This window comes from Poeciliopsis prolifica, unplaced genomic scaffold (assembly GCF_027474105.1).
Source record: "Poeciliopsis prolifica strain line A6 unplaced genomic scaffold, Auburn_PproV2 SCAFFOLD007, whole genome shotgun sequence".
NCBI classification, from domain to species: domain Eukaryota; kingdom Metazoa; phylum Chordata; class Actinopteri; order Cyprinodontiformes; family Poeciliidae; genus Poeciliopsis; species Poeciliopsis prolifica.
The window spans coordinates 13063942-13352299 of record NW_026562382.1 but is presented as its reverse complement, the minus strand read 5'-3'; the positions used below and the strand labels follow the sequence as shown (position 1 = coordinate 13352299).

General features: G+C 37.4%; 10 protein-coding genes across 28 annotated transcripts; 5 read left to right on the top strand and 5 right to left on the bottom strand.

Annotated features, from left to right (window-relative positions):
* Positions 1-11917: 11917 nt before the first annotated feature.
* Positions 11918-37883, bottom strand: LOC129361266 (neuroligin-4, X-linked-like). The gene is made up of 9 exons (XM_055032012.1): positions 37440-37883; positions 34293-35216; positions 33648-33800; positions 28908-29093; positions 27510-27960; positions 24473-24686; positions 22373-22497; positions 17480-18089; positions 11918-15379 (listed from the first exon to the last, which is right to left on the bottom strand). The coding sequence occupies exons 2-9, from the start codon at positions 34762-34764 to the stop codon at positions 14972-14974; spliced, it is 2619 nt and encodes an 872-aa protein (XP_054887987.1). The 5' UTR covers positions 34765-35216; positions 37440-37883; the 3' UTR covers positions 11918-14971.
* Positions 37884-67841: 29958 nt separating this feature from the next.
* LOC129361282 (serine/arginine repetitive matrix protein 2-like) lies at positions 67842-79298 on the bottom strand. The gene is given in 11 exon segments (XM_055032034.1): positions 67842-68952; positions 71569-71661; positions 72424-72531; positions 72534-72901; positions 72993-73516; positions 73729-74077; positions 74172-76016; positions 76120-76193; positions 76424-76625; positions 77020-77115; positions 79148-79298. Coding segments are annotated over 9 exon segments (3573 nt in total). The 5' UTR covers positions 77048-77115; positions 79148-79298; the 3' UTR covers positions 67842-68952; positions 71569-71586.
* Positions 79299-79382: 84 nt separating this feature from the next.
* Positions 79383-84512, top strand: ercc1 (excision repair cross-complementation group 1). 2 transcript variants are annotated; one of them, XM_055032022.1, is made up of 10 exons: positions 79383-79425; positions 79986-80106; positions 81170-81571; positions 81711-81814; positions 82361-82460; positions 83053-83129; positions 83386-83485; positions 83658-83729; positions 84113-84181; positions 84269-84512. In XM_055032022.1, the coding sequence occupies exons 2-10, from the start codon at positions 80104-80106 to the stop codon at positions 84329-84331; spliced, it is 990 nt and encodes a 329-aa protein (XP_054887997.1). In that variant the 5' UTR covers positions 79383-79425; positions 79986-80103; the 3' UTR covers positions 84332-84512. The 2 variants fall into 2 exon arrangements, with proteins under 2 accessions (XP_054887997.1, XP_054887996.1); XM_055032021.1 differs by lacking the exons at positions 79383-79425; positions 79986-80106 and adding an exon at positions 80856-81005.
* A 1030-nt stretch (positions 84513-85542) lies between these two features.
* prmt2 (protein arginine methyltransferase 2) lies at positions 85543-94842 on the top strand. Its single transcript, XM_055032265.1, has 9 exons — positions 85543-85768; positions 85860-86054; positions 88174-88335; positions 89946-90110; positions 91101-91276; positions 92752-92881; positions 92964-93100; positions 93672-93837; positions 93920-94842. The coding sequence occupies exons 1-9, from the start codon at positions 85682-85684 to the stop codon at positions 93950-93952; spliced, it is 1251 nt and encodes a 416-aa protein (XP_054888240.1). The 5' UTR covers positions 85543-85681; the 3' UTR covers positions 93953-94842.
* Positions 94843-96618: 1776 nt separating this feature from the next.
* On the bottom strand, positions 96619-98744 carry LOC129361220 (zinc finger protein 723). The gene is made up of 2 exons (XM_055031964.1): positions 98553-98744; positions 96619-97712 (listed from the first exon to the last, which is right to left on the bottom strand). Exon 2 carries the CDS (start codon positions 97672-97674, stop codon positions 96619-96621), a length of 1056 nt encoding a protein of 351 aa, XP_054887939.1. The 5' UTR covers positions 97675-97712; positions 98553-98744.
* A 3114-nt stretch (positions 98745-101858) lies between these two features.
* si:dkeyp-118h9.7 (sacsin) lies at positions 101859-122824 on the top strand. Its single transcript, XM_055031333.1, has 8 exons — positions 101859-101890; positions 102456-102501; positions 103840-103927; positions 107856-107967; positions 108611-108757; positions 108856-110272; positions 110914-111002; positions 111127-122824. Exons 2-8 carry the CDS (start codon positions 102473-102475, stop codon positions 122019-122021), a joined length of 12777 nt encoding a protein of 4258 aa, XP_054887308.1. The 5' UTR covers positions 101859-101890; positions 102456-102472; the 3' UTR covers positions 122022-122824.
* Positions 122825-123042: 218 nt separating this feature from the next.
* On the bottom strand, positions 123043-206315 carry dip2a (disco-interacting protein 2 homolog A). 12 transcript variants are annotated; one of them, XM_055031334.1, is made up of 40 exons: positions 205786-206315; positions 159826-159897; positions 154290-154409; positions 154086-154205; positions 150608-150871; positions 147897-148034; positions 146302-146343; positions 143347-143466; positions 140675-140872; positions 140463-140554; positions 139619-139729; positions 138077-138200; positions 137878-137987; positions 137584-137686; positions 136883-136947; positions 135689-135782; positions 135294-135413; positions 135076-135190; positions 134495-134634; positions 134146-134282; positions 133981-134061; positions 133237-133364; positions 132993-133107; positions 132436-132637; positions 132212-132321; positions 131605-131685; positions 130726-130843; positions 130484-130605; positions 130190-130301; positions 129976-130085; positions 129734-129864; positions 129479-129647; positions 128893-129063; positions 127994-128023; positions 126894-126955; positions 126709-126766; positions 126519-126593; positions 125916-126090; positions 125681-125804; positions 123043-125581 (listed from the first exon to the last, which is right to left on the bottom strand). In XM_055031334.1, exons 1-40 carry the CDS (start codon positions 205907-205909, stop codon positions 125329-125331), a joined length of 4836 nt encoding a protein of 1611 aa, XP_054887309.1. In that variant the 5' UTR covers positions 205910-206315; the 3' UTR covers positions 123043-125328. The 12 variants fall into 12 exon arrangements, with proteins under 12 accessions (XP_054887309.1, XP_054887312.1, XP_054887313.1 ...); XM_055031337.1 differs by having other exon boundaries at positions 132221-132321; XM_055031338.1 differs by lacking the exon at positions 127994-128023.
* Positions 206316-207197: 882 nt separating this feature from the next.
* Positions 207198-213252, bottom strand: LOC129361527 (CASP8 and FADD-like apoptosis regulator). The gene is made up of 8 exons (XM_055032429.1): positions 213085-213252; positions 212647-212975; positions 212463-212568; positions 212198-212333; positions 211277-211326; positions 210837-210915; positions 209555-210008; positions 207198-209472 (listed from the first exon to the last, which is right to left on the bottom strand). Exons 2-8 carry the CDS (start codon positions 212940-212942, stop codon positions 209343-209345), a joined length of 1251 nt encoding a protein of 416 aa, XP_054888404.1. The 5' UTR covers positions 212943-212975; positions 213085-213252; the 3' UTR covers positions 207198-209342.
* Positions 213253-214652: 1400 nt separating this feature from the next.
* LOC129360980 (hyccin 2-like) lies at positions 214653-262749 on the top strand. 6 transcript variants are annotated; one of them, XM_055031531.1, is made up of 15 exons: positions 214653-214841; positions 214969-215163; positions 234636-234720; positions 240158-240236; positions 243010-243111; positions 244554-244733; positions 245856-245882; positions 246446-246526; positions 248354-248469; positions 250449-250544; positions 251198-251314; positions 252992-253079; positions 254122-254278; positions 255051-255230; positions 258824-262749. In XM_055031531.1, exons 4-15 carry the CDS (start codon positions 240186-240188, stop codon positions 259486-259488), a joined length of 1860 nt encoding a protein of 619 aa, XP_054887506.1. In that variant the 5' UTR covers positions 214653-214841; positions 214969-215163; positions 234636-234720; positions 240158-240185; the 3' UTR covers positions 259489-262749. The 6 variants fall into 6 exon arrangements, with proteins under 6 accessions (XP_054887506.1, XP_054887507.1, XP_054887508.1 ...); XM_055031532.1 differs by lacking the exon at positions 214969-215163; XM_055031533.1 differs by lacking the exon at positions 245856-245882 and having other exon boundaries at positions 214655-214841.
* Positions 262750-268216: 5467 nt separating this feature from the next.
* LOC129360978 (transient receptor potential cation channel subfamily M member 2-like) lies at positions 268217-288068 on the top strand. Of its 2 annotated transcripts, none has more exons than XM_055031530.1 (28): positions 268217-268245; positions 271827-271900; positions 272413-272480; positions 272958-273117; positions 275195-275375; positions 275455-275618; positions 275701-275884; positions 276681-276742; positions 276824-277024; positions 277308-277410; positions 277740-277861; positions 278617-278997; positions 280182-280298; positions 280386-280515; positions 280588-280733; positions 281524-281636; positions 281736-281813; positions 281989-282202; positions 283712-283830; positions 283923-284055; positions 284366-284537; positions 284657-284837; positions 284914-285092; positions 286001-286133; positions 286573-286615; positions 286738-286808; positions 287245-287332; positions 287450-288068. In XM_055031530.1, exons 2-28 carry the CDS (start codon positions 271835-271837, stop codon positions 287537-287539), a joined length of 3699 nt encoding a protein of 1232 aa, XP_054887505.1. In that variant the 5' UTR covers positions 268217-268245; positions 271827-271834; the 3' UTR covers positions 287540-288068. The 2 variants fall into 2 exon arrangements, with proteins under 2 accessions (XP_054887505.1, XP_054887504.1); XM_055031529.1 differs by lacking the exon at positions 268217-268245 and adding an exon at positions 269655-269765.
* The last annotated feature ends 290 nt before the right edge of the window (positions 288069-288358 follow it).

Sequence of the window (288358 nt, the reverse complement as noted above, 5' to 3'; positions counted from 1 at the left end):
TTTTCAAAACAACACGACATATAGTATTTTACTTTATGAATCTACTCAAAGCTGAATATTGTGAAGTGGAAGGAAACGGGGGCATGGCTTTTCAATTTTTTTGCAAATAAACACATTCCACAGTTCATTGTACTTTGCTAGTCATGCTGAATCAAACTTTTCCTGTCACTTCTGAAGAAAAAACATATATATTTAATGCATTCACATTATGCATTATGCAATATACACTTTTTTACCTGCTATGTTACTATTATTTTTATTATTACTATTATTATTATCAATGATTTTGCATGCTGACCCTCTGGTTTCTGTGGTTATAGCTTCCTTACAATGGCTTTCATTTTATTGCTCTTTCAGCAACACAAGATTTGTGGAGTTTACAATTAAAAGTTGTCCATTCAACTGATTTTCCCACCTGAGCTGTGGATCTCTGCTCCATAATTTCCATAACCTTCTTTCTTCTTGCTCTGTTTATTGGCATTATACTGTCCCTACAGGCTTTTTGTTTGACGTTCTGATGGGTTGCATTTGTATCAAACCCTTCGCCTTCTAATGGTATTAGGCCCTGGGTTTTATCTAGGTGTCTCAGATGAAAGGAGCCTGAATACAAGAGCATTCCAAATTTTTCCAGTTTTTACTGTTACTATATTTTTTTTAAGCTTTATGCAGTTTTTCTTTCATTTCAAAGGTGTGCTCTTAGCTACCTTGAACAAATTCTTGCATATCCAATCATTTGACTTGAACTCATGAGTTAAAGTTTTTTTCTCACTGTAACATTACATTTTATAAGTCACATCTGGGACATGAAGTTTTTGTTACTGAGTTACAAACCCCATGCTCTTTAATTTTCCTTTTTTTTAGTAATATGTGTTTCATGCGCTTTGTACTGAAACCTGACCTGACATTTGCTTGGTTTTGCATCCCTTCTTTTAGAGGTCTGTATTCGGTCTGCTAAAGGTGTGAACACTGTCAGGTTTCATTATGTTGTGCAGAATAAACAGCTCGAGGCTATTTGGTCAGATTCACTAAGGAAACATAGCAACATCACAAGGTCGAGTGGGATCTTTGCTCCATTATAATCAGCTTAACTGCTTAAGAGTACACCCAGAGTACAAAGAATATTAAAATATATTGCACAAACACTAACATGTTTAAGTGGTTATCTGTGCCTCGCAGCTGTGAGCTTACATCACAACAAAGCTCACACCTGGGAATATTTTAAATGTGCACACATCAAAAGCAACAACATGCAAAGACTCACATAGACGAATCTTTTATGTATTGAGTACACATAGCTGTGTAAGTTTCTGTGTTCAGGCATGAAGCAGGTCTGTTAAATTTAGGAATAGCTTGGTCTCAGCAGACTGTGGCTGTGCATCTGTCATTTGAATCAGAGCAGGGACACGGCGCAGTACCTGGAGAGCTGGCCAAGTGATTCTCTTTGCCTCATCTATCTCTACATGACCAGACTGGGTAAGCAGAACCATTTGTCTGGGAGAGCTGTGCCACTTAAAGCACAGAGGCCAGAGAGGCTGCACATCCTGGCTACATAATGACTGAAGGCTGTGGGTGACAAAGGGTGAAGGGTGAGCAAAGGTATTGCAAGAAAGAAAAACAGCGAATTGAATTAAAGATGAGAGGAAATTCAATTTTGGAAAAATAACGTTATTGGTAAATCTGAAACCACGAGTAAAACATTTAAAATTTCCAAAAGGAAGTTATTCCTCACACAGCTAATTGTCTTACCATTACTTTTTTGTTATCAAGTCATTCGGAGTTACAATGTTTTCTCTAAGAGGGTAGAACTCCATCTGGAGTACGACTGATTGTGTACAATTAGAGGAAATTCAAGACTATCATTACCTTCCCTAGGAAAAATGTTAACGAGTAAGCTATCAGACAAATTCTGGACAGCAATTGCATTCATAGTAGGACTGCAGGGAGATAGTTTCTGCACTTGAAAACAGAATCTTGATGTTTGCCTTCAGGCTACTGGAAATTACAGAACACCGGCTGTCGGAATAGATGTTATGTGGAAGACATAAGATTAAGGTAACCGTAAGCCTGGAGGAAGAAAACCACTGAATTCCAACATCAACCTAACAGCTATAAAACATGGAGGCTGTGGTACCATGGTTTGGTTTCAGACCAAAGACTACAAGCAATTAGAACAGAGGTAGAGGAGCTCGTTAAATTTGGAAAATAAATACATAAATAAATTGTATCAACATTAAAAAAAAAACAGATATATGTTTTACAGTGTCTAGAATGTAGAGTACATATCGACTAACTGGAATGCTGTTGACTGGTTGGGTTTTGATACAAATTAAAAATAAATTGAATAAGTTTCTAAAGATAAATGATGTACAGAAAAATCTTCTCAGAAATCTCATCTCATCATATTGTCAACTCTCTGTCAGAAAGAGTTATCCAGGTTTTTATGCTTCTAGATCTTGTTATGTGGTACTGGCCCAGAATTGAAATTAATTTGTAATTCTATCTAAAAAATGTTTTTAAAAAATCACAAAAGACTTTGGTTCAGGATTTGAGAAAAGCAGGACAGACAAGGAACGTAGCGTCTTAGAAGCTAAGCTCTTCTAAAACAAACACATTTAATTGATTACTGAGGGTTACGGATCCTTTGTTTTTAATCAAGTTTTAAAGTGATCTAATTCAGTTTTATTTCAAATAGGTAAAGGACATCAACCTTTTTAAGTGATATTGCCAGAATATCACAAGGTTGATGTCCTTTTCACAGCACTGTGAAAAAGTATTCACCTCCATACAGATTTCTTCTGACTTTGCTTCTTGTCACTCTGAAATGGCCTTTAGAACATGCTTATATTAGACAAAAACAATCCAAGGAAATGTAAAGAAAAAAAAGTTTTTCTACATAGATCTGATTTATTGTGGAAGACTGAAGGCAGTCATTTTTGTGTCGTGACAGAAGGTTTTCTGAAACTAATGAAACAAGCAGCAGACAAAAGCTAACTTTGAGGTCAACAAAGATCTCCCCCAGCAGTGTTTTGAGAAGTGGTGTCTTCTATGCCTTAATTAGCAAATGCTGTGATTCAATAGACCTAATTAGAAGGAATTATTTACAGATGGTCATAAAGTCCCAAAGACAGTTAATGGCCCATCATTATAAATCAGGGGAACATCTGATTCCAACAATGTAATGTGTCATAAGGACCACAATCTGGATGCAATAACAATCATGGTTTATTTGATTTGGTATTTTTTGTCTTTTTTTACATTTTGGAGCTGCATTTTGTTTGATCCTTTAACTTTTGTCTGCGGCTTTGTTAATATCGAAGAGAACTTAGATTTAATAGCCAAGGAAAATGGCAGGAAACTGCAACAAAGTCAATCTCATATTATATAATTGAACCAATAAAAAACCCCAACCTGTAATAACATGACCAATGGTAATGAGATGTTTCCAGCATTCATTTGCGACACTCAGCTACCCACCTCATTGTAATGCTGCAAACATATTGGAAGATTAATAAATGAGGCACAGTCAGGATGCAGAGGAGCATGGCAGTCTATAAAAACACAAGCCAGATAAACTCTGAGCACAGTGGGCTTCAGTGGGTCACCAATTAGCCTGCTTTTTGTGCTCCTGGAAGGGACATGGTGGCATAATGCATGAGATCTGGCAAGGAGCATGAAAGTGAAAAGGAATGACTTCAGTTTTTCCACCTGCAGCTACTGTGGGGTTGAGGATGACCAAATTTTATTTACACATAATCAGAAAGAGTTTGTACACACATAATAAGAGTTATGTACCATAATTTCCATTCCACATACTGCTACTTTTATTTTTCTTTTACACACTTTCAACCCTGCAATGTGGCTAATATACTGCTTTTTGCCAACAAGTTTTACCAACTGGCCTGCTGCGTGATGAAGAGGACAGCTCAAGCTCAAGACCAAGGCAAAAGTGTTATTGAGAGCGACAACGAAAGACAGTCTGAGGAATTGTGTGTGAGACCAGGGACGCCTGCAGGATATTATTGGAGGACAGGCACTAAAAAAAACATCACTGCATCTGACTCACACAAATAACCACATTCCCAACATGCATCATATGTACAAGTATCCTAAATGAACGTGATGCACATGGCGCACAAAAACAGTCCTTTTGACCCACAGAACATGGACAAAACAATGCAACCAGACACATACAAGTGTCTGCATAGTCTATTTGTTGCAAATCATTCTAAATAACAAAAAAGGAAAACAAAGCCTACCTGTCTGAAGTGAACTTTCCTCCTGCAGGTAAGGTCTTTTGTCTGTGACATCCAGAGGACAAGTAGGTGAAGTGACAACATCTTCTCAATGGCTACCCTTTTTGGCAAACATTTTGACAAGATTAACTGTTTATTAGAAGCCTGATTACTCACTTTTAGCTGGCTTTACCACATAGTCGCATTTGGCTTATGGAAAAAGCGTCGGCTGCCAAATAAAAAACAGTAAACTAACTAAAACACATTTTTGTTTCAGATGTATGTAGACCCACAATCACAGTCAGATACAAATGTGCTTACAGTATATTTTGACACATATGACCATTTGTTTTTTTTTTCCACAATTTTGTTAATAATTAAGGGCCAAGTCAAATAGCTACAATGAAGTATTTCTTAACTCAAAGAAAAACTTAGAGACCTGTAACGCAGAGAGTAATTCAATCTACAAATGTAATTTGTCTTATGGTTTATTTGTTAGTGGCTGTGGCTTATATTCAGGTGCCTCTAGGAATTAGTGTTTTAATGGTTCTGTGAACATGCACAGTTAACGGTTAAGGAAATCAAGTTATTTTGGTGATTAAAAAATTAAGGCATGCATACAGTACAGGTGAGGATGAATATTGCTTTTTTTTCCAGCTATCCAGTCTAAGCAGGTATGAAGCGACAAATGATGGAGGCTTGACTGTGTGAGAGAGAAAGTTTGGAAACAGTTTTAAAGAGGGGACCGTCGGTGATGAAAAGCCAAACTTCCTTCCTGTCTGAGACATCATAGTCCAAGAATAACACATATACTTTCTCTTTTTTGTCTCTGTCTCAGTCTTTAGATGCAGACCTTACTCACTGATCTGACAGAGAGAGAAGTGGATGGATGTTCCCAGAAACACGGCCCCAGATCCTACTGTTTTGAAATGTTCAAAAAGTAATACACATCCTTCCAAAAGTATTCATACCCCTTTGCCTTTTACACTACAACCTATAAAAATTGAAAAGTTTTTTTCTATACTTTTTTTTTTTCTGGGAACATCCATTTACCAGTCTTGGCAAAGATTGTCAGTTATCATTTTGTTTTGATCTAAACCATTCATTATATCTCTGGTTGTTTGTTTAAAGTTGTGGTCCTGTTTGAAGATGAAACTTCCCTCATTCTTCTGTCTTCTGCAGGCCGAGAATAAGTTTACTTCAATGGTTGTTGCATTTAGCTTCATTCAGCATTCAGCTTCTCATCATCTCTGACCAGATGCCCTGTTTTTGCTGAAGAAAAGCACACCCAGATCATAAACGCTTTCACCACCATGGTGGTGTTTTAGTTTTCCTTCACACATAGTTCAGTTTTGTTCCCTTTTTATAATTAAACAAAATGTTTTCTTTGTTCCTTAAATGGTTTTTGGCAAGCTACAAATGGGAAACCTCAAGTACTTTTTTTAAAGCAGCTTTCTAATTGTCACTTTTCCATAAAGGGCAGATCAGTGGAATTCAAAACTTGTTGTTGTCAAGATTGCAGATTTTCCCATCAGAGTTGTGAATCTTTGCAGATTTTCTTAGCTGCATCTTTAAAATATGCTCTTTTTTTGTCCCGCCTGTCAGATTCGGTGGACAGGTAAGTCTTGATTTGCAGTTCTGTGAGACCATTTTAGTTTTCAAAATGATTGAGTGAAAAGTGCTATGCAGATGTTCAAGTATTAGACTATTGTTTTAGTACCCAACTCTGCTTTTTACATCTCCACAGCTCAATCCCTGAGGCATGTGTTTGCACTTGATTGTAGGTAGGGGAACTGGATAAAAGGAGGCTGAATTCATATTCATGCCACGCTTTTCCATTCCCTTCACAATTTTATTGGTCAACCAAATTAAATATCTATACTATACATTAAAGTTTGTGGTTTCCATTTGATAAAATGCCAAAAATGTTCAAGGAGCACTGTTCATCCAAGGCAGGAGAAAATAATTTATGAATTAATTTTATGTTTTTTTCCCCCCGCTATTTATTTGAGCAGATCATATTTTTACCACTCAACATAAAAGTTTACCAAAATAAAAATAGGTAAAATATGCAGAAATAATAGGTCACTAGTATGTAGCCTGGCATATGAAGTGTTATGTTGAAGCTGTGTTACAGTGTTTCCTCAGGTTTGAAGCTGCTTCTCAGCTCCCACCTCTGTGGTTTAGCACCATTATGGTTTCTTAATCGTTACGCTTTAGGATGAAAAAAAAAAAGTTTCCCCAAGCAAAAACTTCTCTCTAATCTCCTCTCTTCATCTCATTTACCTCCTTAATAACCATGAACAATGCTGACCTCAGCTGGACCTGACGAGTTACTGCTGTTGTTTACACTCTATGAAAAGCAGCAGGCAGCATAGATGATTGACTAATGTAGCCGTTCTCCCACAGATAGGAAGACTAACCGAGCGTGCAATCAGAGAGACAGGAACAGGGAGTGGTGAGACAGGGGAGGCAGCAAAAACAACTCAAATATATAGAGAACGGGCTCCGAACAGGTAGGAGACCACAACATAGCAGCACAAGGGAGGTGAGACAGACACATGGTCAACAGGAAGTGAGACAGATGAGCAATATAAGTGCTTAAGTGTCCCACACTTAATTAATTAGGGAATAGAAACACTGCAGGGCTTTTGGCTGCTTGAATCATGTAAGATAATCACAACAGCACACCCACACCGCAAGAACAAACAAACCCAGACATGTGCAAAAACAATGTGTGTGTAAGGACATGAAGGAAGAACTCTATTTCTCCTCTTTGTAAAGTATTATTCAGAAAGCAGGTAAAGAAAACAGCAACAACAAAAAAAAAAAAAAAAGCAAGTTGTGTAAGACAAAAAGAACAGTGGTGGGCGGAGTGGGTGTTAAATGGCAAGAGTGGGGAAGGGATGAATGAAGAGAGGAGGCAAAGAGCGGCTCAAAGCAGAGACGGAGTGAGGATCAGTTGGGAGAAAATGAAACCATTTGAGGTAAAGATAGATGGTCGCAAAGAAGGAGAGAAATGGAGTGTGAGATGGAAGAAAAGAGATGGATGCAGAGGGAGAAAGCATAGGAGGAAGAGAAGGAGGAGGAAGTTAAATTAGATGAAGGAAGAAGATGTGGGGAAAGAGTGTAGTGAAGTGTAGTGGAGAGGAGAGAGGAGTGGGATGAGAGATGAGAAACAGGAAGCTGTGACCTCACATTCTCAACTGCAATAACGCTTTGAAGATCATCTCAAGGTTGCTAGATAAGAGGGGACCCATTCAGACCAAAGGAGAGGCAGGTAGGGGGCAGTGCAGCAAAGGTGGGTGGTTGTTGGGGGGAGGGAGAGAGGTTGATAGTGAGCGGACAAGCAGAGAAATAAAAAGCAGGAGAGAAGCAGGTGAATAGGAGCAATGAAGACCATGAAGAAAATTATTCAAGATGCCAATAGGTATACATTAAGCACGTCTGATCGTGCGAGTGTGTGTGTGTATGGAAAGCCATGCAGCATATGCATCACTTGTTGGGAGATATGTGAGACTGTGCAGGTTTGTTTACCTGTGTGTCCGTCTATGTGTTTAATTTAGCATTTTTCACTTTTCACAACAAATACAAACGTTGCAACGACCCACTTCACCTCATACGGCCCAAACCCCGGGGCCCATAAAGTGCAGTGCTGTTTTAGGGTTGGGGGTGAGCTTTAGGACTAAAGTGTGAATTGAGTTTAGGTTAGCTTCAGGACTAAGGTCAGGGTTAGGGTACTGAAATGAATGGAAGTCAATACAATGTGAAGCTAGGATGCATATGTCTGTGTGTGTGTGTGTGTGTGTGGGGTGTGTGTGTGTGTGTGTGTGTGTGTGGGTGTGTGTGTGTGTGGGGGTGTGTGTGTGTGTGTGGTGTGTGTGTGTGTGTGTCGGGGTGTGTGTGTGTACGTAAGTGCGCAGTTTGGCAGAAGTGATAAAATGCTGGGAGCCTGCCAGCCAATAAACAACCAGGCCGGCTGTGTTCCATTCCTTAATGAGTTACTCTTATCAGTTACCCCACGCTCCTCTCCTCCTTACATGGATCCTTTATTTATTCTCTATTACATTATCTTCTTCACTCTTTCTCCTGCATGTGTCCTATTATCCTTCGTCTTGCATCCTGCGCAGAGCCTGCGCTTCTTACTCTTTTGATATTTTCTGGTTCAGCAGCTGCTATTTTCTTTATCTTGCTGCTCTGCTCGTGCATACACATCTCCTTCAAATAATAAAAAATATCACAAGAAAATGAGTTTATCGCATTACAAATTGTGAAATGTGACAAAAAGAACATATAATTAATTTAAACGTAAAATTTGATATGTAATCGTCTTGCATTGGACTGCTTTTGATCATATTCCATATTATAACAGTGTTTGGGTATGTTTGACAGCTGCTTAACTGCCCTAAACAGGACAGCTCTGCAGGGACAGCTGAGACTGTAATTACTTTTGGATGTACTGCCATGATATTTTGCTCAGAAAATCATGTTCGCTTGAGAAAGGTTAATGAGTCTGGTGATCTTTTGTCTCAAGACCAAATTGTTGCAAAATTAACATCTGCTTCAGCTGTAATTTCCCTAAGTAATTGTAAGCCAGTTAACACATTGATTCTATTATTTAACTCAAAACGTCACTGGGTGTAAAACACAGCTGCACAGAGAGAACTGTTCCCAAGTATTCTTTTTTTATTGATTTTTCTCTCAATGTGGACCATGTATAGTTTAAATTTAGATAAACCCAATTTATACATACTTTGTTTTATTAATGCATCATTTATATACAGATTAGTGAGTTAAATATTTGGATATATGGGAGTGTTGAAGACTATTTCCTGCACCCCAACTCCACATCTGGCATTTAAAAACAATCTGTAGCAAACACAGCACAGAACAGGAGTTTCAGTCTGGTGATAAAACTGACTGTTGGTAAGGGTCAAATGTACATTTAATCCCTTTCCACTCTTTGTTAAACTGCTGTCATACTTTCCCATCATGCCTTTCTAACATAATAAAAAACATATAATGTGGACAGATTTTGCAAACAGCAAGTCCTGTCACATTTTGATATATATGTGATGCTGTTTGGAATAGTATGTTTATACAAAGGTAAAGATGTTAGTCTTTTCAGAATGTACTACTTTAAACCCTTTCAGAATTTTGAGTAGTACTAATGACTCAAAGGCAAGACTGCATCTGCAAGTTGTTGCAGGAAGACAATGGTCTATTAAAAAGAGAGGAAAAAAAAACATTTTTGAGTTACTTTGCAACAAAACAAACATCACCACAATTGTCAGGAACATTTTTGATGTAGATGATTGTGGCGAGCCAAATTAGAGTTGCAAACAACATTGTTTCAATAGCGATGAAATAGTGGTGGTAATTACTACACAGGTTTATTTTGACTATTGGTTTAAACTCACTTTTAATCTTTCAACTGAAAATAATTCTAAAAAGGACATATTTTTTTCATAACCTTCTCAATTAAATCTGCCAAAATACATGTGGAATGAGGAAATATTTGAAAATTTATAAAATATTCACATCTAAAACACTTTTCTAATAGACCTATAGCACAAAATGAGTCTATTTAGAGGTTGAAATTTAAACCTTCAGCAGTAGAAACTCCATCGGGGAATTGAGTTTGTTTTCTCTCTGTCTCTCTCTCTCTCTACTACAAGTCTGAACAGATTTATCACTTTCTATGAATATAAAATGTCCATTTATCGAGGTAGGAGTGAAATCCTAGACAATCTGCTTTTATGTTAAGAAAGGACCACCCAACTCACCCACCCACCAGCAATACCATTTTCCTCATGGATCACAATTTAGCTCTGATTAATTAATCTCTGTAGCAAATCTCAGGCTTGATCACTTGACAACCACCCTGACAATATGGAGAAAATAAAAACCTCAAAAAGTAACACATCATTAAAAGGAATTAAACAACATATGGAAAAACAAAGCCCTTGACATCTATTAGTCTGGAAAGGCTTAAAAAGTCACTTGGAACAACAGCAACCTTTGTGAGGTCCACTATCTACAAATGGAGAAAACTCCTAAGAAACATCTAAACAGATAAACTAACAAAAGTGCTTCTGTTTCTAATTGACCTTTGATTTGGCTGCTGTGGAGGTAATAGATGCCAAGATATACAAAGCAAGAGTGTTTTCAGTACTGAACCGTTCCTAACAGGCTTTGACATTAAGCAAAGGAACACCTGGTCATGGATTCAACTCATGCATTCTGACATGGTGCCTTCCACAAATCAAATTAAGTGGAGTTAATGGGATTAGAGGAGGGACACAATGTTGGAGACATCAATCTGGTCTGGAAGTCAGCCATGAGTTTAGTTTGTTGACATCTAACAAGGTCTGCTTGGCCAGCTGACAGTTGGTGATGGTTCATTATGATTTACATTTATGTCTACTAATTGCCTCTGCAGTAGTGACTTCAGTCAGATGCAATTCAATGCTATCCAATCTCAGGTAGAGGTTTACATTATATTTCACTTTAATCATTGACACATTTTCAGTATGTACAGTATTGCAAAGAACTGAGGTCAGCCTATATATGTGAAGAGCTGTGCTTTCAAACTAGTTTGCTCTACATATTTGGTCAGTTGCATTTATTCTGACCATCTTTCTACAATCTTAACAGTAAAGTACAGAAAATAGTGAAGCACCTGTATTAATGGATTCAGCGCCTCCTAGTTAAGTTTTTACACCTGTTCACCATTTGTTGTACCATTGCTGTGCATTTGCACCTGTTGGCCACAGTAGTTAACTATGTTTAAGCAGCATGCTGATGCTGACCTGCAGGGGTTTTATTTGTAAATAAATATCTAAGAAACACAAATAGAACAGACCTCTGTGCCCTAGATATCATTAATTACCAAGTGCAATGCCTATAAAAAGCAGATGTTATGTCAATGCGTAGTTAAGCTCGTACAAAAGCAAAGCTTATATGTGTAGTATTGATTTTTTTCATTTTAAAGAAGTGGAAGCAACATAAAGCTAAATGTAAACAGATCAGAATTTATATAACAGTAGATGTTATCTGACATAAATAGTTGTGTAATAAACATACTGCAGTCATTTCATAGCATCAAAAGATGAGCAGACCTTCCCTTTAAAACACATAAAAAATTCCCAAGCTGGGGAGAATCTTTTCACTGTTACAAATATAATGATTGTGTATGAAATGTAAACTTCTGATAAATATTTAAATATGTTTATTCAGAATGTGGGATTGAACTAAATAAATAGTCTGCTTCTAGATTTGCTGATGACATCAATGAATTTATGTTTATGAAAATATTCAATTAGTTTTTCAATCTTATTCTGAATTCTATTATGTTGGACAGAATAGTTTTGTTCTGCTTTTAATTTTTGTCTAAACAATGTCTATTTTTGTGGATTTAGATGTGAATTTCATTTTGTTATGGAATCCACAAAATCTACAGTTCAATGTTCATCCATAAAAAACACATCACCATAAGCTTCTTGTTACATTGCTCATAAGTTATTGATCTGCTACTTGCATATATAATCGGAAGATTTTCTAATTGCTATAAATAAAAGAACCATCAAGTTACAGAAAGAAAATACCCACAATAATTTTTTTTTAAGTAAGCAAATATCTAATTTAAACAGTGCCATACATATTAAAACAGGGACAGCAAAATGTAAAATGCACAAAAATTGTAAAATACTGATATTTTTATTTTTCAAAAATGCAGCAGAAATGTTTTAGGCTAGTCACACGCCATCCGTCCGCTGAGACGGCAAACCCATTAGAAGAAACAAATATTCATCCAAACATCCTTTAAATATGATTTTTCTATCATTTTGTAAAAGTTCTTTGTTTGCCACAAAGTTTTCAGCAATTTCAAATTTTTCACATATTCGGTTAACAAGTGACTAAAAAAAACTCTGAGGAAAACTAATGAGGAAGTTACTTAGAATGAGCAGAGATTATATAGGTGACAAAGCTGCTTGTGGTCACACATGTTGAGGCTGGGAAGGAGAAGGGATGGACGGACTGAACTAAAGTTGGATGACGTAAAAGGGCTGGGAAACAAATGCAGGATAATACATAAATGCTGCAAAACCTTAGCTCGGGCACTTGGTTGAGTTACTGGATTTGAAATCATTACGGGTCCTATTATCATTTTGGTTAACTGGAGCACAGCAAAAGGCTTATATGTGGTCTCCATGGGAGCTCTTTAAGTTAAATACTTTACTTATGCATGAAAATTGTTTGTAATGGATTTGATAAATGCTTGATCTCTATTGCTAATGACAAAGACCAGTAACAACCATGGCCCTCCTACACTCACAGTGAAGTCAACAACAAAAAAAACTCAGTAATGTCATTATGTCCACAAGATGACGGTCAGAATTTCAGAGATAGATTTGTTTTAATTCAACATTTTTAATTAAAAAAATGATCCTGTTTGAGTCTATTAAGGCTTAGGAAGCAGCATGTTTGGAGCCTTGTTTTTCTATAGTGTTGCGTTGCTCTCATTATAACCCAAAGCTACTTTATCTTCACCTCATTAATCAAAGCTTGCTCCAAACCAAGGTCATGGAAAGTAAACCTAACTTCAAGCTGTAAAAAATTGATTTTAGGGAAGTTTTTTTTAATCAGGGCCAGGATTTTTTTTGTCAGCAGAAGGTAGTTTAATCAAGGGAACAACTTGGAAAAACAGCGGCTCTTCGTGAAGTATAAATTTCAAGGGCACAGTGCCTTTCAGAAGTATCTGTACATTTTTATGTTAAAACCACAACGTTTAAAATACTTTACTATAACATAACACAAAGTTGTTCAAAATTGTAAAATGGAAGACATTTTATGAATTAATTATTTTTTTTCTTTCAAGGAACAACTGCAGATCCACATTTACTTTTGTACCTCCAAATAAAATCTAGAGTGCAAACTTCATCTAAACCAACAGCAAAACAGCATTGATCTGAGAAGCAGCCAATGGTAATATGTAAACTGATATGTAATATGTAATTGCATCAAATCATATCAATGTGATAAAACGACCCAGTCAAAGCCCAGATGTAAATCCAAGTGAGAATCCATGGGCTTAAAACCTGATGGTTACAAATGGTTCATCAAATTTAAGCTGTTTTGTATAGAAATATGGACAAAAACAATTACATAAAACAACAAAAGGTTTCCATTTGTGCTAAGCTTTTACAGCTGTAAATTCCTCAAAAGTTGTCAAAAGTCCACACTTCCACTTTCCAATGATGTACTACCCTGTAAAATGTCATTAAAATATTTTTTTTAAAAGTTTGTGGTTGTAACAAAAAAAAAGTGAAGACGTTTCATAGATTTAATTACCTTTTAAAGATCTTATACAAGAAATAATGCCTCATTGAGTTTTTTAGACATCCCACAAAATGCTGGGCCCCTTTAATCATCACCATCTGTCTGTCTTTCAAAAACCTCATTATGAGTTGGGGTTCAGAAAAGAAAATCATGTAAGAACAATCAGGGACAACAGGATAAAGGGTCAAAGGGTTAATGTTTTTTTTTTTTGTTTGTTTGTTTTTTTGGCTGGTGCTTAATCATCAAACCAATATTGCATTATTTACACAGTACCAGCTCATTGATCAATGTTGAAATAAAAAAGTGGCAGGATGATGTGTAAATATTATATAGTTCAGCTGCTGAACAAGTATCTATATGGTCACATAGGTAAAAAATAAAATAAAATTTCTAAAATGATTCTGCATAGCAAATGTAGCTTTTATATCAACGTACTGTGTAAATATCACAGCAGGTGAGATGGAAAGACAACCAGCCTTGCTTTAGGACATCTATACAATAATATATTAATATCTGAAATGAAAGCAATAATATGGTTAAATAAGTCATGTTTTAATGCAAGTAGCAGTTAAATGCTATAAATCATAATATATCTGTATCTTTCCATTCTATTTACAAGAGTTTGACACATAGCTGGTTAGAGTGACTCCTCAGGGAGTCTGGCAACGCTTCACAGGCCCGTTCTTCATCTGAATCTAACCTCTGTCTTTTGGCATACTTTCCATGTTGTTTTTTATATCGCTATCCTCTTTCCTTCCTGTCAAATCTCACTCAATAAAATCTTTATCTCCCTTACTTTTTTCCCTTCAACTTGTCTTCTAAATCTTTTTTTTTTTTTTTGCAATCGTCCCTTGCTTTTTTTTTTCTTTTCTTTCCATCTTAGCTTAGTTGGATCCTTGGCAGATAGGGCCTTTGATCTATTTTAATGGAAAAAAATGCTACATTCACATTTTAACAGGTTGTTCAAGTTGACATCAGCAGTCTGTGTGTGGTACTTCTCGACTCATTTCTAAATCTGCGTCTGCTCTCCTCACTCCCAGGACAGTCACTCGGGCGTGGTAGTAGAGAACCAGAACTGACCCACGCACCCTTTATCTTCTTCCTCAGGTGTAGAAAAAGCTGATTTAAAATCCAGAGCAGGTCTTGACATACTGGGTTGCACAGAGTTGTGTCTCTGGGGAACCCAGTTTAACTGCAGTTTCCCAACGTGCAACACACACACACACACGTCTGCCTTCTCATTCTGAAAGAGGTCTCTCTGTGGTTCAATTTGTAACAATCCTGCAGGGTAATTATTAGAGGTATTTCAGTCTGTTTATGCATGTGTGTGAATATGCATGTGTGCTTGTGTGGATTGTGAGCTGTAGATCTGTGTGTTTGTCAGTGTCTGGCTGCGGTTATACACGTGTGGTGGAGTGTGTGTGTGTGGAGATGTGTGTGTGGGGTAAGTGTGTATTACTATACGGGCTATGGTGTGTGTATCCCTGGTGAGGGTGGCCCATCCTCATCCCAGCCACCGATCCTGGTGTCATTGGGGTCATTGGTGTTGCAGGAGTAACAGGGTGTGACCCCGGGGTCACGGGCAGCGAGCCCGGGGTCAAGGAGGTCATGAGGGGAACGTCATCTGGAGAGCGGCGCAAGGTTAGGGTATAATCAGGTGGACAGGTGAGTCGCACAGTGTCCAGTGTGCTGTAAATGTCCTGGGTGTCCAAACCGTCCAGGGCATCAAGCGTGTCCAAAGTATGATGGTGGTGGGCGTTGTTTCTCTCGTCCGCTGACGCGACATCACACTCCAGCTGCTTCACCTGAAACATGAATAGCAGGAAAGTAAGCACAAGGAAGATAAAGAAAAGAGAAAAAAAATTTGAGATTTTTTACACCATTTTCAGTAATAAACGCAGATTCAGTCAGTGTACAGTACTGACGGAAATATATTTGGGCTTTTGATGACTGAATAATGGTTCAACTTCAATGAAGCTCAAAAATAAAATTCATTTGCTCACGTTTTATATTAATGCAGATTTTTTTAATATGAACAGTATTTATTTTTATTTATGTTTAGTTATTAATCAGAAAATAAAACATTTCCTGGCGGGAGGCATCAGTAAAAATATAATGAGAGGGCTGCTATGTATCATCTTGGCAAACCATATAATGGTTAGTTAACCATTAAATTTTTTTATCCAAACACCAAAACACTAAATTGGATCAAATTAAAAATATATATTTTCCCCTAAAAGACTTTAATTCAAAGTAGATTTCTGAAATGGTAAATATGATAATAAAATATTTATCTTGATTCATATCTGCTAAATCACCTTAATGACACTGCTGGAAATGTATTCATATTCAAATTCAAATAAATATTAGCCTAGTAAATCTTCATCAGTAAGGTTTTAAGAGACAATTGGCACTACAAAAGAATTTACAGAAATGAGTATTAGTCATAATTTCATGAAAAATAATTTTCTTTTTAGAGGCCCCTTATACTGCTTGTTCTTCCTCTAACATAATTTTAAAGAAGCTCACAATTAGCTGCCATTGAGAATTATTCATCTCTAAAAAAAATATCAATAGCGAGGACATCACATTATTAGTTCATATTACCTCCTATGTTATGGTGTGTTCACAAATTGAAAACAATAATTGGATTTTTGTATCTACTGAACACCAAGCCAGCCAGTAAAGAGGAAAAAAACTATTCTTATTTCATTAGCAGTTTTGCAATTGGTCCATCCATTCAAGCAACATTAGATATCATTTGGTCACTTCATATACACTCTGCTATAAATCAAATGAGCAAACACTCACTGTATTTTAATATCACTGGTTTACTGAATTTAGTCTACTGGACTAAATTGCATCTGAAATTAGCATATCAGTTCTCATCTTCTTGTTTTTTTTCTTACATAATATTAAAAAATTGAAAATGAAAAAAGAAAATTAAATAACAGAACAGACTGTCTAAGCAGCTGTGATGCTGAGCAACACAGTTGAATTGCAGTTGAATTGCAAATGATTAGAAATTGTCTGGCATGAAAAGTATGTAAGAAGCTTCACCCAATGTAATATTTTCAACGAAAACACATCAAATACAGTTGAAACTTTCAGTGAATGAATTGGAGGCAATTTGCCGCAATTCAAGCCATTGTACATCCACACATGTGCACCCATCCGAACGCTCTCTCTCATTTTCATACTGATAATATTCTCTGATGACAGGCTGTGAGTCAGAAGAGCGATCTGCCAGCAGCTGTGCTTCCGGCAGGCCAAGAGTTTAGTAAATCTTTCTTCTCAACATCAACCAACTTAATCTCAGGACTTAACTGGTGCTGTTTCTTGCTATTAAAGTCCTGTCAAACTCATTAATTCACACAAAAAGAGTTGTTTATTTAATACAAATAAATAACTTTATGCTGTCAGGGAAGATGTTAAGTACTTTTAGTGAAATGCTGGGTCAAAAGATGTGACCCAGGTTGTTAGATTGGACAAAAGACTAGAATTATGTTACTTTTGTTACTCGCTTACTTTTAGCTGATAGCTGTTTAATTTTTGCCTTTTCTTCAAGATATCATTTTCACTTTATTCTCATTGTCATCATTTTTACATTGATTACAAAATAGAAGTTAAACTTTTTCTTTTAATAGAGTTTTGACAGAGTTTAATAAAGTTTTAATGAACTTGGTTGTTTTGTTATTGGTTTGGATAATTTATACATGTAGTCCACTTATGTATGCAGAATTAAACTAAACCCACACCTCGATATCAGTTATTTGTTGCTCTAACAATCTTTGTAGAAAACCTAACACAGGAATCTGAATCAAACTCATAACATAGCTGGTTAAATGAAATCAGCTTTGAGAAGGTCCACATGGGGCTACTTCAGAAATGGACAGATTACTCACCTGCAATGACATCAGTCCCTCCCCCTGCAGGTGGGCTGCAACATCTGCAGGCGTTATGTCTCTTCTAGGTGGAGGCAGCGGACGTGGTCTTCTATGCTCAAGACGTCTTTTATCTTTCTTATAAAGCAGAGCCGCGAATGCAAGAATATTGAGAAACAGCAGCGATGCTCCTACTGCTATTGTAACTGAGAGTTCAGTCGAATAGTCCTCATTTGGGATCCGAACTCCACTTTCTCCTCCATCCTGGCCCAAAGCGGACTCCGGAGGCTGTGGCGTTCCCCCTTGCGAACTTGGATGACGTGTGCTTATAGGAGGCCAACCTTTGGATAGACGCTTGGTGTAGGAATAAGGCGTATCGTCTTGTGGAGAGGGACTGTGTGTGAAGGAGGAAACAGATTGCAAGAGTTCATTCACATGATGCAAGTGAGGAACAAGCTGGAGCCAGAAGGAGATCTTGGTGGCGCGGTAGTGGTCTCTGACACGCGGCTTGAGGCCGATGTGAAGGTACAGTTGCTCTTTGGGGGTGTATTTAGACCAAGCAACTTCTTCAAAGCGATTGGGCTTTGTGTGGATGAACTTGGTGTCTTGAGGAACTGGCTGGTTTGGATTCCTGAAAAAAGTAAACCATTGTGAGAACATTCAAAGTGGGCTTTTTTAGTTTTAAGAATTAAAATGTCTCATTTTAAATATCTTGAATTAAGAGCTTGTATATTGTCTAATGTGTCAGAAGCTTCCGACCTTAACTTTCCTTAATTATCTTCCCTTTGAAATTTGCCACAAAGTAATAATAACTTTAGGGCAGCACTGATTACTATAACTTAAGTAATATTTAATGATGATCATCCTGGTGTTGAGAAACGTTTTCTACTATTTTCTCAAGTTTCTCATTAGTCAGCAGCAAGCTAGAGTCCTATAATCATTTTCCGATCTTATTATTCTTTCTAGTGAAATGTTGTCCAGTGATGATTTTTTTTCTTAAAAAAACATACTTCTAGAGAATATTAAAGACATTCCATGTTCTTCTTTGTATGTACAACTGTTTATTCAATGAAAAGGTAAAAGTTAATGCGTCAGGTGAAATTACTTTCATTGAGGACTTACAAAACTGATTTTAGTTTTGTTAATCAGATGAGCTGATTATAAATATTTACAGGTTATAATATTTGTAACCAATGATTACTTGAAAGTGGCTAGTATTCACTAAAATAAGCAGAAACTTAACTGGGGCATCTATTTGGTCCTTAAGGATTCGATGGACTTTTTGAACGCATAAATTTAGGTTAGATAAAATTATGCAATAAAGATCAAATGGAATAATTCTAATGCATCATGTTCAATCTCGTGTGGTTCAGATGTTTTTTTTTTTTTTTGGAAAATGTACTATTTATATTTGTATTTATTCTTTTGAAGTTCTTAAATCTAGGGGAGTCCAAAAAAGCTTCTGAGCTTCTTCTTCGCCGGCCAAATTCCTCTGAGGGAACTGTTTCTCTCAAAGCTGGCCAACAATTTCACACTGACATCTATCCAATCAATATCAAGGTGACATGAAACAAACTACTGGCAAGTAAATTCTCAAAGGATACATTTTGTTTTTGGTGTGGGATTTTTTTCCCCTCTGAACATAACTCCAAGGTGATTTATGTGTAGATCACTGACTTTTCCTGGTTATGTAATAGTTGGACACTCTACAGCACAAACCCATAAGACTGAGAGAGCAAGAGTAAACAAAGACATACATTTAGGTATTTATAATAAGAAAAATATTCATTTAGTAATAGAAGAAAATATTGTTATGAAAGATATTATGTACAATAATAAAATAAGAAGTGGGGGGGAATCCGTCTTCCTGAGATATGAACACAGACTTCCTCCACCTTTTTTTTTTCTTTGCAATTTGTCAAATTATAACTATAACTTCAATGTATTGTATTGGGATTTTATGTGATAAACCAACACAATTGTTGATTTTGATGGCGTGAACACAAATGTTTGTCAAAGTTTTAAGGATTTATTTGCAAACAATGTTGAAAACCATGTTTATCCCATTGCCCCATAATTTACAATGATGTACCATTTTGTGTTGATCTTTGGCATAAAATCCTAGTAAAATACAATAAACTGTTAGTTTTTCACAAATGTGAAAATATCAAGCAACATTAATATTTTCATCTGACAACATATTTGCATCAATCAGCATGCAGTATTTGCATTAGCAGTCAAACTGTTACAAAATGTAAACCAATTTTGAAATTAAAATGTCATTTGCTGATTGTGCTGTATGAGCAGAGCAAAAATGCTGCTATTGTGGGAAGCCCAACTAACACCCAAGCAAGTGCACAAGCTGAGGATTGATACGCCCACGCAGCTCACAAAATATACATTTGGGAGCGTCGCCTCGCTGGTTAAATTGAGCTGTCGCAGAGTTCCATCATCGTCTGTGGCGCTCTCAGCAGAGTGGAATCTATTTTTCAGAGAAAGTTCCCCATTGATAATTGAAGGGTGGACTGAACTCTTCACATTGCTCCTTTGGTGATTTTTGCTCTGTGACTTGCTATGGTGGTAATGATAATTCAAGCTGTGCTGGAAACTGCAAATCTAATGTGATGTCACTGCTTTAGTCCATCTACATTAGAGATGCATTTCTTTTTTTCCACACGTCGGAGTTAAATCTCTAAAAGCACTTTTCCTATTCTTTATGTTGTCAGAGAGCGAGACTGTTTGTTTAGATTAGCAGTTACACTAAAGATATGTCTATAAATCTAAAAAGATCCCAGTGGAGGGAGCATCAATTGAATGAATTAATAGTAATTTATCACTTCTGTTGGTTTATCCTCAACTATTATATTCGTCTTTCAGAGTGTTAGAGAAAAGATATAAACAAAAGTCTTATCAATGCCTGCAAAGATAATCACACCCTTTCAACGTGTTCACATAATGAATATTACATTCAATGTGAAATGTCAGGGTTTCATGTGGTAGATCAACCAATGCATTACTGCAAATAGTTGTTAATGTGAAAAAAGGTTGCAAACTCAATCAGATTGGAAGGAGGGCTATGACACAGATTGGCAATTCATTCTAAATTGCAACATCGATTAGGTCATAGAAAACCAAACCAAATCCATCTCAGTCTCAAGCCTTTTGCAGCCTTTAAATTATCTTCTCATTCTGTTCAGCTTCCCTGTCCCTGCTGAAGAAAAAACATCTCCACAGCATGATGCTGCCACCACCATGATTCATATGGACTTGATACCATCTGACTAGAGTACTTTCTATTTATAAGCACGCTGTCTTAGGTGTCTCTAACATGGAAATTTTGACAGCATTCTTTATGGCTACTTTCTTCTTTATATCCCACCTCTCACCCAGTAACTGATGGAAATAAGCACCAGACCAGCTCACAAGTCCCAGTAATAATGAAAGAACATTGTTACTAAATAGATGAACTGAATAGTATTTTCTGAGACATTCAAAGCTTCTGATTCTGTTTTTTAACTTAACTGTGCTTTATACTTCTCCACAACTGCACCTATGGCCTGCATGCTATGCTCCTTGTTCTGCATGATGCTGTTTGTTCACTATTGTTGTCTAACAAACCACTGAGGCTTTAAGTGACTTCAGAAAATTACTTGCTCTGGATTTTATTTAGGGGAATCAGAGGGAAATGGATAAATGCAGATTGATTTCCCTCTATTACATCTGGTAAAATATTTAGAAAACCATAAATGTGTTTTCTTCCACTTTGCATGTGATCACCTCTTTGCTTTGGTCTATCACATAAAATGTACATTGTGGTCAATTGTGTTATATTAACAAAACTATATAAGGGTTAAGATGTTTAAAGGGCACTGTACATACTCTCAGATCTGCAAAGTTTAAAAGTGGTATTTTTTCTGTACTTGTATTTCTCTAAGCTACAGGCAGATAATTTCATTTTCAGTTTAATAAATTGAATCCTCTGGCTTTAGGCAGTACTTTTTCATTTAACATTTTGAGTAAGCACTCCGTTCCACAGAAATGATCGAGTAGAGAAGAGAGTAGGTTACTTTCAAGCCCCTGAAAAAAATGGAAAGGCCTGTCAAGATTTTGACAGAACATCACAGTGCAACTGCTGCCAAAACAATCTGCAGTGCTTCTTTCATGATTTTATTTGAATAAGTATCTCCTCATCACCCAAGATGCTTTGAAGAAAAAAAAACACAGCGCATTCCTCATCTGTCAATTCATTGTTTGTTCCTAAAAACACTGTTTTCTGCTTTAAGAAAATCTGTTGTCATAGTGGACACTCCCCTTCAAAATTAAATAATTCCATAATACTAAAAAATATATATGTTATGAATAAAAATGCAATCCTGAATGTCAGTTAGCAATAAGAAAGAAGATATTTGTTAGACTATGTGATGTGAATTACTTTGAGTTAGCCCAAAGAATTAAAGCTAGCGTATTAAGAACTGCACACTTTGTGAAGAGGCACAAAGCTGTTTATCTTAATAACAACATTGACTTGAATCTTGGCCGTCTCATTTTAAGCTTGGATGAGATTTGTTCCTGTAAATTCAAGAGTGAGCTGTCCACACTCACGCAAACAACACTGTATGTTGCCAAACCCTTGTCTCTGTGAAGTCATACAAAAAAACGAGGAGGAAAAAATCAATCAGCGCACTTTATTTTACATTCGAAAATGTGATTAAATGTCTGGGCCTTCATTCATTAAAATAAGATCTCTTCTCCTCGTGGGCAAGGATTAGATATTGATATCACAGTAAAGCTAATTAGCTGAAGAGATGCTTTTGTTTTTCATGAGTTTTTGCTGCACAAAGAAAATGAAAAACCCTGTCAGTGGGATTTTCCATCTGATTGATGTTTCACATCACTGAACCTTTTTCAGCTTACCCGGTCTTGGCGAAGTTGGTCCAGTAAGTCATTACCACTGCGCTCAGCATCACGTCGTTCTTGGAGAAGTTACAGTTGAACAGATCGGTGGGACCCACCATGGGCACGCCGAACACGTAGGGCACCTACACACACCAATACACACGCTGGATTAACCAACACAATACATCCAATCCCTGCTTAAAATGAGACAATCTGTAAATTAACTTAAAATAAAGCCTCCAATTCATTTGAAGATTTAAAAGGATTGTGGTGTAAGTCAGCCCTGGAAGAGTGTAGGTACTTCTTTTTTTTTTAGAGAATATGCTTAAAGCAGAACATTTTTAGCATCAGTGAACTGAAATTTCATAACCACTCAAAAGAATGTATTTGAAGTAGCCTAAAAGAAAATTAGAACTCAGCTCCTTCTCTCTCTTCAGACTTCAGCTTTTAGAAAAGCCCACATGAAAGAAAAATGTGAATAAAATGTTCAGAACTTCCATATTGAAAACAACTGCCTACACTGCAAAGCAAATGAAAAGAAGAGGGGACAGATGTGGAATCGCACAGAGCAAATTAAGCACATTAAAACCCTTTTTATCTTTAAAGGTACTTGCACAAGTGATGATGCATCCAGCAACTGCTGTTTTCTAAGCTTGGTACTGTTCTCGATTAGATATTCCTTGCAGTAATTACATATTTGCTGTAATTAAAACAGGTGATTAGGGACTTTTTTTTTTTTTTGCTTTGTTTTGCCTTTTGCTTAGAATAGCTCGGCGATAATTGTAAAAACCAACTGTGAAACACAGCTCACATTTGTATTTTTCAAGCAGTATTTTAAATTGATCTCTTTTTTTCACCTTTTTGCCTTCCTTCCTCAGATTTGTTAGTTGCACATAAAAAGTGAACCCACAAATACAGTAGAAAGTATCAAATCATAGATCAAGAAAAATAATTCAATAGTTTTTTTCATGTACAACTTAGTTTGATTTGGTTCAATTTTGAGTATTTCTGCTGTGAAGCTTTTGAAGAATCTTTGATGAATCATAAAGCCGTAGATGAAGTGTATCCTTTTTGGAGCCATCGACAACCTTGTAACTTCATTCTGCTAGAGTATTTGGCCACTTCTCTTATCAGAAACGGTAGTTCAGGCTCTGAAGTTTAATAGGGCTGAAGTTGGCACCCTTCCAGAGACTAACATGTTAGCCTGATTTATTCCTTTCAAAACCACTGTTTTTACAAGGTTTTGATATATGTGCTTTGTTGAAACATTCAGTTGTGTCCAACTTTTTATCTCTCTGATGCTAAAAGTCATTATTTATATTGCTCAGAGGCATCCGAGTTACCATTAAAGCTCAAGTTTATCACTAACTGGAAGACGCTGAAACCCCATGAAGCCGCTAAAAAGTCACACTTGCCGAGAGACCAGCTCTGAAACCGACAGCTGCAAGCGGACATGAAATTAGCTGCAGTTATTGGATAAGTACCTTTTGGTAAAATGTTTTATGGTAAGACAAGATAAAGATTGAGCTTTCATGCCAAACAGAAACACAACAGAAAGAGAGTCGAGGTAAAACTTTTAAACCCAAGAATACTATACAATCTTTTAAGCACAGTGGCGGCAGCCTCGTGCTGAAGTGTGAACAAACCTGGTGCAACATTGAAGATGGAGGACTACCAATAATTTTTTATCTTCTCCACAGCTTTCATGCTAAAACCTGAATTCAGCATGGTGGACCAAACAGAAAATTAGTAAACAGTTTTTTTAATGAACAAAACAGGCAGGAATATTAAGCTCTATAGGCACCTGAACCTCAACCTTATTGGAAATGTAATGACCATCTCTAAAAACCATAAGAGACTTAGATTTATTGCAACTAATATGATTAGTTATTCTTGCAATATGATTTTTATACTTAATTTCTAATTTGTGCACCAAAATTATCATTCTATTTTGAAAAATTATTTTAAATAAATCATTAAAACCCCTAAATGAATCACATTTATGCTCACAGTGAGTGTATCTGAACATCCACGGATATATTCTCCTTTTTGTAGCATCTAATAACATCTCTTTTGGCAAATCAAAAGCAAATATTAGGAGAAACTCAGCAGTCTTACCTCATCACCATGGGCAGAATCAGCCCAAGGTGGCGTGGCATCACTCTGGCAGTGGTGGTAAAAGGAGTAGAAGTAGGTAGGAGACCCATACTGTGCATGGAGATCCGCTGTAGCAATGGCTGGCGCCACCCATTGGTGATCTGTAAAAAGTGCTACCAATGTCTTTCGACGAGTTTCTGCGTTGTCGCGATCTGCCCAGTCAGTGTACATGAACCTTCACAAAACACATTTGAAATCAGCTTGCCACTTCCTAAATATATTTTCTGGATGGTCAAGTATTTACATTTAATGCAGTAGCTTTCCAAACGTCGGAGTCACAGATGGTTTGTTTAAGTTATTAAAAATAAACAAATGAGTACATTGAGTAAAAAGCTTTCAGCTTGTAAATAGTACCAGAAGGTGGGTGGTCACACAGTGCTGGGAAAGCAGTTTTCTAACAGCATTTTATTGCTAAAAGACAGTAAAATATTTTATTGCTAAAAGACAGTAAAATAACCTTGCAAATTCCTTGCAAAAAATAATAATAATAAAGATTAGCTTGACAGAGTATTTTGAAACAGTGAGAGAAGGCAACTAAAATGACAGATCTAGTTAAAAGGGCCCCACCAAACACACCCAATATGTATGCAACCAACAAATAACCAACAAGCGCTCAGTGAATACGGCTAAATGCTAAATTCATTAATCGTGCACGTCTACTGTGACATTATATAGCTGAGTATCTGAAATCTTTAGAGGCTGGTTTTACTGCAGAGAGGAGGGAAGTACAGAGGAGCTGAGAGCAAAATGATGATCAGACCAATGAGTACAACAAATTGACTAATGGATGTTACTGTCCAGAAAGAAGTCCAGCAATCACTGTGTTACTTGGCAACACAGAGCTTTGCATGCACAGTAAATTATTAGAGTTTATGGGCAACAGTTGCTATGTGAACAATATATCTGGGACTGTAATGCTCAGAGATAGCTGTTTTATCTACATGTTTAATCGTCTGTAAGGGTGGATTTTTATTTATTTCATAGTTTATTATTTTTACCTAAAGGCCATTGACACCTGATGGCATTGAAGTGGTTCGTTCTCCTCAGTATGTTAGCAAATTGCAAAATTCAGTTTGTCTGCACTAAATCAAAGTGCAAGGATAAAGGTGCAATATCATTGGAATTATCTTAAGCCTTATTTTGTGAATTATAATTTTATCCATGCAAATTGTGTTCATTTGTGAGCATTAGAATTGCAGCAGGCAGACTTTGGTACTTTCCACTCAGACACATTATTCCCGATCAAGAGCTTCATTGTTTTGCAGGTTGTGCTACATAAAATTTCATTTTGTGTTAATCTGTGACTATTATTAAACTTTCAAATTGTTTCATTTTAGCAAAAGATCGGCAGATGTACAAAGATCAAAGTCAAAATAAAAGACAAAGCTGCGTTACAACTGTGTCAACCTTGCTTATTTCAGGCGGGCGATAAATAGAAATGTTGTTTACAAACCCCCATTGCTTTAATTTTATGCCATTTTTTGAAAAGCCTTTATCAAAATTCTTCAATCAATAAGGTTGCTATTTTAAAACTAAAGCTGTAAAGCTATAATCTGCATGCTTTACAAGCAACCAACTGCAGCCTAGCTACGTAACTGTATTATTAATCAGCTGATATCAGCTTGTTATGTTTTTCAATTAAGGCTTTAAAGAGAAATGGGTTGGACTAGAATCACCTGATTTTCAGTTTGACTCACCCTGACAGGTTAGTGACCCAATATAACCTCAAAAATCAAGTATTTTTCTCATCAGTGGAGAGTTCTGGATTAGGTTTTACCAGGTCTTCTATGTGGAAGTTGTTACTTCAGTGAAACCCAAAATTTGATTGTTTTTTTTTTTTTTATCTACCAAAAGTTTGAAATGAAGTCTGAGAAACCTTAAAAAGTGAAAGAAGATTGAAACAGCATTTTTTGCAGAGGATGAACATAAGGCTGCTTCTTTTACTGAGAGGCTTAGTGAGATAATAGGATTGTTGTAAGTGCTATATCCCAATTGCAATTTTATTGTTTGATGTCTGTCAAGGATTGCTGAATTTGGAAACGTTGACAGCTATTTGGATTTTTTTTGTTTTGTTTATTTATTTCTTGTTGATCTTAGCGGAAGAATCTCCACTTTGTATGAAATATACAGAGACAACTGTTTACATTTAATTCTATTAATCAGACTATTTGGGCTAATTTCTAATTGAAGATGCTGAGGACAGATTCCAATTTCAACTCTAATCATTGTCTTTGTTTTAAAATAACGGCAAAACTCTTTTTTACAGCCATCGCTCATGAAACATACATTAATTATAATTAATGGGGAAAGGCTGGATAAAAATAGTTAAAAAGGGTTTATTTATAGTTTATTAAGACAGTAGTTCTGAAAACTTTTCAACTTCTGACATACACGCAAGCAACAAAAGAGCTGCTGAGGCACATTGTCTTTTATCTATTTGTAAGAACTGTTTTTAATCTCTTCTAGAATAGATAGCATAATTATTCTTTCACCATTATAGTTTTTGTTATTTTGTGATTTTTTTTGTACTCTCAGTATTGTGCACTTGTTGATTTTTAACCCCAAGTGAGGTCCAGACAGGCCCAACTTCATGAACCACAAATTTAAGACCATCAACAAAAACTAGGATTGGTAGGTCAGCTTTACAAAACACTGATATCTGTCTCTCAGCCATAATAATACATTCATTACTGCCTTTGCTTATTAAAAATATAAAGTGTATATTTTCTTGTAAGGAGTTTCTATTCATTTCAGTTACAATGTCCTTCAGCCAACTTAAGGGTCATCACTACCGAGTGCATCTGCATAATGCTTGCCACGTACCTATTTCTTCACACCTCCAACATAAAATTATGTATCTGTGAATGAAGATAATCTGGACCCATTTATTGCCTTTTTTCCTTGTTTGTCTATTCCAATTTATGAAGTCTGGTAGTCATATTTTCAAGAATATCACATGGATGCTTAAACATACATAGATTTTCATTTTCATACTCACCGTATGCTCTCTCTTAGTGTATCTCGGCCTTCCGGGTAACCATACAGACTATCCACAAAGTCTGACACGGCAAAGTCAAAGTCCTCGGCTGTGACACCGTCCTCAGAGTCCACAATTCCCTCCACAAACTTCACGCCTTCCCCTTGGTTGACCCCCAACATCACATCATAGTTCAAAAACTCTCCCTGCTCCATCAAAATCTGAGGGTCATCAGGTATAACGTCGCCATCAATCACCGGGGCAAAAGCAGTGTGATATTTGGCCGGAGTAATGTTCTGCTCCACAAGTTCACGGAAACTCCGGCCCTGGAGGCAGGTGACCAATTGAGTGCTATCATCAATGCCACAGCCAACCCTCTCGCCAAGCTGCCGGGCATATTTGCTTGGCTGGTAGTTGACAGCCCAACTGGCTAAAGCGCTGCCACTCTGGATAATGGCTCTGTGAAACAGATCTGATACAAAAAAATAAAAAATAAAAATTCAATAAATGTAAAAAGGCACATTTTTGCAAAGAAATTTTTGTACACTAGCACACCAAGACACATGTACACTCATATATTTTTTGGTTAAAAAGTGTAAATAGTCTTGTGATACATTTATCTTTACTGTCCAGCCTTTGTACAATTCAGGAAGGAGATGGGTGCTGTGTCCAGATTTTTGTGTGTGTGAGTGGGTGTGTGTGCATCTGTGAAATGTGTGAAATGTGTTCATCAATGCCAGAACAAAAGCAAAAGACTAAAGAAGATGCTGATTGTAAATTGAATCCAGCGTTAACTGAGTCCAGGGAAGACATGACATGAAAGGCCTCTCAAACAGGAAGCCAGTTCTCCAAAAGCAAGTTAGAAAGCCAAATGACAAATGGCATAAAAAAATATTTAAAAAAAGACACAAAGTTTTGGAGAAATGTGAATTGTATCCAGTTAATAAAGTTTCATTTATGGTCCCCTTTCATGTAATTAAATGTAACATGAAAGAGTTCAAACAACCTTAGAAAATCCCACCAAATATAAACTAAGTAAATAAAAAAAAAAGTGAAGTATAAAAATGTTCCCGTACCAGTACATAAAAAAGCAAATAAATCAAGATTTAGCACAGAATTATAGCAAAATAAAAGTTGAAATGTAGCAAATAAAGATAAACTTACTTAAAAAGTGATAAATGCATAAAATGTAAAGACTTAAGTAAAAACCAGAGAAAAAGAAAAGTTTTTCATTGTATTTGAAAGGCAACATTTAAGGCTTTCTACTCTTATTTACCTTGGTTCCAAATATGTATGATGTGTAATCTATGACTTTTCCCAGAATACACCATCCTCATCAATTTTTTTACGCAAAAAAAAAATCAAGTGAAAACTAAACATCAGTGAGGAGTGAAATTGTGTTGAATGATTTTATCTTACCTTCAGAGTAGTGGGACAAGGTGAGGAGGCTAACGCATGATGCACCAGCACCAGATCCAAACACGGTGACCCTGCTTGGATCGCCACCAAAGGATGCAATGTTCTCCTTCACCCAGCGCAGAGCCTGAATCTGATCGAGCAAGCCGTAGTTCCCTTTTGCTGCCTGGTCACCTGTGCTGAGAAATCCTGCAGGCAGGCAGCGATAAAAGGAAGTCATATTAACTGCAAAACATATACAGCCATGCTCAATTGACTAAAATGTGTGTTCCAGTTTATCTCTTCTGTCAGATTAAAAGTGCCATTTGAAAACAACTTTTAAGCAGGTTTTAAACATTCTTTTGCAGTAAACCCACATTTCTTAATTAAACTGTTTCTTATTGGCCTAACCTAATATTTCAATTTTAAATGTAATGTTTTTTTGGCCAGTTATAAGCTGGAAAGTCATAATAGTTAAAGGATACAAAAACAAATTGTTTTTAACTTGGTGGGCTTTTCAATAAAGTTCTAAGTGATTGAACATGACTGTCTGAATGCACACGTGTGCAACTTTATAGTATCTTTTGAAATACTCATGCTGCTATTACTTTTTCATACACTGCTGTGTAATCTATTGAAACTATTGGGACTTTCTGTAACAGACCAACACAAAGTAGCGCTAAAGTGAAGACACATTAATAAAAATATTTAATGTGTGGTATTAGTTGCTTTGAATTAGCTAACTCAGGGCTTATTACAAATGTATGCCACACTTTTCAGACATGCTTTGTAATGTATGTCAAATACTGTGTCCTTTTTTCTTCCCCTTCACAATTATGCACTTTTTTTGTGTTGGTCTTTCCCCATTATAATATCTCTATAAAACACAATGAGCCTTGTTATTGCATCGTGACAGAATGTGGGAAATTTTATGGAGTATAAATACTTTTGCAAGGAACTATATTTATCATAGCTTTAAAAATGAGATGGAAAAAAAGACGTGGTGTTTTTACTTGGTCTTAGACTGGACCAAACCACAAAGGTGCAGTCATAGTACTGTGAACTTACACAAGCAGAAAACCACATACGCTTGCCATCACACCCACAGCCGCTTCCTATTCCCACTTCTACTAACATTATTAAGTAAACACAGAAGATCCTAACGACTCATTTTGCCATAGTATATCTCATTACTGCAGAAGCTCATTTCTGTGAACCTCCGGCACAAAAAGAGTATAATAATTGTGAAGGCAAGGCCAAAGTAGTGCATTACTTCACTTCTGTGCATTTTATCAGATGTTTTATTGAAGCAAAAAGGAAAATATAAGGATTATATTCATTTTGAATGGATACAGGATTATATGCATTCAAGCAATATTTAACTAAAGCTGTTTAAGGTGTTCACATTTTCACAGAGGCATATTTCATTTCCAGGTGAATATTGCGGAGTAGGCAAAAAAAATCATTGGCATAATAGTGTATTGCATTGTGTAAATGGGCTCACCTCATGCATCCACTCATGATGATGGAAAACAGGAGAAGGAGGAAGGTGATTCTGCTACTCGAAATGAGGAGGATGATGATGATGGTAATGGTGAAGATTGTATTGGAGGTGGCATAAACACACAAAATGGAGGGAAGGGGGGGTGAAGACAAAAATAGGCTTGTAGAATTGTTCTTTGTTTTAGCTCACAATGTTGATCACATCTGCAGCAGCAATTTTCCACAAGGTCAGCCTGAACTCTTTCAATGTTTAAAGATGTTTAAATCTTTTTAGTACATGTTCAACTCGAATTCAATACATTTTCAAGAAAACCTGCACAGCCTGAGGCGACCTGATAGCTAAGCTGTGAGGGCACATGGGCATGAATGCCTTCAAGCAGCGAATCCCAAGACCAATTCCAAGCCTGCTGAACCTTTTACTGCATGTCTTTCTCCACATTTCCTGTCTGTACCGCTGTGAGCTAATTAAAAAAACCATTATCTGTTTAATTAACGCTGAGTCAAAGATGTGGCATTCCTTGTAAGAGCAGAATCTCTCATAAAGTCCTCAAATATTTCCAAGCAGCAGAATTAGCATCAGCTTTGTGCTTTTAAAGAACATTTTAATGGATAAACAAACTTGAAACAATCCCCCTGACATTTTGTTATTGTTATTGTTTTTATATAAAATATCAATACCACTGAGACGATTGAATATGCATCTTGTCCAGTTGACTTAATCACACTGAAGCCATAGATACTCTGCTCACATAAACAACTCAATACGCTGGCTCTTAGTACAGCCAAGTAAAGGATGCTTTATGGCATTAAATGTTTTAACCCTCATGTGCCCCTTCCTAAGCTATTTTACTCCGATAACCGCAACCGAAAAAAGCCTAAATGGATTTTAAGATAGTCTATTTGTTCAACTCTTTGGCTTTGTAGGGCTGACTAAAATTAGAAAAACTAAAGGGAATCCAACATTTTTTTTCTCTTCAGAGAGCAATGAGTTGAAGAGCCATGGAGTTAAAAAGGATCAGATTCAAGACGATGACAGTAGTGGAAGGAAAAAAACCTCAGAGAGGTTTTGTTTCCACAAGGGATGCTGAACATGTTTCCATTCAAACAAGAAGGAATAGCGGGAGAGAAACTGTGCTCTGGGTAAGAAACAAATCACTGATGGTTTGAGCATTTTTATAGCTCATTGAAGGATTAAATAACCCAGATGGTGAGAATTGTGTAAATTTGTTCAGATTTAAAAAAAAAAAAGACTGCATGCAGAATCACCTTAAACAAAACTGTAATGAATTATTAAGAATCCCTCCACATAAGAAATAAGTTGAAAGATAATGATCAACCTGCCAGACTTAATCTTCTGAATCAAGTCACAAACTATAGGCATATCTCAATAAATTAGAATATCAATGAAAAGTTAATTTATTTAATTAATTAAATTTCAAAAAGCAAGACTTGTACATACAATTATTATTCAGTGAGTCATATCTTTTCAAGTGCTTAATTTTGTTCATGTTAATCACTGCCGTTTGTAAAGTTGCTTCTTAAAAACACTGGCCATTATATAAAACTAATAAAACGTATTCCATCATATTATTTAAAAGTTTAGTGGAAGGAAAAGCTGTGGAAGAAGCAAGTGTTCCAGCAACAGGGAGAGGACTGTGACGTAAAATCAAGAGTCTGGGGAAGATTCACAACAAATCACGCCCAGTGGTGCTGATTCCGCTCTTTGGAATCAGTGCTTCAAGATGCCCCACACACAGATGTTTCCAGAACCCTGGACATGTCCTGGACTGTTATATTCTGTGGAGCAATCTTTGAAACCACTTTGCTACTTAACAATGCAATAAAAAAATTTTTAACTGCATAAAAATGGTGCATGAAGTGATGCAGTTACAAGGGCCTCATTTTTAAAAGTTATCCCTTTTCCAAAACCCCTTCAGTCTAAATCCAAAATGACAAAGACAATTTACGAACACATTCCATATGTGAAGAAAGAGTAATTCAAGTACTTCATGAATTGGTTCGATTTTTTCATTGCAGTGTGGGTGCATCCATGCATACTCTGTAAAACTATGTAGCCTGCAAACAACTTGTGTTAAGATTAATGTTTTTAATTAATGTAAGTCATCAGAGTATATCTCACATTATAATTGTTTTTCTGACAAAGCTATATTTTTTACTCCAAAAATTGTCCACTCCAATTTAAAAATTGTCTACCCCAATTCAAGCATTCAGCATGGTGAGTTGAGTGAATGGTCATCAGTGCAGGCAAAGAATCTATGTATTATAGCACTAGATTAGGTAACAAAATTGCTATAATATGTTTATGGCAAATGGAGGAACATTTGGGCAGTGCATATGTTTACATCAAGTCATAGAATTTTAAAACCCAAAACAATGTGGGGGAGCTTGTCTTACTCGGGAATTACATTATTTACACTATAATTTAATGTGTAGAAATTTTAAGCTGAAAATAATTGACCTTTTTCCATTTGTCTTCCCATACAGTACAAGTAAACCAGATGTTCTAGAGCAAAAGGGTAAAGTGTAGAAAATACTTGGAAATGGATTTCTGAACTCTGGTCATACCTGACTTTTTAAGCAAATCTGTGTTTGAAGAACCAAGTAGTGCTATCTCTCTGCCAACCCTCAGCATTACAAAAAGGAATGAGAAACCCAGCGACCTTGGTATGAACGAGCAAATTAAAGTGGTGCAGATATAGAGTAAGGGGAAGGAATGAAAGGGAACACAGCTTTCTGTGCACTTGTCTTTTTGACAAAAAAGCCATTGGAATTAAATTTGAAATGGTCCAGAAAGAACCCTTTTGAAACTTAATGAAACCTTTAAACCTTGACTAAACAGGTATTTTTCTGTGAAAATTCTGTAATCCTATAATTACTGAGGTACAAAAGCTTGACTATGCCAATTAATGACTTTATATATGATCTAATCAGATTTCCTCCACCTTCTGAAAAAACAGACACCCACAAAACAGTTTCAATAAGTAGAACAACATTGTTGTATTGCTGCTATGGCAAAGTAGATGTTGGGTAAACTGGCAACACTAAAGGAAATTATTACATAAAATTAAAGGGAATTTAAGGTTTATGTTGGAAAAGTATTTTATACAAAACCATATCCTATCCAAAACCACTACTACAACTACTACTACTAAAAGTATAGCTACTTGCTATCTAATAACACAATGTCCTGCACATGGTTACACAAATGATGTATTAAACTGAGATAAGTGATTCTTTTACCTAAAACTCCAAGGCGATAGTTGAGGGTTATGACAATGACATTGCCATAGCTTGCGAGCACACTGCCATCCATCATGTTCCCGGTGCCTTCAGAATACGAGCCTCCGTGGACGTAGACCATCACTGGCCGCTGACCCCCCTCCTCATGGATGTCTGAGATAGACAGGCGGATTACCAATGTGTTCAAATCATCAAGGTGACATTAGTTAGCTACCAAAATCCAGAGGGTGCAGTCCTTGATTTGTGTGTGCATGTGCATGGGTTCACATGCATTTATATCAACCAATATGTATGCATGAGTAAGCCTGTGTCCTTCCCATTTTCCTCCACAAGTAAATGCGTAAACCCCTTAGCGACTGACGCAGGTGTCTGCATATTAAGCGTCGGTTCAACCAGCGGCATGTTGAAGGGGAAAAGAAAACAAGGCCCATTTTAAAAAACCTTTATTTATTTATTCAACAAGCCTGAGTATGTGCACCAACAGCTCTCTGTCATGTTTTAATCATTTGTCAGAGGTATCATTCTCTTAGCTCATTTATTCACCATAGGGCATGAACCATAACATGTATTCCCAACCTTAACTGTGCATGTAAATTTAACCGCCCCAGACCCGTAAACTTACTACACATCGACAAGTTCACTGACCTTCCTCTGTGGGTACGTAGATGTTGAGGTAGAGACAATCCTCACTCTGATGAGTGAGGTAAGTTGCTGCTATATCCAGGTTTGCAGTGAGCCAGGATGGCATCATATCTCCCAGCATGCTCCTCTCATCCAAAGCCTGCGGGCACACTGGAGCAAACTGTGTCACATTTCGTATTCCAGGCCACGGCAGAGGCGGCTCAGGTGCCTGGAAGCGGCGATCCCCAGTTGGTGGCCTTGCATATGGTACTCCCAGGTACTGGATGACAGGCCCCAGAAGGTCCGAGGGCAGAGGGGTCAGGATGCCACGAATGCGGCCCTGCGCCGTGGAAACAACAGGCACTGTCTGCTCAGCCAACAAAGAGGTCGGCTGGAGAGAAAGGGAGAAGCAAAGGGAAAGGAGGAGGGATGGAAATCCAAGTGGGGAGGAGAAGGGGGAGAGAGGGATGGTTCTGCTGGTCCTCAGCTCAGACATGACGGTTTGATTAGGCAGAAAACTAGGAGAAGGAGGGGGGAGGATGCTGGAGGCAGGTTGAGGGTTACGTCTATGCTGACCCCTCAGAGGTATCCAACTCTAACGCACAGCTGCTGCTCAGCTTGGCCCATAACACACACTGCACGCAGTCCTGTCTCTTGAGAGCAACCTTTTCCCCTTGTGTATGTGTCTGCATGTGAGTCAGTGAGTCTTTGCCTCTGAGTGTGCAGTGACTCAGTCACTGAGTCCCTGTGAGTGTACGTATGTATGTGCTGGAGAGTTTAAGTGAGCGTGTGTGTCCCGGACTGGCAATATGAGCCTGCATGCATGTCTGTGGGTATATATGTGTGTTGATGCATGTGTGTGAATGTGTCATTATGTAAACAGTGGCATCACTGTTCCTCTGTCACTCTCTCCTTCCGGTCACCCCCATAACAAGCCCAGACTGACTCCTGGAAGCAAGAGAAGGGAGGGAGGGAGAAACGGGGAGAGACAGAAATAAAAGATGAATTTAATTAGTTTCCAGTGGAATATCCTCACACACACACACACACACGCATGCATGTATGATACACATATGTCATCGGGCTTTGCTGAACTACCTTACTTGCTTCTTTTAAAAATAGATATGAAAGTGATAGATGGGGCAAACGAGATGTTGTCCGCTCAGCTTAACTTGGTGTCAGGCTGTCAGGGCTGCTGCTGTGTCACATCCTCACTACAGACTGTTTTACAGATCACAGGACCTTGTTGGGGAAGGGGAGGTGTATATATGTGTGGGGAAGTGAGGGGTGGGGGGTGGGGGGTGGGGGATGGGTGTCACATCACATGCTTAATTAAATCCTGAATGCACCACGGGGCTTCTGACCTGCATGTAGCGTAAGGCTGGACACATGTGACACAAACACACTTGTTTCTTCCTTGACATCACACACACAACAAGCTGAATCAACTTTCACCCTGTTACCTCTGATTCCTACCCTTTGACCCTATATAGACAATCCCAATTGTTTCTCAAGATAATAGAGAGGATCTCAAGCAGCTGATTCCAAGTTGCTTGAGTTACTGATTCTCAAGCAACTTGGTCTGTGTGCATTTGCACTCTTGTTCAGACTCTCTGAAACCTTGATATCAAAATAAAATGTAACATTTAATTTTATTTAAAAGGAATATATTTGACACCTCAGCAACAGTCTGGATTATTTATATCTCTATTTCAGAAGTGACTTAACACAAAGAATTGTGTAATTGTAGCCCAGGTCTTGGGTATCCTGTGTGTGGTGTTTCTTGTGAGTGTGAAGTGACTCCAGTCACTCCACACCTTATGAATCTCCTCCAAAGTGCTGAATGAGCTTTGATTCACAGTCATCTAAAAGCTGTTAATTATGTGTTTTTACCTGCCACTCTTATTCCTTCTACTAAACTTTTCATTAAACAGCACCATGCCAACTAACTTTGTTAATGATGATTGTACGCTTGTCATGGAGGGTACCAACAAATTTCTGCTGGACAACTGTCAAGTCAGCAATATTTCCAATGACTGTGTCTAATTCTAGTTTTAAAATAAATAAACAAAAAATCATTTAATTTTGGTTTTACAGAGTTTTAGATTTTTCAAATGATATCTGTTTTGGTTTTCTAATAGCTGAAGCTTGTAATGGTCAAATTAACAGTAAAAAAAAAAACTTTTTTTACATCTTGTATGTAATATAATATATATTTACACTTTTCAGTTGGATTAGAACAATAAACAAGTTGTATATTACTATTCTGACTTTTTTTTATATGCCCCTTTATGTTTATGCACGAGATGATGCATCAGCATCTTGAAAGGAAATCTCATTTTGACCACTGCTAGAACTCAGGTGATAGAGTGAGGAGAGCAGAACTAAGGGCGGGGGTAACCTCAGTAAATGGGATTCAGCCTGTAGTTCTGGTCACCTTTCATGCTCACACACACACACACACTCACTCCTTTCTCCCTCTGTATCTCAAACACACATGCACACACACGCACACACACACAGCTGCTTCCCAGCCGGCTCTCTCTGAGGGCCTAAAGACAGAATATTAACACATCCGCACATACACCCACTCTTGAGAAATTTCTATACTATCACAGACACACTGATGTCTCAACCGTGTACCCCTCTATAAGCTGCAGTCGTGTCAGAATATAGCTATGATCATCATTATCTCCGCTCTTCCTGGGTCGTATTGGTGCTGTCCAAGGTGCTAGTTAACATTCCAGTGGTGATCACACACACGCTGATGAATAACGCTCCATTTATCAAGGCAGACCCGCCGCCTGCCACCCTCCCCCTTGCTTTATTTTCATATGGGAAGAACTGATAAAAGCAGCAACCCAAAAAAATAAATAAATAAAAACTAGAGGATGGGGAGGAAATGCTTGCCAGTGAGGCAGAATATCCCATCTGAATGTCTATCGGCAATGAAGCTGACTACGGCAAAAAAAAAAAAAAAAAAAGAAAAAGAAAGAAAGAAGGAAAGAAAGAGAAAAACACACACTCTCTACTGCTTTTTCTCCTATTCTTTCATTCACACACACATGCAAGCATACCAAAATGCACAAAAACCGAATCTGCATTCCCGCTGCAGTAAATGAACAAAAAAAAGAGAGAGAAAAGAATCCCCAAATGACAGATGCACCGTACCCAGCCGGGGTGAGTGGAGTGAGATCCCGCGGTGCATGTTCTCCTCTTCCAGTCCACCGCAATGATCGCCTCGTGTTTTTGCTGCTGCGGCTGATCCGACGTGCCCGGGATGGGATATGGGGAGATATTCCTACACTGCTGCTGCTCCTGCTGCTCCTGCTGGTAGATGTGGTGGTGGTGGTAGTGGTGGTAGCACGTCTCCTGGGTGAAAATAACCCATATAAGAAAGAAAGGAAAACGAGGTGGGGGTTGCAGCGGGGAATCAGCCCTCGAGTCTCTTTCAGTCCGCTGAAATGTGAAAGCGATTTGGGGGAGGGGGGGCAAAGCACAGATAGTTGGAATGTAGGTATTTCTTCCGTGAACACAGGGCCCAGGACGTTTAAATGATCAATCTCCCTCTCTCTCCTTTTCTCCCTCTCCCTTCCCTTCTTTCTTTCTCCTCCCCCATCTCCCTCTCGCTGCCTCTCTTTCTTTCTCTATTTTCTCCTCCTAGATGTGATTGGACAGTGTGGCAGGCAGCAGCTACTGATCCAATGATATGCACCTAGCTCTGCTAGACTGGGGGAGAAAAAACAGAAAGAGGGGAGTAGGGAGACACACTATTGAAGAACATTTGTGGGTAAGCACGCATGGCTTCACACACACCTGTAGAGCATGACTAAATCACTATTGCTGTCAAATGTAGGGATTTATACACCTGCTTGCACACATCACCTCTCATACACACAAATAATGCTGAAGTACACAGTGACCTCTTCAGGACCAGAACAGGAGAGTCTGTCCCCATTCTATTTAGCTATGGCTGCAAGCAGCTCCCTCCCTTAGGCGCTCCGTGTCAGTCGAGTGTGTGTGCATGCGTGCGTGTGTGTGTGTGCGGGTATGGTAATGCAGTTGGTCCGCAGTCGCTACTAACTGTGTTTGGGAACACTCCTCACGTCAGCACACCCTGCTGCAGCAGCATTCAGGACATTTCTATTCCTCTCCTCAACAATTTCCTATCCAGTCATCCATTTACTCCTGCTCCTGTGTCTGCTTAGCCCTCCTGCAGTTCTTCTCCTTCTTTAAAACCAATAATGAGAAGAAGAAGAAGAAAGGGAAAAATAAGAAATGCCACTCAATTTGTGATGGAATTTGAGAGGAAATTTAGAAGGATGACATTGACTTCTGGTCTAAGCTTCACAAAGTCTTTGCAGTTTGGGACAGCAAAAGTTCTGTACTCTGTTGTTTTTTCTTTTTGAGCTCAGAAATGAAACCCTTCCATTGGTAATATAAGCAAGACTCTGACTTATATTGGTTTCCAGTGCCACAGGTTTAGATGAAGGTGAGGGCTTTTGAATTTTTTAAAAGTTGAAGCTAAAGTTCAGTGAAATCCTTTGCCCTCAACTTAAGGATGCCACAAATAAATACTGAGATGTCTAATAAAGTTTAAAGACTACAGATTAGAACATCACCTAAAAACACAACAGAGCCAGAATCATAAACACAGAACCCGGCAATGTTTTCTCAGTAAATTTGTTTCTAATCAGGCTGCTGATGGGATGTCACAACAGCTGTTCACAACCCAACCATCTTCCCAAATAACAGTCTTCAAATCTTGAAGGCTCTGTGAATCTGTTCTATTCACTAGTTTTCAGTTCTTTCAATGTATTTCAACTGAATTCAAGCCTAATGATTGACTTGATCATTCTATCAGCTTTTCATTCACTCTGAAACAAACCAGAGGTTTCATTGGCCACATTTGGGATCATTGTTTGGCAATCAGACTGCACCTCCTCATGCAGGTGTGGGTTCTCTCTGGGTTATCTGCTTTACTCTCACAGTCTGCAGGATTGATTAGTTTCTCTAAATTTTTCCTTAGGTGTGTGTGTTTCCCTGCAATGGTTGATTGCAAATGCAGGCCACACTTTTCAGACATTTATTTGTATTTGTAGCTAACAAATATTTATATCGCCTGTAATTGTCTTTCCATTTCACGACAATGTAACCTCATAAAATGTGAAAAAGTTAGAGCAGTACTGTATGTATGCGAAGCACTGTATGTGTCATTTGCTCTGTGGAAAAAAAAACTTTAAATCCTCATTGAAATATTTCTGTTGATCTCTACCACCTGGTTATTTGCTATGCTTTCTCCTAACTAAACCTAAACTTAAGAGTGATGAATGGTTAAAACCTTTAAGGAACTACATTTGAATTATTGCCCTTTAATTTGCAGACTGAGGATGTTCTTTCCCCAAAGTTGGTCAATCTGTGCAAAACCAAACAGCAAGCCAATTCATAACCTCCAGGCTGCATCTAATGGAAATCAGAACATGCTTTTTGTTTCTGCATCCAAGTGATGTTATTAATTTTCTTTTAAGGCTGTTAAGGAGATCTTGATCAAATAAAATCACCCAACTTTTTTTTGCTGGTCTGCATTCTGAAAAGCTTTCAGTCAGTAAGCTTACCCTGTCGTAATGTTACAACCATGCAGCTCGGAGTGGAAATATCCAGCTTCCTCATATTTATCTTCTTTCAAGATCGTCTTCACACAATGTTGCCTTCGTTGTATATTCATACTTTGTTGTACGTTGTCATAGCTTGAAAACCAGGCCCAAATCCCTTATTTGTGCTCAAAATCTTGACCAATGATTCTGATTCTGTAAGACTCCTTTGCAGTTAACAGAAAATTATGTCATTATGTATGACTTATCTAATGACTTATAATTACCCTATCCCCAATACAGATAGGGGTGAACAGATAATGGATGGATAGATATGAAGCCAAACTGGTGTGAAAACAACATATAGGTCCTATCAGACTAGTATCCACTATAAAAGCTTTCTGTGTATGAAATATGTAATAAAGTAAGTGAGTTATAAATATTTTCATTACGTAGTAAAACATTAATGAATGTCATAAAGTCGTTTCTAAACTGATAAAACAGAATCAATCTGATATTTTTGACTCATAATAAAAATATTTCAATATAGAAGTTTATCCATGTTACACTGTGGGTGTCTGTATTAAGCAAAATGCCATAGTAATCACAGTGACAAGACAGCTGACCTTTTAATAACTTGGCTTCACTGAGCCGCAGTACTGCACTCTGTATGACATTTAAACAATGCATACTTCATGCTCCTCCATACTACTCAGAGGTTACAATTACAGTTAGAATCAAACACAAATGTTACTGAATTCAATAAATGTATAAGCTTCTCATCTATACATTGTGAATGTACTGGAGTGACTGTCACTTTTAGAAACAGAAGCAACTTTTGCCTGTTGTCTGATCTTACAAAATCTTTACATTGATACAGTAATTTTAATTTTCTTAATTCCTCAAATTTTAGTTTTAGTATATTTTATCATATTAAATTAATTTTAGTGATTTAATTCAACAAAAATTGCAATCCACTTGGAAGAACCACCAAAATTAATCAAATAAATACAATAAAGCAGTTGAAAGATATTTTTAAAATGTTTTTACTAAAGCCAAATGTGCATAAAATATATCTTTTGCAGGACAGAAAATCCTAGAAATAATAAAGCTGAAATAAAATTAAGTTTCTTGCATTTGTATTGCCTAGATTCAGCAGTTGTCTTCTTTAGTGGAGCAGATGAAATGTTTTTATGTTTGTAGTATAGCACAGAAATGAGATATCACAGGAATAGCTCTCTCTATATATATGTATATCTTCTAAAACTGATTCCTCTTACTGACAGAGGAATCAGTTAAACTTTTCTTTTGATTGTGGGCTGACTGTTTTCAAAATCTGGGTACTGTTCAGAACATGTTTCTGCAGTAATAATACATACAGTTCTGCAGCACAGATGTCTTTATACTCTAACCTCCCCTGAATATGTCAGTTTATGTTTCATTACAAAATTATAAATTTTCTCAATGGGGGGGTAGGAGGGAAGAAAGTTTATAAGTTTTAACCTGCTGTTCCTTCATGTGAAACTGGAAAAAATACACAAGAGAAACAAATCAAAAATGACATGGCACAGCTTACAAAGAAATAATCAGAAAATCCCTCAAAACCACTGCTTTGACAAATATAATTTGACACATAATGTAGAATTTAAACAGTTTAGATGTTATCTTTCTAATTTTTCTTTTCTTTCACTCAAGTTAGTCCTTTTTTGTGGTGCAATAGGAGGCCCGGGAGGAATGTTTGTTCCTATAAACCAGAACAGCCATGCCAAGCTGTAAACTATTCTATTTTAGGTCTCATTCATTCTTAGGTTTGTGTTTACAATTTTCTGTTGGTTTTAATCTTGTCTATTTTTATTTGTATCTTTTACCCTTTTCCTTCAAGAGGTCCTCCCATTTGCAAGGCAAATTTAGCTGTATACATATTTTTTTTTCTAATTCTGCCCTGCCTGATTAAAGTCTAATTTTAAGAAAATTAAATAAAAACTTAAATTCTTAGTAGAAAAGACCAGAAAACAGTTTTCTAAAACCGGCTTTTGACACAGATTCACAAATGCTAATGCACATAACTAATATGTTATCTTATAACAAAGCTTGTATTGTAATGCTAATGAATTACTTTTGATTGCAGAGACAACAAAGCAATTTTTCTAATAATAATAGTTTAATATAGTTCACTATTTGGGCCAACAATGCAATTTTTCATCATGACAACAAATATTTTTAGAATCACAATAAAAAGGATCCTTGTTTGTCAGAGATTTTAACAGCTGTTCAGAAGATTCAGCCTAAAATGTAACACCAAGGAACATCAGCAATCAGAGCTGAGCTTAAGTTTATGAGGGAGAAGCAGAACAATTACACTGAAGTTAACAAACAGGGACTGATATTTGCACCATTATTATCCAATGCCCATAAGCAAACACAGTTTCTTTTTGCAATATTGCATTTTGTTTTGTGCTGATAAACAAAAGATTGGTTTTCTCATATCACCACGGAAAAGTACTTTGAAATTTACACATTACTTTGAGGAAACATGTTGAACCTTTTAACATTTTCTCAACCACGATGTTTTGTATTTTATTGCCATCTAATGCAAAAGACACAATACAAAATCGTCCCTAACTAACAAGTGGAACAATTGTTTTTCATGTTGTCAAAGTCTCAAAGTCAAAAGTCCAAAAAATGTTGTGTGCATTTGCATTCAGCCTTCCCGTGTCAATACTTTTAAGAACCACCTTTGGCTGATATTGCATGGGTATGTGTTTTGGGATAAGTATCTACCAGCTCTGCACATCTAGATTTTTAACAGTTTTTCAATGTTTTTATTGCAAAATACTGTAATTTCAGCAAGATTGGATGTTTTCTTCTATCTCTATCTTTAGTTCTAGTTGAAAGTTTTGGGTAAATGTCCTTATCACTTTTAAAAGAAACAACTCCACAGTGTTTTCGCATAATAATCAGATTCATATTTCAGCAGCAGCTTGAAAATAGTGTCATACTGCTTGCCAAACCCTTGCATGTCATGTGGAGGGGGTGGCACAAATCAACAACATATTTTATCACTTAATTCAGTTGACTTGTGTGTTGATGGGTTTCTGCTTTGCAGCTCTGCTATTATTGTCCTGCATAACAGGCTCGGTTATGTAAGAAACTCTGTATCCTCATCTTTCTTCCTCACTTACCACACTACTGCACAAGTATTAAAGCCACTGCATCTGTGCTTTCAATTGCAAATCATATCTGATATTTTCTCTTGTGCAGTATTGATTCTGAGATAAACCCTGTGTTGAAATCGACTCATCCAGTACATAGGCATTAATTAAGTTGTTTGAAATCTATATTAATTGGATAATTATTTGCTTATCAGAGATTATTAGTAACTAAGAAGCTCATTTGCATATACTGTATATTTGTGCCTAATAGGTAGTGGCATTTCTTTAATCACAACATTTGAGATCAGTTGAGTTTTTGTTTTTTGTTTTTTTGTTGTTTTTTTGTTACATGAGGTTCTATGGTATTAGCGTCACATATTCAACTTTTCTATTTGTTTTTCCCAGATCTCAGTTGAATAAAATATACCAAGATGTTTGTGACAATCAAAATGTCATTAAATATTTGGACCGGTACTGATAGGGCTTTTAAAATTCATTCTCTTGAGTGAATGTACTGGTACTGTTTTCTGAATGCTAACTATTCAAGATATTTGTTAGGAACAGAAGTAATTATGCCTTCATTAGCCAGCATAATGAAGGCTGAAAAACATTGGAAAAAAAACAGCGGTTGTGATAAGGCAGTTAAGAGCTGTCCTGCTGCAATGACTAAAAGAAATATTACATTTCAGGCTGTAAAAGCAAACTTCAAAAGCAAACTTTGTTTTTAAAATTGGAAATTTGTGGAAACTCGATTACCATTTCAAGATTGTACATGGGAAATTTAATCTAGCACAGTTCCCCTAGTGCGGTGCTTTGGATTCCTTATAGAAACATATTTGTTACTATCATTTTATGATGCACTAATTCTGGCTGTACTGCATTACAATTAGATTATACCAAACTCCTGGTGACATAACTTGAAACTGAAACTGACTGTAATTGTAACTGAGCTATATTTGAATAAAACATACTATATTTAACTGGATATTTATTTATGTTTGCAGCTTGACTTCTGCGTGAAATGGACCTTAATGAGCAAACTAAATGAAATCAGGCTGTGCAGTCTCCCAAAAGTACTCAGAAGAAACTGTTCAGCTTGAATGTGCTCGCACACTATTACTTATTTCTTGCCTTATTTCATGTTTCTTACCTTGCATTGTGCTAGCATATCTAAAAATAGGTTAACCATAAATAAACAAATTACATTTTATTAAATATCAAGCTTAGCTTCTTCCATGAGGTTGTGCTTGCATTCTTGTTGAGAATGTGGAGTTAATGAACAGGATCTTGAGGAGTAAATGTTTATAAAAGGATGTCTGGTTTTGGAATCACTGAAGGAAAAAAAACAAAACCAAACAAGATTCCAAACACAACCAGCTAAAATGTGCTTAAATTATGAAGTCGAATTTCTTTAAGTCATATTTGACATATGTAGCTTTATTATACCAACAGAAGGAAACATAGTTACCTAACTGTGCTATACACTTGGAAAATACATAAAACTGCCCCTTCAAAGAAAAAAGAAAACAACTAAAAACAATGTCTCTCATTTTTCAGCTATATAGAAAATAGAAATAATTTTGGGAATCCTAAATTAACTAAAATATAAAACCTTTAGTGTATTTTGATGTCAGACAGTGAGAGAAAAAAATGTTAGTTGAAATTAATTACTTTTTCTGAATTACTTTTGAATTTCAGTAGTTAAATGAAAATGTCAGCTGCAGAAAGGTCATCCAAGATTGATGTACAGCTGTCCAGGCAGTTGCTAGTCATTACGATGTCTTATCAAATCAATAAACAATCAGACATGTCTAGACCCTGCTCTCTGCACGCTAACATTACAACTGACCCAAAGGTAAATTGAAACACGGGAACATTGCACCAGAGTAAGAGCTGCAGATAATAAGTAGTTGACGACAAAGTCAATAATATGAACTACAAAAACTTGTTCCATCTTTTGTAAAGAGTGACACACAAAGAATTTAGATTTTTAATTGAAGTAAAAACAACTGTGAAACTGCATTTATAACCATTTATAAGAAAATCAACATACCTGAAGTATTGAGGAGCTGAAAAGAATAACACTGATTGCAACAAGTAATTATGTGCAATTTTTTGCTTTTTCCTACATTTTCAATTGTTCTTATCATGTTGATTAAAATGTATTACATGTATCTCTATTGGATTCTCTCAACCTCCACAACATTTGAGAATAATTTTGTTATACAAGTCCTTACAAGCAAAATACTTGAACAAGTTGTCAAAATATGTTAAACATAATTCAAAACATTTCCATTCTACTTTTTTCTAAATCTGTCTTGAAATGGTAAATTGTTCCCAGATGAATCTTGACTTTCTCCACATAGAAAATGTGTGAAGTATTAAATCAACCAATGAACAGTAGGTCAAAGGTGCATCTCATGAACCATCAACTGGCAAGTATGTAATGTTTATAGCCAGAACTTGACATTTCTGTCAATGGAAGAACAAGGATTTGGACAACAGAGAAGAAGAAGAGGAAGAGGAGCGAGGTTGTGTGGAGGAGTAACGAGGCTAAACAGAGGAAGAGTCAGAAAAAGCCAAGGACGTAACACTAGTTTCCATCATTCCAGCATCATCAGGCAATGGTTTGTGACCCACAACAAGATGCTCATGGAGTTTCTCTCATCCGACTCCTGATTACTTAATTTTATTGAGGAATTTTCTCAGCAGCTGGAAGCTTTTTTATCTTTGTTATTGCTCTGTAATGCTGTCTTCTCATTTCTGTCTCACAATATCATGGTCTGTAAAAAAAATAAGTAAAACCGTAGTAGTCGTACAACAAAACATCCCTCTACTGTTATACTGGCAACATTAAGCAATTTGACTGCCTCATCCATACACAGTGAGACGAGGACTAATCATTCTGATGTTCAATGACACAGATATTAGAATTTTAGTAAAATAATTGTATTTTTTGTTATTGAAAGTAGAAATTGTTGCTGCAATTACTTTGCTTTTTGATACTATCCTTCACTTTTTGACAATTTAATGTTAGATAAGCAAGCAGATGGACAGATAACGTCTGTGTGCATTAGCACACTTAATTGTTATCAATTTGCTATTTAAAGGCTAATTAAACTCATATATCGTCAGTTGTATCTAATTAACCTCTAACATATCACCAGTGGAGCACAAAAGCAATCCAAGTTAACTGAGGTTGGGTCAGTTGTTTCCTGTATTAAAGGAAGAGTCCGGTTCATCATCTTAAATGGCTCCACCGCTGTCTCCACAGCATAACAACAAATAGAAATATTATTTATTTCACTGAAGAAGCAATATGCACTGTTTGGTTTCAATATTGTCTCAGAAAGCTAAACTTCATTTTTCTTTTCCTTAATTTTCCATCAAATAGTTCTTTTTTCCAATTTCCCTTTCAAGTCTTCAGCTGTCTAAACTTTGCGTCTGCCATTTGCTTCAGATTTTAAGATTTGCTTATTAGACATATTCCTAATTTGACAGTCATTTATTATTTGTCAGGTTTATCAGGTTAAAAAGCTTCCCCCCCAGCAGTCTTTTGTCTGTTTGCTTGTTCAGCCATCTCATCAAATTAACATTGCATCCTCACTCCGTTACTTATTCCTGATCACCCCACCATCCATTCTCCTCATATCTCTTCAGCTTCTCTGTCTCTCCTCCGACACGTTCCCTCTGCCCATCTATTAAATTATCCCTCTGTCTCTCAGCAGCCCAACTCTTTCTCAGTTTGTGCGTCACTCCCGCAGCTCCTACTTCTCCTAAAATATTCATTGATATCTTAAACACTTTTTTTGTTACCTATCCATGAATCTTTCATTCTTCAGTGCAAACCCCATGTGCTGCATAGCATTACATTTATATTCATCTAAATATTCACTTTTAAATTTCACTGAAACTATTATTAGGATATTAATTTTTAAAAGTGATATCTTGTGGCATGCTTTATTGCACTATGTACTTTAGTATGAGGCTCCAGAATTTGCTTTTAGAGCTAAACAGTTTTTCATTCTTGCATATTAAAAAACTGAGCCACTCATCATTTTTACATGGGGGTGCATGAGAAGTTTTTAATGGAAAAGAGAATTTCACTGAAAATATCTTCAAATATGGTCTGTATGTGCAGAAAGTAGCTTGTTGTATTGTTAGTTTGAAACAGCAATAGGAAACAGAAATAAAGGAACGATGAAATATGTACAAGTGACCCATAAGCACTAATACAACCCTTTATTATTACAATACAGTTAGTGCATTGGATAATCTGGGAGAGTTAAATGGCTTCTCCCAGAGTAAGCATGTAGAATGATTTCCAAAACCCTTTTTCCACGGTTCACTTGAGAATTAATCAGTTCTCCAGTGCACATCAGTTTTCTCTGAATGAGTTCAGACCCTAGACTGTTTCTGGATCCTGTTTTGTTATTGCATGGATGAGCTTGAAGGCAACCATGTTCACTTACAGTTCAGAAGTGTTTCTCAGTTTAATGCAATGACTTCAACAACAGAGAAGAGTCTAGTTTTAATGCAGTTCAGCCCAAGGCTCAGAGAATCAAGACAATTCAGTATTCTGTTAATATTAGCATCAAACCTCCAAATGTTTTGCTGCAGTAAAACTGGCCAAAATTATTTTTCTTTCAGTTTTTGTTGACGTTACAAGTGAACATTGTTCAGGACCCATCATAGTGTAGAATCAAATTTGTTGAAAGTCTATAATGTTGTAACACTGACTTTAGACATAGTTTAAATTTCTTGTCATTTTTTATTTTCTGGAATTTTAGAGTTACACTATATGGTGGATCACGCTCTTCTGTTGAGCAACTCTCAAGATGATGTTGGAATTTGTTGAAGTGACACATGTCTTATGTGTTTAATTGAACCTATTCTGAAAAAAATGGGAACATTTTGTTCTGTGGTCATGTTTTTACAAACGCTTTAAACATTGGTGGTCCTCAAGGATCCATTTTGGGGTCAGTGTTATATATGTAACATGATCTTCCTTGTGTCTTTAATCACACATTATGCAGATAACTCACAGATTTGTTTTCCACTGAGTCCAGGTGATAGCACACCTGTAAGACTGATTATGAACTGCATTGAAAATATGACATCTTTCTACATTCATAGCACACAAATAGAAATCAGAGATGGATATGTTTGTTCCTCAAAATTCCTTTGCAATCCTAGTTTTTAACTTAGCTCAGCATCATTAATCTTTAGGCTCCAGTTAGAATTTTAGGATTCATTTTTATTAACTATGTGTCCTCTCAACTTATGGCAGTAAAACTTCCCCAAACAACTCGACTCTTTGGTTAAGAAAAAAATCAATGCTTCCATTCATACTATAATTTAGAGAAAGACAGTTCTTACTGCTTCAATCACTCAAAGATTAGTTTCTTTATTTTGGCATCAGCCAGTCTCCATTGTCTTTTCTGCCGCTGGTTCAGAACTGTGCAGTCAAATGTCTTTCAAGAACCACGAAAAGAGGCATTTGAAACCAGATGTGTACACACACCATTTAACAAGCAATAAAGGCTTTTTTTTTATTTTGTACAATATGAAATTGTACAAAATCTTTTTTTATGGGTTAGTTTGTAGTACAAAAAGTGACTTATATGTGGAAAGCACCGTGTTTTGAGGAGCTAATGCTGCAAGAGGGACTGCTTCACTCGACAAAATAGATACTTGTCGTTTCATGCAGAAACAACATTATGTGAAATCAACTGAACTACATTATTCCTCAGCTAATGTCGAATTGGAATGTATACAATTAAGTTTTAATCTTTTATGTAAAATTAGGTTCAATTAACCATGTCCTACTTTTAATAACTTGGATCTCCTATGTTTTACAAAGTGCCTTGATACAACATGTTCTGTGAATTGGTGTCGTGTAAATAAACTGAATTGAATTATAGTCATATTTGTAATCACAACCAGAGAGCTTAAGCTTCAGCACAAAAGCATTCTTGGAATGGTGTTATTTCTTCCAGAGGAAATATTTGTGCATTATGTATTGAAAAAATGTCTGATAAAAAAGCTCCTCAAATATTTTATATTCATAGAACATATTCTGGTATTTAGTAAACACAAAAAACGTTGGTAGTCTTAACTCACCAAAAAAGAGAAACATTTGATGAGTCTGATTAAATGCTAGATGGTGAGAAAAAGAGGAATGCATCTTTTTTATAAAGTGCATGTAATTCTATATTTGTAACTGCATCTGTGTACATGGTTGAATTAAATATATCACAGTAAAAATACAAGTAAATTCACATTCATCCTTTATACCCCTTCGCATAAAGTAATAAATATTCAAAAATACATTTGCATAGCATAATGCTGTCAGAAAACCTCTCTCTCACTGCCCATCTTCCTGACATCAGTTCATAATGTACTTGTGTTTTAAAGAGATGCTGTAATCCCATTATGATATTGCATGACAGAACAGTCGAATCAAGTTAAAGCTGTTTATAAAGCACTTGTCACAAAGTGCTTCCAAGAAAACAGAAGACAGGCACACAGAAACAAAGGACCATAAAGACAAAACCAACATCACCCACACTTAAAGTCATGCATTTTAACACATAAAATGTCAGACAATTTCATTAAGTGAAGAGCCTAAATGAGAATCACGAATTATACTAATATCAGAGGTTATAAGGATAAGATGGTTGAAAAATCTATGTGCTAATGAATCTATATATTAGATTCATGTTTCTGAAATGAGTGACAAAAATTGTTGATTTTATTTTCACAAGCTTTATGTTTTAAAAGCTGCACTTGCATTTCCCAAAAAACAAATCAATCCACAGTTATAAACAAACATTACAACTGTGCACTACAATGGGAACTACACTTATCATATTAGACCTGAGGATGTTGTGATTGGTTACCAGTTTCTTTTGGCACCTGTAATCACATTTGTTGGGTAGGACCTCAGATGAAACCACTAATCCTGATACAAGGCAACATTAAATAAATTGTGATATCCTGTGTGACCCCACAAATGGCAACAGGGTTCAGATAGCTTATGTGGGTCTATGACAGCAGGCACATATAATATAAACGTAGAGTCATCTTACTGGGATAGAGAACATCTGCAGATTATTACTTTGAGGCAATAAAGCTGTAGAAGTGATCAAGTTGTCACTTTCACAAGGGTCACTGTGTTCTGCAAAGGGAGGCATTAAAGCTGGTAGTGGTTTAATACTACCAGCATCCAACACAAAGAAGGCACCCAAATAACAGAACTAACAGTTCACAAAAAAAATCCAATAAACAGCTGTCACATTTAAAATTCTTGCTCTTTTATAAACATATTCAATAAATACAGGTCAAGTAAGATAAATAGACACCCATACAATAATGATTTTCTGTACAATTTATTTTAATTTGCTGAACGTTTTGCTGTAATTTGTGAGATGTAGAAAGGACAAATGTTTATGGGATAATATCATCAACATTCTCATTTAATCTAACACTTAAAGTATGTTATAAATGTACTGCGATTTCAGTAACATATCACACAGTCTTCAGGTAATTCCACTGGGCTCAGAATTTCAGTCTCAGCCCAGTTGTCTGATTGCAACTCTCAAAAGTCTCCAAGTTTTAACTAGTTTCCTCTTCAGTTGAGATTAAGTAGTCGGACTAGGAGAAAATCTTTCACTATCATTGTTCTGGGTAACTTTGTTTCCATAGCATGAGTCTGCTACCACTGTGCTTGTTAGTTGTGTCTATGCTGGAAAGCTTCACATGGACTCCTCTAAAACTTCATTGTGATCACAAAGCTCTTTTTTTTATCTGATGGTAAAACTTTTCTCTAGAAGACATTTGGCTTGCCATGTGAGTAGCTGCAAACTGCTCTTGGAGCAGACATTTCTTTCATGGTGGAACCCTCTAAGTCCATGATGAAACTCAAAAAACTTAACTTTGAACAATGACTAGTATTTTATCTCTCAGTTCAAAATGGCTGATGTTTCACAAGTTGTTTTTGAACATCCTCACCAATTTTCTACCATTTAAGTGTTGGTGGCTTGGTTCGGTGGCTAACACTTGTATAGAGGTGGGACTTCCAACAGGATATAGACACCAAATAAATTTGAAAATGATTTAAGATGCAGATAGACTAGAATCCAGAATTTAGCATGAGGAACAGCTGTCTTTCTACATAATAAAAATGCTTGGAATATCGACTATGCTGAAAGGTTTATCTGTTCCAGGAGGTCAACAAGTTCAAATCAAGTCAACCAGTTCTGCTGAAAAGATAGGTTAAAATATTCAGGTAGAATTACAACAGGAGCTTCCTGTTGGTTACAGAAAGTGTAGCCAATTTTCTGTATTTGCAAAGGGACATTTAAGGAATATTAGTGTGGGATATTTACAATAAATTGATGCACCCAATTATGATATATATATATATATATGAATCCACACTGAAAAAAGAAAAATTTATAAGAAACATAAATGACAATCACAGGTGACTGTGAAAACTGTGAAAAACTGCAGCAATAGTCATTGGTATTTATCACAACTTCATGGAGGGAAGACAGGACATAAACTAGAGAGAAAAGGTCATTGGGTGTCAGGTGGAGAATAGGGGACCTAATGGTAAGTAAAGATGAGGAAAGTGAGCCATGACTTTAAAACATTTGTGAGAAAAGAGTAGAAAAAGTGTGTAAGAAACAAGAAATGAAAACATAAACAAAAACATGAGATATTGTTTATCTTTTCTCATTCTCTTGAAGTAGACAGCTTGTATCTAAAAAAGTGGTGTCATAGACATCACAGAGTTGAGCAGCAAGCACTGATTTACTCATGGCATCAGTGCAAACATTCATCCAAGCACAGCGAGGAGCCATAAACACGTCTGGGTTGGTGTAGGGTGAAAATAAAAGCTCTGTAATTGGTCATTCCCTGAGGACTGGTTTGGGCAAAGGTTAGAAGCTGAAAAATGACGAACAAACAATGTGGAAACTGTTCATTAGACCGCAAGCCACAAGACTGTATTTTATAGTTGTAGTCATGTAAATTGACAAATTAATTTTTTAATTTGAGGAATGTATTTTTCCTGTGCATAGTTAATTTACTTAGGAACAGCTATCTTTTAAGGTTTGAAATCAGGTAAAGATCTGGAATTATTTAGAATGAGGTTTTGATTGGCTAAAAAATATTGTAAGCATCTAACCTAACCGTATGCAGTGGGCCTGCTTATATCTCTCAGAAGCATTCAAATCCTTTTCATTTCTTTCTCTTTTCAATACACAAAAACAAACAAAAAATCTCATTTATTTTTATGGATTATTAAGACAGCCCAAAAAAAATTAGTGAATAATTGTGCAGGGGAGTGAACATGATACATAATTTTCTAATTATTGTTTTTTTGTTGTTGTTTGTTTCTTTTTGTAAAATGTATGTAATGAGTAGCATGCTTTTGTATCCAACCTCCCTAGGAGTCAATACTTTGTTGAAGCAGCTTTTCACTGCAGTTACCTCGACAAGTCTTTTGGGGTACTTCTCTTGCAGCTTAGAAAATACAACGGCGGTAATTGCACTACTTTCTTCGCACAATTGCTGAATCCCAGTCAGACTGGATGGAGAACATAAACACACATTTTCAAGTCTTGTTAGCCATTCCTAATTTGACTTAGGTTAATACATGCATGTGCTTTGATCAAAGCAAGTCCACTGTTGCTCTGTTAGTGTTCAAGTTTGCAACTTTGTTGGATAGTCAAATTTCACCTCATCTCAGGTCTTCAGTGATATGTTTCCCCTCCCTTTTTAATTCTTGGTCACCAATGTTTTCTCAGGCCTTCACATAACAGCTGGTGCTATGCTGAGGTTAAATTCCACACTCCGTTTAGAAATAATCTGATCATTTATCTAGAAAGTTTACAAAAAAAGTTGGTTGGCCAATTTTATTAAGGAGTATCACAGTAAAGATTTCACTTTCCAGATTTTATTTGTATGGTTTGTGAAGTCCATATGTAAGTTTTTCTTCTTTATAATTAAGTTCTACTTGTTCCATCACATAAAATTTCCATAAAATGCATAAACATTTGTGTTGTATCTAAAACAAATTCAAGGGAATAGAATACTTCTGCAAAGGCACTGTGGAAGGATGTTTCGCAGCCCAAGAATACTCGTCCTTGGCCTAAATGCCCTCCTAAAAAATTTATAGAAATCCTGCCTCACCTGCAACCTTTAATATTTTCCCATCTAATATTTATACCCGGCGATAATCAGTGTGCCTTTGTCTCTGCGCGTTGAGAGCGCTGCCCGTGTAAACCCACAGTGCCTGAAATTGATGTCCGTGTTTTGCAGCCTGGAGGAGTTTCCTGCTGTCGTCTCGTATCAAATGAAATAAGGCACTCTCATCACTTGGAAGGAGGGGGAGCTGGAGCTTCTCTGTTCCAAAATATTTGTGTTCTCATGTGTCTAGCAGGGTAAAGTCCCAGTTTGTGAGGTAAGAACGTTTGATTGAGATGATGGTGTAGAGTGTGGAAGGGATGTGTTCACTAGTGCATATTCTAATGGTGTGCTCCTCTTTCTTTGTGTCAGGGAATTTATTGCTGAAGGTATCACTGAACTACAAATAATTCCAAGGCGCTGGCCTTGGAATTGATAAGCCATCTGTTGCTACCAGAGAACTACAGTCGGTGCTATAGGAAGTAAAGCCTTTTGGAGTGTCAATGAAACCCTGTTGCTTCACTTTAACGATCCTCCTCCATCCGTTGTGTTGTGGTAGTGCATGAGCCTCCTTTTTAAATTTCTCTGTGTGGGAAACATTGCATCAAGTCTAATTTGTCAAATTAGAGACAATTTATGCAGCAGCTCCACACTCCCTGCTGTGTTTACTTAAGCAGAGTTCTAAAAACATTACAGTAGTAAATTTGATGCTTGTTGAGAAGAGAAACTTCTTATCAGTTGAAGATGTACTGTTACAGGACGGATCGTGAGCACTGATAATTTATGTGATGATTTATTTGTGCTTGAAGTAACACAAATGAGTGTTAACAAAAGCGTCATATAAGTGTAAAATCCAATCAGCATGTTCTGCTGTTTGAAGCACGTCTGTCCCTGTGGATTAGAAGGTCAAAAGTGTAGAAAAGCTCCATAAAAAGAAACATTCAAGAAAATAGAGCTGCAACAAACAGCAGGCCAGTGTTCAGGGTCTCTCTGGGGAGTGATGGATGCTTCTGGCAGCTGTCCTTGCTTTGATTTGTTTGTGGTCCAACCTGGCTGCCAAAAGAGCTCACTTATTGTTTTTTTTTGTTTTTTTTTCATTTCTCTAGTAAATGATCATATATGAAGAGCCAACATGCGCTCTTATTGAAAGCCCATCATTCCCTCCAATACACGCATGTTCATAAAAAATAATAACAAGCGTACAAAAACACACTAGGTTTAAAGAACAAAGCATGCGAAAATGAAAAAAATTCACATGGTTTTAGAAGACTGCCCAACACTCATAAAGTAGATTTACATAAAATCCTACAAAACAATAAAGAATTAAAAAATTTAGTTGGTAAATTAATGAGCAGATTTACTAAACTATTTGTTAAAATGTGCAAACTTAAATATGAGTGCTCTTTTAAATTTAATACTTAAACCAGGTCAGATCTTCTCCAGAAATCTCTCTATAAATTAAAATGTTTCTCTGTGTGCGGCTGCAGTTTTTCCAAGTTTCAGTACATTTAGTAAGCATTTAGGGGTGACCATTCATATTAATGAAAAGTACAGCCAGATCCCTTTTTTATCTGATAACGGTCTGGTATATAAACTTTGCATAGAAAAAAATGCATATCCTCAACATTTAATGGCATTGTCTTTGAACTGATGTTTATGATTCTTTTAAAGTAATGTCTTCCTCCTCACTGGAGTGGCCTTTCAGCCGATGTTGATTCGGGATGCACTTCACTGCGGATAATGACACCGACTTAACAGCTAAAGCCAGACTTTACAAAGATTTTGTTCTGGGGTCAATTTGCATATTTCAAACCAAAACACATTCATCTCTGGGACGCAGAACGCATCTCCTTATGTACTTATGTAGAACTGTTTGGACACATGCATCTGGAAATGGTTCCCAAGAACAAGAAAGCAGTGTCTTCCAGGTGTAGCCCTAAAATACATCCATTCATCATTGTTGCATTTATAAAAGAGAAATAATTTTGGTAATTCTAACTGACTTAAAACAAGATAAGTTTGATGTGAATTAACCTCAGTCCCTGGGGGTGGGGAGTGGTGTGTGCCTTATTAAATTGTACATGTAAACATCTGGGTTCAACTGTAAATGATTTCTGTGAAGAAGATCTGTCAGCAAATATTTGGGAAGATGCACTTTTGAATCTTGGCTCCTCGAGGCTGCTGCACTGCAGGCAAGACTTAGGATCATGCTGAAGCAAGTGGGGGGCAGTCAGAAATTTTGCTGAGTAAACAGAGGTACAGTCAGCACCCACAATAAAAATAGAACACTTTTTTTCTTTTATAAAGAAGATCAAGCAGAATGTAACTGCATCCAAGTTTGAATTTTTTTGTTAAACCTTTAAAGCCTAAATTAATTTATAATTATGTACTGCTTTCAAAGTTTCTACATTAAATCATCCATCCATCCATTCATTATCCAACATAATTATCTCTTGTTGGGTCACCAAATATATAGGTCACCTATCTTCTGCAGACAACAGATGAGAGGCAACAGTCCATCACAAGGGAACACAAAGACAGACGGGACAAACCATGCACACACTCACAGCTAACGAGAATTTAGAGAGATCTAGTAACCTGCTTTTGGGCTGTGGCAGGAGGCCAGAGTGTGCCCGGAGAGAACCCATAGATGTAAAAGCAAGGAGTACGAGCAAACTCCAAGCAGAAAGACACTGGGCTGGGATTCAAACCCAGGATCTTCTTGCTGTAAGGCTTGCTGCTGCTGTGCAGCTCTAAATTAAAATAAATTAAATCAATAGCGTGTTAAATAGAATGTAGCACATATTTAGGCATTTTGAATGAAAATTGTTAAATAAGCTTAACTGGACAAAACTCTCATCAATTGAAGATGGCAAAGTACTATCAATATAATCTTACTATGTTTTAAATATGCATTAACAGGCATTAGTTGAGAATATACATATTAATGTACGGAGGGCTTTAAAAACTTTGTTTTGAAATACACTATTTTCTTTTACTCTGGGAATATGAGGGACAGATCTTTTGATGATATTTTTCCGTGCTCAGTTGAGTGGATGGGTAGTTTATGGATCTGTTTTTTTGTTTATTCTTTGACATAAACAAAAAAGCAAAGTGCTATTTTTATATGCTTCCATTGCTTGAAAAATATGTTCAAGATAAAATAACCCTTTCATGCATGAATTATAATCCTTTGTGTCAGGATTTTTTTTTTCAGGTTTTTTTAATTTTCTTAAAGCATAAAAACGGTAGAAAAAAATTCTGTAAAAATGTTTTTTCATTTTATTTAGGCAATCAATTGTAATTATCTCCGAATACAACATTGCTATTTGAAAAATACATCAGCAGTATTTTAGGGGGTATTTGATGTCACAATTTATTTTATTTTTTTTTTTACCTGCCGGAGTCTTCTACAGTAGAAGGAGGGACAGGGTTGGTTGGCATGCTTTATTGTCTGTTGGCCATATTTCATTTAACAAAAATAATTTCTTGCATTTGAAGCTGATGGCCAGTAGTTAATAGTCTATTTTATGATGCATTAGTATCCACTTCAGTGGTCTGTGTGCATTTATAACATAAAAATACACAGGAACCACAAGAAAATGGCTTTTAGATATCTGTAGACTCTAGTGACCACTATGCATGAAAGGGATAAGATAAATCTTTATTGTACTTGTACCAAGATACAATCTGCAATAGTACAGTAAGGCTGGTCTACTGACCCATGCAAGGTGAATAGAGAAATGCTGTAATAAAAATGCACTCTTTTACAACCACTATTGATTCTCAACAATGTATGTTTTCATACAAAGAGAAGTTTTCTGAATCCCCAACTAGTCCAGCCTCCTTTGTAAAGATGATGCATTCAGTTTTAGATGTTGTAACTTTATAGTCTAAATTATCCCCCGAGGAGAAAGAGAAGTCAGACGCAGATGGCGCTGTTTTAAATTCAGATCCAGTATTCTAAACATTACATGCTCAGAAGGAGATGCAGTCGGGTCAAAAAAGAAATTACTAAGCGATGTTCAAAATACAGACACCAGGTAATTTTACACAATATACATTGGGTTGAGCAGCCCTGCCTTTATCCAAGATAGATTGCAAGTGGACAGTTTGCAGTGAACCACATTGGAAGGATCAAAGTGCTTTGCCTAAATTACCTTCATTGATCAAGCAAAAAAAGTCAGCAATTGTTCTCAATCATTGCACAATAAAAATGATTTAAAAAAGTGTACATTTTGCTGTTCTGTTATGACTTCTGTTATTTATTTAATGTAAATGAATTTTTCATGACTTTGATTGCTCATTTTATCTCATTTAAAAATCCAGTTATACATTACTTATGACTGGTTGTCATTATCTAGCTAGTTGTCTTGATTTTTTTTTAAACTGAATGTTTATAATTATTATTGCTACCTTTATTTGAATTTCAGGCATGATTATTCATTCCCTAAATTCAATTAAATTGCTTCACAGTTTTATTACGCTTTTAGTCTGGGTTAAAATTTGTCCTTTGTCCTACATATCCAAAGCAGCTTTGTGACTCATAGCAAAATCTGCAATTTATCAGTTCTTGGGTCTCTTTTAGTCATTGATCCTGAATGATTCTATGCCTATCTTTGTCTCTAAGGTTTCTGTATTTTTCCTTTAAACACCTGGTAATACTATTTACATATGAAAGTGTTCTATTATTGGTATGTGTTTGAAGGACGAATGTAGAAATCTAAGAGATAGATAGTCATGCAGAAGAATAAAAGAAAAATGTTTCTCAAATTCCTTTAAATCTATTTAAAATATGTGACATTTTCTAACTATTTTATTACTTTCTATCACCAAAAATGGCAAGTGGTAAGTACAAGAATAATCAAGAGATCATACTGTAAGTTATAGACGATGGAATTCAAAGTTAACTGTAATTTCCATATTTAGATTTTCTGCACAAATGATCCGACACACGTGTCAAAAAGAGCCAAATGGAATTTCACCTTTATGGCTGTCTCATTAAACTTTGACTCCCGATGTCTTCCCATTTCCCTCAGAAATGAAGCCACAGACCCATGTGAACTGAACGGCTGGATAGCAATTTCTAGGATATATTTCCTATGTGAGCTAATTACTTTAAATGCTCCTTTCACACATAGATTATTAAAATGGAACCAAAATTAGAAAACAGAGGGAAGCTAATGATATTTCTCTAATTTAAAGCGTAATCTAGATTCAACAGCTGTTTAATGATATGTTCTGCGAGATGCTAGAGCTGAGTTAAGTCAAGCCGCTGGTTATAATGTTCTCATCTTTCTGGTCTGAGAACAGAAAGATGAATCTCTTACATTATATTGCTTCATCAAATATTCATGATGGTTAACATCACTGTGTCTATTTATGTGAGAGATATCTTAACAATGTGAATGTAAGACTAAGGCTTAGTATTTCAAAGAACATGATATATTTTCACATGTTTCTATACAAACAAGCGAGGGATAAAATACCTATTCATTAGTTAGATAAAACCTCATCTTTAAAAGCTAAAGAATGAAAAGGTTAGAGACTTATGAGAACCTTTTGCAAGTACTCCATAATAGCCGTTCTCATGTGTGTTTGTACTCAGTATGTCTGGTCTGAACAGAAAAGAGAATTTATAAACATCACCTTACTGGAAAGGGAAGAAAACAAAGACAGAGACTGTCAGAGGTTCACTTTGAAAAAGAGAAGAAACAATCAGCAAAAAACAATGCTTAAAAATAACTGAGAAGGCCATGTAAAGCAATAGACTGCTGCATGAAAAGATCCTTGCTGAAGCTTAAACATTCTTTTACCATAGATTGTTCATCAGCTGGGCAATAAGCACTACCCATTAGGGGCAAAGAGAGTTGATAGCAGGCTGCATAGTACAGTACTCTTTCCACAAAAAAAAAAAACAGATAAGAATCCTCAAATTAAAAGCCTGCTAAACATCTCTACATACAGACTTTCCAGCTAAAAATAAACAGTGCCTTGCAAAAATATTTTTCACAACCACAAGCATCAGTGTGTTTGATCCACATTTTATATCGCAGAGAAAGTCATACATAGTTGTGATGTGGAAGAAAATTGAGATGTCAGTAATAATATGGGAAAAAAAATACTTTAATGCATAATTAGTCACTCTAATTCCCCAAAAATAATTAAGCAGATGATCACCTGAAACCAGAAAATTAATTGCACAACTATATACCCACTAAGATATGCTGTCCAACTGAACAGACAGGCCAGGAAAGGAGAGCCAGACAAGCTTCTAGGAGTCCTATGGTAGCTCTGGAGCAGCTTCAGATGTACACAAATGAGGCAGGACAATCTGTTGACCAGAAACACTGATAGTCATAAACCATACAAACTGGGTAACAGAAGAATAGCAAGAAGAAAGTATTTGTTGAAAGCAAAGTTGAAATGTCTAATAACTTCACAGAAGCAGGTACTTGCAGCTGTAATCATAACAAAAGATTATTCTACAAAGTATTGACTCAAGGGATCTGAATACATATGCACATCAGGTTTTTCAGAATTTCCTTTGTAGTAAACTTCAGAAACCTGGTACTCTTTTATCTTTCCACTTCATAGCTATTCAGTGCTTTGTATTGATCTATCACAACAAATAGTACATTGAAGTTAGTGACTGTCACAAAATGCGAGGAACTTTAAGGAGTATGAATACTTTTGCAAGACACTGTACAGATGCCACACAAACTAAGGTGGTTTTGGATATTCTCAAACTACAGAAGAAACTTTGGTCTATCCTACTGTAAAATGCATGAATATGATTAAATATGAAAATGCTGCCTGTGAATTTGTGTCAGCTCTGAGACGTAGTTTTGTACCTACAGTCAAAATTTGCAGCCAGCAAAAATGACAGCACCGAATCCATCAAATCCTATTACAGACGGAAACCCGTTTCCTCTCTATGTGCCTCATTCATGATGCATACTGCAAGATCCTTTCTGTCAAGTGACCGTGAAGAAACCCAAAGACGAGACTCTCTGCAAGTTTTCATCAAGGAAAACAAATGGAGGTCAGCGTTGTCATACAAGCATCCAAAACTGAAAAACAATTGGAGACAACATACAAACGGTCTGATGAATTTTCAAAGTCGAGCATGTCCCGCAGCAAACAAAAGAAGACAACAACTTTCCTGTCCATGTTGCTAGAGTAAGTTACATTGAGAAAAATTATGTAAGGCATGCAAAAATAAACACAAAGGCTGTTCCAAACACGATAGCTTATAATGCATGAGTAATAATTAAAGGCAGCATATTCCATAGTTTTCATCAGATATTAAATGACCACTAAGTCACAGATAAGGAATGTAATATCCTCCAACTCAGACCATTAAAATAAGGCCATAATGTCATAAATGGGCTCATTTTTCATTTCTAAGTTAGGGTGGGCTCCATTTGGGTGGACAGGAATTGGGTTCACCGCCATGTGAGCCATGAACTTCTTGGCCACTAAATGAAGTTGCAGATCTAATCTATTTTGCATGGAATCCATAATTAATGCATGCAGCGACAGGCAAAAACCCGCATTTCTTGGCTGTCCTGCTATGTTGGGGAACTGCTAGTTCACTTTAACAAAGATGTCACAGAGAAAACTATGTAGGTATAAAGCCAGATGTAAATGTGTTGGCACGGCAGCCAATGGTTTGTTGCTTCTGGTGGAAACACGTGAACTTTTAACATCTGGCATGAACAAACAGCTTCACTCTGTTGGAAAACTGTCGGGCATTAAAATTTGTCAATATTTAAAAATGTCTGAATACCTCTTGAAGTCTTGGAAGTGTGATTTCAAATCAAAATTATTATTATTTACTTTTTATGTGATTTAACAAATTGTTAGCTTTTTGAATATAAATTCGACTCACTGTAATCATTACATATATCAGACAATGTAAATCCAACAGAACTCATGCAGGGCTAAATGCATAATGGATGCAGGATTTGATTTAATAAAGAGGTTAGTCATGAACAGCATTTGAATGAGCCATCTTTATAAATAAATGGTAAATAAATTGATCTGATTTATACATCTCTTTTCTAGTCATACAACAACTCAAAGTGTTTTTCACTAGAGCCACAATCATCCAGTCACACTCACAGTTGTGCATATAGTACACTGATATGCAGATCGAGGGTAACTTAAGGTTAAGGATCTTCCCATAAACCCATTGTGGAAAGTAGAAGTTGGAATCAAACCAACAACTACCCCTACTCTTCCCATTGAGCCACAATCCATCAATAAAAGCACTTACAATAAAAATTGTCCACACGTTTTGATTTGTTGATTTCTTGTGTAAGAAGTTGAAAAATAAGTGGCTTTTATTGCAGTAAACAAGTCTAATTTTGCCTCCAATAACTCCCATGTGTAATTGTTGTAACAACAGCCCAGTCAAAAGAATTAAAATATTTATTATCTTTCACTAAAAGCTAAGAACTATGATGAAAAAAAAGCAAACAATAATATAGCACAATAGCTGCAAAAGGGGAGAAAAAGAACTTGAGATCTTGTCTCTGATCAGATAATACGCATACTTCTATGTCCCGAGGTAAGCTTACGTATTTGATAAGCCAGTTGCGAATTTCAATATTTAATCAGCATGTTGCAGGTGAATAGGATGTGAGAAGGGATGAGATTTCAGGTGTGTTGTTCTGTCCAGATACGAGGTAGGACAATGTCCTACAGCTATTCCCCCTGTAAGTATTTTGTTAAATAGCTGACATGAACAGGCAAAAATCTTGAACGACAATCAGGCTTTGTGTTTTTGTGTTTGCTTCTGTAAAGCTAGTCTTTTCAGAGGTCCACAAAAAGGTTTCCGTTAATCATGTCAGCAATAACAACAAACTAGATTGTGCTTCATTGCACATGAGAAGCATGCCTGCAGAACTGTAACATTCCACCTTTTGGCGACATGACCTTACACAGTGAATACTGTACATGATACTGTACATGATACATGATACTCACACAGTGAATATAAACAAATGCAATAGACTGGAACGTCCATGACTCTGTGCCACAAACATCTTAGAGAAGGTTATTTGTGAGTACTGGACTGAAACCTGCAATGGAGACATTTACATATACATGCAAACCCCAATGTTTCACTGTAGAGTGTGGCTGCAGATAAAGATGGTATATACAAAGTAAAACATCTTGTTTTCTTTTAATTGGAAAACATACAGCTGCATGTTAGTCTATAATTTAACAGTTGATTTATTTCAGTAATTTGAGCCAAAAACTGAAACACATTAGTAACAGAGTAACTGTTATGAATAAAAGCTTATAAAAACAGAGTTCTCCAGAAATTCTATGTAAACATTGTAATATGACTTAACACACACACACAATGTATTTCACGTAGAAACCAAAGTCCTGAAGTATGGTAGAAGATTAGACAGGCAGAAAACCCAAGTTGCTTGCAGTGTGAGTTTTGGAAAAATAAATATATTTTTATTTTGTTGTTGTCAATTCAATTAAATAAACTTGTTGAGAAAATCTTAATGAGGCACACCTACATTTAATTAAAATTAATAAAATAGATTTTCAAGATGTTTTATTATTTTGTCCGAACACAAAGGTTGGGTGTGAGGCTTCACACTCTCTTCTGACTCTTGAGCAGATGATGAGTTGAGAAGTGTGGACACTGAAGGAAACCTTTGTTCTTACACATAACACATTTTAACCTTGATCTACCTTAATCTCTTTGGACACCATCACATGCTCCACTATGATTGCTGTGACAACCAGCACACACATATTCACCGCCTCTGCTCTTACTCTGAAGCAACAGATTTAAACTAACACAAACACACATTTTCATAGCTGTCACACAAAAGGAAAGGGAAAGACAAAGGACTCCAACAAATACACAACACTGGTGATGCTTGTGGAATACAGCAAGGAGGCAGCAGGGTATTCATTTTTCTAAAACAAATTAGTGATTTTTTTTTTTTTTTTTACTGTAGCACAACCTTTGGAGGTCATTCGTGCTTGAGAGGGAAGAAAATGCATTTTAAAAATGTAATATGAGATTAGAACTAATGAACACAACACAGTGACTTTATAAAAATGTAAAGGCCTAAATCTTAAACATATTAGCTTTCTCCTGAAATTTTTATACAAATGATTTGGCTTTCTTATGTCGTCTTGTAAAGGCCTGCTTTTTTAGCCTTCTGTCTAATTAACATGTGTAAGAACTAAGAGTTAAAAGCTACAATTCTTGAAATAAGTAAAGAGCTATAGAATCATTAAACTTCATTCTCATTTTAATATGAAGGTGTACATTCTGCTAATCTAGCACTAAACTAAAAAAGCAGTTTATCATTCCAGCATTAAACTAAAAAAGCAGTTTATCATTCCAACACTCTTATTTTCAAAGTTTTTTGACTGTGGAAGGAAACTCTCAGTTAGAAGTTTGGCCCAGGACCTTGTTGGGGCAACTGAACAGAAATCTCAAATTGCATTTCTCAAGGGCCAGAGATCTGCAACCTCTAGATATTTCTGCTTTAGCACACCTAGCTCCAATACAAACCCATTAGCAGAACTCTATAGAGCTTGTTTTATGCCAGTGAGGCAGTTTGACCATGTGATTGAAATATGAATAATAAGGGACACATCTAAATGTTGCAGGACTCTGGCCCTTGAGGAATGCAGTTTTAGACAATTGATTTGAAATAGGAACATCCTACTCATAGTCAAACACAGCCATGTCTTGCGGTTATTAGGTGAGAGGTAGGTGTGCAGGTCTCTCCAGTGCATCTACAAACAACCCTGCACTCCAACATTTAAACCTAAGGGTAAAGTGGAGCCAAACTAATCTAACAGTTATATTTTGAGAAGAAGCTGGTGTAGCCAGAGGGAACCCACACAGACACAGGGATGACATGCAAACTCCATTCAGAAAGATCTTCTTCCTACAAGGCAAGAGTGCTAACCCCAATCCCACTGAACAGCCAAGTGAAGCAGCTCTTGTAGTTGAACATTCTTAAATTTACAGCTTTACACATAAATAACACAATATGTACAAAAATAATCAAGTGAAACTGCACCTTTGCTTCCCAGTTCTCATGAATATTTCAGCTGGCTTAATGTCATTCATCCATAAATCAGGAAAAGTTGCTTCTTCCTATTGCCTTTATGAAACATACATGCATGAGTGCAACATGTTTGCCACTTAAGTGTTATTTTTGCTGCTTATTGTCGCGGCTTCTGGAAGATTTTATATGGCAATGATTCTATTCTGCTGGAAACAAAACGCACTTGAGCAGAAATGTGCACGCCCACGCAGTTTTCTAGAGCTACTATAAAACAAGTGCAGCTAAAGTTGCTTCCTTTACTCCACTTTTCAGCCCAGCAATGACCTCTCACAGTTATAGACAAAGCTTCTGTTTTTGACCGTGCTCTAAATCCCTCTCAGTGAAAATGGGCATCTTATGTTCTCTTTTGTTCCTGGTTTCCTTCTTTTCTCTCCTCACTCTCGTCAGCTTTTATCTTGTCGAGCCTCTCCTTTCTTTCAAATCCTCTTTTCTCCTTTTTGTACTGGCTGTCTCTGTTGTCTTCGTTAGGCTGCCTCGGTGTAAAAAGTCCTGCTCTGATTCAGAACTCCACCACGGGCTGAATACATCGGCTTATCCTCCGTGCATGTATGCCTGCTTTTGTGTGTACGGGTGGACTGTGAGGCAATTTTATGATAGAGAAAATGGAAAGCAGGGGAGCTGTCCATGGAAATTTGTTATGTGACCTCCTTCCTGGCTGCTTGACAAAACGAGTAGTGTTTGGACAGGGTGGTCGTTGCAAAGCACTCAGCCGTCTATCGACTGGCAGCCATTGATCTGCAAAATCCAATGACTCACTAGCTGCTCAGAATGCAGCCCACATACATATCCACGCAGACGTGACTGCTGTGTGTGTAAATGGGCGCACATGTAGACACTGACTGATTAAAGTAATTACAGTCCACAAATTAAATGAGTATAATTGGCCTGGGATATTTAAACTGAGTTGTTCTTTTGAAGATGGTAGTTAAAGGAGATTAGTAACTCCCCACCCTCACACAGTAACTGAGAAAACAATGCTGAAAACCAAAGTTGAAATGAAAATGCTAGTTTTATATAGCTGAGGAGGATGTTTTAGCTGTGAAAGCATGAAAGATATATGTTATGAACTATGTGTCAATATTTGCTGCATCGGCCATTCCTATATCTTGTTGAACCATCTCAAGCAAAAGATCTCTTAAGGTTGACAGATATTAGAAAGAAAAACATGTTTAACAGCATACATTCTGCTTGTGGTGATTGTATTCATTTTCACTGAATGTGGCTTTTAGATCTCATAGAACCTTTGGGGAACATTCCCTGAAGGTTCTATAAATGTTCATTAAAAATATATTAAGGTGTAAGGAGGTCACACCAGGTAAAACCTGGAGGTTTTCTAAGTTATTCCATGCCAGTGGGAGATGCACACCATAGACAATTTATAAAACATCCTCTGAAAGTTTCCAGAAGTCAGCACCTTTAAGATGGTAGGGTAAAAATAAAAAATAAAAGGTATAATAATAGTCTATCTCCATCAATCACCTATACCATTCTTGAAATGGCCGCTCCTGTTTTTGCATTCTCCAAAGGTTGCATTGTGAGTATTGTAAATAACCTGCAGGAAACATTTATTGAATGTTTCCTGGAGGTTCTATAAAGGTTACTTTGAGAAAGTTGGAAATAATCTTTAGGGAAACCTTTTAGAAGATTCTCCAAATGTTGCACCATCAATGTCCTTTCAGCCATCGCTTCTGAAATTGTAATTTTTTTTTTCTGATTCAATTTTTAATTACAAAAGTTATTGGGCATATTACCAGAAGCAATGATGAAATCTTTTCCTATATTCACTTGAAGTATTTGAAGGTTGATTTGCCCATCCAGCCTTTCAATAATGAGACTTTATTCAATGGAGTTGGTCCATTACCAATTATTCATTTTCCACACCATGTTACATCATCAAAAGTTTAACATATATAAAGCAGTGTGAAAGTGTTTTGTCTCCTTCCTCATTTCCTATTTTTGTCACACTTAACGGTTTTAAACTTAACCAATTTAAATATTAGTCAAAGACATATATTATAAAGGGAAAATCTAGACATATAAGGCCCAGTCTGAAAAAGTGATTGCCCTGTAAACTGAACAACTGGTTGGGCCACGCTTAGCAGCAACAACTGAAATCAACCGCTTATAATCACTGGCATGAAGTATTTTACGGTGCTATGTAGGAATACTGGCCCACGTATGTATGCAAAATTGTAATTCAGCCACATAATAATCGACATCTTCATTTAAAACTACATTTTGTGTTCACTTGTGATATCATGACCAATTGGCTTGATGTTTTGAAACACTAAAGTATGACAAACAAGTAAAATAAATAAAATCAGAATATATACATTTCTCCCTCGTGTAAAAACACCTTTCAAGTTTTAAGACTGGTTATAAATGTGACTGAATGGTACTTTGTCTTTCAAGTCTCTGCTGTTCTGGAAATATTTAAAGGCCTGTGCACACTGTAGCTCACAGTCTGCTCATTGATTTAGCTGGTATAAAAAAATAAGTCAAGAGAATCACTTAATTTACCACATGAGGAAAACAGAGAAAGTGCGCCCCCTGTAGGATAAATCGATACTACTACATTGTCTAAGCAGGATTAGAAACATTGACATGAAAAGGGTCACTGACTTATTTATCTGACCAGTTTTCAAATAATTACATCTGTTAATCAGTTAATCGGAATATTTCTAAAACTTGCTCAGTAAAGTGCAGCACTTAAAAGAAAATGTTTCAATTTGTTGAGGGTTTTAATAATCATCAACACACTTATATACAAAGCAAGCAACAATATCATGTTCAAAGAAACAAAAGTATCCTAAAATGTATTTTCTTGTTTTTGTCTCATTAAAATAGCTAAAGTTTACCTCAGGAAATCAATTCAACAGTTATAACAAGACATTTTACAGAGCAAGTATAATTAAAATTGACAAAAAGAAAAATCTTCAGAGATCATTTTCTAGTTTACCAAACCTGGGTATGAGTGAAAAAGCTGGATGGAATTAAGAATTGCATGCCCCTCCAATGAAGATAATTATGAATTATGACAAGATCCTGTTTTAATCAGAGTACACTTGTCCCTTACAGTTTATGAGCACCAAGTTTGTCTTTGTTCTTCAATTATTCAATGGGGTAAACAAGAACGCACACACAATAGAGGCAGAGATAACAGCTTTTCCAGATCTTAAGTGTTTGAATGATTGGGTTTGTTGGGTGTCTCAATTTTCCACATCAGCATCTCCTTTAATCAGTCTTTTACCAGCAATCTGAAGACATAGGTGTTTGTATTAAAGGCCAAACACCTTATTGTTTGGCCTTTAATACAACCTGTTGTTGTGTCTTTAATACAAACATCTCAATACCCCGATTGTCAAAAATATTTCACAGTGACATCAGGATACCCTCAGCTTTCTGCTTTGAAGACCAGATAGATTTTAAAAAAAAAATAAAAGTAAAAATAAGCAAAAAACGAATAAAGGTAAAATTTACTACTGCTACAAACATGTATTAGAGTGAAAGTGAAATGTTTGAGTAGCTTTATTTGACTGTTTGGAAACACATTTAAGAAAATGTTATTGTGAATCAGTCTTACGTGAAGCTAGAATAACCCTAGATTAAAAAAAAAAAAAACTAAATTACTTAGGCTTGGGAGGTTTTAAATCATCACATCAATGTTGATCTCTTGTTTCACATTTGTATCCACAACATTTATTTCAACCGTCCTTCAGCACTAACTACATTGATGTAGTCACAAAGATCTAGTATAACTAAAGGTGATGGTAGAAATTCCCGAAGCATACCAAGTAGTTTGTTCCTCTAAAATAGTCATAAAACATTTTAATCCAGAGCAAAACATATTCCAAAACAGAAGAATCCCAACAACGCCCAGGCAAAATACCAGACCAAAGATGAGATAGGAGGTGTAACCACAGATGTAATTTGCACACAACCAGGACAGTACTTAATTTTTCCTTCTGTATTTAACATAGTAAAATGTTCTAAACAATGTGATCTTGCATCCTGTTTTTCTCTTAAGTTTATAAATCAAATTTGTATGAAGACATCACAAGTGAGGATCAATTAGCTTTTTACTTTTTCTGCATTATTTGATCATAAAACAAGGGGTTACAGGTAACTGAAAAGAGTACAGAAAAATACCAAGTAGTTGTCTGTTTAAACACAATCCTAAAGAAAAATAAAGGTAAAACAGTTTTGGAGAAGTCCAGAACATACACAAATGCGTTTGACCCACAGGTTCGTTTGGTTTGTTTCTTCCTCAGGTTTTCTAACCGTCTTGCCTAGGTGAGAAGCTGCACCGTTGGGATGATGGTGAAAGACATCAACACAAACATACTAAAACTCACTGTACAGTCATACAGCTGTGGACCTCAGTGCATCCACATTTCTCAGTGGCATCACAGGTGAAAATCTGCAAGTCTCTAGCTCTCGTACAAACAAACCGTGGGAGCAGTGTCGGGCAGTTGGTGCTGCCGGCACCCCTATGTTTTATAGCTGCAACAAACAGGGAGCTCCTCCACTCTGTCAGATGATCTGGCTAACAGAGAGAACTGTGGAAACGAAGGTCCTTTAGGGGATCCTACATTTTGTTTCAGTCATTAAAATGAAGTGGCTGCAAACAGAGAAAACAAAAATAGGTATATTTAACCAATGAGAGAAAAAAAAGCAACACAGAATATCAGTTAGTAAAATTAATAAAAATTTTGGAAGGATAAATTAAGCAAATAAAGGGTTACAAAGATGGATTATGACCAGTTTTTATCCAACAACTTAGTGAAAACTGCTGACATTTCTCGTTAACCTGATAAAGGTCTTTTTATACATTCAACACAGGTCCAGGGAGTTTTAATGAGTTATCGATAAATGGCTTGACTAATCATAAGTGATGAATAATTCAGAAGAGAAGACTGGCTAACAAGAAAGGAGTAACAGCAAAAAAACTAAGCCAAGGGGTGAATCTACATAGGGGAATTGCCCTTTATGAACAGATAACTGGTTATTTTTTTCTCTCTGTCCTAAATAAGTGTTAAAAACAAGAAACTGAATGTTATTTGGGTGATGACTTGTGAGAATAATTCTAAATTAAGAAATGTCCCCACTGCTGCGGTGCCACTGATAAGCTGACAGCAACCTTTAAAGTGTGACTCTAAAAATAAATAAATGCATGAAGATATTCCGTTAGAATCAGTAAATTTTTATATATGTATATATATAAATTCAAATCAAATTTATTGATTGTAATAACATACAGACCTCTCCAGGACATGGGGTAAAACTTTCTCATTCATTTTGTCAACATACAGTGAAAGTAGGATTTCCTAGATAAGAGTTTGCTTTGCTGCAATCTTCCCCATTTAAGTGAAAAAAAGTGTTCATACTAATGTTTTTTTTTTTTGATCAGACAATAACAGGATGCTGCATTGGCAAATAAAAATAAGCTGTGAAAGCTTACTTTTCACAGCTTTTGGAGTCAACTTAACCTACTGGGGTCACTACATTATAAAATACCTCATGCAAAGCACAATCTCTGTATATGTGGAATGTCCTGTCACCTTTAAGTAGCTCAATGTGCACAACTTGTAAAATTGCAGAAGTGAGCCATCAGTTTTACTGTGGTGCTGTTTTATAATTTAAAACCTGTGTGTGATGCAGCTTTGTCCCACTTTATTTATTCTCCTATCATATCATATCTGTTAAACTATACATGTGGGTTTACCAGGAGTTTGTAGCCAAAATAACTTGTCTGAATAATAATGTAATTCAAGTGATCGAACATATCTGTGCTGTCAGACATCAACAGACTTGTTCATTGCTGATCTGATCCCCACTCTACAGCATGCTTGGTGTTTAATTCAATGTAAAGCAGGTACCTGTGATCTGAACACTCAGGACAGATTTTACTAACTGATGTGATTTCTTGTTGTTAGGCTTGTTAACCTTCATCTACACCATGTTCCAAATCATCATGCAAGTGATATTTTTCTCAGATTTTCTTAAATGGTCAAGCAAATAATCCACAAACTCACAAGTTCTCTCCCATGATTTTGGCCCAAAAACTGACTCCACCACCTGCCTGCTGATGTCACAGCCGTGTTGCGACGTGGTGGCCATCCACCACCAATCCACTACTGCTTCCATCTGGACCATCCAGAGTTGCACAGCAGTCATCAGTGAATGAGTCTGTGTGAAAATTAATCTTCATGTATGGCTGGGCCCACTGCAACCGTTTCTGCTTGTGAGCACTGGTTAAGGGTGGCCGAATAGTAGGTTTGTGCACCGCAAGCCTCTGGAGGATCCTCCACCTTGAGGTTCCAGAGGCACTAGCAGCACTACACTATGTCAAGATTTTCATCAACAGAGAGATCCTTTCTCTTTCCCATATTTCTTGAAACCTGTGGCCTGCTTAATAATGTGGAACATCCTTAAGTAGATTTCCTTTAATTGAGCTCACCAGATAAACTAATCAACCCAGGTCTCTGAAATTGTAGTAATTCAAAGACACACGATACCATCTATAAATATAATAGCGCACCAAAAAATGTAATCTTTATGACACTTAAATCCAATTTGCATAATAATTTGGAACACGGTGTAGATATAAGAATGTAAATACTGGTCTAAATATGGGAGATTTTAAAGCATTTTAGGTCTTTATTCCTCATTTATTTAACAAAGTATCATCTTATGAATCAAATTCCATAGAGACCCAATATAGGTCATGTGTAGAAGAATATGAGGAACACAAGGCAGATAAAATGAAAGCTGTTATGGAAGAAACTTGGTCTTCATTAACATTGAAGCAAAGCCATTAGCTGATCCTCTTCATGACACACTGTGCTGATGCAGTAATACATAAACCCACATGTAAAGCATATTGACACATGTAGGTGGACCAACATTGTTGTATTAAATTATTTTTTATTGGTCATTTTCTGAGCAACTGGGGGTTTATTTATTAGCCAAACCCAAAATCTTCAACATTAGCAGAAATAAATGCTTGAACTATATCACTGTGTATATTACTCTAACATATGCATCACATTTTTGAATAGAATTATGAAATAACTTTCTACAAAAGTATTCAAATTTTCTGAGATGTACCAGCAATTTTTCACTTAACAGTAAAGTTCACTAAATTTATTGGGTTTATGTATTGAATTTATATCAAACTAATTTAAAGGTAATATTGTTTTTTAAAGCAATGAAACAAATGAACTGAAGATTTCACCTTGTGGCCTTGATGGTTTTAACTCTCGTCATCTGACACATGGGGCTTCGCAACAGCCATCTCCTCCTTGCTATTTGCAATCATCTTGCACTTCTATAGAACCAGATCAAAAAGAAACATTGGTTAGTTCTGAAGTAAGACAAACATAAATACAATTAAAATATTCTGAATTTTAACCTTAACGTTTCCACATTTCCCCAGTTGGTATTTCTGCTCTATGCAACAGTTATTTATTAGTCATTTTAAGTAACTTAAAATCAAGAGCAGGAAGGATAGTGAGGATAAGGATTTATTTTTGCTGTATTAGGTAGCCATTTTGACTTTGAAGTGTATGTGATACGGTAAGCCCTGCAACCACACCTACTTCTGTTTGTAGTTTATGGTACATTCAGTTTATCTCAGAAGAAGACATAGGAATGACATCACATCTCAATTTCACACCTGCAGGATTTTCTAGTTATTGTACTTAATAAATAGAATAACTATTATTAGCGATACAACCTGATAATGTATTTCAGAAGTTATTGCAAAGTACTATATGGGGTTACATAACAAAAAGAAAAAAAATAAATTAATTAATGTGCTTCTTTTGACTTTGTCATACCAATCAAGCTCACTATTAGACAAACAAAAAGACTACCCTTGCAGGTTCTGCTCATCTATCAATCAGCAATGGCTGGTTTACTAAACACTCAGCTTAAACATAATTAAAATTAAAGATTTTAAAAGACAGGTTTTCTTAATATGGATATAAATTTAATCCATAGCTGGAAACTAATTTAAATAAGTTTCTATCTAGATGTTTGGACGTACATTTACCTTTTTTTTTTTTGTGAAACAGTTAAGTCTATTTACCTCAGTGAGTTCCTTAATGGTATGTATGTTGGCCTGCTGAGTGACTTTCCTCTTTGCTTCCTCAATGTGGTCCAGGTTTAGAGATGGAGTTGGGGGGACAAGGCTAGGGGGGGTTTATTAGTTATGGTGGGAAGAGGAGCAAGTGGTGGCATAGCTGCAAGGGCACCCATGTTGGTCAAGGCAGCAGTCATGGTGGCTGCTGTCATACTTGCTACAGCAGCACTCATGGTGATGTTTGACATAGTGGGCATTCCAGGAATACTTGGTAAGCCCATTGGACCCATGTTGGGCATATTCGGCATTCCCATGCCCATTGGAAGAGGTAACGGCAAAGGTAACGAAATCGGGGCCGGGGATGGGGTTGGGAGAGGGAGCTGGAGAATAGCTTTTGGCCGAAGACTTTCTGGAATAGGAACTCCTGCCTTGGCACACATGGCGGCAGCATTCGCCTTGGCTATTTCAAGCAACTGGTCCTTGTCTGAGGAGAAAAGGAGCGAAAATGAGACATAGAAAGGAGTAATGCAAACAAGGTTGGTGCACATAGTGTATTCGCAAACTAAGTGTTTTACCCAGGTCAGTTAGCCTTGGAGGTGTTTTGCTAGCACTGCGTCGTGATCGGGACCCTGAGCGGCGTTGCTTGCGGAGAATGACAACAGGAGAGTGACTTGGTTCCCTCTTCCATCTGTCTCGTCTGTCAAATGAACGACTGCGGAATGCTGGCCGTCTTCCTCGAGCTCGTGATCTCGACCTACGTCTACGATCTGAGGAGCGGGACCGTGATCGCCTGCTTCTGTCTCCTGATCTGGATCTTTTCCTGCGGCCTGTGGAGCGGCTTTTAGATCGCTTATTCCTATCCGGGGACTTGGACCTCCTTCTTCCCCGGGCATTCGGTGAACGGGATCGCCTCTTGCGAGCTGGAGAGCGGGATTTGGACCGACGGTTCCTGGTGCGTGACTTGGAGCCAGAACGTTTGCGCCGTGTGGTAGAACGTGAACGTGATCTCCGCCGTCGAGCGGGACTCCGAGATTTGGACCGTCGCTTTTTTCTTTGTGACGGAGAGACGGAGTCTTTTTTTCTAACCGGACTCTTGGACCTTTGGAAGGATGAATATTCAGAAGAATTAATAACTGCACACAATGACACTTTCCAATGCAGACTATAAGTCAGAAATCAACTTGAGAAGGAAGGAAGACTCATCCAATTTCAATGCCTGATTTGTATTGTATATTTTTATACTAACTGAAGACCTATTTTTACAACGTTAACCGACATCAAACCCCCTCCAGAAAACCTCATAATACAAACCTGGACAACTTTCTTCTGGATGCCGGCTTGGATGTCGAGCGAGAACGCTTCCGACGATCAGCAGGCGAGCGTGACTTGGAATGCTGCTTCTTTGGTACTTCTGGGGATGCTGAACCTGAGGAGCTTTTCTTGCTCTTTGACACAGTTTTGACAGGAGATTCCTTCTCGTCACCTGAGCCTTCTGAAGAATCAGAACCACCTGGGCCGCTGGCTGGCTCTTGGGAAGCAGATCCTGAACTGGGAGCAGGCAAGTTTTCAAGCTGAGTGTCCTGATCCTGCAACGTATCCAAGGGACTCTCACTTTGGGGAACAGCATCAGCTGCGGAAGGCAATGGTTTCAGATCACCTGCTGGATGCATACACAATAAATAACCCCCTCAATATCAGAACATTTATTTCACTTATATGTATTTATAATCTTAATAACCTAACAAAAGTTTTACCTGCTTCAAAACAAGGTGTGCCATTTTCTTCAACCATTTTTTCTTCTGGTGTCTTCTCCTTAGCAGGAGGGGAAGCCTTCTTCTCTTTAAGTGGTGTGTTAGAAACTGATCTTGCTGAAGATGAACTTTCAGATCTTCCATCACTAGATTCAGACCTTGACCTGGATTTAGATTTTTTTAAACCTTGGGAGGCAGATTTAGACTTTGACCTCCTTCGACTCCTTTGTGGAGATTTTGACCTCTTTTTGCTCGGCTGAGGTGATCGGCGTCTTCGAGACAAAGAGCGGGATTTTGAACGTTTTCCGGACCTTGGTGGCGAGCGATTCCTCCTTCCAGGAGATCGGGAACGTCTTCTAACTGCTGAACGGGATTTGGACCGTCGTCGTGGGGGAGGGCTTCTTGATTTGGACCGTTTGCGAGGACTCCTGGATCTGGAGCGACGGCTGCGCTTAAGCATGACAACGGACCTTGAATGACTTCGTCTGCTCCTGCGGGCGGATCTTGACCGTGAGCGGCGGGATCTGGGTGGTGGTGACCTCCTGCGCCGAGACAAAGAGCGACTCCTGGAACGCCTGCCTCCTGCACGCCTGGCTATTGACCTTGATCTAGAGCGACCAACAGGGCGTCTAGACCTAGAGTGAGAGCGACGGGTTTTTGTGATGGAACGTGACAATGAACGTCGACCAACTGCACCACTTCGCCTTGGTGACCGGGTCCTAGAGCGCCTTTTACCTCCACGGGAACGTGACTTTGAGCGTCGTCGTCTCCTTGGAGACCGAGACAGGGAGGGGGACCGCCGCCCTCCACGCTTAGGGGATCGTGACACTTTTCTTTTGGGAGACGGAGAACTTCTGCGTCGCTTTGGGGAAACAGACACAGAACTCTTCCGTCGTTTAGGAGACTTGGACTTGCTTGGAGATTTTGACGCCTTCTTCATTGGAGTGACAGAAAGAGAGGTGGATCGGGACCGACGACTGGATCTCTTCTGCGACTTTTGGAATGGTGAGAGCGATGTTTTCTTGGTTTTAGGAGAGGGAGAGCGGGACTTGGAGTGAGAGAGCCTTTGACTCTTCTGGGGAGATGAAGGCAGCTTTTCCTTTGAGCCTGATCTAGAAGGAGTTCTAGATCGTTCTTTTGTTAATTCTTCTGGTTGAACCTCAGCTTCTTGCTTGATAAGACAGGGTGACGGTGAACAACTGGGGCCCGATTCTGACCTCTTTATTTCCAAGCTCTTAGAAGGAGATAAAGGCCGGGGTGAATCAGGCTCCTTGACCTTCACTTCTGGTATTAAACTGGTCTGATCTTTCAGGTTTAGGTCATCTTTTGGATTTGTCCCTTCCTGTTTTGGGATAATGTCAGGTAATTCCTGTACATGCATGAATTTGGCTTCTCCATAATTGCTTTCAATCTTCGTCTCAACAGTGTCTGTCTGTGTTATCTCATCTTGGCCAGTAGAGGGTGATGTCTTATCTTTTTCTATTTCACTGGCGCAACTATGGTTCTCTTCAGTGGAGGGGACTTCCATGTCTGACACTTCTTCCTTTTTTACTTCAGGCAATTCAGGCTTTTGCATTAAGATGGGAGCAACTTGCTCCTCCCCTAGGCTGTCCTTTGGCTCCGGTTGGGATGTTGGCTCCTTGAGGTCAGACGAAACAGCTGGAGAATATTTTCCGTTGCCAGCTATTTTACCTCCTTCACCTTCAGAGTCAGAACCTGAAGCTGAGCTGCTGTCAGACGGCGAGCGGGATGATTTTTTTTCTTGCTTTTCATCTTTCTTTCTCTTCTTTTTTTTCTTTTTGGCAGCTTGTCTTTTATGTTTCTTAGATTTTGAGCCTCCATCTGTATCTACACAATGGGACAGAAATAGTCACAGTTAATATTACCAAGGGTATTTATTGCATTACTTCAAAAAAGACTCAAATTATGGTTGTGTGTCACTTCCATTTACCTGTAACTGCATCTTTTCTTTTCTCGTCTTTCAGACCTGTGTTTTCGGTTCCAGCTGCTGCTGCTAATCTGGCACTAAAGCAAAAAATTTATCCATTTTACTTCCCATGTCTGAAACGCTGAATACTTGTGGACATGAGCAAAGTAGGTAAGGGTTAGGGTTAAATATATGTGTTTTATTACCAAAATCTAATCAAAAAATGTTGGTTGGGTTAAGTTTATCAAGACTTAATAAATGACTTTGCTTCAGATTTAAGAGTTTATTTTAAATGTTTAATGGAAAAAAATACCTATTTTTGTCTGACCTGGCTCTAGTGGTCCTTCTCGGTGGAGGTGGAGGCTCTACATCCGACTCTGCACCAGATTCTGAACTGCTCTCCTTCTCGCCTTTTCTCCTTCTCTTCTTCTTTTTGCTTTTGTGTTTTCTGTGCTTCTTGTTTTTCTTGTGGGGCGCCTCAGTACCTTCCTTGGCATTCACGTCATCTTTCTCAGGCGCGTCATCCTCACCTGTACACATATGTAGTACTAAGTAATTTCGCTACACAACTCTTTTTATAATCCACAACACTGGGTAAATCATCAGGAGATTATGCAGATTGTCTCGACAATGACCAAAGTGGTTAATGTCCAGTAATCAACCAATGTTTCTTAAACAGCAGTGCAAATGATTCTTTCAAGAAATTATAACAGAATTGAATCAAAGACCACACAAACAGGCATTTGCTTAATAGGAGATTTCCCAGATTTAATTAAAAAACATATTTTTAGACAAAATAAAATGTAATTTATTTTGTGCAAAATGTAGAATAATGTTTGTGTGTTTGTGTGAATTAAAAAAATATTAGGAGAAATGAAGGCAACACTGATCAAGTACAGATTTGGAGCTCTATACATTACGTACCTGATGGAACGTCCACTGCACTTTCCATTACGGCAGCTCAGAACTGTGGTAAAGAGCCTTCTTAGTGATGCTGGAGTGGATCTCTCTAAATAAATGCTGTGGGGGAAAAAACAAAGGTGATAAGATCTAAAGATCCATTATAACTAAACAGCACTTATGCATTTAACTCAAGCACATCATTGGCGTAAGCAGAGCAGTGCTTGTCTCTCAGTTGGCTAATATTTACTTAAACCTACAAATGAGCCAAAAATTAAACGTTCCCATTAGCTAAACCACAGAGAATAAAATAACTACAATAACCAACTGGTTCTGCAATTTCCACTTTTGAAAAACTGATCTAGTACAAATTACATTATAAAGAAAGCTATAAATCAACTCTCTGAATAGGCGCAGTGTCTTCCATAGAATAGTAGAATATAATTATTACTGCCAAAATACTCCAAACATTGGCTCAACAGAGCAACTCTTAAACAAATACATTACTTAAAGGTTTCAAGTCATCAAATGTTAATACCAGACAAATACATCCAGAATAATTCCACTAATCAGTTTCAAATGATGATTTTAGGTATTGAGGGAATAAAGCTATCTAAGCCTCCCTGGCCCAATGTGAAAAAGTAATTACCCTCAAAGTGGACAAGGTTGTTCCATCCTTGGCAGCAACAACTGCTATCAAGTGTGTATATCTGGCTTTGAGTCTTTTATGCCACTGGGAAAGAATTTTTGGTCCACTCTGCTTTGCACAACTGTTTCAACCTTAAAATACAAGTTTCTTAACATGAATGGCCTATTTCGCTCACAGCGTCTCAATCGTATTTAAGTCAGTGATTTACTGAGTTATTCAGAGGTGGACTTGATGATCTGCTTTGGATTATTGACTTGTTGTAAAACTCTAGTGTTCTGAAAATCTTGAGACCATTACACTACCATGACCATGTTGACTATTGGTGGGGTGTGATTACTTTCTCACACAAGGTCATACTGATTAGGCTGACTTTTAATAAATAAATGATATGAACCCTGCTTGAAGTATCTACTTATAATAAATGTGCCCAATATTAAAATGTGTTTGTCTTTAAGTGTTGCAAAATAAGACAAAACAGAAAATATCTTTAAGGGGGTAAATACTTATTCACAAAGAGATTAGAATATGCTTTGTAAATTATCGGCTGTTATGGTCATTTAACAAAATGTACCTTTAAATAGAAATGTTAGTATTTACATATATCAAGTGTCCTTGAATTACAATGTTTGAACTACTGTAATTGTCTTAGTTTTTAACCAACTATCATAATCATAATCTTAAAGCCCTTGTAATTTAACATAGTGGGATTTTTTTAAGTGCTCTAAAAACATTTATTTCAAAAGGAATACTAATAACAGCACAACACAAATAAGAATGTAAAGTCACCAACATGATCTTGAGTATAAACCTCCATTAGCGGCATACAGAACATGTATGCTGTAGAGTACATATACAAATCACAAAAAGTCAAACTACGCTTGCAAAACGGTATTAAAAAACCAAACAAAAAACAATTCACGCCATATATTAATAGCCCTTAACAGATGGTACCTGATGAAATAATCCCCAAACAAACGACATAATATTAAATTAACAAGAAGCTTTTTTATATTTTTTAATGAATGAATCCGACTAATTTAGTTCATTCATTCACAACGTAAAATGGTATCAGATGAAACCTGACTAAATACTGATGTGCAACAACCAAAAGCTGCGTTGAAAGCGGAGCTAAATTTGAACAAAGTTGTGCACATCGCCATCCCGTAAACACGTTAGATAACGTGTCAGGCCTACAATGCCCCGACTAACATTCATCCACAAATGGTAGCCGATGGCTCTGGCTAGTCAGCTCAAACCGATCCGTAAGAACAAAATACGCCATATTTGAAAAGTTTTGAAAACTGTTTAAAACATTTATAAAATTATTATCCCCAAGAGCCACATATCGCCCTTGCAGGAGGAAGGGGCCTCACACACACCGACAACGCACTAGCAGCTCAAACCTTGACGCTAATGTAGCTGCTAAACATTTAGCTGTAAGTGATGTCAACAAAGCAAAGTTGTTACTTCCTGAGAGTTTTTAACTGTACAGCGCATATTTACCCGGTTTGCGTTAAATGCCTCCGCTTCGTGTAGAGAAGAAGGCAGACGAGTATTGCGCTGAATTGTGCGAAATCAAGCAGTTGTTGAATGTGCTAGCCGTTAACGTTAGCTTGCTCTCTGCTCCGCCATGATGGAAAGAGGTATCCCAACATGCCATGGTGCGCGGTTTGAATGACTGCGTCACAGTTTCCCAGACAACACCACAGGAAACCAGTGACCCTGAAAAGCCGCTGGTTTTAGGTTGTGAAGGGAACCACTTGGACTACAAAAGATTTAGTGTCAGTTATTTGCCAAGTTAATTGTGTTTTCTGTGCTTTACAGCGAACCATTAGCAGATATTTGTGCCCAAATATACTGTATCATTTAGTCCAAACTTGGACCTGTGTAAGATCAAAATCAAAATTCAAAACAATTCAGTTTAAGAATACTCTGTTAATACCAAGGGAAAATTCCATGGTGTTGTGATCTTTTTTTCTCAAAGAGTTGCTAAAAGGTATGGGCAGGAAAGCTCTCCTGTAGCAGTCGGTATTACAACAACTCACAGGAACCCTCTGACTGAAGACACTGTTGTTGTATTGAGAAGGATGCTCAGAGATGTCTGTAATTATCTTGATTTCATAACTAATCCTTTTTTGCACAATAATCTGAAGATGTTCAGAGAAGTTCCCAAAACACAGGCAGCCTTATTTATCAATCTTTATAGCTCTCTGGTTCTGACACTTTTGCCTCAGTCAATGACGGCAAAAGAGATTGCCCTTACACAACAAACTTCTAAAAGATGTACAGAATCTGGCTGCAAATACTGAAGTACCTACATATGTTCTCCCCTTTCTTGTAGACGGCTTAAAGACTGTTCCATACTTCATGCACCTGATGACTCCAGTTATTAAAATATTTCTGCATATGGCAGAAATCTGTTTTGTACTGGAAGTCTGAGGTGTACAAAGTGGAAAGGAATGGTGAGTACAGTCCTGTGAGTTTTTTCTGTGCTGTTGACCATGTGATTTGACACATGACCCTTATTCTTCAACGCATAAAATACACTTTGACCAGTGTCTCTGTATTTTTTGCATGTCTTCTGTTTTTTCAAACTCCAGTCAGTCCTCTTTACACTGCTGATGGTCTTTCCTTATTAAAAGAGAGTTGTTCCATTCCACTGCTGACATGTGCTTGCTCTGAGATTTCTGCAATCTTTCTTAGATTTTTACTAATCAGTGTAATAAACTAAAGGCAACTGCATTGTCTTACAACTCATTTTCAAAAGTATATAGAAGTATATTTATCTATTGCAAAAACGTTTAAGGCTAGATAACTGGTAGCTAGATTTGAAGAGATTTATATAATTCTAAAATTAATCATAGGAAATAAATGAATAAATAAACATTCATTTATGAGAAAAAAATATTTCTCATAATTTTACATCAGATGAAATGTTTTCAAACTGACTCCAAGAGGGGCATTTGTCAAGAAAAGCTTTTTGTTCCAAACTTGCTTAAAGAGTAACTTATAGTATCTTATATTTTTCAGTCCTCCATCCTATGAGTCCATTACAGAAAATTCAGCTCAAGTTTTACTCTCATTACTTTATAGCCTTTTACTCAGTGACAAAATAAACAGAAAAGAAAACAAAAAGAGGAGGAAAATCAGCTTAATGGTGTTAATCATATGTAAAGGCCGTGCTTTTATTTTGGCAGTGTCGGTCCCGGAAGTGTGGCGTCTCCTGCTTTCTCTGTTGTAAAAGTTTACGGATAAATTCGGGGCTTGTTTTACCGCGAAACGTTTTTATAAAATTAAAGACATGAAGAAGAGGTTTCACATCGACCTGGACGATTCTGCTTTCACTAAAGAAAGAACACCGGTCTGTATTTTGATATAGCTACTGGCTGTGTAGCTAACTGGCTAGGCCTTCAACACGTTAAAAGAGCCTTCAATTTCAGATGTCTTTCAAAATAGTTTATTAAAGACAATACTGTGAAAAATATGCCAAATAAATTCTCATATTGTTATTTGAATGTTTTCCAGCCAAAGCCGCAGTTTCAGCCTTCATCCAAAGGACAACAAAACACAACCGCTCCAGCTACGTCTACCCCAGTATCAGTTACAAAATCATCTGTGCAGCCCCTCTCCTATGCAGATTACATTGTCCAGACTAAAACTACAACAGCTGCTGCTCCACAGACAGATGCTCCTTCTAAACTGGTCAGGGCCGAAGGATCTGGAATCAGCAGTCTGCAGCATGGGGGCTCTGAAAATGGTCAAGACTGTGTTAAAGGGACTGAAGTTCAGCCCGAGGAGGTGAAAAGGAATGATGCAAAACTCGAGACTGCTGCTGAGGATAGCAGCAGTCTGAAGTCAGATCCAAGTGTCATCCAGGGTCCCAAACCAGTGGGATCTGGGAGCAGCATTATTGTCAGTTCTCGACAGGTTAGTTTGGACTTGTAAATATATTGGACTCACTAAAGTGCAATATATCTCTATTTATGTGCATTAATAATTATATGCTTGTTGATGAGTGTCAGTGTTCATTTATTAATTGTTTACATGTTTGTTTTTGCTTCTGCAGAGGGGTAATCCCATTCTAAAGTTTGTGAGGAGTGTGCCCTGGGAGTTTGGAGATGTTGTTCCTGATTACGTCTTGGGACAGACAACTTGTGCTCTTTTCCTCAGGTGGGTGGCTTTAGGGTGCTATGGAGTAAGCATTATTTTTTCCTCGCTAAGATTGTTTCTAAATTAGAGGTGGAGGGAAACTGTGCAGCAGCAATATTTTGTTAAATATTGTGATATCAGAAGTAATAAATTCACCTATTGTTCAGAATAACTCACAGTTTAAATCTTTCCTGAAGGTTTTAAGTGACCAGTACAACTGCTGTTTTTAAACTGGATTTTGTTTCTGCATTATGTTTCCTTATTTTGTTTAGATATTTTGGTGTTAATTTCTAACCTTTATCCTGCCTGATATTTCTGACTCTTCCTTCCTATTATTGCATTATAAACAATACTTTCCCATTATTGCGTTTCATTGACGCACTGACGTTGCCATGATGAAGAATTGAGATCTATTGTGCAGCTCTGATCTAAAAGGAAAATAACTTATAGGAAATATGGAGTGGTGTTTTTCTGTTTAATTTGTGAAGTTTGTTCTAACGCTCGTTCTGTTGTATGCTTTGTGATTTTTCTCTTTTTCATGATGGCGGCTTTGGTCCTGATTTGAAGCCTTAGGTATCACAACCTAAATCCAAACTACATCCATGACCGTTTAAAGCAGCTTGGAAGTACATTCACCTTACGTGTGTTGCTGGTTCAAGTTGATGTGGTTAGTAATGTTTTATCACTGTCACAGTAGACTTGCGTTTAAGTTTGATACATCACCTGCAACCAACACTATTATCAGAGAAGAATGGGTCGTAGTTTGCTGAATCTTTATATTTATCTGTATTTATCATTTTGAATTTGTACTCTGTACATTTTAAAATGTACAGAGTAACATCAGTACATTTCAAAGTATGCTTTTGTCCTAGTAGTCAATATTACTTTTCTTACTTATGTAATTTACTCTTACAGTAGATTCCAGATTTACTTTAATGCTTGTCTGTGTTTTACTTTACAATTACATGCTATTTAAATCAGTTTTAACAGAAGACTAACTGTAATGAGAGCTCCCCTTATAGAACTGTTCATCTGTGAAGTGTATCTTGCTTCCGCAGAATTGGGTTTGCTTACAAATGTACAACTGAAGTGTGCAGCTGGTTGTTATTTTGGCATCATACGCAACAAAAAATAACAGATGTCATGAAATCGGCCTATTTGAAAAATAAGCCTACTGTTTTACCATTTAATGTAAGAGTTCATTATTAAGAATAAAGTATAATATCAAAGTATAAATTTATTTGTTTCTATATGTACAGAAAGATCCTCATCACGCTTTAAAGGAACTGGCTCGCATCTGTGTCATGGCCGACTGCACTCTTATCTTGGCTTGGAGGTAAAATTAACAAATGACACACATCAGTGTTCAGAGAAACTCTTTTAACTTCTTCAGCACATTTAAATTGTATAAAGAATTGATAAAGCTAAGTTTGTTTGTTTTTTGTTATATGTCACCGAATTATGTGTTAGCATGACCACTCTAAGATGGCCTTTGTTTAACAGTTTTTAAATAATTGCATATACTTTAAATAAACTTGTGAACCACAGTTGAGCACTCTTCTCTCTTTTTTTGCATAATATCAAATTATCAGTCCAGAAGAAGCAGGACGTTACCTTGAAACATACAAGTCATATGAGAAGAAGCCAGCAGATCTTCTGAAAGAGCAAGTTGAAAAAGACTATCTGTCAAAGGTCTGTTTGTAGGTTTGTTTTGTTTTGTGTTAGAAATTTGATTATTCTGTACATTTCTTCCCTCAAAAAATAGGCTAATATTTTTTTATTTAAAAATAGATTATACAAAACTGAAATACGGTTGAGTCAGCTTTGTACCAGCACAGAAATGTATTTTTGTGTTTCTTTAAAGGTTACAGATTGCCTGACTACTGTGAAGTCTATAAACAAAACCGATGCCATAACTTTACTATCCACTTTTTCTGTGAGTATTTCTGCAAAACAACTATGAGGCCGTCCTGAATTGACTTATTTCCACAAAGGGTTACTCACACAGAAGCCACAAAAGAATAGTTAAAACAGACAATATAAAATTTAACCCTTTTGTTTTTTTTAAATCTAAGCTCAGAAATCTACAGAGTGCTCGGTAATTTGTTACCATTTATTGTCAGTCTTCTCAGCTGGATGTTATTAATTGTAAAGAAATAAAAGATGTATCTTAATATGAAATGTTTTATAAAATGACTTGATTTTTCCATTTTAACATTTTAGCTCATTAACTGTTTTGTTTCAACTGTTAACTCGACTTAGATTGAATGCTGCAGGGACTATACCAATAACATACAGTGCTTTCTACTTCTTGTCCAGTCTGTAGAGGGAATCATCAATGCCTCTAAAGAAGACTTGGTTCTCTGTCCGGGCCTCGGACCACAAAAGGTGAAGACATATGAATCTTAAGGAAGGCTCATAATGATTATGACAAGCATTTATTGAATATTGCTGATTTACCATTTGTGTTGACAGGCGAAACGTCTTTATGATGTCCTACATAAGCCTTTTCTGAAGTCAAGAACAAACAACAGCTGACATGGAAAGAATTGAAGAAAGGAATTTGTCCCATTGAATAACCTTAACTAAGACACAATTTAAAGTACTTAATTATAAGCACAAACTATTTTGATTTAAAAAAGTTATGTGAACCACTTTATGCTGTTGTATGTTTTGGGGACTATGTTTTTACAGCAATAAATGATATTTTTCTACAGTATATCCTCCCCTTTGTGTATTGATTGCTGAGTGATGTAGTGCCATAAAAAACCTATTTGGCCTCTTTAAAATTTCTTCTGTTTTTAATTTTTTTTTCACGCTTAGCTGTTTTAGATCATCTAACTGCCAGAAGCAGCAGAGAAACAAGACCATCACATTACCACATTGTTTAACATTTTACGCTAGATAGTGTGACACACCTTTTCAGAAAGTTCCACTTTTGTTGCTTGAGAATTCATCCACGGGTGTCATGTTAGCCCAGTTTCTTATTGCTGAAACATGACCACTTGACCTTAATTGAGCCAAGAAAAGTCTGTGGTGCTTAAGATGTAGTTACTTTAGTAATATTGTTTAGTTATTTAGAAATATTGGTTGGCCAGACACTATTAAGAAAATCCATTACTATTCCATGCAGTCTCAATTTGTAGATAATGGCTTCCATCATGGGTTATTGGTTATTAAGCTTTGTAAGCATTTATCTAGGCTGATAAATGTTAGTGATTATATGTCTAGCAGTAATCAGGGCTGGGTGTGGCGAGTACAATTAGCCCAAAAAAAATTAATCACATTTAAATCATTATTTAACAAGATGGCAATTACTTTCTCCATATTAGACATGTTTAGACAGTTTTTTTCTACTTTATAAAAAAATGAGGCATTGCAGAGTAAAAATATTCATTTTAAAAGTTAAATATCCTTTCCATGTAATCAGGTAATTGATTTTGTGGGAGCTGAAAGTGCTTTTTATGTAAATGTGTCTTAGTTTACCTTGTATGTTATGAAACAGCGAGATCCAAAATCCTAGAAAACGCAAATGTCATGTTGTCAAATCGTTCAATTTTAAACGAACACAACTATTGTCACGAATTAAATTTTATTGTGTGCGTTAAAATAAATGTGGATGCTTTGGATTATTTTCAGTTATCCGACATGATAGGGGCTGGGGGGAAAGAGTTTCAAAATTTCCGACAGCCGTGAAGGCTCCCCAGTCAACGTAAAAAAACAGGAAGTGCTTTCCGCACATACTTCTGTTAAGTGAATGAGTTTTGCCGCTTGTTTCGCTGTAGTAACATATGACTGTTTTGACTGTTATAAAAGCTGGTTCCGAGCTTAAAATAGATTGTATTAAAAGGCAAAATAAATTCTTTGTCCAACCTTCCTGCTTAAAACATGCAGACGGAGAAAGTAGAAGAAGAGGAGGATGCTCCTGAAGAGTATGTTGCCCTGTGTGATTTCACTGCGAGCGGTTCTGAGCAGGTTATTCTTCTGCCAATCAAACGTCTTCTAAGACTTTGCATTAAAACTGGTTGCATGAGTATGAACCATTGTGCTCCGTTTTGTTCCACAGTTGAGTTTCATCACAGGAGAGAAGCTGCTTGTGCACAACAAGTCTTCAGCAGATTGGTGGTGGGCAGAACTGCAGGGGGTGATCGGTTATGTTCCTGCCAGCTATCTGCGCTTGGATGGTGCTGAGGAGGGGGACGACGCCTCCTTGGAGGACCCGTGGCAGGATGACGAATACTTCGGCAGCTATGGGACACTGGTTAGAAACATAGAACTGTCATTTTCTCCAAGTTTCACAAACTCACTTAATACTCTAATAAAATCAATCAACCTTGCATCCTGCGGCAAGACTCCCACAGAGCCTTAAACATAGCAGGACCAACTAAATTTGTTAGTTGATCCGGTGTGAAAAGACACAGCAAATATATGAAAAAGTATGGAAGGTTATGTTGTGGTTAGATGAGGTCTAACCAATACTCCTAAGTGTCTCATTATGCTGTCGAGATGCTTCTTTTTAGCAGGCACAAGGAGGCTGGTTAGAGTTGGTCTGATAATAGAAGCATCTCAATAAAGGCCAGTCTGGCTAGAAAACCTGTCAGAGGATGAAAAAAGATTTCAGACAGGGGTCAAAGGTTTACTTTCAGGTATGCCAAATACCCTAAAAATACTGTTGAACCTGAAATAACATGGTTTCCATCAACTGATATCCATGCGTAAAAATGTCCCACTCGAAATCCAGGCCAAAGTCAAGCAGAGAATTTATGTTTATGGATACTATCACGTATAGCCATTTTGCTAGGTTAAATAGGTAAAAACGTTAGTCTTGAAATATAGCAAGCATGTACCACAAGAGACTTGGCATAAAATGAGGTTGTAGTATCATCTCTGGAAGCGCTATATACAAGTGCACAACACACTTTCTTACTTTGTTGCAAACAATTTCATCCATCCATTTTCCTACACCCTTATCCCTAGTAGGGTCGGAAGGAGCTGGTGGCCTTCTCTAGCTAACGTTCCGGGTGAGAGGCAGGGTACACCCTGGACAGGCCACCAGTCTACCAGTCACTCACACACACCAAGGGAGAATTTAGAGAGTCATGTTTTTGGACTGTGGGAGGAAGCCAGAGTACCCGGAGAGAACCCGGGAATTGAACCCAGGATCTTCTTGCTGCAAGGCAACAGTGCTACCAACTGTGCCACTGTACAGCGTTAGTTAAAATTGATTCTACTTAACGGTTGCATGACAAAACTTTAAAAAACGCTTCTATGAGTTAGATACGTTTGCAAGATATTTAGCTTCAAAAATTGAATGAATAATCAGATACATTTTCACATGAGTGTGTAAATGTGTGTCCCAGTCCTAAGCCACCTAACCCTCGGAGCTGTTACTTTTAAAGTGCTTCAACATGTCAGTTTATGGGGGACTTAAAGTGACATGAAAGGAGAAACAAAATAAACCTTCACAACAGTTCTTGATGTTTGGTAATGCAACATCATTAAAGAAATTGAAAGTATGTCACACCTACAATGCATTTGAAAGTCAAGGCTCCTGTAAAAATGCAAATACTAGAAACTCCAATAAATAATCAAAGCATTCACCAGGATGCTCTTGCTGACAGATGCATTTGTGCAGATTTTTTCTCAACATTATTGACACTTTTGTTAGGCACATTTTGTTTGGGAGAAGAACATTACAATTTATTGCCAATAGTTTTAAAAGAGATTTGTTAGGAATATTTATAAATAAACTGATATAATGCAACTATATGAGATAATGCAACTATACAAAAAAAACTGTAATCACACTATTGGGTTTGTGAGAATAAAGTCTGGGATTATATCTATTGTGTATCGGCATCACTGATTATGGTTATTAATCTTCATTAAACAATTTATAATATAAGATATTTTGGTTGTACTTTGCACAGACATAATTCTAGGACCAAGACAGAACAGTGAAGGGCATGGTACAGAGACAAAGACTTTATTAGAAATCTGTCTCCTACCTCAGACCCACAGATGGGCCCTGTATAGATTTATCAATACACGTTGCAGTTAGACTGCAGATATTCAAGACCCATGATCGGGGTTGTAGATTCTAATTTGCACAAACTTCAGTCAGACAAAGGATCGATGAGCCAAACTGACTGGATTAGCATCCTTGCTGAAACAAGCCCTCTGCTTTCTGCTCCTAATTCAGGACAGCTTACATAAAAGCACAAATTACTTTCTGCTAAATAAATGTTCATATAAATACAGCATATGTTTGTGTGGCTTAACTGTGAAAAACTTTTAATTAAGTTACTACATAATTTTTTATACGTATCCACAGGCTGCAGTCTTGCACATAGCAGTTATTTGATCTGTTTGTCACACAGAGGCTTCACCTGGAGATGCTGTCGGACCGGAGCCGCACCGAGACGTACCGGCAGGTTATTGTCAGCAACAGCGCTTCACTTAGGAATAAGGTGGTGATGGACCTCGGCTGTGGGACTGGCATTATCAGCATGTTCTGTGCTCAGCTGGCAAAACCTTCTATGGTAAAAACAGCCGATAAGTTCTAGCTGAACACAGTTTGTTTCGTCTTCTGAGGGTTTCAAATATTTCAAATTCTTCAAGAATCCATTTTCCTTCCTTCGGATATTATATATTTTGCTGTATGTAACTACAAACAATGGATTTATTGGAATTTTTATGATGGGCCAACCCAGTGCATAGTTGGGAAGTGAAAGTAATATAATTTACGACTTTTCTTCAATCCGAGAAGTGTAACACTTATATGTATGAACCCAATTTCCAGGTTTGCAGAGCCCCTTTTCAAATAAAATACTACATGTATTTGGGTTTTATTTCTGTTAGCTTTGCAGGCCTACAGACTGAGGCTTTTGCCCACCAAATAACTTTAAATAACTAAGCTCAGTCAGATTAGATCTGAAGCATCTCTAAACATTGGTTTTTGAAGTCTTGAATAAAATTCTAAATTAGATTTGGCTATAAGCCTTTCCAACACATAAATATGCTTTGTTGTGGGCCATTTTGTTGTAGGTTTGTTTTGATCTCATTTGTATCCAGAGAACTTTTTTTGAGGTGTCCCCTACATGGCTTGTGACTACCTTCTGTGATTAATGCTGTCCTTGCCAGGCCTGTCAGTTCAGATGGATGACCATGTCTTTGTAGGTTTGCTGTTGTACCATACTCTTTGTATTTTATTATCATAAATTAAGCAGCGCTCTATGGAATTATCAAAAAAATAAACTGAGCACACACATCGTTCAACCAGACATAAACCGATAGACATATTTTGTTTTCAAACTCCACTGAAGTTTATTTCACACTTCAGGTTGCAACAAAACACACTACAAACGACCTTTACAGTGAAACACTTTTGTGTAACTTGTTTGTTTTTTTCATTCATCCATACATGCCACTATATTCTTCTGAACAGATCCTTAAACAAAATCTCCTGCTAGCAATTAAAACCAAGACTTTTGGTTTTGTGTAGAGGTTCGACTGAAGGTTGGAATAAAAAAAAAAGAGGAAAAAAGGTTGTTGAGTAATATTTACCTAGTTCTGTTTTTGTAGAATTTGTAGATTTACCTAGTTACTCCATTGCAGGGGGGGGAAATACAATGGCCCCTCCACTTCTCCAGGGGGTGCGCCCCACTCTTTGGGAACCACTGCTTTAAGGTTTACAATAAGGGTATCCCTGCTGTGCTCCTTGGTCATAGTTTGTTTACTAAGTAGTAATCACACAGTAGTTGTATTGTATTGAGATTACACAATGATTTACTCTTTTTACTAATTAGGTTGGCTCTAAAGGCAGTTTGGGAGTGTTAGGTTTGATATAAGGGCACACAATTAAAGATTATTAAATACATCACCCCACCATGTGTTTAACAAATTTATATGTAAAAACCTTTCAAAACCATGCCTTATTTTTCTTCTATTTCACAATTATGCACTGTTCTGTGTTGATCTGTCACAACAAAAAATTAATTGACTCCGCTAAACGGTTCCTTCTCCAAGATCCTACATGTGCTTCACATTATTCATCAATGTAGTTATACCTCCATCTCTTGGACAAGCACTGTTACTACTGCAGAGACATAGCTGGGTGTTAACACTGCTCTAATATTTGGTGGTTCTGTAGGTGTATGCTGTAGAGGCAAGCTCCATGGTGGAGCACACCAGACAGCTGGTGAAGCAGAACGGCTGTGAGGAGGTGGTCACTGTGCTGCAGGGGCGGGCAGAGGAGCTTGAGCTGACAGAGCAAGTGGACATCCTGGTGTCTGAGTGGATGGGCAACTGTCTACTGGTAATTATTAAACCTTCAGTGTTGCTTGTTATAACATTTTCTGTAATGTGCATAAACTCTGTAACTTCCAAATTTAGTGTTTATTGTTTGGGAGTGATTTTAGAAGCAATGTGTAAAGTCGAGCTTGTAGACTTTCAATGATCTGTCCAATGAACTAAAGTTAAAAAAAAAAAGTTAAAGACTTTTATTTAGCTCAGATTAATGTACTTTCCTTATTTGCTGAAGTAAACTCGGGGTCTGAAACAGCAGTCCTTGAATGCCGTTTTCCTGCACCATGTGTCTGGGTTGCACACATTAATCAAATCATTTGTTCATTAGTGATTCTCTTTAGAACAGGGGCCACAAGTCCAGTTCTGGAGAGCTGCTATCCTGCAATATTTCGATGCATTCCTTCTGTAACACACCTAAATGCAATGAACGGCTTAGTGCTGGGTCTCTGCAGAACTGAATGATGTAATGACTCTTGAGTCAGGTGTGTTGGAAAAAGGACTGACTTGGCTCTTGGTAACGGCTTGTGATCGTTGGAGTAGACAAAGAATCGCTTAAGTGTTTACTAGTCCTCCAGAATGCTCTAGTTCGCTATTTACATGAGGACTCATTTAACACTTACATTTATGTGTTTTGCACATCTTTTATTTAGATCTCTCTTAATAGCTTATTATGCTGTTCTTATTGTTATCAAAATCAAAGTTTGTGTTTTTCAATGGGCAAAACCAAGAACTGCAAGAAATCAAGCTTGTTGAGTTGTTGGCCCCTTGCCTTTGGAACAGTTTCCCTTCTTGCATTTAGTTGAATCACTGATGATAATTTATTGCATTGATCCTCTTGTGGGTATCTTTTTATGTTGACATTTATTGAGTCTTTAAGAGATATAATAGATTAATTCATTTGATGTTGCTTTCATAGCTTTTATTTTACAGTCTTTCTTTGGTCTCACCTCTATTTTAAAGATTGAAATATCTCTAATTTTTGTACTTTCTGCTGATCCAGTTTGAGTTCATGGTGGAGTCGGTCCTCTTGGCCAGGGATCGCTGGCTCCGTGATGGTGGTGTAATGTGGCCTTCCTCAGCAGCTTTAGCTCTGGTTCCATGTCAAGCCGACAGCTACTACACAGAGAAAATGGCTTTCTGGGAGCGACCGTATGGCCTGGACTTCACACCACTACAGTAAGAGCCACTGGTCAGCTGTGGAGCTGAACATTATCTTTTTATCTACTTTTGTTGGCATTGCTCACTCCTCATTTTCAGAGTTTGTACACAAATGTGTTGGTGGTAGATTGATGTAGTGAGGTTTGAGATTTCTAACCTAGTGGGATGAGTCCTGTGGCACCAAGTGGAGGGGGGCCTGTAAAGCAAATCAGACTTTTAACTTCGCATCACTTACAACAATACGCTGTTTGTTTTTCTAATAAACTGTTCAGAGTCTGAAAATGACTCAATTTCAAACTTTGCAAGATACAGAGCCAAACACTTCTGCAGGTTCTTCATGATGGATAGCAACGTCTTTTTTTAATGAAAGTCAGTGAAAATTAGATACTTGATTCAACAAAAGGCTCATGAAACAAAATGAAACAAGGAAAAATAACATGAATGAGCAAGAAAAAGGTTCAGATATAAATTTAAAAATAGATTTTTAAGGAAACCAAAAAAATAATGCACAGTAATGACATTAATGGTATTTATTTCTGTGACAAGAATTATAAACTTGTTACAAAATTTTTTACTTTGTTTCAAACAAAGTAAAAACGGTAATTAGGTATTGGTAATAACCTAATTACATTTTATTCAAGTCTGTTGAATCTGAGACAGTTGGAGAAGTAGTGGAACGCTGGCCTTGAACACTGTCTGCGTATGTGCTCCAGAGGGAGCTAAAGATTATTCTTTCTGGTTTCTGTTGTGTGATGCCTTGGTTTTTGAAGAGGTTATTGTTGACTTACCCAATTAAAAAAAGGTAAAAGAAAAATTGGGTGGAACTTTAAGCTTAGAAGGAACTGTGTGCTTTGGACATATCATATCATGCGCAGGGTTAAGTATGGGGAAGGATGTGTGATTCTGTGGGCCTGTTTCTCCTCCAGAATCCCTTGGAAACCTGTTAGAGTGGATGGCAGCAACACCCTCTACTTGCAAAAATGTGCATTAATTTTAAATATTTTAAACAATTTCTAGCAGAAATGCTACTGGATAGACTTTGTGTGTCAATATTTATTCAGAAGCTGAGCATGAAGAACTTGAGCTGACCCAAATGTCTTAATGATTCTAGTTTATTCACCTATAAAGTCAGATCTTTATTGCAGCTTCATAAAACACTTTGAGTAAGGGTTATAAAATAAACTGAGATGCAGAAAAGAACATGTATTTCATGACAAGGAGAAGTGAAATAAAATATACATTTGTAATTATTACATTTGTAATTACAATAATGACTGCTGCAATTACAAAAATATGTAGCTCCCGAAAGAACTTTAGAAATAGTAGAAGTAAATCTTATTTTGTGTCCTGAAGAAAATCATTCATGCATACATACATACAACAGATCATACTGTTTCATGTATTATAAATTCATCCTTCAACCATCTTTAATGCTTTCTGTAGGAGCAGATTCATTCCTTTTTTGGCTCCTGATTGATGTCTCATCCCTGCAGGCCTTTAGCACAGCAGGAGTTCTTCACCAAGCCAAAGTTCAGCCATCTCATTGACCCTGAAGACTGCCTTTCCGCTCCCTCTGATGTCATCTGCCTTAACATGTACACTGTACAAGTGAGAGACCTTGAGGTATCAAATGGACTTCTCTATCACAAGAGACTGTAGTTCTGTTTATGTTTTGATACTAATGGAGTAGAGTTTCATTTCTCAGGAAATGAAGGGTGAGTTTCAGTTTTGTGTGAAGAAGCCTGGAATTTTCCACGGATTCACGGCCTGGTTCACTGTTCAGTTTGAAAGCCTGGAGATGGGAGGAGCAACAGTGGAGCTCAACACCGGACCAAATGCAGAGTAAAAATCAAACTGCAACTATGCTAAATAAAAGTATCTAATTCTATTTAAATTGCAGCTATACTACATAAAAATATAGTCACACGTTTAAAATCCATCAATACATTAGAATATAATCTAGTTTCAATAATTTCATTTGAAAATTTTCTTTTACATTTGCTGAATGCTTTGAAATTGAGGAAGGGAAATGCTCAGGCCCATTTTCAAGATACATCTGTGTGTATTCCCTCATCTTGTGAGTTTCTCTCAAAATCATTAAAAGGCTTTGCTTTGCAATGTTTTAAGGGCTTATTCGCCTTTTCTACCAAATCTTAATTTGTAGATTTACGTTGTATTCCATTAGATACCAATTAGATACATGAGCTGTATACCCATTGAATCCATTGAGTTGTATCCAACCCAGTGGATACAACATCCTATGAAGTTACCAATTTTAGCAACTATATTTTTGTGGGGATTAGCCTTCATGTGGGTTTAATAACTTTCTGCTGGACAACTGTCAAGGCAGTAGTCGTCTCTATTATTATGTAGGGCATAATATATCATTTGTTTCTGATCTGTTAATCCTCAGTCCAACCCATTGGAAGCAGACTTTGTTCATGCTGGACAGGCCGATCCAGGTGTACGCCGGAGACTCAATCCATGGAAACATTGTCCTGCGCAGAAACCCAGTGTGGAGACGCCACATGACTGTTACGTTGCACTGGAACATCAACAGCAACACGGACGACTTCCAGGCAAATATCTCACTACACATCCATATTCATAAATGTGCTGTTGCTTTCATAACTTTTGTTTACTTTCTCTTTACATTTATAGGCTGGAACAAAAAGTTTCCCCATGTGGAGGTGACTGGTTTATGGCGAATCAACAGTAAACCAGTTATATATGTCCACTCTTTGCCCATGAGCTGCTGCAGCCCAATAATCAGAAGCGGTTACTGAAAATGTGTCATCCAGGGCGCTACCTGGTAGGCCAGTTGAGTCTTTAGTGATGTAACTGATCACTACAGGAACAGGTGATCACACAACAGGTCATTCTTTAAGAGCAGCATGTGACTGAAAAGAAGAAACGGAGGAGTCACTGATGGAGAAAAATAGGACTCATTAAAGAGTAGCAAGATACTCTTTCAGGTATAACAGAAAAATAATGTTTTATTTTTTATTATACTCAAGTTTTACAATTGCTTAAAAAAACTTAATTTACATTTTCACTCATTTAACTGATACTCAATTACTTAAACACCTAAAGATACAAATATTTTTGTTAATTAGCTTTTCATGTTAAAGGAAGCAATATATTAAGAATTGGTGGATTACCAGTAACAAGCTAAAGTAATAATTTAAAAAGTCAAAACACTCCTGTTCAGGTGCACTACTAATCTGCTGGATAAAAATTGTCTTTTACACTTTGACAATATTTGCATAAAACACAAGTCAGGGTTTGATAACTAAAGCCAGCAACTTTATAAAGGTAAAATCGTTATAAAAATACAGCTTGTAAACTATGACGGGCAGCATGTATTACTTTTGTTACTCCACAAAGAATGTCAAAAAAGTTCTACACCTCACCATTACATTTAGTTGGTGAAACTTATAAAGATTGTGCATTTCCACTGTAGGAACCTTTCCCAGGAACTAGAGTATTCATATTTTGGGGCTTACTATTGTTACTGCAGTTAATGCAGGGTTTATTTTTTTAGCCCCTGTATTGTCTATATATTCTGGTAATTTTAAAACATAAAAAACAGTAATTGGAATTTTTGTTTGTCAACACATTTAAATCCATCTACATGTGTTGTATGTCAGTGTTTTACACTGTAGCTGATTTTAATGCATTATTCAAATCTCATCATCTTAATGAAAATAAGTAAACGATAAGGAGGTAATGCTGTCAGAGCTATTTTGTTATGAGTTTAACACTTTTTATGTGTTTAAGTTTCAGCATTCAAGCCAAAAAGATCGGCATCTCAAGAGTCTATCATTAAATTTAAACATAATGAAACAGACTCATAGTGCTACTTTATTTGTTTATGGATTATCACAATCTGAGTTTTATTTTATTTCATCTGTTGTGTTACTCATGTACTGAGTATAAACTGCACAGTGAGCATGGCACAAGGTTTGTAATCTTTAGCTTTTAGCTCACACTGGAAATGCACAAATCTGACATTAAAAAACAAACACTCCATTAAATAATGTTCCACATGCTCAAAATAAAACATATTTTTGCTCAGACCTGTATTTAAAAATGGAAATAATAAATATATGGTATAGATAACATATTTGTAATTCTATTTTTTTCTGTTGCAAAAGAAAGAATCGTTCCTTTGCTATTTTTAAATAAAACAAACAATTATTGTTTTATATTTTCAAATATTCTTATCCTTAATTCTCTTACCATGCTATCTTATATTGGGTCGTACCTTTTACAAAAATGTTGTATAGCTTTGCACACATAATAAAACTAGATTATGAATTGAGATGAAAGTAAGACATATATTCTGTGTGCACAAATATTAATCAAGTAATAGGAAAAATGTAAACTGGAGAGGATTTGAGAAGAACCAAGAGAAGCTACCAAAAACTACATTTATCTTGTATTTCTATTATATTCCATAACTGCATCCTACATAGAGGACATAGGAAGAAAAATGTACAGTGAAGAAAAACAGTCCACCATGTTGGATTAACCGAGATTAACTGAGGTATAAGATGCTCAGACATGACCAAGGTAAGGAAGGCTAAAACCTGAACATCAAGGAACAAGAAAAATAATCTGAAGCATATGGATTACGCCAAGAAATATCTGAAGACAGATTTTTCAAAGGTTTTATGGCTTGATAAAATGAGTGACCTGATGGACCTGGTGGCTGGTCCATAAGGTCATGGGGCACAGAGCTCCAAATCAGATGTCAAGGTGGAGCTCATTATTAAAGATGAGCTCGTTGGATCTTATACGCCATTTTTTTTTCAGACACTTTCTTCAGGCAGCAGTATAGGAAGAAGTCTACATATTTCAAAGAGACAATGATTTTTATGCAGGATTAAGGCTAGCCACAAAAGGTGTTAAAGATGGAAAACTGCTGACAGATGTTCCTCACCTCACCTGTGGGCAGTTAAACAAGAAATGCATAGTGAAGAAAAACTCTGCCATGTTGGATTAACCGAGAACACTGTATGAATGAATACTGTATGCTGATTAATAAAAACAAGGTTTGCCTGATAATTGTGAACACTGTACTTGCATGACTCTGGTATTCCACTTTAACTCAGCGACATCAGTGTTATACGTTTTCTCTTTAGCATCTATTTCTGTCATGTTTATCATACCCACAATGTTTTGTTTACAAAAATTGTTCACTTGGACAGTATTTCTCATCAAGTAAATAACAGAAGCTTGTGGGATACAACTACCTATTTTCTCATTTGTAAACATTTATGCAAAATGCTGAAGTTGGCACCAACGTGTTGCACCTGTTTGCTGAAGCAGAAGTGATTTGAAGCATCTCCTCTTGGTTAAACATCATGCTCAGTTTTTATTGTGACGTGTGTGTTCATCTCCGAGGTTAACTCCTGTTTGGGCAAGCTCTCTGGGGAAGAAGGCCTGGAGAGCGGAACAAACTGTGGAGGCTTAACAACTTCGTATTTAACACAATTTTTTTCCTTTTTCTGCTTCAAGTGTTTGTCACAGTGGTTCACGAACGTTTCCAACTTGACGAAGGTCTTGTTGCATACTTTGCAGTGATAAGGTCGCTGGCCTTTTTTTAGGCGTATGTGAAGCCGGATGTATGAAGACCGTACAAACGTGCGGCAGCAGACGCCGCACTTAAGATCCACCATGTTGCTTTGCGCTTCGTGTGGCTTGATGACTGGAGGCGCAGGTGTAGAAATGACAGCAGGAACAGGTCCGGCGGCCTCCAGAGCCTTGTGGGAGAGCAGGGTGGACATAGAGCGGAAGCCCGCACCACACTGTTCACATTTGTAGGGCCTCTCACCAGTGTGGAGTCGGATGTGTGCCAGAAGCCCGGCCTTCTGGGTGAATGACTTGCTGCAGTAGGTGCATTTAAAAGGCTTCTCTCCTGTGTGCAGTCGACGGTGGGTCTTCAAGTGTGAGGCGCGCCCAAAGTTCTTCCCACACTCTGGGCATTTAAATGGTTTATCTCCACTGTGGATCACCTTGTGAGCCATCAAGTGGGAGGACTGATGGAAGAACTTACCGCAAATGTTACACCTGAACTTCCTTTCTTTGTTGTGGGAGGTGAGGTGAAGACTCAGGTGGGCAGATGAGATGAAGGTTTTGTTGCATATGCTGCAGCTGTGAGGGTCCAGTCGAATATGCCGGTGGGCTCGCCGGCCGTTAGGGGGACTGCTGCTGCCTCCGGCCTCACAGGATGGACATTTGAATGGAGCATCTCTGCTGTCTGTCTGCTTCTGCTTAGCTGATTCGGAATCAGAGTGGGAGTCCAGCTGTGGGGGGCTGAAACTGCACCCACACTCTGAGCAGAGCCTGGACTCCTCCTGCTGCTGGTCATCGGTTTTATCCAGCTGCTGGTCATCGGTTTTATCCAGCATCCTGATACTTACAACCACACCAAGGAGGGACTGATAACCTGTAAGTGAAATAGAAACACACAACTAGATTAAAACTAATGCAGCTTTTAGTTGTGTTTTAAAATGTTATAAAGTGATGGTTTGACAAAAGGCAGACTGTAATGGCTAGATGACTGTAGCTTTGGGGGGATGCCCCCACACTGAAGCAATTAGCATCTATGTGGTCCAATAATGGAATCTATTTCTCACTTTTATTTTTCGTTTTTCCGCAGGTTTAGAGGTAGACTTCAAAGCTGTTGACTATGCTTCTTTCTCTCTTCTACTCCTATTTTCTTACCTTTAAAACATTTTCCAGACACACACAAGCATACACCACAGTTCTGTGTCCTGTCCTGTTCACACTGGTTTTGATTGAAAAGGTGTCATAAAGCATCACTGTTTCTTACTGCGGGCCACTCTGCTTGCCTGTGTTGCACCTTCCAAAAAGCCATAAAAAACACGTAAGCATTTAGAGTTGAACGTTGGAACAATGGAAGATTACGGCCTGACCTGATAAATCAGGTTGATATCTACGGGAACACAGGCTTTACTATGGGAAGAAAGCAGAGGCAGTGCGATGCTTCGCAGCAGGAGTACAAAGACCAATGGGTCACAGAGGGTTCACAATCAGTTACAGCACATTATAATGTTATACAAGAACACAGCTCACCCTCCCCGCTTTATCGTTTAATCGGTGATTTATTTCTTCCATATAATGTGGCAGTTATAGTTGAGCAAAGCAAGTAGACAGGACATAAAAGCTCAGCTGAAATCCACCCAGTGAAGCTCCTGTCATCATGCTGCGGCCTGCAGCGCTGAAAACAATGCGGGGGATACAAACCAACAAAGACTTCACATACCGTGCTCATGTTTTTTTCCTAAGAAAGCGGATTTCTTGTGTGTTGGGTGTTCTTCATGTGAGCCGCTTTTAAAACATCGCCAGAAACTGGGTTTAATTAACACGTTTCAGGGAGTATTGTTCGTCGTTTTGTTTTCTGGAAGGAGGCTGCCCCGTGTTTCTGTGCAGGACCGGGGCTGCAGCGGCACCTAGCGAGCGGCGGAGCAACTCGACAGACTGGTGAGCGTTAAATGGACAGTACGCTTAAAACCGTCTAACCATGTGGAAACAAACCATTGAGTTCCAACAAAGAGTGATGTAGGTTTCGTTTTACTGCGAAGATAAGTTTCATTACGGAAATCGGACTTTTATTTACTAAAGATAAATTGTAAACCAGGTGTATTTGGACATCACCTTCGCTTATATGCGTCAATCAATCAATCAAATTTCATTTGTATAGCACATTTCAGCAGCAAGGCGTTTACATCATAACAAACACAAAAGCACAAAGTCATGCAACACAGAATAAACAATACATTAAGTCAAGTTCTATCATCACATTTTTAATTGATTACGTTTCGACAGAATATCACACATTTTATACGCGCTGATAACGCCGTTCCCTAATTTGGTCATGGTCAGATCAATCTCTGAACCTATTGCACTGACAGAGAGAAAGAGAGAGAGAGAGAGGGGGAAGAGAGAGAGAGAAAGAGGAAGAGAGAGAGAGAGAGAGAGAGAGAGAGAGGAAGAGAGAGACAGAGAAAAAGACATAAAAATTGACATCATAATGAATCTTATTTTTCAAATGTTTTATTTCTCATCTAAAATCTTTGTATAAATTTGTGATGAAAATAGGAAATATGAAAGCACAACTTAAAATCAAAGTATGGTTCCTGAATGAGGAGCACATCAGGAACTGTGTTCTTTTTTTTTGTTTGTTTTTGTCATTTTAAGATTTTCAGTGTGATTTGAGTCATTTTGCAGTGTAAATGAAATGAAAATGTTTTTTGTGAAACATTCCTACTCTTTATTATTTTCAGAAGTCTTATGTTGGTTTTATGATAGAAAATGATAAAAATATATTGCCATTTTTCTGGCTTTTTAATGTGTGCATATTCACTTGTTAAACTTTTAGATAGACTTAAGTTTTCATTTTTTTTCAATATTTTTTTATCATTATCAAGTTTTATTAATTTTTTTATAAATTTTTCCACTTACGTTTACTTCATGGTGTGTGTTAGTTACCAGTTTAAGCACAATATTTTGTCTATGAATAAACATACTCTTTTTAATCATTTTTTTTTACCTGGCACAAAAATGTTGTTTTGGTTTTTATATTGGAACAGTGCATAACACAATTAATATGACGATAAAGAAGTGAAAAATGACACACTCTATCATGTTATAGAAATGGAAATGCTGTGCAACATCTAATCTAATAAAATGTCTCTTTTTTCTAAAATATATGAAATAAAATAAAAATGCATGCTTTATGTAATAATAATGTATTTTGTGTACATATTAGTATGTGTGTGTATACAATTTCTTACATTCTGTGTTATTGTAAACATTGCTCAGTAAAATTTATTATTTTTCAAATAAATACATTTGCAACAAACTTTAAATATCCAACTTTAGAAGATGTGTTTTCAATTCAAACTGAATTACAGCCTACTGGTGTCACAGTATACTGGTTTACGCTGTGAAGGGCCCAAATGCAGGCAATCGGTTTAAACAGGTAATGAACAAAGGTTTTATTAAATAACAAAATAAGAATTTCAAACAAAGGAATAAATATTTTATATAATAAGATATAGAAGAGCAACTAAAGACCCTGGACATGGACTAATTCAACCTTCAAAGGCCCATCTATGTTGCTGGATGAGTAGGAGGAAAGTTTTCACCACACAATACAGAAAAACATCTTTCCACAAAAATGTGAGGAATTTTTTCCTAGCTGTTTTCTGTACATAAAAATCGTATCAAACGGAACATAAACAATTTAAATGATTCAAAACCTAATACCACTTTGATATTCTCAGACCAAATATTTCCTTAAATGACTGCAATACTTGTCTTACATCATTTTCAATTGTTTTTGTTTTTTTAAACTTTTGTCATTCTCAGAACACAACATAAGAAGTAAGGTGAACTAGTTTGGGCTTAACTCTTAATTTGGCTAAATGTAGTCTTTTATTTTTAGATTTATGCCTGGAAATAAAAGTTTTAAAAGGAGGGGAGACTTTTGTAAGCTTTACATTATGTCATAATGATATCCCCTCATCAAAAACGTACATGTAGTTTTGTCATGTATGTTACGAATCCTTGAATCTCATCAGCAGCAATTATTAGAATGTATATTTCTTTTTATAAAACAACACAACACTACCCTTTTTGTAATCAGCAACTTAAACATCTACAGTTACACCAGCGTCTTATTAGATTTAATCCACTTGCATGCTAAAACATGCAATACTCTGAGACACCCTAAGAAATATTTACAAAAACTGCATACTTTACCAAGATACTTAAGAATAAAATATGTATAATTTAATGTGTGATAATTATGGAATACTTAGACAAAATTTTCAAACACCCATAAACTCAATAAATGTGTAATGAAACCTAACCTTTTGAAGCAATTTTTTTTAGTTAAGTTTCAATAACAACCGCAAAGTTTTTAATAAGTGCCATGCAGAAGTTCCAATTTTAGTTCAAACTCTGAACCAGTACTTAGTGGTGTCCTTAATAAACAATCTTAAGTTAGATCATTTAAAATAATGACAACTGAAGTTGTTTCATCAAATGACAAAAAAAAAAAAAAACGTTTTAACCACTGAAACTATTGTGATGATCCTTCAACAGAACAACTGCTTAAATCAGGGCTCTGACCACAGATGGCTCTCTTTTTGACAATGCTAAGAAAACTTGTAACCACACTGAATTCACAAATTATGGATCTGATCACCTGGCCCCTCGATGCAATTGATCAAATTTTATCAACGAGACGACTGGGCTTCGTTCCGGTGTTCCTATTTTATGAGAGCGACCCGAAGCCTGATAGTGGTCGACAGCGCTACCTAGCGGTGACTTGGATGGAGTACATCTCGTTTTTTTTTTTTTGTTTTTTTTTTCGTTAAGTTTCGTTTTAAAGCCAATCAAGATGACACACGATGTTTTTGGTTCAGTGCCCTAACTTCCTGGTGCTTGATTTTCTGAGAAATGAAAGTTACCGGGCCTGGGCAGAGTGAGGGTGGGGTGATTCGGTGTTGGAGCAAGCCGTTATAAACGAGAGGCTGAAGCAGCATCTCTCTCAGTGTCACAGCAACTGATGACCTTCCACGCGATGTGACTCAGGTACTGTCAATTCATTGCTTTTAGGGTTTATGAGCACAATATAACTGATAGGACAGAACTGCAAGAGATAGAACGTATGCGACACAAATAATAACCTGATATTTGTTTCTATTCATTTTTCCAGGTTTTCCTAGATTTATTTAATTTTCTAACAACATAATTTTCTTAAGACTTGGTTTTAGTTTGTCGGTGACAGAAAAGTTATGACTCGGCTGTAAAGGTCTCAGTTCGGGATGAATCACTAAAAAGTGAAAGGAAATTCATATTCCGACACATTGTTCTTGTGTCGGCTCTGGGAAATAGAGAAGTTTTCTTAAACTGTTTTTTTTTTTTTTTATCATGCTGCGAAAGTAGCTGCACTGACTGTTTAATAAGCTAACCATTTCATACATACACAAACTAAAAGAATAAATACAAAAAGAATGTTTAATTTATCTTCTCATGCTCATGATTATGTTTTTCTCTGTATTTTTAGATATTCATTCTACAAATTAAGAACCTGTTTAATAGTTATTTATTGCTGTGCTGCATTAGCTTGTGTTACAATATTAGTTTTTTTTCACAGCATCCAACTGAAGAAAGATGAGTGGGAAGACCAGACATAAAACCCGGTAAGCTGCCCCTCCTCTTCCTCTGAAGCAAAGCAACTTAGACCCTGATATCTTCACAAGATTTTGAAATTACATATTTTGTTTTGTCAAGTCTAGTCAATTGTACTGCAAGACCAAGGAAACTGTTGATATCAAACTATTTAAAGTCTTGTGAAAATTATGCCACCTGGAGGGCAAATGTGGATCAGTGAATGGAGTAGTTAGTTTGCAATTGAAAATTGTGAGTTTGATTCCATTTTCTTCTTTTGCATATCAATATACTCCTGGCAAGGCACTCGACTCCAAGTTACCTTCATTTACTAAACATAGCTCAACAAACTATTCATAACATTCCTAGGATGACTTTTGCTACATTGAGCTGCTTACCACGTTATAGTAGTGTTAAAATTTAACTAAAACGACAATACTGTTATTTAATGAAATCAATAATATATGTAAATTGTAACATTTGTAGGTGATGTGGAAAAACATCACTTTTGATCACAAAACATAGCAGTATTTGAATTTATTGCTTCAGAGTTTGTTTGTTTTTTGAGAACAAGGAAGTACAAAGTGTTTATGATTGAAAAATGAAGTCATAATTTCTGTAGAAGTACAGATAAAATCAGGAAGTGTAACTTTGATAAACAGCTCACATGAGCTTTCTCTAGACTATACATTTATCCTTAAATATTAAGGACAAACTTAAAGGAAAACACAATGTTCAGCAAGTTGATATGGGTATATGTTCCAGAAAATCTTCATAATATTCACATTTTTAGAACCACATATCATGTTTTGAAACATGCCAACATACATTACAAGATAGGATTTTAGGATGTTCTGGTATGATCTGTATGATGTTGTTTTGTTGCTGTTTAAATATACCTAGTATTGTGACCGTATTAAGCTAATGAAATGTGAAAGACATTTTTGTTGCAATATTTATATTCACATTCTGCTTCGTGTCTTTCCCAAAATGTAGCCTTATTAAGAGTTATGTACAGTGCTCCTTGAAACACATTTTACACACTGATGGTGGAAAGCTACAATGTAGCCACAGATGCCCTGGTGCAGATTGATAAAAGTGTGGCTGCCATTCAATCAGCACTCTGATCACTGCCAGCAGGCAGCTGAAATGTCTTGCGCAAGGACACAATGACTGGAAAGACGGAGTTGGGGAGTTTGCACCGGCAACCCACCGGTTACAGGTTGAACTCCCCCCCAGAGCTACTGCTGGTTATGATTTAGCACAACTCCAATTAAAATCTCTTAGCTGAAAGAATAAATGCAGAGTAAGCATATCCTATACCGTGATTTAAATTTTAATGTTTAGTTTTTCAATCTTATTTTTTCTAGAAGGTCCTTTGGGGCGACAGCACCACCTTTTCTTGACTACCTGAAAGATATTCTTCGTCGATATCCTGATGGTGGACAAATTTTGAAGGTCAGTATGGCGTTCATATCATGATTATAGCAATGGCTACTGTTAAGAATTAAAAAGATGAATAACTTGATCTTAGCTCGTTAATTAATTCTTAGTCCCGAATTCCTGTGTCTGTGTAAGTGTGCAGAGAGAAAAGAGCAATCGTACGACGTCAGACTTCAGATATTCAGAGTTTTATCCAGAGAAAATCAATGCAAGAAGAATGTTACAATAATCATCTCACCTAGAACATCAAAAGTCCAAGACATTACAGAACAGAGACAAAGAACTGAGTAAAAAAGACAGAAGATGCATCCTCCGGGAAAACTCTCACCCAGCACAAAGAGATTCCAACTTCTGCTGTAAACCAAATCATTTTATAGAATGCGTAATCTCATCATTTAAATATATGCATTAGGAGGTGTGTTCTTTTCCTTTGTGTGGGCTGTCTCAATGTTAATTTTATTACCTCCTGCTAAAGAGCCCCAAAAGCAGATATACGGCAAACCCTTCTCGTATCAGCCGCTGTCCAGTTTGATATATGATTGCAGCTGCAGCGCTATCTGTGCCTCAAACTGTTTTCACAAGAAAGTAGTTTGTATTTTTAACCAAGCTTGCACACAATGTAATGCTAAATAATGACTATAAGTTTGGATCTAATAAGTAACTATTTAAAAACATGCTTAAAGAAATATAGTTAATTCTAATATAGATAAAATTATTTATAAAAAGTTTTAAGATCCTAGTGAACTTTTGAACCATGCTCAGGAATTTGTTAATTGCCTGGCATATAGGCTCCTTATCTCAAGAGATCCAAGGAGTCTAGGCCTATGTTTTCTGTTTCTTCTGTCTGATCCTCCTTTTAAGAATTTATCTGCGTTTCAGAGATTGAGCCGTTGTTTTTAGTTTCATCTAAATTTATATGAACCTAGAGTGTACTTTAACTTTCTATGTTATATTTTATATGTGTCAAAGCTATCCTGTGCAGTATTGTGCTAACTTAAAATTCTATGTCAACACTACTTATTACCAGAACAGGCATAAACCTTATGTACTAAATGAAACACTGGAAATTGATGCTTCGCTCAGGTTAACAGTGTTTTTAATATTCTGTTTATTTGTTGTAGAAAGTTTACCAAGCCTGCAACTATTACATCCCCTCTCCAAGTGTCAACACAAAGATAAATTCTGGCACTGGGTGTAACACAAAATTTTAGTCACAAAACAATTGATGTCAGTAGCAAAAGACAGTTTATTTCACAATTGAGGTAAAATATTAAGCACAAGAGAAGAAAAAGGCAGAAATCTTATGCTTCAAAATCTCTGAGGCCCAAACAAACAAAACTCTCCCTTCTACCTCTATAATAAAATACTAATTTTGAGAAGTAAACATAAATGGTGCAATTCCTGAACTATTAACACAAATACATCATTTGAGTTAGTTACTTAATTCCCCACACGATTGCTCACAAATTAAGTCCCCAAAGACAAAATCAGCACACAAACAGGATCAAGGCCCAGGGTTTTGTTCATCATTTGTCCACATTTCTTCCATGTGTAAATGGCACAGTCCAGCATCAGCATCACCTTGCTCTCAACACATTTGAATATAAAAAGATTAGTAATAAAATGAAGCCTTGTCAATATCTTGACAGATTGTTTTTACAAAAGGAGACATGGTAAAATTAATCTTTATGGGAATTGTTAGGTATTGAAACTTCATCAGTGTTCATGAGAGTGACAACATGGGGACAGAAACTATCTTTATGGCTTAGAGGTGATATTATCTAATCTCACCATATTTATATGACAGGAAGATTTGTAAAGTTGATGTCTATGCACTCCTTCACTTCAAACTGCAGGATGTATGACAAAAAATGATCCTCTAAGCGTGTTGATGCGTTTTCTTTTCGCAGTCACTACAAGTCAAGGGATTTTTATGATTTTCAGAAATACTCAATCTACAGTTTAAACGTTTCTTGCCATGGCAATAAATATTTTACAAAGTATGTAATAAATTGCAACATGATAAGCGAAGCTCATTTCAGGTAGTCACACACTGAGAGACAGTGTCAGGTGATAGTCTGAGGCATGCTGTTACATCCAGTCTTAACTATTTTGTTTACAAATCCAAGTCAGTTTGTTTATTCACAGTACCTCATTTTGCTTGATTTTACCCCCAATTGGCAGCTGGGGAGAGTTTGCATCAACTGGTACAGTCAGTCGGCTGTTTGGAAGACTTTTACTTTGGTGAGAGGGATATTGACCTTTCTAAACGCGATTGGGTCGTGTGAACAACCTAACTGTACACACGTGTTCACTTTATAAAATTGTTCTGTTATGAAATAGAAAACAAGAAAAGAGAGAAACTTTGAAATTCAACCAAAAATTGCATAAACTAAACATGAAGACGGCATTTCTGAAGAAAGTATTTTTAAAATAGACTGAATGACTTTATCACAAACTCTTAAATGTTTATTTGCAAAACGCAGCCCAAACATTATATTGCTGTTTGCTGAGCTACAAATAATAACATGTGCTTGGATTAAAGAACAACTAAAAGTAATTGAAAACAAGAAACAGTCAAACCTGTCCAACCCACTTACGGGTAAACCGTTGATTTTATGAGAGCCGGGGAACAGAAATGTAGCCTGTCCACATTTTGGAAATATCTTCTATTACTGAAACCCAATGATGTGTTTGTTCCTCTAAAATTTTGCACTCGCAGGTCCCATGAAACCGAAAGTTTGATACATTAATTACTCGGTTAGTTGGAATGCATAGTCATTTAAAAAAAATAAAAAATAAAAACAAAAAGCTTGAACTGTGACTCCAGCCTAAGTCTGAAACCTGAGTCAACATCTCTGGGCTATTTTACACATTCTTCACATTTTAGCATTTCTGTCATTTCAGTTGACGCCAAAACATTCAGTAAAATCAGATGGAAAGTTTTTCAAATATTCTGTGTCTGTATAACTTTTTAAAACTATCACTTCATGCATCATTGAACCACGGTTGGGATGTATTTCTTTGCTTTTTTTCTGGACATATTCTAAATGTTTGTTTTCTACAAAAGTGTAAGCAGATATATTAAACAATTATAGCTGAGGAGTTATGTTATTCAGTATCATTTTAGTAATTTTATCATAGTAAGCCAGGGTTTTCAGGGTGCCACCTGATGTGCCATCAGGCTTTAGTTGCTCCCCTTACACAACCCTTCTGCCCGTCTAAAGCTAAGCGAGGTTTTGTTGATGCATTCAACTATGCCATCCCTGCTATCTTTCAATCAAAATTAATGTGGATGAGGTTCACTTGTTCTGGTGTTTAAATGATTGCTCTATGTAGTGTAAATGCCACACTGCTTTGGCTCACTCAACGTGAACATCCAAAAGCGTGATCATATGAGAAACCTTCTATGTATGATATATTTGTGCCACCAACCCCAGCATGTAGTGAAATCCCGTACGAACAGGCTTTGCGTGTTTTATGGGGGAAACCTGGGTTTCATTGTTCAAAACTGTCATTTGCATTTTATTAATGCCTTGAATTTACATTGTATCACTTCTGTTTAGGATTAAAAATTAAATACAAGCTTACAATAATTTAAAACAGGAGTGGCCTCTTGAGCTTTGTGGCAGACCTGACTTGGTGGTGATGATGTGCATATAAGGACGCCTGGGCCCTCTTTTCTGAATACTCTGCTCCATGTATATGCTGTATTTCATCAAAGTAAAAGTTAAACTTGTCTAGGCTTCTCCATTGCTTGACTTTCAACCAAAGATTAAATGGTACAAAACAATTGTTCATTTTATTTTTCACAAGCTTTTTTTCTTCAAACCAAAGAATTTGATCTGAGTCTATTTATTCCCCATTTACAATTTAAGCTGGGCGACTTTGTCCTGTTGAGCTTGGTTGGGTTTTCATAATAATGTATCTTATTTTGAAACAGGAACTCATTCAAAATGCTGATGATGCTCATGCAACAGAAGTGATCTTCATCCATGATGAGAGGAGCTATGGCACTGAGAGTCTTTGGAATGCCAATCTTGGACAATACCAGGGTATATACATTGATTTGTAAATAGTTCTTTGGTTGTACAATTGCTTTCATGATTATTTACCTGCAAAAAATGTGTCATCCATTTACTTTTAAGAAAGATAAATTTTGTAAATCAATAACCTGCCTTTCCTATTGTTCAATACTGTTTACAAGGCATAAATCTACATTTGATAAATATAGAACACCATGTGTATTAATTATAGACAATTATATTTTTTATAACGATGCAAGGTTCAGCCAGAACTCAATTGAAAATTGGACATTATGCCGCTAACAGTTAGCTTTCGTCAACAATTTGGTAGTGGAAGTGAGAGCTCTGCACAACGCATAAAAGGCCTCTGCGCTAAATAACAAAACATACATTAACAAAGATTTGAGGCAGATACATTTTCCTCGAGGAATTTTCCTAATCCAGGTACTCAAATCATTCTTGCAATCATTTCAGCCTTAGTTCAGTCATTTCACACTAAACACTTTGAAAAGAAATACTATTGTGCATGATGTATCTGTCTTTACAGCCAAAATAATCTATTTAGTTTTTTCAATTTAAGATGAAATTACGTAACAAGCACTAACAATTAACAAATATTCTAGCGATCCCAAACAGATTTATTCATTTAGTTACTGATTGACTTTTTGCATAGGCCCTGCTCTGTACGCCTACAACAATGCTGTGTTTACTGAAGATGACTGGGAAAGAATTCAAATGGCTGGAAGAAGTGGAAAGATCAATGACCCGAATAAAATCGGGAGATTCGGAATTGGCTTCAACTCCGTTTATCACATAACAGGTAAAATGTGTTCATTAGAAGGATAACATGCATTGACTTAATGATTTTAACTAAGGTAATTTTAGAGATAATAAACAGAAGCATTTATTTCTCAACAGATGTGCCCAGTATTTTCAGCTCAGGACATCTTGGATTGATGGACCCTCAAGAGGAAATATTTGGTGATAAGGGGTTTTGGTGGTTTTTGAATGAACCTGAAGACCAAGAAGCTCTGATGACAATGCATGACCAGTTCCAGCCCTACAGAGACATCGTTTCAGTTGTAGGCAAGCAAGAATGGTCAACAATCATAGAAGATCAGTACTTCTCTGGGACACTTTTCAGGTTCCCGTTGCGCAACAAAGCATCAGAAATTTCAGACAATCTGTATGATTCTGATAAGGTGGTTGAGCTTTTCAATAGCTTCATTGCAGATGCAGACTTGAGCCTTCTCTTTTTGAAAAGTGTGAACACTGTGTCCTTGATCCACATCAGTCAGGATGGTACCATCAACACCAGGCTTCAAATAAAATCCTCAGAACCAACAGAAGTTCTTCTGAAGCAAGTAGATGAGTCTGATGTTGAAGGCCTGACAAGAATCAAATTGATAACTCTAAATTCAGAAGATCAGAAAAAAACAAAATGGCTTTTAACAACAAGCACCATGAAAGAGGGAATAGCACCAAACCTGGATGACCTTGCCAAAAAGTTGAGTTATTTACCCAGAGTTGACTTGGCTTTTCCGCTTGATGAGCAGAGAGACTGTGGTCAAGGCAGATTGAGCTGTTTTCTCCCTCTCCCAAACAATGAATCCAACAAGACTGGTCTCCCGGTTTATGTCAACGCCTGCTTTGGTCTCACAGACAACAGAAGACACATCAAATGGCAAGAAGAAGACCAAAAACATGATGAACATGCTTTGTGGAATGAATTGCTTGTGAAGAAGGTGCTCCCACAAGCATATGTGAAGATCATTCAAGATGCCATCAAACTTTGTCAGCAATCTACTCTTCCTGTGTCTTCTGTGTACAACCTGTGGCCTGATGTTACTCAAATGCAGCACAAAGAAAAATGGCTTGATATTGCTGTGGATGTTTTTCATCACTTACTCAATGAGAACTTGGCTGTTCTCTCTCTTGCCAGAGATGAAACACAGTTTGTCCCTCTATCAGAAGCTGTGATACCCTGCAATGGACCAACGACAGATGAGACATTATCTGCCATTAAAAGGACTTTGGTTTCCTGCAGGGAAAATCTTGTGAGTGTGCCAGCGACTGTAGTGAGAGCCATTGAGACCTTTACACACACCAACCCACAGCGTGTAACTCCCCACTTCCTCAGAGTGGTTCTCCACAGGTCTGGTGTTCGTAACATCAGAAAAGAAGATAAACTGTGTATCTTGGAGTACATATTGAGTGATGGAAAATACAAAGAACTACAGGGTCTTCAGCTACTTCCTCTCAGTGATGGATCTTTCAGATCTTTCACAAATAAAGAGGAGGACACCGCTTTGATTGACAACAGGGAATTTCCAAGGTAAGGTTGAAGTTTCTCTGTCTTAATGTTAATTTTAAAATCTGGATTTTGCATGGAAACATGTCTATTCAATGGTTAGAACAGTTATTTCACTCCAGAAAGATTTTGTGATTAAAACCCAGCTGCATTTGGCCTGTTCCTCTGCCTTCATCTTTTGTTTAAGGATATTTCACTTTACAAACTCAAGTGCAGTTTTATTGTAGTTTTATTAATGAATGCTTTCACAATCTTCACAGCATTTATTCAGAGGTTCTTGTGCTGGGAACAAAAACCCCATTAGTGTAATTACCTGTGCCACACTTATTGGTGTGCCTTCTGTGATACCTTTGTACAACCTTTTTCCCCAATAACACAACACCTACTGTAGTCTTCTCCTATGGCATTTCATGTTGAAGCATATAATAAGAAAGTGAGACACAGCTCCTCTTCGCAGTTTGATTATTCACAGATAAACAAATCATTTTTGTTTTCCATTAGCATAACTGTCTCATTGTCAAAAAAAGCATTTTTTCCCCCTTTAGATTATTCTGTTTATTTCTTCTTGATTGTATTTTTTAAAGGTAAAACTTTTGTCACTTAAAATGGACTCAGTTTTTGTTAAATGCATAACAACCATAATAAAATAGTGTATGTTTTTGCAGAACACTTTTGCCATACTGCAATCACCTCTTCATCCCCCATGACCTACATTCAACTTGCAGAAACCACCTGGTAGAACTGGCCAAGCTAGGTATGTTATGTTGACTTTTATAAACAAATGTTATGTTGATTGTGTGATTCAACATAAAATATATTCGTTTTCATTCTTTAAAAATAATTTTTCTATGTGTTTTTGTTATTTATCTCTTTTCCAGGGGTATTCAGAGTCATCAACATTAATAAAAAACACATAGAGCAATATACAAGAAAATTTCTACCACAGGATTGGAAGCAGATGGAGAAAAAGATTGTTACTTGGAACGCCAACAGCAGTGACCATCCACCATTAGATTGGCTTCGGGAATTCTGGAGGTTTCTGAACTCTCATTTCCGTGAGTTAAGTTGCTTCATGGAAATACCTCTGATACCTGCCAGTCCTCTCTCTAACAGTCAGCCTGTAACACTGGCAAAACTACAACAGAAGACAACCCTCATTTTTCAGAACCGAGGACAGAACAGTTTGCCTGACCAAATCGCTCAGCTGGTGACCAAAACTGGTGCTACAGTGGTGAAAGGAAATGAGTGGCTTAAACATGAAGACCTTGAAACTTATGTCCCTAACCCATCTCCAAGGAGCATCATGAAGGTGTTGATGAATTTAGACTCTGGGAAAGTCATCACAATTGTGAAGTCTGAGTCTCAAAAGACAAGAGAAAATCTGAAAGACTATTTGTCCCATCTAAATGCTCTCTCAGGTCAAGAGAAAGATTTCCTCATGAAGCTTCCTCTGTTTCAAACTATGGCTGGATCCTTGGTCACAGCTCAATCAAAGCAGGCTTTGGTTCTAACATCTGGTCTGGTTATACCCTCAGATGTGCCTGTGCCTGATTCAATTATTCAGTGTGCTACTGAGGCTGATCAGAGACTTTTCAAGCTGCTGAAAGTGAATCTCTTGAGCCCAGATGAAGTAGGTGTTCTCCTCATTGACAGCATTAAGAACGGTACCTGCAGTAGTCAAGGAGCTGAGAAAATAATGACTTGGATTTTGCAGCATGGTGAAATCCTTTTCTCTAAAAACCAGTATCTAAAACACAGGTGTAAAGAACTGAGATTCATTGAAGTAAAGAGAGAGATGAAACAGGCTGCAGACTTTCTTAGTCCAACAGTTCAAGCCTTTAAGATGATCTTTGAGTCAGACAACTTCCCCCCACCAATATACACAAAAACACCACAGATGCTGAAAAACCTGAAAGAGCTTGGATTGATACACAAAGAGGCAGATTTGACTCCAGAACATGTGCTCTATGCCACCACACTGATTGAAAAGCTCAAAGTAAACTCTGAAAGTGAGGCTTTGGAAAGAGCTCAGGTCCTCTTGGAAATGCTGGATGGCTACGATCTGCTGTCCAAGTTTTCTGATCAGCAACTTCATCGTCTTAAGATGGTAAAATGGATTCCATGTGACCAGCCTGGAGCTGAAAAGCAAAATAGATTTGATGAATCTACAAAGAGCTGTTTCTGCAGTTCAGAGGAAATAAGACACACAATGTATGAGGACATTGTTGGAGAGGTGATGCCTCTGATGGGGAAGCTCAGTGACAGAGTTAACACCAAGCTCGGCCTCAAACGGCTGCCTCCACCTGAGAAAGTGATTGAGAATTTGTCAGCGCTGAAATCAACTGTACGAGACATGGATGATCCTGACACCAATGTGGATTTCAAGAGAAAACTTCATAGCATTTACGGGCACATGCAGCAAAACATCTCTGAATATGCAGACTTGTTAAACAGGGAGCCAGACTGGCTGTGGGCCAATGACCAGTTTGTTTCCCCTTGTGATTTGGTTCTTAACTACCCTCAGGATCTGGATCTGAGCTCTTACATCGGGAAGGTACCAAATGAATTTTTGCCATTCAAGAAGCTGCTTCAGAGATGTGGTCTGAGAACGGCACTTCCGAATGAAGAAATTGTTAATATTCTTTATTCTATCCAGCAAAACATTGAAGCAAGAACACCACCTTTTGCAACTCCGGGTGAAGTAAAGGTTTCCATTGAGATTCTCAGCTGGTTGTGGAAAACAAAGCAAAGAGTTAATGGTGACATCCCTGTGCCAGTCGTTACAGACGATGAACAGTTTACCCTGAAACCACAGTCAGAAGCACTCCTCTGTGATGTAAACAAAAGTAAACTGAAAGAACTTCTGGTCAGTGAGGAGAAAATATATCTGCTACATGAAGAAATACCAATAGCAACAGCTGAATGGTTGAAAATAAGGTTTCTAAGTAACTACATCCTTGCTCCAGAGTTAATAGGCATTGAACAGTGTGGCCAATCTGAACCCATAACTATGAGGATAAAAAACATTCTTAAAGAGTATGATGAAGATGGTGACATCTTCAAAGAGCTCATTCAGAATGCAGAGGATGCTGGAGCTGATGCCTGTAAATTCTTGTTAGATTTCAGAGAACACAAAGATCCTCCTGAAAGTCTTATTGATCCTGACATGGCCCTATGTCAGGGACCATGTCTTTGGGCCTTTAACAATGAGAGGTTCACAGATGATGATTGGAAGAACATTGTCAGAGTTGGCTCAGCTTCAAAGGAAAACAAAGTGGAAAAGATTGGAAAGTTTGGGCTTGGATTCAATACCGTTTATCATGTGACAGATGTTCCCTCTATCCTGAGTGGTAACAAACTTCTCATACTTGACCCAAATGTGACTCACTTGAGAAAGCACATCCAGCACAAGACAAATCCTGGAATCAAACTAGATCTCTCTCAGCAGAGACTTTTCCATTGCTTTCCTGGTCTATTTGGACCATATGAAGGTATTTTTGACTGTAACTTCACCCAGAAATGTCCTCCAGAACCGTATGATGGCACACTAATCAAACTACCTTTCCGAAGTGAGGAAGAAGCTCAGAGATCAGAAATAAGCAAAAAGGTATACCATAAAGAGGTCATCTTTGTTCTGCAGCAGAACTTCATGAAGAACTCACAAGTTCATCTGCTTTTTCTCAGGAACATCAACATATTGTCTCTAAAAAGTATCTCGAGCAATATATCAACACCACTGAGGGATGAAGAAATACCAACCCTTCTGAACATTGTTAAAACAGTTGATAATACAATGAGTATTTCAAATGAGACCTTCATCAAGAAGCAACAACAAGCACAGAAATCATTGATGAAACATGACATTAAATGCTCAAATGTCATTGATAGCTCCACAGTCCAAATTGTGCAGATAATTAGCCAGAAATCTGATGAAACTGAAGTACAATCTTGGCTCATTTACAACTGTTTTGGCACTGGTCAGTCTTTGAAAATGGTTCTTAAAGAGAACAAAACAGAAAATGAGAAGGCTGTATTCTCCTTGCCAATTGGAGGAGTTGCTATGCCTTTGCAACAAGATACAGAAACAGGAAAAATATCTCCTCTACAAACAGATTTTTCTGGACAGGCATTTTGCTTCCTTCCTCTTCCCATTCAGACAGGTCTTCCGGTAAATATAAATGGTACATTTGCTGTAATGAGCAACAGAAAAGGTCTTTGGGAAAGTGGAGTGAAACACAAGTGGAACTTGGCTCTTCAAGAGGATCCTGTTGTGACAGCATATATAACTTCACTCTCTGCACTGAAGAAAATGTCTGAAAACAAACAACTTGAGGCTTACTGTTATCACAGCTTTTGGCCTGAGAGAGAGAAAGTGAGTGACACTTTTAAACCTTTGGTGGATTCATTTTACTCCAAACTTGTGCAGTCCTCCAGTGGCCTCTTTTCTGATGGCGAACACTGGTGCTCAATGAACAATGCAATCTTTCTACATGAATGTATTGAAGAAAATGCAGAAATCGGCAGACTTGCTGCTCAGGTGTGCAAGAAGTACATGGAAGCACCAAACGTTGTTGTTCCTATCCCACTGTGGTTAAGAAAGAGCTTCAAACAAGCTGGGCAAGAAAAGGTTTTACAAGAAAAGACATGGACATGGGAGAAGTTTTACCAAGAGGTGGTGTTCAAAAACCTTGCTACCATGGACCCTAAGACCAGAGATACACTTATTCTGCATGCTGTGGACCTCAACATAAAAGAAATTGATGATCTGCTGAAATTTTATCCCTGCATACCTACATCAGACGGAGAACTCCAATATATCAGGAAACTTGTCAATCCCTCCGGAAGAGTGGCCTGTCTTTTTGAGGCAGATGAAGGACGCTTGCTGGGTGGAACCAAACAAGACTTCGGTTCACCCAGAAGGATTCATAGGTTGCTGGAACTTGGAATGGCCAGTGATCACCTTTCCCTTGAAGACATCACACACAAAGCATGCACAATGACTGAAACCTGGAGAGTTGACAAAAAGAAAGCATATCAAAATTTAAAGTGCCTTCTTGAACTTATGAAAAACCACCTGAATGACAAAGATTCTCCCCACTGGAAAACCTTGAGAATGACTCCATTTCTCCCAGCATTTTCTCCTGGTGACATAAAGATGAAACAAAACACAATACTCCAACAACCCACAGCAGTTTTTAGTGACAAATCTTCCCTGCTTGTCAACATGATTCATCCTGTACTGGATCATATGGGACTGAAAATAAACAACACTGAACCTGTCTTGGACCTTTTAAAAATTCAGAAGAGTCCAGAGCCAGAGACTGTGCTTCAGCAGTTGCAAGAAGCCAGTAAGCATTCACAGTCATTGGACACTTCTATGCTTCACAAAATAGCATATGAATGCTATAAATTTCTAGATCAGTGGATCAGTGGTTGTGAGAATGACACTTTCATTTCACAGCAGGCAAATTCATTCCCCTTTGTCCTCATTGGCAACACATTTGTTAATGTCAACTGTGTTGCAGAAAATGAGCAGTTTGAAGCCAAACCTTATCTCCATGTACTTCCACATGCCTTCACTAGTTTCAGAAATCTTTGGGAGACTGTTGGCGTTGGAAAAAAATTTACCACCACTCAGTTTTTGTCTGTGCTTGAGGAACTTCGCTCCCAACATGAAAACAAAGCACTTCCAGAGAGGGATTTATCTATTTGCCTTACAATTTTAATGAAAGGAATATTTGAGACAAAAGAAAAACTAACTAAAGAGTGTTTGATACCAAATGAGCATGGAGTTTTGCAACCTGCCAAAGACCTGTTTTACAATGACAGTCCATGGATGCCACGTGCTTCAGGTACCACATTGTGTCATCAAAATATCCCTCGTCCTATGGCTATCCACTTTGGAATCCAAACAACCAGGCATCACACTTTGGATGACTGCACAGTTGACAACTTTTCCCCTTTTTCTTTCCATTTTGAACAGCAGGAACAACTAACTGTTCGAATTAAAAACATAATTTCAGCATATCCATCAAAGAAGGACATCCTAAAAGAACTGATTCAAAATGCTGATGATGCTGAGGCAACAGAAATTCATTTCATTTGGGATAAACGTCAACATGGCAAAGAAAAAACATTTGGGGAAAGCTGGAACAATTTGCAGGGTCCAGCCCTCTGTGTTTTCAACAACAAAGTGTTTTCTGATGATGACTTGAAAGGCATTCAGCAGCTGGGAGAAGGAGGAAAACAAAACCTACAAGGAAAAACTGGGAAATATGGACTTGGTTTCAATTCTGTTTACCACCTCACTGACTGTCCCTCCATCCTCACTGGAGATGAAATACTTTGCATTTCGGATCCCAATCAGAAATACATTGAAAGTCATTCAGGCAAGCCTCGTCTAGGCATTGGATACAATCTAGTTAGCAGTTTCAAAAAGATGTACACTGATGTCTATGAATCATTTCTTCCTGAGAAATTTCCTCTTAAAGAAGGCACCATGTTCAGATTACCCCTGAGGACAAATATGGCAGCAAAAAGCTCAGATATATGTCAGCAGGAAGTCACTGAGGATTGTATGAGGGAACTGTTCTCTGTCCTGTCTGAAGATCCAGATGGACTAATTCTGTTCCTGAAAAACATCTGCAAGATTAAAGTTCATGAACTTGATACCAGTTCCAAGAAGCTTAAAACCATCCTAACTATTGAAAGAACTCTGGAACAAGAAAGCAGAGTAAAAAAGGAAACATTTGCAAATCAATTGCAGAGTGCACTGCAGTCTAAGAATCCAATAACCCCCTGCAAGACCTTCTATGAAATGACAGTTTCCACCTCAGATAAAAGACAAAGTGAATGGATTATTGCTGAACAGTTTGGATCATTCAAAGAGAGTAATGAACTAAAAGCAGCTAAGAAACTTCCCCAGGGGGCAATTGCTGCACATGTAAAGAAAACATCTCTGCACTCTGTCCTAATCACTGACAATAATTTCCAAGGTGCTGCCTTCTGTTCACTCCCATTGCCTGGAAAAACTGGACTGCCAGTACATGTGAATGGAAACTTTGAGGTAGATACAAACAGGAAAAATCTTTGGAAAGAAGATGGCCAAAGTGTGAAGTCAAATTGGAATGAGAGTTTGAAACAACTAATAATCGCTCCACTTTATGCAGATCTCTTGCGTTACATTAGAGATAAAATTCATGTCAAGAAAAGCCTCCTTCAAAGTCTTGGACGCCTAATCAGTGATTCATACTTGCGCTTTTGGCCAACTCAGCCAATAAATGTTGGTCCAGAGTGGCATGAAATGATACAACATGTGTACAGATCCATTAAAGAAAATGAACTTGATGTAATTCCAGTTCTGAAGACCTCAACATGCAAAACTGCAAGACAGGAATTGACAGAATACTCTCTTGATTGGTGTAAACTCACAGAAACAGATCCTGTTCAAGCGCCTTACCTAACAAAATCAACAAATGAAAAGATCAATCTCATTTTGGAAGCTCTTGGAATGAAACTTGTTCCTGCGTTCTCAAACATGTCCTGCATTTGGGAAAGCATACAGTCAGCTGGGATTGAAGTGAAAGAGGTCAATCCTCCTGCTGTGCGTATGTTCTTGCAAGCAAAGGCCATCAATGATCCTACACAAACAGATGTGGATTTACCCTTGCCTGTAACTGCTACTCTCATCCAAAATGAAAAACAATGCTCAGAGCTCCTGAAGTTTTGTTTGGACGACTCCCAGTTAAAGGAAAATGCAGAGAATGATTCCACACTACTTGATGGCCTTCCACTTCTTCTTACAAAAGACAAGCTTTTACGAAAGTTCAACTCCAAATTTCCAAAGTGGATTTCAAGATATGACAGCCTTTTCTTAGGCTATGAAGACAAATTTGCAGATAATGCAATAAATGAAAAACATGATCTTTTGAAAACTTTAAGCCTTGTCAAGAAATTGACACTTTCAAATGCAGCAGAATACTTGAAACCAATTATTCAAAGTCTTCTTCAGGGTTGTGAGGTCAATCCAGATAATGGTCTCTATGTCCCAAATGAAAATATGCTGAAGTGGCTGGAACGACTTTGGTTTTTCATAACAAGTGAAATTTCACCAGAGACATCCAGAGTTGATAAAGAAAGTTTGACAGCAAAGGATGTCAAAGAACTCTTCAGTGACTGTTGCATCCTACCAGTTGTACATCCAAGAGGAAACAACAAATGCCTCCTAAAGGCAATGAAAAACATGTCAAGTGTAATCCCATATGTCTCAGACAAAGACATATCTCCAATCCTCTGCAAACTTGGTTTTCTAAAACTTGACACTCTCTTCTTTTTAAAGGTACATGAACAGCCTTCCAAAATACGCCATGAACTCTTGGATGTGAATAATAAAATATCAGTTCTGGACGAAGCCTGCAAAATCAACCAATCAGAGTTCAAGTTCTTGTCAAGTGAGGAGATGAAGATGTTTCAGAACTTTTTACAGTCAGAAGTAAATATGTCTAAAGATTACAAGAGGAAGCTTAAATCTTTACCAATTTTTGAAACAACACTTGGTGAACGGGTAAGGATTGATGGACCCCAAGAGGTATTTATCCTCAAAAGCAGACATTCAGAGACATTTCCACATTTGTTCACTCTGTGCAAGGGCAACACTTTCCTAAAGCACAACCCAGAAAACTTTGCTGTGTCAGAAAAGTTGGAGATCAAAATCCTGAGTGATCAGGACTATTTTATGAGGTTCATTCTACCATTTGTACAAACACTCACAGAGAAAGACACTCTTGATTGCTTAAAGCTGATATTATTAATGGAGTATGAATTTGACCATACCAAGAAAGAGGACATCATCCTCTCACTGAAGTCTGTAAAGCTCATTCGAAGCTCTGAAGGTCGACTTGAGACTGCCTCGTACTACTATGACGACAGTGTGGAGCTTTACAAGAAAATGGTTCCCGAACAGAAGTTTGTTCCAAAGAAATTTTGGACAGACTTGAGCGAGGGAAAAGAACATCAAAGTTTACAAGCAAGAGACCTGATCAGGAAACTTGGAATGAAATATGAGGTGACCAACGATGAAATAATCAACTTTGCACACCAACTGGAATCAGAAGCAAAAGAAAACAGAAACCTCAAAACGTTGAAACAGAAGTCAAAACTGCTTTTCAAAGAAGCCTTGAAAGCGGCCACTGACAAAAATGAAAGGTTGCTGAGAGACATTGCTGATATCAAGTTTATCTTTCCAGTTAAGATTCAGGAAGATCTCTGCAATTACTATCAACCATTTGCTTCAGAGAATACCACAGTTCAAATCAGAGGATCTTTGATTGAAACAGATCAGAAACATCAGGATTTGATTTGGTCCTCAATGCCAATTATACATTTGCCAGTTTACATCTCACAGAAGCTTTCACAAATGATGCACAATGTTGGAGCTCACAAACAGCCACCTTCGGAAAATGTAACCAGAAACATGAGAAACATCTGTCAGTCTCCATGTAAAACTGATGAGGTCATCAAAACCCGTGCAGATGTGTTTCGGAGGGCTTATGCCTACTTGCAAGCCAATAGCTTCAATGGACAATCTTTATTTGGTCTTCCCGTTGTCTTGGTTGAAAAAGACACTGTGCTTTTTAAAGCTGATGGTGTGTGTCTCTCACTTTCTCATGACCTTGACTTTAGACCATACTTGTACCCAATTTCTTCACAAGATGCTTTGTATGCAGCGTTCTTTAAGAAAGTTGGTGTGAAGGATGAAGCCACTGCAGTGCACTACTGTAATGTCCTGGCAGCTGTTTATGCTGATTCCCATGATAAAACACAGCTGAATGCAAACCAGTTGATTACTGTAAAGCGAGCAGTTCACCATTTATTTCTCGTTATCAAAACTCAAGGAGAACTGGCCCACAATGGTGATGTTGATACGTTGTATCTTCCTGCAGTTGATGGAAAGCTTCATACATCAAGTTCACTCTACTACAATGATACAGTGTTTGAGACCCAAAGGCTGAAGGAAGGACTGGAGGATAGGTTCCTGTTGCTTGAGAAACTCAGTGAATGTCATCTGGACAGTGACATCTTTGAACATCATCGACTGGTGAAAATGTTACCTCAGAAACTGCAGCCTAAAATGTTGTCTCAGATCACTAAGGAGAAAGTTGTGGAATCAAACCTGCAGCCTTGTGAGCTTGGGAGTGGTTGTGAGTTTAGTGGATGGTTTGATAAACATCTCTCTTCAGAAGTATTCAAATATGGACTCATTTGTCTCCTCAGAGAACAGACTGAGGGTAAAATAACACAAGAAGATGCGACAGACATGTGTGAGAAAACATTTGGCAACATTCAAATTGTCTGCTATAAGTCCCTCAAAACGATGCTTTGGCTGGATGAGCAACCACTACACAAAACTGCCAGAGATACTGATGTATTTGTCAAACAAGAGCAACAAGGTCTAACCTTGTTCTTGAAACACAATGATGACATGGCTCCTAAAGTCATAAACAAAGTTAACATGATTTTGACAAAGGGGATTAATGCTCTTTTAGGCCACCGAATTGCATTAGTTCACCTCCCAGTGCTCGGACAACTTCTCATGTGTGACAGTCTGCAAGATGGGAAACAAACTCTGGCTGATAATGAAATCCGTGATAGTGTAAATATTGAAACAAAGACTCTCAGTCCTCCAGATCCTGGGACAGATATTCCAGACGAATGGCATGATTCATTAGACATGTGCTTTCTGAACAACTTTGAAGAAGGGGAATATGTTGGCTACAGCACAAACAACACGTACATTTATGCAGTTGTTGTCAACGAACTTCCTGGTTGCTCTGGAAGATGTTCCTGGAAATACAAAATAGATATTGGAGCGGATGAACCAGTAGAAGTCAGTCATCTTGACCTGTACAAATTTAAACGAGACAAAAAGATTAAAGCAGATGGGATCAAGTGCACTTCGTCTCTGGAGCTGGTTGTGAAGAATGTGTCACCTTCATCCCAACCCCCACAAAGTTCTTTACCAAGCTCTCTTGATGAAGCTAAAAGAGAAATAGACAAATGTTTGGCTGAGATTTGGAATCTTCCTGAAGAGGAGAGAAGGAAAGCTATCAAGAGACTTTACCTCAAATGGCATCCTGATAAAAATCCTGACTGCAAGGACCTCGCCACAGAGGCTTGTAAATATTTGCAGAATCGAATTAATGAGCTCAGCAATCCATCAAATTCAAGGGGATCTTCTAATTTCAGAGACTTCTACCAGCAATGGGACCAAGAAGCACAACGTCACAGTAGGGGTCGAGAAAGATTCTTCAGATCTAGAGGCTTCAGTTCCTACAACTTTTGGACCCATAACACAAATATTCCAAGACCAAACAAAGAAGAGGCCAGACGCTGGTATAAACAGGCTCGCTGTGATCTTAACGCAGCTCATAAAGACACAAGTGGAGGCAGCACAGAGTGGTGTCTATTCAAAGTCCATCAGGCAGTGGAAAAGGCTCTCATTGCAGCAGAATACAAGCATGATGGTGAACACACCACCAGCAGCTCAATTTCAACCACAGCAGCAAAAGTTTCCAGTTACCACCCTGAACTGAGAGACCTTCCTGAGATTGTAGCCGATCTGAAGTCACTGGGAGTGGACGCCAAAAAAACTCAATACCCCAACTGTCATCCATTTCCTCACATTCCTAATGAACAGTTCAGGTCTGAAAATGGAATATTAGCAGTGAACAAGGCATCTGAGCTACTCAACAAAGTAGAAGCGTATGTGCATTAGATTGTGCTGTTAGATTGATAACATTTTCTTTTCTGCGTTTTGTTTTTTTAAGTGATGTTTGCTGATATTCCGTTCGTTTTATTTTGGTAAACCTTTTATTGGTGTTGAAATATTGAAACATAAAGAAACAAAAAATAATCGTACCAAATAATTACTTTTAATGAGTCTTTTGCATTTTATTTCATGACAGAAACCTTCAAAACTTTGGATTATTTTATAAAATAATAATATCAAACTTTTATTTTCAAATACAGAATAAGTGCATACAAAGCAATTACTGTAGAAAATGTAGTTTTATGTAGTTCTAGCAACATTGTAATGCTAATGTAAAGATTGACACACAACTTTATTAATCTTTAGAAATAGTGCTCAGAATTATTTTTAGTTTATATCAGTAAAAGAACTGAACAGTGTGTTGTCTGCACTCTAATGCAGAGCATTTAATTTTTTGTTTTCTTCTTGGCAGATACTGTTAGTTCATTATTATTTAGTGAATGCATTTTTTCATCTATATTTTATATTTGTTTTATTTTACAACATGCTTGCAGTACATTCCAATGGGTGATTGTGTTTGAAAAATGACCAAGACTGCTGCTGTTTACTGTATTATTTTGTAGGTGTTTTCACTTTAATGTTGAAATAACTGGCATTATATCATGTTTTACTTTGCTTGTGCAAAATGTTCCTCTTTCTAGTTTATAATAACCATAACTATTGCAACTGGAATATTTGTTCCTCATAAATGTATTTCAGTTAGTTATCTTAGCTGCAATAAAAACTTTCTGTTGCTAAATAAATATTGTCAGTTGTGCTTATGAATCATGTCCGTTTGTGGTCTTTACATTTAATCTTTAGTCCATGTTTAATTTAATTCAAATTCCAAAATACTTTTTTGATGCCTAAGGAAAATTAAATCTCGTGACTCATATTAATTCAAATATCAACATAAACAAATCTTATTGGTCATTTCCAAGAAGCAGACAATTAATGTTCAGGAGGCAGAAATGACAGACACTTTAAGTTAAAAGTACTTTTTTGTTTTATTTTTATTATCAAATCATGTTATGAAAATAATGACAACTGACCATCATCTTAGACAACTTTATCTTCCTGTACATTACCACAAAGTTTTGCTCTGACTTATGCAACATCCCTGCAGTTTCAGAGTACAACTGCCTTCTCTTTATGCTGGGGTTTCGATCATCTCGTCTTGGAAGTATCCATCCCCATCTTTACAAGGCATCCCATGTGAGAAACTGTTTTTGCACATGAATGAGAAATTCACAGATATACCAGGATTAGTCTTTATTCGGAGTTTCCTGTTGCAGCCTCATCAAAAATAATTTACACAAAATCTGTACATACTTACAAGGCTGGAGTTTGTCGCTGAAGAAATTTTAAAATTCAAAGGCGCAGCAAACAGGGAAATAGGATGTTAGACAGTGAATTTATATTGTGCATTTGCAGCTCACACTTTCATTTAACTTTATGGCACAGAAAAATTAGGGTAAGACAATGCCTATGCCTACATAGGCATAAATCAATTTATTCTCCTATAAGACCCACTTTCAATCAGAAATGTTTAAGCATGTTTGTGGTGGCTGATGTTTGCATCAAGTATACCTATATTAACCTAAAAAAATAAAACCTAGCATATTCACACGCCATCACACTGCTGACAAACTAAGCTGCATCTTATAAGCAGGCATCTTAAAAACACTTAAGGCTTCATTTGTGTCCTTTAGCCTCACAGCTAACAGAAATCCACAATCATAATCCTGTTCCTGTCCATCTTTAGATTTAAACTAATTAGCACTTTGGGAACGAAATCATTCACTGGGAGTGGACGCCAATCATCTTTCACATCACATGTATCACATGTTAAAACTCAGCAGTTACTATGTTACATGACAAGATGTAGAAAACTGAGATGGAATCAACAAATGCACTCAACATTATCTGTAGGCTGGTGACAAATGCCATTATACCTGATGTGAGCCAAATATTATTCTCTTATGACCTCTGATTTCAACATTGATTTTCTTATCCACTGTTTTTCATAACAGTGTGTGAGAATCCCAGCAGATCAGTACCTATGGAAGTACTAAGCACTGAATTTACAAGAGAATTTCTAATCATAAGAGAAAAGATCCGACCTCCATAGTAGGCTGCCTGGCACACCAGGTTCACTTACATTGATTAATATTTTCAAGTCAGATGCCTAAAGTCCAAGTGAAAACACAGGTTATTGATAAGAAAGTACATCAATGACCTGATGAAATCCAGGGAAGTCTCAACTCTCGCAAATTTACAAATTCAAGTCATAATTGCAGGATATCACAAAGCTACTTTTAAAATAAATTTGTAGGATATTTTCTTATTAAAACAAAATATGTTTGCTCGTGTGTGACAGACTGGCGACCTGTCCAGGTGACACTGCCTCTGCTAGTGGTTTATTTTTGGTGCAGTTTCTAACGAGTTATATCCATCAGATAACACGAGGCATTGCAGTAGCCTCCTCATATTTTTTTAATAATTAAAAAAGTAATTTTTAGGATAATTTGCAATTAACCAATGTGTATTTAGTGTACCATAATGTAATGAAAGGTGTATATTCGGCCAATGTTTTCACCTTCTATGCATGCCATAGAAGGCATGCACAGATCACAGTCTGCTTGACTCACATTGTGTATATAACAGTAAGCCAAAATAATAACATTAACCCATCCTACCAAACCATGTGCTCCTTCATCAATGCATATTCATGAAGTGGACATAAATTAAGAGAACAACTGTAATGCTAGAATGTGTTTTCCATGAAAAGTGTCGGACGTGTAACACAAAAAGCTCTGAACATGTAGTTTTAATGTTGTTTGGTGTGCTGGCATGAGCACACGCTGAACATTCATCCTTTCTGAGCATAACAAAATAAATTACATCTATTGGCACGCTGTAGTGTCGCATTATAACCCCCCTGCTGTGCTGCACTTAAGATTGACGAGTCCAGAGTTATGATATACATACAAAACTCACAGCAGTGAAATAAAAATGCCCTTTAAAATATTATTTGCTGATGCACAAAATCCACAAGGGAAACAGACGTGAGGCTTGTGTCAGTCTCATACCTGCTGGGATTCTTAAATTTATTTTTATTTTTTTCTAAGTCTTGTATCCATGTTTTGGTCTCATGCCTTGTGTTGAACAGCAAGAGTCTGTCACTCAATGCCTTAGTCACACAAGGCATTCCTCTTCTGCTGTCTCCAGAAGTGGGACAAACAGAAGGGTATCCCTCTGATAGACGGGCCCCTCACATGTTGTACGCCACATAAATAGGGTCCAGCTGGTCAGCCAGGAAACCGTCTCTGAGATGCATCCGCTGCTTCTCCCCTCTGGAGTTGATGGGGATCACACCGGGGTCAACGACAACCACTACTCCCACGATGAGGTAGTGCTCCTCCAGGACAACGTTTGTCACCAAGGCCACCAGGTCCAGGGCTTCCTGTTCGGATCCCTCCAGCTCCACCACGACCACCAGAAGGTTGGTCCATGTGAACACGGCACTAAAGGGAGGTGGAAGGAGAAGAAAACAATGCACTCAATTTTACAACTTCAAATTAAAATTATAGTAACAGAACTTAATGAGGCTGTCAGTTTCTCACCATTCAGCTATGCTCTTGTGAGAACGGATAACGGATGTCTCAATGTCGATGGGGTGATACCTCATTCCCCTGAGCTCCAGAGTCTCGTCAAGAGAGCCCACCACATACAGCGCATCGTGGCGCTCTAACACATTATAAAATTCACTTTTAGTTTATTTACAAATCTAACAACAGAGACATATGTTTCACTAAGCTTTCGCAAGTGAAACATATAAATGGTACTACTCATGCTCACCTCCACTGGCGTCAGTGAGGTCGGTGCGTCGCAGGAAGCCCAGATAACCAGTTCTTGCCCAGATTGTCTGGGTGTCTCCGAAGCTGAGCTTGGTGTTAAAGTGGTCAGCATGCAGCGCCTCTTCCCCATAAACCGTGTAGTAGCCTGTGGCATTGTGAGGACTGCTCACCCAGATCTGTCACACAGGTAAACAAACACTTTGGATTGTACATGATTCTGGTGGATAATTTAGATCCCTCGTTACCTACAATGACCACTTTATTAAGGGGCTTTAACTCATCCAATACAACAGCTGTGACTTTACAGTTAGAATATTTTTTCAGTTTACAGCCAAAGATATAGTTCATATTTTATTTTCTGGTAACATGGTGTATTTATGTTCCTGAGGCTCAAGAAATGAGCAGAATGAGTAGCAGAGTGCTCCTTTTTTATACTTCAAAAAGTTGGGTATGAAACAGAAATTAAGCTACAGAAAATGCAAGTATTCAGGACCATTAGTAAATCCCTTGTTTGCTTTAAACAAGTTTAATTTTTTTGTTTCTTGTTGAAGCTCAAATATCTATTCTTATCCTGTTATATTGTGTTAGTAAGTCTGGAGCTTACCTCTCCTAGATGTGAGTCTCCTAAAGGTCCTTTCGTCTCTGTGTTTGCAATGACCACTTTCACTCCAGGCAGAATCTATACAAGCAGACGACCATGTCTCAGTTTTAAAACTCAAACTGTGAGTAAACGTGAATCATTCTGTCAGCGTAACGATTGACTCAGTTTCTTTTATGGATATGTTATTTTTCACCTTCCCAGACTCCATCAGGGGGAGACTGTGAGGGGATCCTCTCTCCACAAGGCGAACCCTGGATGGGCAAACAAAAACAAAACAATGACATACACTGAATAAATACCAGAAATATATTTATTATGTTACATTAAGGTTCATGTTAAATTTGCTTGCACTGACTTTGTTGCAATACTGCCCCCTACCTGTCATGTCGCAGAGCTCGCATATCCACATAAACGGTGGTGGGATCTGGTCCAGATGTTCCCTGGAACAAAGCAAGCACAACTGGAAGTTACAATCCAGTTCAGTCCTGATGTGACCTCTGTTTGCTGTCTGTGTGAGGAGGAGGTGGAAGCTGGTTATGAAACAGCTGCTGAGTAAGCAGGGGCGCAGCCAAAAGCCGACCACAAGCCAGGCTACAGGAGTTAGGACTGAACCATGTACAGAGAGACATTTCCTCCATCAGATCCTCTGACTCCATCTCGTGTAGGGAGGGTTGACTAGTCTACACTTGATTTTCCTGGAACTTCACTACAAATATCTGAATCTGTTTTAGCCTAAATGCCTGAGAATCCAAAACTATGAGAAATATTTGTTGTGATTAAATGCCTGTCATGCAGTTGGATTTTAAGTGAACCATTCCTCGAGCAAAAATTGCTCCCATCAGCGATGGGACCTGTTATCTTTACTGCGGTGAAACCAGCTACAACAAATTATGGTTTCCATCACTCTATTAGCAATGTTTGGCAAGATCTGTGAGGAGAACAAAAAACACTGATTTAGCTCTGTCAGTCATTTGATGCCAATCCATGAAGCAGCAGGAGAACATTGTTGGAAAATGTCAACAAGACTCTATTAGTGTTTGCCAGAAAACAGTAGACTGTTATCACATAAAAAAGTACATGCTCAATCAAATCTGAAATTATATGTACAAGATATAGTTTTTAATAAAGTTGAGTCTTATAAAATATGTTCAAAAAGTACAAATACTTTCTTTTTACAAATTTACAAAATATTTCATAAAACATATTTTACTGCACTGAAAAATACCAATCTGTATGAGACAAATCACTCAATGAATCCTTTATAAATGATGAGAGACAATCCAATTATGCAATAAAAAACTGCCTAAAATAAAAGTGAGCTGAATGAAGCCAAGTCTCATTGAATCAAAAATAAAGGCAAACAAAGATAAATGTGAACTGAAGCAAAGCATGTTCAAATGTCATGCATGAGAAACAATTGGCCACAGAAACACACAGACTGAGCTGCAGAGCAAACAGCCACTCTCATCCCACAGTACCTGCTCAGCCAGTTTTCCTAACCTGTTGGGCTGACAGGACAGGGCAGGGCAGATAGAGATATAGATGCATGTGTTCATATATATATGTGGGACAGACACAAATAAACTTGTGCACAAAAAAGGGAAAACAGGAAACAATTACCAGGGTTGGGAAAACAAATTGAAATCAGCAACAGTACTGAGAAGGACTAAGTGTACAATGTAGCTTTCCTAAGAAAGCTTTTATGTTATTTTACCAAAATATTTAAAAACTTAAAATGTTCTGATTAAAACAAATCTTATCCGAATCAATGAATTTGGGTAAAATTTACTTTATGTAGTAAATCAAAGACAGGGTTAAGGTTATATTTACCTAAATATAAATCACTGTTTCTTCAGACATTTAGACTTTCATCTTGAAGTGAAAGCCTAGAGTCTTTGTCAGTCTGTGAAGTCTGTCAATTTTAAATGTCTTCAATACTTAATTTTCTGTTTTTTCTGATAAATGATAAAAATCGTATTTTGTCTTTTTCTAGACTTTTTAAAACTGCACAAAAAATTATCACATGTTTAATATTAGAGTCAAAGTAATTAGCGAATCAAAAGGATTCTTTAATTACTGATAATCAGGTACCATAACAAAGATTAGATCAATTGCATAAATAATGGACTAATACATTCTTACTGTTATTTTTCTGACTCCAAGTACATAAATCTTGTTTTACAAGTATTTTATTATTCCCTGTGGTATTTAGCTCTACTTAATCCTTTCCCTGTACAGTGAAGACAACAAACTGTCAAAAAAAACAACCATCACCAACACACACCTAAAAGCCCATCAGTAATTAGTTACAGATACCAACAGGAGGAATATTGCTTTCCGTGCACTGTGGGAGTTTTATTCTTCAGCTGCTGCTTACCTGCAAACAGATTGCTATGTTCACTCTGCAACCAAAGGTGGTGCTGACAGCTCGCGGTGAGAGACCCAAGTCCTTGAAGATCTTCGAGAAGGACTGAGTGAGGGTGATGCGAGGCCTTTCCTCCGCCACCACCATGCACGTCCGCACACAGGACAGATTCACATTTCGCAACTGACGAAGGAAAGGAAAGAAGAGTCACATCAGGGTCAGACATTTACTTTTAAAATTATATAAAAGTTGCTAGAAGCGGATGAAAAATTGACTTCCATTAAAAATACAATCTTTATACACTCAAATATTATAACAAACTGTATTTTTTTGTATAAACAGGTTTTGTGGTATTTTACAGGTAACCTCTTACATGAATATTACATGAATATTACATGAATATTTTATAATTCCTTTATGCAACTACAACCCTCTGGCAGGGACAGATCTTGCAAGTTAACTCAAGCAATAAGTAATGTTTGCAGTATTTATCATTAAAACATGCATCATTCACATTATAAACAAGTCATTTATAAACCATATGCAGTGCAGGAGTGAACAGGGGATTATGTCTGAACAGTTTGTAGAGTAAACTGACCCGCAGAGCTTCTGTCTGTGAGCCCAGACCCTTAGTGCACATCTCCATGACTGAATATGAGCAGAAGGTGACACGGACTTTGTACTGGCTGACAGCAGAAAGCCACAGAGAAGCGTTACTCTCCAGCTCAAGAGGAGGAACGAGGATCGACTGGTGGCCGGAGTAAACACTAAAACAGAAACACAATGCTAAACTTAGTGGAGTCATGTGGGACACACCTGTCTGTCATTCAGCTGGTCAGAGCTGCTGATTTACCTGCACAGGCACCAAAGAGCCAAGCCCAGGCCACAGTAGGGATCCAGACAGATGGCGATCTGCCGGGAAGGGTAGAGCTCACACTGCAGCTTGATGGAGCGACACAAGGCACTGGTGGCAGAATGAGACATCTAGGAGAGACACAAGACAAAGGGACGGAAATCAAGAATAGTAAGAAGTGAAAATCATCCTAATATGGCTTCTGCAGATAAACTTGAAAGTTTTGATGTGCTTCAGCATACTTTGACTCCTGCCAGGATCCCAGTTGTGGAGACACTGAAGTCCAAGTAAGCCAGCATCTCTGGTGTGGGGGGCTTGTATGTCTGAGGACACTTCTTCCTGGGGAGGTCATCTGCAGAACACGAAGACACATTTTACTGCCGGGAGGATAGATTTCTAACAACATGAGAATCCTAACTGAACCACAAAGGTACAGTGGTTTTTCAAGTCATTTACCAGTGTCCATCACTGTGGGCCAGCTCTTGATGTCCACAGCTGCTGTAGCCTCTTTGGATTTTAGAAGCTTCATTATTGCTTGAGTTGTCAGGATACACACCGACTTACTGACCTGCAACACACAAAAACTACAGTTTGCAACCGAGAAAAAAAACATGCAACACTACTGATACTGATTGCATTCATTACTTTAGAAAGAAAAACACAATGAAAGCAAAATGCACCCTCTATGTGATTCATTTTAAGATAAATACAACGCATTAGAAGTTTGGGTGAGAAACAAGATTGTTTTACCTCAACAATCATCTTGACAGTTGGCAGAGTAGTGGCCAGGTTCTGTGGGTGTGGAGGTCTAACTGTGACAGGGACACACCCAGCATACAGGCAGCCATAGAAGGTTGCAATCAGGTCGATTCCTGCACACACACACATACACCCGTCAGCACGTTGACGAAATAATGAAACGCTGGACTAACACTGAGGAAACATTCACAAAGCTTAAAAGAACAGAAACAGTACTTAGCGGGACATTTTACCCGGTGGGTAGACGAGTGCTACATGGTCCCCAGTGTTGAGGCGTCCCATCAGAGCTGCTGCCACACGCTCTGCTCGCTTGTGCAGCTGCAGACAGGAAGCTGTGCTGGCCACTGTGCCCTGAAGGGAAATCACAAACAGCACTAGTACACAGCACCTTATTTAGTTCACCCAAAAAACAAAGTAAAAAAAAAAAAAAAAAAAAAAAAAAAAAAAGAGAAAAAGAAAATATGGTGAAAATGACTAACTTGAAATGACTAACTTTTCTAAGATTTCTTAAGTATTCCAGAGTGAAAAATCTTATTCATGTAACATAAGAGAAACCCTGAAAATATTGTAAGTTTGAAAATGATCTATTGCTTATGCAGTTTTAATAATAAAGCATGATGTGATTATGGTTCCATAATTTAACTATGATCCTTTAAAACAGTGACATATTCTCCACAATCTGACCATGGTACTCCACCAGAATTTTTACACATTGAAGCTCTATAAGCCCAAGGCTTCCCCAGAGTTCTCAGTCCTTCATATTTCTCTTTAATCATAAAATATTAAAGTTAACAATACATAATGGTTAAACAGTGGGATGCAAGGGAACTAGGAAAGAGCAATGAACATAATAAGCACCTTTTGAGAATAAGCTTTAAGCAGGTATTAAAGGTAAAATGTTTTTTATTTGTCTGATTTAACATCCTCATCTTAAATGTCAAGTTTTCATCAGCTGTAAGTGGAAAATCATCATAATTATGTCATGTTGAGAGCAACAGTCTGTGTAATTAATCTATATAATGTGTTACCAAAATTCTAATATTTTTTTATAATTTTCTGATTTATTGACTATGACACAGAAATCATAGTCTCAATTCAATGTAAAGCCTTACCTTTGAATTGAGAACGAGGAACAGAGGATGATCCGGAGTGGCCTGAGCTCTCCACTGCAGCACATCCTGGATGTAGAGGAACTGTTGGTAAAACACAGATAGACATGTTTAATTTAATGCATGGGGACTCAGTAGGATAAAACATGTGTTTTGGGGAGTTTATCACTATTACAAAATGATAAAACTGAAAGGGATGAATGATGGAAATGAGTAATGGCAGAAAAATCAAGAGGTGCACAGCAAAATGCTTGTATTTTATTAGGGTAGCATCAACATTATTGAAGGGGCATCCAATCAAATACTTATTTGCAGCAGTTTACGGCTGAGGCATAGCTTCACATTGGAGCAGTATGAATAAACAGGGCTGCCCACAATTTAACAGCAACATAAACGTAACCTAAACATGTTTTTAATTGTGTCAGGGATTCAAACAGGAGCAACTTCTTAGCAAAAATAAAATGGCTCTCAATTCTTTGCTTTCTATTGTATTTACTTATTTTTACAGGTATTGAGTTGAAAAAAAAACAAACTCAATTAAGTGTGCATCTCAGACTTTCACCTTACCTGTGTGAAGAGCAGCGTGAATGAAATGAGGATGACTATCTACCTTACGTGCCTGGTCATTGTCCTCGAGCTGACCCAGGTCTCTCCCACAGGCTTGTGCTATCCTCTTGCCTGCCACCAGGTTGCCCACTATCATAGAGGCAGGACCAACCTCTGTCCAGCACAAGCAACCAACCATAACATGTTGGTGAAGTCAACATGAGTAAAACAAACTGCACTACATAGGAGCATCGAGGTGGACAACGTCGAGAGGAAAAGATGACCGACCTGGTTGCTTTTGTCTTGGTTTGGGCAGGTTGGTGACACATGTGTGAGGACACATGAGGACATTGCAGGGATGCAGGGCGCCCTCCAGAAAACGCTGCTTAGTCTCAGATATGTGGATGCCACCCAAAGGAGCTTTGGGAAGAGTGTTCGCAGGAACGAGAGCGAGGCAGTACACCCCAACCTGGTGGATGCTGTCAATGGCCTGACAAACACACAAGGTCTGGTTAAATACATAATAAAAGCTAGATGAAAATCATGTTTATGTCTTTTAAATTTAACCTAAAGCTGAACCTGAAAATATAATTGTATCTATACTTTGATGATATTAGCTGAAAACCAATTGGATTTTCAAAGCATGTTTTGTGGACAGTAAAGCAGAAGAAATCTGGAGTTGCAATGTTTTCTTGTGTTATTAATGGTTGTAGCTGCATTCCAGCACACGAGCTGTCAAACAAAATACTATCTTTGTATGCAGATTAATATCCAGCCTTTGAAACTAAGAAATTCTTTTCTAAATCTTGCCAAAGCAAAGTCTTTTAAACAGATGAAGTCCACACCTGGAGGACTCGGCTCATCCACTGGAAGCTGTCTTCCTCTGAGGCGTCTGGCCTCTGCTCGGCCACCACAACGATCCTCTCATCATGCAGGACTGACACTGAAAATACTGCTATCCTGGAGCCAAAAGAACAAAATCAAACTGTTGCAGAAATACAGTTAACTGAGTTAGCCAATGATCCAAGACACAAAAATACAGTGGATGCTGTGTGAAGTGAAGGATTTTTTAAGTGTTTTCTCCTTTACCTTCCCCTGTACACAAACTTCATGGGCTCTACAGCCAGCGCTGTGGCAACCACATCATCTGCATTGTGTCTCCGCCCACTGACGACCATGAGGCCATCTATCTTCCCAACAACAAACACAAGGTTGTCCTTAAAAAGAAAATTAAGTAAAGATGGTTAAATGAGAATGACCTATATTAAAGTTTGCATTCATACCACAGGTTGTTTGGCAATATGTTCATCTTATTCTATAAAATGATGTCATGTAGAGTCAAACTTTGCATCCAGAAAGGAAATCAAACTGAGGGAAAACAAAAGTTCAGAACCGAGAGAAAAAAAAGAATAATTACAGCTGAAGAATGTTAAAATGTGTTTATATAAAAAATTATGATTGCGTTTCTACTTTAAATGCATATTACAAATATATGAAACAAAAGTGCATGTAAAAACAGTTTCATATTTGCATTTTTTTTCCTGGATTTAAAATAAGAATGAACTTTTTATAACCAATATCTCATTGTTTTTTTTTTTTTCCTATTTTTAAAAATAATTGGAGGACAAAAAGCAAACAAGACATTTTGTGATATTGACTCAATTGACTTTAATTATAATCCAGTCAAAACACAAGAAACTTTTTCTGTAAGCTAGGTATCAAACTGTTGATGGATTAATTTCAGAATTATGCCAACAAACTTCAGACTAAGTTTACAATATAAAAGCATGAAAGGCTTAAAAATTCCTCCCAATTTAATGACGTTAAACTTACTGGTCCCACAAAGCCCAGCAGGGAGGTTCTGGTGAAAGGTCTGTCACTGATGGAAACTCCAGATGGCTTTAGTGGGATAGTCTGCAACCCGACACAACACTGTTAACGTTTCATGTTAGATGTAATCAATTTACTCATATTGATTCATAAAAGCACCTGTTCTACCTCAAAGATGTTCTTGGTCATGCCTGGGAGACCGTAGTACGCTAAGCCAGAGCTGCCTGAGCTCACGCAGATCTCTCCAACCTCGTCTGTCTGGCAGAGGAAAGGTGTTCCCTCCACTCGCACCACGCAAACAACAGCTGGGAATGGAAAATTGAAACAGAATGTTTTCATGTTTCAGCCTTATCTCAATGAGTCTGACAATTAAATAAAGTCTTAAACCTAGAAAATAATAATCAGCTAGATTTATACAGTATTTCAGTGCAATATTGCAACACGTAGAAATAGCAAAGTACAAACAATCTGTTCTTGTTGCACAATTCTCATTATGATTTTCTGTGCCTGGCTTTACCTCCAGGCATGACCTGGCCCACATCCTGGACTGTGAGAACAGAGAGTTTCTCCTCTGTGTCCACTCGTATCACACCGTGACTCAGTCCGCTCATGGACAGCACTGCTTTGCCTGGAGGAGGAACACCCATCTCTGGAGGTCTGTAGGACACACCGACACACATGCACATTACCATAGTTAAATAAAAACAGCTTCTCACTAACATAAATACAAATGGAGAGACATTTTCTTTTTCTGTCATTTTCCAATTGTGCACTACATTGAGTTGGGTTGTCAGAAAATTTCAATAAAAAAAGAGACATTTGTTGTAATGTGGTGTAGGTTTTTTTGTTTTCTTTAAACACAACTCATAAATTTGACGAGCTCTTAAAAATTTGAGAAGCTGACTCTCTGAAGCGAAAATAATTCCAACAGGAATTATTTTTCTTTTGAAATTTTTTAAATTAATTTATTTTCTTATTGTAAAAAAATGATTCAAAACTTTTTTGTTTAATCTGTTTTTCATCTTAGCTGAGCACCCTGATTAGAGCTTGAAAGCACAGATGTCACACTCTATATCATGTGTAGTAACAGAGATTCACCTTCGGAGGGCGACAGTCATTGCTTCTGAGGAGCAGGCACATGGGCAGATCACCTCAGGTCGCAGCCCACGTGCCTGAAACACATTGAGGAAGGCGTCGCAGGATGATATCGACCCTATGGTAACACACACAGTCACTCTGATGCACACACAACCAAACATCCCTCGCAGACCTTATTGTCTTGTACCTCTGAGACATGTCTGTGGAGATGTACTCACATGGGTTAGCCCCGTCTGCCACGATCAGCATCCGTAGTGAGCTCAGACTGATGTCTCTCTGGTCTCTCTGGGCCAGCAGAGACCAGTGCATGTCCCTCGACTTCACCACCGCTACCCGCGCTACGCAGGGGACGCAAACACAAAGAGAATCTCTGATGCAAGCTCCTCTTTCATCCAATCTGACAGCCAATCACATGTCATAAAATCTGACAGGGTGTACGGACTCTGGTGCCAACAGGTAACTCAGTAAAGGTCAAACCACACAGTAGGGAATTTTATTCAACTCAATTGAAGGTTTTTCTTTCATCCTTCATGATTGGAAGGACAACAGTAAGGCAACACACAGAAAATGTTTGTTTTCATAGGTTTAACTGAATAAAGATAAATTTGCTCACCTTTGTACATGTGAACCTTCTGTATCCAGGACAGAGGGTTGACTTTCATCAAGGAATAGGGAATGCTGATCACGTGCATGCGATTCATGACGCTCTGCCAGGAGAGCAAAAAGGCATCTGATAAGCTTCAACACATGTACCAGATACATCAAAATGACTGAACATGAGTTCACTGTAAACTAGATTTTATCATTCACAGCAGCAGAGTTGTGTGTTGGTGACTGCGATTTGTCAGAGAAGGAATCCAGATACGTCACAGCAAGTCGACTATAAATAGTGCCTAATATACCCTGCGTGTTTGAAACCAATCAGAGCTGCGTCAGTGTGTTAAAGAAAGCAGATTTTTACGAGATAAGACGGTATTCTCCTTTAGGACTATTAGCCTGCATCATTTGCATGCTAATGAGGATCTACCAGGGCAGTCGGGTGAATATATTACATGTTTTGTCAGCAATTTGAGAACATGCTCCTTTTCTCACTTTTCTACTATTGCTATTAATCCTGGACTATTTAAGATACTTAGTAAATAATAATGAAGCAGGTTATTAAGACACTCTTTAACTCACACATAAGCATGGCAAGAACTTTTAAAATCACAGCTTTTAAGTGTGAAAAAGATCTGACTTGAACAGGTCACAACAATGACTGCAAAAACTTATTTAACAGGTCTAAATGAGAAACAGATCAAACATAAAACAGTATTTAACAACTGGTTTCAGACAGCTATAGAAAATCCGGTGCATCTGCTTTTGAACAGTCTAGTAGTTTCGTGTTTTTCCTGCAGCAGCTCAGAGGTTAGATACACTTTGATAACCTTCTCAGCTCCTCTCACTCTTCTCTGCAGCATCTCAACAGTGACTGTCAGCTGAACAACTCCCAAATCAGCAGTCGTTCCTGTGACTGGATGACAATTACCTTGGAATGCCTCAGATTATTATCACTATATTTGTTTAATGTAATATTTTATATTCTTGGAAACTGAAATTTAGGTTTGTATCATCTGTAATCATGTTAATTAAAACTGACAGAAGTAAATGGGAACTATTTCAATATGTATTCAATAAAACTATATAAGAGCTCCACTTTTTGATTTGAATTGCAGAAATAAACTTTTTGATGATTTTTCAATTTATTGGGCTGCACCTCCATATATACTTTAGTGTCTTTACAAGACATGGTAAAAAAAAAACTTACCGTGAGGACACCATGCCATAATCCTGCTTCGCGTTTAAAGTCCAGAACATTCGTGATAGTTTCACCTACCAACCAAAAAGATCAGAAAGCGCTAAGTCTAAATTATGTGGATAAACAATATTTACGACATTTCATCCAACATGCTCGGTCTTCAGTTGCATTCAAAAACAAAAAGAATGTTATTGAAGACGAAGAGAGCCAAACAAGTTAAGGAAATTAACTTTTAGAAACAAATCTGGAGAGTGACTTTAAGCTACCAGTGCAGTTCAGAGTTATTTAGAGCAAAACTGGGACACTGGAAGAAAGGAAGTGCTTTGTGTTCTTGTTCTTTTCAAGCAGACCTGATGCAGGTCTAACAGACTGAAACACAACCAGCTGAAAGCAGCATAAATCAAACCGTAATTACACCACAGAGGGTATGTGAAAGGAGGAGTTTTATGATACCAAATATATAATGAAATATGTATTCAGTGAAGATAATCTGTTATACCTGACCTGTTGTGTCTTTAAGGAAAAGGAGAGCAGACACAGCCAATTCCTTTCCAACAGTAATTTATTTTTCACAATATTTACCTTCAACATAATCAGAATTACTTAAGCTGGTTGTCGGTATACTTGTCTCTCCTCCTAAAATATCCATGTTTCAGTAATGAATAAATGATAAAGGACCAATAACTCATAGTGAGCAGAGTCCTCCCCACCTTCTGTGTAGCCGCAGGCCTGTGTGAGGGCCTGACAGTGAGCCAGCATGGCTGAATGGGACACAGTTATTCCCATGGTGCTTCCCTCTTTGCTTGTTTTATACTGAATTGAGGAAGCAAAGAAAACACAAATTAATAGAAATGTGTTGAAATTTAAAAAGCATGTCAGCTTAACAATTTTAATTAGCAAAAAAATGTGAAAATGTAAATAGTACACTAAATTTGTAAAATGACACATAAGACATCTTTTTTTCATAATGCAATTATTGCATTATGTTGTTGAACTGCACTTACTTCTACATAAGCGATGTCATTGCTGGCTTCCCGTACTGGCGGGTGCCAGTCTTTTGGAGGCTTCACAACATGCTTCCCATCTGTCACGAACCAAAGCAGCCGTGGCCAGCCTGCAAAGACAGAGACACAAAAATCCTTTCCAGCAAAATGAAACTAATGCCGCAAAGCAAGTAGAAACAAAAACAAACTAAAGTCGCACCTTTGAAAGTGACAACCTCCCCTGTTTGTGCTTTGGGCAGGCCTTTCTGACAAGCATCAGTGGTCAGTGCCAGCGTGACCCCACAGCTGCCCAACAGAAAGCCAATCTGCTGACTGCCTGCATCCTGGGATAGAAAAGTGAGAATTGGTTTCTAAAAGAAAGCTTTGGCTATCCTAGCCATAAAATATGAAGATAGTCAATGCAGCCCACATTTGAACAAATAAAGCACATTTTAACTATTTTGATGCAGTTTAATGGGATTTTATGTGAGGCCAACACAAAATAATAATTAGCAAATTTAACAAAAATAAACAAATGCAAATAATAAAACAAAAAGTGGTTTGCAGTAATCATGAGCCCCCTTTGCAGTACTATCATTAACTGTTTGTAATTTTATATTAGTATAAATGCAGCTGTTTATGAAGGTCCCAGATTTTCTTTTTTGAGAACATTAGAAAACAACCAGCATTGTAAAATCCCCCCCCCCCAAAAAAAACAGATTCATTGAGAAAGCTAATTTCACCGAGCTTTTATTTTGCAAAGAAGAATGAGGAAAAAGTTTAGCAAAGTTAGTAGAGAAAACCACAGAAGATCTGCGTTCTAATTGTAAAGTATCATGCTGCTACATCTAGAGGATTGACTCAGGCTGCCTGAGTACAAGTGCAACATACTCTTGTCCTTCCCCCTTTGTGTTGGTCCATCAAACAGTCACCCAACAGCATATTAAAATTTGTGGCAAAAAAAATAAAAGGTTCAAAGATTATGAATACCGTTATACAACACTGCATGCATTAATTAGAACACCGAATGTCCCTGAATGTAGGGAAGGAAGAAAACTGAGTGACAGCCAACTGCTATAAAAAAGATAAAACAAAGCCCCTGATGTAACACGCTCATCTTAGATCAGCAAATTATCTTAGCGCAAGAGTCATACTGGGAAAACTACACAGCTCAGAGGCGGTAAAAAACTGGGAGACCAAGGGAGAGAAGAAAAATAGAAGAAAAGAGAGACAAAGAGAGAAATGACTGAGGGAGACAAAGAGAGGAGGAAGACTGATTGGTGTTGTCAAAATGAGCCAATGAGGTTTTGACTCCTGAGAACAGTTGGTCTGTGATCTAATATTTTGACTATAATTACTCTTCTTTTCACCCCACGCACCTTTTATTGATTACAGCACAGTGTGTGCCAACAGCATGCTCATAAAGGCAATCAAGAACATCAATTACTATTCATCCAGCGTAGCTAATGTGGATGAATTTAGCAAGGTATGTGCTGAGGAGTGTGCTAAAGTGGCATCACATTATGGTGATCTGTAAGCAAACATGTCAGACACTGCGTTGCTGCTGTGGTGAGATAATGACACATAACTATAAACTACATGCTCTCTAGCCGTCTTTAATAACCAAATAAAACAGAAATGATTCCCGTTAAATATTGTAACTGCAGGGTAGTGCACATCTGAGCTTATTTATGTCCAGCAGGGGTCAGTGCTGATGTGTAAATACACAAACTGAAGAGGTTTTGTTTGTATTTCGCTTTACCTTTCTGGTCAGCGGGACTTCAATAGGCACAGGTACCAGCTCTGCCAGGAGGCAGCCGTAGAAGGCCACCATAAACATCACGGGGTCATTGTTGGGGAAAACGAGCGCAACCTGGTGGAGAGGCAAACAAGATGTTGAAAACATGGAAACATTAGGGCTTGAGTCCCACAATGCCTTTCAAAAGTATTCATGGTAGACAAGGTTTGTCACATTACAGACATGAATTTCAATTTATTTACTGGAAATTTGTTAGACTAGCACAAATGCAGCACTTTTAAAATTTGTATTAAAAAAAGAAACATGTCTAGCTTTTTTTTTTCCATGTAACATTCATAAACTACTCTGCCTTGGTCAATAACCTGCTCAGGTCTGAGGCTGTCATATCACAAAATGTGAGAAATGTAAAGGGGTGTGAATACTTTTGCAAGGCACTGTAAAGCACTGACATTTCATTTGTATTGTATCAATTTATTAAAATGACCTGTTTTCCCTCCTTGAGAAGGAGCTAACATCAAAAAGCTATGATAAATATTAGGTTTTGGTTATCAGTCGATGTGCTTAGTTAAACATAAAGATTGGAAATAGAAGAAACACCAAACCAATGTTTATGCGAGGTTTGGCATTTATTCCTGCATAAACCCCAGAAATGCTATCTTTTCAACAGCACACTCACTTTGGAGGTTTATTGATTCTGAAACGTTTAAACGATTCCAGCAAAGATTACCCATGGCATTTTGAGAATTTTATGCTCATCAAATGCATTAGTTATTTCAAGTGGATGTGATTGGATAAATAGCTTTGCATCTTTTCAGAAATGAGCACACAGCTGGATCTCATGACTTACTCTGTCTCCAGGCATTAGCAAAGGCTCATTTCTGCTGCTCAGCTTGTTTAGCAAAGTGTAGGCCAGTTTCTGACTGCGGGTCCAAAGTTTACCTGCACAAATTAATCCACACCATCAAATACATGCAAAGTATATTTTCGTAAGAAGAGCTGATAGCAGTTTTATATTCTTTGCTCCATTGCTGGGCTCGTTCTCCAGAGGGTCATGCCTACCATAAGTGAGTGTGTAGACGGGTTTGCCGGCGTTGTCGAGTGCTGTCAGACAGGGGCTCTTTGGATGAGTGGTGCCCCACCTTTGCAGGACTGCTGGCAGAGAAGGAGGCCAGTTGGTGACCAACCCTAGAGGCTCTCCCTCCAGGGGGCTCATCTGCTGGCCCTCTGGCCTGGGCTGGTTGGGATCTGGCTGCTGGACTAAAAACAGAGGAAAGAGCATCTTTCTGAGAGGGTGGATTAGTAGGTATTCTGAGTATCAGAGCAGAACTAGGCCCTGAGCTGTTTTCAAATCTAACAACCATGTTAGGAGAAAGTGACACAGAAACAGATGGGATTAAACGACAATGTGTGAAGGAAATGGAGGATGAGAAGTTTTCACAACCATTTTTTTTTTTTTACCTCTCAAAGGTTTAACTACTTGGGGGAGGAAATAATAATACCAGTTAAATTCAATCTTACTGGCAAGTCAGAGCTTTTAAGCAGAGCTTGAAGGTGAAGATTCTTGCCAGATAAAACAATTTTGTTTGGAATAAAATGTGTTCAGTTTTACATCTGTGTGTTTTTTCTGTTCACAGGAAGCAGATCACCACACCATCTGTGCCAGAACCAGCCAGCCCTTACAAATACCTGCTGATGAGTTGCTGCTCCAGACAGATTTTCATCTAGACAATGTTTATTCAAGGTGGCAGAGGACCACCCAAATCACCATGCCAGGAATGTAGGAAATAGATGGACTGGGCTGGTCGTCTGTGTTCACTTATTTCTTGCCTAATAAATCCTTCATGCTGAGTGATCTCAACTGCAAATAAGGTCAAAAACTGAAAGTGCTCAATTTTGAGATTTTTAAGGCATGACTATTTTAGAAACCTTTTCCAGCAATCTAGGTACTTTTCCTGGGTCACCCTTAAACTTGCAACCTTTTATCTTATAAAACATATTTATAAAACAGAAATTTGCCCCAGAATCTACAATTGTGAACATGTTAGCTCTTAGTTGCTAACCTGAACCTTCCAAATGCAGTTTTGTGAAGGAAAGAAAGCCAAGATTGTTAAAATGCTTGATTATTCTGTACATTATATTTCAGTAATTCCACATTTTAAACTGCTCTGCAGTTCATATTTTTAAAGATTATATATCATGTTTCAGAATAAAAAAAAACAAAAAACATTGTCAGTAAGCATCAACAAGTCAATTAGCCATCTCCCTTGTTTTATCGAAGAATACACATACATTTTACCAAATGGAGCCTTTTTATTACAGCCAGTAAAGCAGAAAGCCACTACAACATTTGGTCTGAAATGGCACTGTCTGAAAATTTCTAATGATAACCAGAGGAGTAATTATTTCCATGACAGGAATATGTCGAATGAATCCATTCTCGCTTATTGGCAACACAGAAAAATAATGAAGTTTGCACAAAAGATAATCTCTGGAGGAAATGTTAAAGATCTTTGTGGAAGTAAACAAGTGGAGCAGATGGATTCCTCCTCAGCCAACAAAAACAATTAAAAAACAACTGAAATCTTTGATTTAAGGGAAAGGACAATGCAAACTTGATGGAGGGTGACAAGATGGTTCATGCCACAACTATTTAGCTCGAGCAGGGAGTAAACGGCCAAGAAGAGCTATATGTGGGCATAAGGTTTCTAAAACCATATGCCTTCTTTGACAGCAGGTTTTATGTTTTGTGGTCTCAATCAATACTAAAAACCTGCTGATATTTAGCATTGATATTTAGTACAGAGAGTGTTAAATTAATACCCTTTCTCTGTAGATGATCCCCCTGCTGTTTTTGCCACAATAGCTTCAGCTGCAAAATCTACTGTTCTGTGAAGAAGAGTGCATTTTAAGGCAGCTGCAGTTTGACTACAAAACATCAGTTATGTAGATGACAGTTTTTAATGCTAATGTGCTTATGCATCCCTGTTTAGATAAAAGCAGAGTTTGGTCAGAAATAGAACCTGTCTATTTGAATGCTACCTGGATTTTAGTGCTAAGTATTACAGTTTTGTAGCAAGTTGTCACTAGCTTCTGTGATGAATTGCAGTTTAACTGTGTTTACAACAGAATGCTTTTAAATCAGACCATAGGATGCTAGTTTGTTAGCTCTCCAAGCAATTGCTCAAAGCCAAAATGTGTCTTCACTTCGCTCTCCTCACTGGAAATAGTATAATATAAATCTTCACTCCATGAGCTTTGATATACTCCCACCACGTTTATGTCCATTGTGGACATTCTTTTATGCACCAATGTTCCAATTTGTCGTTACAAACACAATATTATCACTCTTTCATGACTTTGGCTGCATTTTTATATGATCTGTACTAGATTTTTTTAAAATGTAGTTATGCATTTTAAATATTTCTGCAAGCAGCAATTATAGGAGAAACAAGCTTCTAAGAGTAATTGGTTCTGAATGGTGGTGGGAATGAATACAACAAACAGTCCAGGAGATTAAGTTTTTCTAAAAGATCTGAAGGATATAATTTCAGGGAAGCATAATGGGAAAAAAAAAGAACACAAAAAAAAAACCTTAAGTGAGCTAACTGCTTGGACAAGAGATGTAAAGCTTGACTAAGAATTATAGGTCAAGAATCAGATTAATAGGTTGGAAATAATAGCCTCTTAAGATTTGGTTAGTAGCGAAAACAATTACTTTTAGGTTATCTTACCATCTAAAAGCTCCTCGAAGTCGTCAACAAAGAATTCACGTAATGGTGGACGCTTTGGTCTCTTTAATGTATTGAGCAGCTGCTGGATTTTGTTGGAGACACGACTGTTGACAGGAACACCTATAAAATGAGTTTGAAGGGAGTGAGAGGCAAGAAGCGAGGGTAGACGTAAACAAGGCAAAGCAGAAATGTGACGGGAAACGAGCATGAAATACATAAACAAGGAGGGATGTTGCAGTGGTGGGATGTGCAGATTGATGAAGCAATGAGAAGAGCATAGATAGGGGAAAAGGTCAGCCTGGTGGTGTGGTGCAATTTAGAGGACAATGAGCTGTCACACTACAGCATGACAACAAAACAGAGGAATCGACACCTGGAGGTCAAACATTCAGCCAGGACTCTCTAAAAATATAAGTAAACCTCATAAAAAAAAATAAATGTAAAAACAGTGCGCCACCTCCTGCTGCCTAGTAACAACGGTGTCCTCTCTGTGGCATGTAAATTATAAAATGTCTACAAAGCTGTCCTTATCACACACAGCAAAACAGATCACAATCAGTAGATCATTAGTTTGAATGTGCATAAATAAATATGAATGTATGCTTTTCATACGGTACACACAACACTTTAAAATCAAATAAAAGCAGACAAAGCACAGAGACAACAGACTGAATACAAATGAGGAGTGATGTCCTGTTAGATTTTCTTCAAGTATTGCTTGGTCTCATACTAGATTTATCAGACAATATATTCACCATTTAATTTCACCCTTAAATTATGAAAAGGGGGGCTTTGCTAGACATTCCAGACAGCCAAGGGAGCTGAAAGCCACAGCTGTACGCAGCGTGCTGCATCTATCTTATAATAAAAGCCTTGAGTGAGACAGATGCTGCCTCCTTATGTGGGCACAGATGTACTGGGAGTTAATGTGTGGGGGTCAGCAGCCCCTGATTGGCCAATTAGGAAGACCTGATGCTCACGGGACATAAATCTCACCAATTAATGAGCCCTGATCACTAATATCAAAGCCAACCATGACCCATCTATTAAAGCACTATAATTAATCTGTATATGACTTTGGTAATTTATGCCTCAAAGACTGGTTTTGGCTTAAAGTAAAAAGAAAAAAGTGACATCTTTCAACAGAAACTTTTTATTGCATAGACTAATGAACACAAAGGTACATTTAAGGTATAACAACTGTGTTCTGCTATATTTCAATTATTGCTAACAAACCCAAATAAACCAACATGTGTAACTTCCATCTGTCAGAAATATTTCAAGGTCCTGAATGTGTCTGCGGGTCTGAGCCACAAGACTGTTCCAACCACTTCTGACACAAAAATGGCTCATAAATGCATAGTTTCATTTTCCCCATATTTGTTGATGCAGTTAGGTTTTCTAATTTTCACAGTATATTCATACGGCAGACGTCTGATTTGTGTCGGTGCATTTGATGTGTAAACCATTTTCAGTCATGGATATAATTATACTGAGATCATGATGCCCCAGGTTGTAATTAAAATGCAGTGTTGTTCCAATTTGTAGATGTTTATTAAGGTTTCAACTGAAACTAAGAGCATGAATTAATAAAATAATTTAATATTTCACAGCTATTTTTAGTATTTTCTACTAGAAAGCTGAACACATATAAAAAACACACCCGTTCTTCAAACATTTGGACTAAAGAGATTGTTTCAGGCCAATCCATTTGTTTAGCATTTATTTCCAGTCAGAGCTATGATCTCTGAATGACGTCACACTCAAGTTAAGCCTGTTCTAGTTGCGAGTTGGAAAAACACAAAGATATGCTGTTTGTTTTGATGCTAAGCATATTCAGCAATATCCGTTGATTGGGCATAACAATGTACTGTATGTAGAACTAGAGACCGCTCAGAGACTTTCTTTGTCAGCATTTTTACTTGTAGAAACTTTACTTATGGCTGACAACTGAAAAATCCAATTTCTGAGAATAAAGATGACACACCATTAGTCTAATATGTCTAAAAAAATGCTTCGAGTAGAATTAAGAAAGCGCCACATGTTTACATTTGGCATGGTAGGATAAAAAAAGGTTTCACTTCCAAACAACCATTTGACATATAGGCAACACCTGGAGGAGACTTGGTGATCCAAAGAGGATGTTCTTTAATACCTTTCTGTGAAGGACAGCTGCAATATTTTATTTACCTCCCTTGCCATCCTGCTCACTGTGTGTAGAAGAAACATAAATATCGGTCCTCATCCAACAGAAACTGGTCAGATGTCATATTTAAATCAAAGAACCACTGAAAGCTATTGATAAGTAAGACATTCCTAAAAGTCAACTTGAAAGTATAATTGAAAAGAAAATATTTGAATACCAATAATTGTGCCACATTTAATTTTTTTTTTTATTTCATTTTCTCACTGAATACATTTTCAGTTTCAAATTGTTCTAATGCAATAAAGCATTTATTTAAATTTAGACTTGTTACAAACCCTAACCAGGGGTGCAGAAAGACTGAACTCAATGTGTGGCTAATGATTGAGTTTTAAGATGCAAGCAGTGACTGACAGCCGCCATCGCTGAAGCATCTGTAGAGCTACAGGGTAGCCGGCTGGTGTCACACATTGCAGTGAGAAAGACGGCTCTGAGCTTTATCACTCTGAGCGAAGAAATCAGAATGCCAGTATGTTAAATATTCACAAGGCCAGATGACCAGTTACATCTGTTTATCCTTCGTCTTCTACAGAAATCAGCTGGGTTAGACGAGGCTGAAAACACAGTCAAGCGAGCACGCTGTATTCCACACGTCAGCTTTTCAAATACTTTTGCAAAGCAATGCGGCAGCCTAACAGCAGAGGCAAAGGCAGAACCACAAAATCACGCATACACACACACACACAAATACACAAGCAGCTTAGTGCTCAAACACCAGCCTGCCACAGAACTGGAGGAACAATTATAAATACCATCGATTAAAGTCAGGGATCCGTCCCTTCCCCACTCACAGCCTGGAGGAGAAACGTATCAAAGTGTCAGTGAAACAATCCGACCAAGCTTCTGTGCTTGAATGTGTGAGAAATCTACTGGCTGCCTTGCAGAGGTCAGACTGTAGCTAACAACAGGAGAAAACATGGCAATGAATACATCTTATAAATGCACTCATAGAACAGCTACCTTCACTGCAGAGCACCGGGTGGGTGAAGTGATGTTTAGTATGTTTTAGCAGGTAGTCTGCATCGGTACAGTCATGTTATTAAAATGTTGATGAATGACTAACAGAAAGAAGAAAGGAATGACAAGAGGATGATGGATCCATTTTTACTATATGACAGGCTTGTCATTTTCTGAAGAAAACATTGTTTTACTTTAATTTTTCTCGCTTTTTTTAAGACGGGTACCGTTTGTTACATATTATTGATATGAATCCTAAAAACACTGCAATAGCATTATGTATGTTGCTTGCTAATAAACACATATATTCTATCCATTACACAAACAGTCACCATCCTCTGTTTGTAACAGAGTTATACCTTTAAGTGCTTTGAGAAAGTGTCAATAAACCATGAGTGTTTTAACACTTTGTCAAATTACAAACACAACATTAATGCATTTTAATGAGATCTAACATGACAGACCATCACAAATTAGTGGAGAATTGCAAAGCGGGAATAAAAAATAATTTTAACCTAAATCCACTTGAGAATATGTACCAAATTGTAAAACTTCATTTGAACAGATGTTCTCTGTCCAATCTGACTGCAAAGAAGAATGAGCAAAAATTCTGTATCTAGATTAGTAAAGCTGGTTGGTACAAACTCACCACAAATATATTGTAGTTGTAACTGCAGGAAAAAGTGGCTCTGTAAAACAATAACTCAGGGGTGCTGAATGCATGCCACACTTTTCAGTTTTTGAATCACAAAAATATGAATATGATCAGGAAATCATTCCTTTATTTTTTTTCACTTCACAATTATACTCTCCTGTGTGTTTGTCTATCACATAAAACAAAATTGAATGCACCAAGCAGCACTTTTAAAAAAGGTTTAAAACTGCACTAAAGTGCTGTATAAAAAAATGATAAAATGTGAGCAAATGTAGAAAACCTAAAAGGGTATGAATGCTTTTGCAAAATTTGCTTATTTAATCAGCACATCAAAAGATGCACAGTAACAGTGATTAGTACATACAACAGTAGCACGAATAATTAGCTACTCTTTTATTAAGTTATAATTTTCTATTTAAAGCACTTACTCAGTTTCGATTGACAAAGATTTTGCTCAAAATCCCTTAATTGTTTGTTTCAAAAGAAATTATTTCCTTCCTCTAATAATCATAATTACCTCTGCTGAGTTATTAGTAGCAATATTTGCAGATAAAATTGCTGTGAGTTTTCCAGAGGGATTGGAGAGGCTGTTACCATGACAAAGTGAATGGGTCAGCTTGCGCGGTCAGTTGTGCCTGTCAGAAAAGTCGACGGATAGAGGTCTGGACAGAGGGACAGACAGCAGGGAGGAAAAGCTCTGTGTGTGCAAGTGAGGCTGAGGAGGAGGAAACTCACCATCTGCGGTCTCCATCATGCTGGCATGGTGGTTGTAGCTGCGGGAAACGCCTCGCACCGAGCCCACCTGGGGCCGCTCCAGGTGAATCGAGGAGCGCTCGGACAACCCCGTCACATCGGGGGGTGCTGAGTGGTTATCTGTGACGAGTGGGGTGTCTGGGGTTAAAAGGTCGGCTTGTACTTTGGGCTGCCATTATGAAGCACTCTGTCCTGACATATTAGTGTTTTGACAGAACCTCGAGGCCGTAATGATGATTCATTTTCAGATGCGATTCCACAGAACAGGAGAGGATGATAGCTTTATTGAAGGATTGTTTAACTGAACATTTAGGCTGATCAGAAAACATGAACATTCAATGTTCAAATGACTCTTTTGAATATATTCAAGTTTAGCATTCATTCAACAAAGGACCTCCATTTCTGAACAAACTCTTTGTCTTCGTAATTTGTGATGCACCAAGCAGTCAGAAATTTAAATAGGCAAATTTTTTCTTCATCAAATCTTGAAAAATCTTTTTATGCATCAACAAAAGGCATCAAAACATAAAACTGCTTATTTTTTGAGCTGCAAACAGATCAACAGCATGTTTTGTGATGCATTTACATTAAAATGAAATAAAGGTTTGGGATATTTACTTTTGTCTCTCACACAGACTTCCCATTTTATTTTATTTTATTTATTTTATTAACATTTCCCTGCCAGGTATAAATAGTGGGAAGAAATACCTAAAATCACATGTTTGTGGACATTAACATAGCCTAAGCTTATTGCTAATAAAGAAATTCCAATACATTTTGCAAGTTGGCTAACATCAACATTCTTTTACTTCAATATATGAACCCAATATTATCTATTTAAAATGATTAATACGACTAATTGCTACTGTTTCTAGAAAATGTTAATAATTAGTAGACGAGGCCATTTAAATATACAGTTTGTGATCTGGTTCCACATCCCTGTGTAAGTGCTACATCTTTAAAACTTTCATTTCCCCCACATATGCACAGCAGTCATGAAACATCTTAGAGATGATCCACAGGGTTGGCATGTGGGAATACACGTGGCTGCGGGATTGGCTCCAGGCCTCTTGTTGGTATTTTCCACCAGACCGCAGAGAAATATGTGTGGAAGATGAGGAGGGAAGAGACAACATCCAAACATAGCAGCAAGTCTTTAGAACTATTTACTGTAGCAAAAGTGCATGCTGATAAGTCACAGCTTAATGCTTTTATCTGCTGACCTATATTTCCACTTAGGAAAATAGTCATGAGCCTAGTGTTTTGATTAAAATGACGTGTTTCCAAACTGTGGTATTAGACTCTTGTTGTTTCTCTTCTACATATTTCTGGCTCTGTGAGGGGTCTCCAGAAGAAAATTTTCAGCTGTTAAATGTACGTGTGGCAAACCACTGCATAAAAATCACATAACTTGTGGTCTTGTGAGGAAAAATAGCTAAAAAAATGTAGATGAATTAGGTCAAAATAAAATGACTTGGGGGGGGAAGAAGGTTTTGAGGTTGAACCGAGGTATCAAACAGACATTTTTTTCAAGTGTTGTGGCATAATAAAATAAGAATGAAAATAAATTGATGGCGTGTTTCAATGGTTATGAGTCCAAAACAACTGCATCATCAGCATTTCTCTTGCAAGATGTGCCTTAAAACCAACAAATCCTGTTTCTTGTGCATTGCCATCCACACAACCTTCAGCTGCTGCCTTCCTATGATGGTATATCAGCAGTAAGAGTCTCCTGGAAAGGTGAGTGATGCACACACTGAGTATTTAAGGGGGTGAAGGAGCATGCTAACATTGGAAATTTATTTACAGCTTCTAACAGCAGCAGTCACGCTGGCTGCTTTATGACTACAGCAACCTTGAGCAGGAGAAGACAGCTCTATCTTGATAGAACATGGCCGAGCACAGGATCACACCAGCAAGCACACAGATGAGGTCAGAAGAAACCAGATTGTGATGAAACAGTGATAGCAATAAATATAGTGAATCTCATCAAATAGCTCTGTATGGCAACTAGAGCGAGCAGATTTGGATTTGGCTGTGATACGACAGAGAGCTTCTTCATCTGACTAACAGTTAGAGAGTGGCCACTAATTTGAAAAATTTGATTTAAGCTCCATTGACTCCATTTGTTGCACAGTAACTCAACATGAAGATTTTACCTTTCACATGTTTTTAAAAAGTGCTGACCAACCCAAAAAACATAAACTGAAAACACCAAACGGGGACAAGAAAAGATCCAATGGTGCACTCATTGCTTTGCATATCAATACTTCTCCCTATGTCCAGGCTTCAGTGTGAATATAGGAAGGTGTTTTATTTGGATTTTGGGAAGCAGGCAAGTCTCACACTTTCTGACCTACATACTAAACATGTGTGGTGAAAACACTGATTTCATGGTGAATAACAGTGGTAGCAACATTCCAGCAGGACAACATAAAAATCCACCCAGACTTACAGTAGGATGAGTTTGTGGCCTACTTGAAGTCCAGACCAAAATCTGACAGACGTTCTTGAAGATGGATTATCACAATCTTAATGTTTGGTCTCTGTTGTGTAAACGTTGCTTTGTGTTACACAGCGCAAAGCAATGTAACACAAATTTGAATGTGTTATAGTTCAAGCAATACTTTGCAAATCACTGTATGTATGTATCGCTGCATCTGCAAAAATAAACACTGAGATATGAGACTGACCTAGCTGGGTGTGTGCCATTAGGTCTGCTAGTGCGGTCGCAGTGGCGTTGGCGTTGAGGGCAGCGTGAGCAGCACTGTTGGTGACAGATCTGCCTCCTGGGTGGGATGAGGTGGATGAGGCTGAGGAGGAGGTGGACGAGCCCTGGATGACCCGGTTGAACCAGTGCTCGACTGCTGGGTGGCTGTGACCCTGATAGGGCGTGGATGTGGCTAAGCGTCCCTGCCGTCGAAGCGAGCCCTCATCTTCTGACGCTGAGGATGTGTCTATGTTGAAGAGGTCAAAACAGCCGAGTCAGAAGAGAAGGGAAGAAAAAAAAAAACACATCATCCATGCAGTCACTAGGGGGAAATGTAAGAAGATGAAATAGGATGCCAACTGGCTTTTTGCAGAAATTTTACAATTTTCAGATAAAAAGTTTATAAAAATACAAAAATATTTGATTCACTGGCTCTCCATGTAGTGCAGAGGGCAGAGTTCACAGCAGGTAAATGTCCCTGATTTCAAATAGCTACATTTAAGAATAATCTTTTTTCCTGTTTGAGAGCAATACCAGGTCACCAAACAATCTTTGGTGTGAATGTTGTCACTGAGTAAAGACAACTCATGTTCGATATCAGGAAGGTGTTTCACATAACACCTTTTTTCCACTGGGTGTTTCACATAACACCTTTTTTCCACTGGTATGGCATAGATTAGCGTGGTTCATGACCCCATTTTGTTTGCTTTAAAAGCAGCTCACACAACTAATATTTGTCACACCATTCCTGGTCCTCCTTTCAGATGAAATTACCCAAAATACAAGTGTAAATATGGGTTTTACTTCCTCATTGAAAAACTGGAAGAAAAATCCAATACTAATGTGCTATAGAATACATTTCTGAAAAAAATACATGAGGGCATATAAGTTCAGTTTTAAAAAAAAAAGTTGAGTTCAATCAAAGCCAGTTTCAATGCAGTTCAGAGGATGCAGTGAACAGTTGGTCTCATCAAAAATAAACAGGAAAACCTTCAAAGCAACATCAGGATAATTCAGAATGAATACATTCATTTTCATCTTCCAAACACGTCTCTGCTTCAAATTGGTTCACATAGATTGAAAAACAGGAGAGGTTATTTTGACTGATGTTCTGTAGACATGAGTTCAACAAGATGACTAAGCAGTAGAAAAAAAAAAGATTTTAAAAAGATTTAAAGGAAAAGCCAGTTTTTCCAGCCATTCCTCTTTCAATGTGAAACTGATTTTAAAGACAAATACAAAAATCCCTCAAACATCTTAAAATATTAGATGAAAGATTTTCAACCCGCTGTGCATAACAAAGCATAGTGAATTGCAAAAACTACCCACAGAGACCGAGAGACAGGCATTAAGAGAACAGAAGGATTTAGAAGACGGATTTCGACCCTGTGTGTGATCAGCACATGCCTGATGGATATTTCTTTTCCTAAAACGACTTCAGATGGTTATTCTTTTTAATCACCCACAGAATATATTAACAAGACAAGTCCACCAGCAGAGACACTATTAAAAACTGCTGCTGCTTGCTTTAAGCTGATATTTGGTTTTGTTGAGGCTGTCAGAAGAGGGACGGAGGAGGTGGAATTAGAATGAACCAATTTAATGTCTGTACCATCGCAGGGCTCATGTGGGTTATCTCACATTTATGATTCTGTTTGTTATCCCTCTGCCCGTCTCTACTCTCGCTCACTCTCCAGTAACTTTAACAGAGTTAGGCAAGCGAGGGAGGGAAAGAGAGGGTCAGGGAATGCATTTAAAGTGGAAACAGGGAGGCTGAAGGAAGAAGGCATATATATCACCAGGAGACAACATTATGTAAAGAGAAAAAGTGTCTGGGTCAGGGAGACAGGGTTGTAGAAGCAGTCATAAGTACATACAATAAAAAAGGAGGTAAAACAGACTATAACTGAGACCTCAGTTATTGCATCAGTGGTGTATGTCTTCCCGCAAAAAAACAGAAAACTAGTGAAACCCCCATCTTGTGGTAAACAATGCCAGAGAAAGCACCTCTTCATAACCTGAAGAAAATAGGAGAAACACTGAAGCTATGTGCAAATATTAACATTCAATTTCCTTACAAAGGTCATTTTAATCTTTCTTAAGCTGAATGCACCTGGTTAAATATAGAAGAAATGTATATAATCTGCACAATTATTTTTACAAAGTGAATTAGGGTTAGTGTGGTGTAGCTATTGGATATAAAATAGACATTAATTTAAAAAATACTTAATTCATCCCAATGGGAAATTAAATGATGTAGAAGCTGAAATTATCCAAATTTATCAAAAGAGTCACTGTAGATGATTATGCAGCTGGACAACAGCACAATGATGCAACAGCAGTACGTAAACAAAGGAGAAATTGATTTGGGCTGAAATATTTACAATATTAATATCAAACAGCAAGTGGCCCATTAGAGCTTTCTAATGTTTTCTTATGAATCTCAAATTATACTATAAGTAAATCAAACACATTCAATCTTTTCCGTTCATCTGTCTGTTTCTTATACTTTCACTGTTCACAAAGAACAAAGATTTTTTCAATAAATTGTAATATTTTGGAAATTCCTGCCGTAGAGCTGAAATAATAGTTCATGAAAGCTTTTCAAAGAATGAACTGTGGCCAAGTGCAAGATCTCAAGACATGTCACCTGTGAGACAGCGCGAGAGAGGCTGACATAAAACAGATAACAGGAAGGTTGTATGGCCATTACAGAGGACAGGCGGCTTTCAGAGATACTGTCCAGCTTGTCAAGAACACCTTAATCTTAAAGTATGCTCTTGGTTTTTTTAATCAAACCCACATACCTCAATGGAGAACAACCCCAGAGTTGAAGAATCTTTGAAGATATTCACTCTTTCTTTTCACTGTTAAATATCTTCAACTGGTTATTTGCTCCTCTGTTATGTCCTCTCTTTTAATTTAAGCCTTGAGGCTCCAGCTCTCCCCCTCTCCTTCCACCCATACACCAATAATAAAAGGCACAGCAGCGTTTGAGACATTGTTAACAAATCAAACACAAATTATTCACTGAAGAATTAGAAGAAATACGAAAGTGCCAAGCAGGGCCTTGAAACCAGAAAGATGTAAAAAGGAAATAAAATATCTAAAACTCAAATGAACTGGCCCACAGAATACAAACAGTTATAAAAACAGGCAAAAGGTCGACATTGAGAGAAAAAGTTAAAAATCTGATAACGCCTCCACGATGCGGCACATGTGGGAAGGTCGGCCTGGGAACACGACGTCAAGAACTGAGTCCTTTGTCGTCACAAAGAATGAACACATTCATCAAACTCCACACTTTCTTTCCAGAGGCAAATGCTTGGCAACATCTTTATTAATCAGTAGAGCAAATCAGGGTCACCATCCCACACTCCAGTGCTCATGGGATTGATGGAGCTTCAGTGAGAACATGGATCTCAAACATGAGGAGTTTGAAAGTGGAGAAGGAGACTCACCAGGTGGGGTACACGCCTCCACTGAAGACTGAACTAACACAGATCGTCTCTTCGAGGGCATTGGCATTTTCCTCTCTTTGTACTTTGCCAAAGCAGCTTGGACAGCCTCTGTGTGCAGATCTATGGAACGGTGTTTGTTTCAGGTGATTGTAGAAAAGAAGCAGTCAACATTTTGGTTTTTCAGAGATTGAGCTGTTTTTTTACCAGATCTGAAGCGCTCATCACGGGCATTGCCAGCCCGGGACTTGTTGTGTTTGGAAACTGGAAGAACAACTTGGGAGGAGGCCTGGATCCTGTTGTCAATTTGCAAAGATGGATCTACGCCTGTAGACAAAACAGACCTGAAGTTTGCAGAAAGAAACAAAACATCAATTGAATAATGGTACATTAATCAATTTCCGGAATGTTCCCTTAATGGAATCAAGTGTGATAATTCTTTTTCAGCCAGATCTATTTTTCATTATATACATGTAATCCTTTAATACTTCGTCTGCTTGCTTTGCATTCATCAATTTGAAAATGAGAAAGTATTTGACTCAACCAGTCTCTCTTACGGCTTTAAAAACTGAATCAAAATTTTCCAAATAAAGTAAATGCCTGTTTCACAGATGTAACTGAAAGGAGACACAAGAGTGTCAAGAAAGATCAGACATTAAATATTTACTAATTAGCATTAGAGAAGAAACCTAAAACCTTCAACACCAATCTTCCAATTACTGGCTTCATTTCTTCCTTTGAACCACACAAAGTATTCACACACTTTGAACACGCTGCATCATTTCACGCTCAATAGAATCAATGAACTTCAGTGTATTTTACTGGGATTTTATTTGAGCTTTTCTGTAACAAATTATTATCTGAAAAGTGAAGCTTTATTCCATATTAAGCCAGCCCAAGTCATTGTATACCCCCTAAGCTGAAACTACTTTTGCACGTATTGTAAGATATGCCTCTGCCAGGTTTTTACCATAAGGGACTTCACTTTTTGGTAATTTTTGCTGAACAACTCAAGTTCAATAAGATTCAGAGTGTCGGTTAGGATACTGAACGGCTTTATCACTGCCCTGCTTCCTTATTGTCGAGCTCATTTTTGTGACCCCTATTGTTTTACGGCACAGAGTTGCTCTTCCTTTAAATAAAAAAAAAAAAGTCACAATTAGCAGCTTTCTGGTAAACCATTTAGCCTGCAACATATTGAATTACCTGGCTGGCCTATCAGTCACCCATCCATCCATCCAGCTTTCTAACACCTGGGCTTTTCAGGGGTAACTAAACGAGGATCAATGATTTCTACACAGTCAGAGACTCTCAGATAGCAGCAGCAAACACACAGCAGAGCTTAATTGCATAATTCAATTAAATGTACATTTCTGATTTTGTCAAATATGCATTAAACATATGAGATACAACACTGAAAACATAACACATTTATAGACCGATAGTGTGTGTTTGCCATTCAGTGTATGCCTTCACAAATTAATATATGCCCCTTCGTCGCTCTGACAGTCCGGTCACACAACAGTCTCTCTGCATCTCCTGAAGGGAAACAGGTCCACAAAGCAAGCCCGGTCGGTAGACCCGGTTGCTGGGCAGAACACCCCACCCAGAAACACAACACTCAGCCAATCAGGGGTCTGCTCGGTCACAGCAGATGCCTTTATTGGTTCTCAGCGCACACTGATGAATTTATATCACCTGTCTCAAGACAGCATTTGGTTACTGCTGTGAGTCATAATGATGCATGTCTGTGTATCACCTCCTACATACCAAATATGACTGGTTTATGACAAAAATTGAGTAAGAAGTTGCAGTCACAAAAGAAGAGCTACATTGATGAAATCAATGCGGTTTGTGTCGCTAACTGTAAAAAGTGACAGCTTTAAAAACGTGCTTGAGAAGCATAAAGTAAATTTATGCTCTTATTCCTCAGTAATCACATGAAATATTCAATTTTACTCAAAGTACTGTCAGCAGTTATTGACATCTAAGAGCGGCAGGAGATTATTAAAAACTCCTGAGATCAATGCAAACAAGGCCTTCAATGTTATTTTGAGTAATGGAAAAGCACCTGACAGTTTTTACAACTCAAATATTATTAGTATTTAATTTGAACTAATATATAATATCAACTTCCATCTGACTTTTCTGAAAGTTAAGTTTTATGCTGTTGGATGTGGTTGTCTACTGAAAAGTTGCATACTTCAATGTACTAGAAACAACCTTATAATTCCTATTTGAAACTTTAAAACAAAAATCATAAAGGCATCTGTTTTTTTTTTTATTTTTTTTTTTCAGGATTGCAAATCTAAAAATCCCAGGAATTCAAGAAATTTTCATCCCTAAGCATACAAAAGGAAAAATATTTTTCAATATGTTTCCCCACCAACAAGCTCACTTCCTCAGGAAGTTTAAAGCGTGCTCACCACCTGCTGACCAACTTCTATTGGTCAGCAACAACACAGTGTCCTGACCTACTGTGGTTTGGTTCCACAGCTGCAAAGCAAAATACAGGAAGGTCCTCCAGTGTGTTGGTGAGGTCAGCAGAACATGTCATCCTAACAAAAGCTCCCTCCCATCGAGTTATTTACATTGGGAAACATCAAAAGAAAATCAGCTTTGCTTTTGTAAATAAAGATCTAACTCATCCTGGACCCTATTTGGTTAAACATAAAGAATAATCTAATATGCAAGGCTTATAATTTGATTTGCTATCAAGTTAATTCTACTTTAGTAGCTCTGCAAAATTCTAATGGTGCATATTGAAAGTGGCAGTGCTGTGGAAAAGTGTTTGCCTTCTTACAGATTCCTTCTCTTTTTTCTTTAAAGCCACTCTTAAAAGGTTTAGGTTTTTTAAATATCATAAAACAAGACAACTTGAATAAATACAAAAAGCTGTCTCTGATTTTATGGATCAATGTCAAACTGCCTTTTATATTTACCAAGGTTCCTTTTGTCTGATTAAAATTAGTTTGATGATCTCAAACATTTATGTATGACCGCCCAAAAAAGCCAAATCTGAAAGGTAAGAAATACACAGAAAAAAGAAAACAGATGATTATAAAAAATTTAGTACATTTGCTACAAGTAATCAAGTTAGGTTTATCCAAGTCAATACATTAAATTTATTAAGTTGTCATGTCAAACAAATATGACAATGAACTTTACATTTAATGACGTATAGCAAATTAAATATTTTTTTTAAGTTGGACAAATAAAGGGCTCTTATTTTACTACCTTTATTTTGTTGTATTTTTTCAAAATCATTTCATTTTTGTTTTATCTTATTCTTAATAAAGATTATTTTGGACATAAGTTGATTCTGTTTCATAGCTGTTTATGAAGGTGTTAATTTTCAAATATGCAAAAAACTTATAAAATTTAATCTAGTCAAGAACTGTGGATTTTTAAAGTTCATAATTTGTTTCAGAGCAATCTTTCAGTTTATTTAAGATGATCCATTTTTTGCAAAGATGTTTCGAGATGTTTTAAAATGTTTTGTTCTGTTTAGAATATTTTGAATTTCAAAGTTTGTAAGTTTCTATATCTGCATGTTTCTGCATGCAGGTTTTTCATGCAGGTTTTTCTAAATAACTTTTCATATTCCATTAAAACACAAATTATATATATGACACATTTCAGAAATGTGACACAAAAACAAAGACTTACTGAAATATTGAAGGACAACAACAATAAATCAAAGGAAAAATGGGAACAGCTTTTGAGATTTCAGGAGCCCACAACATCTTGTATAGTTCTCACTCTTTGTCTGTTAAATCTCAACCAGATTTTTTGCACTGAAATAACTTCTTAAGAAATCCAAAACCCATGTGCAAAGTTTCAGGACACATGCTACTGGCTTAAATTAACCGTTTGGTTTTGGACTCAAAAAGATTAAACAAAGAATCACACAAAGCTAACAAAAAATGATGGATCAGGAGAATGAAGGAAATGAGCCGCCCAAGCTAAATAACAGTCCTGCTAATTCCAGTGGAAAGCCTGGCGCTGGAAGCCCACGGTACACTCTGGTTTCTACTCACGCCTGTCGGAGCAAGCCGAACTAAAAACTATGAGGAGCAAATGGAAGATGGAGTAGAGGCAACTTTTGGTATTCACTTCGAATGCAGGCAGAATCTGCCTCCAAAAAGGGATAAATACATGTCTTTGATATATAAGTACTGTCATTATATTGACTGTGACCCATCAAATTAGGTACAATTTATTCCAAAAAACATTTGTATTACGAGTACTGGTTTAAAACCCTAAAGCACATGTTTTTCTCTCATGTCAGTAATGAGAGAATAATATGTTTTGCCACTAATGTTTTCTATCATGTCTTCTTTTATTGCCTGAAAGCTCCTAAAACTCTCCATGTGTTTCATTCTTATATTTTGCACTTTTTGTGCATCTAAGACAGGAGTCACTAACTCTTTTGGGTAAAAAAGCAACTTATTAAGCATACTAAAAAAAAACTAAGATTTTGAAAGCTGGGTGAGTTAAGTTAAAACATATCTCTAAATTCATTTATAAAACAAAAAATCTAAATTCTACAAAGGAACTAAAATATTTTGAACAATTTGACCAGCTGAGAGAGGCCTTCCTGTCAATATTTGAAATATTAGTAAGTTGCAGATAAATCTACAGTCTTTTGTAGCAGTGAACAAGTCTTTGACAACAGCCTACCTGATTTTTTGACACCATTACCTTTTCACTTTGCAGCAATGAAGGCCCTGCTCCAAAAATCAACAACTTCTAGCACAAAGTAAATATGAACCAAGATCAATATGGTCAAAGGTTTGATGGTCTATTAAGGCAAAGATTGAACTATTTCTCCACACTGACTAGACGCATCTTTGGAGGAATCAAAATGTAGTTTTGAAACATAAGAACTGACAAGCATAGTGGCAGAAGGAATATGCTAAGTGTCTGACTTATTGTCGGTTTTAGCAGTACATCACAAAAAGTTCATATGGTAGAATAAGAAAAACTCTGTGTTTAAGTTCTTCAACTTCACTTCTGATCAACGACAAGATTTCTAAAACAGTGTTCCAACAGAACAAGGATCTAAAACTAAAACAGATTTAGAATAAAGCAGGCTGTCTTTAAACTACTGGAAAGGTCTTTACCTCAACCATACTGGGAATAAGTAGACCGGCCAAACAATTTGCATGAGCTACATCAATTTCTCCATGAAGAGTGGTCAAAAATCTTACAGAAAATGCTGATGGCAACAGAAAGTATGTGGGTTCTCTGCAACCACTTAAAATTACAGAATTATTATAACTTTCATGTCAATGAAGTGGACATAAGCTTTTCACCAACAGTTTAATAGCATATCAAACAGTCCTGTAAAATATTCATGTCACTCACCAAAAGTGCCAAAATTAAAATGACTACAAATGATGTAGCTTTCCATCTATTTTTTAAAGCTAATTGTTAATCAGAAAAACTGCAATCTCACATATGCTTTCATATTCAAGGCTCTGACCTGAAGATCACAGGCAGACTTACAGGAGTGCAGGAGCAAAGTATAATTGAGTTAAAATCGTCTTTATGAAAACTTTATTAGTACATACTGTTCCATGTTATTTTTAAAACTGTTTGGAAAGCAAAATATCTAAAAGAGGTTTTATTTTTCCACCTTTCATTGGTCCCCACATCCTCCCTGTTATTCACTTATGCAGCCGGGGCTAAGTCAAATCTTCTCTCGACAGAATTGATCCAACAGGCCGGTGACGCTTACCTTGTATCTGTGGGATGTAAGGTGCCAGCAGCTTGCTTCTTTTTTTCTCATAGCCCTTCTGAGTGATGTCTCCTGTACAGACAAAGACAGACAAATAGAGGAACAGACAGAGAGAGAAAAGAGAGAAAGAGACAGGGAGGGGGACAGAGAGAGATGAGTCATTAGCTCGGCTGAGGTTTGCTGCTCTGTGTGTGTTGGTGTGTATAACGGTCTCAGGATCACATTGCCAGGCTGGTTAGACTGGCACCACATGGTACCAGATCCAGGTTCTGATTAGGGAATGCTAAATGTCTCAGATATACACACTTTTCAGTATATTTAGCAGCTTTACAAAAAAAAAAAAAACACTTTTAATATATTAACTCGAGAAGACAATTTAGTCTGAGTATTTGTATAATATCAACTGAGCAAGTGGAGTTTAAAGGATCATTTATGAGTGTCTAAAATAACATCTCAAAGTAGAAATACTGATGGAAGCATGACTGATCCCTGGCATGTAAGTAAAAGGCATTAATTTAAATAACATCAAATGAATCCAAGAAGAATTCTTGATAAAAATTTAAGACAGAAAAAAAGAAATAATAAGATAAATGTGTCAAGAAAGAGTTCACAAGTTCTAAAATAACTGAAGAGTTGTAAGTCTAGTGTACAGAGTGGCTTAAAAGAGCAAAAAATGTCAAACGACACAGGAAGGTCAGGAAGATGAAGACTGGCCAATCCTAGATAACAGGAGCATGTTTCATTTTCCATAAAAGATACTACTTTACAACTGAATCAGCATGATGAAATATTTTTTGTGTTCATTTTCAGCTTTTTTTTTAAAGAAAAAAACATGAGCATTCTTCGTTTCCAAACCCTGCTGTAGCTGTAACTCTGATATGGATCAAAAGTAAAATACTGAGACACAGAAGGTTTGTGCATGATGCATAACTCTGTGCTGGTTTCAACTTATGAAAAAAATCTTAATCCAGTGTTATGAGGTACAGTGAGGGGATCATGACAGCTGACCCAACATTTCACAAAGAATACATTCATCTGAAGACTCAGAATTATCCAATGCTTCCAGATTTAAATGATTAAACATTTGTTTATTATTCTTCAGGCAGATTGGATGCAAAATGTCTATGAGTGTTCTTGTATGTAGCACCATCTATCTCCCCATGAACTCTGACAAGCTTCTCTGTCCTTTCAGGGGGAAAAACGCATCCCCACAGCTTGATGCTGCCACTACCATCTTGCAAAAAAGGAATATTTTGGTCCAATCAAATGACATCACATTCTGCTAAACATTTGCAATATCTTCTACATGGTTTTTGGCAAACCTTACAAAAGTAGTGTTTTTTTTCTTAACTAAATACAAATGCACTCCACAAACGTTTCCAATTTTCAACATTTGTTCAACCAGGTATCATTTTCCTTTCTCTTTACAAATATCCATTACTCAGCATTGGTCTATCGCATTAAATCTCTAACGGGACTGAATGTGAAACAATTTAAGTGACATCAATTCTTTTGCAAGTTACTGTGAATGACTCCACATCGCTACTTACAGCTTATTGGATTCATTTCTGTTTGTACTCTGCTCTTTAAGCCTCTTCAGAACAACTGTGTGATAATGTGAAGGCAGGTGTTGTGTGCAACGCTGCCCACTGCTCCTGAGTCACCAGTAACAACTGAATGCCTGCACTGTTAAATGTCCGAGAGAGATGGAGGCCAGCAACAATGCAATGCTGTCCACAGGCTAAGCCGTCTGACCTGACACTGACTCGTTCGGGTGATAAATTCTCTGTTTGTGTGTGTGTGTGTGAGAACATCAGTGAGTGTCTGTGTGCGTGCCAGCGTGTTTGTTTGCACACCGCAGCAGCCATCCAGTTTGACAAACGCACAATAGAGGTCCACTATTCTCTGCGACAGCTCCGAATTCTGGCTCACGGCCTGCGAGGTCAGGCCGCCCGGAGAACACGCTGATCCATGGAGTTATGTCTCAGTAAAACTAATCTTCTGATCCAAGAACAAGCAACTTTGTCATAAAATATTATGGAATAGTTTTGAGTGTTGTGTAACAGTCACCTCCTATCCCTAGCCCCTTGTTACACCACACTAAATATTTGATTCCCAAAAAATAATTTTTGCTTTTTAAAAAAAAAAGTCAAAGGTTTGTAATACATATTCTGTGCCAGGAGCTGGAGACAAGAGTAACATAAATTCCCAGAGTTGCCAAGTTGGCAACTTAGCCGCTAAATGTAGCTAATTTTTAGAAAAAAAAAGAAAAAAAGAAGAGCAAAGAGAAGAGAAGAAAAGAAAAGCCTTAGCAGTGAATCTGGTGACTTTTTGGTGTCATTGGAGACTTATGGAGATTGGTGAGAATGCATGGACTGTTCCTGCTCTGTCTCAGAGACCAACAGGAGCTGTCATTACCCACTCCTAAGGACAAAGACACACCCAGTCCTCACCCAGCAGTCCCCCCAGCTGCAGTCAGAGCAGAAGATGATCCCCTTCTGTCAATAAGGTTAAAACCAAAATCATAGTGAAGAAAACTAAGATAGACTCTGTTTGCATGGGTTTGGAAAGGGGTAACATGGATAAAATCTTTGTTTCCCTAAATATCTGAGCCAAACTGCCACAAACAATTTGGTAAGCAGAGAAGATCAGAAGCACTGATCTTTCCTCCATCCAAGAACTGAACAAGTTGATTTCGATATCCATCTTAGTGAAGACAGGACCTACATCTTGAAGTAAAGAGTTGCAAAATTTCCTCTGGAAGGGTGCACATCAGTGTGTGCTCATAAATGATGTGCATTACTTACTGACTGAATCTATTTCCTCTCTCTTAGACCTTTAAGTACCTCCATAGGAGCAAAACGGGAGGATTCAAAGGTCAATATGTGCCTGCTGACTGGGGAATAACAGAGGGAGGCGGGAGGTGCGTATGGAGGTGCGTATGGGTAATGGGAATGGTGGGGAGGACACAGATGGAAAGATAGATAGAGGACGGCTTTGCAACTATGGTAAATTGCACAGTGGGAATGAAGGTTCTGCAGCTTCTGGGAAATTTACAACATTTGACCACCTTCACCTCTGAGCCATGTACAGAAAAGTCCTCAAATTACACACTTTAGAAGATTGGAAACACCGTAAAACAAAACAGAGTAGGAATGTGTCAGATGGGAAATAAACAAAAGCTTGACACAGAGCTAAGGGACTTTCTCATATCATCAAAGAGAATAAGCAGGATGGGCTCAGCTGAAGGACTGCATCTCCTCTCGGCCAGGATCCATCTTAATAATAAGCCTTCTCCTTTGTTCCCTTTATCCTTCCACTCAAACCTCTTCCAACATCATCCCAGCCACTAAGTCCTCGCTGACGACACACAGAAGCCTTCCTGTCATCTCCTGACCTCCAGACACTTTCTCTCTTTTCAATCACCTTCAGTCTGCTAAGCAGAGAAATCAAAAAGAGAAATCTCCTGGGGGCGTTGGAGGAGGATTCAATAATTTTATGTGGTTACCTTAAACTTTGTGTCACCCCGGCCAGAATTTAAATTTGATAGTATGTGAAGCTGTTTGCGCTTGTGACCCATTAAACACACATATGGAAGAATAAACACATGCTATCAACAATCAGAGGGTTCTAACAATCAGAACCCTCAGGCAGAGGAGGTTGGTATGTAAAAGTGTATGTGAATCTCTGTGTGCCCATCTGTGCGGCAGCAACAGATCAAGTCTGTAATAGATCACAAAAACTAATCCAATAACGTCAAAGTTCTTATCCTGACTGCACTCCAAGTATTAAAGAGTGTTGCATTGGTTTTTTATAGCTACTATTCTCATGTGTTTAATTAACAATCTGTTCTATATAAAAAAAAACAATGGAAGTCAAAAATCTCTTCCCGATCAATGAACATACCATACTAAGCAATAGCAGGCTGCACTAATAACACTTCGAAGTAGAGGCGGCTAATGAGTAAAGAAGAGTTAAACTTTCAATGAAGTCTGGGGATGTAAAAAGATGTATTTTCTTTGGCATTGTGAGAAATGCAAGATTTACTGTGGCTGCAAGAGAGCGGATAAGAGGAAGGCTCCCAAGAGAACAAAGTGTTGTTCTATTTTATCCTTTTGAGCCTTTAAGTGCTGTCTGTCATGAAATATGACGGATTTGGAAATGTTGGCAGCATCAACTTAGGTTTCAGAAATTATAGGTGCACTGAACACATTCATTATTAATGTAATGTAATTAAACAATATTTCCCAAGTATTCCACTATATTTAGAAAGCCTTAGACTGCGTTTGAAATGTGTCTATTCTTTCGTGTGTGTGTTTACTCTTGTTTTGTTATCAATTGCCACTTGTAGATTTATTCTTCTCTCCATGTGAGAAAGATTACTTAATTTTCAGCTTACTATGATAGTTATTGTGTTTTAGGTTATATTTACTATTTTTGATACGTGATTATTTAAATGAATTTGGATTTTTTGTTGGGTGTTTTAATATCCTGAGTTCTACATTTAGGTTCTCTTTGTCCATCTCTTGCAAACAGAAACATAAAAGGAACAATTAGTAAAACTGAACCAAAATCAATGTGTCCGGTTTGTGGTAACTTAAATTCCTCCTCAAGAATATATAAATCATTCTATAAACATATGGTGCTGCAATTATTGCATTATAAATTTGTTCCTCCTCTGCCACTGAAATCCTTGAACCCCTGAAATAAACCTTCATGTCTGCACCAGACTCCAACCCCCTCTTCTTGAATGACCACCAGCCAAAAAGATGGCCCCACCCTTTCCACAATGTCAGATCCCGTGCCAGCCTGACCCACAAACGTGCCAACTCCGCTGCTGAGCCAGCAATCAAACTGTCTGCCCTTCAGACACAGAAACCACAACTAAATATTTAGGCACGGGGAGAAACTACTCTCTGGGCTTGTGCATTAATTGCGGCAGAAAAAGCAGATGTGACCAGCTGTCTGTCAGCAGAAGCTCTCCTGCACATTTGGCTTAGGTTTTATATGTCACTGTCATTTGAATCTTTCATTTTTTTTGGTACATGTTTGCAGGAATGGAATATTGAGATGCAAAGTGATCTAATTTTAGGATGTAAAGTATTTCTCTGATCCAACTTTGACTGGATATACTTGTGCATTCACATCGGATAAGAAAAGAAAAAGGCAAAAATACATATGAGAAACACCACAGGGCATTTACAGACTATCTAGGACCTAAAATGTTTGGTTAATAATAATAGGATCTAAAAAAAACACATACACACATAAGACCTGTAGCAAACTATAAAGACAGGCAGAGTAACTCACAGAAGCCAGAGGAGGCTGCAGCACGGTGAGGTCTTCAGCAAACAGAGCAGTGATGGAAGAAGGATCAGAATAAGAGGCCATAGGGTCAGCTGAGGCTAACCAGCTAAAACAGTCTAACACGTCCTGCTGTCATAAATCAGGCTACTCTGCCATTCTTTGTTTCCTTTCAAAGTCAGAGCAGGAGAATGATCGAACCCCATCTCCCTCATCCTGCCGTCCTTTCACTCCCTTCCCTCTCTCTCTAACCCTCCACTCGCAGCACCCCCTCTGCTATCACCCCCCAACTGTCCCCCCACCTCTCTCTCTCTTTCACCATTTCCATCCTTCCCTTGTTCACTCTCCTCCCAGCGAAGGTTTCCACAAAGCCAAGCTTGGCTGCAGGATTAGGGTGTCAAAGCAGACCCCTGCCCCCCACCTTTCCCACATACCAATCCTACACAGTACTTCCACTGTACAACAACTGTGAAGAGCCTTCATTAGCTTGTTATGACACGTTCACACAAGTCAGGTTACACCACACGAAGACAGCTTGTTTCAAAGCAGAGCAACAAAAATCAAACATGAGGATTAAGAAACAAAGAATCAGAAATATCAAGTGAGGGATGAGGTTGGTAACTTTGAGATCAACATTGTAATTCTTCAACAATTTCTACCTAAAAACTGCTTTGTGGGGGGAAAAAATCAACCAGAGGAAGCTACTGAAGGGTGAGATTAGTCTCCCTTTGATGTTAAGGAAAATCCACCCCTGTATTTAGACTGGCTGGAGATAGAGTACTCCAGGAGTCTCACGGGTTTCCTCAGCCTCCTCCGAAGAGGAGGGGATGGATGTCTGCATGTCTGAGCGGCTCTGCATCTGTATTTCATTTTAGACATTAGCCACCTATTTGCCCTGTGGCACACACATTCAGTGAATGGCTGCATATGATTAGGCTAATTAATGTTTGGTAGTGAAAAGCTAATGAATATAGCCAAACACTTTCAGAGAAAAGAACATCCTGTCTGTTTCTTTAGGCCTTTCACTGCTGGGCTAATCGCCTTCTCTGAGGAGGTTTATGGGGAAAATCCTGTGCAAGCTATTCAATTCAATATGTGAGGTAAATTAATAACCACTGTTGCTTTTATAGAACCAAATGCATTTTCTTGTGAAGGTTCAGGCTGGTAGTTAAATAGGATGGTAAAATGATTCATACTCTTGGCAGATTTTGGTATTTTCATTATTGCTTAGTTAAAGGAAATGACAAACAACTAAAGGCTAAAAATAAGAAAAACTAATGTTAATGAAAACATTACTGTTAATGTTTTCATTAACAATCAAAAAAAGTTACAAGTTAAAAATACTTTTTAAAACTGTCTGCCTTTTTCATGTTTTAAAATTTATTTTTAGGGATGAGCTTCAAGTTTTTGAGGTTGGAAGGTTCAACCTCAAAACGTCACCCTAATCTGTAGCTACCTCCGCATATGCTATGTCAAAGTCAAATCTGAACTTTGGCTGAGCAATTTCAAAAGATGAATACTCACAAGTAGAAGTAACATGTTGGTAAAATTAAATTTAAATACTTTAAACATATGTGTGAACAATTTTTAGACTAACTGACAACTGCCAAACCAATTAAACATTAAATAAGTGGAAATCATACAAAACTCTTCTTAACCATCTACGTTTCATTGATAAGAAGTATAATTATGAACACTAAAACAGCTTTATAAAAACTGAGAAATGTTATTATCCAGATGAATATCGAGACTAATTGTTGTGGCAACAAACACATTTTGAATCACCTCAACAATGTTGTACTCATGGCATTCATGATCGCAGAATGAAACTATAATGTTCATTAAATGTTAATATTTTACTTTACATTTCATATCTATCAAATTACAGCATTCAAGTGGTCATATGCAGTTGCAATATTGCACTTTAATAGTATGATGAGGACTGTGAATTCATATTTTCTGCAGCCCTGCATGGAAGCAGTGACAAATTCAAACAGGATTATTTTGTTTATTTCCGTAATGTCATGTTGAGGTTTTACGTGTAAGGAAGGGATTTTAAAAATATCAAATACTGTCAAAACAGAGGAAGAACAACATAAAAAAAGGAAAACTCCCATATTAATTTCTTCATTCAAAAAGGAAAGGAAGTGTTGCATTCCAATGACTGTGTTAAATGTTGCCTGTCCTAATGGCATGTTAGAGGGGACGTCTGGAACACACAGGACACATTGTTGAGTCCAAACTGCTGCCTGTAAATTGCTCAAGTACAGCCTTTGGAGGGTGATGGAGCTTTGCAGAGTTAGACATGTCATTGGAGCTGTCAGGAAGGCGCCTACAATCTTTGCTGTTTTGCTGACTTTGCCCACAGCCCCTCAGATATGTTCAGGAGCAAAATAGTGAACCAAAAAAAAAATCCACAGAGCTGGCCTTACCACTTAGAAATATTGATTTCAGTCATTTCCAGAAACTTTCTGGCACCTATAGACTGGTTAGTCACAGTCATATGTCCTCATCTAGAGATTTGTAGAACAAGTGTAAAATACCAAAATGTTTAACAGCATATCATAATTCTAGCAGAGCAGATTAAATAGTTCAAAATTCTTGCTTAAACCTATCTGTTATTTTCCCAAAATGACAATTACATTGATCAATTTCTTATCCCTAAATTTCTTTTCAGACATATTTAAGACCAGGGAGCTGCAAAAAGACATCAGAGACAAGACTGTAGGTACAAGACCGGAAATGATTACAGTCACATTGTTAAAATTATTATAGTAAAGATAGGGATTGACCTTTGGCCTTCTGTTAATGATCCTATGGCAGTTTGGAGCTGACCAAATCCCTCATGAGACGTGTGCAAGCCTGATGACCAGCTACAACAAACACTTTGGCACTGTGCTCAGCAGCATTCGACAAAGTTCTTAAACATATTTTTTTAGCGGATCACTGATTTTGTGGGATTTTGTTTCTTTAAAATAAAGTTTCTGTTCACAATCATTCACAATTAGTGGCTGCTCATTGGTAGGAGAACAGTACAGACTGCTGAAAATGTATTCCAATAAAAAAAAACAATAAACAAAACCTATTTTGTAGTCATAATAAATTTGCAGTCTTGTGCTAAGTTAAAGAAGAAAAAAAAAAGAAATTGGGCCTTGAATTGCTTTGAAACTGAAAAATGTGCAAACAGCAATTGTTCATTCACTTCAGGAGTTTACAGCGATTCAGAACCTGATTCAGAACCTGATTCAAGGCCAAATCCATTTAGATGACATACCGAATGGCACATTCCGCTCCAATATAGATAAACTTAAGGCTATAAGAAATATGTATGCTAAAGCATAAATTGAACAGAAGTAGCTGTAGGTGCACTGATAAATAATTAAAGAAAGAAAAAAAAACACTGAAAAGACTTAGAGTAAGTCCGAATCAAGAGGAAGAAGGGTAAGTATTACAGAAAAGAGAGGGTTGATTGAAGCTGATAATGAAACTGAAACTGGGAGCCAGCTGGCGAAACATCAGGAGGTGGAGCTGACTGGAGAATTTCTGACACAAAAGGAAGAAATGATGACAAAAAGAGAAAAGAGAGAAAAATGAGAAATAGAGGAGGACATGATTAAAAGGTAATGACTTCCTCTTCCTTTCAATAGACGCACATGTCGCTAATACACACACACACACACACACCACACACACACACACACACACACAATCTGATTACTCTGATCTTAAGGCGCCGTGCCGTCCCTCCATCCATCAATAGCTCCAATCACAGTGTCGCATCGCTTTTAATTAAGTAGTGCCAACCAATTAGGAGAGCCAACTAACCCTCCATTACCACTTTGTTAATTCATAACCCCCTCATCCCAAACACATACACACACAGACCAAAATTCCCCCTTCGTCCCTTAGGCTCAGTATGGCTGGTGAGCAGACAGACAGCGTGAATAATAAGACATTAGATGCAACTCTGCTTTACACTGGGGAGCCTGCAGCTGTGCACTGTTTCAGGGAGCAGGCTAGAGGGGCAGCCATAATTAACAAGTCACAAATCAACACTACTACTGTATACATACACAACAGAGAAACACACTTAGATCAGTTCTGGGAGAAATAAAGAAGCAAGACCACACAGACATAAGTGCAAGGACGCATTAACCTGCTAATATGCCATCAACAAATTCAAAGTATTCTCAGTTATTCTTTATCTCAATTGAATGTTCTCACATTTTCTCTTTACCACCTCAAAGCTCCATGTACTTACTAAGATACTGTCGAAAAAAAAAAAAATTGTTAGGAATGCTGGTCAGAGCTGACAATAGCATGAATGAATGTAATTCTAGAAGAAAACATGTTGAACTCTGTGGCAGTGCCCACCTCCAGTCCCAGAGAGTCTGCAACATTTTCAACACACCTGAATCAAAAGGCTGGATTTGCTCATCAGCAGTCATTCATCCATGCAGAGGCTTAGTAGTGACGCATTCATTCGATGCAGCTGTGTTGGAGCAGGGAAGCATTTAAAAATTATTGGGTTCACTGTGTTAGAGGTGGCAGGAGACTTGAGACCATGAAGTTCAACCTTCCAGCAAGACAATGTCCCTAAACACATTGCCAAAGTTACAATGGAATGGTGACATCACTTGAACTATTGCAAAGAACAGTGTGGAAAAAATTCAGTCCTTTCAATGTGCAAAACTGACATACTGCAAAAAAAAAAAAAAAATGCAGCTAAAAGGTGGCTGGACAGAAAATTTTTGGCACAAATGCCATCTTATAGTTTTCAGATTTTTATTAATTAATAAATGTTGAAAATTTTTGTAATTTCTTTTCCTATTCACTTTAGATTTATGCACTATTTTTGTTGCACATATAAAATATTCTACAATAGGTGGGTGTAATGTATTAAAAGGTTCAAGGTTAAACTAAAAGTAAGGAAAAAAGTTAAAAAAACAAATGGTTTGGAGTCAGGTTTGCAGTAGAGAAGGTTGGAACAATAGGACATATTGTCCACCAGCGTCCTCAAGTATGTAAATGAAGCAAACCGTTGGTTCATATGCGAGAGTCGAACTGGTCTGGCTCTGATCCAACCCCATTCATGTCGGCTTCATTTACACATGCTACTCCCAGAATGCACTGAGCTGTGCAGCTATTCTGGCCATCAGCCAGGACTTCACGATGTGCAAACACGTGTCTCACCTACAGGAACAGCAGCAGCAGAAATGGCGCAAAACAACATTACACAGCACAATGGAGGGCTTTCAGAAACCACAGGAGTAAAGCAGACTTTAATTTCATACCTATTAAAATACTATTAAATAATTACATTTTTATCACATCTGCACCTCTAGGTTATTTTTAAATTCTAATAGAAATTAAAAACACAAAGTGAAAAAATATTATTGAGAAACAAAAAAAACAATACTGTCTCATTGTTTGAGTGTTTTCATTCTGCCTGTGGGGTTAGTGTGTATTCATGTGTGTGATTTGTGAAGCGCGACATCTGTGTGACAAGCGTGACCAGTGCAGGAGCCTCAGCGTTAACGCACCGCCCTGAAATAAGAGTATTATGCTCAAAGCTGGAAAGCAGCATTCAGTCCTCAGCTGCACTGGAGTAAAATAACTTACTCCTCTCGCTTAGAGCGGCAGAATGCTTCAGTCATCCACTAACATGCTTATAAATCAGCTCTGAGAGTGGAGACAGCCACCAGGATCAGTTTTAAGCTGCAACAAATTGTCCAGGCCTGTGCACTTCTACTAATGTTTGTGCTCTGAAAGCTAAGATTGTAAAGCAAAATTTGAACAACAATGAGGAAGCTTCAGGAAACTGACTTAGCTCCTCCCAGACGATGCTAAGTATCCATCTCGATTGGTTTGGAACTGAGTTCGCAGTTTAGGACACGGCACTACATATTCAAGTTCCTATGAAAACAAACTTGAATACATAAATAAGAATTACATCTCAATTAACAGGAACACAATCTGAAAATAATTATTCAAGAAAAGAAAAAGTCCAATCACCTGATTTTAGTCTGTTTTCCTAATACAGAAGCTCTTGAGTAGCTCCATCTCCCACCTTCTTGGCAGAGGCACCTTGCAGCAGCTCCAGCATGCACCTCACTGAACAGAAGCCCGGCATCCCTGGACTCAAAGATAGGAGTCGGATGGTGACCCATCGGAAGCCTCCAGATCAGTGGCTTCTGCTCGCTCCTCAGCACAGTCTCAGAGGACGTGAAGCGATTTATTGTCTTCTTTTTCGCCTGGTTATTACCATATGAATGGTCATGTTTCACCGGCTTGACACAAGCTCAGCCATTAAGCTCCTTGCAGATGTACACACACAAGCATTTTTTTTTCTTTATTGAGGTACAGCAAGGTGGGGGGGTTTTATGTGCACAAACAAAACGCTGAACATCTACACATGGATACCGTGGCATTTCAGTTAACGAATGCAACCACAGATCCACGATTGTAGGGTTGCAGTAGGAAACAGAGTGTGTGGGTTTGTCCTTATATTTGTCTTTGCCCAGACCTAATGAGCTCTGCTCTAAGAGTTTCAAGAAATAAAGCAAAGCTTTTTTTTTTGTTCCTTGTCTGTGATTTGTTGTGACTTTATCTTGGTGGAAAGCCCAGCATCAGTGTGAGTTGAAAAGAAAAGCACATACGTGACTGTGCTTGTAATACCTTTGCAGTCTAATTTTTTCACAGCAAATATGAGATATGGTTGTCTGGGGTTGTTAGGATCATCTTTAGAAAATGAATACTTCTTTTGTTGTTAAATAATAAGTTAAATCAATAATAATAAGTTAGATCAATAATGTGAAGCTGAGGAAATAAGCCAGATATTTTCAAAATAGTAATGTGCCATACTATTAAAAGATCAGCCCCCTGCTGCTTTTTTGTTCAATAAATGTCTCACATTACTCAATTTCAGCAAAACCACAAGTATGTGTGTGTGTGTGTGTGTGTGTGTGTGTGTGTGTGGTGGTGTGTGTGTGTGTGTGTGTGCGTGTGTGTGTGTGTGTGTGTGCGTGTGTGTGTGTGTGTGTACTCCAAGATTTACTCTTTCAAGTCAAAATGTACAAAAACAGCTTGTCAGGCTTATCTCTACAGGCTGCTGGACAGGATGACCACAAGCTTCACCTCATTTCACACACCATCTGCTCCTCACTTTACATCTCTCCTAAAGCTGTAATTCCAACAACTATAAAAATATTATAAGTGGTGTTGCAAACAATTATCTAAATGAGGATTTATTACCTTTACGGTCACATGTCAGACTTTTTCTAGTTAGTTTTTTTGTCGGCTTCCAAGCTGATCAATCAGATTAAACCTTGATCCATTTTAGTACAAGTATGTACTAAAAGGTACTTGTAAACCTTGATATTTTTTTGTCAAATTTTATTTCTAACACCTAACCACAGGTTAAATACGGAGCTCAGGTAAAATAAGGCAAAATTAAGCTTTCTGGTCTAAATGTGATGCACGGTAGAAAAATCCATAACCTAAACATACCAAACCTACCATGAAACATGGTGGTGGCAGGATCAGGCTATGAGGATAAGTTTCTTCTGCACACACAGGAAAGACAGTTTAAGTTGCCTGGAACGTGAATGGAGCTAGAGATAGAAAAATGCTGGAAGAAAACATTCTAGAGGCAGCAAAACACTAGAGAGATGCTGAAGTTTCACATTTCAGCAGGACAACAACCATAAAGATACAAAACCAGCTAAAATGGGATGAAATGCCATCTGTCTGCCTCTCACCCAATGTCCGCTGGTGATGGACACCAGCCTCCCTGCATAAATAAGCCCTCACTATTATGAACTACTTTGTGTTTCATTTCTCACATGAAATATTTCAAAGCTTGTGGCTGTAACTTAACAAAACCATACACAAGTCCAAGTGTTATAGATACTTTAGCAAAGCACTTTTCCACTTATCTGGAACTAAATGAAACTACCCGGAAGATGAAAGTTTAATAGTTGTATTGTTTATTGCTTTCTCCTTCTCTTCCCTCTGTCTTCTGTTGTTTTAGCTTCCCTAAATAATTTCTTAGATCAATCTTTGTTGCTGGAGTAATGACGACCAAACAAGACCCTGGCCGGCAGCACGGAAAGCAAACCTTCAGTATATTTAATAGCAAGGGATTTGTTATTAAATATGCTCCTTCCATGTAGTCTCACATGAATCCTTCACAAATATTGCATTGATGCCTTCTATTTCTCATCTGTATTACTGCATGGTGGCTCTTTCTACTTCCTCAGCAACAGAACCAGCTGAACTCTGCTCTTCTTGCAGCTCTAAATCAATTAGAAGGGGTAGAGATGGTGCTCTCAAGGCCAGACTTAACCCTTTAAAATTTTAACAACATAGTGCATCACTGCTTCAGTCGATGTTTACAAGGCTGAGCTGGCAGGAGAACATCTGGTGGCCCTCGGAGGAGAGCAAGATCTACATGTAGTGTATATTTACAGTAAGTAAAAGTTTGGTTTTATATCTGCCAGGTGTTTGCAAACTGGATTTCCACTTTGAGTAAATTAAATAAGTTGCGAGTGAAACATCTCACACACACACACAGCAGCACAGCACTGGCACACAGACATTCAAACTCAACCAAATGAGCAGGGAAACTCAGTCGCCTACCTACACCACACCGTGAGCCGAACATTAATGAGAGCAGAGGCTGCGAGAAGACAGCCCAGCTGGAGCACATGTGCACCGCTCCTGTTCTAATGAGTCCATTAGTCAGAGGCAAAACGTCCTACCACACACAGCCAAGCTGCTGTACAACACGCATGGACATTTAAACACATTCACATGCTCGGCCCCTCGGACACAGTCCTACAATAATATGGAATATGCAATGAACTGATATGTAGCTCAGCTGGAAAAAAGAGATGGCAGCTTTCCTGTCAGACAGGTTTATAGTGTTACATGATAGCATCAGGCACACAGTTAAACATTGGTTGGGCTTTTAACCAATCTGTCCAACAGAGGGCGCTGGAGATGTGTGAAGCTTGAAGATGTAACATTTCCCAAACTGTTTAAGATTTCTTATCTAACATTTCTTTATCTCCTCCTTTTAGCTGTTTTTTGTTTTTTTATAATGAAAGTTAATTACTAAAGCTAGCTGCGACATTTTTCTTTTCCTTGTTGTTATAAGTTCATTATCTCCAATTCTGGCATCTCACCTAATTTCAAGTTTGCTCCGAGTTAAAAATAAAAACCATTTCTCAGTGACTGGAGACTAACTGTGAAACTATGATGGATAATAACCCATTAAACCATTTTTTCAGTCTGTTAACATATTTCAACTATAGCCTGGGGCAGATTTAGTCTCATTAACGATGGTTTGAGATAGAGGGAACATCATACAAAGCTGTGCAGCTTGCAGACAGACAGAGAAAGGCTGAGCTGCATCACAATATCTGAGTAAACCTGCTTTTGGGAATGTGTCCATGAACACGTGAACACTTGGCCGGTGCTGATCGATCACAGAGATTTGGCTTGCGTGTGTCATAATGAGTGTGCTTTTAATGACGCAGGGCTCTGTGTAATCTGCTCTACTCAGCAAAGGCCAACAGTGGGGTAAAAAAAGCAATCACTTTAACCCAGCTGCAGAAGCAAAGAGCAGCTCTTACACTAAATAACAGGCTCTTGACCTGGAAAGCAGTAAACAGCTGGGTTGCACTTAAATGTTATAATAGTCTATTATTTCAGAGATATAATGGGTTAATGCATCAGTAGTCTGCAAAAGGCAGAGGGTAGATCATTTTATGCAAAGGTGAACAACCAGCTGAAATTACACCTACATCCTTTTGAGGATTTTATTTTGTTTCGGGTACTTCCACTGAAAATGTTTGAAAAGTCTACAACAAATGGTATGAAAGAGTTTCTTTTCTGATATCCAATCTTCAGTTTTTGCCATTTGTTTTTCCAGCTCATATCGTTATAAACCTATTCCATTTTCTCTTTAAGTAATACTATATGAGAAAATGCAAAGAAGAAAGAAAACCATTTCAAAGATTTCTGTTTGGTGTTTCTGGATAAGCAGACATTTATAACCAGGAGTGATTGTGAAACCATAACATGTTTTGAAGTTCACATTTGAACTAGCTGTAACATTTTCATCCATCCATTCTCTAGAGCCTGTTGTCCTGGCAGGGTTGGGGTCAGAAGGGGCAGGTCACCAGTCCACCACGGGGCAAATAGACAGAGACACACATGGCAAACAACCATAGGGCAATATAAAGTGACCAATTACTCCATCAGTCTTGTTTTTGGATGGTGGGAGGATGACAGAGTACCAGGAGAAAACTCATGCATGCATGGTGAATTTGAGCATTCCAACAGGATTGCAAACATTCCCCATCCACTATGTTTCATAATAGTAGGGGCTTAAAGGATAAATCAAGGTATTCTACGTTGAGCGTTCTTGGCATCCGCCAAATATTTTACTTGCCTCCTTGCAGCCCGAATGAAGCACTACCTTGTTTTGAAATACACTTTTATTTCTTGTTCTTTCTCTGACATAATTTCAAGGTCTTCTACATATTTTTAACCAGAGTTCAATACATTTAGATGGAGCAGTATGACAGTATTCTTTCATATCTTTAATAATTGATTGTTATAGATTTAAACCTGTGGCTAGAGCTGTCATATGTGCATATACTGTACATAAGTTTTTAAATCTTTCTCCCTTTGTAGATTAAAACAAAAAATGCTGTCCACCAGGACCAACTGCTGATAGCAGAGCGAGTTAAGCAATTTTCAAGAAATGAGCCATGAGAAATAAGTGCTGAGAAAGCAGACGTGAAGCAGTGAAAACACAAGTAGGGGTGGGTGAGAGGAAGGTGAAGATGTAAGATGAGTTTTGTGAAAGGAAGCAGAGGAGAGTTGTGTAAATTGAGTGACAAATGTCTTCACTTTACAGTATCTATGTGAAGGCAATGTGACTGATCCCCACAAACATTTATAATGTTCATGCAGTTGCAGAGCTCCCTCCATGCAGTTTTCCTTCTACTCCGAGACCGAAGGTGGGAAAGAGCACTCCACCACAGTGGATGTGTAAGAAGGTTTCCTCAATATGATTGTCCCAGTGCTGTCATCAGAGAAATCGACGCACACCAGACAAACGGACAAAATTATGTGTAGTTAGGATTAACAGTATGCAATTACTGAACCAGTATGCCATCTATTTTAGGTCATACTTAAAGAGGGAATCTGCTTTTTTTTTTTTTTTTTTTTAAATACATGTTTGTCAAAGCCGCCCATTTTGGCTTCTGAACGGTTCCACTTGTTTAAACTTAAGGAAAATGTGACAAAGACGAGAGAGTAGCCAAACAGGAAATATGATAATAGTACCCAGTCATAGTAAACACCCATGGTTTAGTCTTTCAAATGAGGGATTAAAATAGATGTCTCTCAGAGCTTTTGTGTAAATCTCGTGGTCTGACAACAGTCTTTATGGTGTTTCCTTAAAAAGAAGACCTGTCTAAAAATAAATAAGAAGATGGAAAGTTAGAAACAGAAAGAAAGGATTAGATGTTTTTCCTTACAGTAAAACACTTCATTGCTTGTACAGCACCACTTTTAGCTTGTACATTCCTTTGGAAGATTTAATTCCTAATAAGGATCTTTACTTTTCTCAGCTTCTTCTTTATCAGATACAGAGCAGTGTTTGTTCTAGCTGGATGTAGAAACCCTGGTATAAAATACTTTAGAGGCTGTCAAAAGCTTGCAATGAGGACCAGAGTCTATCTTCAGATGGTAATCTAAACATCAAGCCAAAGATTCAATAAAATAATTTAGATCAAAGCAAATTTATGTGTTGGAATGGACCAAAGTCCAAACGCAGAAGGGTTTAATGTGCAGTTTTCAAATTTTAGCAACACATAACAATTTGGATGAAGGCAAAAGAGTTCAGTCTTAGTCTGACCTGCCAAGAGCATGTGGCCCCTTCACCGTTTGTGGCAAACTGAAAATGGGACGGCTCATTTTGGCCTTTCTTCATTATCAAACATCTTGAGTCATTGTTGGTTTAGTTTCAACAATGACTTTCTTATTGATATTCTTCCATTTTATGGAGTTAAAGATGAAAACTCTCCAGTATCCTCCAGAGTGCCAGCAATTGTTTTTACACAAAGGCATCAGAGTAAAAGCAAATGAATACAATTGAATACCATATTTTCAATTTTAACTCTGTAAAATGCTCTAAACCCATCCGTCATTCTCCTTTTATCTAACTATCATATGTTACAATGTGTTTCTATATCACATCCAATCTTTATGAAGTTTGGATGACTGTTACATTATAAAGCATAACGTTCTTCCTACTTTTGAAAGACAATATGTGACATAGTTCCTATCTGGATCTCAACTCTGCTCAGTCACTCCCCTGAGGACACCTGGCTTTGGCATGAAGCCCACTGGCTCGTCCAGGTAAAAGGCTGCAACAAGAGGGGCAGACATGTCTTTGATGTCTCTGGACTTGTGTGAAACATGTGAAGAAAGACGTTGGTGAGAATAAAAGGGAAGGAGCAAGGGAAAGTAAAGGTGATGAGGAATAGAGAGAGACATAGAGAAGAAGGGTTGGTGAGGAGAGGAGGGTTTATTGATTAAACAACAGAAAGAGGAGTAAATAGAAATAAAAGAAGGGAGGGATCTAGAAAGCAGAGAGGGAAAAAGGAGGGGAGATCCACTTTGAAGTTATGAGCTGAGCACAGATCTGTGTCCCTTGAGTAACAGCAGGGGAGAGTTGGAGCCTGAAAATATAAGCACTGGATCGTTAAAGGCGAAAAAAAAAAAAAAAAAAGGGAGATGATGGATCAAGATGTGGGACGAGAATTATGGTGGACCTCTGCACTCTCATTTCTCATTTGTCTTTGCACCAAAAAATTACAGAACTGAAAAAAAAAACTGGACCAAAGTCAAAGCTAAGCCTACTTCTTTGATGTGTTTTCTGTCATTTAGCTTCTTGACCATCTGCATTACTGCCGCTCTCGTTTCTGTTATTTTATTTTCTGAAAGCGGGTCTCTCTGGTGCATTCAGCCAGACCAGACATGGTGATTTAAAAGCTTCTAGCATCTGCGCTGCTGGTTCCCTTCTGTCCAACATTGTCCATTGCAAGCAAAGGTCAACCTGGAGGCTGAAGTGCTCTTATGTTTGCGAACATGCAGAAAAAGTGTAAAACTTAATTGCCTCTTTTCTCCTAATAAAAGAAATTTTTAAAAAACTCAACTTAAAAACTAAGTGTCTTGCAAAATTATTCACATCAGTTGACTTAACATTTTGCAACATATCTATATCACATGAAAGAAAAATAATATTTTTTAATGTGTATTTTTTTTTAGATTTAATATGGGTGGTATGTATTGGCATTCTTCCCAGTGGTGCTCTGTTGAATTTCTATCAAAAATCTTTACCAGAAATCTCTAACTTAGTCAGATTGCATGCAGATGACCAATTTTGAGGTCTTGCCACAGATTCTCAAAGTGATTTAGTTCTGGACTTTGACTAGGTTATTCTAAAATGTGCTCTCCTTTCCACTTTCATACATGTTTTCTGTTTTACCTACATAATTTGTGGAAAACAGCACCTTTCATTGGTAGGTTTTCTAAAGACAGAGATCCACTTGAGCTGTAGATCTCTGCAGCCCATCAAGAGTTAATATGGGTTTGTTTATAATATTTCTCAAGACAAATGCTTGTACAATGACCATAATACCAATTCTTTTGAAATGCAATGACCTGATTCCTGTTTTGATACTAGAGAATGGATATGTTATCCGAGAAGATGCCTTGTAAAAATAAGATGCCTTGTAAAAATAACTTTTCTCTAGAACCTTTCACTGGATTTTATTCAGAGGTATCAATATGAAGAGGCGGTTAATATGAATGCATGAAACAAGTTTTTTTGGAAAAAGAAAATTGAAAACCACTTACTATTTATTATTTCTCCATAAAAACTACATTGTTTTGGTCAATAAAATTAAATCCCAATTAACTATATCTGTTTGGTTGAAGGGGTATGAATACTTTTCCAAAGTACATTTTATGTTTAAACAGCGGAGAAAGTCTTAGAAACAAGAAAACCAGACACTGGATGAAGTTTTAAATTTGCTAATGTGGACAATATGGGATGTGCTTCCCTGTGTTATGGGATATTATAAATAGTAAATAAGCACAAATGTGAGAATCCCTGACTGATAGCTTGATGGAAAATGACATACGAGGAGGGAAGACACTGCAGTTAATGGGACGGAGAGAGCACTTTATCTTCTCTTCACACTCCCTGACCTCCTTCACAGCTGCCAGGCACTTCCTGCTCCATTGTGAAAAGCTCTGGCTGTATGCGTACAGGAAGTGGGCTCCTTTGTTTCCTCTCTCCTTCCTGCTGGTGTCGATCGCAGTGAAGGGAGGAAAGCGTGTAGATCTGGAAGGGAAGGACAACACACGGCGTGTTCGCAAGTAACCAGGAAGGAGCTGTCGGTGGAAACCCTTTTAACACAGACGTAGAAACAAGGAGGGATTGTTCTTTAAATAATGCCATTTAAAGAAAAATGGGGGATGGGGCAGACTTGATAAATGCACAGATGGGATTCAGACGTTTAGTACAGGCATGCACAAAGAGAGATTACCGGGCATTTACTCTCCTCTGATTCGACACCTGATCCCTGACAATTATTTGATCAGTTTATTGACTCTTTGGGGAAGGGACTCAATCATGAGCGGCAGGTTTTCAAGAACGGCTTATGTCATGTAAGTCAACCCCCATTAATGTTATTCATCCAAACAATCACTGCTGGAAATGTGAAGCTTTTCCTTGCATTTAATCTCTCCTCTATGACAAAATGATAATTTAAAAAACAATCGTTGCTTCAAAGTTTCTGCCTTTGACTCACTGTGAAGTAGAAAATCTTTTTAGCTTTGTTAGAGGTTAAGATCTCATTTGACAAACTAAAACTACTTTCTGTCATTGTTGTAAATCTGTGCAAATAAAAATTAGTTGTAGAGTTCTCAGGGGTTCATTCTTGGCACACTTTTATTAACCCTCTGATGCGTGAGTGACTGACTATACAGGCTTCTGTGAGTGGGTCTTTTTTGACCCGGGTTACAATCAATGTGTTTTTTTACGACTTTTGTCATTTTTATTCAAAATAATGTTTTGTATAATACCTTCTACTGTGTTTTATTTCACACAAGAATTATTTCATGTTTGAAATATTTCAATTTTTCACTTTTTTAAATGTTTTTAGAATGATTTGTAGATTTTTAAAACAAAATGACAACAACAGCAATGATGAAATATTAATAATGAACAATGTCTACATCCATTATGTGTGCGTATGTACCCAAACAGCTGGCTCCTTTAAATCAAAACTGAAAACGTTTTCAACAGCTTCAGAATTTTCTTTGAAAAACTGCTTTCCTGATTACTGATTGTAGTTTAAATTCAGAACTTCAATTTAAATTTTCTCTTTAATATTTATTTCTTTTTAAACAGTGGTTAGGGATCTTTGCTATTTTCTCTGGTATATAAATAAACTTGCTTTACCTTGATATGCCAATAATTAACTTTCACAATGCATCAATTCTTAACATGTGCACCAGATTAAGTTCATCCATAAGTAACGCACCAGCATTTTCCAAAGCAGCCTCTATAATCAAAATGCAATAAAGGTGGTGAAATTTTTTCCATTTCAACAACAAGAAACTGGTTCTACTGGTCGTACGGGTCAATGAAAGAAGCAGCACAGAGGCGGAGAGGATAGAGGAGCAGGAAGCACACAGAGAGAGACGAGAGAGAACCAGCAGCTGCTGGGAAGATTGATTTAAGGAGAGCAGAGTAACGACAGCCGGGCATCATCCAATCAGACCCTTGTTTCACATGACTGCCAGAGCAGGGAGAGAATGTGTTTCAGACTGAATAGTAAGTTCTCTGAGGACAGAATCAAAAAAAGAGATGAGGGACATAAGAGGCAGTGAGAGGAAACCGTCAGTGTGATGTTGTTGTGTCAGATGTCGATGTGAGTTCGAGGATCTGTCACATCAAAGAGTAGCAGTGAGGGAGGACATAGAGCGAGGCACCAAGTCTTAAAACAGCAATGTAAAAAAAAAACACACACACGCATGCAATTTCAGTTGATTCTTCTGGATTAAAAGTTTAAAACTGCATTTATGTGGAAGTTTGAAAACTTCCAAATAACTTTAAAAGTAGAAATTAGATCTTACAATGCAAAAACTAAAATGTTTGAGGCGTATAAATACTATTCCAAGGTATTGCACTGGCTGATGTTGATTAGCCATTTGAGATCTGCAATTTGAGGGACTGCAAATTCAATATTGGTCAACTTCAATTAGAAACTTGAAACAGGACAAAAAGTATTGTTTCTGCCGATAAGCAGTCTGAGCAAAATCAGAGTGAGGCTAAAACAATCTGGTTTCAATTAATCATTTTTTATAGCTACATAATAGTTCCAGCTAGATTGTAAAAATATGTCAATTATATTGAGAACTAGCAGATTTTAAATTATTTCTAGGGATATAGTAATAAAAATGTTCCCCAAATGTTTCTCACATTTCAAATAATGACACATGCTGCACATGTGCGGTGTTTGATAGGTTGACTTTTATCGTTAAACATGTCCAAGAAATCCAATGAAAGCAAATCACCAATAACCCTTAACATACAGCAAGTATGTAATGACGCTACGAGTTAGGCACTATACCAATCACACAACATACACTACTTTGTACTTTTAACAAAACTCAACAAAATGCTGTCTCTAGATTATGCAAATTATCTTTAAGTTTAGCCATTTAGGTGAAATACAAAAACCTTCCAAATGAGTTGTAAAACACTACAATACAGCAAGTAAAGGCATCAGAAATGTGACAACGATCTAAAATGAGCTCTTCGTTACCAACAACGTGGAACCATTTCTGTTTTTAATGTCTTACTATTCAGTTATTGCGTTCCTCAAAATGGGAAATGCAAGAGTACATGCTACTCAAGTGAACCAAATGTGCATTGATCTTAATGAGTCAGGTAGTTGCTAAGATGAACAAGCTACTTGGTTAAACTTGCACGTATCTCCACCTGTACAATAATTACAAATGGAACTTTGACAAATAAATGTGGATAAAGACTCATGTTTATCTTCCCATCAGGTATAATAAAGACAACATTAAAGGAAGTAAAAAAAAATGCCACAAGTTTGCTGCTACAGAACTTTAGCAAAAAGTTTCCATAACAAAAAATTACTCCAAGGCTTTTAACACATTTTATGAGGTGCACCAGTAATTCTGAAGGGCGCTGTAAATCCACAAACCAACTCGCTCATAGTTATTTACTCCTTATTATCATACTTAAATGTTGTTTCTTTAGCGAGTAAAATGTCACAAGTTGTTAACTTCAGATATAAAAGGAAAACTCAGAATTACAGGCAGCAAAACTAAACAAATAAAAATTATTTATTCAAGAAGATAACTGGACATCATAAGAACCACTTTTCATGAGACAGGACTTAATCATGAGGGAATATCTGCTTAATTTGGACATGCATGTAGACTGTGTTAAGATGACAATGAAATGCAGCACTAATCTGAAGGAAGATTTACTTGCACTATTTACGTTTACAAATACTGACCTACAAGCTGAAGTAGATGAGTTAAAGGATGAGGAGCTCCAGGTTAGACAGCTGCGCTCTTCACCTTCTGGCTATCTGACCCGTTCATGGAAGCTTAATGGAGAGTGATAATACAGCCAACTAATCTGAGGAGCTGACGGGAGGTCAAGTGACCCTGATTGGCTCGGGGTCAACGTGAGAAGAAAAACAGGGAGCATGAGAGGGTGTGTGTGATGTGGGAAACACCACAAAGGCGAGAGGAACAGAAGCTCTCTGTAAACGATATCCCAGCAGAAGAGAAAAATGATATGTAACTAAGTAAGAGCAGATCAGCAACTAATCCTGTAAATTCTGATAAAGCATGCCACTGAGTATAGAAGACAACAATCTTAAAAGGAATTAAACACATAGCGGTAGAAGTTATAGAGTATCAGATACTTTTTGGAGGATATGTGAGTCTTTGCCCACAGGCACAATCCACTCTGACAGAACTGACATGGGAAACTGACTATGCTTAACATCTTCACTCTGTGAGCTTAGTTAAACTCTCAGTCCCCTCTCTGTCTTCATCTCATTCACTCTTTCCATCTCTTCTTCCCTATGTGACAAATGATACTTTGTCTCCATTCTGAGATCGAGTAGTTTTTGGTGATTTATCATCTTACTAGTTCGTCTGATCATGTACCAATTAGCTTGTTTTGCTCATTTTCAAAAGAGTACTGAATCTATTTTTCTCTTTTCTACTTATTAACTATTACTGCTTTTCCATATGAATTAACTACATTAAGCAATGTGCCTCTCTTAATACTAAAAGTAGATTACATTTTACAGATGTGAATTCTTCAGTATCTGACAAATATTTTTTTTTCCATATTATGACATAAGATCAAGTTCAGTTGTCATGAAAAGAGGGCAAACACAATGTTCTTACACTTTTTTTTTTTTTGGCAGTTCAGACAGACTGGAAGGACAGGTCATTTGTTTAAAGTGGATTTGTGTGTTGCGGTCAACGTGTTCTCATTTTGGGGCTGTGTGGAGGATTCCTGACAGATGAGCAAAGCTAACCGCTGCACAGAACAGCCACAAAAATAGCAAAGCCTTTTGCCATCTAAAACAACTCTAACTGTAAACTTTTTTTTGCCATTTGAGGGAAGCCCAAGCTGTGGATTTTTCCATGTTGTCACTTTTTGCGGCTTTACCATTAGATTAACTGGTAAAGCTGCAGGACTGTATTTTTTATTTTTTTGGATAAGTTAAAGGACAATTAATACAAAAGTGATAATGTGGAAAAAATGTGCTTATGAACTAAAAAGTGGTTTTAATTATTTATGGCTGAACTCAACTTCTGGTTGCCGTGCTCAGCCAGAAATGGATCAGTGTTTAGTATCAAGCTACACCATTTTTTTAAACCTCTAAAATGTTCCAGTTCCTACAATTTAAAGTCTTTCTGATGTGATCATAGTGCCGGGATGACTGAAGATTTTTCTTGAAGTATCGAGTATCATCCAAACAAACACTTAACCAACTTCCACAGCAGCAAAAATTGACCATATTCTGCACAGCAAGTCAATGAAAATTATTACATTTCTATTATTAATTGACAACAGAATAATATATATGCTGGGTTATTTTTATAAGTGAATGAATAATTGTTGTAATCATAATAATGTTACTCCATTAGGCCACTTACCACCATTCTTAATGGCACTGGACTGAGAAGTAGTTCATATGATACACCAGTGTTTATTAATTGCTGCTGCCACTAGTCTGGAGGAACTATGTGGGAAGCTATGGGGGACAGGTGCTCTGTGGGGAAGGAAGCTCAAATATAATGCTCAAACAAGTTGATTTTACATAATACCTCCCCTTTAACTCCTACCTACTGCATGGGAAGACAATGAGCAATTTAAACTTTAAACTTCTCTAAAGCCTGAAATCCATACACCATTTCCACAAATTCTATTGTAACTGTGATCTTTTTAAATTTATCCAACATATTTTTTCACCGTTGGATTCAGATTGTCGATTCCCAGAGGCGCAGATTACCAGCTGAGTCCTGGAGCTGAATCTATAGCCTGTGAGAACTGACAGCGCAGGGCCTGGGAGTTAATCAGCCATTGTTACAATGAGGAAATCCTCCGATTTTCCAGCTGCCACCTGTTAGTCCACCTGACACCTGCACCACTGGCCATGTCTCTGTGTTTTGGCCAAGCAAACATGATGTGGAGCACACCAGCACAAGTATCTTCCCCCATGGCAGTCTGTTTGCATTTTAACAACATGGTCGGAAAGGAAAGCAAACAATTTAATACACATGTACACAGACTTTGAGGAACGAAACTGTTTGCACATGCCGTTTACCATGCAACACCTCTGTATTACAGGGATTTAAAGTAAGATTACCGAACACTTTAAAAAACCATCAACCCTCAAAGCTTAGGACCGCACACAGTGCAGCAACTTTTATGAGTCTAATAGGTACACAGAAAAATAGATTTTTGTAGGAGAAAGTGCAAAATTTGAACAAGAAGAAAAATGCCTGTATATCTTCTGTATACATCTGGATAAATCTTCACAATAATAAATGGCTTCATTAAAAGCAAAGACCAGTTTTATCACCTTCTGTAACTCCTAAACATACACGTTTAAAAAGTCATGATCCTTTGTTCCAGGTTTTCAAAACACTTCCTGCACTGAGCCTGATGTTGAACAATGACTCACAATCCATTTCCTTTATTTAAACATTGCATGTGCCATTTTTACCTTACAGTCAGTCACTGACTCAGGATATCAATGTGGATCTGTGAACCGGCAACAGCCCCATGCTTTTTCAAGTTCACATTGAGTCTTTAAATCTGCATTTATTTAGAAAATAAAGTCAGCAGAATTGGAAAAGTTTAGTCCCATTTGTTGCTAAGTACTGCAGGGCCATGCATAAGTATTTAAACTCCTCAAACTGTTATCTCGTCACATAACCAAAATATACAAACATTTTATTGTAATTTTGTGTTGCTCGACCAACACAAAGTGGTGCAATCTTGTGAGGTAGACAAAAAAAAAACATCTTTTTTTTTTTTTTACCTTTTTTAGAAGAGTGCCATGGATATATATATTCATACCCCTTTACTTTGATACCCATGAATAAGCCCCAGTGCAATCCACTTTATCCATAATCAAATAATTACCAATTAAGGTCCATTTATGCAAAATTTTATCCAAGCATAAACACAGTTGTTTAAAGGGAGGACTCAGATTAGTGAAAAAAACAACACTAGAAAGGACAAGAAACACATCAGACAGGTCAGAGATAAAGCTGTGGAGAAGGTTAAAGCAGGGTTGTGGTATAAAACAATATTCCAAGCCTTGGACATCTTATATAAACCTGTTCAGTGCATAATCCAAAATCAGAAGAGTAAAGGATAACTGCAAACATACTGGGCGAGAGGTGGCGAGAAAGATTGCTAATCCATCACAGCAAAACTCACATCCTCATATGTAAAACTAATTTAAAAGTATGCATCAATTTTGTATCACTTAACTTTTAGATACTTTGTGTTAATGTGTTACTTAAAATGCACATAATATAGTGTTAAAAGTTTGAGGTTGCAACATTACAAAGGAAGTTTATGAATACTTTGCAAGACATTGTGTACTGTTGTAAAAGCCAAACATGACAATAAAACTGGATGCAAACAGTCTGTGGTGTAGAGTGTTTGCATCCAGTAACCCAGTTTTATTGTCAAATTATTATGCAGTGGTTGGCATTGGGTTAATGCCAACAGCTGTATGATCATTTGAATTAAGGAAAACCTGGATATACTCAATATCTGTTCAGTGAACACAAATCCACTGGAAAAATAGATATATAACAAATAATCCTCATTCCTAAAGCACTCAGATTCCCATGATATGCCGATACAACCTAAATCATGTATAGCTCTCTGTACTCTGATTCCAACCCTTATTGTTGGCAGTAAGCTGGTATTATCTCTTGTCTAGCACAATGTCCAGGTCTAATGAGAAAGTTGGTTAGCACAAAGCTCTTGTAATGTAGGGCTTACAATGTAAATATGTGCTCCAAGCACAGTGTGTATGGGAACCACTGATAGTCTTGACTATATTGGCTGTCTGTCCTTGTTTCCTAACAAGTATTGAAACGTTTTTAAGTTAAACTGATAGATTTTGTTTTATTGATACCTCGGAAAGCAATTCACCGTCCGATATGCTCTGATTTACAGTACAAATATGCATCAAAGAGGGAATACAAAAGCTGCCTTCTGTCTTTCCAATTTAGTTGCAAAACAACACCTTATAGATAAGATAGAAGGTGCTTTTTCTCTTCTGCTGGGAGGTGTTTTCATAAATCATCCACTAAATCTTCAATGTCGCTAAAGTATTTTTTATTATTTTGAATACATTTAGTCTGATGACAGGAGGTCTGAAGACAGAGGTGCAAGGAAAACAATCATGAGTAAAGTGGAGAGATAAAGAAAAGTTAACTACAAGCAAAGAACAGAGCAAAACATTTCACAGATAAGGAGGAAAGGTGGGAGACGATGGTAGAGACAGTGGCATAAACAACGAGGGTACAGCTGTATAGAAAATCATAGCAAGAAAAAAAATCAAAACTTCGGAGTTGATATCAGAGCCTGGATTTGCAAAAGGAATAAAAAATATGTATGTCATTCATGGCAAGACAACACACTTTCTCTTAAAACCACACTAAGTCCAATGCAGAAAAAGAAACTTAACTGTACATAAAAGCAAAATGCACAGTGAAGAAAGCAACCGACCAACCACTAACAACAATCTAATTTCAATCAGTAAACAGATACTTTCTGACAGTAAATACCAAGTTATTGATCTTGCAGAGTGTAGTATGATAATGTCTCAATTATCTTTTTTGTGATGATAATTTAAAAAAAAAACTATAAAAAAGAGACAATTGAAAGTCTGTAAGTTCTCGAGTAAAACACAAATTTAGAATTAACACTATCATTAGATCTCAAATTGTATAGGTTTCAAGATTTATTTTGCCAAACTAAGAGATATATTTATAACTGAAGACCATTGTGTTGCTTAAGCAGCCTTTAAAAGCTGGATTTCCTTCAGGAGGAAAATGACAAAAACTTGAAGGTCTGATATAAAACAAGACCTTAAAGACCTTTATTTAAAACAAGAATTTAAATAAAGAAGTTTTTTGTTCCACCTTGTGATATTGTTGAGTAACACATTGTTCACTGTGACCATGTATGGTGAAAATGGCTCTTCAAAACGAAAAAAAAAAAAAAAACACTACACCATCGGATAGTTTTGTGAGCCGGTCATCTGGTTGCCATACCGCAAATACTGAAAGGCAAGATGCAAAACGAAATCAGAGATATGTTGGATGACATCAGGGAAAAAGCAGGTTGGAGATCTGCCACATTCAACTTTACACAAAAGATGAGGAATGCTGGTGTTCTCCACAGGTTTCTCTTGTATTCTGTCTTTTCTTACACTTTTTTCCAGCTTGTGTTTCCATTTCCAATGGCTTTAGTGTTTACCTTTCACATCTTTCTCAGGTGAAAACTACTGTTGAGTATGTCCTGAGGTGATATGTCATAGGTCTGTATCATCTCCCAGCCATTTCAGTCTCCTCAAGTTAGAGGAGGGAAAACAGAAACTGTCTTTTGTTTGGGTCATATGACTCCTGGGGAAAAAGCTGGACAAGATAGAATGGAGAAATTTAAAAGGCTATGACACAATCCCAATCACTGGTCGCTAAATTACACTGCCTTGCCAATACTTTGAGGTTCAATTCTCTTCGTTTTTTTTTAATTGTATCACATTAAAACCAAAACCTGAATTTGCAAAATTAGAGGGTCAAAGAAAAATGAATGTTTTTACAAATAAAATTCTAATTCGTGAAGAAAAGAGGCCAATTGAAACTCTGGAAGAGCTGCAGAAATAAGCTTGAAATACTTTTCATCAGATATGCAAAAATCAGGTAAAATCTCAACCATTAAGGTTGTGGAATGACAAAATGTCAAAAATATTTCAGGGGCCTGAATACTTTTCAAGTAGAAAACACAATAATAAAGTTTTCTAGACAAAATAACAATGAACCAGTTGTTCCAATATAGCCTTCCTCCAGAATTTGATGTTAATTTTAGACCTTCTGTTCATTTCAGGCAAACAACCTAGCAGCTAGAGGTGTGAAATCACTGACCTTTGGTAAATGTCAGCTCATCAGCTGCAATGAAGGCCTTCATCTTACAAGCTTTGGAAAAATGTGCACTTCTAGCTTAGAGATACAGTTGTGTGGGAAAAGGAAAAACCGGGGTTAAATGGCCTAGAGGGTTTTTTTTCTGTTACACATGACTTCATGACTTAGCATGTGAAAGGAGACTAGCAAACAACCTGACTGACACAATAGGTTAAAAGTAACAAATAATAATATATACTGTAAGGTTTTCAACTTCTCTACATCTTTCAATATAACTAATTTCAATCTGGCTGCATAGAAAAAAAACTCTTTGTCCGCATTAATAATCTTTGTTCAACATCCAGACCACGGAAATGCCACTGAGAAGGAGAGCTGAAGTTTGATCACTCAGGTGCTGATAGACACTTCCTTCTGCTCAATGCCTGATAACAATGTTTACACCGGAGCCCTCACAGCAAAAGTTTCAAATCAAAAAGATCTTCACAGCAATAAAGTCACTTAATATTGACCACAGCAAAGGCTTGAGTCATTTTCTTTCTAACAAACCTGAGCAGAGCCAGCTTCTATACTTCAGAGAGCAGAAAGTTTAATGAAGTGCGTGCAAGCAGGCGGACATTTGAAGGAGCTGGAATTTAATTAGGAAACTTGTGGATCTTGTTTGGGCCTCAGGACAGTTTTTTTGCTTGACTGAACTCTATATACAGCAAACAGAACTCTGCTGTAAAATGTGATTTATCACCCATCATATGAGGACTGAGTCACAGAGAGAACACATTAAACATTAACAAACTGGGAACACTTTAGTTATGAGTGCTTTGCCTTCCCAAATGTATTCATGCCCCTTGTAAATTTCACATTTTTGCACTTGACTTCCACCCACTTTAATATACTTTATTGAGATTTAATGTGAAGTATGCTATGTATTGATATTCACTTTTACCACTAAATAAAATCTAGTCCAAACAAATGTTTCCAGAAATCTCACAGTGAGACAAATTTAATCTCAGTATAAGTAGAATTGTGTCAGAGAATATTAATGAACTATTACCATTGGACATTGAATTGAACACAATTAGAACCATTATCTAAAAACTACAAAAATATACAGTAGTACAACTGCAGACTCAGAGGCAGACAGGTTGAGTAAGAAGAGCATTTCTCCGAAGAAAAAGACATTAAACACAAGGTAACTCTAGAAGAGCTACAGCGATCCACATCTAGGGATCACCATTTCCATTAAAAAATATAGTAGAGGCAGAATCATGTTGTGTATTTATGAAGACAAAGCAGAATTATACAAAGATACTTCAACAGGCTTGGCAGCTAATCACCTCTAAACACATAAAGGTCTATGGGATTTTTTTTTTACAGCAGGTTGTTACACTAAGCCATCCCATTTGTTGGCAAGCTCCTGTTCCTGGACAGATACGGGTGGGGGGGTGGAGTAGTGAGGAAGTGTGCGACTAACTCAGGCACTTGCTGACCCGTGACTGTGCTTTGCTGCAGCACACATTCCAGCCGCAATCACAGGATCACCCTCATTCGCTCAGGCAGACACGTTTAAATGCTTGCACACATGCTGCAATTTCAGACAGCTCACGTACAGCTAAGGTGAGCGAGGGAAGAGAGCAGATAAATGTTTCAGAGTAGGGAAGCTTGGCTGCTCCAGCACCATCACAAACACTGAGATAAAGCTGCTCCAGAAGCCCTTATCTGAAGACGGGAAGCTCACAAATTGCACAAAAAACCACTTTTCACAGGAGTGAAAGTGGAAAACTTTACCGTTCCCCTGTGGCTTGAATGTTTATTATATATAGTGTTCAGTCAGAGCTGCAGTTGATAATGCTGAACAATGAGACTGAACTTGCACTTTGCCTTGCTTTGAAACAAAAGCATTTTTTAAAATTAAGTCTGCTGTTGAAATATACATTCATTCTTTAATGACATATTGGACATCAGTTACACTCTATATACCGTATGGGTAAATTGTTTCTTTAATTCTGGCTTATTACAGGATAATACTTCATACTAGACATTCACAGAATGAAAAAACAAAAATCCCCTTCTTGACAGTAGATTAAATTGACACTTGAAGACAGCTCTACATCAGTTAAGTCTAATGAGATCAAACGCGTAGCAGCATTTTGTAAATAATGATGAAACATAAGATCATATATTTCCATAAGGACATTATGAGATGATATATCTAGAAGATTTTATCTCATTTTTAGTTCAGCTGTTCTGTTTTTGCTTCTCCTTGCAGATGAAATATTAGGTGCTTCAAGTCGGTGCTTGTGTGGAAACAAAGATCTGACAACAGACTCATATCTGATCTATTTGAAAACGTCTGATTTCACAGCATGATTTGAGGCAAACTGTTAGGCTGCTCCCAGATGTGAAAGAAAAGTGAAAAACTTCTACAAAAACAAGTGCTCCTGGTCATAAAGTACAATTCGACCTAGTTTTTAGTTAGTAAATTATGCAGGTGATATCGATGACATATTCACCCATTGCATTGCAATGTGCAAATCTGGATATAATTAAAGCCTAGTATTTTCTTAGAGCTTATTGTACCTGCTGAGCTCATTTTAATTTAAATTGAAATATTTCAACCATGTACAAATCTGAGTGGTCCCTGAACCGTTTACTAAGTTTAATGTAACGCTTAGAAACAGAGCCAACAACTGGCATAAAGTCAGCATGTTTTTTATTATAGGTACACAGAAAAATAGATTTTTTCTACTTTACCCCCCAGGGGGGGGTAAAGTACCCCTTGGACTTTAGGGGGGAATTCACAAAGCAACATATTGAATTTTGCACAATATTCACAACACAGGGAGCACCAAATCCATGCAGACGAAAAACAACAATAAAACAGTGAAATAAGGCCAATTTTCACTCAATACTGTAATCGGTCCATGTAATATTCTGTAAAATTCTTATACATGGTCTATACTTCCTTAAATTATGTACTATTCTAATTATAATAAATTGTAAGAGTAATATATCCTTTCAACATATTTTTAACATCCTGCTGGTTATACTGAATAAATTAATCAAAGCTTTTTAGTTGCTATGTAGGGTGTCTGGCTGAACACTCAATGTCCACCTAATTATTCACCTTCTTTAATTTTCTTCTCCTGCATCCAAATTACCAGCAGAATTCAGTCAACTCTATTTTTATATACACCGATCTTTCAGAATTCAAACAAATTTATGTTGGCTGTAATTTACACAAATGTACAGAAAAAAAGGGAAGACGTTCTCTAAAATGCACTACCCTTCATAAAAGACATCAGACTTTGTGAGTGTCTTTGCCTCAACATTGAGCTCTGTAACATCACCAGAAATTTTGCATTTTTCAAGAGCCTTTTCTAATCCTATATTTTTAGAGCAACAAACTCTAGAAAGGGCTTCCAAAACACTAAAAATTCAATAGTTCTGAAAGTTAAACTGACTTGTACCTTACATTTCATCCCAGTTAAAGATCATTGAAATTTTCCTCAAAGTTTTCAACTAAAATCTAATGCTACAGACAAATAATTTACAAGTCTTCCCTTTAATTTACCCTGTTTTCTACCTTTAATTTACCCTGTTTTCCACATCTGATCTTTTTCAATCCTCCAGCTCCTCGATCAATATCCTCACCGCAGAAACCTCTAGGATTACTGTCGGTGGTGAAACCCCTGACTGAGCCTCTCCATAAGGAATCTGACAGCCAGACAGACAGAATGAAAACCCAGACAAAAATAAATACATAGACTGAGATAAACTCCAGCCTGAGGTGAGCTGAGGTGAGCAGCGTAAACTTAAAAGCAAAACAGAAAAAAGAGAGATCAACAGCAGACAGCTCTTAAACATCTGTGCTGCAAATAGCTGCAGTAACCCGAAGTCCCGAAGTTAAATTGGATGTAAACCATCTTTCTGACAAATGGGATACCTCAAAGGTCTGAAGTATATCTTCAAAGAAAAATGTAGCTTCTGGGAGACACTCCTACAGATGTAAGTGTGATAACAGTAGATCATAAACAAAACAGAACAGCATCCAGTACAGGAGCCTGTTTACTTCTTTCTGTCAAACACATTGTAACATGAGGTTTATTGTAGTTTTTTTTTTTTTCACTGAAGTGGCTGTTTGCACAGGGGAAACAACTGAATATGTTTGTGGAATGTGAAGCAGTTGAGACCTTTGAGGCATTTTACAGCAAACACCTACAGCAGCAAGTGAGGCAACCCTCTGACCAGGCAGAGAAAGTGCTACACACCTTCAGCTTGGCAAAAACTGCAGGTGTTTTGTCACATTATAACCCCAAACTTTACCACATTTTTTCATATTTTCTGTGACCCAAAAGCAGCACATATTTTGAAGCGTAAGAAAAAGAACACAAACTAAAAATATTGAAAGCATGACATGCAGTTGTGTTCTTTTAAACACCCTTTTCTGCAATTACAGTTACAAATCATTTCCTACAAGTCTCTATCAGATGTGCAGGATGAAATTCCAGTCTATTTTTCTTTGTGACTTGACTAATCGGTCTAGAGTAGTCACAGCTGTTGGTAGCTAAAAGACAGAAAAAAGATTTTGTACTCAACAGGAATGCATGATCCCTCAGAAACACATTGTATTAAAATAAACAGCTCAGAGTGCAATTATTAAATACCGGTCCATTGCAACAGACAAAATATTCCTTATTTGTGGAGCCAGTATTGGATTTCCAAGGGTGGGGTTGAAATAGTGAGCTGATACTTCAAAAACAAGAGGAGCTGATTCCAGGACAAAAACAAACTCTTGTCCACGCTTAGTCTCGTAACAGCGTTTTCTCCAAAGCAAGTCGGTCAGAGCTTAGACCCTGCACCTTCAATTTCAGGGAGACAAAAAATAAAGAAGAAAAACAGGAACAAGAATGAACAGTCATTTCCAAAGAGACACAGACTGGCCATCAGTACAAGATCTGCTTTAGCATTTATCTCCCCCCCCCTCCCACACACACACACACATACTGCAAAGGCCAAATTCAGCCTAAATGAAACAACAGGCTGCATGACACAAGCAACAGAGGAGGAAATGACTGTGTGGGTTCATCTATGGAGACACATATGCAAGTGCCAGACTTGTAAACAGAGAAAATGGAAGCAGAGACATGACTTACAGACAAATGTCTCCAGACAGAAGCTGTAGCACATGGCTCTCAGTCTGTAGTCAGTGTTTTTTTTGTTGTTGTTTTTGTTGGTTCTGTGGAGAAGGTGCAGTTTAAACCTCAGCCCATCATTTGTCTTCTGTGGCCTGGAGGAGATTGGAGAATTCCTCATAATGCAGCATCAGTAGCATCATGTCAGGATGGGCCAAGGGTTGCAAACAACCCTCTTGACCCCTGCCTGATTAGGGACAATTAAAGTCATGTACCAAAAGGGAGAATCAGATGTTGTATTTTGGCAAGTTCAGCTGATCCTAACATTTAGTTAATGGCCACTTTATGAGGTGAACCTGGTCAATATTGAATAAGTAAATCCCATGGCAGCAACCCAATCTATTTAAGCTCCTTCTCCATAGTCAAGACTCACTCTAACCGATTAGTGTCTAGTTCGGTTCTAGCCAAGCTGGGTGTGTCTCAATTGGCAGCGTGTTCATCACACTGTGGACATGAATATAGGCAGGAATGTGAGCAGGAATGTGGGCGGGGTCATGAGCACACATGAGTTGTGGTGGACTTTCCGATAATGTTATTTTATGCGTGTACCCTTGTGCATGCAGTTTCTCAGAAATCTTCTGGCATTTGTTGCGGGTTTCCCCAACAATGTGTGCGCTCTTCCACTGATAAAAAAAAATAATAATTTGGACCTCAAGCTTTGAATTATCAATTTGCAGTTCACCATCACCCAAACTACTTCAGAGCTATCAATGGATGAATTAGCCTATGAAGTCCGTTGCCAGTCACATCGCTTTAATGCACTACCCGGCTGGGGCCATCTTGTACCAGCCCTAAAGTGATTCCAAAGAAATAGGGAGGAATCACATGAGATCTGCAAATAGAGACAAATTTGTCCGGAGCTGACTGAGGAAGAACCAATTAAAGCCATGCTCAAGGAGAAATGGATAACTTTAGCCTTCCAGACATGGTGAAGACGACTTGCTGAACTTTAAACTGAATGATACTGATTTAGTGAGACTTTAACACACAACCATCTCTTGGCCTTACAGAGAATAGTCTGAAAAAGAGAAAATATCAAGTGAACAGTGGTTGTGAAAATAAAAATGCTTTGCTGTCAGTTTCTGAGCCAGAGCATTCATGTCTTGTATAAACAAGTTAAAAATAAAAGAAATGAAAAGTTAGGAATTGATGATTTTCATAAGCTCTGACATACTCCAGCCGTGTCTGAGGAGATTCTAAACCCAGGCATCATTATTCCTCCCACTCTTGTCTTCTCACTCCCATTTTTCTCCTCCATCAACTCACCCTTTGAGCAATGTCATGTAAATACAACTCCCTTTAAGGCTTTGACTTGGATAGTCCAGAAAACCAGACCACGCTGAAAAACTCAAGTTGGTTTATTATTTTCCATGCCTTTTTTTTAGCTTAAACCAAGAATGCCCAAAGTGTGACCTTTAAAATAATTTTACAGCCATAGGCCACAAAAATGACAAAAATTTGACAAGCAAGATAGAAGACAACAAAACCGCAACAAAATGAGAAAATTGTATGCCTTCATTTGAATAAGACAAATGCCTTTTTCTGTTTCAGATTTACATTTTAGTCAGACTCTGAGATTGAGACCCGTGTCAATCTTAGTTTACTATTGAGCTGGTAAAACAAAATTAATTCAAACTTAGTTTTGCATTTTTATCTGAATAAAAACATGCAGCGTGAAGGAATTTTAACTCACCAATTGTGACTCATGATGCAGAAATTCAAACAAAGGCCAATAACAAATCTACATGATCTTACTTCTCTCCTGTTGTGCTCCATAAAGTCATCTGATCATCAGATTGTTCTGACATCATGTCCTACTTGCTAAATTTAAGCATAGCCTCACCATTTCAACAGCAAAATAAAATCTGATTTCTTGTTAAATTAGATAAGTAGGAAACGACAAAGCAACTGTGTCATGTTACTCCACTAACTTTCAGGAAATAAGGTTAACTATCAAGCACATTCCACACATTTGTGAATTAAGACTGCAGCAGATGGTCTCAAGGAAAAGTTTGCACGAAAGAATGACATCACAACAAAACGTTCTGTTATTTCTTAATGACTTCAGACTATTGTAATGACAGGCAGGGTGGAGTCGTTATGTGCTGCAATATTGGGGGCTCATGGAGTTGTCATTAAGAATTTCTTAAAATGATGAGTCGTGCGACAAGAGATCTCCCAGTTATTTTGATTTCTGCAGATGAGAAAAACAACTGCTTACAACATTTGATTGCAAAGAGAAAATAAAAATACATGCAGAAATGCTAAAAAAAAAAAAAAAGAAAAAGAAATGTGGCAACACCCACAACATCTGAAGTCAGTGTAAATGAGAGCAAAAAACAACAACAATCTGTGGATTTTTCTTTTCTGTTCAGTTACAGCTAACTTTCCTTGAGATGCCTCATTTAAAGAGGCAGAACTAATGGTGTGGTGGGTCTATTGCCTTGCTATTCAATGAATCCCTTGACCAGTGGTCAAAGGGGACAATGGGTGGGAAACCTTCATGAATAAACAGCGGGTCTGCACTGGTCACCATGAGGCGAGTATGTGACCACAGGCGTAAACATCACCCACAAGCTGCTCAGGACTCTGATCTCTATGTCAAGAATGTGGTGAGTAAGAGCAGAGTCGTGGCATGGGCGTGTAACAGTATTCGTGTGTTTTATTAGATTACTGGTCAGTTATATGTGTGTCATTGTTTGTCCAGTCGTGCCTGAGATTCCAGACAATACCCTTTCCTTGCTTGGAAAAGTTTTTCAAAATCTTTAGCGTGAACTCGTGGTTTGCAAAACAGTGCTTACAGAAGCAGACGAAATGATGGAAACTTAATAATAGCTCAGTTATCAGCATATAACATGTCCTCATTGATCTCATCATATGCAGATCAGAGTAAAAGCCACCCATTTATCCATGCTTCTTGTCAGTGAAACATCTATGTCACTGTTAGAGAAAATAGCAGTGATAACTTAAAACTTTTAACTGAAGCATCCTGAGAGGCACAATCAGTCTCAAAAGGGCCTCTGTGGACCCAAAAATATGTACCACCAGCTGAAAATTTTGTGTGAATTTTTCCATATTTACACAATAGCAATGATAAATACAGAAGGGTAGTAATATTTAATCTCTGTGCTGCTGAAGATTGACGATAATTCATTTCAGGAGGAAAATAAAAGATAGAGTAAATATTTAACTTTGCAGGCCACCATAATCTTTATGAAATGTAGTTGTGTTTATATTTCAAAACAAAAACAAAAATTCACGAAAGAGGCAGATGAGTGAAAATTTTTCAACAGGTCATATCAAATCTGTTGTTACTGACATTGACTTGAGTTTTACAAATCATTTTTTCTTCTATTATTTTAGTATTTGATAAATAGAAAAAACACATTTCTATTTCTAAAACTAGGAAACAATTTGTCTAATTTAATTTCACAAACAATTGTTGTGTTGTGTGTAATCTGACACTGTGGTTGTGTTATATGCTGTGGAAAACTTTAAGGACAGAAAAATTATGAGAAATAGATTATCATCAGCATATATAGAGATTAGATTATCAAGACATAAGTAATCTTAAAGGCACCACTTAATCAGTACCAGTCCCTCATTCCTCTTGCACAAAAAATGGTCTTCTTTTCAGGACATAACTGAACATAGTTTGGGTGAAATCTCCTGAATCAGATCAGACAGGGATTAGATTGTAACTGTTTGTTGTTTTTACCCTTTCTGAGATAAAGTCCTTGCTTCAGCAACTTTTGTGCTCATATTATTCACCTTTTGATAGAATTACTTGAACAAGTTACTCCAGGTGTACCTCCTCATTTGCCTGACTTGTTCTCATTGGAACAGGATTTTTTTTCAGCAAATATTTTTGTATCCTATCAAGGGATTTGAATATAAAAGCACCAATAAGAGCATTTAGAAAAAATGTGGATGTTTATTCTAGAGATTAGCTAAAAACTGACAGCAGAAATCAATAGTCTCCTGAGGTGTTTTAAAAGCTTTACATGCAGTCCTAACTTGCCCTCACTTTGCATTTCTTTTTTTCCTTCCTCACTGCAAGTTGAATAACTCACAGGGGAAAAGTCTCTTGAGAGCAACGGCAGCACATCTCACCTAAAACTGTCTGCCTGCACAGAGTGTACGTACATTTTCTGGTATGCAGGTTGTGTCTGCCAAGTTAAGCTTTACATCTAACGGGGAAGAAAACTGCCTTTGGACCTACAATAACAAAAAAAAAAAGAAACCAGCGTACACGGTTCTTCCCTCCCATAATCTGCTGGGACATCCAAGGGCATGAAGTAAAAAGGGGGAATGAAGTAGCTTTTTCTTTAAAAAGCAGAGAAAGCATACAAAGCAATCTGCTGTGTTGTTTAATGCTGCCGTGCCCTCTAGTAGTGGAAAGCCCTCTGCTCACGTTTAAGTTCATAGGTCACAGCACATTCCAGACATTTTCTATTTGTTTTTCTACCAGGAAGGTTCCTGATCCGGCCAGCCGCATTTGTCTCTGATCTGCCCACAACACCTGTGCAGGCTCTCACATTGATCAAACAAAGCAAAACGAGAGAGAGAAAAAACAGAATTGCATGTTTGCTGGCTCCTCTTTACCATTCCTTTTTCTACTTTTAGAGGAACTCCAGACTCCATCTTGCAGTTTAATATTTGAATTTGCTCATCCTGATACATGAACCACGGTATATGAGATGGTCAGGAACTTTATTTTTCTTTTCAAGGCAGCCTTAAAACAAGGTTACTTATTGGTTCTCTGTGTTCAACAGATTCTTCATGTTGAAGTCATGCTGAGCAGGTTGAACTCTGAAAGCCCCCCAGTAAAAAGGTCACAGAAAGTCACTTAGCGTTGACAGCCCTGACTAGACTGGGATGACTCCTTTTTATTCATAGGAATTTTAAAATGCTGCAAACATTTGTAAAAGTGAATTTATCATCAACCTCATTGGCTCATTAGCTTATGCTGAAACAACTCTATCAATAAAAATTATGCAATACTGTCACAACAGTTCTATTTTTTTGTCACAATAGATATTAACATGATACATCAAACTACGTTATTTTTTAACAAAGTGTTTCAGGAATAAGGACTGTGACGACACGCAGTGCAAATAAAAGTCTGTAAATGTGACTTAACAGACTGGGTTATGTAATCCTGCTGAGGCGACAAAGAGAAAGATTCATAAGTTAAGGAGCAAATCTGAAATTAATTCTTCACCCAAACACAAATATGGTGCTTTTACTTTTAATTAAAATATTGTGCTCACAGTGTGTGTGTCAGAGTCAGCTCCTGCTTAAAATAGTCTGATACAGAATTACAGACTTCAGTATGAGGCTTAGAATATACAAAATTATCTTGACAATCTTACTATGTGCACAAATATTGCAACAAAATTTTCATCATATAAAATTTGGTGAAGTTAAATGGTAAAATGTATCTTAGCATTAGTTAGTTGGCTGAGAAACCATGAGCTGTTTGTTTCTTAAGCAGCTCACTTGTGTTAATATAGAAATAGAAGAACAAGAACATGAAATATTAAGTACAATATTTACACGTACAAGCTACTAATGTGAGCCTATGGGAATTTGAAATGGCCACCCCAACATGTAAGTATTTAAGTATAGAAGGAAAATATTAAGCAACGTTGTTTGAGGCAGAACAGACACCTTAAGGTTAGAAGTAAGAAGACAGTGTTACGACCCGTCTAGGGGTCCAGGTCAACAGATGTATGGAGCATGATATTTACAGAGTATCCTTGAAGTGGTCAAGATAGCCTGTTTTGACAGCAAATCTCACTAGCACTTACTGAAATATTTACTGAAATATGTTTTTGAAAAAAAGGGGCATTGTTCCCAAGATGAATTTCATTTCAAATCTGACCTACAGGAATATGAGAGAATTAAAGCACTATAATAACTTTTACTTGGTTTTTTAATGATATTTTTCAGTAATATAATCTTAGTTTTCGATCTGGTTTAGTGTGAATGTGTGGAAAACATTTTTGACAAACAAGGAAGAAAGGTCAAACGAACAAATGGATGGATGGATGTTTTATGTTACATGAAAATAGTGAAAAAATAACTTCTATTGTGATAATACAATAATTACTGGTTCAAATCCCAGTAATAGAAAACAAGAGCAATTGAAATAAGTCCAAAAGATATAATATTATGTCTGGAGAAAATATAAAAACAATGTAGACTCCACAAGAGTTGAAGAAATCGAAAGAAAAAATATTTCAGACACACTTTGACACACTGCAGTACTTTAAATATTCATGGCTCCTACAGTACAAAGACAGACAGGAAGCAGAGGAGTGCTTAAAAAAAAACAAGAGGCAAGGAGTGAGAAGAGAGCAAGGCATGCAGAAAAAACACTGTAGGTCATTGGTGGGTTAAAACAAGACAAAGCAATGTGGTATGTAACTAAAAAAGAATAGGAAGGACTGACTCCATAAAGTACCCAGAGACACAAACAAAAGTAAATGAAGTCAAACATGAACAACACAATTACTTGTGCACAAGTTGACAGTGAGAAAAACGCGGTTTTGCTTGAGAGCAGCACAAGTATCTGAAGCTTTACTCTGATCTGAGGCACACCCTTGAAATATTTATAATGGTACCCCTACTAAACTATGATAGGGGTGAAGCAGTTCTGCTTCTGCAGCTCCTGCTGGACTTCAGAACAGCTACAGCAGCCAAACTGGATCCTAAAAGACTCAACATTCCTCTCATTGAATCCTATTACAAAGCACAGAAGCAATGCCGAAAGTTCCTTCAGTAATCGTGCTAAATCCTCTACATTTGCTTCAAGCTCTTAATATAGAATTTATGTCTATATTGATTCACTGTTTGGTCTGAAACAACAGGCTAAATTCACAGCAGGCCAAGTGGTATCTTTTTTTAATTTCATGTCTTTTTGGACAGTAGGTACCACAGAATGATTTGGTATCTCTAAACAGGGTTGACAGATGTGGTCTTTTCCTAACAAACTCGGGAGTGCAGCTCATTGGGGTTTCCTGAACAGTCATACTTTCCACAGAGAAGGTTTACAAAGAGTTGGCCACCAAAGCTATCCACTAACCACACCCTCCTTTCAGGACAAGGACCAAGTTTTAGATTTAACTGGAAAACAAACGCTGACAAAAAAATAAAAAATCATAACATAAAAGATAACCTTAGATTCAACGAAGTGGCTTTAAACGTATAAAACCGTGCTAGTATTAATACCCCATGAGCTTTCGTTTTCATTTCAAATACTAAAAATGTTTTTGGTTTTTTTTTAACTAAAAAAACCCCCAAAAACATGTTTTGACAATGCATTGTCATGCATTTTGTTTGTTCTGTCCTGTTTTTCACCACACATTGTGTTTTGCTTGTATTCCAAAAAATTACAAGTTTGATTTCACCTTGACAGAACACCTTCCTCCTTATCTTTGCTGATGCCCCCACATGGCTAGACGCAAACTAAAAGTGGGACTTTTGATTACTTTCTTTCAACAATTCCTTCCTTGCTACCACTCTTACACAAGGGACAAATTTGTTTTAATGCACAACTAATGAACAAACAGATCTCTGAAGCTCCTCCAAAATATCTTTGCAGATCTGTCATACTTTTTTTTTTTACATTCGCATGGCAGATTAACAGTGTTTTGAATGTCAATGTTTGAGATGTTAAAACCTTAAACTTCTTTTGGTTGCATTGAACTAGATTTTTAGGTGTATCACAGTAAATGAATCTGTCTAAAAATATGTGCCAATTAGACAATTATTATTCCCCGTCTGGTCTTCAGATATGTACAACTTTATATTTATTCTAGATTTAAAACTTTACAAAATATAGATATGAATATTTTTGTACTTTATCAGTTATAATTAAATCATTTGTCCTCATCTTATGGGTTCTATTATGCTATGACAGACTTGTTCACCTGCTGGAATACAACAAATTATGCTCTACCTTATCTAACAGCTTAGATAAATAGTGAAACTTTAATGATCTCCATGGGGAAATTGGGTCAAACCAGCAGCAGATTCTAGGTCAGAGATAAAAATCAAGAGCCTGTATCCTTAATGAGACAATATGACAAATGATAAAGAATATTTTAACATGTATCCATAGCTTAGGTTTCAAAGAATTAGTTATTCTGTCCTCTTAAGACTCCTCAGCATACATTTCAACTGCAACTCCCCTGTAAATATTTGCTCAATGGGAGCATTGTAAACAAGGGCAATGACAAGTCAAAGCTTTGACATTTACCCATGCAAACTATAGCAGCACTGGACTAAAAATGACGTTATAATCAGAGGGTTTAGAGAGCAAATGGAGGAGGAAGGCAGAAAACCCAGGGAATGACAGACTAAGCTCTATGAATTACTCAGCAGACATGTCTCGCTATCTCCTTTATTCCCTGCAGGAGATAATGGGGATCATCCATCTTCTTGGCCTCCTTTATGCCCTATCTTTTGGCCATAATCTGCATTTAGGTCAGCAGATGAGAGATAACAGGTTCTTTCTAATAGCCACAAGGCTGAGAATTTGATTGGAGGTGAATCCAATTTTGGAAAGTTGCAGAATTATTTGGATGATAATTACAAACCACATAAGAAATAAAGCAGTGTCTCATCTGTTTCGCTGAAGTAAATGTTGGAGTTTTATCATTTTCCTTGCTGAAATTATGGTGCATTATTTAAAAATAATAACTGGATGGCTGTAAAGCATATTTCGCAACATCTTTTAAACACTTACCCAATAAAACAGAAACAAAAAACGAGAATCTGAAAATGAATACATCCTTGGAGAAAAATGTGCCTACCATTACACTTATAAGACTGCTGCAGATTGTTTATTTCGCACATCAGCTGGCCCTAGATGCTGATGCTGGAATATTATGTATCTGTGCTGCTGGATAGTCTCAAACTGATACTACTCAGCCAAATCCATCTGATAAACAGCACAGAATAGCGTGCATCACACTTTGTATGTGTAAAATGTTTCATGATACTCACGCATCAAATGATTCACTCAGCTATGAGAACCAAGGTATGCTTCTCAACATGAAAGAAATGTGTCTTGATTTGTTATCTCAATCAGAAGAGCTCATTTTGAAGGGTAGAAATCTTTTCCGCAGGACCTGCAGGTTTTCATCTGCTTCAGATGAAATGAGTTACCTAAAATATACTGTACTCAGACACAACACAAGAGGGGATGCATTTTAAGAGTGTCAGGGTGAAAAGTTCAGAGCAGCAGACAGGAATAGTCAGTGAGGGAGCAGCAAAAAAGAAATCATCTCTTTAGCCTGCAGAACATGACATTCTTTTCTTTGATCAGAAAAGAAATATAGGAAGTATGGAGGCAGCGAGGCCTGGAGACAAACACAGAACAGGAGACAAGACTTGGAAAGGGACAACTTGGGATGTCACTGGCAGAAAAGCAAGAAGATAGTGCTATCTGAGCTTGGACAAAGCAGGATGTGACATGTGGAGAGCAGGAAGAGGAAACTAGACAGATATAGATTAGACGGGTAGTGACGCTTGTAAACATGTGTATTCCATTAGAGGCAGCTAATGTGGTTGTTAAAGTGTATGCACCTTGGGTCTACTTCTAACCATGGTGGGATACTGCAGCAGAGACAATCCCCAAAGAGAAAAAAAATGACATCTAAAATGTGACTCAAGACCTGACCTCCCCTGTTAATCTCACAAAAAAAGGAAGAAAAAAAACAAAACGGGTCAAATGACAAACTCTAATGAGAATTAATGTAGGTCACTAATTAGCAGAACTTTATTGCAGCTTAGCTCATTTTACTAAGTAAAGGAAAGAGCTTAACAATGAGCCTCACTGAATTAACCCAAAAAACAACAGAAGCCCTTTGTGGACAAAAACAAGCACTTCTTTCTTTTTGTTCAGAGGACTAGATTAGTGCATTGTGAAGATTTCTGCTTACCAGCAACCAGTGAGCCCCCTGTATGGAGCTGATTTACAACAACTTAGCGTTAAGACCTGTGATTAACAAACATGAAGAAATCTAATTCCAATCTTTGGAAGGATCAAGCAGGAAGGAAGGGCTAATGGAAAGTGGACACAATACAGGAAAAAACTGCAATGAGGTGGCTTAAACAGCATTTTTTTTGTCTGTTGAAGCGATTTTGTGATTATGCATTCATAGAGCTAATGCCAAAACAATAGCCTATATTTAATCAAAGATACATTTCAGATAACGGATTGAAATCAATGGTGTAGATCAGTTCCTTTTGAGTAATTTGGCAGAATGGTTTGTTAGAATGCTTTGGGCTCTGTTTACAATAAATGCCATAGTTGAAGCATTAAAAGGGATATTGTAAATAAACAAAACCTGACATTAAGTAAAATTCTCAAAGCTGCTTTTACAATAAATACAGTGGTCCCTAGACCTCCATATAGACAGAGAACATCAGATTCAAATACTGTTGCAGATTATCAGAAAACAAATAAGATAGTTGTGTCTAACTCAAAACAAATCAGACATTTTGCATTTATTATAAATATAGAAATAAATAATTTTAGTCCAAACACTGACCCATGTGGTACGCCACAAATAATTGACAAAAAATTTTATGTATATGCACCTATCGTTCCACCTCCGAGATTTGGAACAAATCTACTCCCTCTTTTTTCTTATAAAACATATTCTAATTCATTTAATAACTCTTATAGAAATAATATATTTATTGTTATTTTTATGAAATGCATTTTTAGGGTCAACAAATACCCACACTGTAAATTTCTTATTGTTTATGAAATTTGTAATTTGAGATGATGTTCAATACAATTTTCCTTTGGTAATTTTTCATGTCTTTACTTCTCATGTAGTAAAGACATGAGTTTAAAATTTTTTTACTTTGCTTGGTTTATGCAGCATACCTGCATACAATTGAGGGAATTTGTGAGTGAATAAAATCTGACCAATACTGAAACTGAAAGCATATGGTTTCAAAGTATTGTTTTTATTATTATTATCTCTAAGCCTTTTGTATAAAAAGCAAGGTAAACCTGGGTACTGATGCTTTGTTCATGATATCCAAGCCCAGAACATTAATCAGTTGGATATTTGGCAACCTTCACCTCGTTACAAACGTTGCCTAGTGGGTATCAGTGAAACTATTTCACTTTAACATAAACAATCAGTTAAAGTTCACAAAATGTGTATTTAAAGTAATAAATTCAAAGACATGGGAAAAAACACAAAATGACTGTAATCAGCTTCTAACAGAGGAGACTGAGTAGAGCATACATCAGTATCATGGGTGTGTCAGTGTAGTTGTTGGGTTAGATCCATTTGATCAGATATGATTGATCCGTGATCAATTGTAAAACTTCAGGACAAAAACACTTTGAATTAAATCCATTGTGAATCATGACCTTCTGACCTTTAAGTCCATGTTAGGAGAGGATACAACAAGGTAGAAGTTCATTTGGGGCATTTTTCTTTAAAATAAACAGAGAAGAGGGGCTACAGTGATGCTGATATGTTTTCAAACAGGGTGCAGAAAAAGTCCAAATAAAGGGCGGTGGTCCTGAAAGCTGTCACACCTAAAGGAAGACCCCAGTCAGGACACACCGTCCTGCAGTCCGAGCTTAACTTACCTTCAGACAGCTCCAGTTCCAGCTCCGCCAGCTTCTCCCGGACCTCCGCCGGAAGGGTCATCGCGACCGCCGGCGTGGGTTCCAGCATCATTGAGAGCAACCCGGCGGAGGTTCTCTCGGCCATGGTGGTCCAGTACAATGCGGTCCGCTGAGGTGTTGAGGACAATGCCACAAAACGTGACTGATAACAATGAGTAAAAAATAAATAAATACACCAGAGTGTACAGGCGCTCCTGGGTGCGTTTCGGCTCAGAGCGAACAGGGTGTTGGTGCCTCTCCTGCCTCGCTGCTGCTCCTGCTACGTCTCGCAAAGGTGTGTGAAATCTCTCCAACCTTCATGACACGGCTAGCTGCAAGGCGAGTGGACACACCTGGGTCCGTGTTTCCATGCACAGAGTCCGGAAAGGCTTCTGTCGGTGTGTCCGCGGCTGTGGGCTCCCCACAGGGAGTGTCGGCGGCCGTGTGTCCTCAACTGTGCAGGAAACTCATTCAACTCCTCGCTCGCTTCCCACGGCGCAGACGCCATTGCATCATAGCAACAGCAGTCCTCACGGCGCGCGTTCACGACGAGGGTAGCTCGTGTGTGTGCGAGCGTGTGTTAGTGAACTCTGTGGGTGAGAGAGAGCTCTTTACACAACTTGCCTGCCTCCTACTGTCATATTTTTGAGGCACTTATAAACACTCTGAGATTTGCAAATATTTAAAGAAAACCACAACCACAGAAAGGCAGAAAATGTTCTGGGGAAAAATGCATATTTAGCATATTAAAGAAAAGTTCAGTGGAAGAAAAAAGTATGGTAGAAAAAAATCAGACTAATAAAGTATTTTTGATAGAATTGTTATGAGCATTTTATGATCTACACAATGATAATTATAATGAGCAGAATTAGAGAGGGGCACCACTTCCACAATGTTTAGTTGCTTGCACAATGTGCAAGTAGCACATAAAGTAACTCCCTAAATCTGTCAGGTTGCATTGTTTATTAAGTTTCAAAGTTCAATTAATTTATTCAGCAAAGGACAGCATATATTATCAAGCACATAAAGAATTTGTCAGTTATTTTCAGTTATTCGCTGAGATTTATTTCCAAACAGTTAAGTGAAAAGGAAATGTAGCATATTAAGCTACTACTGCACCATTCAATTTACTATCAAACTCTTGTCAGTGTGTTTACATAAATCTATTTTCCATTTTGAAAACAAATTGGTGCAGTTTACTAAAACTGTCAACAAAACTATCCCTGAGATTTATACTGTGCAAGGATTTTAGGGCAGGGACCCAAAGCAGTAGGTTGAATATATGTTAGGTCGCTCTTACAGAGTTATGGAGAATACTGTTTACTTGACATCTATATAGCAGTTATTGATGAGCTACAAAAAGCAAATGGTAAATAAGTAAACTCTACAAAGAATGTTTTCAAGCAGGTTTATTAAAAATTGAGTGGAACGTAAAGGTGTTGGTAGGAGATCTGTGAGTGTACGTGGGTCATAGACAAGTTAAATAGTCATATAAGAGGCAACCCAATTTCTAAATCCCTTTCAGTTTAGTATGAAGATTTGAGTCAGAGCTTCCTGAGCACCAATATACTACATATTTGTCAGATAAATACCAATACAGTAGATATATTTGTCAGAGTTGACATAAAGATGAAATCTTGTTTTCTATGGCCATCCATACCACTTCCTCTTCCCAATAATGACAAGTAACATTATTTCTGTTGCTTGTCAAGCAGAAACAATAAAGTAATAAAACACATTCCAAAACATTGTTAAGTGTTTTTGTTTTTGTGACAGTACATAAAAGGTAACAATGTCCATGAACATATCACGGATATTGTATATTTCTAACCAACAAAAAAGTAAAGAATTTGAAAGGTAAATAATAAATAAATAAATTGTAATTTATTAATCTGAGTAATAATTTACTAAGAGACGGACAAAACCTGGATTAATTACACTGGGTTTCTGAAGCCTGCATTTTTGCTAACATGAGATCCTGTTAATGAAAAGACTACATGTACAAACACATATATTAGATACATCAAATGCATAAATACAAAATGACAAATGTCCTTTAGATATAAAAATTAACAACAAAGCAAGAGAAAATAGTGTACAGTAGTAAAAGGAACAGCAAGGTAACAGAAAACATTTACTTGTGTGACATAATAGCAGTGCAGTTACATTTTCAAAACAGTTCTAATGTTTATTTTGTCTGCCTAATGATTTTGGTTGAGATTTTTCATATGATGTAATGCTTTGCATGTTTGGCCCTACCTTGAATTTACATATTTACATCCAATTTCTCTTCAACTTTATGAATTGTTACTACATATATCATATTCAGCAAGGACCTCAGTGAAAGCTAATGACAATAAATGACAGAATGAAAGCAGTTTCACCAGGAAAAGTGTCAGCACTTTGTTGGTTTTAAATATCTGACAATATTCATTTGTGTCTTACGGATCCTCCTGATTAGCTAATAAGTAGTTAAAAATTTTTATTTTAGTTAAGGTTTTTCATGTGAAATGAATAAAAACATAAAAGACTTTGTAAAATGGGCAACACATGCCGAACAACAACATATATAATTAAAAATTAGACTTGAGATTTCATGAAGACTAGAAATGAATCAAACCCTATGAAGATAGCTTAGAGTACAATTTATTTTTTACTTCTTTATTTTTAAGTCAGATTTTTTTTTTTTTGCCATAAGCTGCCAACGAAGAGTTGATGTAAAATCTAATTTTAATGACATTTTTTGCTTGCTAATTAAACAAAATATATTTTTTCTGTTTAATTAAGTAAAAAATGAATGAGAACATGCCCAGAGTCCTTGATTTACAAAGAATATCTAAAAATTAATAGTCACAGTGAATGTCATGTTTACTCATCACATGTCTGTGTGTGCATACAGAGTTGAAAATAATTTAAAAGAGAATTGATCTGCAAGTCAAATATTTCAAAAGTCTACAGTTATTACAAATGTTCAGCTTTTCTAATGTTATGAAATGAGTTATATATACATGTTATATTTATCATATTACATATATATAGTTTGTGTGTGAGAAAACATACTTATCATAAGAAAACATAAGAATAGTTTGTTATAAAAAAAAAAAAGATTAAAAAAAGGACATTTTGTTGTCACTAATTTTGATAATTATAACTTACAGCTCATAAAACCCCCAAATTTATTTTCTGTATTAAACATGCTGTGTTATTTGTTCTTATAATTTTCTAAGACACTAAATTTTAAGAATTCATTAGCTGTAAGCCACATATTTCAAAACTAACAGGTTTAAACTTTAGAAATATATCATCATGTTTGCAATGAATCGCGATAATATGTGATTTTTTTATTTTTTGAATTAAATTCCTGAAGTAAACGTTTAATTAAGCGATTATTATGTCTCTATAGTGTCTTCTTTCATTTAAACCACCAGGGGTCAGTATACACACAGGAAACATGTTCTTCATGAAGCATGTAGTGAGATCAGTGCCACAGTAAAAGTAAAAGTAAAAAAAGTAAAAGTCATAATGTTTCTGTCACTTTTCTATTCCAGATAAAGACTTTTTCTCAGAGTGTGTTTTACATCACAATGGTAACTCGCTTCAGGATGTTTTTGGTTATGCTCATAAATGGCTCCATTCACTTTCATTTGTACATCAAGCAGATCCGTTTCCCTGTAATGACAATGACAAAAGCAATTTAGATGAGCAGAACATGATGTTGAGCATAGATTACAATTATTGGGAATATTATCACCTCTTGGCTTTGCTTAAGGCATCAGTCAGTGCTTTTAGGTAAACAGAGTGATGCTGCTCTTGTAGCAGCTGGCTTTCATCTGTCCAGCAGTGACTCCAGAGTACGTCTGCTTCTGAGGGTAAGCTTTCGCAGCCGTCTTGCTCCAAATGATTAGACTCAGGAACCACATAGCTCTGGATAAAGAAAAGTTTTGGCTTGCCAACCATCATAGGACAAGTGTCACCTGAGAAGAGATGTCTGATGTTTTTGACAGAAAGACCTCTTCCATACGAGTCCGTACCCAGGATATTGTCATCTAAGCTGCGGCTAATAATGCAGCAGACAAAAGCATCCTCGTTGCGACTCCGTCTGTGTTTAGAGACTTCTTCAAGAGTTTCGAAAATCTCATCAGCACCCAGCATGCTGTAGTAGAGAACGTTGAAGTGGAGAGACTTAAATGTGTTTTCTAACATTCCTGAGGAAGAAAAGACGACATGAAATTATAAAAAAGACATTGTGATCGGACAGTAAACAATAATTTTGTATATCACTTTATACAGATGTGAACAAATGTGTTGCCGTCTATAATAAAGACCTTTAACATCATGTAATCTCAAACTAGCAAAAAATATAACAAAATATAACAGGGCTTTACCATAATCTACCCGCAATGCATGTGGCTAGTGTGAGTCCTGACTGAATGAAAATCATTCTAACGAAGAACACCTGAAAAGTTACCGGGTTTATCAACTGCGGCAGAATTTTTTTCTTTATTTATATTTTCTTTACATGAAATGTTGAATAAACATTCATGTTGTTTCCACATGTCATCTCAGATGTCCACTGGACTTCGGGTTGCGCCGTGTCAGCTGTTAGGGATTCCAAAAAGTCTGTGTTCATGCAGAGATTTGTTTTTTCCACCAGATTTTTAATTATTTGATATCTTAACTCTCCTAGGTTTACCAAAGCCACTGTAAGAGAGTTGTGAAAGACCCAAAACATCACTGATCATCCACCTTGCCCAACATGTCCAACAGTAAGTAAGTTGGACATGTTGTAGTAAGTTGTTGGGCAACACTGTGTGGCGAGGGCCTGCTTTGAAACACTTTGAAAAATAGCTCTGAAAAACTAACAGCAGCATACAGCATTTTAGTTATGATGATGAAAAAGAGGAATAAAAACAGCAATGAGGTGCTGTGTTCTTATTTCCATATTTTTATTAATTATTTTGGATGCAAATCAAAGTTTTGTGTTAATCCATGGGATTTTGGTTCCTCTTCTAAAATAAATGTTTGTATCTCACCTCCATCATTACCGACACAGTCAATAATAACACAGACTCCTCTTTGATCGGCCCTTAAGTTGTACTGGTTTGGTTGACTCTAAAATGTGAAAATAAAACATACATGTGTCATGAATGCTTCATAAGAAACCCATCACAGTAATAAAGGTGCAGTCGGTCATTTACTGTGGGTGAAAAAATCAACTTGGGAGTTTTAAAATTATTTAAATTATGCAAAAAACAATGTTAATTGCCAAAAACTTTTTTTTTGCTAACAAATACAAATTTGATGAAATTCCATCGTATTTAATGTTAATCATATAGAAAGGCAATATCATTTGTAAAAATTTCTATTGATACTAAATCTAAAGTAAATAACAGTAAGGTGTGATGTAAAATATAACATATAATACCATTTTAAACTGTCTATAAATTGTGATTTTTTTCAATATTTTACTCACATCAGCTTGACCACTGTGTTGTGGAGGCCAAGAGTGTTCCGATGTAGCACCTGTAAAATGAACAGAGAATGAGAGACAACTACTGTCCATTCTTATTAGTTAAAAGCTTAAAAATAGAACCGAATAATGTTCAAGTATTTGTATTATCTAACTAGTGTGCCAGGGCTGTCGACTCAGCACTTATTTCTTGTGCTTTGATCTAAACTACACAAATACTTTCTATAATTTGTTTAAAGTGAAATTGACAAAAAGTCCTAAGACGTTTTTAAAATTATTTTTTCTTTTAGATTTTTAATAGCCTTTATATATAAACGTTTGTTCAGTCTTGATGTGGTTTGCAATCAATTACTGAACAAATACTAAATCTTTTGGTTTAAAAGCTTTTTTATTGGTGTTAAAATAGGATTTTATGCCCATCAAACAATATTTAGTATTGCTTCCAATGTCATGTCTTATTTTGCTACATTATATTTTATATGACAGAAACAAAATGATGTCTCAGGATTTAGGAATTTTTATGGCTGCATAACTCATAGGTCAGTTTAAAAGAGATAAGAAACACATACACACACACACCCATAATGGTAAAGGTTAAACAGACCAGGTAACCTTATTGCATCATGGCCCATATAATCCAAATGTAATGGTCATGTGGCCACTATTACTTTTTTTAGTAGTGGAAAGGCGTCAGCATGCGCCTCTTAATAAACCTAAAACTGTGCCTCGATACACACAATACACTGTACTGCAGCGTTCTATCAAAGTCAGTACAAAAATCTTCAGCTTCATTGAAGCCTAATGAACCATCTTAGTCAGCTGAGAATCCCCCCAAAATTTGTTTTGTTTTCACTTCCCTTTTTTAAGCACCACGTCAATCATTTGAAGTATTTAAATACTAACTTCCTCAATTAATATTCTCACCTGACATCTTGTATGCAGCCACTATTTTGGCCAGATCAAGCCGGCCAATATTTCGTAAACAGTCCTCGACAAGCTCTACTCTTTCGGGTGACACCGAATCCATCTTCTCCAGTTCAATCATCACTTCCAAGAAGGTCTGTAAGAGATCATTTGTAAGATTTTTCATTCAGTCAAAGTGAAACCTTCCCATTGGCAAAGCACATTGTCACAAAAGCCCACACACTCTCAGCTTGAAAGTAAAAGTATATAGGCTATATGGGTTTACCTTGATATTTTCTGTTTTCCCATGGGGTAAAGTCCTGCCTAATAAAAATTTTATTTGCTCCACATCTTCTATTGGGAGATGGTCATTTATAGTAACCATCAGTACTCTGCAAAAAGACAAACTGCATCAGTGAATGAAAACACCAACTTCTGAAACTGAATGTAAACAAAGTATAGACTATTACCTGAATCTTGGGAGAACTTGATTATATGCCTGCATCTTCTTTTCTATCTCGTTTCTGTCCACTTTATAGACTCGCTTTATAATGTCGTACCGTCCGAGCTCCCTGAGGATGGACATTATAAACAGGGGAGGATCTGCGTTAAAGTTGACTTTGACTCTTAAAGTCTCCCTGACGCAATCCACGCTGCTGTCGGTAACCAAGCTCCCGCAAAGGTAAATTGCCTTTTTACGATCCCCAATTGTCAGATCCTCCGTGATAGCGTTGATCCTGAGGTCTTGTTCTTCAAACAGAGACATATTGCTTTGTTGACAGAAGTGACGTCACGACGACTAAGAAAAGAAAAGCAAAGCATTAACCAACATGGCAATAGTTAACGTTAATTGAGTTTCGCGGTTGTTTTTGTTGTTGTCTCTAAAGTATTTGCACAGCGCGACCTACCTCACAGCTTCAGTAAAATGGCTTCAATAGAAACCGCAGACTGCAAGAGATGACGCTTTAGGGGGAATACCCAAAAAGCGGAAGTAGACTACGTGGTGTATGATCACAGAAAACCCGATTCGGGGCAGTTAAGACTGCAAGTCTTTTAATGAGCCTGAACTTTCATGACCGACGGGGGGGATTCTTATCCTGCAAAGCGAAAGTGAAGGAACAGCTGATTTCCGGTGCAAACTTCCGATTTCTTTGTAAAGCAGAAGCAAAACTTCGATAACATTTATAATTGTTTTAATTTGTCACATGGTCATTTTTAATATGCACGGTTGAAAGAAGATTACTTGCCTGACACAGTGGCAAGAGTTCAGCACTGAGGACCACCTCCCAAACAAAGGCTAAAAGTTATGTTAGTTTGTTGTCTTTATATGTTATCAACAGTTTTAAAAATTGGAAGTTAAAGGTGAGCTCAGTAATATTTAAGAGTCAACAAATCTTCATTATTGGAGGATGAAGATGACCTTAGACATGTTGTCCTTAACATGTCAGCTTGTATCACAGTCTCCAGGATCAAGTCATCCCCATTAGTCAAAAAACCTGCAGATATTTATATATATATATATATTTTTCTGTTTCACAAAGCATCACCGATCTAATGTTTAAAACTCATTCATAAAATACAAACTACACATCAGGGCACTTTACCTTGAGCTGTCTACTGCAGCATTCTCGCAGCCTTCTCTGATGCAGAACTCCTTCCTGCTCCACCCAAAGATGCACATAAACAATAACAGCAACAGGATAGGTAGCTGGGGCATGCTGGTTTCTGTTTGTGCAACATTTCCTCCTCTCTGTGATTGCTTTCACGATACAAATTTTAACAGAAACTGTGATCTGTGATTATGTCATTTTCTCAAATGTCCGGGTTACGTCTCACTTGACATTGGACTCTCAGGGTAATACTATCCAGGCCAGTAGCCACACACACATATGGCATAGTGTGTGTGGCTACTCAACACAGGGGGTGCCAACTCTTCATTTACTATACATGCAAAAATACAAGTTGCACAGTGAAAATAATTCACAGTGCAACTTAGGGATAATAAAGTGTTTCTTAATTTTGTTAGTTGGGCACTCAAGTGCTCCCTGCTGATGCTGTCCTGGGTTACTACCCTTGATGCCATTATCTTAAAATGCAACTGGTCTGAGATTTAAACAGACAAAAATCTTAAATCAGAATAATGATTTCAATTGTCACACTGAAATTATTTTAGATATTGTTTTGGTTCTTCGGTCAAAAACTGACTAACATTTCTGTAGCATTAGCTAGACAACTTGAGTGAAATGTCTTTTGTATCCTAAGCTTCTCATAATATTTGTGTAAAAACGTTAAATATATAACAAGGAATGAATTTAAGAAAAGAAGTGGTGATTTAACTCTTTTGCACATGATTTCATTTTTTCCTGTTATGCACTGTACTGTATCAGTTCAGACCTGAACTCCCGATTTAGAGTTTTCCTATGTTCGTGAATGCACCACTGCTACTCCCCCTGCAGATCGCCGAGTTCCGCTCGGTCCAGCCAATCGCGTTGCACTGTCTTTCAGCACCATTGCAGTGTGGAGAGATCATTTGAAGCTCGGAGACACACAGGGATCATTGGAAGGAAAAGTACCCGACCTGAGTGACCGCCCTGGGCAAACACATCCTCTGCCTCCTTGTTTTACAGTCAATGTGTTCCGGCTCGTTTGGCATTCTGCAGTCCAAGTGAGTATTAATTTTACACTCGAGCTTGGGGGGAAAACAGAATTGCTCAGGTAGTCAGTCAGTCAGTCAGGGGGGGCTGCTGGTGACTTGGAACATCATCAGCACTCTTGTGGATGTTAACCCGCAGCCAACCAGGAGACTTCCTCAGCGTCAGGTTGTGCCAGGACGGGTAGCTGGGGACCGCACACACACACAGCAGATGCTCCCGGTGTCGGTTCTTGGCTGCCAGCAGTCAGCCTCAGTTAACCGAGCCTTGGCCTGGTCACGACTGATGAAAAGCGAGGATGTCCACCAGCTGCTGACAAGAAGAGGCATGCTAACGGTATGCGAGACGTGCTAAGGCAGCTAACTCTTGTGTTCGGGCTCAGGTTGTCGTGGCACTTTTTGTTTTAAATGAAACCCTAGCTAACAACAAACTAACCGGCTAACGGAGCTGCATACCTCTGAATCGTCAGTATAACTGGTTAGTTAGCTTCAGTGTTTTAGGTTAAACACCACAGTGTGTTGATAGTTTTATTTCTGACCACTACACATTTAATGTTGAATGTTTAGAGTATATATATATATATATATATATATATATATATATATATATATATATATATATGTATTGTGTCGTTTTTTTGGGGAAGGATGAACTCCTCCGACGGCAGAACTGGCTGTCTTATTTTGAAAAATAGGTGCGGAAGCTTGAATTTTCTCTTATTTCGCCAGTTTTATGCAACATTCATATCTGATATGATATGGCTGCAATAGGTGTGCTGTTATGGTAGTTACATTAACAAAGTTACTGCTAAGTGAAGCAGTGCATTAATGAACAATGAGCAGTCATAACATTGGGACCATGGTAGGTTAGTACCCCTCCTCATTTTGTAACAGTGTGGTGGTCTGCTAAAACAATGATGCTTCATTGTTTTATTATAGATGGCACTCTGTAATTTGCCACAGAAATATTCCTCCTGAGGAACCGGGATTCATGTACGACAGACTGGGAAAAGTGTAGAATCTAATTGTTTTCCAGGTCTGTGTAGGTCTGTAAAAGAAAATAGTGTTGAAACATGTTTCTATATATTCTCTTTAAAAAATATATTGCTATCCATCCATCTGTCTGCTTTACCAAACTGTATATACGTTTGCCATTTATTCATCGCTACATACAGCAATCTGACCATCCCTTAACCTTTTAAATTATTTATCCATCAGCTTATTTGTTTATCTATGTTGTTATCCATTCAGCTTGTTGTCCAATGATCAGTTTGTCTCTTTGTCCATTCATCTGACTGTCCACCTACCCATCAAAATGTCTGTCTCATTGCCTTAAAGTCCATCTGTGTCTTTGTTCATGCTCCTGTTAGTCTGCTTGTCTTTTAATTTTTTTCATCTATGCATTCATCTGTCCATCATTCATTCATCTATTCTTCCTGACATCCATTTGTCCTGCCATACATTTGTGTATCATCCATTTTGGGTCAGATAGAGTATCTATCTCACTACCTATCTATTTAATCTGCTTGTTCATCTATAACCCATCATGTTCTTTTTGCCACACTTTGTTCCTGTATGACGTTACCAATTTTCAAATATAGAAAAAGTTCCTGAGTTCATGAACTAAAAAAGATTGATGGGAAAATATTGAATTTTGACTGGTATTTTTGGATTTAGAAAATATGTAACATTCTATAGTTGAAGTCCAGTTAACCCTAAAGGCACAGAAGTATTCATATTCATCCAATGTATATTGAAAGAATTTTATCTTACAGACCAGCCAGAGGGACTCTAAACATACACCCAGAACTTCATGGAATGGGTTTTAAATTAAGGCATATACATGTGTCAAAATGGTCCATTCAAAGTCCTGACCTAAAGCTAATGAGGAATTTGATGTAAGGTTTTAAAATTGATACTCATCAGTGCTCTCCATTTCACCTGACCAAGTGAGATATTTTGCAAAGAAGAGCGAGAGAAAATGTCTGCCCAAATGTTACCTAGAAGACCTGAAGCTGAATTTGCAAGTAATGGAAGTTGTATGAACAACCAAAGGGCGCGAATATTTTTGCAAAACATTGTCTTTGTTCTGGTACCCTGCTAATGTATAGTGTAACTAAGAAATCTCTTGTTGGACACTGAGGTTCCTTTGTAAATAAAGATGTCCCAGCACTGCCATGGGGCCCTTTGGGCATTAAGTTGGCAGCTGTTTTAAAGCACATTGGTGCTGTTTTCCCAACCTGACAGACCCCAGCTGTTTAGGATGGAAAGGGGCCTTCAAGCTACTCTCCTGTCAACAGAAATGCTTCATTCCTAATGATGGTTAGTTTTACTTTAGTCAAATTGTTGTCTCATAGTGCAATGTCGTTCTTAAAGATATAATCGTTTATCCTTACTTTTAGCTACTGAACCAGTGAATTAATTAAACATGATTTAAAATGATGACGCTCTAGATTGATAAGCTGCCATTACAATAATGATGTAATAGGCAAAAGATGCAGAGCTGAAGATCTAGATAATTCCATGCCATCTGCTGCTCATCGTCAGCCGCCTTCCTCCTCTTCCTCCCTTGCTGCATCTCTGCTTCCATGTGTTTTGGGACTGGGCTATCATCAGAGCTGTGGTCTATTTTAGACAGAAACTCCATTTACCCACTTAATCTATGTCCCCGTCTGCAGGAGTTGAATTTCATGTGCTGCTCAGTGCTGTAATCTGTTCAGCCCAACATCTTTAATGAGGGCAAAGACTTTAATATACAACTGGAAGCTGCAGCAACAGGACCATGCACTGTTTAAGTGACTCCAGTGACTGTTCAGTTAGCAGCAGTTTTATTATGTATTTAATGTAAATAATAATAGTTAGGTTTATTTGCAGGTAGTCTATCTGGACCAATTGCGAGCATATCAAAGTGTGTCTACACTAAAGCATCTCTGTTGCTGTATTGAACCCTCACAGTTTGTTAGCTCCCTCCCACCACTGGTGATGCACACACACAGAGGATCAAAGCTGTAATTAGCCTGGCATGGATTAGCAGTGGGGACTATTTTCCACTGTACAGTGCTCCCTCCCACAGAGTCACACAGGCAGACATGAACCCCCACCCTCCCTTTCCTCTTCTTCGAACGGAAAAAAAGACGAATTACCATGTTGTTGCACACCATGAGGCTGAACATGTGAGAAACCTCATAGTTCCTCATGTTCAGCTTGGAGATACATTTGTTTCATTTCTTCAGTGAACTCTGTTAAGCATCAAAGTCGGTTCCTATATTACCTCACAAGTCATTAAAGGCCTTTTTAGTTTTTGTTGCATGCAGTCAGCTGGACGTGTAGTTGGCATGCAGGGAGAGTAATGCCACTGCTGACTCATTGCACTGCCAGATATGAAGTGTGTGTTGGCTGTCTCAGACATACATGCTGCTTTGTGAGCCAAACAGCAGTTCACAGGAGGAAGAACAGCAGGATGTGTGTTGTCTTTTGCAGCACTATAAGTTACTGTTTAACCTTCAGGTTCTTCAGTTTGCCTTTGGTGTGCTAGACAAACTAAAGTCAGGTACTTGCACAATGTTCAATTTTACTTTTTCGATTTTACTTTGAAGTAAGAAAGAAGGTGGTTTTTGAGGAAATGTCCAGCTATATGATGGAGATGACTACTCAGGGCTGCTTTTAAAGTTTTTTTTAACACTTAGGCTAACCTTAGATTGAACACAAAACATTAAAAATGAAATTAATTTATTTTTTCAAAATTTCAACGTGTGAACAAAGTTTACTCCACAATTCTATTCAGTCATTCATTGAACATCCTGGAGTCCAAATGAAAGTTCTTCAATTTCTTAAATTTTTGTAGAAAAATGTAACATAATATCCAAGTTTTATCAACAGACCCCCACATAGAAATGAAAGAAGGTCTCTGAATACACTTTTTTTTTTAAATGAAATAACTGTAAAAGCATGTTTCAATTACATTTTATAAGATACAATCAACAATGGTTTAGGAATACATGTTTATCAGTGTTGGGACTGTTTTCTGAATTTAATGCAATAAAAATTATTGATTAAGCAACTTTTAGTTTGGCTTTAGTGGACACAAGGTTGTTGGTCAAGGGGAGCTTCTACCTTCTTTCCAATACAACTAAATTGCTATAGGAAGACAGATTAGTAATGTAGAGACAAATTTGGATCTTTAAGTAAACAAATATACAAAGTTTAAGTATGTGGGTGAAAAATCTTTCTCCTTGAGGATATAAAATGGCAGTAAGGGTTAGTTAAAAACAATCTGAATCACTGGGTCACATTCTATGTTCCTTTGGTATCAAAATAATATCTTTGTTATTCTGGTGTGAAGGACAGGCGCTTGATTGTGCTACAGACTTTTCACCTGCCTTGGTTCCTTTTGGTCAGTGCTGTGTTTGAATCTGCATTATTCATGCAGTTCTGTGTTGTTGGATCAAGTGGTTAAACTTTAATCCACTTCTCTGCCTGTCCTCAGTGAATAGATAGATGACTCTCAACAGGTATTTCCATCATGGACTAAGCTTTCGACAAATTATTGATAATAAATATAAGATATATAGATCTTTGTTCATGTTTGTTTTAACACTTTGTGAACATGCCGACGGCTAAAGAATTAATCTAAATAATGCTTTCTCCAAGCATTTCTTGTGACTGGTTTTGTGTGAAATATTGATTGATTGATTTTTTTTTCCCCCTTTGTTTTGACTTTTTTCAAACTTTGGTCTCGTTGACCAATGTGAGCATATATGGAGCCCAAACATTTATGGTCTTATTAGTTGTTTTTTGTGTTCTCTTATACACAAATCAGATAATTACAGAAAAGAACGTATTTACCAGTCGCTATTCCCCTTTGGTGATGAACTCAGATCAAGCAGAGGAATCTCAGCAGCTCATTGACGAGTGCACAAGCTAAAAGCAAAGTGGCGTCATGGAATCAGCTGAGGGACAACAGCTTAAATTGTTGGAGAGGCATTTTCCACTATTCATGTCCTCCCTCACACACACAGACAGTTTCAGCTCAATCATTTAAACTACGTAGGAAAAGCTTGCTCTCAAAATTGTTTAATATTTAAACAAGTTTTTAACAAAGTGTTGTGATGTTTCTTGTCTTGAGGTAATACCTCGAGACTGTATAGGATGTTTGAATTAACAATACTTTTATTAAGAGAGATGAATCTCTGTTCCTCTTGTTCAGATACTTCATAACTGTATATGAAAAAATAAAAACATTAAGGAAAGTTGTCTAATATTTACAGGCGACAGATTCCAAAATTCAGGAGGCACAAAAGAAAAACTTCTATCTCCTCATTGACTATTCCGGTATTTATAAGCCAACATTTAGATTTGAAAGTTATTCCATGATGCAGAGGGAACCAAAGAAGGGAGGAGAAGACTGGAGAGATGTGTTTATGTCTGTGTACCAGTTACGAGGTGCAGCAGCATTTTTAACAAGCTGAAGATCTGAAAGGGATGCTTGACTGATACCAGCATGAAGTGCATTCCAGTAGTCAAGACAAGATGAGATAAAGGCGTTTATTCTCTCCAAGTCAAGCCTTGAAAGAAAATGGCTTGGGTTTTTCTATTTGCCTTAGCTGCAAGAAAGTTTTTTCCAAAATGGAGCAGATTTGTTTATGAGGTGTAAATTCCAGGCTCATAATTAATAAACTGGTTGTGTGAGATACTATCAGACCTCAATAAAATGATTAGCTGTTTAGCTTTAATAGAAGCTCCAAAAATGCATAATTATCCAGGCCTTGATGATTATGTTTAAAGAACCAAATTTTATTGGTTCTTGAAACATAATCTTAATCTGTTTGATTTAGCTATATGCTCCATTTTGGTTTTTCATACTATTAGTATCCAATGAATTTAATGACACTCTAAATATGTTTGAATTTATATCTTGTATTGTGTGTGCATTTATTTTTTAAAATATTTTTAATGTATTGTCTCTTTATGAGGTTATTTAGTTTCTTAAATTATTTTTATTTGTCACACTCTATACCTCTGAGAGTGTTTGTCTACCTTGAGTTGGATCTCTTTGTCATAATTATTTTCATATCATCTCCTCAGACCTTCAAATAAACTTAACTGCTGTTTCCGGCACATTTGTCTTGTCCTTTCCAATTTGTTTTTTTTTATTTCCTTCCATTTTAATTTTGCATAAAGCTCTTTATGTAATTGCTTTACCATGTATGAATAATTTTCTAACAGATAAAACAGAAACTTAGTGATCATTGTGTAAAATGAGCAAATGATTCACTCCTAAGTCATAAAAAAACTCTTTACTCTTGGCCAAGTTTGATAAACTATTTTTCTGCTTCTAGAAAAAAACAACTTTTAGCTCTAATTCTACTTCCTATTGAAAAGATGCAGGTGGTACTTTCACCAAAACATTTCTCAATTTGTGGTTCTTGTGTGAACTGAAAACTGAACACTTTACAGGTGACTTTAATGCGTGTTAAGTGATAAAACTGGAAGATCGTGCCACCTTCTCCTCCCCATATCTGACACCGTGTGTATGTGGAGGGGAGCACAGGTTCTGTATGTATCTTTAGAATAGAATGCTAAGTAAGGCTCCTATAGGAACATTCATCCTCAGAGTCTTTGCTTCCTGTTGGTCTGCTTTCCTGCTCCGTTTGCTGGTCACGACTTGCTCTCCTTCTGAAGCTGAGCTGATGCCAAAGCCGGGTTGATTTCAGAGAGCCTTTGAGTTATTGCCAGCTATTTTTATTTTATTATTTTTTTTTTTTGTGATATGATGGCAAGAAAGGGAAAGGAAAGTGGAGTTGTTTAGTGGAGCGATGCATGCAAGAGTTTGCAACCTAGTCTGTCTGACAAGAAAAACCCGGGACGTTAAAGGTAGTTTATATAATTCCATAATTTGTAGATGTCTGGCAGTTCAGTGCTTGCAGTGATTGGGTATTTCATTAGGAATAAAATGTCTGGCCAAACCTCAGTGGTTAATGCACATTTGCTTTGCTAAGGTTGCTTACAGAACTCTGTCATTGTCCTGCTAATGTAATTTCTTTGCCTCATTCCAGCACTATGACTGGAGCCAACTGTATCCCACTTTGTTCTTTTCCATATACCCTTAGTTAGTTTAATTTTTCTAATGCATATATTCAGTAAAAGGAGCTTAATGTCCTCTGGCTGGATTGGAGACCTGACAGCATCCTTGGTGTTCCAGCTGCAACCCTCTTGTTGGTCCCTGGCCTGTGTTAAATGTCTCTGCATGCCACAAAACCTCAAGGTGGCCCATTGTTAGACGTGCTGAGCAGCTTATGTAGCTGTTCTTTCCACATCCCTCCCCCCTCTTTTTTCTGAAGTATGAGACATCATGCACGCTTAGTCAGCAGCAGAGCTAAACACTGTGGGATTAGCAGTCATGTGGCTGGTGTTACGATTTCTATCAACGCTATCATAAATCCCTGAACTTAAAGACTTGGTTAATTTATTTAATGAGGAGTTTGACAGATTATGTTTTAAAAACATAATCTGTCATCTTTATTCCTGTCGGAAGACCACATTTACCTTTCAGTATTTTGGTGGTTAATGTTCAGCCTCTGAATGCAAATATTGTGTGTATTAGCTGCAAAACGCGTTGTTGATAACCCAGCATCCAGATATAAATCATTTCAGTGTGGGCCCTCCCTGAGAGGGAATGGCTCAGTACCAGGCCTCTGTGGAGCTGCAGGACATGCAGATGCAGGAATTCAGACATTGAATTTAGAGATGTTGGGAAAAGGATGATGGATGACAGATGATGGATGGATAGAGTGAACCGTCACCCTTTTTGTAATTCAGTATTTGCAGTAACGATGGACTTTTCTTTGGAACTTGTTTCCAAATTATTGTGGAAAATCCACCCATTTGGTCCCCATGAGTATTAATGCATATTATATATTTGAACTATTGAACAGTCTGTCATAAGCGTTTTTAGAGGGGGTCTGAAGTATTTACAAATATATCAACTCTATATATTGATATAGAGTTGATATATAATTAGCTATTTGTTGGGGGGGCTAAGGTACCTAATGTCTGTGATTACCACTAGGGGTACACTATAGTAACTCATGAATCCCTTCTTTAGTAGATTTTCTTCTTGGTTTGCTACCGTAAATCCTCCCATCAGCTGTGAAAGCTTCTTTGTGAGTGCTCGTAAAAAAAATAAAAAATTCCCCACAGCGTTAAATTACAAGCACCATTCAGGACCAGGATAGTGTGTTTATTGTGGTGCAGTATTATTTTTCCACCACACTATAGTTTTTTTTTTTTTTATTAATAAGAAATCAGAAATTTATGTGACATTTTCCTTCCACTTCACAATTGTGCACTTCTTTGCACTGGTTACATAAAATCCCATTAAAATAAGTTCAAGGGTTGTGAATACTTTTGGTAGGCCCAGCATCTGGTAGCCGGGTGTGTATCCACACATCATTTGCATCAGAAGCATTTGTATGCCCCAGTTTGTGGAGCAGTGGAGGCAGGGGAACAGGATGTTGTTAGCAGTCACCTGTGCTGTTTCTGGCCCAGTCTAATTGGTGGAACTGTGTATATGCGTGTGTGCATGTGTGTGTATGTGTGTTTGACTAACACAGCCCATCCCAATACTTCTGGCCCTCCAGCTGCAGCAGAGCTAATTTTAGCTCTGGATGTGCGTACGCCTCAGTTCCCAGAGCCTAGCCTATGAGGGAGGAGGACGGGATGAAGGAGGCACAGCAGCCAAGTTCATTCTCTGCACCTACCCACATTATCATCCTTATAAAAGATTATAACCCTGTTAGGAGTCTGACATGTATGTTTGCAGAAACGTAGTTTTCCATGTCTTTGTCATTGTGGGCTTTGGATAGCTGTATTGATTTGCTCAGGGACATATTGACTTCAGTCTCAGTGGCCTGTCAGTTGTTGACCTTTACTCTCAAAGTCTTTTAACTCAGTTAGAATTTCACAGAGGTGTATGACTACCTGTCTGCCCTTCTGTCTTTCTAGCCATTTGTCATCTTTATTCCTGTGGGAAGACTTGACTCCTGTATTATTTCCATTGCTTTTTTTTTGTTGTTGTTGCTATTAATACACTGTGCTATTTCAGTGCAGGGATGCCTACGCTGCAGGTGAATGGCTGGTTGTTGTTACTATTGAGAGAAGCACAGCTTATTACACCAGACTGAGTCACTGTAGTCGGGTATTAGAGTTAATCCCTCGCCTAGTAGGAAAGGTGTCTGGCTGATGTGTAGATGTGTGCATGACAGGGAGCACCAAACTCTCCATTTACTTTACAAATGTAACAAAGGAAATAAGATAACTCCATGCTTTGTTTTGGTCGAGATTTACTCTCGCTGGTTAGCTCTGCTGAAAATGTATATATAAAACTGATCTTTTAGCTTCAGAGCTACAAAAATATTACTGCAAAAATAGCCTAAACCGAAAGACGCAATGTGTTGGAGCTGAAAGTAGGAGACAAGAATGACAGTTAATCAATGTGCCCTATGTAGTGGTGTCATTATCCGACAACAGAATCTCAGGAACAAAAACAAACCGACATAAACAAACTGTTCCCAATATAATGTACAATGTTAAGTTGGGGGGAGAGAAGTTGAGTTTACCTGAAGGCATTCATACCTTCATAACTTGACATGCTTTTCGAAATAGTTAAACAAAATAATGTTGCAAAATAATGTATACCTTTTTTAACTTGATGACCACAAACTTTAATGTATTTTGTTGACATTTTAGGTGTTAGACCAACACAAAAAAATGCATGATACATGGATTACAAACTTTTTTTTAAAAAATTGAAATCTCATAATTGTTTCTTGCACTTTTATTCAGTTCTCCTGTGTCAGTACTTGTAGAACAACCTTTCACTTCGACTATTGCTTCACTTTTTTGTGTGCTATCTGAACCAGATTTGCTCACATGCTTTGTTTGTTTTCTTTTTTTATTACCACAGAATTACCATAAAATCTGCATCAACTACATAGATGTAGATTTGGAGATTATGTGAGTTGTTTTTAATGCATGATTAAAACCATTTTATGCAGTTCTGACTGTATGTTTAAGATCGTCCTGCTGGAAGGTGAACATCCATCTATTTTGGGGATATTCTTCATACATTGGCATTTTTTTCAGCTCTTTCTATCTTCACATAAGCTCTGACCAGCTGCTCCACAGCCTCATGCATACAAACGAAAAAGTAAAATAGTGATGCCAATTATTCTCAGCGTCCTCTTCAATGATTTTGCTGGATCCCATGGACAGCACGAACATTTTGACCACTAACTTCCAAATCTTGCTCCATGTCCTCAATTATGTTTCGGTTTTGTGTATAAAGATGCTGTTTAAGATTAAATTACCACCAATAAGGAGAGGTAAGATTTCATTAAGGGAGATCAGAGTAAAGAGGACAACCTTTCCTTTTTGATTTGCCTTTCACACTTTGATCTCACCTGTATTAGAATAAAATAAGATAAACTGCAGGAACCAAGGATTTTGCCTAAAAAGCTGGTGTTAAAGAGTGCAGCTACAGAGCTTGCATGGGTTTAATAATTTATGACGGACCGAGCTAAGCTGACCTTGAAAAATCCCAGACTCTTTCACTAACCTGGCTGGGCTCATTCGGGCTAAGACAAGAAGATGGTGAGGAATGCTGATTCAAACCCACATGCATAATCCATTCAAAACCTTGTTCTTGAGATGGCATCCCTCTGCTAACATATCTATTCTTTTCTTATGTAACACTAATTACATTCTGCAGCAAAATATGTTCTACTTTACTAGTTTTACTCATCTACTACCCAGGAAAGTAAGCACTTTGCCTTGTAAAATAACTCTAAATAGAAATTTCATTTTAAATTAATAGCATAAAAATAAATTGTAGAATAACAAACTATAGTGTGAGCTACTGATTATTTTGAAGGCAGGATAGACAGCACATATTTTTCTGTATCAACATTTCATAATCCTATTTGCCAACTTTTTTTATCTAGCAGAAAAGGATGTGAAAACAGCTTTGATTGTAGCTACTGGTTCACATAAAGTTTTAAAAACTGTTTCGCTTGTCTCCTAGCGAAACAGTTTTGGCTGTGGTAATGATGAAAGAAACTGCAGGTGTGGCCTCAGCCTGTTTGGACGTCTGTGTCGGTTATTTTTTCATGACTTTTTTTTGCATTTTTCCGTTGGGAAGTATTGCACCGCAATGACAGGCTTCCCTCTAATGGTGGTATCACATTTGCATCTATCATTGTATTATTTTATGTTTTTCCTGCACTAATACACGTGTTGTAATTCATGTCCTGTTGAAATGCACTCACCTTTTGATCTAGTCACACAAATTAATTAGATTTTCAGAAATCCTGATTTGCACAGTCCATGTTTATTGCAAAATCTCAGTTGTTTCTTGCTGCTCTGAAGTGAATCATTTAACAGCAACAACAGAGCTGCCAATACAGACTGGGAAAATATGCAGCCAGAGACACACCATAGACCAGAGAACTGATACAAACCCAGATTGAGTTGATTGGCTTATCTTTGTTTGTGCGGCTCAGATAAAGTCTGTTTAGACTGTAGCTCAGGATTACCTCATCGACCCAGCTCTGTGCAGTAGAGGTGAAAACAAAAAGAAATTTGCTGGACTCAAACCTTGTGTTTGTTAACTCTGGCTTAATGAGTCCATTAGACACGGATATGATTCATCTCTAATGAATGAAGGGTATTGTCCCCACTAACAGTACACCCAAACATAGAGAACTGGGATGTTTTTAGTCGTTTGCTTTATTTGTTGTCTGAACATTTTGGTTTTTTGTCGCCAAGCTGCAGCTGTCATGTACACTGTTTGTATTGTGTGTGCAGGTGGTCAGCAGAGGAGAGGAGACTGTGTGGGTGTGTGTGAAAATTTGGCACACCCACAGAAGGCAGTCTGCACACAACATGTTTTGCTTTTGTTTTGAATTTGGCTAGATTTGATGGATTGCATTAGGAATCTATTATCCTCATTCTTTGCATGGCAAATGCATTACCTGTTGAGTTAGTAAACTGACTCAAGAGTGAGTCAGTTTGAAGAGCTTATTGAACTACCTAACAAAATGCACCCCTTTTTTTTCTTTCTTTTTCACTATTTGTGATGTGAGATTTTTTTGTGAAATATGCTAACACAAAGTTGTCTCCATATTACTGGCTCCTCCAGTTAAGATTAACATTAGTAAGATGTTGTTTTTTGTTGTTGTTCTGCAGTCAGTCTCACTCAAACATTGAGATAAATCAAACCTTTAATTGTCTTACATTTGTTTAGAAAGGGGTACTCATGTGCTTTGAAACCTCTCTGTGACTTTCAGCATCTTGGGCGCTGTAAAGTGCTTAAGTGTTTGTATCTACTGCTGTGAGATCCAACCCAACTAGTTGAATATTACATTGGCACACAAAGTGTGAACTTATGTCACAGCCAACAATTATTGTGCTACAAACAGCCTCTTGTGTTGCTATATATACACAATACATTATACATCTCTTAACATGGAAGCTCATTTCTGTTGGTTACGGGCCACCAGGTTTGATGAGGACTCAATCTTATATTTTCTCCATGAACTTTCAGAAGGCTTCCAGATTTCCAGAAGACTTTTTTTTATTTCCATGTGCCACAAAAAGAAGTATTTTCTGAGTTGGTATTAAAAATTTATATTTGTAATATTTGCAGATGTTAACTGAAACTATAAAAAAATGTTATCCTTGGTGATATAGGACTAAGCTCAAGCTGAACAAACACATTGCGGGTGGAAATGGTGTAAAACACCACTGATACAATAAGAAGTCTTTGAAAGCATTTGAATGAGGTTTTTATTTATAAAAAGTTGAGTACAGATCTGGGTTTTCTATGGCTTGAATGAATCACAATGGGCCACATTCTTAACTGATTCACTCTATTCTCAAACTAAGTACACAAATTGCACTTTCTTGCTTTGCTTTTAAGCTTGTGCACTCAGTCAATGGTGTGTTAAACCGAGTAATTGTGATCTGGGATTTGAAGCGCCGTAAACAGGATGGGCCGGCACTCTCCTATTCCCTTGTGAAATCCGTCACCAGACAATAAGCAGGTCCTGCGTAGAGGAAGCGCAGCCTTCTGAGGAAAGTTTGCTTATTGTCATTCACCGAGCCTCGTTAGCCGCTGGACATATTTAGCAAACAGTAAAGGCTAGCTGCCAGGTTCTGATGACACGTTGATAACTAAGACAGTTGCAGAGCGAGGAAGAGTGAACTGTAATTTCCAGTTAATTTGGATTGGTTGTATCCGGATGGAAGGTCAGAATTAGCATAATGTTTTTTGTTTTTACCTGTGGTGTTTAGTGGAGTTTGTTTTATTCTAACTAGTTTTATAATGACTCTGGCTGAGTAATGAGGTAGACGTGTAAACATAAATAATTTCCATTTCCCTTGCCTGTACTGGTTTTATTTTTGGTAATAATCTGAGGACTCTATTTAAAATGAAGCAAACCTATTTCCAAATCACCTTCTAATAAAACTACAACATCTGCTTTTACTCCGAATTCTAGAAACTCCCATCAGTTTTTATTGTTAAAAATTCTCTTCTAATAATTTATCATCTCAGTTCAGTTTAGTTTCAGTAAAAGAATTGCAAAATTATTACATCGAACGATTACATTACCTTAAAACAAATTACGTCACTAAACTTTTGATGATGAGCAACATTGCCCAGTATTTCTCCTTGTCTTGTCAGAAGAAAAAGTGATTCTTCTGATTATAATTGAAATTAAATTCAGTTTATTTACATTGTGGTAGTTCACTCAATAATGGAAAAGTTATCTTAAGGAATTAAGTATTTGTTTTATGCTGTTATCTTTTTTAATTATCTTTTTTTCACAGTTCAGTTCAGATGGTTTTACTTTTTATTGGCTTAGTTTAACTAATGGTGTCCCTCAGGGACTGGTCTTAAAGTCATGCTTTTTATTTTCTGTCAGACATGGAAAAGCTAATATTAGCACCGCGAATGTATGTTTTTAAGCTGATGAAACAGTCATGGTCCATGCAGTCACCCATTAAGCAAAATTCTGGTAGTTTGCCACCCTACTTATGGCAAGCTGATTGAACACTTACTACTCAGAAAAGTATCTTTCAGCCCAATGTCCACAAATCTGTTCTTAATAAACAGTTCAGCTATGTTAAAGAATTGTCACATTTTGAGTTGATATTTATTAGGTTTGTAGCTAAAACATGGGGCTGGAGAACAATGGGTATAGATTTTTCAGGATTTTTATCTCAATCGAAAGATTGCATTGAAAAAGTCGTCTTTGACTGCCCTTTGCTGTTTTTATACTTTCTTAACGACTTTACCTTCTGAAACATTTTTATGGTGCATTAAACTGCAAGTGACGTCAAATATCTTATAGACACAGAGGTTTTCAATGCATAGTGCTTAAATAATTGGTAAGCACTAAATGCAGTAGGCAGTTCTTTGCGATTAGCATTTTACATGCAGTGATATTTCAGTAATGATAAATTTGAAAGAAATTGTAGGGCCCCACCTACAAATCTCAAATATCTCATCTGTATGCAGAAAGAACATTGTGGAAAGTTAAATTTGAATTCTTACTAGGAGCTTTAAGGCCTCCCTGTAAGAAAATCGTCACAGCTGTTTGGTTCGCTTTTAAAAGTGGAGTATGAACTTACACAACTTCATCTGATTATGTTAAAATTTTCAGCAGTCCTTGCCCGATCAAACAAAGTCTCCTGAACTGTGCCAGTGTGAAAGTAACTCAAGTCATTTAATCTGTCGTCAGTCAGGACTTCAGAGGATTTAATGATTATTGTGTGTCTCTGTACAAATACTTAGGCTTTTTTTTTTTTAATGAATTGCTCTGATTTATCTTTCATATTCTGAGTTTTACTGTTTCTGAATAGATTCTTGTTATCCTTACGAGGCCAAAAGAGGTGTGATGTTCCTACATTTATGTCTGTGGTGGATTATGATGAGGTGATTTATGCGCTGACATTAAAGGCTCCATTAAATGAATACTGTTTATGTCATTGAGATTCATTACAAAAACTCCCACATCATTGTGTGCTTTCCTTCTGTTGAGCTAGAGAGATTAAGACAAAGGAATATTTTTGATTTATGCAGCTTTATGGACCACCTGCCTTCATGTCTTCAGAGCCTCTACATTCATCTATGGTGGCCATTATAGTCTCCAGTCCCAGGATGTCTTCTTGTTGTCAGGACCAAAAATGCTTGCAAGAAAAAAAAAAAAATTAAATGTATTTTTGACATTTAATTACAAAATGCCAGAAATACATTTTGTAATTTAATTTTAGAAGGTTTCTCTCCAGGCGCTCCTGATATCATGAGTGTGTATATATGCATATGTATATACAATAACTAAATAGAGACCCTGTTTTGTCTTGTGTTTGGAGTTTGTCCCTTTTCCAGTGTTTGTACTCAGCCTGAAGCCATTGTTACTCTCTGCTTTGATGAGTTATACAGTGATAAATTAATCTGACAGAAGAAAATAAACACATACTTGACAGCCTTCAGTAGGGAGCATGGATCATTCCAAACACATTTATCTCCAGCCGGGCGCGTCCTTCGTGTTTTGATAGATTGCCGGTGTCAAATTTGGTCAGATAAACACATAGCTGTGTTCAAAACGCTTTACCGCTGAAATACTGCTCAACAAAGCAACAGTTTGCACATGAGCCTTTTTTTTTAAAAGAAATCATGCACGTCTTATGTCTTGTGTGTCTGTGAAGCCTTGATTTTGAATCTTTCCAGTACTGTACATCATGTGGGTTTGGATCCCAAATGTTCCTTTCCAGCCAGCCAGGACACAAGTTGGTTGCTATGCAACTATGAGGAACTTGAAAATTGACTCACTCTGCTGCGACACAAAATAACCTCTAAAACAGTGTTTCCTCGAGGAAAACCTGAGCTTACTCTGAGAAAGACTGCTGAATAGAAAACAAAACCATTTCATTGTCAGTAATTTTGTGCATAAGCATAGGAAGCCATTTCAGTAATGGTGGGAACCCTATTGTCTCTCTGTGGCCATTTAAATTTTTAGAAGGGTCACACTCACTCTGTAACCTCTATGGTGCAACAGTCATTAATGAATGAAATCACAGTCATCCGTTTTGCACATTTTGTTTTTTCAAACATTGTTAAGTTTAAGGTTGATTGTTTTCTCCTCTTTTGAACATGTTCTGACTCAGAAAGTTGGAACTTCAACTCCTTGGCCAAGCGTCTGACTTTTTGCTGTCGTTACTGTCCTCAGTTCAGAGAACTGCGGTGTGTTGTCCCAGATATAAAAACCTGAGGGGAAGCCTCCTCTGGCTGGGAAAATCGTCCAGCAAAAGGGAGCTGATGTTTTTCACTTTGAAGCTCAACGGTTTCTAATCGGAGGTTGTACGACACATTAGTTGGTTCCACATTAAATGGGTTTACAATCGTGTTAAGTTACTTTTTGTTTATTTTTCACATCATAAAATGGTTTGAGCACACGGATAAGTTCAGCACGTAGCTACTCTGTTGCAGCATTTATGTATTCCTTCGTAAACTCTTCCTCTGCATAAGGGTTCAACTTAAGATCTATTAATTACCTCACTAATCATGTTGTCTCCTCTGATCTGTGGCCTTATGAACTCTGATTGTGTCCAAATAAAGCATAATAACTATCAGACCACATCAACTCCTCCAGTTTTACTTGTTCAATGATGCTTTTAAATTTAGATTTACATCTGATCCAATGCTGCTGGACTTTGTGACTTCAGGATTTAAGAGATGTACAAGAGACAAATTAAGTACTTAAAGTCTAAAATTTGTGCTGCTTCAGATTGGCTGTATTCATCGTCAGCCACGTCCCGCAAACTAAACACGTTTTATGCCTTTCATGTCAACCAAGAATATTCTCTTGTCTTTCTCGCAGTTGCCATAATCAACACAAGATCCTTACCCTGGTATATTCATTTTATCATAAAAATGTCCTTCAACGTTTTAATTCTTTATTTAAATTTTTATGGTTGAACTTGCAGATAAGTTTATTCTGAAACTTGAACCTTTTTGTTTACATTACAGTATATTTTAACTGCTAAAGTTTCATGTAGTAGTTTATTTTGAGAAACATTTTCTCATAACACTAATCTGCAGTATGTGTTAAAGTTTTAAAAATATACCTTTAACAGTGAGGCTGGCAAATTTCCATGATAGAAATTTGTCCTCTTTTGGGTCGTCAGTAAATTCTGCCTTTTTGTTTCAAAACTTGATGCAGTACAATTGTGTACTGCTTTTCAGTACTACTACAATAGAGTGAAGCTGTTTCACTGCTGAAGACTTTTTGATAATGGGTTTATATTAGCACAGTTTCTGTTTTAGCATGGCTGACCCTATCAATTACAAAATTAATGCGATTGTTTTTATTAGTAAAAATTTTATGTTCCCTCACCCAGACCAAAAAACACACATCCACATTTGCCCCGAACACCTTGGATCTGCATGAAATGGTTCATTCCTGTTTGGAGCGCTTGATGGTGAAGATGTTCAGCAGCAGTCAGTAGACTGTGGCAGTTACTATGCTGCTAAGAAAAATTAAAAAGTCAGGTTTTCAAAATTAAATAAAAAATAAAAATAGAGAGAGGAGAGAAAAAGGCAAGAGTATCAGTTTCTAATCCAGTTTTTCTCCAAGAGAGGTGGGTAGGCTGTGAGATTATTAACCATTTAGCTGCAGTATGTAGCTTGATGTGTTACACACTGTGACCTCTGTTGACCTTGATGTGTTCAAGGTTGTGTTCAGTTGAAGAAGGGAGTCAGACCACAGGAGTTGCTGGTTGTTCTTTAATGCAGGTCGATGGCAGATGCACAAATAGAAATAAAAATGCCCTGTAACATGCAGCTCTTCCGTTCACAAGAGTTGGAATTCCCCTCTTGTCAGGCAGCCAAGCGCCAACTCTGGGTAGTACAGTACTATTGTGCTTGGAAATAAATCCAAAATGATAAAAAAAAAGTACATTTTGTGTAAAATAAAAAAACCTCTGAGATAATCACATATCCCAGATGTTTTGTGCCTTTAATGCAACCAGCTTAAACATTATAGAACAAAAGAACCAAATACACATACCTGCACAAACAGAAATAAAAATACCCTTTTATGGAGTTCTTCCATTCACAGGAGTTGGAATTCCCCTAGCAGATAAGAACATGGAGAAGCCCTGTGACTAATAACAATATCTGCTCTAACATTTAAGAAAAATGTTCTTAATTTGTCAAAAAGAATACTCCTCTGTATGTATTAAAACAAATAAACATTAACAGCTGCATGTACTTACAATTATTTTATATATTTCATAAAATGTGAGCTTACCTCACCTCTTCTCAGGCAACCTATCACCAACTGAGGGTAGGACAGTACTGATGTCATAAGATATTCTCTTAAAGTGACAGTACAGGTACTAACTAGTGTTTATCAAAATAAGTAAATAATGAAATATAACAGAAAAATATGATTCTTCAGTGTTAATCAGGATTTGATGAAATTTCAAATGTTATAATAATAAAAAAGTAAAAGCACATTTTCTAAAGTTGTTACATTTGGCATCTGTGAAAAATCTATTTCCTCTGCTTTCTCAAAGTGCTCGAAGCAACCAGTCAGTGGCAGGAGAGTTTTAGTGCTGTCGATCAGAATCTCATGTGGCTGCTCATCCTTCGTTCCCCTCGCTCTGTACTATGTTGCAGCTAGCATAGCTTGTGTTAAATGCTTAGTCTAGTTAGCATAGCCACCAGTGAAGGCAGATAAACTATTTTCCTGTAATGATATGTTGTTTCTCCACCATTAGCGCATTTAGCAGTGAGTGAATGAAGTTGATTGACACCACTAAGACACTCCTGGTTCTAATTGGTTGTTTTTGTTGGAACGTTGCATCACTTTAGCTAGTAATAGTAATTCAGGGACAAGGTGGAGGAGATTGATTGTTTTCACAGATTATCTGTCTCATAATAAACCACGACATCGTGCCAGCTTTAACAAATATAGAGAAAACACATTTTTTATGGAAGTTATATACTGCAGCTTGAATAAATGCAACTACATAGCATTGTTTGAGAAGTCTGGATTGTTTTATGTGTATTTTGCATGTTGCCTATGACTGTTGCTCGTGTGGAGAGACATTTCAGTAACCTAAAACTAATAGAAAAAAAATTAAGCAACCTACTTGCATACTGTATGCAGACTGCTGAATGTAAAATTCATGAGCAGTAAATATTGTGCTAGTTATCAGTATTGGACCAAAGAAAGCAAAGCAGTTGCAATCCTTTAAAATTGTGATGCTTTTGATAGGTCAGATAGACTTAAAAAATTGTAACAGCAGCTGCGCGCGGGAGCCCAATGAAATTTTTTGTCAGGGGGCCCAAGATTCCTAGCAGTGCCCCTGGCTGACTGTATGCAGTTGCTCATCCCTTCTCTGACCTGCAGTCTGCTTTTTCCCTAGTAGTTTATTTCTAAAAGCAGATTATTACATTAGATCTTGACCTATAAAAGTAATGCTGCTCATCTTTGTGACTGCTGGATTTAAGAGATACAAAAAAAGATAGCTAAAACAGTTGAAGTCTAAAATTGGCAGAGTTAGCCCACAATCACAACTTCCTCATCTGTGCAACTATTTAGATGCATAAATAATTTAAATAACCTTAATTTTCCGTTGTTAAATAAATCTTGTTATTTGTGTTAGTTTCTTGGTGCTTGTAGGTGACCGTTTTCCTTTAATCTCATTAATGGGTTGTTTTTATCCATCTCCCTGTTGCAGGTGACCCTGAGAGAGTGACAGATGTGTACCACTGTGGAGAACCAGTTACATCTCCCTGCGGAGATTTGATTTCCTGGGCGCTCAGGTAGGCACACTGAAGTCTTTAACACATTTATGTTATGTCGTTTACATTCCTTTCTAGCACTCGTATCTTTACTTTTCAGCTTGTTCAGGATTCCCAATAAGTTTAAATTATATATTAAAAATTTCAACATTTCCAGCATGCAGTTGTGAAGAAGACGAGCCCCAAAAGGCATTGCTAAAGAAGTTAGCTGTCCACACAGTGCTGTATGCAAACAAAATAGCAGAAAGTGGAGTGGAAAGAAAAAAAATTAGGTTGAAAAAGCCTCACAACCAACTGACTTGAGGACAAGTGGCAGACTATTGAGAGGATTGTGATATTAAGAATTTGGAAGAGATTCACAAGGCTCACCCTGTAGTTGTATTTATAGCTTCAGACTTGTTTCTGCAGGTTTTCTTTTCACAACAAAGACATTTAGGCATCACACATATGTAACATATATAACATCTGTTGAGATGTGCTAAGGGGATCCCAGGCTACATGATTTGTCCAACCAACTAAAAGACAATTGTCCCCAAGTCATGCAGACTTTCCCCATGTTCAGTAAATATATAACTAATAAATCTGTAATATTTGAACTTCATTTTAGAATTTAGTTAATGATATAAAATATGTTTTTGAAGATATTCTCATTTCTCGAAATGCATCTGTTTACTGAAAGATAATATGAAGTAAAATAGCAGCAGTAAAACTGAAACTATTATCTTCGGTTTGAATCAATAATTATTTCAACGCAAGTGAAAATGTAGAAGCACAAAATTGTTTTTTTTTTGCACTGAAGAAAATATTAAATGGAACATGGCTTCCGGAGAGACCTCGATACAGCTGACTTAATTACTGTGTCCTGCGTCTGAGAGCGATTTAATCTAAATTGTTTGAACAAAATGAACAGTGCTGCTGCTGTGGAGTCACTTGACTGCTGTTTTCATGGTGACTGATAAGCCTGCGCTGCCGTCGGCAAATTTAATCTCTGTGAGTTTCTGAGGGCTTGACAGACCAGAGGAAATGAATGAGTCAGCCTTTCATGACGACTTGAACATGCTGAGTAAATGGAGCCCTTCAGTTCTCAGACTCCAAATTTAGGAGCTGTACTCACACAAGAAAGATTCCACTCGTTGATATTACTGTCATGCTTATGCTTTTCCAGCCCAGCAGCTCCTCTGAGCTTCTTTTGTATCACTTTCATTCTTATTTGCACCATGTTGAATTTTGCATATTTTATTACGTTTGAGGCTTAACCTCTACTGTAAATACTAATGGGAAAGACCGACATGTCTAAGTCCTTTAGGGCATGTTTAATATTTGCTTTTGGATGTGGATTTAAATTTGCATCAGTCCACCCACTGTTTATTTAGGAACAAAGGCCAAGTCTCCTATGGCGGATGCTGAACCAGTATGAATAACTAATGCACATAGATTGGGTTGGAAATACAATTACACACAAAGATCAAACTATTTAACAGGTAAGAAAAGTTGAAAGTAATTTTTAAATGTAATTTATATAGATTGAACACTTTTTATTTTGTGAGAAATAGGAGTGTCAGCAAAAAGTTAATTTGAGCAAATCAATTTTAAAAGTAATATAATTTAGAATTTCTGTACAAATATTGAACCACAATTTATTTCTGCTGATTATTATGACTAAGTCTTACAATTAAAATCCCAAGATTCAGTTTTTCAGAGAATCTTTTGACTTTCACTATCAGAGAAAAACGGCTGACTTGATAACCACTGACAAACTCCAAACTAACAAGGACGTTAAGCCACAAATGGCTATACCCAGAGGAGCTGGTTGTTCAGGCTGTTGTATAGAAGCATAATGAAAAAGTATATTCGAAAGAAAAAGTACAGTAATAATGATTTAGAGAGCTATGACAGCTGCTGAAGTTTTATCAGATCCAGAGTCAGCTCAGCCATCTACCAGGAAATTTTTACAGCACTTCATTCTTCCCTGTGCAGACAGCTTTATGGAGATGCTGATTTCATTTTGCAGCAGATCCTGGCACCTGCTCACACTGGCACACTATGTGTGGTTTAACGACCAGGGTATTGCTGTTCTTGGCTGGCTGACGAACTCAACCATGTATTGAGGTCATATAACAGTTGATAAAATTAAGTGAAATGAAAGCTTAACATTTTACATTTTTTGGGTCTGTTATCTAAATAATATATATCATTTTTTGAATTGAGTTTCTGAAATAAATGAACACTGACATAATATTCCAACATGTGCATGTGCATACAAACTGTCAGTAGTTTTAATTTTACTGTTACACAGGATTTTCTCTTAGTCGTCATTTTTACCATTAAAGTTCGGGGATTTACGTGTTCTTTGCTATTTTCATTTCATGGTGTAGATGGAAAGTTTGAAGCACTTTCTTTTGTTTTAGTCACATCCTCAAAGAAATTTCATCAAATTAATATTAAAAACAGAAAGTCAGTGTAAAAGTTTTTCAAAGCCATTTTTTCAATTGGTAGTTGAAAGGTCTTTGGAAACAAAAGCAGACTCTGTTCCTGTGAGTTTATTTTTCCTCATAAACTTTGTGCAAACTGGGTGAGCATCAATGGGAAAGCATGTTCTAGTCTTTTAAAGGTACAAGGGCGAACATTATCTGAGTCATTTATGCACTTTCACAAACTGTTCCAGAAACCACTTGTTTGTTTTCTGGGTGATACGTGTTCATGTTTAACTGGAAACCTTCACACTCGAGGTCCTGTGCAGCTCCAGGTCATGATTACTTTGCATTTTCTGCTACCATCTTTTCCTCTGTCCTGATTTGTCTCACAGCCTACACATACTGATAAAATGAGGTAGACTTTCCACACTTTTCTTCACACATTCATATATGATGAAGCTGCTTTGTTGCAGATTACCCGGATTGGCGAGGCAGGCAGATGTGGTTCGCCTGATGATGTCGGCTCTGTGTATGGTGTGAAACATTAAGTCCCCTGACGCATGTGTACTTAGTATATTTTCTGCACTATGGAGACTCAGCTTTAACAAATAAGATTAAACAGTCAGTGTATTTATGTCATAGCTAAAAGTAGTAGTTGGAGCTTTCACTGTATTTGCAGTTTAAAAATGTTTGAGGCAGGAATGTGGATCTTAACTGTCTGGGTATTGCCCATTTGCTAGAAATCTAAAAGTGAGAATCTATTTATAAAACTCTTCTTCTGCATATTGAGTACTGTGAGCCCATTTCTTTCCTTCACATTTATTGAATTAAAGGCCAATTTGTTTCACATTCTAGAAAACAGAAGCCAGTAGTAGTAGAATCTTATTGTCTGATGACCTTTTATAAAAACACAGCATTTTTTATTAACATATATGTACACAGAATTGAGCAAAAATTTATAATTAACAGCCAATATGTTCTAATTGTTTTACAACCATCCTGATCAATATGTTAAAACTTTTGGCATAAATGTATTTTTTGTTTTGTGCGCTATGCTACATCCATAAAATTCATGCAACATGTTATCTTTCTTTGCCTTCGTATCACCTGATTATAAGTCTGAATTGAGTAATGGCTGTTGTGAAAGGGTAAAGAATCTACTCTTCTTGCTTTAAGCCTAATACCAGTGTTTCAAGCAAAAAAGGATAGAAAGGCTTGAGAGCTTTTGCAATTTCACCTTCAACTTGAATTGATAGGACCTAATAGTTAATGTAGTCACATCATTAGCCTGTCACTGGCCGCTTGCCATTACATAATCAAATTGTGTCTGTTGGGCTCAATGGCTCATCACCTTTAGTTTGCATTCTGTCACATTATCCTGTGAAAGATCATTGTCAGTGTTTACCGCCTCTGACACACACACAGCTGCACTGCATGGACATTTATACACAAACTCCCATGCTCTGGTCTTGCTTTTTATGGCATTCATGTTATTTTTTAATTTAGATTAAAATAAGAATATATTTTCCATTGGATGAGACCTGATGTAGAGATGTTTTTGTGCTCTGTGTTGAGTCTTATTTCAGTATCTAAACACTGAGAACAGGAACCGGGATAATGGTGTATTGGAATATGTTTGGAATACTGTCTTGTTATGTATTTCTAGATAATTGAATTGAAAAAGCAGGTTTTAAATATATTTAAATTTACAGGCGTACTGCATGTCCTATTTCCATTGATGTGCTAGCAAGTTGTCTGTCTTCTATCCGTCTATCCATAACTCCAGCTAGTTAGCTTTCTATCAGTCTCTTTATTGTCCAATCATTTGCCCATTAGTCGACTCATCTGTTTGTTCACTGTTTCATCTGTTTTTCCATTCATCCATCTGTCCTTACAATCAACCTTTTTATGTCAAGCTACAAATTTAAAGTTTTTTTTTGGGGGGGGGAATAGTGAACATCTAAGCCTGTATTGTTTTTGGAAAAACATGAGCTTACAAATTACACAAAAAAACACTATGCTTATAGAGACAAGTTATAAAAAACAAAACCAGACCCAAGCTTGGCCAGCCAAAACATGAACTGTCATGTGAAATATTCAGAACATGTCTATAGTGACTAAGTTCAATGTTTAAATGCTTCTGGTTGCTGTTTGTTGGTACTAGCAGACTTTGTTTTTAACGTGCACAGTATCAAAGTCCACCATGTCAGTCTCCATCACATTCATTTGAAAGTCCTTTACAACATCTGTCTATTTTGCCATTTCTATTTAGAACAAAGAAATAAGGCAACTCTAGACTAAGCACAGCAGAAAACTGTTGCCTATTTTCATCATCTGAACAGATTTACACTTGACCTTTAAATAACCCCTCACCTGCTTCTGCCGTAATTTGTACACAACATGAAATTCCACCCCCAGCGGTGATAAAGATGGAAAAACAAGAAACATGGCTCTGATGGTCTCTCATAAGTTTGTGTGTTGAATGACCTGTTATGTAACAATGTTTTGAGCGTCAACAATCTTGGCCAGCCAAGCCATAACCATTCTGACCACTGTTACTGTTTCTAAGTGTTACTCTCTGGATGTGCTTAAAATGATTCACATTTTAAAACTGTTACTAGTCAACATTTATTTACTTTCAATAATTTTCAGTTATCCACTATGGCAGGTTGATTATAATCACAGTGAGAAAGATGTTCTTTAGTGGTGCACTCATATTTTGAAAGGCAGGTAGATTATACGCCACTAACAAGTAATTGCAATCCTGGGTATTATTTCTCCTTTGTGAATCTGTCTCCTTGAGAGCCCTTTGATTCTTTCTAAATTAAACTCTGCTGTGTCCTGCATCACAGCTGAATAAATAATTCAAATCAGTCATTTGGGTATTCACTTGGGTTGAAAATAATATTGCATCTTCCTCAGCAGGGAAATAAGGGACTAAAATCACAACTCCAGATTGGGAATTCTTCTGATAATTGTGTTCTGTCACCTTCACTTCTTTTTTGTGACTGTATTTCCAACCACTGCCTCTTTCTGTCCACCAGGCATCCAGGAGGGGGGTCTCTGAAAAAGATGCTGGGTTCAGAGCGAGGTGTCGTTGAAGAATGGCTCTCCGAATTCAAGGTAAAACCCTCCTCCTCTGTGGCGCATCTCATCAGTCATGATGAAATGTGTCCTTCAGGCTGTTTCTAAGAGAAATAGCAAAATGTAAATATAACCACTGTGTAAGTGTGTAGAGATAGACATGTTTCAGCTTGAATATTGTAGTGGTTGTAATTCACTAAACTATTATTATGTTTAGTTAATGTAATAAATTTATTTGTGGCTTCATCTTAGAGAGAATCACACAAGATATTAAGTTGAATACAAGTTATTTTGTGACTAAGCATGAATCCAACTGTGATTGTTTAACTTGCTGAAACCCCTGGAACAGACATATACCCAAAAAATATAGTAATTCGGGTAGATTATTTTCATGCATCTCCAGTAATGTTCAGCGTCCTCACAATCACTTGCAGCTGCTGAGGTACTTGAAAATTTAGTAAATGTTCTGCACAGGTATGGCCGTTGAAATGCAAATAACATCTTTCCTCAGCGGTGGCATTATTCTCAAAATTGAAGGTGAGCTATGTAAAAGAGGGGAACACAAAACTACACACCAGAGCTGGATTGATGAGACTCCTAGGGAGAGTGGTCATCATGAGGACAGAGCACAACATGACTTGTCTGCACCAAAGCGCCTTGCTGAGAGGCTTTTTATGCGTCTGTCATCTGCACTCAGTCTTGACTGTTTGGAGTTTGGCACCCGAGGATATTCTGCCCCTGTCAGACGCCGTCATCAACTAGAAAAGGAACAAAACAAACAGACATATGTATCTACGATCAACTAAAAACAAAATTTAATATGGAGGTTTTGTTTTATTTCAAGGGTACTGCGATATCTGTGGTAGGATCTAGACTAAAATACTTGGTGGGATTCTGTGTTTCTGCAATGTTACGCTCTGATTCAGATGTTTCCTGTTATTTTTTTACTAAATAGAAACAATTTCTTTCTCATGTTACTGCTTTTCGGATTCAAAGTCAGACATGTATCAGGTCACAATGGTAATTTTTGTCAAAAGCTGTTTGTCGATGTCAAGATCTATTTAGACTTGAACGGCCTTCACTGACTTCTACTACTCAGCCTGTCAGTGACATTACTGCTCTGTTTTTATGCCGCCTACAACACTTTTAAACTTCACATGTTTAATAGCATTTCTAAATGTGTAGTGTCAGAAGTTAATGTTGCAACCTTGACACAAAATAGTATATATTCACTTTCTGATGTTCTTTAGTTCATTGCTACGACTTTATGAATCAAAATATAATGCAGTTCCTTGCAAGTGTGTTTGCATACCTTTTTTAATTACATTTTAATTACATTGCAACACTAACTTTGTTGTATCCTATCTGATAGGCCAACATAAATTATTGTCTACGTGGGAATGTATTTGGTTTTAGAGTTGCTCAATGTAGCAAATTGCAGTTACTGTCAATATTAATGTCTGCAGCATTAAAATTAAATTGTTTTTGATGGAAAATTGTATATCAATTACTAGGCACTCGAAATCTCGGTAGTTGTAAAATATTTGGTCTGTGGGAAGGAATCATATTTCACTGCGATTAGAGCTACAAGTCTTTTAGTTTTTGTCTCTACAAATGTTGCATATTTAGCAATTGAAGATTTTCACCATTCATTTGAGCAAAAATAATTCAAACTGCATCAGAAAAAAAATCACTTATCAACAATTTTTATTTTATTTTTTAGGGATTTTGAGGTTATAGTGGCCTTCATTCATTATCAGCTGGACAGGAAGAAGGGCAGAGAGGGAAGGGAAAGACATACTGTGAATCAAAGCAGTCAGCAGGTGCATATGTAGTGCACCTGCTCAACCTCAGAGCCATGTGGTGCCCCATGCCCTAGATTTGTAATTGGATTAAATTATACACCTTGACTGTATCACTCTAAAACAACTGGGATTTGCTCTTCCCTGTTCCTGCTGAAGAAAACCATTCCCACAGCATGATGATGCAAGCTACAGCTCTCATGATAGCGGTGATGTGTTAAGGGAAGGTTGTGTAACCGTGTTTTGCAGGTTGGTCAATAAGTTTCCATTTGGTCTCACCTGTCCACATCACCTTCCTCCACTTGTGTGGTAGGTCTTCTCATGACTTTCCTTTCGCAGTGGGGGACTTTAGGCCACTCTTCAAAAAAGCCAGATCTATTTACTGCAGAATGTCAAAAGATTATCCCTCTTGAGTTGTATGCTTCTCTGATTGTAACTCTCCTCACTTGTACTGACAGTTTGGTGTACAACCATGACATAGTACGTTTGCAGTTGTGCTATGTTTTTTTTCCTTTTTGGAAAGATGGATTAAATGCTCACAGTTCTTTGTAAGATCTTCGAGGCTTGGGATACAACCTAATCCAGCTAGAAACTTCACAACTTCACCCCCAAACTGTCTGGTTGTTTCCTCAGTCCTTTTGAGGCTGTCCATTCCTGAATCTTTTCAAACAAACATTTGAGGTCTTCATTGAACTCCTACATTCATACGGTGACAAAATTACACACATATGGGTTTTTTTGTATTTAGACAACTAGTGAAAGGAATGGATTGTACTGAATTTTATTTAGGGAAAGCTGAGGAAAAAAGCCTAAAAACTCTTTCACCTTTTTAGTTGTAAAATTGTTTAACCAATGTGTCATTTTTCTTTCACTTCATAATTGTGTACTACTTCGTGTTGGTTGATATACAATACATTGATTTTAGTGGTTATAATTTGTCAAAACTTGACAATTTCAGTTGATTCACATGTAATCATGGCCAAAAACATTTAATCTTCTTTTTGTCTCAGTCCTTACCAGAAACCCACATCCCCAGCTATGCTGGCAGCCTTCATCTAAAGAAGTCTCTGGTACCGGCACTGTACAGAGTCATCCAGGACCCCAACAACGAGGTGAATCACACACACGCTCACACATGTGCTCATACACACGCAGTCCTTGCTTTTTTGTTTTTGTGACTCACTTCTTGATGTCTGGGTGAAACAGACTGACACACAGCAGTTTCTGCAGGATAAACACTGAAGCACAAGCATGTGCTGTTCTTGTGAGTATGATTAAAGTGCAGGATGGTGATGGCTGCAGCTTCACCTGCGAGGTAGTACACAATGTTCCCAGTATACTGCACGCACACTCACAGTGGCATGGTGGTACACACACACAGTGAAAAACCAAACTAGAACATCTGCTGCATGTTTTAGTTCAAAACAACATCCTCACAAACGCCTCCGTATGTCAATTTTACAGCATCACATGCCTGCACATTAAAACTAGCTTTCTGCCCAGTTGAAGACATCACACTTCATTTTGAAGCAAACGTCAGAGGTGTCCAGTGAGGCTGGACTTGTTTCCTTTCTCTGCTTGCATTCTCCTTCTATTTCACGGTCAAATTTAAGAGTCAAGCGTCCAGGGATCTAAATTCCATTAGTGCTGTCAGTCTCGCTGCAAAATCCCATTAATGATAAAATGCCTGATCCAGGACAGTCTGCGTGAGTGTTGGTGTGTAGGAAAGGAAAGATTGCGACGAGTTTTCTGCTGATGCCATGGAGAGCCAAACAGTTGCCAAGTTCATTAATGAGGTGCTGCTCATTTCTCGGTCACACACAGTGCAGCTAACACACACACACACACACGCACACACACACACACAGCTGCACTGCATGGACATTTATTCCACTGACCCTTGGACAGTGTAAACACAAAGCCACAGTGGACTCCCTGGACAGTACATGTGTCCAGTGTTCAGTTGCAATTCTGCTCCACCCTCTGACCCCAAAAGCCGCTGAAAGTCCTTTTCTATCCCTATGCCTCTAACATCAAGGTCAAGATCCAATTTATTTATGAGTTCAGTGAAAGCATGATGTAATGATGCAGCTTCTATAATTATCTCAATTCTTTTTGTCCCCTGTGAATTATTTTTTGTACAGTGTCTGTACTAAAATTCTCTATAATTTTATATGTAACTCAGCTTGAAGTAATCAAATAAATAATGTGAATACTCAGGTTTCTTTATATATGATCATCATAGGGTTGTACCGATTGCAGCTTTCTGGCCAGTTGTCGATTACACAAAATTAAGAACATATTTTGTGTAATCTTTGTACTTTTTACAGATCTCATATTGAAGCCTTTTTAACAGTAGAAAAGTGATATATTTGTTTTTTGTAAACTTCTACTTCAAATAAAGTCAGAAATCTGAACATTTGAGCTTTTGTAGGTATTGAATTTTAACAGAACTGATGATATAGATCCATTTTAAAGGACTTAAAGACTGCTTAGCTAAGGTATGTGTGTGAGTGTCTTTTTTTTAATTTTCTTTTAATTGCCTGCTTTCTAGCTGCTAGAACCCGTGTGCCACCAGCTGTTTGAGCTGTACCGGAGCTCTGAAGATCGCCTGCGACGTTTCACTCTGCAGTTCCTGCCTGAACTTGTGTGGGTTTATCTGCGCATCACTGCCAGCAGGGATCGCCAGAGCAATGGCTGCATTGAGGCCCTCCTCTTGGGTATCTATAACCTGGTGGGTGTCAGTCCAAATGCATTTGATATATTTTTAGCTAACCTTTGCATTTTAGCTAATTTCAGCTTATAAACTGTTGATTGCATACTACATGAAGTTCAAGAGGTCATCACGCTAATGATAGCGTTTAAGCTAAATTCAGCATTTTAGCTCATTTTTAATATGAATGCTTAAATTGACATACTGAATTTGCTAAGTCAATGTTAGTTAATATTATAGTAACAGCCTTGGTACTACTGAAATCGCTTTAGCTAAACTTAGCATTTATTTTATGTTACTGGAGGTTAACATCTAATAGTACTAATATCCCACATGCTACACACATTTTAACTTATTCTGGACATTTTCATGACATGCGTCAGACACAGAAACAATCCATCTGCTGTTCTAAGCTGTTTAGACTTTGATGCTCAAACGTGAGGCCCACACAACCTAACTAAACATAAGAACCCCTTTCCAGGCCCCTTTAAAATTTCTTCTGAAATGTTTCTTTTGATGTTGGAACCTTCTGCAGTCTGGACAGTGGAGCCAGAAATTTATTTTTCACCTTTGAGTTGGAGTTATCTAGCAAAATAAATCTATTTTTAGATTTTTTTTCTTCATGGAAAATGCCAGATTTATTGTAAATGATAAGCTGCACATTCAAGGTGACCTGCAAAGAAAACACTGGTTGACGGATTGGCCTGAAGGGGATTGCGTCTCCAGGAAACACCCTTGAGGAAATGTGCAAAGAGCAAGAGATACTGAAAGACACAGCTCCATGTCAGCCGGCGCTGCTAAGGGGCATAATCATGAATAATTTATTTATCTGTGTCAGTACCTCTCAATACAGCACATGCAGCACATGCTCAGAGATGTGTCTCCATTGACGGGCGAGTTGTGATAAACAACTTTGCTCTCAGCAGTTCTGCCAGAGATAAACTGGTAGCCAGTGAAGGACAGAACAAGCAGCCCACAGTCCAGTCAAGGAGAAATTGAGGACATGTTGAAATAATAATGACTACTTTATTCCACAGCAGTAATGAGGAGGAACATAAACAAACTTCACGTCAGTAGTGAAATGATGAGAAACCGTTGCTAGAATACAACTTAACTGACACTTGGATAATATTGATATTTCAGATGTTCTCTAGCAAGACTTTTGAAGAGGTAGGTAAGCACGATAATAAGCTAACTCTGTTTGTAAAAGGCTCAGCAGTATGTTTGTATGAATTAACTTTATTTGTTTTGCTGGGGCTGTCTGTGGTTGAGATAATGAGGCATAACATTACAACATTATGCCATTTTGAGGGAAACATTCTGCTATGCAGCACATTTAACAGTGTGAAATCAAAATCCAGCAGACAGAATGCTGGTCGATATTTGATTTGTTCTGGTTCATAGCATGATCACTTTACATGTGGCCATGGAGGAGTTGTTATCTGTATTTTAGAGTTGTCACCAATGATTTTTTTTTCCTTTTAATCACATAACTCATTGTTCAATTAATGTAAACTACAAATTTTCTTTAAAATGTACAATTTGTTTTTATTTTCTTCAATTTTTACATCCAATGAAATAAGTTTAGTATCATTTATGAGTCTTTCTGTTTTGAATTGGAATCATTTTGATAATTTCTCTTGCATCCATCTTACATTTAATTTAATTTAAAGAGTTTAAGCCAACTCAAGCTTCCTGTTTTTTTTTTTTTTTTGTTAAATTTTTTTTTACAGGAAATTGTTGACAAAGATGGAAACAGCAAACTTCTTTCCTTCACAATCCCTTCTCTGTCGAAACCATCTATATATCATGAGGTAGGACTCCTGACTCATTCCTGTTCTGTCCATATTAGGAATCACCTTTTCTATATTGGTGTTATGCTTTCTTTACTGGGTCACATACCGACTTTTTTGTCACTTCTTCTTTCTTACCTCGATTTTGCACACTTGTACTTAAACCATCACATATAAATATCTTATTTGTAGTTTTCATAAACTATGGAGATAAATATGCATATTTTACTGTATACATTACTGTATACAGCAGTAATGGCAACTATTTATTAAGATAACTGATCTATTGATGGATTTAAGAGTTTTACAACAACATTTATGACTAGAGACGATTAAAAAAACCATTCTATGATGAATTGACAGATGGCTGGAACAAAATGTCTGGTTGCGGAAAGCTTTTTCTGGTAAACTAGTTCAAGCCAGAATCTAGTTACCAAATGGCCAAGGCGTGAGGTGAAAAGCACATGTTCCCTTTCACTGCATCTTTTCTTCTCTCTTCCTGTCCTCACTATATTTTGGAGATTTAGCAAGGTTGTGGATTGGATTGGAAACATGGCACTTTTCTGAATGTTCCAATGCTTTTAATAACCTGACCTTGACAGCTCTAGTTTCGGTAATATTATATCTTTCTTCATATTTTTCATATATTTGTTTAAGAATAAAGCGTGTTTGTTAATTACTTTAAACTTCATTAACTGGCTGATTGATTCGGTTTTTAATCTATCTGTGTCTCTCAGTCAGTGAGTGTTTCAGCTGACAGGTCAGAGAAGTTCAATAACACAAACCTTAACAGAACATGTTCTAGCCCAGTTTTTTGTCTTTTTTTGTCATCTTAATCACTGTTTTCTACACAATGAGAATCTGCATGTGTGTGTGTGCGTGTCCATGCATGTGTGTATGATTACGTGTGCATCTTGTGCACCACAGATAATTTATTGCCGTAATTACAAGCTTCAGAAACTCCTCCCTCCATGCCAAGAGAATGAAGAAACAATCGAGGAATGAGGAAACAGATCAGGCATCTGTTTGAATCACAACAATCCTCCCTGATTATAATGCCGGTCTGAATGTCATGTGCCCTGATCCCAAGGACGCCATTAGCATGTTTCTCATCTGTCCTCTTTTGCTTTTCTCGTACAGAATCACAAGTAAATTAGTCTAACTTCTGCTCTGCATCACTGCAATATGAAGTGGTTTACACATTTTTATTCGGACCTACTTTTAGATTCCACACACTGCATAGCACTATATAAGTAGATTGTCTGCAGCAGGTCAGATCGACACATGCATGGCTTGTAACTGAGGACAGTAAGAGGAAATAATCCCACAAGAGATGGTAAGCCATCCAAGTGATGCATTCTACCTCACTACCTCTTATCATTTACTAATGACTCCAAAAACTGTCCTAAATATTTAATCGAAAGTGTCTTAGCCTCATTAAAGCACTGCTCTGCATCAGTGGAGCTGGATGGAAGCAGGAAGATGAGTTAAATCTTTCATGAAGGAATCTGTAGAGGGAACAATATTGTAAACAAATGTTTTTGGTGTAAGAGATGCACACTCAGCACTCTCACCAAAATTAAGACTGTAGATATATTAATGACACTTAATGATGCAGTAAAGGTATGTACTTGAAATATTTTCCCCAGCAGTAACAGTTCCTTTTTTTTTAAACATTTAGATTTATATGAACTTCACCTGGTCTTTCCTTCACTTTAATTTTTCAGTTCTTGATTAATACTGCACCATAAAGTGCAATATGGAGGCAGAATTAGGCTATTAAACTGCAGGAGCACAATTACCTGTATTCTCCGATTTAATAGAAATTACTTTTTTTTTTCTGTTTAGCCTTCTAGCCTGGGGTCTATGGCTCTGACCGAGGGAGCGCTGTGTCAGCATGACTTGATCAGAGTGGTTTACAGTGGCCTCCATCCTCAGAGAGAAACCTTCACTGCACAGAACAGGTGGGAAATCCACTGAAGCAGCTTCTTACATCTTCTGAATGTTGATTTGGCTGTTTGTTTTTGTTTTCATGGTGAATATATTGATTTTATTAAACCAAGACTTTTGATTGAGTTTTTAAATTTGTTTTTAGATTGAAAAATGAATATGTTACACAGTGTAATTTATTTAACATAAGTAACATTTAATAAGGTTATTAAATATTTGTTTATATTAAATATAATATCAATTAGGATTTTTTGTAATTATTTGTCATATATAATAACATTGTACTTTTTGTTACTCTCACTTTAATTCATACATGATTAGCATAGCTTAACTCATTTTATTTTTTAATCCTCTTTTATCTTAGCTCAGCTTAATCTATCTTAGATTAGTTTATGATAGCTAAGAAGAATATGTTTGCTTTGCTAACTGCATGTATATGGTTATAGCTTGTTTTTTAGTTGTTTTTTTTTTGCTCAGATTAGCTTATGTAGTTTAGGTATATGCACTAGTTTCACTTGTTTTATTTAGGCTTAGCTAAGTTTAGCATTGGCTATCTTATTCTATCATAACTTTTGATTTTAATTTAGCTCCAATTGGTTTAACTTTGTTTAGATTGTTTTCTTAGAACAGCTGACAAAGATCGACTGTTCAGATGTTCAATGAAACATCTGTGAAATTAGTTTTAGTATTGAAGAGAGAAACTGACAATAGCGCAGTTGGTACAGACTCTGAACTGTTTGAGTGTTGTTCTCTGGTTGTCTTAAGCAAACATGTTGCATCAACAAATTGTGTCCAGTTTCGGGTGTGAATATCAGTAATTTTAAAATCTTTGCGTACTTTATTTGATCAAATATTGCTCCATAAACAAAACACCTTTTAAGGTGTGCAGATCATAAGTCTGGATGCTCATTCAGCCTCTTTTAGCTGCACTCAGTAAGTCTGAGAGCTTTTTTGGCCCATCTCAATGAATGATCTCAATGAAATATACCAGTCATTCTGCCAAACAAAGGATTCTCTGCTGCCCTCAATAGAGCAAATATGGGTCTGTGACTGTTCTAAGTGGTACACATATCCAAAAATATGACCATGTGAAAGCAGTTCAAATAAGACTGGCTGGCCAGAGCGTTGTGACTGCAATTACCATAGTGTGACGGACATAATCAATATATTTCATCTTGGCCTGATCTCGTGGCTAATTTAATTATCCATTTGTTTGAGTGGGTCTGAATTCATGTTTGTGAGAAGAAGGTGCAGAGCTCTGTTCCTTCATTCAGTCTTAATGCCTTCCTGCACATCCATCCGTCCGTCCATCCATCCATACATCCATCCATCCATCCATACATCCATCCATCCATACATCCATCCATACATACATACATAGTGGAGTCAGGAGGGGTGCTAGTGCCTATCTCCAGCAAACGTTTGGGGCGAGAGGCAGGGCACACCCTGAACAAGTCGCCAGTCTGTTGCAGGTCTTGCCCATTTCTTTCTGTAAAGGACAATAATTAGAAGTTTATGGTCTCACTTTGAGTTCATGTATTTCATTATTAGGTCTCGGTATTATGGTTCTCACCTCATAACCCTTGAAAAGTCTTTTCAGCCTCTGGAGTAAAGTGGCAGCTTTCAAAGGAGCTTTACACACTTCTTAATCCTTTAGAAGTGTTGTGCAGCTTTATTGTCAAGCTGTTTGGTAAAGCAGCATCCTTGTTTGCACACATACTTGACCATTACAATGCCACAGCACTCCTGCTGAATATTTTCCAGTCATTATTACCAAATGTTGCAACAATTAACCTACAGATGCAGCTTCTGTTTAAATTGTTTTTCTTTCTTATTGTAGTTTTTGAAACCATGTTTCCAGAAATGTTACTCTGACTGATAATTAAACTACCAAAGTAGCAGTTTGTTAAATGTATAATTTAATACAAGTTTATTACAATTCTGCATCCTAAAATAATCTTTATGTCATATAAAAAAATGTGTTTTTTTGCAGGTTTGAGGTCCTGTGTTTCCTTATGCTCTGCTACAACTCTGCTGTGGTCTACATGCCCCTTTCCTCCTATCAGGCCATCTGCAGGATGAGCTCACGGTGAGAAAACCATCTGGAAATCAAGCTGCTCTTGTTATTTCTGCACCCAATTACTAACCATCTTCCTTCCTTTATAATTTTAATTACTTTTTTACTTGAACTTAGGATTCATTCTCCTCCTTTTCATTAAAATCATTCATTTTCCTTTGTTTCTAGCTCTGCTAGAAACAAACAAACTAATTGCTGTGCTAGAAACAAAGGAAAATTTGCTATGTATGTATCTTTACAGATCAGCTCAGCTTTATTCAAGCTGTGCTGATCAACTGATATGGTTGCCTTAGTTAAAAAACAGACTCTTAGGAGTGATTTAGATCCATATGCAATATATACACTGCATAATGTTTAGTGGTGTCACTATTCTTCCACCACAACCTCTGAACATTTCAGGGTATGAGTCCCAGCCTGCTTTGACTGAGCTCTGTTTAGACAGATGACAAACTGCGACTGTGAAGACTTTGGAGAACAATGCTTTCAGTCTTTAAGTTCTCACAGTGCAGACTCATCCTTCTCCAGCCTCCACACATAAAAACTGGTTAAAATATTAGCCGTTTCCTCACATGTCTCATCTTAGCTTCCTACAGCTGTTCAGCTGTAAGAGAAATCATGAAAAACATCACAGCTTATTCACCATCTGACACCAATTTCTTCCCCAGGGTGTGTGTATGTGGCTTCCCTCGACAACAACAAAAGCTCTGGAGAGAACCTTGCAACCGTGTCCTTCTGGACCCTGAGTTCATGGTGCAGATGCTCACTGCCGTTTACCATGCTATGTATGTATCTTTACAGTTTTTTTTTGCACACTTTTCAGTAAAAAAATACAAGCAGTTGCACATGTTTATGCACCAAATGGTTGAACAGATCCTGTTTTGATAGCAACATTATAGAAAATCTAGCTTTGGTCACAAACTGAAAGTCAGTTTCTTTGTGCTTCGTGTTGAATCAGTCCTGATGCAGATTCCTGGCTTTTTACATATTAGATTCAGCAGCTTTTTTTCACATTTATTTATTTGGTGGTGAGCTAGTACAGTCCAATGGTTTTTATTCAGAAGCAAGCGTAAAAGTGTGAATATTTCAAATTTGAATTGTCTTTCAAATTTTGATCACACTTTCCAAAAATATTAAAACAAAATTACAAAATATGAATTTACATTCGTTCTTAGCGACGTCCAGCCTTCTACTGCAAAACTGACTGACAAAAAAAAGAACGTTTTCCAAATACATTAATTATTATACATTTACTAGTTTAAGGGATATAAAACAAACTACTTTTGTTGTTTATTTTAACTGTTCTTCTCTATGAGACATCGCTCGTCGGTGCAGTCTTGATTTCATTTAGCTGTAAAAATCTCACTCGCTGTCTACGGAGAACAGATGCTTCCTGCTGTGCAAACCGATTAAAGTGGTCATAAATTCACAGAGCAGGTGAGCTTTTACCCTCCGGCCACAGCTGTTTAAAAGCTGATTACAGCTCTTGGATGAGATGATGGGCAGTTCCTGGAAACGTAACCCTTGATATGACACGAGCCGGATCTTAGGGAACACTGGGGGAACACTGTGAAGCTGCACACCAGGAATCAGAAGATCAAAGCAGCCAGTACCACTGAAAGTAAAGCGAACAGGATTTTATTCATGTATGTGTGAATGAGTGCTTTTCCATGCTGAGGCTCACTTCTCTGCCATCCTGTATGGACGGCAGATAAACCTGAATCCATTGAATCCACACACACAGAGGGACCTTGGCACACAGCGAGGACGCTGTAGGATTTAGGTTAATATGTTTGCTAATGCGCTGCAACAGTAATGCCACATGAGAGGAGAATGAAAGATCTGCAGGGATATCGGATCACCAGCGTTTTAAAATAAAAGAAACAAGCATTTCTTTCATATCAGATTGAATTTGTATTCTGGCGCCTTTTCAGCTGTGTCTACATCAGAAGGTCTGTTCCTATCTTCCATTTATCCCAGTTCGTTTGATCTGCAGTGCAAAGGGAGCTCCTGAAGCATTTATTCCCTGCATTGTGATTTGGATCAAAGAGTTCAGCCGCTGTTGACCGTTTTGATTTATTTATTTTTCCCCGGTGTGATGTGCATATGTTTTATAAAATAATCACAAAACATTTTTAGTTTGTTCTAGTTTTTTATTTGATTTCGTTTCTTAATTGTAAAATTATGATTTTGTCCAAAACCATTTTCAATCAAGAAACAATGTCTTGCAGATTTTATTTGGCACAACCATGTTAACAGGAAAAACATGACTTCCTGTGTTCTTCTAGTAATTCAGTTGCATCTCAGACTGTAACTGTGTTCATATGCTGAATAATAGAACTAATAATAGTTCAGGGAATGTGAAACAGACATTAAAGCGAACATGTGAGAGTCTACTGTTTCCTCCAGCAGATTTACAGCAAGATGCAGAACAAAGATTTTTTGATGTTTTTGATGTGCAGATACAATGGAGAGTGGGAGATGGGGCGAGAAGCTCTGGAGGACATTGTCTACAGGGCCCAGCTGGAGCTTTATTCCCAGCCTCTCCTGGTGAGTCTGTTCAATAAACTTTATTCCCCCAAAATACTTTAGAACACATTCAGTTCTGTCAAATCCATTCTGGTCCAGATGTAATCAAATCTGGCCAATTTATTCCAATTAATGTTATTGTCAGATTCAGATTGTGTTAAAACAGTCCAAATTACATTAACATTCGGTGTAATTTTGTTAATCTTTCAATGCCAATTGGTAAAAAGTTAGCAGCCCTCGAATCAAATCAACTTTGCTGCAATTCCTCCATTTGAACACATAGTGGAGAAGAAATCTGAAGATGTATCAGACTAAATATGAGCGACCAGCTAGAGATTGAGAGGACAGTAAGACGTTACAAAGAAAACCCAGAATTAATAGGTTACAAGTTCTTTGTAGAGGGAGACTAGAGTGAAAAGTAAAAGATAACAACTGGTTCATAAAAGACACAGAAGTTCTTTTTATGGAAGGTATAAAAAGCACAAAGATAGTCGAGGCATTAGCTAAATCAATTAGTTTGTTTGGAAAAATTATGCAAATAAAGATGGTATCACCAAGTCAAAAGTACTTTCTACAAAAAAAAAAACTGAACCTACAGAGATAATGGCAGCAACAACTGTCTTAGAAAAAAAAAAGCTAAACATAATCACTTTCTGTGGGGAAAAACACAGAAAAACCTACCTCTAAAAAGGAGACGCAGCAAAAAAAAAAAAATTAAAGCACTGACCCAGGAGTGCTTTCTATGGAATGAAGTAGTGTGAAAACACAAAGCTAAGTATAGCTATAGCTTCCTCAGGAAAAAAATGGCTGAATACAGAAGCACTGGACCAGATGTACTATTGATTGGAAAAGAAAACAAACATAGTATAGTTACAATCAAATCTATAAGTTAAAATAAACACAGAAACATTTGGATAAGAACACTTTCTAAGAAAAAAAACAGTTACTACATAAAAAACACAAATTCAAAGTATTATTTGGACATTTCTTCTCAAAGCAGAATTTAAATTAGGGCCTTTATGTTTCACGTTTTAGTAATGCCAACTTTGTCTGTTCACCTCAGCTGGGGAACGCCATGAAAAACTCTCTGCCAGAAAGCGCTCCTGAAGCGCCGCGGGGACGCAAGGTACTTCAGGTGGAGGTGACCCCTACCATCAGCCGTATATCCATCTCTGCAATCACCACAGCTTCCATACGCCGCCACCGCTGGAAGAGAGAGGGTAAGACTAAAGCCTCGGGAGAATCAGAAGATCAAAGTCGTCAGTACCACTGAAAGTAAAACGAATTTTATTCATGTATGTGTGAATGAGTGCTTTTCCATGCTGTGGCTCACCTCTCTGCCATCCTGCATTGAAGGCAGAGCAACCTGATGTAGGAAATCCTAAACACTGTGAAGCTGCATAGCAGGCGAAATCTCAGTATTCAGCAGAGCAGACCTACAGTAACTTTAAAGGCAGGACATTCAGTCACGATGTAGATGTGAGCTTACAGTATTTCACTTTTTTCTGATCTACGGAAGGCCGCACGAGGAATCTGTTTGGTGAGAAATTACTTCTCTGGTGTTTGTCCTCATCAGAGAGAAGAAAATCTATTTCCTTTGTAAACTGGCCACACCATTAAAATCCTTTTAATGGTGTTCTGTGTAATTATTGTTGTAGTTGTGCTCATATAGTCTGTGTTGAAGTGCCTGTGCCACTCATTGCTCCCTATTGCTTTTTTCTGTCTTGTCTTTGCTTATTGTGTCTTGTCAGTCAAGAGCATTTTGTTATTTCTATTACCAGTAAAATTATTGACATTTTGTGGATTTAAGACAGTCAACAAAATGGTGCCTGTGTATCCAGGCCACTAGTGGGAGGTTAATGAATAATTTACAAAAACAAACAAAAAAAGAGAAAACCTTTACTTCATCTGTGCCCAGGATGGGGCCCACCTGAGATGAAGGTTGCTGCTAATAAAGACCCACATCTCCTCATCTGTGTTGTTGACTCCCAGATTGTTTTGACTACTCAAGCGATGCAGAGTTGAGCCTCACCATCAGTCCTCCTAGCCTCGTCCAGCTCCACCACCGCCACCTCCATGACTCCCCCACGGAACCCGCAGCTAAAGAGGATAGAGGAGGGCGGCATCACAGCCACCACAGCAGCAGCATCATTCCCCCCATCACACTCGAGGGTAGGGGACGGGGGCAGCCACTCTTAGGATAGAGGGTCTCTGGAAGAGGTGGCCCCTGTGATCTTCATCCTCCTCCTCCTCCACCTTCTTCTCCTACTACTACTACTACTACCCCTCCTCAGCTCGAGGCGGTTAACTCTGCCGCTCCTGTCGTTGCTGCCTCCTCACTTCCCCAGAGTAAACTAACTCATCCGACAGTCAGCAAACCTTCTACTACCAGACCATCACTACTTCCTGCTGCATTTACCTGTGGAAGAGTTGCCTATTCTGGGGTTGAAGGAAGTGTTGCCGCTGGCCGTTCTGCATGGGCCCATCATCATGTCGCACCCTTGTCTTTTTCCTCATCATTCCTTCAACTTCAGACTGCTCCCCTTGTCACTCACTGAGCCTGCAGCTTCCCCAGGGATCTCTGTGTTTGATAATTGGTCCTGTTAGTAAAAGCTTTCTGCTGTTTTATGAGAAAACCGGAGGTGTTTTCAAATACTGGCACCGAGGCCTTCACATCTTGTCTGTACTGCACCTTACTGCGACTAAAAACACCAAATGCATCGACATTCAAGCCAGCATCAGCCATCTGCTGTCTCTGTTACTCAGCTCAGTGAGTGAGAAAGAGCTCTGAATGCATACGCCTCAGCAAGCTTCAGTTATTTCAGCTAAAACCTTAAACCATTAAGTTTATGACTTAAAAATAAAATGATGTCTAATATTTAGCAAAACAAAAAAAAGACATACACTGGCAGGACCGTAAGACAACATTTTGTCTCTTTTTGTGTGTTTCCATCTTCCTCCATGATATTTGTTAAACCTTAAAGTCTGACCAGGGTTGAGAACATCTATTCGCTCATGGGCAGTGTTTGTCTTAGCGCCATCTAGTGTTCTTCCAGTGATCTTTCACCGAACTCCGTGCAGCTGTGGAAAAAATAGTCCTGTAAGGCATTTCGTTGTTGGGAATCTAATCAAACAATCTATATGAATCTGGTTATAGTCTGCGTGTAATCACTGGACGTTTGCTTGCAGAAATAAAACATCCACCTAATTATGCACTCTTTACTTTGGTGCTGCAGTGCTTCTATGTGGGAATCAGTTCTCGATTTTGCACATTTGCATTCACTTTGTTCCACATTTAGTCATTTGTATTTTGATCGTCAGTCCTGCTTACATATACATAATATATGTCTAAAATGTATACTTGGTTTCCTGCTTCTGTTGTTGAAAAGGTGCACTCCTAAACTCTTAGATGAAAGTGGGCTTTTTTTCAATCAGATTCCAATTAAAATTTATATAAAACATTCCTAGTTATAGTTTTCTGTGAAAGTATTTGGACCCTCCCACCATTTTCACATTTTAACCCCAACTTAAGTTTAGTTTGTTTTCATTTAATGTGCATGACCAACACAACGTTGGGCATAACAGTGAAGGAGGTTGAAAAAGCTGGATTGTTTTCACATGTTTTTAGTAATAAAGTGCTGCCCTCTAATAAATATACATTTCAGCTAATTTACCTATTTAGTAAATCTAGTGACAGAATTTCAATGAAATGTTTATGATCACAGCATATGCATGTGTTAGAATGGCCCAGTCAAAGTCTTGACCCAACAATCAAGATAAAATTTGACCATCGATGTTCATGAATACTCTCCATCCTGACTGAATGAGTGTGAGCTGTCCTGCGAAGAAGAATTAGCAAAATGTCTCAAGTTTTCACTCGTTACATATTTTTATTCGAGAAATTATTAATAATTATTTCCTTTAGTTACTCCATCACATAAAATCTCAATAAATAAAACAAGTTTAATTAAATGTGAAAAAGTGCAAGGGGTTTGAATTTTTTAGCGTTCAAAGTGGGTAGTAAGCTAAAAATCATTTGTCAGATTTTTCTTGAAAGAGCCAAGGAAAATCTGACAAGTAAAGAGCTTGTTACTTATAGTTTAAAAAATAAATCCCTCAGATTTATTTTGTGAGTTGAACCATCTTGATATCTGCTACATACTGTTCTAATAGGGTGAAAATAGTTGCAGATTTTTTTCTTCTAGTCCTGATGTGGCTTAGAACTCCAAAACCTTTTTCTCCAGGTTTTGGCGGTCCCTCTGTTAGCTTGGTGGGCCGTCGGCTTTGACTGGAGGCTTTTTGTGTTCGGCTCTTTTTGGCGTTCTCCATGCCGACTGGCTCAGCTTGGTTGATGCTGCGCTGCGGAAGAAACGAGGGATGGGACAGGAGAGCATGCGTCTTCTCCTCATGTTATGTGCATGCCAATCCAGACCTTTTTCTTCTCAGCTTTCCATTTCTTTTTTTAGCGTTGTCTGTGGTTCCCCCGTTGTCCAGTTGTGCTTGTCCCAGCGATGCATGATGGAAAGAGAGACAGCCAGTGTTTTCTATTTAACCGTCTGCACCATGCATAATGTATTGCCAATAATTTGCTTTTTTTCTAACCTAGTTTATTTGTTTGTTTTTTTTTTCCTTTTCAGCTTTCATTGAAGGTGTCATAAATGGATTATTCATGATTTGCTTTTTAAATGTTCTCATGTCAATATTGTCTATGTATTATTGGTGAAAAGTAAAAACAAACTCATGATCTGAGTTCAAACATACTGTTGCAGTAAAGTAGTGTTAGTCCTGTAACTATGACACTAAAGTTTGCATATTTTGGAGTTACTAAAAAATGTATCACTTCAGAGAGATGTAAAATGGGAAGAAAAAGATGAATGATGCTTTGAAAAAAATTTGTCCTACTTTAGACCTCAGCTGTGCACATTGCCAGGTTCACTGTTGTTTCTTTTTTAATATCAGACAATACTTTTTCCTTCTCATTCAGAATAAATAGAAGCACATAAAAAGCCACTATATTGAGGTAATGTGAAGTTTTTGTCTTTAAAAACCAAAAGCACTTGCATTAGAAAAGTAAAACTAGTTTTACAGCCGGTGGTAACTCCATGTTGTTGCAAATTTGGACATTAGGGATTGTCTGTTTGAAAAAAATATTTGCAGAATCGTTCAATATCACAGTACATTTGATGAAGTTTGAAAATTATTTGTAATTTTTTTCTCCAACTTCTTTAGTACATTTTGTTGTATTCTGTTCTGCCTTCCAGTTATCTGTTGCAAGTATTCCTCTCTCCTTCAGACTGACTCCATATTTAACACCGCATTAACACAGAAGGTCTTCAGTCAGTGATGGTGTCCACATCGAAGAGTGGTGTTGTCAGCACAAATGTTAGAAATAAAAAAAAGATTTTAAGATTTTTGAGTTTCAGATGGAAAAACTTGGTATTTCTTGTGCGTTCAGTTCTCCATTTTAACTTTACTATGAAGATCACTAAATCTGCCCCTGCTCAAACTTTCAACATTTCTCCAAGATTCACTTTCTATGACATTCTTTGCAGTTCACCGGCCTGTATTAAGATTGTTCAAGCCAGCAAACCTTTCTTGTTTTAATGTAAAAATAAAGTGACAGTAGCAGTAGTTCAATGTTGTTAGTGCTCTGGATATCTTAAAAGTTTTCTACTTGATAAAAAATGACTCATAACAATAAAGTGAAAGTTTGATTGGACTTCTCTCACATTCCTCTTTTCTCTCCCTTGGCTGTTAACCTTCAGATGCTGACGGCATGAGCGGTGGGGAGGATTCCTTCAACATCAACGATCCGGATGAAGGTTTCTCCTCTGGGGCTTCCAACAGCAGCCAGCCCAGCGGCACCAAGAGCGGCGGTGCGGGGCTGAGGAGCGGCAGCCTGAACAGCAGCAGTAGCAGCATCAAGAAAGCCATCACAGCTCGCCTGTCCAGGGACAAGGACAAGGAGAAGGAGAAGGAGCGAGAGAGGGAAAAGGAGAGGGAGGCAGAAAAACAGGCGGAACAATGTGTGGATCAGCAGGCCACGGTGCCGAGGCCCCGCCAGAGGCAGCAGTCCCCCCCAGGCAGCATCAAGCTGGACGCCATCCACCTGAGCCCCATTAAGAAGCACCTGAGCTTCCCTGCAGGACACCCGCTGGTGCGGACTGGCAGCACCTCCTCCAGCAAGTCCTTCGACTGCATGAACCTGAACTTGAACGGAGGCGAGAATGAGCGAGGGGAGGCGGCAGGTGGCTCCGACTTGGAAACGGGGGCCTTACTGGGTGGCTCCCACCGCCACTCCACTGTCAGCCTGCAGGAGGAGCACCTAAACCGGCCGGAGGAGGCCCAAGCCCTCCTGTCCCCCGGAGCCCCTCTCACTAAGCAGTCGCGCTCTCCCAGCTTCAACATGCAGATCATATCACAGGTCTAATGTCAGCGCAGGGAACCACAGAAACACACACACAAATATTTATTCAGTTTCCAACCCGACCTCTCTACTATGGCACCCTGGTCAGTTTCTGTGTTTATGAGGTGGAATAAAAAGATCTCCAGATCTCTGGAGCTTTGTCTTTACTCCTGCAGCTTCCATTAAGGTTGATCTGCAGTCACAGCTGGTTACATTCTGAGAAAACACCAAACATGTCGACGACTTCCCCATCGCTGTAGCTACAGTCCCTTCAAACAAACTGAGCATTCCACACACACACTCTCCCAATAGGGAGGAAATAACAAGAGGAAGGATTTCCAATGTAAAGTCTCATAACATTTCAGATTATTTAATTTTCTGACTGAATCAGTCAAGCCAATCAGCAATAACATGTCGCTCATGTGGAGAAAAGTGGGAATTATTCTCATTTTTCGTCCCCCTTCATTCCCGGGCTCTTGTGCAATCATTCTTACTGATCTCAGTCATGAAAGGTTTGATGAATCTTGTTCTTTTTTTCTTTTTTTAATCAGTTTAAACAAACTTGAGAATTTTCTCAAACCAAACTGGAATGTGGTTTGAAAGTTTTGAATCGTCTCCAGTTTTTAACTGGACAAATCTGAAGAAATCATTCCTGTGCAGCTACACAAGCTGAGACTTTCGTCTTGTGGCTTTGATTTTTAAATCTGAAGCTGATTCTTGCAGGTTTGTGTGCGACTCTAAAGGCAATGACTGTATCTTTGTCGTCGGTTTCATCCGAGTAGCTCCTGGTTTTCTGTTTGTTGGAAGTTGTGGCTTGTGCTGGTTATTTGCTGCCCTCTGGAGGCTCGTAGCAGTCACTGCGTTTCAGTGTCGTCACTATCGTCATCTTGTTTATGTTCTACCTCATTGTATGCTGAAATACACACCTGCCAGTCAGATTTATTCACTGAAGCTGATCTGACCACAACAGTTTCCCATTTCAACTCTAGATGTAATCATGTGGATTTGTGACTAAATATCTCGTCTTTCTGTTCCTCTTCAGCTGCAGTACAGGCCACAGTTAGACTTCAGGTGTATCCGTGGATTAAGCAGCTTAGTTTATTTTAATTCATTGTTTTTCTCTTTTATGTAGTTGTTTTAAGTGCAATTGTTTTTCTGATCCGTGTGCATGGAGTTCTTCTCTGCTGTGAAATGCCTGCATCTGCGCACAGAGCTTTTCTAGCCTTGTGTAGTGCTTCCTGCCCAAGCGGAGGGATGTTGTTTTTTTTGTTTTGTTTTGTTTTTACCTGCTGTGCTTGTTTCTGCATGTGTAGTGCCCTGTAAAGCACAGCTGCTTCAGATGCACGAAGCAGCCCAGCGAGCCAAACCCGAATCTTGTCCTCGTCTTAGCCAGATGTGCCATTACGCATCCTCTCCTAAGAGATTTATATTGGTGTCGTTGCTGCCCAGGTGACTTACTGAAAATGCCTGATTGTTTTTTTCTGTTTACTGGTCTTATTTTAAAGGCGGGGTTCAGAGACTTGGCTCGGTGTGCCCTTAGATGCAGCTTCACCTTTTGCTTGTTAGGTTTTTGTTATTGTTATTATTATTTCAGAAGTTTGAGATGTTTTTCTGTCTCGGTCAGTAACCTGCAGGGCCTTGCAAAGGCATTTTTACCCCTCAAACCTTTTCATATTTCTTCACAAAGATCAATGTCTTTTAATAAGATTTGATTCAATGAAATATGAAAGTAGCGTACAATTGTGATCTGGAAGGAAAAAGTTGCAGACTTTTAACAATCACATGCATATCTATATTGCATTAATACTCACTGTGTTTGTGCATTCTTTGTGCATCGAGGGAATGATAAGGAAGAGCCAAGGAGCACCTTGCCTCTGATTTTTATTTGGACTGGACTTTGACTAGGCTGCACATCTTCACCTCTGTCTATTTGTCTTTTCCAGCCTCTATCAGTTCTTCTTTCAGTAATTCCATGTATTGAGTTGCTTTCATCTCATCAACTCTTCTCAGCATAATTGGAACTGTATTTTGGGGGAGATGTGCTCTCTCTAAATTTTATGTAAAATGTTTCACTACACATGTTTTGCAAATCAGTGGAAAAACAAGTCAGTTTTCATCTCATCTGACCAGTGCAGAAAGCTGTTAGAAAGCTGCTAATGACTTATTTATGAAATACAGGATGAATAGTTGCTTTGTGCAGCTAGAGAATGACCCACCTGAGCTGTGGATCTTTATAGCTCCTCCAAAGTTACAGTGGCCCTCTTCACTGCGCTCTTCTCCTAAAAACCCTCTGTTTTCCAAAAGAGATTAAATCACTCACAGTTTAACAGCTTTTTACTTGTAACCAAATTAGTTTTATTTTCCTTCCAGGTTGCAGTCATGAGCTACTTTGAATTGGTCTGTCACATAAAATGATATAAAATATGAAAAAGATCAAGGAGTTTGAATGCTACTGCGTGGAACTGTATTTCTGCTGTTAGCGTATTATGTCGATGGAAGCTGTCGCTGCTCGAGGACTGACTGGTTGTTGTATATAAATCTCCCACATCGACGCTCCTGGTGTGCTTGAAGCCCTCACAACTGCTCGTCCTCGGTGTGCGTTCCCCTGAGAGAGCTTCAGCTCTCCACCCGCGTGAGTAAGCTGTCATCCCCGTGACGTGTGACCCGGGTCCCCATTCTCGCTGTATTTTCGCCGTGAGTCCAGTGGCACCTTTTTTTGCTGTGTTTGATGCCGGTGATGTGTTCGCGTCTTTACCGAGTGCCGAGGTTACCCGCAGTCATGCTGGGGGTGTGTGTGTTGACTTAGAGTAACCAATATCCCTCAGTGTGTGGTGTTATTTGCATGTGATCAGGGAGGAAAATGAACACCAGCTCAGGACTGTCAATAAGGCCCATAAGCTCCGATAAGGTCCAGGTGCATTTCCAATAAAACCTCCTTTCTGTGTTGAATAAGACTCACTAGTTTATTGGTCAGTCGCTGTTGCTGGATGAGACAGTTCATTTTCCTTCCTGCATGTGGTAACTGTGGGCTTTGTGTTCATACAGTTTAATGCACTTTAACCCATCCACCTCTCTGAAGATAGTTCTAGATGTGTAAAGCGTGTATACACTCAGTGCAGGGTCTTAGTCTCTTGAAAGTAGTACTTCTATGGGATTCCTCATCTATCACAAGGCTATTTTTGTTGAAGACTAAAGGGTACAGCTATTTATTCTATTTTTTTGTTTCAGAACCAAAAAAAAAAAATCTAAAAAATTACAGTTGTGGGGTTTGGACGGTCTCAGGAGTTTCTAAGGTAAATAAAAAGAAAGAGAGAAAAGCCACAATTATTTAAAAAATAAAATAAAATAAAAATAGCAGCACCAAAATTTCTGTTCTTGACGTCAGAATTGATTCTATGCAACATTTTTCCCGCTTTTCCTTATTTTGTAAGTTATATTTTTGTTGTACAGTATCTTGCTGATCTGTACCCTGTGAGCAAAGAGCCTCTCGAGGTCCATCCCTGCAGAGAGAAGGCCGCAGCCGGACGGTTTTGGGTTTGTGGGGCGCCTTCCTGTCAGCCTGCTGCTCTGTGGCTCGGGTCGGTGTATAAAATGATTAGCGATGATGAAACGTATCCAAAAGTTTCCATGGAAGCTGCTGGATAACACTGTAGTAATTATGATGTACAAATGGAGAGAAAAAAAAGACTTATTTTAAAAATCTTGTAAATACAAAATGTATAAAGGTAAAAGCAAGATAAATATAAAAAAAATAAGTCTGAGATGTAGACAGAGATTAATCTGTATATTGTTGAATAAATATTGTGCCGTAAACAAATGTGTGTGTGCTTTTTGTGCGTCAGAGGAAAACATTGTGTGTGGATCTGAGGTTTTAACTCATGTAAAGTATATACTTATAAATTTAAGGTGAGTAGTTAAGAGCAAGGACATGTGTACTGCAGTGCGACTTCTTCAAAACCTGCCCAGAACTAAAATCTCAGGTTTAGTTTCACTATAAAGGAATTTTATTTAAAACAGCTTGACGAAAATACATCCTTTGCATTTATTAGCACTACTGTGTTAAAAGCTATACAATAAAGACACATTTTAATAGATTAATGCATTTCTATAAATCAGGTCAAGTAGTGAAGCTCATTAGCTTTATTACACAAAAATTTGAGGTGTTTACTTCTGTTACTTATGACAATTTAAGGTCTATAGCTCATAAAGTTGAAAAGTTTGGATTTTTCCATAATTGATTTTTTAATTAAAAAGACCTTTTAATTGGTCTTAAAAGAAAGACCAATTAAAATATTTTATATTTTTAAAATAAATATAAATGTTTACCCATATCTAGCGCAGGGAGCTTCGTTTTTCTGCCTTGGACTCCCAAACTGATTTAGAGACAGTGGAATTTGCAATTGCAAATATTTTAAGTCTTAAAAAGCTAATAGGGTTATAGGAACATTGGTAGAAAGGTTGTTGATGATAATTTTGCTCTTTTGATCTATTTAAAAACGATGTGCTCCAAATGACCAAACCTACTGGAGTCCTACTTTTATATGAGCTATCTTACAAAAGAAGTGACTGTGATGTGATCGCTGATATTTACCTAAAATCTTACATTTAGTGATTTTGACAAATATTTCTACAACTCACCCAAATCAGTAGCAAGTATACACCGTTGAATGCAAATTATCTTTAATTTGGAATGACATTCCCCAATTATACAAGCTTAGGCAAGTGTGCATTTGGCAGGCCTGAAGAACTTCTATAAATCAACATCAAAGAGAAAACACTAATGACAAGTGTTTGTTGGATCTAAGCATACTGATTTGTAAACGTGCACCTACATGCTTAGCCCATCTACTACCTAGAGAGTAAGTGAACCCAACCAGAGAAAGGATTCAAAACAATTATGTGGTAGCTGTAATGCGGTAATGCAATTTTTTGTGTCTTGAAGATTAAAACAAATTGATGAATTCCACGCTCCGCCATAAAATTCACTGCAGCTGCAATAACAACACTTGTGGTGTCTTTATTTTGGTGCTGGCTTTTGACATTTTATCCAAGAATATGACTTAGGATAGACTACTACATTTAGTGTGTAAGATCCAGACCTTAACCCTAATTTAACTTAACTTTTGCCAGTTTGTCCTGTCTTGGATATATGCCAATTCAGTATGTAATATTTTTATAGTTAGATTTAACTGGAAAACACTTACTGCTACATCTAAGAGCATCAGACAGACGGTATTCACTGTGTGGGCAAGTTGTTGCAGGAGGCTGGGAAGCAAAACAGTCTTCATCTGAATTAAGTCATTTTCTGTTGCATTTTCTTTGAATTACAGTGAGTGAAAGAGACGCAGGACTGTTATAACACTAAAAAGTATTGAGATGAACCACTGTAATTTATGGTTTATACCACGTTGTACAAATATGAATGGGTTTGGATTAAAATATTAAAAAACACTTTCTTTTTAGTTTCTCCTATTAAAGTATGAATAAGAGAAGTTAATAAAAAGTATATGTCAGCATACTGGAGCTGCTCATATTTCTGGAGTCAAACATTGGCTGCCTAAGAAATAAGTATGCACTTTTTTAAAAATGGGGAAGCATTTGCTCTGTTTGCTCCATTATTCAGTTACATATGGCAGTGGGTAAGAAGGATGAACGTGAAACTCAAAATTTTCTGAGGAGATTTAAAAGAGGTCTGCCAAAGTGTGTATATCGGTTAAAATCTAGAATCCTGATGATGAAAATTAGCAACAAGGTTAACTTAAATGTAGTCATTACCATCTGGGGTATTTACTAACATTGACTCATTCCATTCAGTATGCAAACCTTGATGTGTGAGCTAATATTAGTTAAAATGCTAACATTAGCTTAAACTTTGCTTGATTTGAACAATCTGGACGTGGTCAGTGGTACAGAATTTGCTGCGTTTCGGTTCTGTTGAAAAAAAGGGCATATTCTGACGGATTATGAGTGGGGCTCTGTTTAAATTAGCTAATCAACTACAGCTGTGTTCAGATGATCACCTTTTGATAATTGTAAAATGAAACTTAAGCCTGAAAACATAATACTGTAGCAGACTGATAATTATGCTCTGTGCTTGAAAGTTTTTTGGTGTTCAAATCCTGATACACTAGAATATGATCTCTGCTCTCTCAGCGAATGGAGCTGTTGTCAGTAAGTTTCTTTGGCAACTGACTTTGTAGTAGCTGCACTGGGTATATTTAGCATTTTTCTGCATTATTCTACTTCTTTTTTGTGGGGCACTGAACTAAATTAATAATACCTACACCTCCAGGTTTCATTTAATTAACAAAATAGTGCCATCCAAAGTTAGCGCAACTTTAGATGGCAAATAGTCTTTTTGCTCTCCAGTGTTGTGCCCCACCTTTCCTGATGTTAACCCTAACATGTCTATATAAAAATTAGGTAAAAAGCTTATGTTAACTTACAGTCATATGAAAAAGTTTGGGCACCCCCATTAATCTTTATTATTTTTATTTCTAAATATTTGGGTGTTTGCAACAGCTATCTCAGTTTGATATATCTAATAACTGATGTACACAGTTATATTTCAGTACTGAAATGAGGTTTATTGTACTAATAGAAAATGGGCAATATGCATAAAAACAAAATTTGACAGGTGCAAAAATTTGGGTACCCTTATTATTTAATTGATTTGAATACTCCTAACTACTTTTCACTGTCTTACTGAAACACAAAATTGGTTTGACAACCTCATTAAGCTTTGAACTTCATAGCCAGGTGTATCCAATCATGAGAAAAGGTATTTAAGGTGGCTGATTGCAAGTTGTTCTCCAGTCTGGATCTCCTATGAAGAGTGGCATCATGGGCACATCAAAACAACTCTCAAATGATCTAAAAACAAAGATTGTTCAACACAGTTGTTTAGGGGAAGGATACAAAAAGTTATCTCAGAGATTTAAACTGTCAGTTTCCACTGTGAGGAACATAGTAAGGAAATGGAAGACCACAGGGACAGTACATGTTAAATCCAGAAGTGGCAGTTCAAGAAAAATATCAGAGAGGCAGAGAAGAAGAATGGTGAGAACTGTGAAGGACAACCCACAGACCACCTCCAAAGACCTGCAGCATCATCTTGCTGCAGATGGTGTCACTGTGCATCGTTCAACAATTCAGCGCACTTTGCACAAAGAGAAGCTGTATGGGAGAGTGATGTGACGGAAGCCTTTTCTGCAAGCACGCCACAAACAGAGTCGCTTGAGGTCTGCAAAAGCACATTTGGACAAGCCAGCTTCATTTTGGAATAAGGTCCTGTGGACTGATGAAACAAAGATTGAGTTGTTTGGTCATAAAAAAAGGCGTTATGCATGGCGGTAAAAAAAACACAGCGTTCCAAGAAAAACACTTGCTACCCACTGTGAAATTTGGTGGAGGTTCCATCATGCTTTGGGGCTGTGTGGCCAATGCCGGTACTGGGAATATTGTTAAAGTTGAGGGTCAATGGATTCCACTCAATATCAACAGATTCTTGAGACTAATGTTCAAGAATCAGTTATGAAGTTGAAGCTACGCCGGGGATGGATATTTCAGCAAGACAAAGATCCAAAACACCGCTCCAAATCTACTCAGGCATTCATGCAGAGGAAGAATTACAATGTTCTGGAACGGCCATCCCAATCCCCAGACCTGAATATTATTGAACATCTGTGGGGTGATTTGAAGCGGGCTGTCCATGCTCAGCGACCATCAGACTTAACTGAACTGGAATTGTTTTGCAAAGAAGAATGGTCAAAAATACCTTCATCCAGGATCCAGGATCTCATTAGAAGCTACCGGAAGCGACTAGAGGCTGTTATTGTTGCAAAAGGAGGATCTACTAAATATTAATGTCGCTTTTCTGTTGAGGTCCCCATATTTTTGCACTTGTCAAATTTTGTGTTTATGTGTACTGCACATTTTCTTTTAGTCCAATAAACCTCATTTCAGTATTGAAATGTTACTGTGTCCATAAGGTATTGGTTATATCAAACTGAAATAGTTATTGCAAACATCCAAATATTTAGAGATGAAAATAATTTAGATTAATAGGGGTGCCCAAACTTTTTTATACGACTGTAAATGATACCTTTAACATATGGGCTATTATATATAGCATGTTGACTGTACTAGTAGAACGTGTGCTATCACAAGCACACATGCCCAAAGCCAATATTCCAATGTACTCTTTTCTCAGCTTACTATGTAGAGAGTAAGTAAAGAACAATGTGACTCTTACTTTGAAATCAGTAAGCTTAATTTTAAAAGGCCAAAGCAATCCCTTGTGTAAGAGATTTCAGTCATGAAACACAAAGCTGCAATTACCTGTTGCGTGATTGTCAGTTTCCCCTGGCTGGTGTTGTGTCATGAGGAACTTACTTACTTTGGCCATCTGCCATGTTGCCAGTAGGCTTTTTTCTCTGGAATCTTCACAGGTATGAACTCTGTCCAAGTCTGTGTTCTGTTGGTATCAACAGGTACAGATAGGAATCTATTCCTTAGAACCAATTGACATGACTCAAAAAATCAGTCCGGACAGAATCTTCCTGCTCAAGAAGCAACAGGTATGTAAAAAAAATATTTGAAATGTCATTGTTCGTCTTCAACACAGTGATTGACATCTGTACCTTTACAGTGACAGAATGTATGTGAAGGACATGATGTGCACAGGATGCATAAATCATGAAACTGCCAGGAAAAGGAATGGAGAATGTCCTTTCTACTCGGACAACAAACAGTGTGCTCTGAAGCTATTTCAAAAATATGGTATGAAAGCTGACAGATGGCATATTATGACCTCATCATGATGGTATGGTAACTCTGTGCAATCAGTTCAGTGAGCAAAAAAGAACAGATAATTTAAAATGAATATATAGTATACATATTTTTTAATATATGCAGACATTTAAAATATATAGGGAATGCTAATATACAATCTCAAGCTTTGGTTTTGTCTCAAATTCCATTTTATGCCAGATGTTATTCTATGATTGACTTTTTGAACGCATTTTCTTTGACCATGACTTTCAGCTTAGAATTTTTTTTTTAGTTCCAAACTTGGACATTTACCTGATTTTCAGAGTTATTATGCAATCTATAATGCTGAACTGAAATCCAGTTTAGATTCTCTCCAATTGTCTAAAGGTACTGCACTGTTGTTGCTGAGGATAACCTTATGTGTAATACAACCTCAAAATGAAGCAAAATAAAAGAAAAAAGACAGAATCTGTCAATTTGTGTATTGAAATGTTTTATTCATTTTTAGGTCACATTATCACTGATGAGGAATATTCTGTGTCCTCAGAACATGTTTCTGCAGATAAAAAACATGTTCAAGTTGAAAAAAGCTATTCTTGGCTTACATGTCTTTGCTGGTTACAGCCTGCTCAGACCTGAGTTCTATTTACTCATTGAACCTTATTATTTATGTGTGAAAACTGTAATGTCCAATGATGCAGTGCAAAATACAAACCAATTTTGGAACAGAAATACAATTAAAACATAGACTCAGTTTAATAAAATGCTGGACTCCACCGAGCACATGTTAGGGACGACACAGAAAGAGTGGAGTGTGAGTGTCACTTTTTTGCTCTTTTTCTTTGTTTTGTTTTTTTGTTGTTGTTCTTTTTTTTTACTTGGCCATCAGACGATTTGAATCGACTTGACACGATGCTTTCAGAAGTCACTTTTCTTACAACACTCACTCAACTTGTCCCGGTTGTCAGAATGCAACACATGAGAGTAGCGAGGGGAAGAGGAGTAAGAGGAGTGTGAACAACGGGCATAAACCAAATAGTAGGGAATGATGGGGTACCTGGATGGAGAATTTAATATAAATTAGTGCAGAATCTATTATATTTGGAAATCATATTATTACTCAGTAGACTAAAAAAAAAAAATACTGAAAGTTTTTTTTAATTTTTTTTTTTATTCTCTCCCCTGTATATGGCACCCACTGGACTGTTGGGACCCTTAGCATAGGTAGAAGTCGTTTCCTGATATTAAAAATTATGTAGGTATTTAGCTGCATGACAATTAATATTAAATATTACATCTAATAATAATATCTTTCCTAGTTCCCCCCTACTTCTCGACTACTTGGTGTGTACCTTGGTGTGTGTCTCCCTCCCCTCACTCCTCTCAGGTTAAATTACTCTGTGGGCGGACAAGTTTTGTAAGGCATGTTCTTTCTTCAGAAAGAATCATGTCAGAATGTGATATAAGCACAATGTCTGATGCCCAAGGAGGAACAAAGAAAAACAGAAGAAACAAAGAAAAATACAAAGGTACAGTAAAACAAATGTTATAATGTGATGGGATTGCCTGTTGCCTTCATTTTTTTTTTGGGGGGGGGGGGGGGGGGGGAATTGGAGTAGGAATAATTTGGCTCAACTAGCTTCCTAAAAGAGAGCTGGTGCATATTTCTCAAGATACTGAAAACACAAACTGGACAAGACTTTATTATTTCTTTAATGGTCGACTTTCTTTAGGCCCTTTTGTTTAATGTTTACTGCCTTTATCTGTAAAGTGACAGGAAGATGGGTTAATATATGCAGACATATATTGATTTGTTTGATGCAACAGCCTGTTGAGCCTGTTGCATCAAAGCTCAACAGGCTGGGACCTGAACCTATGATGGCAGACTTCAGGCCTCTGAAGAAGGCTCATGCTCTCCACCCTCACACCATCATGCTTTGATACTTATTTCATTGATTCCATTCTTTCTTTTATTTCAAACTGAGCTGAAAACTGAAATACTGTGAGTATTGCAGAAAATACTGTAAATGAAAACCAAAAATAATATTGGAAAATAAGAAATTAAGAAAATAATATCTATTACACAATATGTATAAGTGGTATTGACTCTCATTCCCATCTGCCTGGGATCTCCTCCATCCAAGCTGGTTTCATACTAATCTATGTAGTTTCTAATACTTAGGAACAGGTGATTTCTGTTTGGCTACCATAGTGAGAAAAATTGTGTTTGGAGTGGTTTAATGACATCTGTTGTGGAAAAAGGAGGGTAATATGTGTCAAACTAATGAGAAATGGCTTCCACAGTTTGCAAGAGGTTTCTTCTGCTCTGTGGAGAAAGTGATAATGAAAACTGAGTAAATACCAATGTCTTCAAGGGGAACAATGAAGCATGACTGTAGATTTGCAAAAACAAGTCAGTTGTGCAAACTCACTCCATAAGTAAAGATTAATATCAACTTAACATCATCACTGCACTCCCATGTATGACTAACACCGGGAACAAGTCTTCCCTGGGGGCTTAGAGTTTTTATAGACTCAAAAAGTGTGGATTCTAAGCTTTACAATGATGTGAAACACATAGAAATGAAAACTGAGGAAGATATGACCATGAATGCTGTGTGCACTCTACAAGCAAGATTAGCAAAAAAAACAGTCCTAAAACTTTCAAAAAATTGTCCTGAAACCTGATCATACTTTGCTTTGATAACGACTGTTCTACTACATTCTTTTCCAAGCCCCTCCTCCAGGGTTGAGTATCGACATGTATGACTGGAAAGTAAATTCAGATTCATTTGTATATCACATTTCGGCAACAAGGAAGTTCAAAGAGCTTTACATTACAAAACATAGGACATTCACCAATTTCTTAACAAGCAATAAATTCTATATCTTGTCACATCCCATCATAAAAATCATCAAACAACTGCACATCAAATATCTTGATAAATGTTCCAGGTATTATGAATCAAAGACAACATTAAACAGGTGTGTTTTCAGTATTGATTTAAAGGAACTCAGTATTTCAGCTTTTTTGGAGTTTTTTGAAAGTTTGTTTCAGATTTGTGGTGCATAGAAACTGAATGCTGCTTCTCTATGTTTGGCTCTGGGGATGCAGAGCAGCCTTGAACCAGAAGACCAGAGAGGTCTGGAAGGTTCATACAGTAACAGATCTTTAGTCTATTTTGGTGCTAAGCTGTTTTATAAACTAACAGTATTTTAAAGGACATACTGGGGGCTAGTGAAGGGACCTTAGAACTGGGACAATGTGCTCTATCTTCCTGGTTTTAGTGAGAATGCAAGTAGTAGCGTTCTGTATCATATAATGTTGTGGAGAAACATTGTGTTCCGAGGAACAAGCAACTTGTTTCTGGGAACAAATTTGAAGTGACTTATTCCTAGTTTGGTGTGTCGCAGATAGTATTGAAGTTTATTGCTCTATTTAATTTCACAGCGGTAATTTCAATCTGATATTAATTGCATTTCAGCAAATTCATTGTGTATGTTACTTGTACAGTAAACACACTGTACATAACACATTTCTTATGTTTTTTATTTTATTCCTGGACTCATGCTCCTCTTTTTCTCTTCAGATGAATCGATGCCTTTAAATGTCACCCCAGGACTTCCTGCAACATCATCTTGCTCTTCTTCTGTATCCAACCAGGTCTGAATATTTCCAATAGTTTCAGTTTATAGGTAATTTATGGTTTGGTTAATATTTATTTTTTATAAACAAACAGAAAAAACATTGTTGAGTTTATGTATAAATATATTGGTGGGATGATTGGGGGACCTGCAGGAGTTCAGGACCACTACATAAGCTCTCACCCAGGTTGATAGGGTCAGCAGAAACTACTGAGATTGGTTTGAGAACTATCCAAAATATTATTGAACAGTTATCATCCCAAGAGAACTGTCTTGCATTCTCTTGGGTCAAGAAGAGATCTCCCTTCTTTGAGGATGAAAGACCTCAAAGGCTAGTTTTTTATTGTCTATCATGTTAAAAGAAAGACGGTGAAAAAAAAAAAATTATGCAGAGTTGACAGTTTGCCACAATCTGATCACGACCAATCATTGCATTGTAGCAGGATGAAGGGAGATGAGATTCATTCACATTTGTTTCATACTCTGGCAATCAAAACAGCACCTAAACATCTGTCTATTACGTCTTTCCAGCAAATTTCCACGTGGATAAAGAACAACATAACAAAAAAGGAAAGCTGCCCTCTTAAGAAGGATGCCAGGTAGGATGATTTGCCACTCCTTAAGCTGTGCTTCTAGCTTCTGCACATTTCGCAAATATTGAGAGGAAACTTCTCTGACTGCAGTTATTTCTCATTTTGAGCCTACTGTGATTCCAGTTAAAATACTCTGAAATACCAACATCTACAGAACTGTAGTGCTTTGTGTTGTCAAAAAAGCAATTAAAACTTAGCCATTTGTTTAATATATGTGATGAACCATGTTCAGTTCTGGCAATCTTTTAACTTTACAACCAAACTCCATTAGCTTTTTAGATGTTAATTTACCTGCTTAAACATGGAGTGGTGAGAAAAATTGCTTCGTGCATGAGAAATAAGATCAGTCCAACAGTCTGAAATACAAAGGCAAATCGGGGTTATAAAGGATTGGTATCCTTTCCCATAAAGGGCACAAGTCTAAACTTTTTCTACTAACATAAACATGTGATATTATGCAATTTATATTTGTATTTTTTACAGCAACAAGGAAGTATGTTGTTATGAAAATTCTGAGGTTGACTCCAGCCAGCCAGAGGGCTTCAATAAGCATAACTATAATGAAGACGAAGACGTACACGAGGTGCCAACAGATGCTTTTGGAGACATCTGTTTTGATATTTCTTGGCCAAAGAGTAGCAAGGTAAATCAAGGTTAATCTCAGATTAAAGGTAATATTATTATGTCACAATACACATGATGAATGATAACACCTCTGCAGTATTTGTCTGATCCATCGCTTGTTATTTGGTCCTGTTGTTTTCATCCAGAAAAGAGCAATTTCTCTCCATTCACAAGTACAATGAAATAGTGTCCCTTTTTCTTCTAAGCATTTGGTGTATATGTCTGGTATATTAAAATTATACCTATTTGAATTGACTCATGTAATATAGATTTGCATTAAGCATTTGTACTGCAGTAACCTTACATCTAAGTTTTCAATTTGAGTGTTGAGTCTTCTGGGGAATTTAAAAGTATGAGATCATAAAATTCTGAAATTGCAATTTTACTTGAGCTGTCTTTGCAGACCATTTCTTCTCGATGGGATTTTGGTTAACTCATTGTTTTTTTATCCTAATGTAGCTTCTGAGCTGAAGACATTTAAATAAGTATCTTCTACCGTATGTAAATTTCTGTGTAAGTCCTTTTAAAGACATCATGTAAGCTGAATCTGTTTGACACAAATCAAACGGGATCCATAAATGAAATTTTGCCTCTTCCATTTATGATCCATTGATCATTGACTAAATATAGAATTTGTTCTTCTAGGCGTAAAATCTCAGTTTCCTCATTCTGGAGTGAACTGTAATGATGTAACTGATTGTTTTGTGAATTTCTTTACATCATACCATATTAAGTGGAGCTGCTATTTTTTTTTTCCAGTTGCTGTAAATTTTGTGCTTTGGCATGTAAATTATGAACAAATTTAACAACCTATTCAAAATATTTTTGAGATATTTTTATGTCATTGTTGTCCGTAAAACGTTCATAAGTTTTCCACTCACTATTACTGTTGAGTAACTGGCTTATTAAATTGATATTTTTATCAACCTAATTATATAAATGATTTATTTTTAAGTAATATATAAACATTGCTCTTAGAGATCTTGACCAACTGATTTGGGTTGTTGTCCTGCCGACAAATTATGAATTCAAGATGTTGACCTCAGATTTTCATCCAGGATGTCCCTGGTCATTGCTACATTCATTTTTCTCTTTATTCTGTTTAGTGTGCCAATTCCTTCTGCTGTAAAATTTGCTATCCCATTGCATGATTGTGCCATCTCCATGCTTCACGCCAGGAATGGAATTGATCTGATGATGAGCCGTGCCTGATGCACATGATGCCTGGCATTCACACTTTAGAGTTCCATCTTTGTCTCTTCAGACCAGAAAATGTTGATTCTCATGTTATCAGAATCCTTCAGGTTTCTTTTGTCTTTTATTAAAGGATGACTTTAGTATCATGGAGACCTGCATGGCACTCTACCACGCAGGCTTGAATGGTGGATTACTGCAGAGATGGTTGTACTTCCTGGAGGTTATCCTCCTTATGCAGAGGAACAGTGGAGCTCTGACAGAGAGGCCATCAGGTTCTTGATCACCTCCCAGATTTGTGCCTTAAGACAATTAATTCTCTGTCTGAGGTATACAGACAATTCCTTTGATTTAATGCTTGGTGTTTGACCTCTGACCTGCAGAGGGACTTTTTATAGACATGCCTTTCTAAATCAAGTCCAATCAACTGAATTTGCCACAGCTGGACTCCATTAAACCTGTCGAAACATTTCAAGTACTATCAATGGAAGCAGCTTCATTTTAAGCTTCATGGCAAAGGCCATAAATACTCACACAAAAGTAATTTATTGGTTTTCTATTTTTATTACATTTACAAGAAACCGAAAAACTTTTTTCACATTGTCATGATGGGGCATTTATATGTATAATATGAGGGAAAAATCGTAATCTAATATGATTTGTCATATGGTCTTAATACACAATGTGTAAATGCACATTGTTTTTTTTTTTGTTAGAAAATGTATTATTTTCCTGCCACTTCACAATTATAAGCTACTTTGTGTTGGTATATTGCATAAAATTCTAATAGAATTATTATAATTTTCTTTTTGAAAAACTTCATTGGGTATAAATACTTTTATAAAACACTGTAAATGTACACCTGTGCATTCTTATGCCACGTCTTGTTTGCTCATTACCAGTATGTACGAGTGTCTACAGACACCAAACCTGAAGTGCTCTACGAGTTACTGACAAAACAGTGGAAACTTCCACCTCCCAATCTGGTCATCTCAGTGACTGGAGGAGCCAGTAACTTCTACCTGAAGTCCCACCTGAAGAAGACTTTTCACAGAGGATTGATCAAAGTTGCTCAGACTACAGGTGAAACAGACAGTAAATTAGACATAGGTCCGATTAATATCTGCCAGAAACACACACGGTGATACTTCATCACCTATAGGTGCATGGATCATTACCGGCGGTACCCACGTGGGTGTGATGAAGCATGTGGGACAGGCTGTGAGGGACTGTGCCCTGGATAACTCAATGCAGCAGAAAATAGTGGCTATTGGAGTGGCACCCTGGGGAGCAATTCACAACAGGGATACATTGGTAAATAAAGAAGTAAGTTGAACACACACTTTACATCATGCCTGTGAAGAGATTTGTATGTTTCCTTCATACTTTTTATTGTGTTTGTCTGCAGGGTTGCTTTCCAGCTCATTATGTGATTGACACACAAGGTCAGGGTGATCTGGCCTGTCTTGACGGCAATCATTCCCACCTCCTGCTGGTTGATGATGGGACCAGAGATACAAAGGCCTATGGTGCAGAGATTCAGCTGCGCACGGAACTAGAGCAGTACATTTCAGACCAAACTCCTACCGAAGGTTTAAAGAAGATTAATCTTCATTATTAAATACTACTACTACTACTAATAATAATAATAATAATACTTTATTTGCTAAAAAAATAAATAAAAATGTCTTCCTCTTTAAATCATACAGATCTTAATTTCAAAAAATGTCAGTAATTCATCATCTAATTCCCAAAATGTTCTCAGTCGATCAAGTCCACATCTGGAATAATTTGCATTTATCTAAATGTTCCTAGCTGAAATGCTTTTTCAATAGAAAATTGTTAATTGCCTTTTTGTCACAGAGAGCCAAGTTATTAAATTTATAGAAAATCCTTAATACATAAAAAAAGTACAAAATATTCTCAGATAATACAGTCTTTGTGGAATCAATGTTTCAATGTTAGAAAATTCAGTGGGTTTCATTTGAAAAAAAAAATGCTAACACCAAGTAAATATTTATAAAAACTCTACAATTCATCAGCTTTCCAAAGCTTCCAAGTTATAACCCCCAAAATGTAAGTAAATTTTTTTCCAAATGTTCTCTTATCCCCACATAAATATGATATATTAAAATTTTGCACTTTTTTAATTATCAGTGAGGTTTTTCAATTAGACTGCTATATTATTTATTTCTTGTGTCTTTTGACCTATGTGTCCAAATGAAAGAGAATAATGTGAATATTATTAATAATAGTAATAAAATACGTACTATTACAGAAGGGCAGGAAAATGGCCATGTTTTCCATTGGTCATCTATTGGTTTCCTCCAGCTTTGATCCCTAATTATTAATAACTGTAAATAATTGTTTTTATTATTTATCCTCCAGTGACTGATATAAAAACCCAAGTGGTTTGTGTGGTGTTGGATGGAGGAGGAGGTACACTGAAAGTGAGTCAACAGATTCCTATGTCTTCTTTTAATCTTTGAGTTTCTAGTGAACTGACCTCTCTTATCTGTGTCTCCTCTCAGACCATCTGCAGTGCTATTGAAAAGGGCACACCGTGCGTGATCCTGCAGGGCTCTGGGAGGATAGCAGATGTTATCGCTCATGCATCCGGATTCCCAGTCAGTGAGATCACCACCGCTCGCATCAAGGAGCTGACTGAGAAGTTTTTTGGAGAAGAGTACAAAAACATCAAAGATGACCAGATTGAAAACTGGAAAAATATGGTTAGTGAAGTGATGATGGTCCAGTCCATGATATGTAGTGGTATACTGTGGTGGTTTTGTTGTGGGTCAGATTGTTTGGCATTATTTGGACTAAAAACCATCTCACCATTGGCCTCTTTGGTCAAATGGTTTGTATGCAGTTGAATTTTCCTATCAGTTGCAGAGGTATGTCTTGGTACAACTTTGTCCTTCAGGTATAAAATAAGCAATCCTGCCCTTGCGGGGCATATTCAAAATGTAAAACAGCACTGTGGGTTTATACATTTGTCTGCTCTGTTTCCAGATTCATAAGATAGTTGAGAAGTCTGATTTGCTGACAATATTCAGAGCAAGGAAAGATGATCAGGGGTTTTTGGATGTGGCAATCCTTGATGCTCTTCTAAAAGGTAACTATGGCGCCTTGCACACTAAAACAGTGTGAGTCTATATCACTGAAACCTGTTAATGCTCATATTATGATGATTCAACTGTTTGAAATGCTGTGTTTCAAGTTTCCATTGATACATTTTCTTCTGTTTATATATCATCGGATAATTGTTCTGCTTACTTAGCTACTTGTGGACATCACCAATTTATGTCTATGGGATTTCTGTTTATCTCAGCCAAAAGTATTTTAGTGCTTTGTGTTCTTAAACTTATTTGCCTTAAGTAAAAGCTAATAAGTGGGATTTCTGTAGATATCCTGAAGACATTTATCAGTAAGTGTATCTTCTAGCTTTCAAGACTGCTAACTCACAAGATAATATGTCCTGGGAGAAGCATCTGGAGCTGGCTATCACCTGGAACAGAGTCGATTCAGCTGAGACTAAGATTTTCACCGAGGAAAGGATGTGGAAGGTGAGTTTGTTTCGGAGCACTGTGGATTATAAAATCTTACTTAATTTTTTTTGTAAGATTTAAGTAGTAGCACATAGAAACATTCACAGATTGACACTAGGTGGTACTAGAGAACCTGCTCTCTTTCCACTGGACAAAAAAAGTGACTTTCTGTCATGGCTTTATTTACAGTATATATATTTTCTGGATTTAAAAGTCTCTACTAGCTACCAGTACACCATAGTTTTGTAATTTTTCCCCCTCCCCTCCATACACTCACCTAAACCTGCCCTTCCATGCAGAGGCGTTCCTAGCCTGTTTGGTGCATTGGGCGAACCACCCCACTGGAGCCCCCTCTCTCCCAAGTTGCCCCTGGAACTTCTGTCCAGCGGTGCCAAGAGATGAGGGGAAAGAGAGACTGAGAAAAAAAAAAAGATGTTTAAGGACCAGCCAAAGAATGTGCTGGTCCCTCCAATTGACACAGATTGACATGCACAGTTATTAAGTTTAAGATTCATTATGAAATAAATCATTCATGATTATGATAAAAACCTGACTTTGTAAAAAGACAATTTAAATAAAAACTGCTGGAATTAATTAAAAATGATTCAACAATTAATAAAACTGGGAAAAAAAATCACAGCTAAATAAGTTATTTTATTGAGCAGAGAATGAAAAATATTTCACAATGATGAGCTTGTAAGATTCCATATGTATCCTTGAAGATACTTCTTTGTTTCCACCAACCTAACAAGATTCTTCTATTCTTTCTTTAGTCAAATGAACTCCACAAGTTCATGCATTTAGCCCTGGTTAACCAAAAGCCTGATTTTGTGAGTCTGCTCCTGGAGAACGGTGTGTGTCTGGAGGACTTTCTGAAAGGCGAGATGATTTGTGATCTCTACAAAGCCTTGCCCAACTGCTCTTTTTTGTACAAGCTGGTCAAGAAAATTAAAATCGGCAAAAACAGGAGCAAGAGCAAGAAATGGACCAGCAGCAGCATGAAGAAGGCACTGGAGGATCTTGATGAAGCAAAAAAAGAAATCTCCCTGACACATGTCTCTGTTGAAGTGCACCACCTGCTTGGGATATTCACAAAGCCCATCTATCCGTCCTCCAAGGATGAACAACATATTCGGATAGAGGACAGACCGGATGTGAGTATGTTCTATTCTGAACTTTATTAAATGGGTAGAAGCAAAATCCTACAATGACAAGTAATTGTTTTTCATAAAATGACTCAAATATCAAGGCCTCTCTGTTGCTAATAGCTTGTACAACATCTTTCTGCAAGAAAAACATCACAGATTAAATTAGATGTAAGGGTCAGGATAAGTTTTTTCTCATTTAATGCTTCATAATAATAATAATAATAATAATAATAATAAAACATGCAATCACTTCTGATTCTGATTACCCAGAATAGCCCACCATTGAGAGAAACATGGATGCCGAGAGAGTTGGTTCAGCATGTGGTCCTGGTACCACACATAGTAACTGTTTTTTGTGTAATTTCTTAACAATATTTCTGAGAAGGCCTTTATAGTGATAAATATATCTAGGCAGTGCAACTTGATATATTTTATACATTTCTAACACAGGGATTAGATGTGAAACACTGAATTAAAATTGTGCTTCTTTGTGTAATTTTCACAATGTCTAGGAAATGGCAGGACTGGAACACTCAAGTCAGTCAAGTTATTGCATTACTGACTTGACCCACGTAAAAAGTAGTCATACCAGCCTCCTGCAATTTCAGTCTTGCATAGCTGGGGACACAACATAGCTTTCCTGCACAAATCAGACAATTTGAGTCAGACAGTGAGCTCTTGGTCAGATCATCCTGTAGTCATCACATAACACCAACTGGTTTCCATTGCACTATTTTTGGATTCATTGCTGAATGCTAACTTTTATCATTTATTTTCATTGTTTATTTTAAGTAAATTGTTGAATTTCATCTGTCTGCCTCCACCCTGCAATGGGTCCTGGGATTCATCATTATATGTCTTGTTATTCCCCACAGCACAGAACAGTGTACTTTCAGGTTGCTACGTCTGGAGACTGAGATGTGCGTGGAAGAAAAAAATTTACATTTCCAATGGAAACAGAGTCATAAATTACTAAAAAATAGTTAAAAGACACTTACGTTGCAGCTACTTGAATATTTAGTTGCAAAAATGTAAATATTCAAATTGGAAATGAAACAGGAGGAAACAGGAGGAATCCCATTACAGTAAAAGGGAAATAAACTATCCAGTTATGAAGATTCCCATCCAAACTTCAGGTCCATGGCTGACTACTGAACCCCAAAAGAATCTAATCGCTGAATTTTTTTAAGGGACATAAAGCTGAAGATCAGATGGAAAATGAAGATAAGAATAATGCAGCCAGAGATCTTTTCCTTTGGGCAGTTGTCCAGAACAACAAGGAGCTGTCTATAATCGCCTGGGATCAGGTGATTGAAAACTCTTGTATATGTAAAATGAAAGTGTCGTCAAAGTGGTTTATGTGTGTAACTCTGTATTTCTGTGTGTGCGCTCAGTGCAGAGACTGCATATCTGCTGCTCTGGCTGCCAGTAAGATCCTGAAGAAAATGGCAGAGGAGTCAATCGATGCAGACGAGCCTCAGGAAATGCTGGCGCTCGCCAAGTACTTTGAAGATCGTGCGATTGGTATGAGACATAGGTAAAGAGAACATATACAGATGGAGCTGGTATTTATTGACCTGCATGTGTTTTCTTCAGGCGTGTTCAGCGAGTGTTACAAGAATGATGAGGAGCGTGCCCAGAAGCTGCTGGTTCGAAACTCACGCCTTTGGGGCAATACAACGTGTCTGAGGCTGGCACTTGAGGCCGACAATAAAAAATTTGTGGCTGAGTTAGGCTTTCAGGTGAAGCAGGTTTTTATTTAGATTTTATGATTATTAACTGTAGGGACATTTCAAACAAAAGGAAGTTCCTTTTGTTTACATATAATAATCTGAAAAACACTGTATACAAATCCATTCTAATGACCCTAGATAAAATCCAGTCTAAATAATTGCCTTAAGAGTCACCTAATTAGTAAGCAGAGTCAATCTGTGTGTAATCTGAATACTGGAAATATATGGCAGAAGGTCCTCTTATGAGACAAATACTTAACCTTCTTGCCATTGTGCAAATGTGCATGTGTATAAACTAACACTGCACCTCACCCTGAAGTCATCATTCTGACCTAGAAACACAGTGATGGTAACACATGCTGTGGGTTAGTTTTTATTTTATTTTTATTAACAGCAAAATAATGGGGAGATGGATAGAACATAATTCAGGGATATCTTTGAAAAAGTTCTGATACGGGGCTGTAAGTCCTCCTGTATGCAGCAGCCCCTGTAGAGAGATTGAAAGAAAGAAAAAAACTTTTCTGTGCACAAGAAAGTTTATTTTTTCCTTCAAACAATGTAAGGCCCCATACATCTACCAGTAAGACAACTTCGTATCTACCTACAATCTTAAGAAATAGTTTGTGGCTATAATGTGAAACATCATTAAAACAGACCCACAAAGTGATGTTCAAAAGTCTCGTCATCCCTCATTTCTGTTTGCTGCAGTTTTTAAGATCATTTTAAGAGAGCCAAAGACAGCCTGTCATCTTATACCCATAAGTTATACAAACTTGTTGATAAAACCTTTATGCTTTAGGATCTTCTTACTCAGATCTGGTGTGGTGAGCTGTCAGTCCACAATCCTGTGTGGAGGGTGCTGATCTGCATGATCTTCTTCCCTCTGATCTACACCAAGTTTCTGGCTTTCAGGTGAAATATTACTGGGAGTGATTGTAGAAATAAAAACTGGAAGCTGTAAAGCATTGCATTTCCATATTTTCCACATTCATATCTGTTTTTCCTTTTTAGATGTGATGAAGTCCTCCAGAGAGAAATCGAGCTGAGAGAGGAGATAGAAATGACTGTGGAGGAAGAGATAAAAAGCTCGTGAGAGGACAATCTCTGATTGATTCAATTAAAGGCCTATTTAACATTTGCTGTCAAATCTTGTACAACACTCTGAGTTGTAGAAATTGTATATTATGAGTGAAATTTTTCCTTCTTTATAAACAACAATTCTTGATGAAATGAGTTTCATTGATGTTGATGTTTCTGCCCACAGTGAGCAGAATATGAAGCCTCTGAACTGCTGGTCCAGACTGATTGGACTGTACAGCGCTCCTCAGGTCAAGTTTTATGGAAGCATCATCTCGTACTTTGCCTTCCTGTTCCTGTTTGCTTACGTCCTGATGGTCGACTTCCAGAGTACACCATCTATAGTGGAGTTGGTGCTCTACATCTGGTTGTTCACTCTGGTGTCGGAGGAGATAAGACAGGTGAGACACTGCAAATATAATGGGCACTGTTTGGAGAATTACCCTTTCTCCAGCTCGGTTCTTGATGTATGAAATTAAAGAAGCATCAACCCATTTATTCCATTTATTAATACCAAAATCTCACCCTGAAAATAACAGCTCTGAATGCTTTTATTCAGTGAGAAAAATCAACAGCACTCACTTTAAAATAAATGAATCTGATGCATTTCTGTTAGATATACAATGGTGGCTAGATGTGGACCACATAAGCGACATAAAAAAATTATGCAAAACGAGCCAACCCATTAAAAATAGAACCTATTTGTTCTTTAGGTTTTGCCCCAGTGTATGATATGAATGGTGGTTTGGCTTTTTCAAGCGTTGCTTGTTTATTTACTTGTAATAGGTTTTTTATACACCAGCAACAGTGATAGCAAAGACGGTTTTCTAATTGGTTTCTAGTTGGACTGGGCACAAAGCAGAGAGCATGCATTAATCATATTGTCTGCAACTTTGCATTGACTTTCTCAAAGGTGTGAGAATGTCTGGTCTGTACTTCTGAAGTTTTACAACTCAGATCGCATGCCCCATAATTCACAAGTAAACTTTTAAAGTTTTAATATACTACACTGATTGACTTAAGATAAGCATAACATTTTTTTTTTTTTTTTTTTACAAAATTATAGTATACAAATGAACAACAGCTTAAAAAGTACTCAGACCTACCAACATTAACTGGGTGGGTTGATTTGCAATCTGAACTGTTAATGACCCATCAATAAAACCTGAGAACTACTCACATTGGTCAATAACGCACATCTTAAAACTGGTTTGAGGCAGCCATACCAGCAGGTGGCGCCTCTTAACCACATATGTAAAAATAAATATCCAACTTGGGGAAAAATTGAATAATAGATTATCTCAAACAAAACTGCAAATAAACTTGGAGGTGCTGACAATGGCCACATTTCTGTTGAAACCTTTGTAAGAATTGTGCTGAAACAGAGACACTTATAAAAAACTGAGGGAAACTGGCCTTCAAGTGGTGCACTGCAGTGTGTTTCAGGTGTGGCCTCAAAATATGCCCACAGGTGTATCCAGTTAATTCAGATGTGTCAGATAACCTATCAGATGTTTGTGAAGGGAATCCCAACAGATTCAACCCAAGGCATTGATTTCAAAAGACAGTTATTTTTGAAACTGACCAAATCTATATAAACTTTTGAATTCTAGAAAGTTACCCAAAAAAAGAAATCTCTATAAAATTTATTGTTAATTTTCTGGCATTTAGGGAATATAAATAATTTGGGTTATTCTAATTGACCTAAAATAAGAAAGATTTGGTCAGATTTAACTTCAGACGGTGGGACAAAATGTGCATGTCTCTTTTTATTTGATGTATGTAAAGTAGAAATTCTAATAATATTCAGCCTCTGGAAGTTAGCAATCAAATTTAACCTTATTCAGAATAAATTTCTGATGACAATAACATTCTGACATGTCAGTTTAAATCTCTGTTTTCTCTCTCAGCTGTTTTATGATCCTGATCATTTTGGGTTTCGTGAGAAAGCCAAGGTGTACATTCAAGAACTGTGGAACATTTTGGATGTCATCTCCATCGTGCTGTTCTGTCTAGGACTTGCATTCAGGTACCCTCTCTGTCTCTCAGAGAGACATGGAAAGGTTTTCAAGCCACTCAGTAATCTGTGACTGACCAACTTTTATATATTTTTTACCTCAGGTTGACAACTAAGTTGTTCTATCCAGGTAAAATCATCCTGTGCATCGACTTTGTGGTCTTCTGTCTCCGCCTCATGGCAATCTTCACAATCAATCGAACGCTGGGACCTAAAATCATCATAGTTAGGAAGATGGTGAGGAGTTTGCATGAATGAAAATTAACCTGATCAAATGTGGGAACAATAGTAGAACAATACACAACATGACATTTATGAACCTGTAGTCCTTGCGGTGGTCTTTGGAGACATTTTTGTCAGCAGGGTCTTAGGTCCTTAAAAATGTTAGTGTTTTCCAGTGTTTCCTTTATTCTGCATCTGATTTTCTAAATGTGATTTTCTACAAAAGAACTTATATTATTTATTTATATTTATTAAAATGGAGATATTTACCTGCAGTCAATTATTTTTCTGTCTTTTTTCCCCCTGATGTAATTTTATGCTGCAGATGAGGGACATGTTCTTCTTCATGTTTCTGCTGAGCATTTGGGTCGTGGCGTACGGTGTGGCCAAACAAGGCATCCTCATCCATAATGACAATCGGCTGGACTGGATCATGCGTGGGGCTGTTTATGAGCCGTATCTCATTATATTTGGAAATTTCCCTGATAACATTGACAGTGAGTGGAGAAGCGTACTGTGTAGTTCTATTATGTCTGGGAAAATATTACATGAGGCAATGAAAGACATGTTTTCTTGTTGACACAGCGTTTTCTAGTTTGTGTTTTGTCTCCTGCAGATGCTAAATTTGATATAAATTCATGCAGCATGAATGGGGGGGATCCTCTGAAGCCCAAGTGTCCTGTGCTAAATGACGACCAAATGCCGGTCTTCCCTGAGTGGCTCACCATCGTCATGCTCTGTGTTTATTTGCTGTTTGCCAACATATTGCTCCTCAACCTCCTCATAGCCATATTTAAGTGAGTCCTTAGCGCCACACCTTTGTTTAAATTTGGTTCCCAACATAATGAATCTGTTCATCTTTCGCCTGCACAGCTACACGTTTGAGGAGGTCCACGATAACACGGATAGTATCTGGAAGTTTCAAAGATATCAGCTGATCAAAGAGTATTACAGCCACCCAGCTGCCCCACCTCCTTTCATCATCTTCAGTCATCTCTACTTTTTCATCAAAATGATGCTGTGTGGAGCTCAGACATCAAATACTGAATTCAGTAAGGCCTTAGTCCCTGATTTCTAGATCTGTGATATTTACAGGATGTGATATCAGATCCGTTGCTTTTGATGTTTGTCTCCTTCTATACTGTGGAAAATGTTTAACCCACCTTTATCTTTTTATATATACTGCATATTCCTCATTTAGCTTATTCAAATTTCTCTTCAGAAATTGAAATTATTTTTTCCGGCCTTCCTGAGATGAGTACTTAGTAATTATCTAGATAGAAGTAGAGACAATGTCCCACTCTGTGTGAAAAAGAAGTTGCTGCAAAAAAGGGTTTTAGAAGTTTAAACCAACAATAAATTTATTTAAAGTTGACATTTATTATATTGTTACAAAAGTAGTAAACCTTGAGTCTTCGCACAAAAATAACAAACACTTAAAAGAATTTTGTTGTCAGAATTTTAGGCATAACGTGTTCAATAATAATGAAAAAAAAAAACATCAGAGTTTCTGACTGGCTGTTTCAATATGAATATTAGTTGATTCCAGTAACTGGATTATTCTTCCATTATTATCTCTAGACTTGCTGAAGGTCTTTTAGCAGGTTTTTAAAAAATTTTAAAATCTTTTTTCCATCCAGATGTAGCACCTGAGAAGAGTGCGAAGAACAAAAATAATTGTCAGGATTAAAGAAATTCAGAAAAGCAAATTAACAGTATCTGAAAGTCTGAAAAAAAAAAAACTCAATCACAGACTTGATTCAGATCCACACTTTGTCTAATCATACACTACATGGCTAAGTTTTCAGCTGAAAGCTCTATAAATCACCTTTTGTTTGTTAGAAAACATCCCTAAATAACTGCTGATCAAGATATTCTGGCTCTTCAGAAGAAAAGAGCCAGATAGAAACAAATGTGAAAATGATGGTGATACAAATAATACTCCACACCTTTTTTTCAGAGGAGGAGTTTGGCTCAGAAAAGGAAGAGGAGCTGTTGTCCTGGGAGGCCTTGATGAGGGACAGATATATGCTGTCTGAATGGCGGGCGAAGAGCCGGAGCATGGAGGGGCGCATCCAGGATTCATCCCAAAAGTACAATCCTGCAGAAAGTTCTCTCTCTTCTAGCCAAATCCAGGCTAAATACTTCAATATGAGATTCTAAATGAAAGCCAAGCAGAATATTCACTTAAATTATTGTAAATGGTTGTATGTATTTTTTATTGATTTTTTTTTTTTTTATAACTTGTCCCATATTTTATGATTCTGTGGCCCAGACTTTAAAACAGCCTATTGTTTGGGTTAATTTGAAGCTCAAATCCAGTGTTTTTCAATTTATGGCCAATCAAACTCATCATAAAAAATCACTTCAGTTTATAATCTTTGCTTATTCTATGTAAATAATGTCTTTTGTTGCATAAACTGAGTAAACGATGTAATTTGTTTGTTATAAAACATGAGAAAAGCATGTTATTAGACCAGATGCAGCTGATCTGAGTCTCACTCACTCATATTATTTTGTGTGATTTCTTAGGGTTACCACCTTAACTGAACGGCTGGAGAAACTAGAAGAACAGGTTATGAACTGATTTATGGCTCCTTTAATTTTGGATCTATATTGCTGTATAAATATTTTTTCCACCTTTCTTCAGAACTGTCTTTGCAGCTGGTTAAATTACTGGTTGCTTTGTGTCTTCAGTCAAACAAAGTTCTGGAGCGTATGGAGGACATTAAGAAATCTCAGGGTGATTCTGAAAAAGAAACTGTCAGGTGAGATGTGTTCAGGCTTTGTTGTCATGTCTACTTTAATTACAGGCCATAAACATGTTGGTTTTTTGAATAAGAAAGGGCCAAAGATGTATAAATTTGTATTAGAAATGGTTTTCTGTGACCGATTAAAATAATTTGTACTATATTGTAGGGTTCTGTGTCCCAGATTTGGGGACACAGATGGTTTTTGAGGTAAACTCTATTTGACTTTTAGACCCAGTATTTTTGTATTTCTGATAATCCAACCTGTCTATCATGTAAAATGTTTTCAACTTATAATATTTGCTTACTCTGTGAATAATGTGTTTTATTGAACAGACTGTGAGTAAATGACAGAATTTGTTTAAGATAGACCTTGAAAGAAAGTTCAGTTTTTAGGTCAGTTGCAGCTAATCTAAATCTCAGTCACTCATGTTACTTTTGTTTGTTTGCTAAGAGTTGCCACCTTAAATGAACAGCAGAAGACGGAAGAGAAAACACAGCTCCGTGAACTGCTGAATAGAATGGCCGATCTAGAGGGACAGGTTGTTAACTGATTTAATTAATCTTTTATATTGGATTAAATTGTGAATAAATGTTCCACCGTTCTTCATCATTGTCTTTGCAACTGGTTAAATTATTGTTTGCTTTGTGTCATCTAGGTCACCAATGCACTGCAGAGGATTGAGGACAGTCTGAAATCTCTGAATGTTCCTGCAAAAGAAACTCAGCCACAGAGCACTGTCGAGTGAGATGGACTCAGTCCTTGTTGTCATGTCTACTTTAATCATGGATCATGGCACTAGACCAAAAATGGGTTGGTCTTCTGAGTAAGACAGAAATAATCTGTCTGTGTGTGTTTTTTTATTTTTGCTTGTTTGTTTGTTTTTTGCAGAACTAAAAAAAAAACACTCTACCAAATTATAGTTTCTTACTGCAGGATTCTTGATTTTTCTAACAGAAATATAACTACTATATCAATTTATATTTCTTTCTTTTTGGGTGAAATGTGCTTAGATGCTAAATTAAATGAGTCTTAGTTAAATATGTGGTGATATAAGTTATGGGTAATGTGGGTCTGAAGGCCAGAAATAGATATACTTGTCTGCTTTTCTCTCTTTCAATATTGGAGTGATCAGGATATTGTTTATAATGATAAAATCAAACTTTTGATTTTTTATTTTTGCTTGTTTGTTTGTTTTTTGCAGCACTAAAAAAAAACACTCTACCAAATTATAGTTTCTTACTGCAGGATTCTTGATTTTTTAAACAGAAATATAAACTTTATCAATTTATATTTTTGGGTGAAATGTGCTTAGATGCTAAATTAAATGAGTCTTAGTTAAATATGTGGTGATATAAGTTATGGGTAATGTGGGTCTGAAGGCCAGAAATAGATATACTTGTCTGCTTTTCTCTCTTTGAATATTGGAGTAATCAGGATATTGTTTATAATGATAAAATCAAACTTTTGATTTTTTATTTTTAGGGTCAGACTGGCTAATCAATTACTAATGAGTGAAAATGCAAGGATTGCTCAACCTGTGAATAAAAGCATGAATCTGTGTTGG

Coding starts and splice junctions, on each gene's coding strand:
- prmt2 (XM_055032265.1), top strand. CDS start 85,682: ATGCAGACGGAGAAAGTAGAAGAAGAGGAGGATGCTCCTGAAGAGTAT. Junction 91,277..92,751: donor CTGGACTTCACACCACTACA/GTAAGAGCCACT, acceptor TCATCCCTGCAG/GCCTTTAGCACAGCAGGAGT. Junction 93,101..93,671: donor AACACCGGACCAAATGCAGA/GTAAAAATCAAA, acceptor GTTAATCCTCAG/TCCAACCCATTGGAAGCAGA.
- dip2a (XM_055031334.1), bottom strand. CDS start 205,909: ATGGCCGAGAGAACCTCCGCCGGGTTGCTCTCAATGATGCTGGAACCC. Junction 146,344..147,896: donor CATGATGGAGACCGCAGATG/GTGAGTTTCCTC, acceptor TTTCTCCTCCAG/GCTGTGAGTGGGGAAGGGAC. Junction 135,783..136,882: donor TATGGCATGGTGTCCTCACG/GTAAGTTTTTTT, acceptor CTCTCCTGGCAG/AGCGTCATGAATCGCATGCA.
- LOC129360978 (XM_055031529.1), top strand. CDS start 269,684: ATGTCAGAATGTGATATAAGCACAATGTCTGATGCCCAAGGAGGAACA. Junction 282,203..283,711: donor TGTCGGAGGAGATAAGACAG/GTGAGACACTGC, acceptor TTTCTCTCTCAG/CTGTTTTATGATCCTGATCA. Junction 285,093..286,000: donor GACATCAAATACTGAATTCA/GTAAGGCCTTAG, acceptor CCTTTTTTTCAG/AGGAGGAGTTTGGCTCAGAA.
- LOC129361220 (XM_055031964.1), bottom strand. CDS start 97,674: ATGCTGGATAAAACCGATGACCAGCAGCTGGATAAAACCGATGACCAG.
- LOC129360980 (XM_055031532.1), top strand. CDS start 240,186: ATGCTGGGTTCAGAGCGAGGTGTCGTTGAAGAATGGCTCTCCGAATTC. Junction 248,470..250,448: donor ACCTTCACTGCACAGAACAG/GTGGGAAATCCA, acceptor GTTTTTTTGCAG/GTTTGAGGTCCTGTGTTTCC. Junction 254,279..255,050: donor CCACCGCTGGAAGAGAGAGG/GTAAGACTAAAG, acceptor GTTGACTCCCAG/ATTGTTTTGACTACTCAAGC.
- LOC129361266 (XM_055032012.1), bottom strand. CDS start 34,764: ATGTCTGAGCTGAGGACCAGCAGAACCATCCCTCTCTCCCCCTTCTCC. Junction 24,687..27,509: donor ACACTAAGAGAGAGCATACG/GTGAGTATGAAA, acceptor TGTTTTGTGAAG/GTTCATGTACACTGACTGGG. Junction 18,090..22,372: donor ACCAACTTCGCCAAGACCGG/GTAAGCTGAAAA, acceptor TACTTTTTTCAG/GAATCCAAACCAGCCAGTTC.
- si:dkeyp-118h9.7 (XM_055031333.1), top strand. CDS start 102,473: ATGAGTGGGAAGACCAGACATAAAACCCG. Junction 102,502..103,839: donor AAGACCAGACATAAAACCCG/GTAAGCTGCCCC, acceptor TATTTTTTCTAG/AAGGTCCTTTGGGGCGACAG. Junction 110,273..110,913: donor GACAACAGGGAATTTCCAAG/GTAAGGTTGAAG, acceptor ATGTTTTTGCAG/AACACTTTTGCCATACTGCA.
- ercc1 (XM_055032021.1), top strand. CDS start 80,946: ATGAAGAAGAGGTTTCACATCGACCTGGACGATTCTGCTTTCACTAAA. Junction 83,130..83,385: donor ACTCTTATCTTGGCTTGGAG/GTAAAATTAACA, acceptor TCAAATTATCAG/TCCAGAAGAAGCAGGACGTT. Junction 84,182..84,268: donor CGGGCCTCGGACCACAAAAG/GTGAAGACATAT, acceptor TTGTGTTGACAG/GCGAAACGTCTTTATGATGT.
- LOC129361527 (XM_055032429.1), bottom strand. CDS start 212,942: ATGTCTCTGTTTGAAGAACAAGACCTCAGGATCAACGCTATCACGGAG. Junction 210,009..210,836: donor CTGTGTCGGTAATGATGGAG/GTGAGATACAAA, acceptor TTTCTTCCTCAG/GAATGTTAGAAAACACATTT. Junction 209,473..209,554: donor GCCTTAAGCAAAGCCAAGAG/GTGATAATATTC, acceptor TTGTCATTACAG/GGAAACGGATCTGCTTGATG.